This window comes from Schistocerca americana, chromosome 3 (genome assembly GCF_021461395.2).
Source record: "Schistocerca americana isolate TAMUIC-IGC-003095 chromosome 3, iqSchAmer2.1, whole genome shotgun sequence".
Classification (NCBI taxonomy): Eukaryota; Metazoa; Arthropoda; class Insecta; order Orthoptera; family Acrididae; genus Schistocerca; species Schistocerca americana.
Genome location: NC_060121.1, coordinates 292,901,604 through 293,189,961, shown reverse-complemented (window position 1 = coordinate 293,189,961; position 288,358 = coordinate 292,901,604). Strand labels below are relative to the sequence as shown.

Here is a 288,358-nt window from a genome sequence, read left to right as displayed (position 1 = left end):
GACTGCTGCCTTGGCCAGCACATTCTCCAGATCTCTCACCAACTGAAAACGTCTGGTCAATGGTGGCAGAGCAACTGGCTCGTCACAATACGCCAGTCACTACCCTTGATGAACTGTGGTATCGTGTTGAAGCTGCATGGGCAGCTGTACCTGTACACGCCATCCACGCTATGTTTGACTCAATGCCCAGGCATATCAAGGCCGTTATTACGGGCAGAGGTGGCTGTTCTGGGTGCTGATTTCTCAGGATCTATACACCCAAATTGCGTGAAAATGTAATCACATGTCAGTTCTAGTATAATATATTTGTCCAATGAATAGCCGTTTATCATCTGCATTTCTTCTTGGTGTAGCAATTTTAATGGCCGGTAGTGTATCTTAATATGAAAGATAATTGATCAATATGTGAAATGCCCGCAGTGGAATCTACTATTATAGAGAAATATTTGGCCTGTTTTATTTCACTTATGTTAATTCTTTTAATTCGTTCAGAAAGAAGCTCTATTATTTCATCACAGATTGTTGAAGAAAGATATCTTGTATGTCCCTGCCCTGGATTTCCATATCATTCTATGTGCTCTGCGAGAAAAGGATCAAACTCGGCTATAAGTTCACGAGACATCATAAATTGACCATTATGTAATGAATGGAATGTTCCAATGTGTCCACATAGGGAAAGTCCACGACTTGTTAGCTTCTTCACTACTGCAAACACCCTTTTCAACACTCTGTGCCAGCACATTTTTTTCTGTCTCAGCATATGACTCGTAATGGTTATCTATTGTTCCAAGTGATAAATCAGAATTTTTGTGTTTGGGTGAATTCTCATGATCAGCTAAAATATTAGAAATATTTTTCCAATCTGAAGTAACAGTAGAAGCAATCGCTGCCATACCTCCGAACTATTTAGATGGTGCACAAGAAACAGCACCGGTGCTACTGGAGTATACTAGAAAATCACGCAAAGTTGATTCACCATTTAAAAGTTTACGATAAAATACATTTTTATTCAAGTATATGGTTTCATCGTCTATTGATCTTCTTGAATTAGAAAACTCACCGTTACAATTTTGATTAATGCCACATTGTAAGAAAATGTCGATTGTTGATTCATTGGCACACGATTCTGCAGGATCATCACCAAGGCTCAAAATGGTTCAAATGGCTCTGAGCACTATGGGACTCAACTGCTGTGGTCATAAGTCCCCGAGAACTTAGAACTACTTAAACCTAACTAACCTAAGGACATCACACACATCCATGCCCCAGGCAGGATTCGAACCTGCGACCGTAGCGGTCGTGCGGTTCCAGACTGTAGCGCCTTTAACCGCTCGGCCGCTCCGGCCGGCCATCACTAAGGAGGTTATTTCTTTTTGTAATGTCTGACTCGACACTTCCTTTTTTGTGAAACTCGAAATCAGGAACAATTTGCTTTTCTTCATTTTTAACTTTTGTCTCGTCTGTATTTTCTTCTTTTACAACAGCTGCAGTGCCAGAGATATCAGCTGTACTACTTGAACTCGAAGTCGAACCAGCAACAGTTTTTGCGAAAAATTTATCTACTCTGCCAAGCGTTTTTAGATCATTGGCTTCTCGTTCTCGCCGTTTCTTCGATGATTTCCGAAATGCCACCCTACTTAATTTTGCACGTTTGCTTTTTTCACTGTTATTCATGTTACGGCACTTACAAAATTTTCAACCAACTGACTAACCAAAGAAAAAAATTGTAAAAGGAAAGAAAGAAAGACTGTGCCCACTTCCAATTGTACTACACCGACATGAGCACAAAGCTTTTTACTTTAAACTCGGCACACGAGCAGAAACATTTTTCCTTTAACCATGGAGCGATGGACTAACCAACTCGGATTACTCGATTAACTGTGCTAAGAAAGAACGATAATAGATAATAATTTAATTTCATTGTCGCCTGTTTCTCTGTTGTCACTGAACAGTAGAAGCACACCTGCCGGCTGAAATTCGTCTCGTAAAGAAAACGGGACAGTTCCTTTTTTGGCTTCTGTTCCCCACACGCTTCTGTTTCCCACGTCGCCGAAATTGTAACTGGGACGCAAATATGTTCTGAATATTTTGACACTATCTTTCTAATTTAAAAAAGCAAATAATTTTTGCAATTTCTTGCAGTGAGGTGTGGTGGACCGACTCTGATCCCACTTATGCATATAACATTTTAGTGGTTTCTCTGGGCAGAGAGGACAGACTACAAAGTTTAAGTAGTCTTGTTGGCAGTTGATGTGGTGTGCTGTCATTTGTGTGAACACTGTTGTTATGTCTACATGTAAATGCACCTTTTTTCCAACATAAAATAAAAATATCCTTTCCTCAGAGAAAAAACCTGAGTGAAGAAGTTTAATATAAAATTTTCAATGCCACGTACTATTTGATTGCACAGAGTGGGAACTTACATATCGTGCAGGCTGTAGCACAATAGATGAGACAAACGAAATTTGGTTTCTTCTTCTTTTTTCGCCAAAAAAGTAACTAAGTAAATAAATAAATAAATAAAATTTTTAAACTGTTGTGAAGTGTATTTCACACATTATTAGATATTCTGCATATGTTCTTTTCATATAAACATGTGTTTAAAAATGCAAAACATTCCCAGTATCAAAATGTTATGTTAAATGGGTGTCATTAAATCAAAGCTCAGATATTGAGGACCGCAGAGCTTTCACATTAATTATACTAATGGAAGGTTGACTTGATACTTTACCATAATTTGTACAAGAAATTTAAGTAGAATTGGGTTTTATATACTGAGGCCCACACATGTAACAGTAATTAAGAAACTGCTGATTATTTTATCACAGCTTTTCAGGGGTCCTGGTATTTTTAAGGGGACAATATGATGGGGTTAAGTAGAAGCTGACAACATTCTTGGTATAATAATGTTTCAAACATTGAATTGTAGATTGCCGTCCTCAGAGCTTACCTCAAAATATTTTGAACAGTCATGAAGACGATACCAGACAGAAACCCAATGTTAAATTTCCATTCAGTCACCAAGTAAATTATGTATATTTCCAAGCTTGTATTGTCGAATTTCGTTCTTAAGGCTTACTTAAACTAGCAAGTTGTTTAATAATATTAAAAATTGTTGTTGTTTGTAAGTGCAGTTATTTTAAAACGTAAAAGGTTAAAATGAATGCAGAGCAAAAAATGCCATCCCCCTTAAGGTGCAGCCCCTAGGCCCGTGCCTAGTTAGCTATTGAAACCACATAAATACTAACCACTCATGATTGCAAAACTGTTTCAAATGGAATTCGGAGAACGGCTTAACAGTAAATAGGTCTGCCACAAAAACGTATTTAAACAAACAACTTGCAGTGTCTGAAGGTTTCAGTGCATTTCTTTATGTCACTAAAAATGCCTGACAACATACAAATTGCACCTGCTAATCAGATTCTACCCACAATACTTTTTCACTTCAAGTTGCAGCCATGCTACAACCCATTTCATTGTAAAATATTAAATACGGTATCGACCTCTCTAAAAATCCACTTTGTAAATGTAGCAGAGGGCGGTAATTTAGTACGCTCATGTCATACAATTCTTACTGCGGCTTCACTGCTTGAATTAAACTGACGTAATTTACAATAAATATTAACAAAAGAAATAACGAAACGAAACAGTTTACATCGAATAACGAACAACAAACTGGTATCAGCGACGAAAACCATGACGAAACGAAAGATGGACATCTGCTTATGGCCGTGTATAGGGAGGAAATGAGCTTGTGGGTCACGTGATCAGCAACGGACAGATGACGTCAGCCATCAAAACTTTCCTCCAAAGAAACCTTGACGATACCCTGACGTGACGTAATGGGACGGGACGGTCAGTGTGCATGCCGCCATTTCAAATGTATAGCAGAATGTTTTGTCAGGACAGGTAGCAACGTGACGGCCAGTGTAAATTGGCCTTAAAGCATCCAAGTATTACGGTGTGTTTTAAATGATTGTGTGATGGGCAAAAGTAAACACAAGTATGGTGGGCACTCTGTTCTAAATCCAAAAGCCGAAGAACGTTTAGTACATTGATTGATCAAGTGTGGAGAGTGGAGCTTTCTTTGAAACGACGTGATGTGAGAAATGTCGTTGAGGGGTATTTGAATCATTCTGGGCGAGCTGAGAAACATCTTAAGAACAATAAACGGGCAATAGACAGGTTCTTAGGTTTTATAAAAAGAAACAAGGAGCTTACCGAAAGATTAGTGAAAAATATGAAGAGGAGTTGAGCTGGAATCAGCGGTGACGTTTTTCATGATTATTTCGATTATGTGAAGGTATACATTGCAGACATGCATCCTAGTAACATAATAAACTTTGATGAGACCCACTTTACAGATGACTTGGGGCAAAGTAAAGCACTGGTTAAAAGAGGAGTAAAGGGTGAAGAGAAATTCATGGATTCATCCAAGACTGCAGCTACAGCTGAAGGTATTGTTTTGTCACCATATGTGGTATATAAAGCAAAATATCTCTATCCAATATGGACTGAAAATGCCATTCCTGGCAGTGGGTACAACAGGAACACAAGTAGTTGGTTTGACTTTGAGATATATGAAGACTGGTTAGCTGCTCCCATTCACTTGTAAGCCGAGTGGTACAAAATTACTTATTGGAGCCAATCTCTCGAGTCATCTTCGTCTTCATGTTATTCACTTGTGTGAAGAGAACGAAACTGATTTCATTTTACTTCCACCAAGTATCATCCACTTGATGCAGCCTTCTTCTGTCCATTAAAATGAGCTTGGAGAAAGTTCTTAGAAGAATGGAAAGTGAAAAACAGGGGACTCTTGCCTAAATGTAAGTTTCCTAAGATGTTGAAGAAGATCTTCGAGGAAGTGGGTGTTCACCTAACACCCAGTTTTGTGGCAGAATTCGCGGTATGTGCTATTGTTCCTCTAAATCGATCGAGAAGCTGTTCTCAAGAAATATCCAAAATCTCTGAGGGAAAATGAAGAATTGGAATGACAGTGGAGTGATGCTTTGGTCTACTAAGGAAGGAAACCATTAGAAGTACCGAGAAACGCCAAAAGCAAAAACATCTCAATGCTGTAGCTGGCAAGGCAATAGTGGTTCGTGATCTCATAGAGTCGGATGACGACATGCAGGATCATTAAACGACATTCAATTGTAGTCTAATGTGGAGCTAATTGACGAGCACGATATTGGTATGTCTAGTGTCATAAATTATGGTGAAACGACAAAAGAAGATGAAAACTGTGGTTCTTACAAGAGTGGTGAATTTCCATTGGTATCATTTCCCACTGGCAGCAGGAACAGAAATTTCATGGGTCAAATAATTCACATGGCTGAGAGTGACGCTGACGTCGGCCATTTAAGGAAAAGGGGATCCAAGGAGGTTCATTTTGTATTTACAGATGTTCCTGATTTACATAAGACTTCCTTCACGCAAACTGTAACTAAAGATAAAGAATAATGGCATCAGTTGTGGACTACAATTTCCCAGACATTGACATTCCTTTATGACATAAGATAATTTTAAGTATAGTGGATATTTTACAGGAAAATACAATGTTCTAACCATCAAATATTCTATTTGTTAATTTATGTACATGTTAGGTCTCTGAGGAACACCCTCTAGTATTTTAAAAATGGATACAAATGTAGCCCACCATACCCTTGGAGCTATTTTAATTTAAAAGTTAATCGGTTTCAACACATTATCTGGGTGAAGCCATTATAGGCCTTTAAAAAAGCAATGTTCGACTTCAGCCCACTAGATGGGGTGAAGCTGATCAAGTTTTAAATTAAAGCAGCTCAAAAAGCACGATAGGCTATGTCTATATTCAGTATTAGATACAGTGTCGAACTGCTAAGGATTACACGTATTTTTTTAAACGAATTCTTCAGTAGATTCCCACCGCAATAAAAGAAAAACTGCACTTTTTCTTTTTGACGGCATATAACATATTGTGTACTTGTAGTGATTCGAGAATTTCTGTGTAAATTCTAGAACCACTCAGGCTTCTACAGTGTCGAACACACGATATTCTGTATATGAGTGTGGGATGGTAGAATCGTACCTACTGTGCGTCACATGTTTGTGTGTGCAGGTTTAAAGTCAGCCGCGGGAAGAAAGTAGACACGGCGGACGAACGGCACCGTCAAGTACCTGTCGGGTAATCCATAGATGTTTTAGTGAGTGTGTAAGGAAGAACCATGGAGTTTTGATGTAGTTCTGTCATTGACTATTGTTATTTAAACAAAGGCAGTCGAAAAAGAACTCTTGAAAACTCTTGACGTAACCTTGCTATAGGCAAGCCATATATTCTGATTTATGTTAAGAAAAGTTATGGTATCAAAGACAACATTCTTTTAACTGTAATTTAATTTGTTTCTGACGTTCGACCGTACGAGGGACTAGCCAGAAGTTATACATTTATGTTGCAAGTCAGAGTTTTATTGTGTATGAAAGACAAATACATCGGTAACTGACGAAAAGCAAAGTTTGTTTGTCTACTTATTTCATAAGTAGAAAGAGTCTAAAAATTCCTGTACCTAGCGTAATTCGACGGAGAAGAAGTCAAGAAGGTTTCCAGCAGCCGACTATCCTATAAAGAAGAGTGGCTGCAAATTCCAAGTAAGTCACCTCGTAAAGAAGTGGTAGGTGATTAAGAACACACAAAATTACCAAATAAAATACAATACGAGTGAGCGCGGTGGAAATAGGTTAACAGCCAGATTTATCAAATGATGATACTATTAAAACTTCCCTCCCGAGAAACCTCGACATGACATGATATGACCTGACGGCCCATTGACAATCTTTGTAGATGTTGCCATTTGAAACACATTGTGGAATGGTTTCACATGACATGATGTGATGTGACAGCCAGTGTGAATTGGCGTTTAGCCTCTGCAGAATGATTATGATCTAAATTCGCACTATGACTTGAGACTACTTTATAGAACACTGTATATGCCACTTATGATGAATTTTCCACGACATCTGCTCAAAGCTAAGTCCTTTCGTCCCACTGACTGATGTAACCGATGTTCAACTCTTAACACAGAGTGATCTTTGGCTCGAGTAAAGGTTTAAATGATTCGACATCTTTACTGCTGAAGATACGAGATGTGCGCAGACTTGGAAGTCGGATTTGGAATTTTGACAAAAACTGGTCAGATCTGTGACCACCAAAGAGGCAGAAAATTCTATCTCTACATGTGTCTAGGGACAGAAAATCTTTGTGTCTACAGGGTGAGCCAATAGGTTGCACTCAGCTGGCTTTGGGTTTGCAGCTCGTAGTGCATCCTGATGATAGACAGTGAAATTTTCGCCTTTAGGACAAGGAGCTGTCTGATTCATTTCGCGTGAAATTCAGAATCGCATGTAGATTACTGAAGTTTTCGATGTCATGTACGTTGTCACAGCCTTCACATCACACTGTGTCGAAGTGCCTTGGTCGCTTATGCAATTTCTAGGACCTACATTTTACGACAATGAAAGACTTTACAAAAAAATTCTCGAAAATTAGGTAACTGCTCCCCAAACTACCAGTAATTTTTCGTGAGAAAAGTATTACAGTTTTTATTATCTTAACTCACTACCACTAAGTATTTCTGACTATAGAGGACTAAACAGATGGAATGGTCTGAAACATGTGTTTATTGCCAAAACGTCATGGACACTGGTTTCCATTGTTAACCTGGAGTCCAATTAGATCTTTTACGTTGTGAAATTCAGTAGTTCTCTCGAGAAGTATGTATCCACCTACAGCAGTTTACGAGTAGCTTTGTATGTTTATGTAACATTCCTTTCAGCGGATTGAGTCTGTTAATAACATAAAGACTTGTAATTACGCTGATGAAAAAAAAAAAAACGCAAAACCAAAGAATAATTATTGTAGAGTATTGAAATATCGGTAATACATTTGTCTAGTAACATTCAAATGATTAACATTGCAAGTTCACAGGTTAATGTAAGTGTGAGATAAGCCACTGCAAATTTAAAATGCTGATACACTAATGACAAGTACAACCGCCAGAATGTTGAACACAAGCACACGAACGTACATGTGTAGTGTTGTATAGATGTCGGATGTCAGTTAGTGGGATGGTCTTTCAAGCTGGTTGCACTTGATTGTTCAATACAGGGACGGTTAATGCTTCTAGTGGATGACACTGATGTTGTCATCCAATGATATCCCCTATGTGCTCGATTGGAGACTGATGTGGTAATCGAGCAGGCCAAGGCAACATGTCAACACTCTGTGGCGCATATTAGCTTACAACAGCAGTATGTGGGCGAGCGTTGTCCTGCTGGAAAGCACCCCTTGGAATGCAGTTCATGAATGGCAGCAATACAGGTCAAATTACCAGAGTGACGTACAAATTTGCAGTCAGAGTATGTGAGAAAACCACGAGAGTGCTCCAGCTGTCATAAGGAATCGCGCCAAAGACCATACCTCCAGATGTAGGTCCAGTGTGTGTAGCATGCAGATATGTTGGTTACAGGTCCTCAACAGGCCTCATCCTAACCAATACACGGTCATCACTGGCACTGAGGCAGATCCTGCTTTCACCAGAAAACACAACAGATCTCCAACACGCCCTCCAATGAGCTCTTGCTTGACATAACTGAAGTCGCAAATGGTCGTGGAATGCACACTACAGGGCGTCTGTCTCGGAGCTGTTCTTGAAGTAACCGATTTGTAACAGTTTGCTGTGTCACTGTGGTTCCCACTGCTGTTGAGATTGCTGGCTGCAGTTGTAATACACTGTGCCTCAGCCAAATGCCGAACGCGACAGACAGTCTTACCTCTCGGTAGTGCCAGGTGGCCATCCGGAGTACGGTTTTCTTGCTATCGTGCATTTTCGTGATTACTGCTGCCAGCAATCGTGCACAGTGGCTACATTCTTTTCTGTAGGATCACGGAGGGAACATGCAGTTTCTCATAACCTCGTTCAAACTCAGTGAGGTGTTGATAATGGCGTCTTTGTCGTAAATAACATCAACTCACCAGATCGAATCTCAAAAATAGCTAACGCTCACAACTGTTACAGCGTCTGATTAAAGTAAACCTATTCCCATCATCACAGTGGCGCTACTAGCGCTATTCTTTTGCGAGTGGTGTAAAATCTAAATAAACATTATCTTTCAGATGTAGAAACATGTCTACCAACTTTCGTTTATGTCGCATAACTTCTTCTTGGTGTTGCGATTTTTTCGTTTAGTCAGTGTATATTTCACAAACCTGGAGTAGCAGAAGTATTCATTAACGTATTGCCCTGAGAGGAGAATCAGAAATACCTGAAACATTTTGTGATATAAGCTAGTTAACTTAATGAGTCGATCATTAGAGCAAGATCTATGCAATACCAGTGTTTCTATAGTTATTGCCGGTGTATGATATATTTTGAAAATTTAGCGAACTGTTTTATAGTGCATAGCCTGCTAATAATGACCTAGGAAATGCTAAAGCTGTTCCAGATGAATAAATTGCCAGTAAGGTAGAACCTGTTGCAGGAGTTCATGATTATTTATTATGAAGACTACTTTAGTAATACTGTCAAACAGCATGACAATGTTAGTTATAATCCATCTTGATTGCAAAAATGTTCATTCATATGATCGATTTCAGTTCCTCTAGAACCATCTTCAGATCTGCAGTTTCGGTTACAGGAGTAACCCATCCACACACAGCAACCTTCACACGGTGTGTGGACTGGTTACTCCTGTAACCGAATCTGCAGATCTGAAGATGATTCTAGAGGAACCGAAACTGGTCATGTGAGTAAACATTTTATGCAATCAAGACGGATTATAAGTAACATTGTATAACCAGTGACTGTGGTATCCCATCAGACATTAAGTCTGTTTTTGCAAACAGTTTGAGTTTAAAATAAAATCTGCGTGTGCTGACTGATTGCCAGTAGTGTTCTTGCTGATAAATAAAAAGCAATGGAAACTGCTAATGACAATGAGTTAATAAAGTAAAGCAAGCTGCTACAGTACTTTTTTATGGTAGAACCATGACAAAGTAGGTGACAATATGTTTCTTTAATGCAATTTGTAAACTTATAAATGACTTAGAAATGAGATTTTAAATGGCACATACAGCAAATGAGATGTTCTATTTTTCATTGTTCAAATAAAAATGGTGTGAGAATGGAAGAATATTATGGCAACATCGTTCTTTCTACTGTTTTCTGGGTTAGCAAGACTGAGACATTCAGCATAAAAAGTCAGGGAGAATGATCTTGAAATGTAATCTGTACTAAGGATTTGCTGGTTAAATACAAATCTATATTTCTTAGGTTCTCAGCTGATTTTTACTCACCTCAAGTAAAGAAACAAGAAAAAAGAAGTGAAGAAAAAAGTTACGACCATTTGTAAGTATTATTAATTTTTACGAAAGTTTTTATTGTCATGCCTGTATCCTGGGCAATCTGGAGACATAAACTTTTATTACTGCCATATGTTGCAGCACGCAAGGTGCAACTACAATTTTACGTTTTTCAAATGGGAGCTGTCTTAACATAAACAAATGCAGAAAACCAACCACACGAACAGGACAAAGAAGACTGCTATATGTTTTCGTTGTCCGCCACCAGAAAGCGCTACAAGCAACACACCCAAGTCCAGCCGAGGACGCCCGATCGGCATTAGATCTTTGATGGGCCCCAACCATATCTGTGCACAGACATGGTTGCATTAGCTGTTTGTTCAGCCTAGTGTCTCATTTGTATGTGCACACTGAATTTTAACATGGCTGATACATGTCATTGCTCTAGAGCATGGGTTCCCAAACTTCTGTTTGTCGCACCTCTCTACTGCCAAAACTGGAAACTTCGCGCCGCCCTTTACAATAATAATACTGTATTACTTGCAGATTAGCTCATTGTTTTTGGAGGATGTTAAAAGCGAAAATTGCAGAGACTTGGTGAAGAGATGGCGTCATGAAAATGCGTATTATTAGTTTCTCTCTTGGGACCACCAACATAAACGTTGTGTGCGCGCTTTGTACCATTCAGACACTGCGGTGTAAATACCATACCGAAGCAAAATGGTTTCGTGAAGACTCACTATCAGGGCCCCAATTTCCATGCACTATAATATCTTAAACATGTATGGATTCATGAACCGCTACAAGACCAAAATTGCACCATGAAGCAAAAAATAATGAAAATACGCAGTATCAAAATTCAGTTTCTATTTTATATTTGTATTTACCTCACTTTGTCACATGTTTTTATCCAAAAAGTTGGCCGATGAGCACCAGTTCCCTTCTGTAGGAAGGGCACACACACAGACTTGCAATGTCATCAGGAAACTTCAAAGCTCTTATTTCTTCGTCCTGAACTTTAATTTCCTTTCGGGATTTCTGCTTTGTTACCTTTAATATTTGCTTCCTGTACATACTGAAGAACAGTGGGGATAGACTACAGTGTCACTGATTCCACTTTCAACTAATACCTCGCGTTCATGTCCTTCGACTCTTAAGCCTGTAGTCTGGTATCTAAACAAGCCATAGATAAACATTTCCATTCTATATTTCGTCACAACTACATTTGGGGTATTTCAGAGTGTATATTCCAGCCATTGGTCAAAAGCTTTCCCTAACTCTACATATTCTATAAACAATGGTTTGTCTTTCATCAGTCTCTTGTGTAACGTAATTTGAAGGGTACGTAAACTAAGAGAAAAGCAACCACTAACCTGTAGTAGGTTATCGCGTTAAGCACAGAAACAGGTAACAGAAAACTGTGTTCACATTATGTTTCGAACACTAGCTTCTTTTCTAGCAGAAGTATTCACATTCACACATGCAACTACACAGACACCCAAATATACACTACCGTCGCCACGGCAAGACTAGTTTTTGATACTGAGTTATTGAAAGCAGTTGCCTGAGCTCATGGAAGTGGGAAGGGGGTAGGGAAGCACGCAAATAGATGATAGCAGAGAAGAGGAAGTTCTTTGAACAGGTGCCTCAGCAACCACAAACAACATGAAAATAGTACAGAGAGTAGAGCAAAAAGAGATGTAGGAAAAGGGGGGGGGGGGGGTGAGTTTAGGGATGGCTGTGGGTTGGCAGCAGCGATGTGGAGAGGACTTAACATTCTCCCTCTCATGAACATGGCGGCTAAGCAACACTCCCCCTGCATCACGCATGGCTTTGAGGGAAGCCGCTAACTAAAATTACGCGTACAACTACAATAACAATGTCCGTTCCTAAAACCTGTTTCCTCTGTTCATTTTGGGACAAGATCTCATAGTGCAATACCAGTAAGTGGGATGAGTATACTTCACAGTTATAAACAAATTTATATAGACGTTCACTCGTTCACTGCTTATGAGCGCCAGAGTATTTGTTACGGTACGAACATTTGAAGATAGTGTTTTATCTCAAGGGCATGAAGGTGGAGGAGAGCGAGAGAGTACCATCGTCGCTGCAGTGAGGGGTGACGTGAGTGAGGGGAATGTTTATATGCCTCTAGTTCAGAGCTAGCAACCCACGATTTCGCGCGCATCGTACCAAAAAGCTGCAATGGTATAAATTTGAAACAGAAGAAACATAGATTCCAGATTGCATATTACACATATAGAGGCCCATCTTCTAATGTGTTACTCACTTGTATCAAGGAAGCTGAAACTGTTGTAAAGGTGTTGTAGCACTAAGCAATTAGGAGAGAAAAACGATATTTCAAAAATGTATTGAGCAATTTAGGTCGTTTTCGATAATATTATATGAATAGAATTATTAGCACTAGTAAAGAATCGTTCATTTCGTTATTATTTAAATTATCAACATCAGATATTACACCATGACACAGCATGACCTCCCTCGCATCTTTAGTGCCACAATAGCAAGATTTTGATGATGGCACCAATGGGAAAAAAGAGGTTTATCGATACGAAATATTCCGACATGCCTCGGGAAGGACAGCTTAAGATGTGTGTACTATACTTCCTTCGGCCACTTTCTTTTATGGGTGACCAGGAAAGGCATTTGCTTTGTCGACTAACATATTGACATAGACATGGGAAAAAAATGGTTTATGCCTATTGTGTTGTATTTTACACACAATTCTATGAAAGAAAAATTTGCCAAAATTTTTCAGTTCTAAATTAATTATTAATTCAATCAAATCACCATACATTTTATATAATCTTCAGCTCGGTCATAATTCACATGAGGCAAGAGAATACATATTATGCCTATGCAAGTCATTGCAACATCTCCATTGAAGCCAGGGAGACTATTTGTATCTCTTATAATTTTCTAAATACAAGAAAAAATGGTTCAAATGGCTCTGAGCACTATGGGACTCAACATCTTAGGTCATAAGTCCCCTAGAACTTAGAACTACTTAAACCTAACTAACCTAAGGGCATCACACACACCCATGCCCGAGGCAGGATTCGAACCTACGACCGTAGCAGTCCCGTGGTTTCGGACTGCAGCGCCAGAACCGCACGGCCACCACGGCCGGCTCTAAATACAAGACATTAATTAAAAAATTTCTTCAACATATGCATTTACTCCCTAAAATGGTCAATACAAGCATTTGCATGGAAACTCGAGCTCTACTTATTACATAGATAGTTTCAAAAATGGCGCTTATTTGTATCAAGCTAAGGGTAATGAAAAAATCATAAACTTTACAATGTAAATTTTTTTATTGCAGACATATACGATTTGCAAACACATTTGGTAATAATAAAAAAATAATAAATCGATATAATTTCTGCAAGGACTTTCAATTCTGGATTGAATAGAAACAAGTGCTCAACGTAAATTACTGGTAATATTGGGCTCGATTTTGCATTTTGTTTTCATAGCTACAGCTACTGAAAACGCCCTTTGGCACAAATAAGTGCTTATAAATGGTAAGTACAAACGCAGTGCTTGCTTTGCTATGCTGGGGTAATCTTTCATATATTTTACCCAAAATAATGGCTTACCCATCTGCTCAAAGTCATATTTAGCCGCAGAATCGTTTTTAATTTCCAAAGCTTGTCCTAGCAGTGTTTCTGACAGCATATCTACACACTAGTGCCCAAAATTAAAACAACAAATCGCTATTTCCCCGTCCTGTACATAATTCATGATATAATCATGCAAACTCTCAATAGATGTCTGTACAATTGTGTTCTGTACTGAAGATGGCATTGCAGTCAATGGCAACCACGCCAACGATGACACCAGGGCACTTATCAAAACGGTTATGTTTGCCGGGTAGTCTCACAACCACAATCGCTGTGTACTCAATCACAGATGAAGCAGAAAGGTGGAGGGCCACGTGAAGAACGAAAGCAGGACATGGAGACCTGCTATATATGCACCTTCACAGAAGGGAACGTTTAGTGTGGAGTCGTCAACAATGGACCGAAGTTGGACGTCATTGCCTCAACATGAGATGACATCGTTCACAGCATGCCCCGCCTTTTTCAGGCCCGCATTGCTGACAGAGGTGGTCACATCCCACACATTAACCAGTTGTGCAAATGTGCGTGCAAATCCATTAAGTTGAAAAAATTGACATTTTTGTCTACTATTGTGCATATTGCAGTTGTTTATATTCTGTATTCTTTACACTGTTTCTTCTTTACTAATCACCTTTTTATACTGTTTTGAGACAAAATGAATGCAACCTTGCAAAATTTCCGTTTGTTCCTTTAATTTTGGACACAAGTGTATGCAATGTGAACAATATCTGTTGCCAGTCTGTAAATGTTATTATCACATGAGCTAGTCAGATGCTGCAGATGATTTGATAGTTTATTCGTAGTATCCGTCTTCTTCAAGACCTCCGTAAAGAGTGCTTCTTCCAGGATTCCAAACAATATGGGAAAGCAGGTTATAATTTTACATTCCCAAAGTAGCAGTTTATCAGTATACGCAGCGATAGCATCCCAGTGATAAATTATGTTCGAGTCTTCACCTTGCAATTTCAAATTCAGTGAGTTCAATGAATCGAAAATATCTGACACGTAAGTCAACACCACAGTCTAACACTGTGGCCAACACAACTCGAAAACTTGGCTTTCGGAGTTCCATACACAATTCAGTTTTGTTTAGAATTTCCAAAAATCGAATCACTTTAAGTTCAAATAATTTAACTAACACATTTTCTTTTGAGAGCCAGCGTACTTCCGTATGAAATAGTCTTTTATTTCTGTTCCCAAATCTTCACAAATGGCCGTAAAAAGACGGGTATTTAAAGCACTCTTTTTTTTTAATATGATTCCCAATTTTGATGCTTAATTTTAAGATGTTGATGACTTCATTTGGAAGTGTTTTAGTCATCAAGTCTTGACGGTGTATAACACAGTGAACTGAAGTAACATTGGGATTATTTTCTCTGACCATCTGCATGAATCGTGACCGAGATTCAAGCACTGATGAAGGCGCCGTCTCTGTATACGCCAATCAGCCTTTGGCACAACAATTCATATTTGCAAAAGAATCCAGATCTCACTGCCATTATATGAATTGCTTTTGAAGTACAGGTGCTTTATTACATTTAAACATACAAAAGCTGATGGGGAAGGTCTTTCATTCAGTCTTGCCAAGGTTGTGGATGCTGATAACCTGTGTACTGATACTTATCTGTAAAGAAAAAGGACCGAACTTTAAAAGAAAAATATATTGGTACTATGAACTCAACACATTCTAAAATATGAAAACTAGAAGTAATTAAAATTAATTATAATATCAAATGATAATCAAATAATATGAAGGTAAACAAACACAATTCTGTTCAAAGGCAATTACTTGCATTTAATTTCATGTTCTCAGCAACAAAATAATTTTTACTGAGAATTATGTTGTCCTGCATGAGTCACACGTTTATTATAAATTGTATGAGAGAGAAAAGTAACATCCATACTGCTAAGATAGAAGGAAGCGCAGTGGTACTGATATAAACATGTAGAAAACAATATGCACTGCATGAGTTGCAACCATGTTTCCTTTTTTCAAGCCTACCAAATTGCAATTCGTTGATTATTCCCCAAATTCATAAAATATTTCTTACAGAAGTTTAAAAATATATTGTCTAACTACAGATTCCCTTAGAATATCTCAAAGTATTGCAACTAAAGAATTCGCAGAATAAAGGTTAGCTATGCAACGCTACTACATGGATTAATTCATCCACAAAGGTAATTCACAAGTATCTATCTGAGAAATATAGGCACATAATACCTTACTGTATGCCATATATAAAACAAGTGAGATAATCTGTAGACATGTGGCAGACTCTGGGAGAACCACAGCAGATATGCTATTGAGCATATACCTGTTATTGACAGACTGACAACTGCAGAAGCTTTTTGAGCATATGCCTTTTCCATTTTATTTGCAATGGAAAAAAGAAGTTTTAAGTATAAGTGGTAATAGCTACAATCAGCTTTTACAGACCCTTTGAGAAACAGGTACTCGAATTGGAAAAAAATAAAAATTTGATTAGCTTTGGATGACTCAGAACATGTGAGATTAGTCGTGGAAAAACATCTGTAGGATAATCAGGAAAGAGAGACGAACTGATAATGAAGGAAATACTTCACCAATATTTTTACAAAGTGGTAATCATTAGACAAGTACAAAAATATGTCTACAGCAATGACTTCAGCAGTTCACAAACAGGCAAGCCTAGTTCCTCTACAGAAAAATCATGGAAATATACTTATGACAGTTCATATTGCAAAGGGAAGATAGGCACACTATGGAACAGAAAGCAAAATAAATAAAAGTAGCGCACAGGTAGTTACCAAAACATAAATGAACATGTAAACAAAAGAAGTTTTCACCAGAAACCCTAAGTACTGCCGCTCAATTCTCTGGTGAGTTGCAACCTGTTGTCATACAAATATTTATGTCATCTTGGGTTCTTAATCACTGAATTTGTTATGGATGTTCTTAGGTCCAACAAAAACCCTTGATGTCAACATAAATAAAAAATACACAGTAAAAAATAAAAATATTAGTGAAATTACAGTGACTACATGATTAATGTTTCAGTGCCTAAATCTGGTGATGTGCGCACAGAATACAGAAATGAAGAAATCGTTGAAGAAATTTCATATTTACAAAGTATCATAAAATTATATCAGGTCATGAAATAAGTGATTCTGCGAAAGAAAACTGTGCTAACTTGATAATAGATGAAAACATGCAAAATTAACTCATTGCCTGGAAATAGCAGGGATTACTTTGCAGTGTAAAAGTGAAGTTAAACAAATCAGCCAACAAAAAGATAAGATAGCACCAAATGTAGTTTAGGAATGTGTATGTTGCAAAAATAAATGTATAAATAATGAGTAAAAGTGTTCCTCTAGCACAAATGTTGCCATCTATTGAGAGATTGTGTGTGTGCGAGTGCCAAAGACACTGGTATATGCATGCATATTCAAATACAACAATAAAGATAAAGTTGCCACTCACCATATAGCAGATATACTGAGTCGCAGATAGGCACAACAAAAAGACTGTAAGGCCTTTGCCAAAAATAGATGACACACACACACACACACACACACACACACACACACACGGCTCATACCCCTGTAATAAACCTAAATGCATGACCTGTCCCAAACATCCTCCCACCACTGTCTACTCCAGTCTGGGCACAAACATCACCTATGCCATAAAAGGCAGGGCTACCTGTGAAACCAGTCATGTGATCTGCAAGCTAAGCTGCAACCACTGTGCTACATTCTATGTGGGCATGACGACCAATAAGCTGTCTGTCCGCTTGAAGGGCCACTGATAAACTGTGGCCAAGAAACAAGTGGACCACCCGGTTGCTGAAGATGCTGCCAAACATGACAATCTTCATTTCAATGACTGCATCACAGCCTGTGCCATATTGATTCTTCTCACCAACACTAGCTTTTCTGAATTGTGCATATGGGAACTTTCCCAGCAATATTCTACATTCCTGTAACCCTCCTAGCCTCAACCTTTGTTAGTCATTGTCCTCACCCATCCAGCCTCCCTGTTCCCACTCCAGCAATATACAGCCCTCATTCCACCATCGCACCCAGTCTTTTTATTTCTCTTCTTTTCCGCCCCGCCCCCCCCCCCCCCTCCCCAGTGCCCTCCCCACCTCTCCTCTGCCCTCATCTAACCTCCTGACTGCACATAACTACCCTATCTTCTCAGCACTTATTCCCTCTACACTCCCCAGAGCACTGCACTGTTTGCCACCCCTACCCTACTATCCCTCCCCATCCCCACACCAGCCTCCTCCTTACTCCCACCCAGTCACCACTCCCCTATTGCACTGGTGCTGCTGCTCGCAGTGTGGCTGCAGTTGCCAGAGACTGCCGTCCTGTATGTTTGTTTGTGTGTGTGTGTGTGTGTGTGGGGGGGGGGGGTCTATTTTTGATGAAGGCCTAATGGGCTGAAAGCTTTATTTGTAACAGTCTTTTTCTTGTGCCTATCTCTGACTCAGCATCTCTGCTATATGGTGAGTGGAAACTTTCCGTTTCTAATATTGTTACATTCCGTACTGGATTTTCCATCGTATTCAAATACAGATATATGTAAACAGGAAGGATATGGCACCACAGTCGGCAATGCCTTTGTAAGACAAGTGTCTGGCTCAGTTGTTAAATCAGTTACTGCTGCTACAATGGCAAGTTATCAAGATTTAAGTGAGTTTGAACATGGTGTGATAGTCAGTACACGAGTGATGGGACACACCATCTCCGAAGTAATGATGAAGAGGGGATTTTACTGTATGACCATTTCACGAGTGTACCGTGAATATCAGGCATCTGGTAAAACATGAAATCTCTGACATCGCTGCAGCTGGAAAAAGATCCTATATGAATGGGACCAACGATGACTGAAGGGAATCATTCAACATGACAGAAGTGCAATCCTTCCCCGAACTGCTACCGTTTTCAGTAGTGGGCCATCAACAAGTGTCAGCGAGTGAATCATTCAATGAAACATCATTGATATGGGCATTCGGAGCCAAAGGCCTACTCATGTACCCTTGATTAATTTGAAACAAAATTTGATAATCTAGGTTAAAAACTGAAGGAAACAGGTCATACAGATGGAAGTATTAGAGTGCTTTTAGAGGAGGTGTCAAAATATGTATATAATGAATACAAGCAATCAAACAGAAACTGGAACAATGAATCATATAGCAATAAGGCAAAAAATGTGGTAAGTTTTTCGGTTTCATATACTACAGAATTCAAGTCTGAGTGATAAAAATGTGTTAATTAACCAGTGGAAAAAATCTCAAAACAGTACTGGGCCAAAGTTGTAAATAAGGTAAATAGAATATCAGTGTTACCATGCAGCCATGAAAAGGGACTAGCCAGAATTATTAAACAAATAATCTTTTTAGTTGAAAAAGGAGTAAAATGACGTGTAAAAATGAATCTTAGATGCCCAGAAGGTAACTAAAAAGATGCCTGACCCAACTAAAACAGAAATATCTTAGTCTACAACATACCATGCAGCTTCAATGTACCACAATGGTACTGTGCAAACAAAGAAATCACAATGGCTGGTAAAAACTGCTCAGATATTTGCAGTCATTTCAGAAATGTTCAGATTATAGATATCAGCATTGTTGCTTACAGGTTTCATATAGTGCATGGCTTACATTTTAACAGACTGAAGAAGCAATCAATGGCCAGATGAACTGTCAATATTGTTTCAACAACAGTAACAACAGCTCCAAACGGAGCAGTATTGGTAGCAACAATATCGACATCACAGTCACCTACATCTATAAATGTGACTGCAAAAGAAAAGAAGGGAATGACGTCATCTAGATCAAAAAGGGGAATAATAAAACAGTAGCAATAGCACTAGACAGGTATAGAATACCACCAAAGATTCACACAGCCATAAAGATAAACAAGTATATTGCATCAGTCATTGATCATATACCAACCGACATAAAAAAAAAGTTGCAATTCAAATGTAAATAACATGGCTCCTTTTGGCTGCTCCTGCCAGATTCTAAACTGAACATAGCTGTACAGAATACAACTAAAAGGCTAACACAGAAGAGGATTTTCTCAAGGGATGGGGAGATTGTAATTTGCTACACATTTAAGCAATGAAACACAGAAATAAGTGCTCTTAGAAACCAGCATGAATAAGAAGTTCTCAAAGTGCATCTCAATATTAAAATTCAGATTTGAGAAAAGTTTCCAAAACTATTAATTTCCCTGGACAAAACAAATGAATAACTGGGTGATCTAAGGGATAAGAAAATCCTTTGAAACTCTAAAACATTCCAACAACACAAAAAGAAACAACCACCAGGACTCAGAATTCCTAAACTTCTATCTAACATATAAAGCAAGAAAAAATTTCAAAAAGTAGTCAAATATTTTGTGAAATTATTAGTCTAACAGTAAGTAATAAAACAGATTAGAGAAACATTTGACACACCTTTGAATGATGCTGAAAAATCATACAAAACAAAGAAAGTGCATAAAATGTCTCTAATCTAATTTATTACTTATTTTTAGACAAATCATTTTGCAAAACAGTTGACTCATTTTTTTTTTCAATTATCTCTTATTTTCAAGTTTTTTTCAGAAAGTATGAAATATATAAATATTTATCGCTAACCTACTGTTGTTGACAGTAAAAGTTTTCAAGAGAAAGCACCTAAATTTCAATTCATGCTGTAATTTGATACTTAATTTATGTTTCTCAACACGAAAGAAAGAATTCCACCAGTTCCACAGCAATGTAATTTTTTATGCACAAAATAGTTAGGCCTAGATGAGATGAACTTTTTGATAATTCATTTACATTCACCATCTGTTTATGAAATATTTCAGTTTTCCCTTTAATAAATAATTATTGCCTTTTAATTAATTACTCTTACTATTTTCAAGTAGGGTTATTACATTTAATATTACCTCTCATCTTATTTTTGTCTTTTTGTTGGGTTCTAGTTTCGTGTTCTTCTTTAGTGTATCTTCTTGCATTCCTTGGTTTTTCTACAGGCTGTGAAGAGCTGTAATTCATTCCAGGGGAACAAGAAGTGCTGTCTACATTAGGTATTTTTAATCCGAGGCTCGTTCTTTGATTGAAAGCAATGACAACTTTTTCTCATATGTTGGCCTGCTAAGCCAAATACAAAAATAAGTTAAGAGGAAAGACTGAAGATATTGTAGACATGATGCAGAGCAGAAAGATTCATATCCTTGGGTTGAGTGAGACCAAGTGGAAGGGAAAAAACTCTAAATTGCTGAGAGGTGGGTACAAATTATACTGGCAGGGTCACAACAAAGAGGCAAAAAATGGAGTGGGGTTTGTGTTTCACAAAGACATTGACCCAGTTACAGATGTGAACTTTGTAAGTGAAAGGATAATTACAGCCAGAGTGAACTTGGGAAATAATAGTTTTAGTATACTCCAAGTGTACGTACCTCAGCAAGGGTGCAGTGAGGAAGAAAACATGAAATTAAACATGAAATTCCTTGAAGAACTGGAAGATTGAGTAAGAGAAGATAACATTATGATAATTAGGGATCTGAATGCTCAGATTGGCACGGATAGAAATGGATATTAGGAGGTGATGGGCCTTTTTGAATATGAAAGATGAAATGTTGAGGATGAAGAAATTCTAAATCTGTGTATAAGGAATCATCTTTTAGCGAAGAATGCATTCTTCAAGAAACAAGATCGCGATAAGGTTACTAGACATGGCTGGGATGGCAAATCTAAGACAGTTATAGACTACATATTAATTGACTAATTAATTGGAGGAAAAGTAAGGGACACTAAAGTCATACTAAGTGAGCACTTGGATAGCAACCACAGGTTACAAGTAGCTGATCTAAATTATAAGATGAAAAGTTTGAATGTTGTACAAAGTATGCCAAAAATTAAGGAGTGGAAGTTGAAAGAAGAAGAAAATAAGAAAAGTTTTCAAAATCTAGTACCATAAAAATTGCCAAAAACTGCAAGGGGCAGTGTTGAGGAAGAGTGGAATCTATTTAAAAAATCAATAGGTAACAGTGCCATGCAGATATGCGGCACAACAAAGGGTAAAGTGAAAGACAAAGAAACCAGTTGGTGAAACGATAGAGTAAAACATGCAATTAAAAACCGTAATATGGCAAAGAAAAACATGGAGTTTGAAAAAAGAAATCAGAACCAGCGGCTGTTACCAAAAGATGAACACAAGGTGACAACACTGGAGAAGGAATATCGACAAAAGAAACTCCAAGCAAAGAGAATTGTGAAAGAAGAAAAGGAGAAGTGTTGGAAAATATTCACCCAGAAACTATAGAAAGATAGCAAAGGGAACCAAAAACTGCTATATAAGTTATTGAAAAGTAAAAGATCTGATAGAGAAGACACAAAAGCGATTGAAACAGAGAATGGAGATATTATCAGGGACATGGCAGGTATCAGAGAAAAGATGAAGAATTATTTTGAAATCTTACTGAATGGGGAAAGTGCACAAGAAAGTGACACTGAAGCCACTGAATTAGTGGAAGAACAGGATCCAATCTCTTGGTTAGAAACTGAAAAGTATCTGAAACAGATGAAAAATGAGAAGGCGGCTGGAGTAGATGAGCTAACAGCTGACATGATTAAAGCCACAGGAATCCATCGAATACAATGGTTACACTGGGTACTGGGGGTGATATGGAAAGAAAACAAAGTGGCAGATGAATGGAAGAAAGAAATTATAAAACCATTGTTCAAGAAAGGTAGTAGAAAGAAATGCTCCAACTACCGAGGAATCACACTGCCTTAAGATAATGAAAAAAGTCATAGAAAAAAGATTGCAGAAAATTCTAGAACACCAATTAGAGAAACAACGGCATGGGTTCAGAAGTAATAGGGGAAAAATAAATCTCATTTTCTCCTTCTGTCAGTTAATGGAAAAATATTGAGAAAAAGGAAAGGACTTGATAGCAGTATTTGTGGATTTGGAAAAAGCATATGACAGTGTGTACCAAGGGATAAAATATGGGAATGCTTGAGAAAACATAATGTTCCTGATTCATTAATTACAGAAGTCCAGATGCTGTATGATGGTTGTGAGAGCAGTGTACAAGTAGGAAGTGGAGGAATCAAAATGGTTAAAGACAAAGAGAGGTTGGTTCTGAGCACTACGGGACTTAACATCTGAGGTCATCAGTCCCCTAGGACTTAGAACTACTTAAACCTAACTAACATAAGGACATCACACACATCCATGCCCGAGGCAGGATTCGAACCTGCGACCGTAGCGGTCGCACGGTTCCAGAATGTAGCGCATAGAACTGCTCGGCCACCCCGGCCGGCCAAAGAGAGGTGTTTAGCAAGGCAGTTAGCTCTCTCCTTTACTCTTCATTACTTCACTTATGGACACAATCATGAAAGAAATCAAGGAAGAAGAACTCAATGCCTTTGTTTTTGTTAATGACATCACCATTTAGGGAGTGATGGAAAAGGAGGTTCAGAGGAGACTAGATTACTGGAACACAAAATTTGAAAAACTCAAATTAACTGTGAGTAGGAACAAGACAGTGGCAATGAAGACAAGCAGGACACCCACACCTTGTCACATCATACTGGAGGGGGAGAAGGTTGAATTGTTGAAAAGCTTCAATTATCAGGGTAGCATCATATCATGTGATGGAAGTTCCAAACTAGAAGTCTTAAACAGAATAACAAAAGGATCTAGTTTCTTCCACCAAGTATGAAATCTAATGTGGGACAAGGAAGTCCCTCAAAGAGCCATACAGACCATGTATCTCCTGCCAATCATGATGTGTAGTCTAGAGGCCTGTGTCATAAATAAGAGAGAAGAGCGTCAAATACAAGCATGTGAAATGAAATTCCTTAGGTCAGCACTACAAGAAACTAGGAGAGACAGAGTCAAGAATGATTATGTAAGGACAGATCTGCACGTGACATTGACTACAGAGGAGAGAATGAGTGCTTTGAGAATGAAGTGGTTCGGTGATGTGAAGCGAATGCACCCAACTCAAACTCCAGACCAGTATTTGGAGATGGAGGTACCAGGAAGAAGACCAATTGAGTGGCCTAGAAAGAGATAAACAGACCAGGTTAAGGAAGATCTCAAGAGGAGAGGAGTAACATGGAATGTAGTGGAGAGGGAAAAGCTATACCAGGACAGAAACCAATGGAGGCATATCATTCACAAAGTTCCTATCCGGCTTGCTGGAAGGAAATCTTAATGATGATGATGATGATTTTCAAGCAAGTATTATTTTGCAAAGGTAGACCTTATGCTGCTCAACTTGACACCCCATCTGTCCATTTCTGTCTCTTCATTTGGCTATGAAAATTTGGACAAACATCCATTGTGTAATTTCTAGGAAGTCTTGTTTTCACTTACACTCAAACATTGGTCCAAAAATAAACAAGAAAACATTAATAGTTGAAAAAACTCAAAATGAGTTAATTATACACAATGCTGAACACAAAATCAAAGCAGCCTGGAATGATACCAGACAGACCATGAACCACAGTAAACCAAAACCTGCAGACAAACAACTTAAGCGCAACACATGACCGAGATATTCTTGCAAAATTTTGTAAATGAATACTTCAGCAATGTAGTTACTAAGATATAACAGAACTCTGAAAAACAGCCCATAGGAACAGTGAACTACACGCCTATCTCGATGTTATTGCAACCCACCACAATTGAAGAACTTTGCAATGTTGTCCATAATCTAACAAAATAAAACCTCGGCAAGTTTGGGTGAGGTGCCTATGTGCTTGTTAATGGATTATATGGACAGTATAAAAGATCCACTAGTGCATATTATAAATTAACCTTTCATCATCATTTTCATCATAGGTCGATTCTCAGAGTAAAACATGCAAAAGTTGTGCCTCTTCCTAAGGAAGGTGATGCAGAAAACAGAAAATTATACTACACATATAAATATGTACATATATATGCCTTAAGAGTGAAATATCTTCTGTGTGAAGCAATCACTCATCTGAACCCTTGTGGGACTCAGCTGAATAGCTGCAAGCAAACAGGGAATAATGGATGGAGGACACTACATCTGTAGTATGCAGCATATGGGAATTTAGTCTGGTTGGGAGGTGTGCTTTGGCCAAGATGATAAAGGCAACCACTCTAGAGAAGCAGAGCATCTAGGTTTTAGTCCCAGTCCTGCACAAATTTTCACTTATTGCCATTACATTCCATGCAATGTTCATATGCAGCTGAGATTTGAAAATTTATCTTTCAGAAAATTATAGACCCATATTATTACTTCCATCCTTCTCAAAGTAGCAGAAACTAATAGAATGTATATCAATCACAAAATTTCTAGGAATGTCTAATGATGCACAGCTTAAGTGGGCCAAGCATATTACATAACATCATTGAGGGTAAAGAAAGAACACTGTCACTATCTCAATATCCAAATGATAATAAATTTAGTCAACTAATTAATATCATGTACACATTGTACTTAATAAAATCTGAAATAAAAATACTGGAAAATCAATTTCCAACAGCTCTGGGTAATGATTTTTGTATGTATCAGCTCACATCCAAGAACAATACACTTTTTATATTTTCATTTGATAATTAGTTGTGATATAGTGGTCAGAACATCTAATCAATTTTCAAGTTGCAAAAAAAGGGTGATACAAATCACAACAAAAACTAGCAGGGAGATCACTGCACTCGTGTGTTTAAAAGTCTGAGATGGCTTAACGTTCTATGTGAAAATAATTTACAAACATTAACCAGTATCCAACAAAAAATTCAATACAATATGGGACCAGATATAACTAACAGCTTCATCTCAGCAGGAAAAATATAGTTAACACACAAAATAGTCTTCTGCATACTAAAATAAATTTGTATAAGGTTTCCACACACAAAAAAATGAACACCTTGTCTTTAGCAAAACTGAAAAAACCTATTTATGAAATCAGAGTTAAATTATTGAAAATTACTTGAACTGACATGCAAATTATTTAGACAAATGCTTGAGTCACAAAATTAACTTTAATGGCCATGATCTACTGTAAAAACAATAGTGAAGTGAACTACATAAATATTTAACATTACTCAAGACCCATTGTAAAAAACAGTAGTAACATAAACTGTGTGATATTTATCATTATTTAAGAAATATTTTATGTATGTAATTATGAATTTTTAAACTATTTAAAAATATGCATATTTAAAAAAACACCTAGCTATGGAATAACAGTTATATCACTTTTGAGAATGACCATAAATAACATGTTACCTGTCTAGGTAAATGTTCATCTTGGAAAAATTACCTGTTGTGATAGAGATCCACCACACAAAAGAATAGTGGCATAAACTAACATGTTACATAATTATGTAAAAATTGTATGTATGTATTTTTATGTATTTAGCTGTGTGTACAAATTTTGCTAAAGTGTATTTAAGGCGCGCACACACACACACACACACACACACACACACACACACACACACACACACACTGATAACATGTACACAATTTATATTGTCCATGGATGAATATAAATATATAAAAAATAAAAGAATCTGACAGTCCATACATTTACTTTTTTACAACTGGGTCCACAGCCAGGATAAACATATAGAAAGAAGTAATTTTTTCTGCTTAGGCTTATTAGAAATACGATAGTTTCTACTCTGAAAACCACTGTGAAGTGCGTGGTAGAGGGTATGTCCTACTGTACCAGTTATTAGGATTTTTTCCAGTTCCATTGATGTGTAGTGTCTGGGAAGAATAACTGTTTAAATACCTCTGTCTGTGCTGTAATTAATCTAATCTTGTCTTCACAGTTACTATGGGAGCAATGTGTAGGGGGTTGTAATATATTCCTAGAGTCATCATTTAAAGACAGTTCTTGAAACTTTGTAACTAGGCTGTCTCGGGATGGTTTACATCCATCTTAAAGAGTCTTACAGTTCAGTTTCTTCAGCATCTCTGTGACACTCTCCCTTGGATAAAAAAAACTGTGACCATTTGTGCCACCTTTCTTTGTATACGTTCAATATCTCCTCTTAGGCTTAGGCAAATGCTTGCGTCACAAAATTAACTTCAATGACCATGAACCACTGTAAAAAACAATAGTGGTATGGGCCCGACATATTAGAGCAGTATTCTAGGATTGGGCATGTGAGTGATTTGTAAGCAGCCTCCTTTGCAGACTGATCACATTTCCCTTGCATTCTGTCAATTAACCAAGTGTACCATCTGATTTGCCCACCTTCTTTGCAAACGATTGAGCCTATGCGCTCATCCCAATTCATATCCCCAGGTGTTACACCCAGCTACTTGCATGAGTTACCGGACTCTAACTGTGATTCATTGATGTTGTAGGATTCATTTTGTGAAGCACCTTCTTCTTCTGTGGCTCTAAAACTCAAAATGAGCCCTTGCCTCTTCAGTTATCTACTTCCATTTATCCTGGTCCTGTGCTAGCATTTTCCAGTTCCTGTAGTCCATCTTCTGAAGGCCTTCTATGACTCTATCCTCCCATCTAGTTTTCGTTCAACCACATCCTCTCTGTTCACCTGGATTTCCTTATAAAACCTTTTTTGGTATTTCTGTAGCATTCATTCATGCAACATGTCCAGCCCACTTCAGCCTGGATGACTTCACAATTCTTCTAACAGTCTGAGCTTTGTATATGGCATACCACTGATTATTGTATCTCCTCTTTCATTTTCCCTTTCACAAATTGTGCTGATGATTCTCCTGAGTATCCTTCTCTCAAATGCATCCAGTGATTCAGCATTCTTTGCTGTCAGACCCAGGTTTCAGAGGCATATTTACGCACTGGCCTGACCAGTGGTTTATAGATGGTTAGTTTAGTGGTTCTAGTCAGGAGCCTAGAAGATAGAAGCTTTGTTAAGGTGAAATAAACTTAATTGACTGGAATTAGTCTCTGCTTTATTTCATATGAAGTATCATTTAGGCTGGTTACACTCAAACCCAAGTACTTGAAATGGTCAAATCTTTCAAAGGTACAACTACTCATCTCTATTTCAGCTTGCATGTTCTCCCTGTGCGCTTTCCCAGCAGCTAGGTATTTTGTTTTCTACTCATTGATATTTAGTCTTACATTCCTGCCGACATGTTCAAGTATGGTGAATCTCTCTTCCATTGCCATCAGAGTTCTTGCTACTTTGCCGATGTCGTCCATATAGGCCAGTATCTGTCCAGATTTATGAAACATCATTCCCTCATTCAAGATATTTGCTTCTCTTATCACCTTCTCCAAAGTACTGGACAACATTCCTCCAGTTTTTATGCTATCTTGCATTCCTTTCATCATAATTCTTATTATCCTTGTTGTTTTGTTTTTGGAATACTCAATTCACCTTGAGCTTGATATAGTTGCCCTCTATCTACATAATCGTACGCTGCCTTAAAATCAATAAACAGATGATGTGTTCTGATCCAAAGTTCCTTTGTTTTTTCCAGAATTTGTTTTATGGTAAATATCTAGTTGCTAGTTGAATTACTGGGTATAAATAAACATTGGTACGACCACATTTCCCTCTGCGTTATTGGAAGGAGTCAGTTGTATAGTATGTTAGAGAGGATTATGTATCCCAGATTAAGCAGTCTATAGTTACTGCATTCCACCTGGTCTAATTTCTTATATATACGACCTATAATTCCCTCTTCCCATGTTTGAGGCATTTCCTCTTCTTCCCATATTAGATTAGCCAGTTTCATGATTTTCATTTCCAATTCGGAGCCTCCTTGCTGGAAAAGTTTTGCTGGAATGCTGTCCGTTCTTGCCCCCTTACTGTTCTTTAATTTCTTTATTGCAGTTCTCCCCTCTTCTAAATTAAATGGTTTCACACTAATATCCGGATCCTCTTCCTCATATATTTCTGTTAGGTTCCTTGGTAAACTGGTCTTGGATTAAGGAGGATTAAGGAGTTTATCAAAGTACCAATGCCACCTCGCACTTATCTCCTCCTCTTCGCTTATAATTTCACCATTCTCAACTTTTATCAAACTTGTTCTACCCCTGAAAGTTTTCTGTGCCTTGTTCACTTCTCTACAAAATTTCCTTGTCTTGTTTGCACTTTTCACAATCTCCATTTCATCAATATTTGCCTTCATCCAATCTCTCTTTTTCCTTTGATGGGTCCTTTTCTCAAGTCTCCATTTCTATTTATATTCTTTTATTATCTTCCTGGTACAATGTGGTTGTAATGTCATTCTGCATGCTTCATTTTTTTTGTTTGTTACTGTTCCCAAGTATCTCGCATGCTGCTGGCTGCACTGTTTTTTTTATCTTTTTCCATTGATAATGTTACATTTGCCAGCATTTTCAAGGGACTTTATTATTCTCTCCTGGTATCATTCCCTTGCTTCCGCTGCTTCAAGAATTGTGACATTATATTTCTGTGTCCTGCACCATTTTCCTTTTACTACATTAGATATTCTTGCCCTCACCCATGCCAAAATTAGGAAGTGATCCATGTCTGTATTTGGACTTCTTAAACTCCTTACATCCAGTTAAAATGATTTGTGCCTTGCATCAATTAGTACATGGTTGATTTGATTTATTGCATTTCCATCTGGTGCTATCCATGTTCCTTTACATATTTCCTTGTGAGGGAACAGCATGGAGCCTTCCACCATGCTTCTAGATGTTGCCCCATTGTCATTTCTTACAGTGTATTTACTACAGATACCGATTGTTGGTCTATAGATCTGTTCTCTTTCCACCTGGGCATTTAGGTCTCCATAATTAATGCCCGTGCATCAATTGGAGAATCCAAGGATGAGGAGAAAGAAGCTTTCTATGAATCTCTGGAAAGAGCATATAATAAATGCCCAGGGCATGATATATATAAAAAATTCTTTGTGAAGCACGCAATTTTACATTTCTGAACATTTAAAGCAGGTTGCTAATCTTTGCACCTCTTTGAAATCTTATGAAAATCTGACTGAATATTTATGCAGCTTCTTTTAGATAGTAGTTCATTATAGATCCATTTAATTTCAATTCATTTCCAAAGTTGGCTGGTTCTGACCACTTAGTCACTTTAACATTGCATAAAAACAGATTGTAACATTGCAACTAAATTTTTGCCTAGAAAATTTTACTAATTACATTCATGTGTAAAATACAGTATGGAGTTCTTTGTCCTGAAAAACAGTTAATGCTTTAAAATACTGTTTTAGCAAATATAATCCAAGAAACTTAGAAGCAACAAGCTTTCATAAATAAATTCACCCACGTTTATAAGTTATCTGAATAGTTTAATTATAAATGATTGATTGATTTTATGCTAGAAAGAATACCTCACAATTTTACACATAACTATCAACATTATTCTTACATCCATTGATATTCTACATATAATAAGTTAATTAGCAGATAAAACAGTAATTAGAATTTTTAATGAAATGCAGTTGTGAAAAAAGAAAATTCTATTTGGAATCACTTTGAATATTGTTATGTACAAAAGAGTCTGAGCTATTGAATCTTATGCTGTGGTGTGCCCTCTGTAAAGTGCTGACAGCTGGCCGTCTGTCTGCAAGTCACACGGGAAGGGAACTTTGTATTTGTACATGTGTTATATTGTTAAATATTTTAAGGATATTAATTTAGCTTAAAGATACACTTTCTATGAGATGGTCATATGTGAATGATAGTTCAAAGCTCTTAGTTCTGAGCTTATTAAGTATTATAGAAGACACTGAATTTTGAAAACGTTTTTTTTCTGTGTCTGAAACACAGTTACTCAAAATTATATTCTTCATGCATGTGCAAGATGAAAAGTCTCCCAAAAATGGAGAACAGGAAGCAATGTCACTTAACATGTTTATTAACACAAAATTTGTAAGGACTTTGAACAAACACTGATCTGATGTATGAAATGAAAAAGAAAACAAAAATCTTCTGAAAATTCAACAAAAGGTTAACTTCTTCTTGAAGTGTCTTATGTCCAAAGAACAAAATTTGTCTGTTCATAGCAGGAAACTCTTACAATACTTGGTGGTGTGGGGGGAAGGCAAAATCACTACCCTGGTATGTAATATGTCCTGTCTTGGTTCTGAGTTAAAGACCGTGTCCAGCACAGGATATGAAAATTGGTCTGAGTTCAATAGTCACCAATAAAAACTCCTTGAAATCCAAAAGTGTTGTGTTGTGCAGGACCTGTCCCCAGAAGGCCAATGTCGAAAGTGGATGGCAATAGTGGTGAGTGGCAGACAGGGCGGTGACAACAGTGATGACTTTGGAGATGGACATCAGTCCTCACCAGGTGGATAAACTGCCAGCTGCAGCCAGAGTGTGGTCTTAAATCCTGGCAATGCAGGTGACTACAGCTTTGTTATTAGCTGTTTCCCTAGTTGGTGGATGCATAACATACTCCAACTTGTGCACACTGCTGGATTGTGCGTGTACCGATTGCTGGCTTGATGTCGCCAATAGTATCATCCTCTGACGGCCTGCTGGCTCATTTCCTGTTGTTGTCCAAAGATTGGCTGCTGATAATGTGGAGTCAGGGGAGTTTAAATGCTATGGATCATTTTACTACTTTAAAAAATCTCTCCCATGATAGGTTATTATTGTAACACACTAGAGTGCCAAATCTCAAAAGAGATTTGATGCTGTAATCTGCAAGTTTGACACAAATGTTAATTTGATAGATGATTTCACTGGTTATTGTTTTACCATCACCTTCCTTTAGTACAAAATTTGTACAATGATAGGAACATACCTCTGTTTGTTGTAATGCAAGATGCTGGTCTCTTGAAATTGGCTTTCTGCTTCTTCCATTCTTCAAAAGCCTTTTTACATTTTTCCTTGTGCAGAATCATTTCCTGTTGCTGCCTCTTTTCTTGTTCTGCTTTCTCGTGTTGTGATACTGTTGTATAAAACACTCTTAATTACTGTAACATTTTGTATGTCTGCTAATTTATATCAAATTCTAACTTACAACGAAAAGTTTGATAGCAAGTCAAAAATTACTTTGACTTACTTCTTTCAATTTATCTACACAGGAAGCAGGGTTTAAAAAGTATATTATTTCTTTCCCCTGTTGCACAGCCTGTAACTTTTTCAATGACATGATCCAATGAAGATTAAGGTATTAAGGTTTAAAGTCTCATCGACGATGAGGTCATTAGATAGTGAGCATAGAGAAAGAGATCAAACATGCCCTTTGAAAGGATCTACCCCACCATTCAGTTGATTTGTTGTGAAAAAAATAAAACATCTACAGCTGTCCTTATGATCTTATTTATTGTGTAGCTACTGGTTTTGGCACTCACATGTGTCATATTCTGGCCTTAGTTGATGCTGAAGAGGTTATCACAAACCATATATACTCTGTGTTAGTGGCCAACATAACTGGTTTACGCAGACTATTTGTAACCATGATGTCAGCACACCAATCACAACCATCAACTGCCAACTGACTCAGATAGTCTGCGTAAACCAGTTATGTTGGCTGCTGATGCAGCATACACAGGATGAAGTGAAATTCGAGTACTCGGGCTTCACAGCGTGACTCCTCACATGCCAGCGATAAAGAAAATGTATCTCACAAAATTTTGTACAGCAAGTACATCCGGCAGAAAAAGGACATTAAAGAGTGGCAATGTGGCAACAATGTAATGGCATGTACGGTAACTACCTTTGTCAGCACATATCATTCGTGCTGTACAGTTGATGCAGTGGATAGAGTTTTGGGTTAGCATACAGGAAGTCAATGGTTCGATCCTGGGTTGAGGCATATGTTTTTTATCTGGTAAATGTAGTCCAGGTGGTGTGGTATCTGGCATCTTAATTGTCAACAGTGATTGCAGCAGGTCCTCTAGAAAACATTTGCACTTACATACTACACTCATAGAAATGGAAGATTGGTCAGCTTTGAAAGAAGCCCTTTCCACATCATGGGTGTGAATTTATTCGTACCACTCCATCTGCTAGATGTGAAACCTGTTTTCTTTGTACCCTCCTCCAATGATCCCGTAGATTAGTACCAACTATTATTCTTGCTTGTTCAGGTCCATTATATTTTGTTAGGGTCTTGCATTGCCAATAGGACTAGCAACATGCCTTTGCAAATAATGTCCAACTATTTGTATGTGTTATCACCAGGGTCCCACTAATTACATCTTTCAACAATGAGTCTGTTAACCGCATTCTGTATAGTACGTATCTCAATGCTTTATTATTATTATTATTATTATTATTGTTAATCAAGCAATGGGATTGTGGAAACATCACGTCTCTTACCATTAGGTAAACAGTGTAATTCGCAACTGAACATTTCACACTCAGTGGTGTTGGGATGAACCATGCAGAACAATATCTGTCAGAGGGGTAATGTGCATTAGGTGGAACAGCATGCAGGACTGATGGCGTGTTTATGCTGAATGCACTGTCCACCAGGCAGGGACTGGTTACAAGTGGAGTAATGCACCCATGACAGAATCCGATGTACATGCATACACGTATTGAATTTTCTCATTGTAAGCCTCTAAACAAGTGTGGCAGACATATGGCATACACAAATAATGAATATGTGGATATGCTTCTGGTCCTCGGTGAATCTGGTAACCAGGCTGGTATTGCCACTGACGAATATGTTGCAAGATATCCTCGTCAACGCCATCCAGATAAAAATGTGTTTCATTGTCTGGAGCTGTGCCTTTGGGAGTCAGGTTCTCTCCTTCCCCCATCGCATGGCATAGGTCATCCATGGACTCGCCATACTCCAGCTAGTGAGGAAGCTATTCTGGAGGTCATACACCAAGAACCTCAGCAAAGTACACATAGCATAGCGAGGCAGCAGCGTGTCTCACAACACACAGTCGTTAACGTGCTGCACGAGCATGGGCTCACATCTATCATTATGCTTTCATGCAACACCTGCATCCTGCAGATCATCATCAGTGAATGCAATTCTGTGAATGGTTCCAACAACAACAGGAAGCCAACAATGAATTCGTGAACACTGTAATATGGTCAGATGAAGCAGCATTCACTCGTGAGGGTGTCTTCAATATGCATAACGCCCACCATTGGTGTGAGGTTAACCTGCATGTCACCCGCGACCGTGGATATCAAGTTTGCTTTTGTATTAGCATCTGGACTGAATATTGGACGACAGGTGTTTGGGCCCCTACATGTTGCCTGACCAGTTGACTGCATGAAGGTATCATGCATTCCTCTCAAACTGTCTGATGCACTGGAAGATGTTCCGCTACGTGTTTGGCAGATATGGTTCCAACAAGATGGAACACTTCCACACTCTGGAATTAATGAGTGACAGTATTTGGAGAGAACATAGAGAAATGGCTCGGATGTTGAGGTCCAGTTGTATGGCCACCACGTTCACCTGACCTAAATCCCCTGGATTTCTTCCTGTGGGGACACCTGAAGGAGCACATGTACTCTACTCCTCCGACGAATGTGAAAGAATTGGTAGCAGTTGTTATGGTGCTCTTGTTACTGTGGATGCAGCTTTGCTGTGAAGGGTCCAGAGCTGTATAATATAGCAGGTTGTGCAATGTTTGGATGTGCAGGGAGGTCACTTTGAGTATATGTTGCTCTGAGGACAATGTATTCTGTGTGAAGGTCATGAGGTCATTAATATGGTCATTACTATTGTCACTGGTTGCTAATGTGTGACAGCTGAGCGCTCAAATTACATCTAGTATAAATGAGAAGTAGATGTTGTGTTGTTGTACTGTGTATCACGTTTAGCTTCTCAAAATTGATATTGTTTTTGTAATTGTTCTGTCCTATGTTGGGTCATTTGTTTCAACTGTCTATTCCTTATCTGTCTAATCACATATTTGTTACGTTCAGCATTACAAAATTTTGTAAATTTAGGATACATGTGACTTAAGAAACAGTGTATATTACAGTATGAAATGTCAGAATGAAGTTAGCAAATAAAAAAAAAAAGTGCCCTAACCCAGGTTCGAACCCTTGACCTACATGCTAACGCAAAACTCTGTCCACTGCGCCAACTGTACAGGATGACTAGTATGTGCTAACAGAAGTAGTTACCATACATGTCATTACAGTGTTGCCAGATTGTAATTGTTTCATTTTCTTACAATAGTGAATGGCTGTGGTCCCCGAGACTTCCAGCCAAAAGGGTGGACATACAAAAACTTAGTTGATTTAGGAGGCAGCAGAAAATCTCAGTGGCCTTGGTCCAGAATATTGTGTATTCCTGTCAAGAATAAGGTGATTTTGTTGATTATGAATCCATTTCTGCCCCACTTCTCATGCTTTGTTGTCCACAGGAAATCACTGAATTTGATAGCCATCTATATAAAGATGACAGTTGGAAGGAGTGAGATCAAGGTAGGCAGATGCAGCACCACAAAGCTCTATAGTAATGTGTGACATATGATGCAGCTGGTGCTGTGTGGCTGTGCATTTTCATAGCATGACAACATTTTCTTCAGCAGTAGGCCCTAATGTTGGATGTTAATTTCTGGCTTCAGAGTGTTGGACAGCATAAGTGAACATTATTAAGCTTAAAGTGAAAATTTTGGGATTTACTCCTTTGCTTCACTCCAAAATACTGTATTAATACATACTATTTTTGCCTTCTTAAATGTTTAAAAGGTCTTTGAATATCATTGAATGTTTATGAAACCATGTTAATAACACTGCTTGTGCAATTGAGTTGTTTATTATGAAATTCCCAGGACATTCGAATAACTTCTTATGTAAATTTCTTTTATAAAAAAGTGATCTAGGCATATTTTATGAATGGTGGCATTTTAAACAACTTAAACATGGTTAATCAGTAATTTGTGTAGATATTGGCATTTTTAAATGATAGTTCACCTAGGAAACTTGCTGCTGTAAAGATCTTACTTTTCCACATTTTCTACATTGACATCTAACATACATACTCCACAAGCCAACATGTGGTGCATGGTGGAGGGTACCTTGTACCAGTACTAGTCATTACCTTTCCTGTTTCACTTGCAAATGGATTCAGGGAAAAACAACTGTATATGTGCCTCCATAGGAGCCCTAATTTCTCTTATTTTGTCTTTGTGGACATTACACAAAATGTATGTCCACAGCAGTAGAATCAATCTGCAATCAGCTGTAAACGTCTACACTCTACATTTTCTCAACAGTGTTTCACAAAATTAATGCCTACACTCTACATTTTCTCACAGTGTTTCACAAAATTAATGTCATCTTCCCTCCAGGGACTTCCACTTGAAGCATCTCTGTAACACTCATTTTCCGATTGAGCCTACCAGTAAAAAAAAATCAACTGATATGACTCTGAATTGCTTCAAAGTGGCTCTTAATCTGACTTGATGGGGATCCCAAACAATGACCTCCTTTAAATATTAGCAACACTTACCTAAAATTTTCCCAATAAATCAAAGTCTGCCATTCACCTTCCCTACTACCGACCTTACCTGTTCAAACCATTTAATATTTCTTTACAACATTACACCTAAATACTTAATCATTGTGACTGAGTCAAGCGACACACCCCATGTACTATACTTGAACATCACAGGAGTGTTTTTCTTTACGCATCTGCATTAACTTATATTTAGAGCAAGATGCCATTCATCAAACCAATCTGTCCAAGTCATGCTGCAGCCTTGTCCAGTTACTCAATGATGAAAATTTCCTGTACACTACACTGCCATTAGCAAACAGTCATAAATTGCTACTCACCCCATCCATCAGATCATTTATGTACACAGAGAACAAAAGCTGTACTATCACTCTTAACTGGGGCACTCTGGATGATATCCTTGTCTGTGAAGAACACTCACTGTCCAAGACAGCATACTAGGTTTTTTTACTTAAGAAGAGTTTGGGGCACTAACTCACCTGGGAACCTATTCAACATGCTTGGACTTCCGTTAATGTTCAGCAATAAGGCACTGTGTCAAAAGCAAGACAACTGAGGGTAATGGAACAGATGAAAAAACTTTATTCAAATGACTGGAAGTAACAATGTACAGTTTATGAAACTGAACAATCACACAAACTCAGTTACAGGTAAAGCAAGCATTACATTTCAGTTGGTTGGTAGATACCTAGGAATTACAGTTTCTCCACAGAGAGACTCTTTACAAAACACTTGTACTGCTCATTCTGGAATACTGTCAGTTTGTATGAGATCCACATTAGATAGGAGAAACAGGGGACAGAGTAAATACCACCTGGTTGCCCAAGACTTCGCACATAGAGCCTCCTTCAGTTTGTGAGAATTGATATCTGCTTCTGGTGCCTTTGAGTCATTTTTACATGTTTTGAATGGCATAATATGAGTTTTTATAAGACTAAAGGTTAAGATGTTACCTGTGAACCATTTGTAAGCTTCTAGCTGTGTCAGTTAGAGGTGTGTTTATCAAAATAATTGTTCATCTACAAGCATGACAAATTTTGAAGCATCCTCTAATGTCACAGACACATTGTTTATGTAGCCTAGAAACAGGAGTGGGTCAAATGCCAAATCTTGTGGGTAGCTGAAGTAGTCATTCATGAAGGAGTGACTCCAAAGGAATGTTTCAATAAGTTGAACAAATGGGCCATGGAAGGGCTTCTAAGGAACAGTCATTAACCATTCTTTTCAGCTCAGTCCTCTTCCCATCTCAGTCTTCTTCCTCCTTGAAGTTCTATCATTCTTTGTTCCTGTTGTGGTCTCATTCAGTCAGACTCATTCATTTCAGAGTGGTCACTTGTACCTCATTCCAGCTTCAGCATGCTTCATTCAGTTGTAATTCCTTCCATTTATTGTATTCACCAATTCGTGTTCAGTTTCAAACCATTCTCAGGACCTTGACTTCAAGCTTATCGTGTATGCTATTCTGTGCTGATGACCATTGAATTATAACTTTATTATAATTATTTTTTAAAATCAGCACAAGAAGTACAGATTCACTGAAATTGGTTTTTTGATGTGCTACTGCATGTTTTTCCTAAAAGTGAAGTATTCATAAATTCTACGTTAGCTTTCACCAATGAGATGAATAGCCATAACACTTTTATTCAAAGACAGTAATTACAAAGGAATCACTGTGATTCATGAAGGTGAGATGTGATTCTTAACAGAATGTGTGATAACCATACATGGCAATGCATGCCCTGCCATGTGCACCAATGTTGGCCACAGGGTAGGTAAGCAGTTATTGTGGTAGGGCGTTACATTCCTCCACTAGTGCTGTTGGCAACTATTGCATGGTCATTGGTGCAACTGGATGTGCTGCAGTATGCCTGCCCAATGCATCTGACACATGCTCAATGGGGCTTAAGTCAGGTGAACAGGCAGGCTAGGCCAGTCCATTTGCTGAATGTCCTCTATCTCCAAGACAGTGCTTTTCGATGTGGTCACACGTTGTCATCCATAAAAATGAAGTTAGGGCTGAATTTGCCCCTGTAAAAATGCACATGAGGAAGAAGTACAGTGTCACAACAATGTTGACTGATGAGTGTGCAGTGTTCAAAGATTTAGAGGTCAGTAAACACATGCAACACTATGCCTCCCCACACCATAACAACCAAAATGATCATGTTCAGCAATGCAGGACACATCCTCATATGGCAGGAGATGAGGACATGTAGTGCACCCAGTAACATTGTCAAACATGATCGTTTTGGTGGTCCAGGTGATACCGAGTGGGGAGGCATAATGTTGCTTGGACGTACTAACCTCCAAACCTTTGAACCTAGTACACTCATCAATCAACTGACACTGTACTCCTTCTTCATATGCTTCTTTTCAAGAGTGCATTCAGCCCTAACTTTACTTTTAGGGATGACATTGTGTGACTGAATGGAACAGCACTCTCTTGGAATGAGAGGATATTCAGCAAATGGACTGCCCATTTCTGAATTAAATTGCATCAACCACCTGTGGAATGCATTGGATAGACATAATGCAGCACATCCACATGTCCCAACAACAATCCGGCAGCTGCCAACTGCACTTGTGGAGGAATGGAATAGCCTACTACAAGAACTCATTACCAATCTTGTGACCAGCCTGGGTACACATTGCAGAGCACCCATTGCCATCTGTGGCGATCATAAACTCTATTCAGAACTATAATAACTATGTCTCACCATTTTTAATGTCCAGAGGACCATCGTGAATTTCTGTTATCTCTGTGTGTTACCTTCTGTGTTATACTGTAGGAGTAATTTCTATGTCTTGTCCAAGTTTCATCAAGTAATGTTACTTTGCAGTGTCTGACAAATCAGGTGGATTATTTCCGTCTATGTGTCCCTACACCAAAAATTATTATTAATATTATTATTTTGTGAAGTTTGTGACATCTTTAGTACCGTCATTTATACAGCACAAGCACAGTATCTAAAAATCTCAAATACTGACCCTGGGCTTGTACAACTTAACTTTATTATGAGTTACCTCCTGTATCCACTAGTATAATTAGTTTGGCTGAATCCTGTGCTGATTAAAATATATCAGTGATTTAAAATTTCATTATTGTTCGTACATGATTACTCAATTCTTGATGAGGTAGATAAAAAGGCTGTAGAAATAAGTAAAGTATTCAGACAATCGGCAACAAAAATACGCTAGCAGCACCTACACTCATTTAATTTTGCAGAAGCTAACATTCTTAGATAAAACAATGTTACTGAAGTAGAACTGCATATTTAGGCATATTAACTGGCTAGTTCAAAAGAAATTATTACTGTATCTAAAAGTTCGTGTTCAAATGAACCTCAATTATTATTTAGAAATGTAAATCTTTAATTGTTATTTGTAAAAATATGGCAAACAACAATAGACAACTTCAGTTTTAATCATTTTAAACTTATAAAAGAGGCACGTTGGAAGCCATGTTCAGTCAATCTGCAGTCAGTTTTGAATGGAGCAATATCTATGACCATCATTATGATGGAATATATCACAGCCAGTTTAGTACAGATTAAAAGTTGTAAAATGTACCACATTTCATCTGGATTTTGCAGCTGGGAGTTTAGTCAATAAAAGTTAGTGACTGTTTAATGATTAGTTGGATTGTGAATGTGTAATTATTTCCATGGACTGTACTAATGGTTATCACTAATTGTGACAATGGAGCTAGGTCATGAACCATGTTGTTTTAGAGACTGATATCTACTCTACAGATTTTATTCATTTTGGTATGGTTAGTGTAGTATCGTAGTCTATTGATGCTGCCAGAGCTGGTTATAAGCAGTGGCCACCTGGGTACCAGTTTTCTAAATCAAGATTACTTCTAGTCAAGAGTACTTCTGTGCCACTATATGGTGTGTAACATCATAGATTAAGGGTCGACCTGTGACAGCAATCGCACAACTTGCGTACGGGCCACTAGACGCTGCCGCAAGCACTAAGAGTGCATAGCAATCGCAGGCGTGCATGTTGTGTACGGGCCGCGAGGTGCCGCCACAAGTGTAACCGTATATAAGTGCCGACGGAGTTCGGCCAGCTCTAATTTTGTTGGCATCTCATTTTTGCCTATTTTCTTATTTGCTTAGCTCTTTTTCATTTATGGCTCATGTTATTGTGCTCTCTTTCAGCCATTCTGATTGTTTTGATTTACTCCCAATTGAGACGTGCTCATTTTGGCATTTCACTTTTGCATATTTCTCATTTTGCTAATAATATGCTCCTTAGCTTTTTACAGTTGATTTGATTAACATAGTCTCATGTACTGCTTGTTCATTTCAGACTGTTCATATTTTGATGTTCTTTAAATACTGTAATAATTATCGGAAGCATTTCTTCCCTTAAACTTGTGTAAAGCATTCTCGATGTAGGATTTGTTCTGTGACTCAGGTGTAAGGTTTTGAATATAAATTATATAAGAAATTGAATATAAATTATATAAGAAACTGTGCTTTAATAGGAATTTATGTTTTCAGTTTGTACTACATCAGATGACAATTTTGTGATATGAGGCAGAAATTTGAGGAGTGAACCCATGGAAATAGTCTTAAGTGATCCCCTTTAAAAATCAAAATTTGTGTGACACTGAAAAACGTGACACACACACACACACACACACACACACACACACACACACGTTCACAATTTATTCATCAAAATAGGAGTTATATGTATATCTTTATTTTTCTGGTAAAACTGGCATTCTGCTAATCTATGTCTTTTCTTTTTCGTGTAAATGAATGTATGAGCAATTGTAATTATAAATGGATTCTTCAAAATCGACGGTTCAGCTGGTTAAACGAGTTATTTGGTGAGCAAAATGCTTTATTTTGTCCTAGTGTCTTATCTACCTGTAGAACACCCAAGTGTAGTGAATAGTTTCCAACCGATACTTAGTGAACAATTTTCCGTTCCTATGGTACATAGCGTAGCGGGTAGTGCTGTAGATAAGTGGAACCACGGCTAAGTGTAATCAAAACAGGCCACGGCGTAAGCATGAGGGACATGTGTCCCTGAATATTTATCTGTATTTCATGTGACGACTAGCCTAGGATTTGAAATTGATGTGTGTAGTCATGGGTTTACAGGAAATAGGTGAAGTACAATTGGAGACTAGTGAGACTGAGGAATTAGATGTTGCTGAAAATCTTCCCAGTATACAAAAGCAATTATGAATCATGACGAGTACCATATCCGCTATATTTTTTCAACTAGGTGAGATGAATAAAAAACAGGAAGCCCTGTCGATAAGAGTAGATGACATACATAAAAGTCAGGAAGCCGTGCCGATACGAGTAGATGACATTCATAAAAATCAGGAAGCCGTGTCGATACGAGTAGATGACATTCATAAAAATCAGGAAGCCGTGTCGGTACGAGTAGATGACATTCATAAAAATCAGGAAGCCATGTTGATACAAGTAGATGACATATATAAAAGTCAGGAATCAGTGTCGGCACAAGTAGGCAAAATGTCTCATAAGATAGGGCAAATTTCTCAAAATTAAACACAAATGGCTCAAGAAATAATAAATCTGAGGCAAACACGAGGACGCGGTCAGAGACTTAAATTTGGATGTAAAACAGTTAAAAGGAAATCAAGGCGCTCTCGAGGTCATAGTAAATCAATTGTCTACGACACTCGATGAATTGTCATTAAAGCATACAGAAATATCTGTAGAAATAGATTCTGGGGTAAAGGAAGCCGTAAATTCCATTTCAAAAGAACAAGAAAGACAATCGATAGATCCAACTCCTCAGATTTCTGAAGTAAAAATGCAAATTACTCAGGAATTATCTCAATGGCGAAGGGGAGTAAATGAGCAATTAAACAAATTTAGTAATGAGTTTACCGATATTAAAGAGGTAGTCAAGAGTGATGTTTCCAAGATGACACGTGGAGAGAACGTAGTAGATGCTAGTACACAAAAATGGGGGCAAGCCACCGAAGTAAATTCTGAGGTAACTCGGGATCAGGAATAATATTCATTACCGGGGCTTACGACACCTTATGTAAATGTCATTATACAGGAAAACATTATCAAACACAGGAGGGGTCAGTCATTCTCACCTGACATGAGTGGGGTGCATCCAGTAGTATTTATTCGTTCTTTTCGTGGTGTGTTACCCACAAAATGGACGGAATTACAAAAGATGCATTACGTAAGTGGATTCATGTTAAATGATGCGGCCTTGTGGGCCACTGAAGTCATTGAAAATGTTCCACATATGACGAGTTTGAAAAAAGGTTTCTTGCGAAATATTGGTCTTTAGGGGTACAGCAACGAGTTCATGAGGCTGTATTGAACCCCGAACAGTTTAGTTATAGCAAAGAAATGCTCCGAAAGTATTTCGAGAAGTATCTGAATAAAACGAAATACTGGGATGAGCCAATTTTGCATAAAGATTTGTTGTGCATTCTTAAGAGTAAGATGCTTATTGATATACCGAAAAATTAATTCACGCCCCAGATGCAAACATTGATGAGTTTATGCCCATCCTAGATGCAATTGATTTGATGCAGGAGGATGTGCGGGCAAGATCTCTAAATCACAGTCAGGTGTGAAGGAATGGAAATATTCAGTGCCGCGAGCTGGCTGGCAGAGGACCCAGCTCGGTGTACCAAAGCCAAGACAATAACAGTTTAGTTATAGCAAAGGAACGCTCCGAAAGTGTATTGAGAAGTATCTGAATAAAACGAAATACTGAGATGAGCCAATTTCGCATAAAGATTTGTTGTGCATTCTTAAGAATAAGATGCCTATTGATATACACGAAAAATTAATTCATGCCCCAGATGCAAACATTGATGAGTTTATGCCCATCCTAGATGCAATTGATTTGATGCAGGAGGATGTGCGGGCAAGATCTCTAAATCACAGTCAGGTGTGTAGGAATGGAAATATTCAGCGTCATGAGCCGACTGGCAGAGAACCCAGCTCGGCGTACCAAAGCCAAGACAATAACAACGCGTAATGCTACGGTAGAACAGGCCTGTGGGAATGAGGTACTGTGTATAGGAAGCAGGAACGTAGGTTCACTCCAGGATACTACAATAATAATGAAACAACACAAAACAGAAATCAAGGGAGACAGAATACCCAGACACAAAACCTAATAAATTAAAACTGGCGACAGCATCCACCACCAATAGTAATCGATGAAGTAAATGATACCGAAATGCGGCCGATTTCTCAGCCAGCGGAAAACAAATTACCGCCGCATTAAGTCCTGAAGTGCAGGCGGGTGGACGAGATAGGGACGATTCTGATTTAAGATTAAAAATGTTAAGGTACAATGATGCAATGATGGCACTGACATGAGAAATGTCAGTATAATGAGGACACTAAATACAGCACCAATCATCCGGCAGTTATAAAACCTGCCGTTAAAATATTAATTGAAGGTACTTCAGTGAACGCAATATTTGATACTGAGTCTGATATTAATGTGATTTCTATGGACTTATTTAGACAGATCACTAAAGCAAAACAGGTGCCAATATTGCCGGTTAGCAATTGTAAGGTTTTGGGAGCGACTGGAGGGAGAAGTAGAAGCGTGAAAATACAAGCCCAATTAGAGATAGAATTTGGAAATGTAGCGATTGAATGCACGTTCCTCATAATTGCTGCGCTGATAGTGGACTGTATTTTAGGGTTTTATTTTTTGCAAGAAAAGGACACAAAGATCGACTTTTCTAATGGGGTATGTGAGTTGAAGGTCAAACAGAAAATCGTCTCTCCAAAATTACTGAGGATTACCGACACACATGGAGGTTTTGCCTGGATCTACAAATGAAGTTCATTTCAAAAAATAAAACTACAGGCTCAGGGAATCAGGTTCAAGAAATAAAATCTGACAGACATGAACAAATGTTAAAAATAGTCTCTGAATCTGCTCAACTGTCCTCAGAGCAGCGTTCTGAATTGTTTAAGGTTCTCGTGAAATACGAACGAGTATTCGAAGAAAAACCTGGCATGATTAGGGGATATGAATATAGGATGAATGTCATGCCACATAAAACCTTCTGTCATAGTTCGTACCAAGTACCATGGACAAAAACAAATGCAGTTAGTAATGAAATTCAAAAGATGCTTGCATGGAACATCATAGAACCATCTGACAGTCCCTATTCAAGCCCCTTACTTGCTGTAGACAAACCACTAAAACATAGAAAAAAAAATCGTATGTTGCTACTAATAAATTTGCTTTTTCACTGTTTTATTCAAAATTTTCAGCTAAACACGTTAACTGTCTAAAGATGTTTCCTACACTCATAAGAAAAAAAAAATTTTTTTAAGTACAACACCTAAAAATTGATCATATTATGTGATATGTGAAAGTACAGAAAGTTATAACAAAATAATGTAATATTGAGGTAGCACATTTTCTATGTAAAATTTAAGTGTGTCAAGTAGAATTTTGTAAAGATTCTTCCGGTAAAATGTTGATAAAATAAATATTTCTAATGCAAAGGAATGCGGATAATGCAGTGTAAGGAACAACACAAAATATTTTTGTCTTTAAAATAAGTACTAAATAAATATAAGACCAACTGTAAAATTGTTCCTAATATAACAGGACAATTAGTTAACAAATAGTGGAAACATAGCATGAGACAAATTCTTACGAGAGTTATGGTTCTCTATATGCAGATCAATACAAGAAAAGACTCAGAAGAGTCAAGTCCTTTCAACTTGTAATTCACGAAAGATAAGTTACTTGCACTCATTCAGGGATAGCCACTGAGGCACTGCTTCTTACAATGGTTCGTAGACGTTGTTATCGTCGTCGCCGACGATTGCTTGTCTACAAGACACTTGTAAATGTGGACGGTACTCTTGGTGCTTCCGCATCTTCCTCGAAGGGAAAAAAGAACGAAGTTCGCGGAGTAGGTAAAACTGCTCAATTTGTTCTTTTAAACGGACCTACATTGTTTTGTGGTGCGAGGTTTAATTTTTCTCTAATGAAAACTCAATAGATGGCTCCACAGTAGAGCGCGTGACCTTGAGCGTGCGAGAGAGAGCGCTGTGTAGTGTGTGAGAGAGAGGAGCCGCGAGCTCTAGTATTACTAGGCTCGCGGCGGGCAAAAATCAAGTTGCCGATTGCGCAACTGCAGGTGATAAGGCGCTTATCATTGGGCGCCCAGACGTCCACATCCGCTGCGTGCGCCAGGACTGATGCTATATAAGGAGCACACTGTCCTGCCAGCGCATTCACTCTTGTGTGAGTGAATAGCCACTGAGGCACTGCTTCTTACAATGGTTCGTAGACGTTGTTATCGTCGTCGCCGACGATTGCTTGTCTACAAGACACTTGTAAATGTGGACGGTACTCTTGGTGCTTCCGCATCTTCCTCGAAGGGAAAAAAGAACGAAGTTCGCGGAGTAGGTAAAACTGCTCAATTTGTTCTTTTAAACGGACCTACATTGTTTTGTGGTGCGAGGTTTAATTTTTCTCTAATGAAAACTTCATCTTCTTCGAGTTTGGGTAATGGATGGATAACTGTTGCTTTCGTTGCCTGTAACAGTGCAGGGAGGGCTGGTTTGGAATCCTTTGAAACCCGTGAAATTTTGGCCTACCGTACTATACCTATACCTATACTTTCAGAGCATTTTATATATATATATATATATATATATATATATATATATATATATATAAAAAATGCTCTGAAAGTATTTCGAGAAGTATCTGAATAAAACGAAATACTGGGATGAGCCAATAAGAGTAAGATGCTTATTGATATACTGAAAAATTAATTTTTTTTAATATATATATATATATATATATATATATATACCCCATAGGACAGGTAAATGATGTACCCTATCAACAATGAGTGATACACTATTGCTTGACCTGATGCTGTATATATATATATATACACACACACACACACACACACACACACCTTAGTCATAGGACAGGTAAATGATGTACCCTATCAACAATGAGTGATACACTATTGCTTGACCTGATGCTGTATATATATATATATACACACACACACACACACACCTTAGTCATAGGACAGGTAAATGATGTACCCTATCAACAATGAGTGATACACTATTGCTTGACCTGATGACCTTAACAAAAAGGGCAAGATTCAAAGTTTCTAGGTGCTATTGGACTACTTCTTTAACCACACTCAAACTATGTCAATAGCCAGTAAATTGGAAAGGATAAGGATATGCAAATGTTACCTTATATATTTGAAATGTATGTCTGTTGGACATCATTACTCTAAGGACTCGGATAATTTGGGGTCTTTCGAGCTAACCTGACATATATTCTTTTTGAAAAATAGCTTGTCGATGCAAAAGGTTGGATATGTATATGTGTGTGTGCTATATATTTCTATACAAATTTTTAAAGCAGTACCTTCAAAGTTAACGAAGTACACTACAGAAAAATTTCATCTACATAAACGATTTCCAGACATTTCCATGTACAGTAGATGTCACAATGTATATACAATGAATTTTCAGTGTAAATGCCTGTTAATCATTACAGCCTTTGTAGTTAAATAAAACCTGTAAAATAAGTAAATGTTTACACCAAAGCATAACTGAAATGTACGCACCTTCTATTCAATAGATGTAGAAGAATATATAATAAAATGTTTTGTATTACTGTCCTCATACTTTTGAAATATGAGTAAAATGTTTTGTATTTATATCATTATATGTGATAATCAATGATTATTTTGTGAACCATTGAATGTAAAGGTGGTAGAGAAAGGGTAGTAACTTGAAAATTTAAGGTAAAATTTTGTGATCAGAGTAAACTGACAAAATGTGTCAGGCATTTAATAAATTAATCGCCTTCCAGCAACAGTCTGGATGATTGACTGATCTGGCCTTGTAACAGCTGTGCTGGTACTGTGAACGGCTGAAAGCAAGGGGAAACTACGGCCGTAATTTTTCCTGAGGGCATGCAGCTTGACTGTATGGTTAAATGATGATGGCATCCTCTTGGGTAAAATATTCCGGAGGTAAAATAGTCCCCCATTCGGATCTCCAGGCGGGGACTACTCAGGAGGACGTCGTTACCAGCAGAAAGAAAACTGGCATTCTACGGATCGGAGCATGGAATGTCAGATCCCTTAATCGGGCAGGTAGGTTAGAAATTTTAAAAAGGGAAATGGATAGGTTAAAGTTAAATATAGTGGGAATTAGTGAAGTTCGATGGCAGGAGGAACAAGACTTTTGGTCAGGCGAATGCAGGGTTATAAATACAATATTAAATAGGGGTAATGCAGGAGTAGGTCTAATAATGAATAAAAAAATAGGAGTGCGGGTAAGCTACTACAAACAGCATAGTGAACGCATTATTGTGGCCAAGTTAGACACAAAGCCCACACCTACCACATTACTACAAGTTTATATGCCAACTAGCTCTGCAGATGACGAAGAAATTGAAGAAATGTATGATGAAATAAAAGAAATTATTCAGATAGTGAAGAGAGATGAAAATTTAATAGTCATGGGTGACTGGAATTCGGTAGTACGAAAAGAAAGAGAAGGAAACGTAGTAGGTGAATATGGATTGGGGGGAGGAAATGAAAGAGGAAGCCGCCTGGTAGAATTTTGCACAGAGCATAACTTCATCATAGCTAACACTTGGTTCAAGAATCATAAAAGAAGGTTGTATACATGGAATAAGCCTGGAGATACTGACAGGTTTCAGATAGATTATGTAATGGTAAGACAGAGATTTAGGAACTAGGTTTTAAATTGTAAGACATTTCCAGGGGCAGATGTGGACTCTGACCACAATCTATTGGTTATGAACTGTAGATTAAAACTGAAGAAACTGCAAAAAGGTGGGAATTTAAGGAGATGGGACCTGGATAAACTGAAAGAACCAGAGGTTGTACAGAGTTTCAAGGAGAGCATAAGGGAACAATTGACAGGAATGGGGGAAAGAAATACAGTAGAAGAAGAATGGGTAGCTCTGAGGGATGAAGTAGTGAAGGCAGCAGAGGATAAAGTAGGTAAAAAGATGAGGGCTGCCAGAAGTCCTTGGGTAACAGAAGAAATATTGAATTTAATTGATGAAAGGAGAAAATATAAAAATGCAGTAAATGAAGCAGGCAAAAAGGAATACAAATGTCTCAAAAATGATATCGACAGGAAGTGCAAAATGGCTAAGCAGGGATGGCTAGAGGACAAATGTAAGGATGTAGAGGCTTATCTCACCAGGGGTGAGATAGATACTGCCTACAGGAAAATTAAAGAGACCTTTGGAAAAAAGAGAACTACTTGTATGAATATCAAGAGCTCAGATGGAAACCCAGTTCTAAGCAAAGAAGGGAAAGCAGAAAGGTGGAAGGAGTATATAGAAGGTATATAGAAGGGCGATGTACTTGAGAACAATATTATGGAAATGGAAGAGGATGTAGATGAAGATGAAATGGGAGATATGATACTGCTTGAAGAGTTTGACAGAGCACTGAAAGACCTGAATCAAAACAAGGCCCCAGGAGTAGACAACATTCCATTATAACTACTAACAGCCTTGGAAGAGCCAGTCCTGACAAAACTCTACCATCTGGTGAGCAAGATGTATGAGACAGGCGAAATACCCTCAGACTTCAAGAAGAATATAATAATTCCAATCCCAAAGAAAGCAGGTGTTGACAGATGCAAAAGTTACCGAACTATCGGTCTAATAAGTCACAGCTGCAAAATACTAACACGAATTCTTTACAGACAAATGGAAAAACTAGTAGAAGCCGACCTCGGGGAATATCAGTTTGGATTCCGTAGAAATACTGGAACACGTGAGGCAATACTGACCCTACGACTTATCTTAGAGGCTAGTTAAGGAAAGGCAAACCTATGTTTCTAGCATTTGTAGACTTAGAGAAAGCTTTTGACAATGTTGACTGGAATCCTCTCTTTCAAATTCTGAAGGTGGCAGGGGTAAAATACAGGGGGCGAAAGGCTATTTACAATTTGTATAGAAACCAGATGGCAGTTATAAGGGTCAAGGGACATGAAAGGGAAGCAGTGGTTGGGAAGGGAGTGAGACAGGGATGTAGCCTCTCCCCAATGTTATTCAATCTGTATATTGAGCAAGCAGTGAAGGAAACAAAAAGAAAATTTCGGAGTAGTGAAACGTCCCCTTAGAAAAATTATACATGACTGTGCTTAAACTGACACACAATATTTTTTAGCGCAACACAATCTGACTTTCAATAATCCCTACAAAAGAATGGCCCTGACTAACATTAACCTATACCTTTTACAAATCACTTACCTTACAAAAATCTTCATTACTCGAATCACTGCAATAAAGCGAGTGCCACTACTGCCAGCTAAGGCAGTAACTACTGATAGGCATAGTTAGCAAATGAAAGATTTTAATAGAGAACAAACAATGTATTTACCTTAATAGTCCCTGCCGCCGTTGGATAAGCAGCTGCAGCAGCAAGTCGTATACTCCTAGCTCACTCATTTGTTACATAGTTTAATTCTTAATTTCTTTGCGTGTTTTTGGTACTTGCATTGTTTAATTCATAAATTTCGGGCGTATTATAGTATTTGAGAGTTGTAGCATTGCATTTTAGTACCTGAATAGTGTAAATTCGCGTAGTCGTTTGTCTTCTGTTTTTGTTTTGAACGGCCAGTGTCGGTTGGTCACAGTCAGTGTGCTCCCTGCCGCCGTTGGATAAGCAGCTGCAGCAGCAAGTCGTATACTCCTAGCTCACTCATTTGTTACCTAGTTCAATTCTTAATTTCTTTGCGTGTTTTTGGTACTTGCATTGTTTAATTCATAAATTTCGGGCGTATTATAGTATTTGAGAGTTGTAGCATCGCGTTTTAGTACATGAATAGTGTAAATTTGCGTAGTCTCCTTCCGCTGCTGAGCAGTGTCAGCAGTGCGCAAGTAGCAGCATTACTGCATTTACTAGGCAATCTTGTATTTTAATAATCGTTTAAATTTTGTCGATTTGTTTGCGCTCTCTGTAGATTAGTTCAGATGTTCTTTGCAAAACAGTTTTTAGCATGGATAGGGACTGCAACTGCTGTGTTCGGATGCAGGCTGAGTTGGGATCCCTTCGCTCCCAGCTTCAGGCAGTGTTGGCTTCGGTCACACAGCTTGAGGCTGTTGCCACTGGGCATCACTGTGGGGGTCCGGATGGGGGTTTGTCGGGGACAGCCAGCTCGTCCCACGCATCCCCCGATCGGACTACAACTGTGGTTGCCCAGGATACTGCCCGCATTGAGGTTGATCCCTCACCTGTGGTAGAGTGGGAGGTCGTCTCAAGGTGTGGCAGGGGGCGAAAGACATTCTGGAGGGCTGAACGGAAGGCCTCTCCAGTTTGTCTGACGAACCGGTTTCAGGCTCTGTCTCAGGCTGATACTGATCTTCGGCCTGACATGGCTGCTTGTCCTGTTCCAGAGGTTGCCCCTCAGTCTGCAAGATCCGGGCGGTCGCAGAGGGTGGGCTTACTGGTAGTTGGGAGCTCCAACGTCAGGCGCGTAATGGGGCCCCTTAGGGAAATGGCAGCAAGAGAGGGGAAGAAAACCAATGGGCACTCCGTGTGCATACCGGGGGGAGTCATTCCAGATGTGGAAAGGGTCCTTCTGGATGCCATGAAGGGTACAGGGTGCATCCATCTGCAGGTGGTTGCTCATGTCGGCACCAATGATGTGTGTCGCTATGGATCGGAGGAAATCCTCTCTGGCTTCCGGCGGCTATCTGATTTGGTGAAGACTGCCAGTCTCGCTAGCGGGATGAAAGCAGAGCTCACCATCTGCAGCATCGTCAACAGGACTGACTGCGGACCTTTGGTACAGAGCCGAGTGGAGGGTCTGAATCAGAGGCTGAGACGGTTCTGCGACCATGTGGGCTGCAGATTCCTCGACTTGCGCCATAGGGTGGTGGGGTTTCGGGTTCCGCTGGATAGGTCAGGAGTCCACTACATGCAACAAGCGGCTACACGGGTAGCAGGGGTTGTGTGGTGTGGGCTGGGCAGTTTTTTAGGTTAGATGGCCTTGGGCAAGTACAGAAAGGGCAACAGCCTCAACGGGTGTGGGGCAAAGTCAGGACATGCGGGGACCAAGCAGCAATCGGTATTGTAATTGTCAACTGTCGAAGCTGCGTTGGTAAAGTACCAGAACTTCAAGCGCTGATAGAAAGCACCGCAGCTGAAATCGTTATAGGTACAGAAGGCTGGCTTAAGCCAGAGATAAATTCTGCCGAAATTTTTACAAAGGTACAGACGGTGTTTAGAAAGGATAGATTGCATGCAACCAGTGGTGGAGTGTTCGTCGCTGTTAGTAGTAGTTTATCCTGTAGTGAAGTAGAAGTGGATAGTTCCTGTGAATTATTATGGGTGGAGGTTACACTCAACAACCGAGCTAGGTTAATAATTGGCTCCTTTTACCGACCTCCCGACTCAGCAGCATTAGTGGCAGAACAACTGAGAGAAAATTTGGAATACATTTCACATAAATTTTCTCAGCATGTTATAGTCTTAGGTGGAGATTTCAATTTACCAGATATAGACTGGGACACTCAGATGTTTAGGACGGGTGGTAGGGACAGAGCATCGAGTGACATTATACTGAGTGCACTATCCGAAAATTACCTCGAGCAATTAAACAGAGAACTGACTTGTGGAGATAACATCTTGGACCTACTGATAACAAACAGACCCGAACTTTTTGACTCTTTAAGTGCAGAACAGGGAATCAGTGATCATAAGGCCGTTGCAGCATCCCTGAATATGGAAGTTAATAGGAATATAAAAAAAGGGAGGAAGGTTTATCTGTTTAGCAAGAGTAATAGAAGGCAGATTTCAGACTGCCTAACAGATCAAAACGAAAATTTCTGTTCCGACACTGACAATGTTGAGTGTTTATGGAAAAAGTTCAAGGCAATCGTAAAGTGCGTTTTAGACAGGTTCGTGCTGAGTAAAACTGTGAGGTACGGGAAAAACCCACCGTGGTACAACAACAAAGTTAGGAAACTACTGCAAAAGCAAAGAGAGCTTCACTCCAAGTTTAAACGCAGCCAAAACCTCTCAGACAAACAGAAGCTAAACGATGTCAAAGTTAGCTAAGGAGGGCTATGCGTGAAGCGTTCAGTGAATTCTAAAGTAAAATTCTATGTACCGACTTGACAGAAAATCCTAGGAAGTTCTGGTCTTACGTTAAATCAGTAAGTGGCTCGAAACAGCATATCCAGACACTCCGGGATGATGATGGCATTGAAACAGAGGATGACACGCGTAAAGCTGAAATACTAAACACCTTTTTCCAAAGCTGTTTCACAGAGGAAGACCGCACTGCAGTTCCTTCTCTAAATCCTTGCACAAACGAAAAAATGGCTGACATCGAAATAAGTGTCCAAGGAATAGAAAAGCAACTGGAATCACTCAATAGAGGAAAGTCCACTGGACCTGACGGGATACCAATTAGATTCTACACAGAGTACGCGAAAGAACTTGCCCCCCTTCTAACAGCCGTGTACCGCAAGTCTCTAGAGAAACGGAGGGTTCCAAATGATTGGAAAAGAGCACAGGTAGTCCCAGTCTTCAAGAAGGGTTGTCGAGCAGATGCGCAAAACTATAGACCTATATCTCTGACGTCGATCTGTTGTAGAATTTTAGAACATGTTTTTTGCTCGAGTATCATGTCGTTTTTGGAAACCCAAAATCTACTATGTAGGAATCAACATGGATTCCGGAAACAGCGATCGTGTGAGACCCAACTCGCTTTATTTGTTCATGAGACCCAGAAAATATTAGATACAGGCTCCCAGGTAGATGCTATTTTTCTTGACTTCCGGAAGGCATTCGATACAGTTCCGCACTGTCGCCTGATAAACAAAGTAAGAGCCTACGGAATATCAGACCAGCTGTGTGGCTGGATTGAAGAGTTTTTAGCAAACAGAACACAGCATGTTGTTATCAATGGAGAGACGTCTACAGACGTTAAAGTAACCTCTGGCGTGCCACAGGGGAGTGTTATGGGACCATTGCTTTTCACAATATATGTAAATGACCTAGTAGATAGTGTTGGAAGTTCCATGCGGCTTTTCACGGATGATGCTGTAGTATACAGAGAAGTTGCAGCATTAGAAAGTTGTAGCGAAATGCAGGAAGATCTGCAGCGGATAGGCACTTGGTGCAGGGAGTGGCAACTGTCCCTTAACATAGACAAATGTAATGTATTGCGAATACATAGAAAGAAGGATCTTTTATTGTATGATTATATGATAGCGGAACAAACACTGGTAGCAGTTACTTCTGTAAAATATCTGGGAGTATGCGTGCGGAACGATTTGAAGTGGAATGATCATATAAAATTAATTGTTGGTAAGGCGGGTACCAGGTTGAGATTCATTGGGAGAGTGCTTAGAAAATGTAGTCCATCAACAAAGGAGGTGGCTTATAGTCCATCAACAAAGGAGGTAGCTTACAAAACACTCGTTCGACCTATACTTGAGTATTGCTCATCAGTGTGGGATCCGTACCAGATCGGTTTGACGGAGGAGATAGAGAAGATCCAAAGAAGAGCGGCGCGTTTTGTCACAGGGTTATTTGGTAACCGTGATAGCGTTACGGAGATGCTTAATAAACTCAAGTGGCAGACTCTGCAAGAGAGGCGCTCTGCATCGCGGTGTAGCTTGCTCGCCAGGTTTCGAGAGGGTGCGTTTCTGGATGCGGTATCGAATATATTGCTTCCCCCTACTTATACCTCCTGAGGAGATCACGAATGTAAAATTAGAGAGATTAGGGTGCGCACAGAGGCTTTCAGACAGTCGTTCTTCCTGCGAACCATACGCGACTGGAACAGGAAAGGGAGGTAATGACAGTGGCACGTAAAGTGCCCTCCGCCACACACCGTTGGGTGGCTTGCGGAGTATAAATGTAGATGTAGATGTGAAATATATATAGCAGTTCATGACATCCATTCTTACAAATGTACTGTTTCTGATGAACACACCTCCAGATTATCCATTCTCAAAAATCCGCCATCTCACTTCCCCACATCCACCACTGCTGGCGGCTCACCTCCAACTGCGCAACGCTACGCGCTGTTCACATCCAGCTGGCACTGCCCAACACTACAATGGCAGACAACAATGCAAACCAGCCACAGACTGCACACAGCACAGCCAGTGATTTTCATACAGAGCGCTACTTGGCGTTACCAATATAAAAACCTAAACAGCCTACTTACAGTAGGTATTAAAATCCATGGAGAAGAAATAAAAACTTTGAGGTTTGCCAATGACATTGTAATTCTGTCAGAGACAGCAAAGGACTTGGAAGAGCAGTTGAACGGAATGAATAGTGTCTTGAAAGGAGGATATAAGATGAACATCAACAAAAGCAAAACGAGGATAATGGAATGTAGTCGAATTAAGTTGAGTGATGCTGAGGGAATTAGATTAGGAAATGAGACACATAAAGCAGTAAAGGAGTTTTGCTATTTGGGGAGCAAAATATCTGACGATGGTCGAAATAGAGAAGATATAAAATGTAGACCGGCAATGGCAAGGAAAGCGTTTCTGAAGAAGAGAAATTTGTTATCAAGTATAGATTTAAGTGTCAGGAAGTCGTTTCTGAAAGTATTTGTATGGAGTGTAGCCATGTATGGAAGTGAAACATGGACGATAAATAGTTTGGACAAGAAGAGAATAGAAGCTTTTCAAATGTGGTGCTACAGAAGAATGCTGAAGATTAGATGGGTAGATCACATAACTAATGAGGAGGTATTGAATAGAATTGGGGAGAAGAGGAGTTTGTGGCACAACTTGACTAGAAGAAGGGATCGGTTGGTAGGACATGTTCTGAGGCATTAAGGGATCGCCAATTTAGTGTTGGAGGGCAGCTTGGCGGGTAAAAATCATAGAGGAAGACCAAGAGATGAATACACTAAACAGATTCAGAAGGATGTAGGTTGCAGTAGTTACTGGGAGATGAAGAAGCTTGCACAGGATAGAGTAGCATGGAGAGCTACATCAAACCAGTCTCAGGACTGAAGACAACGACAACAACAACAACAACAACGACAACACATCACAGGTGCCAAACATTACAATGAGTTGTTGGTAGTTAGCTCCACCAGCAAGCATTCAGTGTACATAGACACTCACATGTGTGGCTAGCTTATAGCTATTGCATTTGGCTGTCCAGATTCCTACAGTGACAGATCCCTTTGGCCACCTACACCCATTTGTCATTTGCAATGAGGGCATAACATTTGGCTCCTCGGAACATAGTGGCTGCCAGCTCGCATCATAAAAGTTATCTGCTTTGAAGGACTGTGTAAACAGTGGCTTATAATGTGACTGTGTTAAGGATTTACTTGCTGCATGTGAATAACTGTGATTAAGTATGTTATGGTTAGGTTACTGAACTCAGGCCATATTGTAGGACATCAGCTGAGTATAGCATGTGAGTATGTAGTTATTGATTTATCAGTGTATGGTTAAAGTAGATGGGACTTGAATTGGACAGAAACAGAAGTTCATTCAGCATTCAAATGCAGTTAAGGTGTGTGAACTGCAATTTTTGGTGTGGACTTCATTAATGGTAGTGGACAGTTCCCAGCACCAACTTTTCAGGCAGTTACAATGGAGGCACTGCTATGAAAGTTAACTGTGCAGAAGAATGGGTAAGCTACATTTGGTGTCCCACAGTTTGGGGACACATTGCAAAGGCACTGTAATCAAGTGAGATTATGAACTTACGAGACATGTGGCAAAGTGAATGATCTGATAATTAAGCGTGCGAAACAGTGGACAGTGATGGTGATTACAAGACTTAATAATCAAAGTGGTTAGAATGGACAGTAACGGTGAAGGATAGAATAGTGCATGACTGGTTTTTGGAACAGTGAAATTTTAACTGAAATTATGCATAGAAGTGGCATTGTAAGGGATAAGTTTGTGTAAAGGAAGTACTGTATTGCATGATGGGTCAATGAAGCCATCTTGGACAACAACGTATCAGTGACTGGGCTTAGCCGATATCACATCATATATCACCTCAGCAGATTAGTGTGGAGCGGATGTAAACAACAAAGTGATCAGAAGCAACATAGAGATTATGACTTGTTGTAGTTACCAGATGACGCAACAGCAGCCAACACTGCACTAGAAAATTATCAATGTGAATTGAGATTGTGTTTGAGCATTGTTACTTATTCATAAAAATGTTGTGACACTTAGATTAAAGAGAGTATGTTAAGTGGTGATGGACAGGAAATAACAATTGTGAATGAACATGAGGAAAATAGTGTTGTTAGGGAGATAATGGGGAAATAGATGAATATAAAGTAGAAATAAAAAGTTAACCTGAAGATGACAGTGGATTTACATCAGGGCTAGACTTAACTTTATACAACAAATTGCATGACAGCCAAATTATGGACTAAATGTCTAGAGCACTTGGTGTAAATAAAGAAGCAAACAGTTCCAAATTGGTGTAACACGTTAACATTAGACTAGAATCATATGATGGAAAATAGGGAAAGTAAGAGAAGTCAAGAAATAAGGAAATTAAGTTACTGATCTGCAGGTTGTGAAGGAAATGCATGAAAACATGTGTAGTAAGAATGTGATTAGCAGTTTAAATTTAAAAATGTACAAAACTACTATAGAAATTGGTGTGGTTAATACTAATCTTACAAAACTACAGAAGAAAATGGAGTCTGTAAAAGACCATTTTGAAAATAAATTAACAGGCTTAGGGGCAAAACTGAGTAACATTATCAGTGTTTGTACAGCTGCAAAACATAGAATTTGGAAACTATGTGAAGGTGAGTGAAATCTGTTGCTAAGTAAGGTAATGATAATTTACAAGTATAAAAGAAATTTAGTTCTCACAACAGGGAGGAACTTGGAAGTCAAATTGGTCAAATTAAAACAAATTTAGGTGATAGGATAGAGACAGTAGAAAAGGAAGTAGAAAGTATATGTGTGGCTGCTATTGGAAAGGAAATGCAAAATGCCAGTGAATATACAGATTCTAAGTTTGCTCACATGTAAAAGAAATTCAACAAAGTGCATCGTGTTAAACATGGTGCTTGTACAGTATCTAATGGAGCTTCATTTGCTAGTTGTAATAAATTTAATAATTTTGAACTATATGGTAAGTGTATCCTCTTGATTTTATTAGACAATTCAATTATTTGTCAGACAATAAGGAAAAGATGTCTTTTGTAAGAGGTTTTTGAAATGTGATGCTTATGGTTGGATAGCTGAAGTTGCAGAACCATGTAAATGATGGGATGAATTTAAGAAATTATTCTAAAATGATTATTGGTTTATAGATGAATAGCACAGTAAGCTGCTAAAAAACTGCTCTGACCAATTAAGCAAAGTATTAGCCCATATATTTAATGCCTCTATGTACCAGGGTGTTTTCCCAGAGGGCATGAAACTTGCTATAGTGAAGCCTCTCCACAAAAAGGGAGACACAACGCAAGTCTCAAACTATCGTCCAATCTCCCTCCTGTCCACTTTCACTGAAGTCCTTGAGAAACTACTGCACTCCAGAATTGTAAGGCACCTAGAAAACTTTGGCATCATAAGTGATAGACAGTTCGGTTTCCGGAAAAGTATGTCCACAACTGAGGCCATATTTTCTTTCACAAATGATATACTGGAATCCCTAAATAATAGGATGAAGGCAATTGGAATATTTTGTGATCTGTCCAAAGCCTTCGACTGTGTGGACCACAAAATACTCCTCAACAAAGCACGCCACTATGGGATCACTGGGAAGCTGGCTAAAATCCTACCTCCAAAACAGGAAGCAGAAGGTAATTCTCAATGGGAGCAATAAAGAGGGAGAGGTAGTAGAGTCAGACTGGAGCACTGTACTCCATGGAGTACCACAGGGATCCGTCCTTGGTCTGTTGCTGTTTCTGATATACATAAATGACCTACCTTTTTCATGCAATATATGCAAGTTCACCATGTTTGCTGACGACACCAGCATTTTGATTAGTAACAAACAGCTCACTGATATAGAGGTTGATGCCAACAAATTACTTACAGTACTATTAACCCGGTTCCAAGTGAACTCGCTCACAGTAAACCTGAGGAAAACAAATTATATCCATTTCAGTCTTGACCACAAACTCCCCCAGGAGAGTACTGTTTTAAATAACAATAATCAGATAGAAAGGGTACACTGCACCAAATTCTTAGGCCTCCACATAGACAGTAGGCTCAACTGGGACCACCATGTCCTCGAGACTGTAAAAAGGCTGTCCTCAGTAATTTTTGCCGTTAGGACAATCTCACAATTTGGAGACATAAATGTCACGAAATCCACATACTTTGCATACTTCCACTCCATTATGTGTTATGGCATCATCTTCTGGGGCAATTTACCCTCATCTAAAAAAAATCTTCCTCATGCAGAAAAAAGTAGTCCGTATAATGTGCAGAGTACCCCCGAGAACCTCCTGCCGTACGCTCTTTAAAAAACTTGGAATACTTTCCACAACCTGCCAGTATATTTTTTCCCTAATGAGATTCATGGTTGAAAATCCTGTCCACTATGAAACCAATGAAAGCTTCCATTATCACAATACAAGAAAGAAGGCTGACCTCCACTTTGAACTAAAAAGTTTAACTCGGGTACAGAAAGGAGTGCATTACTCCAGTGTCAAAATATTTAACTTATTACCGAGCTATATAAAAAGTCTACGTAGTAACAGTGCATCATTCAAAAACAATCTAAAGACATATTTGATCGAGAAAACATTTTACTCACTTGATAAATACTTCAACAGAGAAAAGTAGTCTTTGTATGTATGTATATTTACTGTTGTTTGTTTATGTTCCTTTTGTTCCTATTTGTAACCATATACTTACTGTGACAAATAGGCTTTTGCAATGTGATAAACTTTGCATAATGTATTATTCCTATGACTTTATTTTAGTTCATTATTATTTTTGCAAGTCTTATGTAATTTATGTCTAGTTATGCTCTGGTAAACTTATTGATACCATGGTCTGTGAATATATATTACTCAAGTCGTTCTACACCCTAGCGTCATACGCATAACAGGATCAATGGAATTTGTAGATAAATAAATAAAATAAAAATAAATTTTAAGTGAATTTTAGGGAGGTGATAGATATGATCCTAGGAAGGATGCTATCAAAGGTTTTTTTTCAGTTTTGGATTAACAAACTAAAATATTTGCACAAATAACTGGGTAGTAAATCAATAATTATGGGATCAGAAAATCAGCTTTTGCATGCCCACAGAAGTAATATGACTGACTTCTTGAATTATGTGGAAAACATGGAAAGAGTCAGGCCCATAGAACAAGATAGTGGGAGAAACTTCAAGGTCAGGAATGATTCAAAAAGAGATTAACATGTAAAATGGATGAACAGAGCAGAATATTGGAGAAATAATGGTGATCTATGGAATAACTGGGTGGCAAATGGTCCAAATGGAAATAGAAAAATGATAGGAGGAATTCCAGAGACTAAAGTGTGGCAAATAATTGTAATTTTGTATCCAATCATTTAAAACGTGATTTGTTCCAGTTGGTGCTTACCCCTGGGCAAGAAACAGGAAAGAGCCACTTGCAAATAATTGTATTTTAATTTCAGAGAAAGTCAGTGTAAATATAAATAATAAAATAGGTGCAGAACCCAAATCGTATCACTTGCTGATTAAATGTGTTTTGAGTAGTTACAACTCAAAAGCATGAAAAAAATTGATGAGGTAGAAAATGTTCCAACTATTCAGTGTACAGAATTTTATAAGAAGGGTATCAGGATGTCACAAATAATCTAAACAACGGAAAAAGGAAATGACTTGGATATGTGGTTAACTAGTGCGTACAGAGAACAATTGATTAACCAAGATTTTGAAGGAAATGACAGAAACAGTGATTTAAGAACAGTTCAAATGATAATAGTGAAGAAGTGATATTCAAAGCAAAGCATATTGAGTTTGTTGGTATTGTAAAGGTGGAGTTGTCACAGAGAATGTAGATGTAAATATTAACACAAGTAAGAATGTTGAAATAGACTGTGTGCAGACAGAGGATGAAACTGTTGGAAAAATAAATCACATTGGGCAGGAAGCTGATGTTAAAAAAGAAGGTGAATCATTGGTGATTAGTAGTAGTGAAAATTAGGATTCATTACTTAAGACTGGTGATCTTAGGGAGGAATTAAGACTGAATCAGAATATGTCTTTTTGGTAAATGAAGATGTGATTAGTACTTGTAATGTAAATGATGGTATTGATGAAGGAGAGGTGAAGAGTGATAAAGATACAGGTGTGGAAGATGTTTAAAGGATGCCTTCTCAGAGGAAGAGGCATCCCTTAAACCTGCTTTCCAGCCTCCATCATCAAATCCCTCATTACATATAATTCTGTATCCTAGAATTGTATTTTGTACTTTCAAGTATTTCTTTTGTAAGTACATGGGCATTTCAAAAAGTAAGTTACATGTTATTATGGCAGGTCAAGTACTTTTAATGTATGCTGCACTATTCGTCAAAGTGACACAGTTGGCATCATTTCACTATGGCTGGACACAAAAAAAGCATTTGGTCCACATACCACCAGAGTTTTATGGCGAACCTATGTGAGATTTACAGGTTTTGACCACAAGAACCATACTGTCACAAACACCTCAACTTTGAAGTATGTTTCTAGTTGCTGCACCTTTCACTAGCACACTGTGATACACCTGTTACCCATACACCAGCAGAACTGTGTCTGCAGGAAACCCAGAACCACTCTTGTTGCACAATGATGTTAGCATAGGATGACATGTATAACTTACTTACTGAAGTCCCTAAGTAATAGGGACCATGGCTCTTGATGGTATGTACTGGCAGAGAAACAAATGAAATAAAATCAATCAAATGAGATGAAGGAGGGCTCCATTGGTAATAAAGAAGATGAAACTTCTAAGGACCAAAGGAGAATAGTCTAGAAATGCCCACTCAAAACTCAAGAATAACACAATAAGATCAAAAATAGAGCTGTTGTTTTGAAATCCACTTGTAAAGCGAGCACTAGACAGTAGTACTGATACATGGAAGTAGACATCTCTTTTAGTACATCATAAATCCTAGTAGGTGCAAAAAGAAAAGCAGGGAAGGGTGGGGGATGGGGAGGACATAATTTCTTCGCAGACTACACATCCTCTGGTCACTAGGCTGTATGGCAGAATTTTTTGCTGTTGAAGGGATGGCAGCTGTTGAAATGCAGGTGCCTTTGGTGATTGGTGGGTTCGGTGTGGATGGAGCTTTCAGACAATTGGAGAACAATGTCCAGGAATGGGCTGCATTGGTACAGGACAACTAGGTGAAGTGGATGGGAGAGAAGGTGTTGATGTTGTGAAGGAATGACGATAGTGTGTCTTGGCCCTGAGTCAAGATCATGAAGAAAGTAGCAATGAATCTGAACCAGACTAGGGATTGGGAGTTTTGAGAGTGTAGGAAGTTTCCTCTGGATGGCCTGTAAACAGGTTGGCATAGGAGGCTGCCATGCATATGCCCATGTCTATATCAGAAATTTGTTTTTATACCTTCCCTTTAAAGGAAAAGTAGTTGTGAGACAGGATATAGTTAGTAAGGTCTACAACGAATGAGGTGGTGGGTGTGGAGTCTGAAGGACATTGGGAGAGATAGTGTTCAATAGTAGCAAGGTCACTGGCATGAGGGATGTTGGTGTATAGGGAGGTGGCATCAACTAGTGACAAGTAGGAATCCAGGAGGTAAAGGGTTAAAGGGGTGAGGGTGGTGGAGAGTCATTGCAGGAAGTGATTAGTATCTTTGATGCGGGAGGCTAACATTTGGACAGTTGGTTAGAGGTCCTGGTCAACAAGAGTGGTAATTCTTTCAGTGGGAGCACAATAGTTGTCTACAATGGAGCATCCTGGATTGTTAAGGTGCGATTTCTATGGAGCATCTGACGCATGCGGCCACACTGTGCATCTGCCACACTGTACTGCTACAGATGGTGTTAAATGGGACTGTGTCCCATGTTGTGTCAGCTGCATGCAGCTGGCACTACAGCCACGTGCGGCTTTGGCCCAGCCGGTCTGAGAGCAGTATAGACGCAGCCACAAAAGAGAACACAATAGCATGTCCAAGGGGAAAGTACTGTTCACAGTGGTGGAAGATGAGAAACTGGTAGAAATGGTTTCTAAATTTCCTTGTATCTATGATGTATCGTTACCAGTATACAAGGACCAAATTGTGAAGGATAATGCTTGGAGAGAGATAGTGTAATTCGTGGAAAGAACAAGTAAGAAAGGTACTGTATACTTAGTGTTTATTCATAATGTTTATTACTTAGTTGTCAGGCAAATAAGGCATATTGTAATAAACAAGAATAAGTAGCATCATCCCACATAATATTCAGTTATTATTATAATAACAAAGTGTACACAAAGTGAATACCAAAACCTGATGTATGTTAAAAAAGTTCAATTTATTATAATGTGCATACAAATTTTTAAAGATTATTTAGTGATGGTAGGGAGTTCAAAGCCTACTGAGTTCTGTTAACATGATCACTTTGCCAAGGCATTATCCCTGCACCTGCATGGCTGTTGAAGTATTCGGTAAAAGAATCTTGCACAGAAAATCCATCAGCATGTGCATAACTGCCACTCCTTGCTAATGGTCCAAGATTTTCAGTAGGCAGTGGTTCACTTCTGATTAATTCAAAATGAGGCTCATTATTTTTCTCTAAGAATGCATCTCCAAGTAAATCGTATAAACAGCAAGCAACAATAATCAAATTATCAGCCGTTTCTGGCTTCAGACTGATCGGTGAATAAAATAAGCAAAATACTTGACTTAACAGAGCGAAGGCATTTTCATAAACTCTGCGAGCTCATGAAAGACGGTAGTAAAAAATACCCTTTTTTTTTGTCAGTACTAGCAACTCGATGAGAGAAAGGTTTCATCATGTTTGGATGTAATCGAAATGCCTCGTCACCTACAAAAACATGTGGCACTAGTATGTCCGAATCTGGCAGCTTAGTAGACGGAGGAAACATCTTACCACTTGAAAACATTTCCCCGATATTACTTTTATAAAAAATTCCACTGTCAACTTCTTTGTCCATATGACCCAACATCAATGAAAATGAATTTGTAGTTCGCGTTAACCACAGCAAGAAGGACGGTAGAGAAAAACTGTTTGTTGTTGTAATACAATGAGCCTGACAATGCAGGGGGAAAAAATCGCACGTTTTCTGTCAATGGCACCAACACAGTTAAGAAATTGCCATTTTTCTTCAAATTCCTTAAATTTTGATTTCAAGTGGTCAAATGACATCAGTGGCAAAAGGATTGGCAGCACAACTTGTATGATTTTACCGGCGTAAGAAGGAGATATTCTGAATGCAAATGCCAGCGATCTGAATGTTTCCCCTGTTGCCAAAAACATAAAAACAAAATAAAAATAAGATAGGAGTAACTTTAAAAATTATTATTATTTTTACATCTAACGAATATTAACGTACATAATTATTTGACTGTATTGTGTTTTATAGTTGAAGACTGCAAAAAAAAAAAAAAAAAAGATGGAGGAATATAATAGACGCACATCAAAAAAGGCAGAGAAAAGGAAAAAGTACTGGAAGTTCTGCTTCCAGTAAAGGAAATAAATGGCCACTGGCTTATATGTTAAAATTTTTAAACAAAATGGATCACAAGCGAATGTAAGTTGCCATACAATTTGCCTGTTTATGTTATTTTTTATTCTGTTTCATTTTATTATTGACACTGAATTACCTGTATTTTTGTAATATATTTCATAGAAGTACATCCAATGTTTAAGCGGATGAAATGCAAGGCCCACAATAAGATGGTGAACTGAGTAACAGATAGGTGTGCCAGACATCACCAACTTTGTCAGAAAAAGAAAGTTTCTTCAAAGACGTGGAAGACATCGTGTCGTTCAGACCACCCAGGAAATGGTCACAGCAAAATGACAAAATCATGGAGTTGATGAATTCTTGGCAGGCCAAGAGTGAAACCTTAATGAAAAGACAAGCTGAAGAAAAGCGTGATGATGACATTGATTTATTTTTTAAAAGTATCGCCCACAGTGTAAAAAAATTGAATCATAATTTTATCAATGAAGCCAAATTGAGATTCTTGCAGATGCTTATTGATTTGGAGAATCACTGTTCATGTGAATACTACTCTTCCATGCACCTTGCATCTTTCATCTCCGAGTACTTTCTCATACTCAACAACTCCAACGACATCAAGTGTGGATAACACTGCCATCACACCATCTGATAACACAGAGACTGAAACACCAGCTTATAAACCCATTTAATGTTGCGGTAAGTATTAATTTCTTATTTTTGTATTGTGCTATTTTCATTTTTTACATTGTGTGCATTATTAATAAAGCAATAACACATTAACAAATTTTATTGTACATACTTCAATGTTAAAGCTAGTTTTTCATCTGGTCTTATAGGGTATGGATATCTGGGAGATTAATCCTTCCTGATATCTTATTTGATGAAACTGAGAACATAGTTAAACTACACTATGTTCAACCTGAAATACTCTCTAAATTTCTGGTCATTTTTTAACAACTGCCGATTGATGAGTTGTTCAAAAGAGCCTTCCTCAGTTCTTGTGAGGTAAATCGGATGTTTCTCAGCATTTCCCTCACATAGCTAACGCTGAATTTCTTCATCTTCAATGTCTTCTAACATTAGGTAAAACAACAAATTGTGCTCATTCGTCCTTTCAGCACAGACACAGCAGACCAACTAAACACTGTGCGGCTGCTGCTCTACAAGAACCGCCAGCTATGCATCAGCTGCTCTATGTCAGATGCACAACAGCTGCCACATGCATCAAATGCGGCATAGGAATGCCACCTTTAGGTTTGTGGATTTTGGGGACCATGTAGAATGTTGATGTGCAGAGTGTTGTTGGGGTGAGGAGGGGGATAGTCTCAGGGGAGAGGGTCTGGGAAGGGTCCATGGATTTTAGAAGGGATTAGAGATGATGATGTACTGCTAGGATGAGATCACTATGGTAAAGCTTGTAGGTGAAGGAGTCAAGACAGTTGGCAGACACCACCTCTCAGGTAGTCACTGCAATTCATCATCACAGTGGAGGAGCCTTTGGCTATGAGGAAGATGATGAGATAGGATTGTTTTCAGGTTATGTACGACTCATTTCTTCTCCTGGGGGGTTAGTGTTCTTAGGAAGGGGCATGGGGAATGGTGATGAAGCAATTTGGAGGTAAGCAAGGGGTAGCTAGGTGGTAGGGTGGAGGGAGGGAGGACCACAGTTGGATGGTGGTATGAGCTGGGAGAGGGAAGGTGCAATGTTGGTATTGGGTAGCTTTGGTTGGAGGGATTGATGGCAAAGAAATGTTCCCACTGTAGAACTGGAAGAAGGGGAGTATATCTTTGACAAGTCCAACTTAGCCAAACTTTGTTGAGGGGCTGCAGGTGAGGACTTTTGATAGTACTGAACATTCTTTGGGACTGAAGTTTTTGGTAGATAGGTTAACTCACATTCTGTTATCCAGTTTCCCTTATAACCACTTAATGCTTTCACTTGTACATTTCCTGATTCATTTCCTATTTCTGTAAAACCATCCTTCCCTCAGTGGACCTCTGCTCCAACTAATTGCACTGTTTCAGAAAAGTATCCCTTTCACTGGCTAAAATCCAGTCCCACCTTTTGTACATTTAATTCTGCTTAAACCATGGAACGTCCCTCCCAATGGGCTAACTATAAAAATCCCCTTCTCTGGATGCCACCCCTCCATTCACAATGACATTATTCTTTTCAGATTCTGTCAGTCCCTGTCCCCCACAAACCTGATACTGCAGTAATGCCTCTCAACAGCACTAGCATTCCAGATCCACCTTTACTTCCACTGTAAGATATTGTTTCTGTGCAGTCCTTACTAACACCACATCTCTGAAACAGAAACCTTGCACTTCTCCATCAACACCCATACTAATCATAGTGAACCCCCTCATCTACCCCTCATAGCAGTGAACCCAACTCAGTCGACCATTTCAGTTTACTACATGCTCCAAAATTCCTTCCCAACACTCCACAGAGTCTAGAACCCAAGCAAAACCAACACACTGTTGGTAACTATTCCACCAAAAATGTCAGTCCCCAAATGTTTCACACCTATCCAAAGAGCTCACGTTCAGTCCCACACCCAAGTTTAACCATGTTAGACAGTCAAAGGCCTACTCTCCTCCGAATCCCTACAGTGGAAACACCTCTTTGCCACCAGTCCCTCCAACCAAAGCCAGTCTCATCCTAGCATTGAACCTTGCCTCTTCCAGCTCATATCCCATCCAACCATGACCGAACCCCCCTATCACCTAACTTCCACCTGGCCACCTTCTAGGAACTCCTTACATCCAACTTGGTCTCACCAACGTGCAAGACCTGCACAATCCCCCCACCCAGTACTTCCTATTCTAACCCTACCACAGGCTTTTGCTACGCGTCAGAATCTGGGCCACCTGTGAAAGCAGTCATGTCATATATAAACTCTGCTGCAAACACTGTACAGCTTTCTATGTTGGTATGGATATCAACTAGCAATCCACCAGGATGAGTGGCCACCACCAAACTGCTGCCAAGAACAAAGTTGACCACCTGGTGGCACTACGCGCAGCTGAGCATGACATACTCAAACTCAATGGCTGTTTCACAACCTGGAACATATGGATGCTTTCCTCTACCACCATCTTCTTTGAATTATGCAGATGGGAATTATCCTTGCAACACAACCTTCACCACCATAATCATTCTGTCCACAGTCTTCAATAAACCACTGTCCCCACACCCTACACCCAATAGTTTCTGATTCCTCTGCCAAGCCACTCCCTCCAAATTCACATACCCATGTTGTCACCTTCAGTGTGCACCATTCCCTGCTGGCTCTGCCAACCATGCATTTCTAACTCATGTACCTGCCACCCCTCCCTTCCACATTCCTAGCTGGCAAACGGGCTTCTTCATTCCAAGCTGCTAGCAACCAACCCCCAGTTCCTCTCCTCATGCCCATCCCCCCCCCCCCCCCCAAATCCCACCTGACACAATTCACACCACAACTTACCCCAACTGCCAAAATGCAGCGCTGGCACTGTTAATCCTGCTGATACCATGTAAGGTCCTATATTAGAATGTTTTCTGTGTGTATTTTATTCCAGCTCAAAAAATGATTAGTCTAAAAACTAGCACTTTTTCTTTCTTTTTGTGTGTGCCTCTTGACAACTCAATGCTTTTACTTTTTGGTGAGTGATCTTCAGTAATTCAAAAGTATTTGCATTCTACCAGAACTTTCTACAATGTTTAGTAAAATTTAATTTTTATAATGCATAGTGAATAATTATTATCAGAAATTATGCAGAATGTGTCACTTAAGTTGACCGTAATGTTAGTGAAGCTAGAAAAAAGTGCAAATATGAGTTTAATGACAAATAAATGTAAGTGAACTTGCAATGAGAGCAACTGAACATCAACCAATAAGATTGCTGAACTGGGAAAGAATTGTGAACTGGAGATTATGAAAAAGAGGTCCCTGAACATAAATAATGGGTGAGAATATTGAGCGTAGTGCAATTATTGTGGAGAAAGGAACCCACACAGCTGAGTCACTAATGTACACTTATGCAGTGACTTTCAACCTGGTGGTAGCCTGTTTTAATCTCGATGAAAGAAGAAATTTTGATCTCAAGGATTTGACCAGCAAGGGGAGGAGAGGTGGTGGCATCTGTTCCTGCTCACCCTACTATGTATCAAAGTATTGGATTAAATTCCAAATTGTTCTGCAATGTGATGGCGTGAGGGTGTGTAACACAGTTGATGATAATCCTTTTGTTGGAGAGGATGTTAAGCTTGACAATCCCATGGCACCACATTTCATCTTCTCCCCTCTGTCATCATAGTCATCATCAACTACAACAACAATACAAATCAGACTATACACACTCAACAGACACTTATAAGAGATAGCTACACTTATGACACCAAGACATGAAAAGTCCCACAATAGGTACCAAGCAGAAAAAGGCTTGCACAAGACCATGGGCTGCACAAGTATATCATTGACAAAGAAACTCCATGAACAATATACAGAAGTGTCCAGAACTGTTCTGCTTTACATGATTTCAGATAAGGTGGGTTATCAGTTACTGTGTGTGGATGATGGATGCCAAAAATGCTAACTGAAGATAACAAACAAAACTAACAGAGAAGTTTCAATGGATCCACTGTTCAGTCCAGATCACATGGCTAATGACTTTCTTTGTAGAAGGAATTGCCTGAATTTCTTATCCAGCATCTGGTCTTCCTCATTACCCACCTTTAGTATTGATGTTAATGCTGATAAATATAATTTTTATATCTCTGTCCACATCAACCAAAGTTATAAGAATCAACAAGCTGCATGGAATTGTGGCAGAACTGCCAGAAAATATTAATATCTTTGCTTTTTTGTACTTCGTTTTACTTGCTTTGGTTGTTGACTAGTTGGTGTGAAACATTTGTGATGACTGTTACCGTGATTGTTGAAAACTATTTCTTTGTGTTTTGATTTATATTGTGCCAATAAAAATATTACATAGTGAAAGTAAATGGTGTTTTCTGTGTTATAAGTATAACACTCGCCATACTGGTGACCTCCGACGCGCAACATATGTCCGATTCGACAATGTGGCCATTTACTTCGACATCTTCACATCGCTCACCTTCCGCTCCTTTCGGACTACAACATGATACTAATGGTGCCTCTACACTGCCTTTCCATGGTTTCCTACGCACAACGCCACCAACAACTGGGATAAAATTGGAAGATAAGCACAATGCCGTGGAGTTTTCTCCGTCATCAACAATGCCGTTGTGGACTTTATAACGTCGTCAGTGATGTCACCTGTTACGAAATCTTTTTATATGTTCATCTAGAACAAACCAATCATGAGTGCTGTGCCTAAATTTGTGACTCACCGTGCATCGTATGTACAACCTCCTGTGACATGTAGTGTGCAACAGTGCCCCAACGCTATGAACCTCACAGACTTTTCGAGCCCACAGATCACTTGGAGCTCCCCATATATTGCTGATAAATTGGTTTTGGACACATTCTCTCCCCACCCACTACAAGACTCACTACAAAAACAGACGGGTACAAATTTCAGTGACAACAATTACTGGTTGGACAGTTGTCCTCCCCCGGTTGTTTCCGCCGCGCCTACCGCGCGAGCCGTGTTCAAACCAGCTGCCGCGAACGCCGCAAGTGACAGCTTCATAAACACTCCGCCACTCCCGTCTGCTGTGCTATCAAATCTGTTACATCCACAACACAAGAGTGAGAAAATTCCTAAATTACCAAGGTTCACAATGGACAATCCGCATACGTGGTTTATTTTGGCAGAGACTATATTCACCGCCATAAACACTCATTCAGACAGTGCTAAATTTATTGTGCTTATTAATGCCCTAGAGGACCACGCTGAGTGGGTACAGGACTTAGTGCTGTCGGCGGCCCCCAAAAATCGTTACGCACTGGCAAAACAACAGATCTGCGAATGTCTAGCTAAGACTACGCAAGAGTCTGTTTTATATATCCTGCAAGATGTACATCTCAAAGACTAGACTATTTCACAATTGTGGTGACGTGTCAGAGCAGTCTTTGATAGCAAAACTATGCCAGATGAAGCTTTACTTTCTTTCTGGGTTGCAAAGTTGCTGCAAGCTATCCAACTGCAGCTCCTATCACACGATCAGGGACCTCTACAAGCGAAATTATTGCTGGCCGATGCCGCATATAAGATAATCAACAGAAGAAAGTTAGCTACGTCTGCCCCCCTTGATATTACGCCTCCCCCGCGTGGCAGAGGCCGATCTTTCCAAAACAACAGACAGAGTACACTGGCTGAGCTCCGGATTCCACATCGTCCTTCACCATCCCATACCACAGCTTCAAGTGACGTCCTTCACCCGGTAACAACACAGGATCAGTAAGTTTATCCTCTCTGCTGTATCACTCCGTTTACGGTAATACAGCCAGGAATTGCTGCTCACCCTGTGCAATGCTCCCAACACGCATGGCGGGCCGCTATAAACGCACCGGTCCGCACTGTGACATCAAGTCGCCTAACAGATCACAGGCTAGTACTTCCGAATTATTCTCTCGGACGTTTGTATATCCAGGATATAGCTTCTCAGAAATGGTTTTTAGTGGACACTGGTGCCAATGTGAGCATCATTCCACGTTCAATGGTCACTTCTACAACCACGCATTCGCCTCACCGAATCAGAGCAGCCAACAATTCCTCATTAAAGGTTTATGGTGTAACGCAACTTTGCATTTACTTCGATGATACACATAATTATGAATGGACATTTTCGGTAGTAGAAATCGACGACCCAGTATTAGGATTGGACTTCTTAACTGCTCATAACTTTTCTTTGGGCTTAATTACACCTGCCCTCTGCTCAGTGGATTTTAAACAAAAGTTTTCCGCGAGATTTTCCCCATCAACGCCAACAGAATGCAGCTCGAATACGTCCTGTCAACAAGACAAAGAGAGAGTTTCTATTCTATCTGAGGAAGTCAAAGCTGCCATAGTGAACTTAGTTATGCAACGCCTTGAAATCGACCAACTGTCCGAAGACAATGCAAAGCTACTTCAACATTGTAGTGTCCTGACTGATGAATTTCACGGGTTTAGAGAGGAGATCAAGATTAAAAGTAATAACACGCACGAAACTACACGGGACCTGCATACTGCACCGCTGTTTATACGCAGCCACAGCAGTGCCTGCCATGACCCGGACAGCAAAGACAGCAACCCGCCCAGCAACCCCCCACCCTGCGCTTCACCATCTGCCCTTCATCAAAGCACAGAGGGGACAGCTGTTACAGGCGACACCGCGCATGCGCGCACAACAATTCCTTCGTGCAGTAACACCATGGTCAATGGAACCCCGCCGGCTGTTGCACAGTGCAGTTCCGTGGACAACACTGCAGCTTTCACTGAACTACCATTCAATGATAACGTATTTCAGGTTAGTTCCCTTTCATACTTACCATGCACCCACGGTAACATCGCTCCTTCCTGCGTCCCTCTACGTATTTCGGCCACACCTATTCACAAAATCAAGGCCATTACTATGGGAGTCTGTCACAGGCTTAACACAACTGAGGGACCACCTGTCCGTTCTCGCACCCGACGCCTCAATGCAAAAAAACTTACCGCTGCCAAAGAATGTATTAATGAACTTTTACACTTGGGTATAGTCTGCCCCTCGGACAGTGCGTGGTCTTCCCCAATACATGTCGTTTCCAAAAAGGACAATTCCTTTCGACTCTATGGAGACTATAGGTGTTTCAACGCCAGAACAATACTTGATAACTACCCTGTCCCACACCTCCATGATTTTTCACAATCCATGTTCGGTGCCAATTTTTTCTCTGTGTTAGACTGCAAAAAGGCATACCATCAGATTCCGACGCACTCAGAAGATATCCCCAAAACCGCTATCATCACCCCATTTGGACTATATGTATATTTGTTTATGCCTTATGGATTGAAGAATGCCGCCCAGACCTGGCAAAGATTCATTGACACCATTCTATGTGGCCTTAATTTTTGCTATGCCTACCTAGACGACATTATTATTTTCTCCACAACTGCCGAGGAACACAAACAACACCTCCAACAGGTTTTTGGTAGATTGGCACGGCATGGAGTTGAGATTAATCATGACAAATCCCAAATGGAGAAGCCAGAGGTTATTTTCCTGGGACATTTGGTCAATAATGAGGGCATTTGCCCCACCTCAGCTACAGTACAACAAATACTTGACCTTCCCCTCCCTCAAACCTATAAAGAATTACGTAGATACCTCCAAATGGTAAATTTTTTTAGACTCCACGTTCCACATGCGGCATCTCTTCAAGCCCCTCTCACTGAGGCCTTAAAAGGAAAGAATACCACAGGTGACAGACGCATAGAATGGGATCAGACCATGCAGCGAGCCTTCGACTCTCTTATGTACGCCTTGGTGAACGCTATTATCCTGTCTCACCCTCACCCTGACGCCTCCCTGACAGTAACCACAGACGCTAGCGATAATGCCATTGGCGCAGTTTTGCAACAGACCCTACCAACAGGTACTACACCCCTGCGTTTCTTTTCAAAAAAGCTCACCAAAATGCAAGGAAAGTGGTCCGCATTTGATCGTGAACTTTACGCCATTTATGAGGCCGTAAAGTACTTTCGTACAGATATTGAAGCCCGACTTGTGACAGTTTACACAGATCACAAGCCCCTTGTTGAGGCTCTCCGCAAACCAGCATTAGATGTACTACCCAGAAGGTTTTGCCATATGGATTTGATATTACAATATGTTTCAGACTTTCAATATATCAGGGTTAATGACAATGTTGCAGCAGACTACCTGTCATGCCTGTCCTCCCTGAAGACAGCCATTGATCCTCACGGCTTACACAAGCTCCAGCTATCTGACTCTGATACTTCCTTACAAATTGCTCTACTTCCATTCCCTAATGATGATTGCTCTTTGCATTGTGACATTAAAACAGGTCATCCTCGTCCTATAGTACCTAAAGCTCTTAGGAAAGACGTTTTCGACACAATCCACAGTCTCGCTCACCCGAGCATTTGCGCGACTACGCGCCTCATTATAGAGATTCACGTTTGGCCTAATGTAAAAAGAGATTGTAATCGGTGGGCGAGAGCATGCATACCTTGACAGAGAGCCAAAATACACAAGCATACTAAGCCCCCATTAGGCAAATTTACTGTGCCCTCAGGTAGATTCCGTCATGTCCATTTGGACATCATCGGTCCGTTACCGATATCTAACAACTTACGTTACTTACTGGCCATCATAGATCGTACCACACGTTGGGCCGAGGCTATCCCCATCGAGGACATTATGGCCGACACTGTAGCTAACGCTTTTGTCCACCATTGGCTTTCTTGTTTTGGTTGCCCTACTTCACTTACCACAGGCCAGGGGAGACACTTTGAATCTAATCTGTTTAATCGCCTCTGTCAACTGTGTGGTATCAACAAATTCAGAACTACAGCCTATCACCCGCAATCTAGCGGCCTAATAGAACGATGGCACTGTACCCTGAAGGTCGCTCTCATGTGTCATTCTTCCTCTTGGACTGAGGCACTCCCCTGGGTCCTTTTAGGATTGAGGACGGTTTTCAAAGAAGACCTTAAAGCGTCAGTTGCTGAGATGGTACACACAGAAAACCTCACACTTCCGCCGGATTTTCTTGATGATCCTCCTGTACTGCCCGAGGGTCAACTTCCCGAGTTGGTACGACAGGTTCGACAGCATATCACCAAGTTACGTTTTCCGCAACCTTGATCGCATGCTACCCCTCCGGTTTTCATTCACCCACACCTCAGTTCTTGTAACTATGTGATGCTTAGAGAAGACGCCGTGCGTCCACCCCTTGCTCCACCCTACACTGGCCCATACCGGGTTCTGTCACGCTCTGAAAATACTTATAGGATCCTCTTTAAGAACAAACCATCTGTCGTCTCCATTGAGCACTTGAAACCAGCATGGATCCATAACGACACCGACATACACGATAATGGATTTGTTTTGCAGGAAACTTCAGAGGCCTGTCCTCTCCCTTCTCCACAAGCTAATCAAACACTCTCTGCAAGTCAAGGCCCCCCTCTTCTATACTTCACACCTGCGAGTGCCAGCAGTAATGAACTAGTGTTTCAAGTGAACTTGAGTCACTATGATGTGCACTCTATAAAAATACAACTTGTGGACACTTTTCTTTTTTTATTTGAAATTCAAAACAATTCTGTGCCATCTGACCAGAAAGACATTAAGCTATTACAGTGCTTCAATGTGGCTCCTGGTACTTCACAAAATGACATTTCAGCCTATGTAGACTCCAATAATGTTTTATTTATAAGAGAAAGCCCCCCCCCCCCACCCCCTTCTCCTTCATCTTCCCCGAATCCTCCTACCCCTATTGCTATCACCCGTGCTGGCCGCACAGTACGGCCACCTCTCAGACTTCAAGATTACGTCATGCCTTAAATGTTTACCTTCCCTGTATCACTTACACCTCATCACTCCTCCTATGTGCTCCGTGCTCCTGGTGGGGGGGGGGGGGGGGGTCGCTCTTTGGAAGAACTGCCAGCTGCCAGAAAATATTAATATCTTTGCTTTTTTGTACTTCGTTTTACTTACTTTGGTTGTTGACTAGTTGGTGTGAGACATTCGTCATGACTGTTACCGTGATTGTTGAAAACTATTTCTTTGTGTTTTGATTTATCTTGTGCAAATAAAAATATTACATAATGAAAGTAAATGGTGTTTTCTGTGTTATAAGTATAACACTCGCCATAGAATCTTAAAGTAATCAGCATGGGACAGTATCCAGCTTATCAATACGTTCTGAGGTTAACCAGCTAAAACTCAAACATACTGATTCAACAGAAGTAGTATTATTAAGAAAAAACAGGTCACATTACACATACACATACATGTGAAGAATCTTTTACCATTTTTAAACTTATTTTTCCATACATGCCTAAATTGTCATAGCAACCAAAATATTATGTTTAAATCACTATTAATCTCAGAATAACTTACGGGTACTTCTCTTAGCGGCTGCTAACTTTTGTTCCATCCAAGTGTCTACTTTCTTTTGTTGTTCTAAGGGATCCTTTGAATGCCTCACGACTGATAAAGAGTTCTGCAACTCCTTTTTAATTTTTTCTTGTTTTTTAGCTGCTTCCTTTTTTTGTAACCATGCAATCCAAGTTTCTTTGCATCGTTTCTCTTTCTTTATTTGGTCCTCTTCCCTGCTCTTCTTCTCCTTTTCTCTTTGTTCTTTTGCTAACTGTCTCTTTTCAGTTTCAAGTTTGTGTTTTTTTCTGTACCATTCCCGCCATGCTTTGTTACCATCAGTGTCATGTTCATCCATATACAGGAAAGTAAAGAAAATATTATTCACTTTACTTTTTCTTTTAATTGTAAAAATTTTCTGCATTAAACAGAAATCATGAAGCTCTGCTCTTTAAGAAGAAATGTGAAGTTCTTCTCTTTAAGCAAAAACACACTGTTGACCAACTAAAAAAAAGGAAACAAAAGAAATCCATTATAGAAAGAATAAGTTAACAGTCAACAAACTTTAATTGGTACTGTGTTTTTGCACGTACTAAAATTACATATGATATTTATTTTATTCCACATTTTGAAAAAGTATTAATCCTACCCTTTACACATTTTGATATAACTGTTGTAAGAAAGGCAATTGAGTATCATAAAATGCACAAAGCTGTTACAAACAGGGAAAGTAATCTAGCAAAACCAAGAGAGATATGTCACTTCATAGCAGGCAGTACTTGGTGTAAGTAATATAGTTAAGCTAACTTGAAAAAAAATATCAATTTAATGTTGTAGTCATATATTATTCAGGAGTGGATAGATTCTTCTTCTACATAGTGTAAATTACAGTTAACACAAAATACTCAGACTTGCTGTTTGTGACTTCCTTTTTGCTCAACATAACTGCTGCTGTTTTTATTCTGTGTTCAGGCAGATAAACTGGTGTAATTCAGAAGTGGTAAACCTGAAGTGGTTGTTGTATAGAGGTCGGATAATAAAATATATCACAAAATTTCATAGTTTACATGAAAACTACTAAAAATTTTACCTATTCCATTTCAATATAATTATATGGGTGAATTGTGTTAGATGTAATGCCATATTGAAACTTCATAACAGATTAAAACTGTGTGCTGGACTGAGACTCAAACTCAAGATCTTTGCCTTTTGTAGGCAAGTACTCTACTGACAGCTGCCCCAGCATTACTCATGACCCATCCTTACAGCTTTACTTCTGCTAGTATCTCATCTCCTACCTTCCAGAGCTCACAGAAGTTCTCCTGTGAAACTTGTAGGACCAGTACTCATGGGAAAAAGGATATTACAGAGAGATAGCTTAAGCATACCCTGGGAGTTGTTTCTAGAACGAAATTTTTACTCTGCAGTGGAGTGTGTGCCCATATGAAACTTGCTGGCAGATTAAAACTTTGTGCTGGACTGGTACTCAGACTCGGAACCTTTGCCTTTCAGTGGCAAGTACTTAACTGACTGAGTCATACATGTAGTTTCATATCAACACACATTCAGCCACAGAGTAAAAATTTCATTCTGAGAACATCCTATGGCTAAGCCACTTCCCTGCAAAATCTTTTCTTCCTGGAGTGCTAGTCCTGTAAGTTTCATGGGAGAACTTCTATGTGATTTGGAAGGTACGATATGTGGTAATGTCAGAAGAAAAGATTCACAGATGGGCCATGAGCCATGTTTGGGTAGCTCAGTCAGTAGAGCACTTCCACATGAAAGGAAAGGTCTTGAGTTTGAGTCTCAGTCCACCACATACTTTTAATCTCCCAGAAAGTTTCAGATCAGTGCACACATTGCTAAAGAGTGAAAAATTAATTCTGTAACACCCTGTTATTTCATTAACATTTCAAGACAGAGAAACAAGGTGTTTGGCAAATGCTGTAATTTTGTTGTGTGGTTAATACTATTAACTACTGAAGCAAACATTGTTTTTCGAATGGGACTGTAATTTTTTAATGGTATTTGACACCTCTTCTAAAGGCAAGTACACTGATATGAAACTTGTTAATTCTGACAATGACATTTTTTTGTACAAGTATCTTAGAAATATGCTACATTGAGAGACCCAAAGGGTGGTATCTTCCATGGCAGCATAACCACTGCTTAGCAGTCCTTTCATACCAGGCTCTGTAGTTGTATCAAAACCTTTTGACTGCTTAATTAGCAGAAAATATGTTGTGTACTGCTGGGCCTACTATCATATGACAGCTCATGTCAGCTTCAGCATTTCTTGCATGCAGTCATGTACACCACTGAGGAAAAATTTTGTATAATACTTGGATAAGATGAATGTTAAAGGCATACTGTCAGAACAGTATGATTGTATGGGGATACCTACCCTAATTATCAGTATTCAATGCACTGGGCAACTGCATGTATTTCAGAACACTAGTGTGAACTGCAAGTTTGAATACCAGAGGAAAAGTAAGATTAGTTGGTTGGTTTAAAAAGGGGGGAAAGGGACCAAACTGCAAGGTCATCAGTCAAAAAGTAAGAGTACTGTAACTGATAGAGCACACAATAAAGCTGTTATGGCTAAAGCACTTATGAACCCACAAGGTGGCATGGGATGTATGTAGGATCTGTCAGAAGAGTGACATTCACATCATGCATTGACATATGTTTCGATCTGGAATGTTGTACAGAATTTTTTCAGTATCCTCTGTCATACTTGAAAGATGATGCTATCTTTTTCAAACATGTGCTCTTTACCAGTGAAGTAATGTTTACCAATAACAGTAATAAAAACTTAATAATAGCAAATTGTGTATCAGAAAATCCTGCTGGCTTCATCAGGCACAGCAGCAACAGCTGTGGAGCCACAATTATGCCAGACAATTGGTGCCAACAAATTGCTGCAGCATGCACCACTGTGTCATCTATTGATGTCCTCTTGTCTATTCATCTGTTACTCAAACAGCAGCTGCAAATTATGGGAAACGGTTTGAACAGCTATTGAAGTAAAGCATTAAATTATGGTCTGTTGAGATAAGTATTTATTTCTTCGGTGATGGATAGTCACCAAATCATTGTAATATGTTTAGTTCATTAACCCGTGTATTCCATTTAATTACAATTTCAGACAGTATTTGTAGCCACACTTATCTGACACAACCAATACGCCATGAAATTATCTCAATCCTTTATGAAACTTTTAGCCACTTTGGACATGACAGATGAGATAATATACATTTTATCCATGGACCAGATGCTTTTTTGTGGAGAACAGACAGACAAAATGTCACTTTCATTCATTCCAAGCATGCTGCAGAAAGCCACAATGCAAGTTTAAATAGTGAACTACATGAGGAAAATGCATGTTTTTCTACAAACACTATTCTCTTAAACATGAAGGCATCCACCTATTTAGAGTAGCTTTCCTACTCACCCTCTCACTGACTAACAGTTAGTATATTGGTATGCATAAAAAAAATTGTAGTTGACCCCTATCTCTGCCTAGAAAAATTAGACTTTTATCTTGGTAGCATTGGCTAATCTTCTTGTAACATATAATAACGGGGCCTGGGATGGTAATTTGACTTAGCATTGTTTATACCACAATAATGGATTCTGGCTGTGTTACCTCTCAATTTTGGCACATTTCTCAAAAACTTTTATGAAAAGTTTAAACCCCAACATCAACAAGAATTATAACAATGTACTCACCTTTTCAAGAGTTTCTAATCCTGTCACAAAAGTGCAACATTCCATTAAACATATTTTGGGTAATATCACAGTATTAACCATGTAACAAAATTGGGCCCAATTCTGAGTACTATTATATGCTTGAAACCTTAATTCAGTATCTTGAACAGTCACAAAATAAAATAGGCATATCTTGTGTGACACTCCATATAATGCATTAATTTTGAAAGTTTTCAACAATCAAACACCACAGAAATTATCCCAAAACAATGGGACAGACAAGAAGAACACATTTCTACATCTACTTTTACATCTACATCCATACTCTACATATCACTTTGAAGTACATGGCAGAATGTACACCCCATTGTACCAGTTATTATGGTTTCTTCCCATTACATTCCTGTATGGAGCATAGGAAGAATGACTGACTGAATGCCTGTGTGCATGCAATAATTATTCTAATCTTATCCTCTAGATACCTATGTGAGAAATACATAGGGGATTGTAATATATTCCTCCAGTCATCAGTTAAAGCCAAATCTTGAAACTTTGGTAGTATACTTTCTCAGGATAGTTTACATCTCTCTTCATGAGTCTTCCAGTTCAGTTCCTTCAGTATCTCTGTGCCACTCTCCCATGGGTCAAACAAACATGTGACCACTCATACCGCCCTTCTCTGAATACGTTCAGTATTCCCTGTTAGTCTTGTTTGGTACGGGTCCTACAAACCTGAGCAACATTCTAGAATCAGTCACATGAGTGATTTGTAAGCAATCTCCTTTGTAGATTGATTGCACTTCCCCAGTATTCTACCAATAAACCAAAATCACCACCTACTTTACACACAACTGAGCCTTTGTGATCATTCTATTTCATTTCCCTACAATGTGTGTAACCCTCGAGTATTTGTATGAGTTGGCAGGTTCCAGCTGTGAATCACTGATGTTATAGTCATAGAATACTATCTTTTTTCATTTTCTGAAGTGCACCATTTTATATTTATGAACATTTAAAGTAAGTTGCCAATCTTTGCACCACTTTGTAATCTTATCAAGATCTGACTGAATATTTATGCAGCTCCTTTCAGACATTACTTCATTATAGATAACTTCATAATCTGCAAAAATTCTGGTGCTGCTATTCTCAACAAAGTCATTAATATACAACACGAACAGCATGGGTCCCAACACACTTCCCTGGGGGACACCTGAAGTTACTTCTATACCTGACAAAGACCCTCCATCCAAGGTAACATGCTGTGTCCTCTTACAAAAAAGCCCTTAATCCAATCATAAATTTCACTTGATATCCCACTATGATCAAAGTTTTGACAATAAGTGTACATATGGTAACGAGTCAAATACTTTTCAGAAATCAAAAAATAATGGATCTACCTGACTGCCTTGATCCAAAGTTTGTTGTGAGAAAAGTATGAGTTGGACTTCATGTGATAGATGTTTTCGGAATCCATTCTGGTTGGCATTGAGGAGGTCATTCTGTTAAAGATACCCCGTTATGTTTGAGCTCAGAATATGTTCTAAGATTCTACAAAAAATTGATATCAAAGATATTGGACGGTAGTTTTGTGAATCATTTGTGCTACCCTTCTTGTAGACGGTTGTGACCTATGCATTTTTTCCATGTACTGGGGATGGTTTTATGTTTGAGGGATTTTCAATACATTATAGCTAAAAGAGGGGGTATCTCAGCCACAAATTCAGCATGGAATCTGACAGGGATTCCATCGAGCCCTGAAACTTTGTTCAGTTTTATTGATTTCAGTTGTTTCTCAACACCACTGACACTAATACTTATTTCACACATATTTTCAGTGGTACAAGGATTACACTGGGGCAGTTTTCCTGGGTTTTCATTCATAAAGAAATGTTTGAAAATAGAGTTAAGCATTTCAGCTTTTGCTTTGATACCCTCAGTTTCAGTTCCCATCTCATTCATTAGGGACTGGACACTAACTTTGGTACTGGTACCACTAACAGCCTTTACATACAATCAGAATTTCTTTAGGTTTTGTGAAATATCATTTGACAACATTCTGCTACAGTAGTCATTGAAGACATCACACATTGCTCTCTTGACAGTCAAATGAGTTCTGTTCAGCATCTCTGTCTGTAACCTTACACTTTGTTTTACACCTATTTTGCAGTAATCTCTGTTTCTTTACAGTGATTGCATACCATGGAGGTTGTCTCCTATTATGAACTGTTCTACTGGATACATACCTATCCAGTGCATGGTCAACTACTCCTTTAACCTCTACATGTTCCTGTCCTGTGCTTAAAATTTCAAGTTTCTCATTGAGGTGTGACACAACAGATTTTTTTATCTAGTTTACTGAACATGTGTATCTTTCTGCCTGTTTCAGTTGTCTTAAAGTGTTTCAGGTTGGCTTCTGTTGTGTGATGGTTTGTTATACTTCACCTCATCCACTAAACACTTAAAGAAGTCGGCACTTGAACACTCCTTTTGTATACAATGAATGTTTCTTACTGAATATTTGGTAACTGTTAAGTATTATTAATGAGGGTCCAGCTAGTCCATGCCCTGAATCTGTGTGCCTTCTTCCTCCAACTTGGCTCAGACTTCACCTCCTTACAGGCTGCAGATACTGCTCCTGAAAATTAACTTCTGTCTCATTCATTCCAATTCATAAATAAGAAGTGAGATTCAATTCACCTTCATATATTATCTTTAAAATTATAAATTTTTGCATGACAAATGAGGACAGCTACTGACTTGTATGCTGCCGCTCTGTAATACGTAGGTAGCAGATCTGATATTCAACTTGTTAATTAACAATTACAATACATTTATTATCTTTGACACTTCATGCTCTTAGATTTCATGCCGCTCCCTCTTCCGAACTGCCTGCTCCATAGAAACCCTATCTCCACCTAAGCAGGTAAGGTCATCTGACTGCTACCCACTTTCGTACTGTCACTGGTTTGTTAGCTCTGGTATCAGCACCTACAATTTAAAACTCCTCCCAACAGTCTCGTGCTCACCACTATTGACTACTCTCAGCCACGAACATCTTTTCTCTGACATACGTATTTAAAGACATGATACCTCTCTTTCAAGGAATGGGATGTATCATTATATATCCCTCCACTGAGAGAAAAGATGTCGTGACTATACATTTAACTTTAATTTATATACAAATTTTACATAAACAGATTTGATTGCTTCTTTGGTTTCTCCATTAATACACATTTCATTATACCTTATCACAAAACTCTCTTTTTTTTGTTTTTTGTTTTTTAGAGAAGGTAAATATTATCTAAATTCTAGGATTAACTGTCAGAGCACTCTGAGATTACATTGTGTCCTCAGAAACTGGTAAATTACTTAACTTTAATAATTTTTATTTAATCAGTCTGGAGGACATGCTCTCTCATCCAGATTCTCTACCCTTATGCGAATAATAATACTCATAACATTTCTCAACACTGCCCTCCCAGGGATTAAGTGCTCTTTCCTGTAACTTCGTATGCTTGCTATCGCGATCTACCTCTTCCCATAAAGCAGTTGGAGTCCTCCCTTCATTGGGTCCATCTGAACCTGATATAAGTTCCTTTCTCTGGAGTAACTTACCCATGAACTCCCACAAAGTGCATCACATAGCTTCCTTACTATTACTTTAAGTACCTTAGTACTTCTCTTTTTCTATCCCTAAAACTGTTTTGATTTACAAGAAGGGTTGTACAATCATAGCCCCTTCCTTCTTGTCATTATGATTATTAAACATTTGTGTGTCCACATTTTTTGCGTCATGCCATTGGTTTTTTGACTTTCCTTCCAGATATTTGGTCACTTGGCAATAATTTTTACTTCTCTTTTCTTTTGAAACTTTTGGTTAAACCTGATATTTTCATGATTCGTATCTTCCTGATTTGGACTATTCTTTGTATTATTCGTGGAATCTAGATTTTCCACAAATGATGACAACTCATTTACAACAGCTGAACTTTGGTACAAAATTTCTTTACGTACATAATAAGGTAGCCATCTCACAAGTACTTTAGATAAATGAACTTCATCCTGTGGGTTGTCTAAATATTTAGATCATATGAAATACCACTCAGTATACTTTTTAAAACTTTCCCACGAACTACTGTAGTGCTTTGAAATGAGCAATTCTAAAGCTAATTTTTCTTGCATCATTTGTCACCGGTATTTACATCTGAATTCTTCTTGAAAATTCTTCCGAGAAGTAAATTCTTCTGAGTGAGCATTCCATCACTCAGTAGCATACTCTACTAGATAACTTAATGCTAAATATTTTTTCCAAGACTCCTCCCATTTTTGAGGTAAAGATCTTGAAAAAACCTGGAAGAAGTATGTTGGGTATACATCTCTGCCAGGTTTAAGATTTGGGAACTGTTTGTATAGGTTCCTGCAGTTGAGTAATTGTAGTTCTTCTAATAAAAGAATTTTATCTAAAAATTTCCCTCTACACTGACATTCTGTGATTTCTTGTCTTATTTTAGCCAACTCATCCCACAGTCATTTAAATTCATTATTTGGATGAGTTATTTCATCCTTGGAATGCTGTACACTACTTAAAGTTTGTGCACTCTCTTGAGATTTTTGATCTACTAAGGCCTGTACTTTCTCCTCCAAACCCATAAAGATATCATATGAAGAAACAGAATCTCCATTCTCACTCCTTTCCTCTAAAAGTTCAGTAGGATTTTGTGCATCTGAGACATGATGCTTTACAAGTTTACATTCCTTTACTGCAAATTCTTACAAACTATCTACATCAGTATGAATTTCGCTAATATGTCCTTGAATTTCATTATGTACAAGGTCGCATTGTTGAAGCATTTCAATTTTGTTTTTAAAAACATTCAACTTATGATCTAGTGTATCTGCCAAACACTCCTCCAAATGCTCAAGTTTCTCATCAAATTGGTCAAATCTGTCATTATTACTATTAAGTATCTCCTCTTTGGATGACTGTATTTTAGAATTAATCTTTTTAAATTGATTTTGTATCTGCTTAGTAAATTCATTGAATTTTTCCAATTTCTTTTCTCCTGGTGTGATCATCTTTCTTGTGATGACAGGCATAAACTAATATTTTACTTCTCATCTCAACATGTTTATCATCTATATTGATATTTTCGATTTTAAAATCAATTGCATTCTACACAAACAACTCTTTAAATTGGTCGCAAGCACAGCTCACTATTAACTTTAGACTGCGTGGTGTTGATGGACTGCTGGCTTCTCATGGCTGTGTGCTGTCAACATGCTGCACATGTGGTTTGCAATCTGCAGATGATTGCGTGCTGCTGACAAACTGCGTGTAGGCTGCAATGTGGCGACTACACATGCATTGCAATCTTTTGACAGCTGCTTGTAGACTGTGTACTGTTGTTAGGTGAATACTGGTTCATTTCTCCCCAACAGATTTTTTCATTTTTCACTCAATTTTACTATTTGTTTCTGATTCAGTTTGTCATCTGTACTGTATAGGATGCCTTTTGTTTTATTCCTGTTGCCCTTGGCAATGCATTTTCTCCTTGGCACTTTCTTACAAAATTCTGAGATTTGGCTTTTTCTTTACACATTACCTGTATTTTAGCTGCTAAGGTCGACACGTGAACTGTTTCACACTGGCATGTACTGTGAGGTGGTTTGTTGTACTTCACCTCACGCACCAAACACTTAAATAATCTCCCTCCTGAACAGTCCTTTTATATGCAATGTATGTTGCTTTCTGAATATTCAGCCACTGTTACATATTATTAATCAGGGTCCAGCTAGTCTGTGCCGTGTATCCATGTGCCTTCTTCCACCATCTTGACTCAGACTTGGCCTCCTTACAGGCTCTGCAGGTAAAGATGCTGGAAATTAATTTCTCATTCTCATTCACCCTCCACATAAATAAGAGGTGAGATTCAATTCACCTTCTTACATTATCTTTAAAATTCCACACAATGCATGATAGATGAGGACAGCTACCAACATGTATACTGCCTCTCTGTACTACGTACATAACATATCTGATGTTCAACTTGATAATTAACAATGACAATACATTTCTTTGGCATTTCACGCTTTTAGATTTCATGGAGCTCTCTGTTCTGCACCATCTGCTCTGTGGAACTCTGTGGGCTTTTAAAAAAAAAAAAAAAAAAAAAAAAAAAAAAAAAAAAAAAAAAAAAAAAAAAAAAAAATTAAAGGTGGCCCTTAACTACGTATCCTCAGACTCAGAGATGAAATACTAAAAGTTTTGGATGGTTTCATTGTCTAGGGGTTGGGTATGTAGTTGCCACATTACGAGCCAAATACTGCTGAGTCTACAGTATACAATATGAATATACACATGAATCGAATGGTCAAAAGTTCCTATCACTCGGCAATTGGGAACTTTGAATGTAACATAGAGATTTATAAATGAAAGATTGCAATTAAATAAAATCTGCAGGTACTATTTCTAATGACTTTAAATGATGAGTATGACACCAGAAGTACCTTTAAGAATGCCGTTTATTACTGCAAAACAGTTACTGGAGTTGATGGTACAGCAATTAAATAAAATGCAAGTTGAATAACTAGGAAACAATAGATTCCTACTTCACGTAATTAGTTATGAGCAACAACATAGCTCGCAAGATATTCACTTCTAAATGCATACTAGGTCTTCACTGCAGAAGCCACGGAAATCTCACAAGTGCACAAGTCGGCACTACGAAATATTTCTATCTCCCGCGACCACGTGCAAACTGTTCTTCACTCTCCAAGTATTTCCTGCGACCGTCCATCGCGCCCTCCTGTCCAGCACACCCCCGTGCCCTCTGCGACCCGATGCTCCTTCCCCACTTCCATACAGTCTCTCCATTGACTTCGGTAGTCACCTACCATAGTAACAAATGCTACGATTGACTAGAGCACTCCCGTCATGTCCCCAAGCCAACGCACACTCACAAACATATTGAAACACATATGAAACACTGGATTTACCTTTAAATAACTTGAAATTAAATAAATATTCCTACTGCTGGACCATAAACGTGTTCTAACACATACTATTAAATACATAAACAGATTAAATAAACAAAATTGAAGGAATAGAAACACAGTACATATTTGACCAATTTCTTCATGAATAGTATATATCAGATATAAACAAAGACATAGACAAATAAATATATTTATAAGTGTATCTGCTACCATTTTTTTGTGTAACTGTAGAGTACTTATGGCCTGACGTGATCAATAGTAATAGGCCACTTTGATCTCCAATAAAATAACTCATGTACCATTCAAGTTACTTGCCTGTAATTCATATCAATTTAGGTTTACACTAATAGCTTTCTAAAGACATGTCAATCGCCAAAACGGATGAACCGTTTGGATTTTGGAAATTCGTTGCTGGCTGTTACTTACAGTCAGATACTAAACTTTAAACTAATAAAGATGTCTGCCATTATGGTTTCACAAAGTCCACCATCTTTGGCACTCACGGCAGACAAATATCCTTTGTCGACACAAAGCACCTTCCTCGACACAGCGTCAACATGAAATTCGTAGACACGTGGGCGGCCTGGACCACGCACTGGGGCTACTCCACTTGCTCCGGCTACTGTTCGGCACCACGCGATTGCTAATGAGGCCCGGCTTGCCAAGCGGCCTGTGCGGCCACACCAACCCCGAACTTAGAATATTTTCAGGGTGCCACAACTCACCCATTACCTCACAACTCCTATCTATATCTCAGCAGGCAGGGTTGTCTGATTACTACCCACATCTGTACGGTCACTGGATCGTTCGCTTTGGTATCAGCAGTTACGGTTTAAACACCTCCCAACAGTGGGTTGCTCACCACTTATTGACTACTCTCTGTCACAAACATCTTTTCTCTGACGTATGTATTTAAGGACGTGATACCTCTAATTCATTGAATGGGATGAATCACTACAGTCCTTTGTGCTTTGGTAATAATTCTTGCCACAATCTCGTCATGGTCACTAATATCAGTTTCAATGTGGAAATCCTCAAAGAGGTGAGATCTATTTGTTACCATTACACCCAAAATATTTTCTTCATGAGGGAGGTAGTTTTCAGAGAACACATTTAGTAATGTTTCACAGGATGCCTTATCATGCCTACCACTAACAAAACTGTAATTTTCCCAGTTAATTGTTAGATGATTAAAGTCTTCACCAGTGATTACAGTATGATTCCGGAACTTAACATACAAGTGAACTGAGGCTTTCTCTAAGGTTTTTGATTACATCAGGAGATGAGTCTGGTGGGTGATAGAAGTTTCCATTTATCATTTCCTATAGAGTCTGCATCTCACATGCAGCTTCAATTTCTTCTTGGTGGATTTGACTTTCTTGTCTACCACGACATCACCTCCATTTCCCATTTGCCTATCCTTCTGATACACATTTAAATTTTCCACCAGAATCTCACTGCTATCAATTTCAGGTTCAAACAAGCTTTCTGTACCTAGTATTACATGATCTTCCATGCTTTCCAGGAGCGCTTCATTTATTTAAAAAGTAGAGTATATGCGTTTTATATTGTGCTGCAACATATCAAAATTATAAATTTTGGAATGGCAGTTTGTAATTTAAACATGTTATTTGAAGCAGAAATAAGAGTTTGTTTAACAGAGATAAAAATATTATGTGATAGTGTCCTTAAATCAATTTGCGTGACAAGGGCAGTAATGCTAGGAACATAACTTACTTTTGATTGACAAGATCAACAACTCACAGGCCCTCATTAAGTTGTATTCTATGGGGAAGCATAACAAAAACTTCGTTAAACAGCCTAATTTTAATAACATGTCTAGACCTAAGAGTGATTTTTGTTGGTATTCCATGAAGGAAATAAATTGTTACAGCATCCTTACATTGTGCTTCTTGATAATAAAATACAAGTCAAGCAAAAGGACACAGCTGGTAATATTTCAAACATCGATTCTTTGAAATTTTAAAGATTTTAACAAAGCAAGGTGGGATCATTGTACCTGAAATGATTTACATAAAGAAATACTGATAATTGAACATCTGTCAAATACATGTGGAGCTAAATTTGTAGTGAGCCAATAGATGTTTTTTTGCAAACTGATACAGCTCATTTAAAAGTCCCCATTCTGCATTTCTTCATAAACATCATACTTCTTCTGAAAGTTTCCAAATTCAAAAATTAGTCATAATTCACATTCTTGTGATCCAGAACAATGGGATCTTAAATAATCCTTATTTCCAACAGTGAGTGCAATAGCTTTGTAGATAAAATTTTAGTGACTCCAAAAATGCTGACTTCTATTAAAAGAGTTTGTAGTTTGTTAATTATTAGATTTGTAAACTTCACTTTTAACAACTTTTGGCAAGCTCTGGGAATCCCCAAGGAATTAAAAATTAATTTGCATGAAACAGTGCCTATAATTTTGCCTTTTTTCTAGTAATACAGGTCATAGTTAAACCAATTTGCTCTTTTGCTTGTTTTCAGAGTTTGCTATCTTTCATCATGTTTATTAATGTGTAATATCAGATTCTGATTTTTATTCTTATGCTTGTCTACAAGCATACAGAACAATCCTTGTTTAACCATCAAAAGTCAACATCTCTGTGTTGTTGGTGGCGAGTCCACATTATATAGTCAACTTAATAACATCTCTCACTGTCTATCAGTCAAGATTTAGAATTATTCTGTGAATCAGTCCACACCTAAAAGTTAAATTGTCAACATCTCTGTGTCACTATCAGCCTCCAAGAAGTACTGTTATTATCTGTAGTCAATAATACAATATGAGAAATGAGGTGTAACTAAAATTAACATCAAGCTATTTGACAGACAGAGCCTGACTGTTGAGAGTATTGTAAACATGTTGCCAGTCTGTCAAAACATTCATAGTGCAGGTGCTGACCCATTATACATAAACTGTTAAAACTATTGACTGCAAGTTGATCATCACTATTTTACTGATGGCAATAAATGTGAAAGGACTGCAAATAGTACAGTGTTGTGTTTGTTGTTTAATAAACTGGTTTCTAAAACAAATTGTAACAAAAAACTGAAGGAACAGCAGAACTACTACCAAGGAAAAGCCCAGGTCAGTAACCTTACAAGCAGGGATAAAAGACAAGAAATGAACAGTTATTTACAACTTGTGGGGTTGGGGGTTGTTTGGGGGAAGAGACCAAACAGCGAGGTCATCGGTCTCATCGTATTAGGGAAGGATGGGGAAGGAAGTCGGCCGTGCCCTTTCAAAGGAACCATCCCGGCATTTGCCTGGAGTGATTTAGGGAAATCACGGAAAACCTACATCAGGATGGCCGGACGCGGGATTGAACCGTCGTCCTCCCGAATGCGAGTCCAGTGTGCTAACCACTGCGCCACCTCGCTTGGTTTTACAACTTGTACTGAAACTACATTGCAGTTATAAAAATTGAAGGACTTGAAGGGGAAGCAGTAGTTGAGAAGGGAATGAAACAGGGTAACAGCCTATCACTGATGTTATTCAATCTGTCTCTTGAACAAGCAGTAAAAGAAATCAAGAAGAAATTTGGAAAGGGAGAAGAAATAAAATTTTGAAGTTCGCCAATGACTGTAATTCTGTCAGAGACAGCAAAGGACTGTGAAGCACAGCTGAAAGAATGGATAATGTTCTGAATATCAACAAAAGTAAAACAAGGGTAACGGAATGTAGTGGAATTAAATTGAGTGATGATGATGGAATTACATTAGGAAATGAGAAAGTAAAAGTAATACACGAGTTTTGCTATTTTGGCTGAAGTGAAGAGGACATCTAATGCTGACTGGCTTCAGCAAGAAAAGCATTTTTGAAAAAGAGAAATTTGTTAACATCTAATACAAATTTATGTGTTAGGAAGAGTTTTCCAAAGGTATTTGTTTGGAGTGTAGGCTTGTATAGAAGTGAAATGTGGACGATAAGCAGTTCAGACAAGCAGAGAATTGAAGTTTTTCAAATGTAGTGCTACAGAAGAATGCTGAAGATTAGGTGGGTAGATAAAAAAAAAAAAAAAATTGTGACACACCATCACTACACAACGGTATGCCCTTAGGCATCAAGGATTAGCCAGTTTGGTAACTGGGGGGAAGTTTGGAGGGTAAAAGTTGTAGAGGGAGACCTAAGCATGAATAAAGAAGCAGGTTAAAATGGATGTACCCTGCAGTAGTTATTCAGAGATGAAGAAGCTTGCACAAGATCGACTAGTGTGGAGACCTGCCTTGAACTAATCTTCAGACCACAGGAACAAGAAATAGCTACTAGAGAAAGACTTAACTTTAGAAGATAGAAGTGAATGAGCTATTCCTAGCTTTTTTAAGAAAAAGGGATAGATTTGGGAAGGAGTGGTGGTAGGGCACTCAGACCCCCAGGCTGAGAGGGATCAACCAACACACACACACACACACACACACACACACACATACCTCTAAGGCAGCTACATTGTGCCAGATGAATACACAGTGACAGGAGTGCAGTTCTACTGGTACACTGTGGTTAGTGCTTGTATCAGGTACAGTGTGTAAGGGGATAAAGATGATGTGGAGTGGGAAGAAGGGTTGGGGGAGTGTGGTGTATGGCTCGAAGGGAGACAGCAAGTTCATAAGGTAGGAATACAACACATCAGCTCTGGTTAGTTCAGGCAGTCCGTGACGACGATGACGAGTGGATTGGGAGACGGCAGAACAGAGGAAAGGGAGACTGTGGAGAAGAGGGTGTGTGCTGAAAGGATCTAAATGACACAGTTGTGAAGCAGCCATTGAAATCAAGCACATTGTGCTCAGCAGCACGTTTTTTCACCACTGTATTGATAACTCTGCTCTTGGCCTCCCCAGTCCTTCTAAACTGGTATTCTGTTGTCCACCCAACCTACTCAATATTCTTGTCCATCACTACACCACACACAACCCCTTGCTACATTGCCACATCCCTGTGGAAGACCCAGGTGCAAGATCTGATTCACAGGCTTATCCTATCCAATCACAGGGAGAGATACCTGTGACAGTAGCCAAGCCGTATATCAACTCAGTTGCAATTTCTGCACAGCAGTTTACATGGGCATGGCAACCAGTCTACAGTCAACCCAAATAATAGGTCACTAACAAACTTTGACAAAGAAGAGAGTTGACTACCCTGTGACAATAACGTTGTTGAGCACAACATTCTCGATTTGAGTGGCTGCTTCACACAACCCATGCCATCTGAATAATTCCCTCCTGCACTAGCTTTTCTGAACTACATAGATGGGAGTTATCCTTGCAACATATCCTTCACAGCATGACTAATCATAAAGGTAGGGACCTTGGGGTAGTGGTAACGGTCTGGGAATCTCATACAGTTTGCCAAGGTTATTGCAAAAGTTAGGAGAATGACTGTGTATAGTGTGTGAAGGCAGCAATGGACAGATTATCTCATTTCAGGGCTTAACTTAAAGAAATAATAGCCTTGACATAGTAATGTATTGAGGCATTTGAGACCTGGTAAGTCCTGGGTGACAAGGGGGTGCTTCTCAGTTGTTTGGAAGTGGCAGCTATATTTGTCAGAAGGAGACAGCACAGGAGATTTGTCTGTGGACAAGATCTGTGGGGTAATGACAGGTTGATGAAAGCCTGGGAGAGCTTGTTGTTCAGGTGTTACGGGACTCAAGTGTGTGTGTTAGGGGTTCACTGTCAGAACAGATACACTTATCACATATTCCTACGCTGCAGGAAAAGGAATGTTTGATGTGGAAGGGGTGGCAGCTGTTGAAATTGAGGTACAGTTGCTCATTGGTTGGTTTGATATGAACTAAGATTTGAATATGTGCTTCAATAAGGAAGAGGTCAATGTTAAGAAAGGTAGCTTTGTATTTGACAAAGGACCATGTGAAACTGAGTTAAGAGGAGAAGTTAAGCTGATGCAGAAAGTGGAGGAGTTCTTTACCATGAGTTCAGATCATAAAGGTGTAACCAACAGATCTATACAAAGCCAAAGGGCCTAGTTTTTGGGTGTTGAGAGATATCTTTACCACAGTATGGGTGATCGTGATTCCCTAGATTCATTTTTAGGTATTGCCCTTGCAGGTGATGTAGGTACAGTTATGGATGAATTTGTCTTGGTGACAATAAATGAGTTTTAGGAAGACTTTCAAGTGGGTTTTGGGAGAACTAGTGTTCAAAACCCACATCCTTTCGTCTTTCCCTCTTTCCTGATGAAGCAACTGTGGGTTGCGAAAGCTGAGGGAAAGACGACAGGGTGTGGGTTTTAAGGGAGAGGGTAAGGAGTCATTCCAATCCCAGGAGCAGAAAGACTTACCTTAGGGGGAAAAAAGGACAGGTATACAATCGCGCGCACACACACACACACACGTATCCATCCGCACATACACATACATGTGTGTGTGTGTGTGTGTGTGTGTGTGTGTGTGTGTGCGCGCGCGAGTGTATACCTGTCCTTTTTTCCCCCTAAGGTAAGTCTTTCTCCTCCCGGGATTGGAATGACTCCTTACCCTCTCCCTTAAAACCTACATCCTTTCGTCTTTCCCTCTCCTTCCCTCTTTCCTGATGAAGCAACCGTTTGTTGCGAAAGCTTGAATTTTGTGTGTATGTTTGTGTGTCTATCGACCTGCCAGCACTTTCGTTTGTTGTCACATTATATATATATAAAAACAAAGATGATGTGACTTACCATATGAAAGCGCTGGCAGGTCGATAGAAACACAAACAGACACATACATACACACAAAATTCAAGCTTTCGCAACAAACTGTTGCCTCATCAGGAAAGAGGGAAGGAGAGGGAAAGACGAAAGGAAGTGGGTTTTAAGGGAGAGGGTAAGGAGTCATTCCAATCCCGGGAGCGGAAAGACTTACCTTAGGGGGAAAAAAGGAAGGGTATACACTCGCGCACACACACACATATCCATCCACACATATACAGACAAAATATGTCTGCTTTTGTCTGTTTGTGTTTCTATCACCCTGCCAGCACTTTCGTATGGTAAGTCACATCATCTTTGTTTTTAAATATATTTTTCCCACGTGATATATATGAGTCATTTATGTCTGTGTGACATGTTGATTAATCTGGTATCCTATGGTCTAGGGAGAGAAAATAAATACTATGTGAAAAACTATCACTAAGTTGGCAGAAATAATGTAAAAAGACTTCATAAATTGATAGCAAAAAATAACGTTGCAGTGAATGCTTCACAGCACATTAGCAGGTGATCTGGATCCTGTCTCCAAATGCCTGCACCTCAGAACTTTCATCAGCACTTCACTACCTTGTTGGCGTGAATGTGATTTCTCCTTGTTACCTCATGCTTCTCATAAAGAAACCAGCATCTGTGCTGAAGTTTAGTGTTATACAGTAAATTATTTGAAGCTTGGGAAAGAATGATTTTACAGCAACGCAGGTGGTTTCTGTCATTTTCTGGGCAAATTTCTAGCCTAGGCAATCAATCTCATTTAGATTTCAGTACTGCTGGTTATCCTCAGGGACATCACAGATCTTACTCAGTGACCATCATTAACATCTGACCAATACAAGCAACCAGAAAATGATGAATTAATTTTACCTGAGTTCTGTTGTTGTAGATATTTCACAAACTTTTCTGTTCTTTTCTTTGTGTAAGACAGTACACCCTTATATGATGTGCATGAAGAATAATTAAAATTCTTACAGCAAGTGTGAGGGGCCCCTTAACAAATATGACTAACAGGAGATATTGAATGGATGCAAATGGCAGCACAAATCATTACAGGTTTGTCTGACCCATGGGAGAGAGTCATGAAGAGGCTGAAATAACTTAACTGTGCGATGTTACAAGATAGATGCAATCTGTTCTGCAAAACCCTACTTAAAAAATTTCTAGAATCAACTTTAAGTAATGATTATAGGAATATATTACAATCCCCTGCATATCACTCTCATGGGGATTGTGAAGACAAGATTAAAGTAATTACAGCATGAATACAGCCATTTAAGCAATTATTCTTCCTGTTCTCCATATGTGAATAGAACACGTGAAAGCCACTAATAAATGGTGCAATGCGATGTACTCTCTGCCATATAATTCACAGCGGTTTACAGACTATAAAAGTAGATCTACGGTAGCTGTGTCAGCATTATTTAAATTCATACACAGAATCACTGCAGTCTTGTGTTGTTGTGTGATGCACACAAAATTACATTTTGCATCCCACATCAGTGTAATTGGCACATCAACATAGTTCACTTTCACTCTGATGCAGTGTTTTATAACTATCTGATACACAGGCAGTTCATCAATAACCATAAACTGATGCACACAGAGGATGAACAATTTTCGTAAAACTGTATGTAAGTAAAGAAGCAATTACAGGTTTATATGGTATCCTAACTAATAATTACAGTTTTACACTCAACGGATTTTTCAATAGTCTTCCAAAAGCTTCCCATTCTGTTCGCAACAGTATATTAAAAATTGTTTTTGCAGAGTATTTTAATGCAAAAGCATACTACTCCATGTAAGTGTGTGAGGAAGCAGATTTAAGTGACATGCAGTTCTAACTAATTGCTTTCATACTAAGTTTTAACAAATCAATGGTTAAAAGATTCCTGCATATATAATTTTCACATTGTATGTAACAATGAGTCACTGATGTAAATGTCATAACATTTTATGTACCACATCTCTCAGCGTTACAAATAAATATTTACATCAATAATATGTTAAATGTTCTCAGGTCAATAAACTCTACTCTGTTCTAACACCTTTAAAACAATATTTATTATGTCTCAAGCCAGTATAAAAACAAGTTATGAATATACAAGGGAAGTTCTGGCAGAATATAAACACTTCTGGAGTAAAGGCGATCAGTCACGAACTGCAGAAGCACTGAGTCACCTATAAGCACACGCAAAACAGAGAGAACTTGCTAGCTTTTGAAATAAATCTTTGTGAAATATGAGTACAAATACACACACAAAACATGTAATGTAATAATTAAAATATTCCTCAGTCTGAGCACAACAGCAAAATTTTAAAACTATAATAGTTTAACACACGAACAGCTTTTTATGCACTTCTCCTTTTTAAACTTATTATTTTCTGTCTATTACACTTTTTGGTTAGTTTACTGTAACATTTTTTAGTTTTCACTAGCTTAGCACTCGGTGTTTCTCTTGTTCTCTTGCATAGGCTTGTATGACATGCAATTTTTTTTTTTTAATTGATTTGATTGAATTTTTATGTTGTTCACAAACTGCAACACCTTCTAAGCTTTTCATGCTAATTAAAGCCATACAAGCATGGTGTTTTCCAAACATGCTTCTGACCAAAAAGCAATTATGGTAGCTGGAGTCCAAGGTTTTTGTTAATCATATCTTTAGCATTCTTTTGGAGATAATTCCATTGCAACTTTCATCCCTTAACAAATATTTATATCTAAACAAGAAGTGAAATACCAATTCTGAAAATTTAGCTTTAGTTTTTTTTTATGTAAAGAAATATTTTCTTAAAAATTTTCATTCCCAATTGCACTACCTTAGGGGTTGAGTTTCCAGAAAAACACTTTTTTAAATTTCTAACTGAGAAGTCAAATACCAGTGTCATAGGTGTAACCTTAAAATCCTTTTGTAATTACTTATTTTCAAAAAAACTTTCACCACTGTTTTACCTCCTTAGTGGTTAAATCTCCAAAATGCTGAAATATATATTTTTTATTTTCTGATTGAGAAACCAAATACCAGTTTTTGTAGTTCTATCTTCAAATTTCCCTTAGCAGCAACAGACTTTCAAAAAGCCTTCATCCCCTTTTTCACCCCCTTAGGAGGGGAATTTTGGACAATCCCTTCTTAAACGAAGCCAACAGTGTCATATCCAAATTTTGAGTTTCTATCCTCAGCAGTTTGGGCCGGGCAGAGTGAGTCAGTGAATCAATCTAACTCTATTTATCCCCTCAGTGATTGTATTTCCAAAACCAGTGACATACATACGTTTTATTTCTAACAGAAAAGTCAAATACAAATTTTCATTGATTTACCTTCAAAAATGAAATTTTTCCATAATAACTTTTATACACTGTTTAACCTCCCAAAGTTTTAAAAATGATCTCGTAATAAAATATTTTCGTAAAAAATCTCGTCCCTTATTTCACCCCCTTAGGGTTGGAATGTAGAAAAATCCCTCCCACACCTTCTACAAATTTCAAGTTTCTATGCTTAGTGCGCACTGATGAGTCAGTCAGGACACTGCCTTTTATACACAGAGATTAATTTTTAAAGCTACAGAGTGCTGGCACTAATTATCGTGCTCTGTGTAAGCCTTAAAAATTTTCATTCCCTATTGCATTATGGGTTGAGTTTCGAGTTTCTTTCATGTGTACCCGTTGGTGATTCAAAACTTCTGCTTTTCGGTGAGTGGTCCCTTTACTCCTTAAGTATTTAAAAAGTAACTTATTATACATGTGTCACTCAATCGCTGACAGTCCCCTTCTGACTTCAAGTAACCTTGTATTCTGTGACCCTGTGAAAGTCTTTGATTGTGTGAATTACGAAAGTCTGTTTGCCAAACTGAAGTGTTGTGGTACCTCTCTTGCATGGGTGTAGTCCTACTTGCATAACAGAGAGCAGAGGGTCACATTCACGGACTGTATTACAGACATGAAACTAACCTCACAATGAGGAAAAATAACATGTGAAGTGCCACAAGGGGGGATATTTAACTCATTTGTTTTTAATCCACTTCAGTAATATTCCAATTACTGGATTTTCCATTGTTTAATTTCTTTAAAAGGCAGTTCAAAAACTGTAATTTTGCTGATGACACAAGTATACTAATCAATATCCCACACTCAATCTCAAAAGCACAATTCAGATGGTAACTGAACACAGCTACAAGTGGTTCACAGATAACAATTTCCACGTCTAAATCTTGCAAGCACTCATACTACATAATTTCCAGCTAGCAACAGAAGTAGACATTAAAGATCATACACTACTTAAATGATATTCATAGTTTAAAATTCCTTGGGGGACCAGATGGATAGCAGCAGATAAACTCAACAAGAGGCTCAGTTCAGTGTCTTATGCCCCTAGAAGCATATCTCATTATGCTGACCTAAAGACAAGAATCTTAGTTTACTAGCATATTTTCTCTCTGTTGTCTTATGGAATTATCTTCTGAGATAGTGCACCTAAAGTGTTTGTTCAGCAGTAAGAATATTACAAAGTTGATACCTGTACATCTTCACGAGTAGTTTTTATCTATCCATTTACATTATCTTATAAATAACTGGTTACTTCCATTGTTATAGAAGCCTTTTAAAGGATCTTTGCCAAAAAACAAAAATTGGTAAAAGTGAACTTAAGGTGTACTATGAGGTTTCTGTTGCAAGCTGTTGTTGGCAACTGCTGGCACAATGAATGATGAGAAGAGAACACGACAAATTGTGAGTCAATTGTCAGTAGACAATCAGAATGATCGTTTAAATTCCTACAGTTTGTAAATAAAGTTAGCTGGTATTTCCTTCTGTTGGGTTACAATTTAACCACATAGACAGAATTTTTGGCATAATTAGCAATAAGACATAAAACAAGATTACTGCAATGACAAACATTATACCTCAGATTATGCTACATTCAGTCTATTACAGTGACCATATTTGTATCGTGGAATTCATTGGCTTCGCCAGCTCACAACCAACTTGGCACCTTCCAACCAAATCTACGTCTCGCGCTACATTATAGGTCAGTTAGCACATTTAGTTTTCTCCCTACTCTCCATATCAGACACAAATCAATTTGCATACTCTGCCAAAAGAAATCATTAGATCCAGCTACTCTCATTGGCTTCTGTATACTATCATCCGATTCGCTACAACCGACAGAAACAAACTGCCAACGGCGGCATGCAGCGGAAGAGTCTGGTACACTGTAAGTGCACTCCGGTTGAAAAATCAGTTTCTGCTAAAGTGTAATTTACACCATGACAACAAACGCAAGGCAAAAAAATGTATTTTATGTGGACTCTGTCTCTTTGTCTAGGGTTCAAAAGGGAGTTGTGTACTCCAACAACCTCCCATCCAACAAAGTAAGACATTGGGATTCCCTATGAATTCAAAAGAAAATTAAAAACATATTTCATTAGCTGCTCCTTCTACAATTTATACAGAAAACGGGCTAAGTTTATATTATTTCCTTCTTTCTTGTAATGTACACCTCGAGTCATTCTACAGCCCTTAAGGAAACATGATGGGCAGGTAGGTATATGAATGAATGAACATTAGTAGTAGTATTTCCAAATTCCACCACACGGAAACGCTGCTGAATCCAATGCCACATTATGTATTTGATAACACTTACTGGCACAGTCCTGGTTAACACCACTACAGCAAGGCCAAGCCATTCCATAAGAGACAAAGTATTGCTTTCAGGCAGACATATTCATGTAATTTCATATTTTTATTCAAGGTGTTAAATGGGTTACACTGTAAAGAAAGCTATAAGGTTATGGCTGTCAACTTATACTCACCTGGTGTTATGAAATGCACCACATTATAGCTATGCTAAAAGATGTTCAGAGCTCACAGTGATACAGGAGTTGGGGGAGTGGTGGACTACCACTGGAAAAAAAAAACCACATGAGAGAACATAATTTACCATTAAGAAGAGTTGCTATGTGGGAGCAACACTTTGCATAGCAATGGAACTTTAGGCATGAAATACCAAACATACTTTCAGTCTACAACAGAGACCATTCTAAGTGTAATTAGCTACATAGCTTTCAAATAATTGTGTCCGTTCAAACTAGAGCAGTTGTTACCACTGTAAATGGCTGAAATTGTCATAGTGGGTTTTATAGATAAGTAATTTTACAGGCCATGTCCTCTAAAATATGTCTGAAATGGAAGAATGGAAACACTTTCATGTAAGTTTGTCTTCCTCCTCCTGACACTGTGCCTCGTAGTCTCTAGTCGCTGAACACCTCACCAGACAGCACTCTTCTTTCCCCCACCCATACCCTGCCATCCCTCCCCCTTTCCCACCCCATTACAGATTGCTATTCACATGAAAGTCACTTTCCATTGGTAGCTGCTGGTGGTAGCAGTCATGTGTGTGTGTGTGTGTGTGTGAAAGGTATGCTTGCTTGTGTGTGTGTGTGTGTGTGTTTTTTTTTTTTTTTTTCCCTGAAGAAAGCTTTGGTTGAAAGCTATAATGTGTAACAGCCTTTCTGTTATGCCTGTCTGCGACTCAATGGGTCATTTTTATGGTGAACTGAAATATATAACTTCCTAAAATGTTTCTGCTAATGCAGATTGCCCACAAAGTTCTTCAAACTTTTTCTTTACTCCTGCAGGCCATCATTCAGCATTTCCTCCCCTTGTAGTATTCTCAGATTCACCTTATCCTTCACTTGGTTTCTCCATCTTCTTCTATCAGTTTTCTTCCATATTCTGTCCATTCTAGAGCCCTTCTTTGTAGTCTTTTTTCCCATTCTTTTAATGTACCAAAATCATTTCAGCCTGTTTCTCTGCATAGTTTCTTTCATAGGATTGATCTGAAGTGTGTTACATATTGTTCCATTTTTTATCCTGTCCCTTCTCGTCTTGCCCAGGATCCTTAGTAGAAAGCACATCTCTGTTACTTGTATTCTACACTCTTTCTTTGTCCAGGTCCAACATTCTGACCCATGGGTCAAAACAGGTGACAATACGATCTGTATAGTAATCAAAATAAAATCCTCCTGGTCATAACTGAACAGGGTAGGGAACTTAATACATAGTCAGTGGAGCACAAAATCAGTATTATAAGTCAATTATTTCAATCAGCCTCCATCGTTCAGAAATATCCATTATACATAAAAATCTCCTTTATCTCATGAGTAATAATAATGCATTCACATATATATGCATACATGTTTTCGCATTCCATCTTAGATTTTCCATAGACAAATTTAGTTTCTATGTATGGCTTAAGCTTGATTTTGCAAATTGGTAGTAATGTTTAAATTACATAATATCACTCACACAATTACCATCTCAAAGCCAACAATAATATATGCTGTGTTCAAAGCTAATTGCTTGCTATTATATGGTGATTACTTCATGTATTGCTTCACTCGGTAGTAATGTTATTTCATCACGGCATGTGGAGCAGGACATGCATTTTAGTAATGATCTTTCTGTATTACATTCAGTTGTCCAGACCTATACAAATGCATATAATGTCCAAATTAAAGATGGAGTGGAAATAACCAGACTATGGAATGACAACAGATAATGTAATATAAGATAGAGGAAAGTATTTTTCTCCCTCTGAACCACCAAGACTGGAATGCACTATAAAAATTATTCTATATAATGACACAAAATAAAAATAAATGTGGAGGCCTATTGGACTAAAATTATTCAGTGTAAAAAATTTCAATGCTCAATTACATGATTTTCCAGTTTTACCTAGTCCAATTTACAGTTATTGAATGCTCATGTAATGAACTCTAAACCAGAACTACATAATGCATATAAAAAAGTTAGGCCTAGTAATATGGAGTGTTGTTAATTTAGTTAAACAAAATTTACAAAAGTCCACTACATCCACATTTCACGATGTTTCAATATCTGGCAAAACAATAAAAAATAATGGACAGAAAAAGTTGCAAGATTCAATTGCAGTGATAATTGTGACCAACAGTGCTTTATTACAATCTATTCTATTTATATCATTTCATAAACTTTATGTATGGTTGTCACACACAAATAATATGAAAATAAATAAGTGCACACAAATTGAAATTTTATTCATCTCTTCTTCCATGTAAATTTTTTCCTAGCCTTTTCTTGGCCAGGTTTCTTCCTTTCACGACGCCTGTAGTCCCTTGTTAACAGTCCAGCTAAACGCATTTTTTCTAGCATTTCTTCGTCTACAAAACTGCGTAGCCCCCATGCTATGCCCCACCTTATTGCTCCTGCCTGTCCAGAAGGTCCTCCTCCAGTTACAACAGCTTCTACGTCCACTTTATTAAGCATTCCAGTGAAAATAAGGGGGAAAAGAAGCTGTTCGCGTTCTTGGGTCAGTCTGAAATAATTAATATCGCAACCATTCACCTGAAACTTCCCTTCACCTGGATATCTTACCGTGACTTCACCTCTTGCAGATTTGCGTAAGCACTGTTTAACAGTTACAAACTGCTTTCCATCTTCACCTAATTCGGGTTTCGGTATTTCATAATTCCTTGTCTGCATTATCAATGGTTTTCGATACTGGAGAATAAAGTCCTTTTTTAGAAATGAGTATGGATGTTTTAGTAGTCTATCCATTGCAAGTAATAAACTGTTATATTCTGTGTCGTGTAAACGTTCAACAAGCAATTTTTCTAGGCTCTCCTTCGGCAGCCACTCTGTTCCTGTAACGTCCAAAGCTTGATCACTTTCTGGTTTAAGATGTTTACGTATCATCCTGTCCTCGTGTTTATTCAAGTAATCCAGATTGCTTACAATATCATGGAGCAAACCAAAATAATTTGGCTTTCCAGTATAGAACAGAAAGTGATAGGGGCGCCCAGTTTCGTCAAACTCCGCTGCTTTTTTCTGAGGAAAAACTTCTTCTGGAGGTTTCATAATGGGTCTTGCTTTTGGGTCGAATAATCCTGATGGAAATAGATACTGAATAGCATTATCAATGTCCTCTTGTGTAAATGTATCCGGATCTTCGCCCATCATGTTTGCCAAATGCCGTTTACCTAACTTAAATTCGTGTTCTTGTTGTTTCATGAACTCATCATGTTTTCGAGCCCTTTCCAAGTATGCTTTCATAGCTTTGCTGATTTTTTCTTTCTTTTGTATATCTGGAGAACCAGTTGCACTTAATGTTTTCATGTCTGTACTATATAATGATGCGCTGCTCACGCTATAAATTTTAACACAACATACACATTCCTGCTTGACATAAATAGGCACGATTCCATGCCACAATCTACGTAAAGCCGTTGCTTGGCGCACTACAAACGGATTCATGTTTTCACTGACAAAAGTTTTGTATGTTTTTTTGTTAAATGGAAGCACTTGAAGATCTCACACCAATAAACCGCAGCATACTACACTGGGAACACATTATCTTTTTTCTGCACTTGCATTCAAATATTCACGATTACCGCCGTACTCACAGTAACATGCGTATAACAAACATCTTAACCCGTTTTTGCCTGAGAAGTTAAATCCAAAACAAGGGTACCAGTAGATAATACACTCACCTTCGTCTTTATCGAAGTAAAATATTTACGTCAAGAATGATCGAATTTCCAGAGATCTTTTGCGTGCGATCAGTGTAGCTGTAGCACCTGTCAAGTGAAGGCGTTCAGTTGACATGTGTATTCTGTTGTTGCGAACGTGTAGCAAATGTATAACTTTACCGACCCGTCACTATTACCAGATGTTTCCTGCAATGCAATATGCAGTGAAGGTTATGAAGTAACTAATTTAACATCATCAAATGCTCAAGAAAGGCGAAGAGGCTTTATGGTTTATAATGCTGTAAAACCACCGGTTGAAATAACTTTGCAATTTATATGCAAAATTAATTTGAGTCATATTTGTATCTGGCCGACAGTTGGCAATCAAAAGTCGTGTGGGTTTGAAATAGAGGTAAAAGACAGCTATGGAGAAGGAGTCGATGAATTTGTTACAACAGGAAAGCGCAGCTTCGGAGTAGAACCTGGCATCGTGTTTTTTAGAAGGGACTGTCGTGATAATGAATTATCAGTTCCTGCGCAGTTTGTTAAACATCCTTTGATAAACAAACAGAACGCACTTTCCAATTCAGACTGCTTGAAAATCAAGATCTATAAAACGTATAACTCAACTCTTGCAGCATTGGGACGCATTGAAGTGTGGGGAACGGTCAGCGGTTCGTGTAGTCAGTCGACAAAAGAAACAGTCAGGAAATTATATAGCAAACGGACAGACAGGAAACTTACTGAAATTTCAGGAAGTTGTGTGAATGTGTGCAAAATACAAGGTGAAAAACATCACGCAGTCCCTGCAGACGCAAGTGGATTAATCATACCAGACGATTTTAAGGACGCAATTACGTTAGATATAATGAGTGTTCCAATGATTTTACCAAGTGGAAAAGTTGTGGATCAAAGCACACTAGAAAAGCATGAAATGCATGAAGCCAGATGGGGCCGCCCACCAAGTGACCCTTTCACTGGTAAACTGTTTTCCAATAACAGTCATCCAGTTTTAGCTCCAGCATTAAAAGCAAGAATTGACAAATTTCTTATAGATAATGCACATTGCCAAGAACTATTTACAGTAGCTCGTACCAGTGGAAGACGGGAGACACACAGTTTAAGTCAAAGTGCATGTGCAGTTACTAACAAGGACAATGTTGCAGTTCCAGCAATCAACACTGATGCTGTTTATTTACCAACCAGTTCTAATGATGCCACCTTTAAGGTCTGTTCTGAAAAATCTGATAGCAGCAAACATGATAAAACTGATGGGCCTACCAACAACAGATCTATCACCATTTGCAGTGAAAATTTTTTAAAAACACAAAAAAATAATGAGGAGGGACAGAAGAAGGGGGAAGGAAAAGGAAGTGTGTCATTTGATGAGATTTTGGAATCAAAATTAAATGTAGCTGTGAAGTTAGCATTAGCGAATCGTCCATCATTTGTAAATTGTGATAAGCCTGCGAAACATACAAAAACTGCGTGCAGTGATTGTGATGGAAACCAGCTTCTATACATTTTGCCTTGTAAGCATTTGTTTTGCAGGCACTGTCTTTTTAAAAAAGCAGCACAAAAAACTATGATATGTTCTGTTTGCAAATTTCATTATACACATACTGATCCATGCAGATATCATGTAACATGAACTGTTTATTTTGTTATTAAATTTGTATTCATGAATTACAGCATTTGTTTTCTGCCAGTATGATGATAATTTAACCTTTGATATTTTACTTGAATCTCGAGGTAAGTGACGTTTAATGTGTAGTTGTGTAATAGATTATATCTAAAAACAAAGATGATCTGACTCACCAAACGAAAGTGCTGGCAGGTTGATAGACATACAAACAAACACAAACATACACACAATTTTGTTTGTGTGTGTTTGTGTTTCATTTGTTTGTGTTTGTTTGTGTGTCTATCGACCTGCCAGCACTTTCGTTTGGTAAGTCACATCATCTTTGTTTTTAGATATATTTTTCCCACGTGGAATGTTTCCCTCTATTATATTCATATGTGTAATAGATTATGCGGAATTAAATATCTACTACTTGGTTGAAAGTACACAAATTGCATAACTGTGTAAATGGTGTTAAGATTTGTCTTCCACATTTAACAGTATTATTTTTGTCCTGAAAATATACGGTATTGCTTAGCTATAAATTGTTTTTTGTGAACCCTTGTACGATTAAGGAACTTTTGGGATGGGAAACTACAATAAAACATTAGCAGAGAGGAGAAACTATATCAAATGTTTGTGAATGCTTCATGAAATACAATGTGTAATTGCTAACAGTCTATCTGTAATCCATGTGGCATTACGTCATACTCCGTGGGACTGGTTGTGGCCCATAACCAAGATGTAACCCAGGGCAGAAAGATGGTCAGTGTTGTTTGTAATATCATCTGTCATTTTTTACTGCAGATCTAGATTTCAGCTAACAGTGCCGCTATCATCAGTGCTCTAAAGGTAGTCATGTAGAGTCAATGTAATTATAACAACACACATTCCAATATAACTTAGGCATGTACAAGCATTAATTGACTTTCTGCCCATGCAGCATTGGTTGGCGTAGGCTATATGATTTAATCTGATCATGTTATATGGCTTCAAGCTAACTGATTATTCTCTATAAATAATTTCTATGATTTTGCATGAACTAGTTTTTCACATTGGTAATTGAGCAATAGCAAGGAGGATTTCAAAATGTTATTATGTAAGTAAGTCTGTACATATTAGCAAAATATATAACAACTTGTTACAAAAACTTGCATGGTAGCTACTCCTGCAAACAAATTTGTGAATTGTAATTGTATGCAGAACTTGAGAAGCTTTTGGTTTCTCCCAGACTGTAATCATTACAATATCTGATAATTTACTTCTAAATCCATCAGATAAATGCAAAAACCATAATCAGTTAAGCATCTGATTGTGATGGTTAAATGGTAGCAATAAAGCATCCCCATACAAACACTTGAAAAATTTTTGGCACTTCAACACTCCAAGGAATATTCCAAAGAACCACAACTTGATCCCACAGTACTGAGAATATGGGGCTGTCTCATAAACGAACTTAAAATTAACAAAGACTTAAAGCACTTTAGCAATACTTGTGTTATACACATAAGTAATTTTGGTTGAGAGTTGTTTACCAATTGCAGCATGCACCTAAACTGGTCAGGTAAAACAACATTAGGCACCATTTTAAATGCATGACTTATGGAAGAAAATGACAAAACTCCACATTCAGACTCTATTCTCCTCAGCTCTCCGTCTAAGTCCTAGTTGCCCTACCATCTCCCAAAATTTCCACTGTATGCCACAACAAGTGGCACTTTACCATCCTGCACCCCTACACTCCCCACCCTAGCCTCTTCCTTACTTCCACCACCCAGACTGTTTTTCCCATTGTGGTCTGTTGCTTCTTGCTGTGTGACCTTGGCAGCCAGAGACACTGGTCCTGTGTGTGAGAGTTGCTTTCGCGTGAATGTGTCTACGCATATGTGTTGCCTAATTCAGGAGGAGGCCTTTTGGCCAAAACTTACTTGTTTAGCAGTTTTTTGTTTTGCTTGTCTGTGACTCAGCATCTCCACTATATGGCGAGTAGCAGTCTACCTTTTTCATAATATTGTCATTATTCCATCTTAGACATTCCATTATATGCTGACAAATAAGAGTTTCAGCATGTAGCCATGTTTACAAACTAATTTGTAATGTGAATGTAAAATGACTCATTCCACATCATTATTATTTGTTGTGCAGAATTGTCTGTGGAACAAGAATCTAAGTAACTAGAAGAAGTTGACATTTTTAAAATCTTGGGAATAATAAATTCAATTGTGAGGTGCATACCATAGAACTGCTGAAGTACCTAAACAAAGCTCTGTGTGCAATGCAAATGTTGTCAGACATAGGTGATTTGAAAACGAAAAAGCTGGAATACTGTGCTTCTTGCTTTCATTCTATAAAGCCATATGTTGTTGTTGTTGTTTTTTTTTGGGGGGGGGGGGGGGTGTAACTCATCAATTGAAACGAGCAGTTTTTGGGCGCAAAAATGTGTAATAAGAGTTATTTATGGTGTGAACTCATGAACATCCTGCAGTGGCAATAAAAAGTTTAACTACTAATATAGTTCAGTTTAAGAGGGGCCTAAAGGACTTATTGGTGGTCATGTCATTCTACTCCATAGATGAATTTCTTAGTAGGACCAACTGATGTTTATATTTTACTTATAATATCAAATAATTCAAATATTAATACCATCTGATTTGTGTAAAAATTCAATGCAATAATGTTATAATTGTAAGTAAATGTTCTAAAATGAATTTTCCATCGGATGATGCATTGCTGATGCTAGCCTAAGAATTATCGTATGCATCCAAGCGTGTTGAACATTTACGTGTTTTGTGACATGTTATTTATTACCTTTTAAATGAAAACAATATAACATGGAGTTTCCTTTTAAATAAAAATATGTTTCAAGGTTTTTTGTACTTATTCCACATCCACGATGACCAATTCACAAGGGATCTGTGGAAGATACATAGGCGTATTTGTTTTTATGACATGTTTTATGATGTTTGGGGTCTCCTCAATATGGATTTATTGAAATGAAAGTACATCTAATCTTATCTGGAGGTGATTGGTAATTTATGTAAGGGGAGAGGGGTGGGAAATCATACAGTGCATTTAGATTAAAAGAGTCATAGTATGGAACAATATACTGAAATGTGGAGTAGAGATTATGTACTATGAATGACTTGGTTGTAGTGTTAGCACCTTACAGGGAATATGAATGTGTCTGAGGCAGTTACATTCACTTTTATCCCATCTACCCTCAAAATCCAAGAACTTAATTATTTCAGATTATTATAATGTAAATTTTCTAAATGAGAGCTCTAGTACAGTAGATTTAGAACACCTACTAGCATCTTTTAACTTTATGGTAGCAGTAGATTTTTCTGACTAGAGTTACTTATAACTTTCAAAATCTGATTGGGTATATGTTTAATTTTATAGATAAGTCAAGAGTAAACAATATCAGTATACCTCGGTTGTTAATGACCTTTCTGACCATGATGATCAATTGCTTATGCACACCGACATTTTTGGAAATCTTTTACGGCAATAAATAAATGATGAGACACTTAGAAATTTCAACTACAGACTGCAACAGAGAGACTGGAGTCCAATTTTCTATGAAACAGCTGCAAATAAAAAGTATAGTACATTCTTAAATGGATTCATGTTCTTTCTTTAGTCTGCTGGTTGAAGCTACCTTTCCCAAATTAGTAATAATAATAATAATAATAATAATTAGAAACAATGATATGGGCAATGACAAGAAGACATGGCTCACTGCAGGATAAAAAATATCCTGCTGAGTAAAGAATATGGTATCCCAGAAAGTGTAATGACCCAAAGAAATGGCATCACTACAAACTGTACTATAGCTCAATAAAAAAAGTAATAAATAAGCCTAAGAGTATGTGCTTGAAAACTGAAATTTAGAACTCAGAAAACAAAGCAAAAAGCATTTGGAATGTGATAAAGAGGAAAACTGGAGGAAAACAAGGAACATGACATGCATAGAAATTGAACACAGTCATAGTACTGTAAAGCAATAAAGCAACCTGAAATGGTTGCAGAAATCTTGAACAAAGATTTTTTTGATTGTAGCAGTGAAGGCAAACTGTAAATGATCCATGGATGAAGCAGTGGCTCATATACAGAAAGCTAGTAACAACAGAACTGCACAGGTATCCTTACCTCTTGCTACAGTGATTGAGATTGAAATTTAATTAAGTCATTAAAAATTAAAATGTCTGTTAATATTTCGTGTAAAATATTGTTATAAATATATAAACCCTGTCTTATGCACATATTCAGTACATCTCTGCAAGAAAGAATTTCCCTGATACACCGAAACTGACTGTAGTGACACCTCACTCTTAAAAAAGTGATAAAAGTAATGTCAGAAACTATCCCCCAATCTCACTTTTAACTATATTTTTCAAAATCCTTGAAAAAATCGTGCTCAGGTTGAGTGTCAATCATCTCAACTTCTACAATATTCTCAACAAAAGACAGTTTGGGTTTCATGCTGGTCTATGTATTGAACAAGCAATACTCTCTTTTTAATAATTAAGTTTTTGGAATCATTAACAAAAAAATGTCTCCAGTAAGTATTTTTTGTGATCTCTTGAAAGCATATGACTGCATAAACCATCAAATTATTTTGAAAACGGCAGATTGTTATGGTTTGGGGTTACTGTCAGTTTGTGACTTCAGTCATAACTAAAAGATTGAAAGCAGACTGTAATGCTGAACAGCTCATTAGGAGAGCCTGCCTCATCTAAGTGGGGCAGCTTAAGTTGCAGTGTGCCACAAGGCTCCGTTTTAGATCCACTGGTGTTTTGTATTTCCCCTCTGTGTTTTGATACAAAGAGTAAATTTAAATTTTCACATATTATACTACAGTTCTTATTGATGAACTGTCAGATAACAATCTTGAACAAACTGTGAACAAAGTTTTAACTGAAATCTTAAATTGCTTTTAATCAAACGGTCTCTCACTCAATGCAGGTAAAACCAATTATATGGAGGTTCCATTCAACAGAAACAGGTCTTGAAGAAAATAACAAGTATAGAGATCAAACAATACAAGAAGTTGAGGATACAAAATTACTGGGTGCTTATATAGATAGCAAATGTAACTGGTCAACCTATATTCTTCATCTTTGTAGAAGACGTAACTGAGCAATAATTGCACTATGGGTTATTGGTTCAGCTGTTAAAGTAGATACCATCAAGGCTTCCTATTTTGGCAACTTTGATTTGGATTTAGGTAGTTGTCATCAGTGTGTGTGTGATAAAGAATTATTTACTTATTTCCTTTGAACTGTATTGTGAATGTGTGATGTAACAGGCTGATGTAGCAGCAGAAACGAAAGTATTTTATTTGTGTGTTCTAATGACATTTTGTGACAGCCATGCTGTAGATAGGTAAGAAACAAAATATGAGTATCTCTGCCCAGCTCTCTCAAGCAGCTGGAGTCGGATATCCAAGTAGTGGAGAAATCACTGGTTTCTCTTTACAAAGACAATAGCAAATAACATATTTACAACACAAGAACACAAAACAGTTCTGAACATGTATAATTTGACACTTCCACATCCTTGTGATTCATTCACTATCTGGATCTATAGAAAAGGAAATAAATAAAAAAGTATCAAATTTATGTGAGAAGGGAGAAGTACAGTTACACAGAATAATAAATGCTGACTCAGTCAGCAAAGAATGTACTGAGTGAACAGTTAGAAGAAATTTGCCAAGGGTACACAGTAGATGAGATATTAAATTTTTTCCTAAATTTCTTATAACATTTTTGCATTCAGTTTCCCTTTCAAATGGTATGAGGAAGATTTACAGTGGGAGCTTAGGGAAACTGCCATCAACTTGGGGATCAAAGTCTATTGTGAGAAGATGGGACACACATTTAATGCATAGGACTAGCTCCAACTCAGTCTTACAAGTGCACTACAGTCAATGTGTCATAAAAAAGCAAAAACTATGCACAAAAAATTGACCAACTATTAAATTCAATGACAGTTTGTAACAGTATCATAACTGAAAATGTAGGGGGGAAGAAAACTGAATGATAATGAGGTACAACATCCCGACTTTGGTAATATCATGTTCCACCCGTATACTCTTAGTCCAATGCAAGATGTTCATGTGATACAATCATGCCATTTATCTAGTTATTGAGCTGGGGAACCTTCCACAGTGCACATTTTCGTCTGACATGGGCACCACCTGGAGGTAAAGAGAAGCAAATGCATGGTGTTGAGAAGGCAAAGCGGCAGATGGGCATCCATATCTGCTGGAGATGATTGCCTATGTTTTGGACAGATGGCTTGGCTCTGCTTTGCTATTGTCAGAGTAAAGGATGGTGTAAGACAGAAATCTAAAGAAGAAAACAAACAATTGAATGGTTGTTATGTTATTCACAAGAGATAACTCAATTAAAACTATCTGTGATGTTGAGTGGAGATTTGAGTATGCAGCCAATCTGTCAATCTATGTGTAGAATATTACAGAACCAATTTACTTGTAAAAGTGTTTTGTTAAATAAAGCAGTTATTACAAGAAACTTTCTGATTCCCTCGGTAGTTTAGACAGATGACATGAGTTCTCTTCCCAGCACTGCAACTACACAAGAGGATACAAGGTTCATCACATATTGCTGGAGCACAGTAGGGGTTGGTAAGGAAAAGAACACTATTCATATACAAGACGTAATTCATCGCAATAGAAAAAAAAATCCATTGGATTTATTTAGGTAGGTCATATTCCACCAACAAACAACAATATTTCCACCTCATCTATTAGAGAAATCTCAAAAAGTCACTCTTCTGAATATGACGGTATTTCAACGGAGTACTGAAATCTTATTCTGATTTTAAGCAAACCCTTTGAGTTACCTTTTTAATCAGTCAATGAATGAAGCATTTTCTTCAAAGAGTGAAATATCCATGAGTAACACTCATTTAGAGATGTGTTACCTGAATTACTTGCAAAACCCTCTTCAGGGGCATTGAGATCATTACACTTTTGTGTCAATACATCTTCTCCCTAATGGTTTTTGTCACTAATAATACTAGAGATCTATTTTTCAATTCACACATCTGATTATACAAAATTTAAATGACAGTACAGTGCCAACTACTATTTTCTGTGGCTTGTAAAATGCATTGGACTGTGGAGAACATAGTGTTATCTTAGAGCAGTTCAAATATTGTGATATAAGAGAGCTCGTTGGTAATCTAAAAGATTGCAGTGTGTGTGATATTGATAAACACAGGGAGATTACACTGTGAAACAGCATCTAAAGATTGATGAATGATTACTACAATTGTGCCGTGGGGATTGTTTTGGATCTGATGTTCTTATTGTATATGAATTATGCACCACCAAATATTACAGAGACAGAAATAGACTCTTTGCTGATAATGCAAGTATTTCAATCAAGTCCAATGGTGAAACTTCAATACTTGACAACATGAAGAAAATTCTCTTCAAAAATTAATAATTCACTCTCTGAAAATACACTATCCCTGAACTAAAATAAAACATGCAATTCTGTACTTCACAATGTCTTACCATACTGTTAAAAAATAAAGTATGAGGGTAAGCCAATAGATGAAACAGAAAGTTTTAGGTTATTTCATTTTTATATTGACAAGAAACTGATGCTACAACCATATTTTACAGATTTCACAACTTTTGTGTTACAAGTAATACCAGATTTTGGTCATGGGAAATGTCAAAAAGTCAACTTTATTAGAAATAAGTGAAAGACAAACACTCACCTGCAGCAGAGTGATGTGTGGAGCACAGAAACACATACCAGCAAACATTAGTCACACTAACTTTCAAGCTCTTGTTCTTTTTCTACAGGGTGTATGGTAAGTAGCTGTGCAATTACAGCGTATGTTGGAAGTGACATCCATGGGAGATATGCAAGTCTAAAGCTGCTTAATTTTATTGGAAAACACTTTCTGCAGATCTGATTGTGATATGCTGCTCATGTATACAGTTATTTCAGTTTTTAAGTCAGAAAGTGTTCATGGCCAATTGTAATACACTGCAGGTTTTGCCGCTCTCCAAAGAAAAAAGTCTGGTGCAGTATAGTGCGGTGAGCGTGTAGGCCAGAGGTTTTTTGAATGACACATTTGCCAAAAACTCTTCTGGAAGACACACAGCATTGTTAGCTGTGCATGCAGTGGTGTAATTTTCATGAAACCATGAGTAGTTGATTTTGTCTTCCTTTAGCTGACCAATGAATTAATTAATCATTAAATAATAATGTTCACTGTTCATGGTTTCTTCAAAAAATGAACATCCAATAATGTGCCGCCTGTATATTTCTACCCACACTATAGTTTTCTGAACATGCAGTGACATTTTAACCACAACAATGAAATAAAATTCTTAGGGATTGACATCACTGATACATTCACATGAAAACCACATTGACATGATTAGTTCCAGGCCAAGCAAAGTTTGTTTTATGCTCCACTCAGTGAGGAATGAGCTAAAAAGATAGTTCCCCAGTCTACTAAACTGTGTAACAATAGTGCTAAATGTATGAGAAACAGAATCTACAACCCTCTCCTGAAAGATGCAAAAAGCATTCAAGAATTAACAAAATTAAAAAAAAAAAGAAAAAGAAAAAAAAAAAAACCTTAAGAGCACTCTTAGCAAAGCATTGCTTCTACAGCATATAAGACTTTCGTAAATGTGATCTATCATAAATTAAATTATATATTTTTATGATGTTTCAAAACCAAACTGTTTAATTAGAAATAACCTATTGTCCCTTAACGAACATTTGCTGTTTGATTATGACCAGCATTATTATTTGAACTTTTCTTACTGTGGTATTATTATGAATATGTATGTAATATATGCTATGTTTATATATGTTCTCATATAATTTGTTTGACTTGTCCCATATCGTGTTGTACAGTTCTGTACATTGAATGATTGAATGGATCAATAAACATACAAACACAACACAAGGACTTTCCTTTAACCATAACCATGTGCTAAGATGACCGAAGAGGTGCAACCGGGTCTCAGCTGTGTAGATGATATGAAGATTATCAGTGTATTCCTCTCAAGAAAAGATGTAAACCATTTGCAGTAACAGAGTCTCTCATGATCTGCATCTTTCAGGTCTTGCATTGCTGTCACTTTATACTGAAACAGTTTCAGTGTTTGCTTAACTACTTTATGCACAGTTGCAAGCCTAATAACTTTTTTTGTGCCAACTTGTGCAGTGATTTTACTGGTCTCTGCTGCATAGTCAGAAGTATCTAACAATCTCTGTTCATTTAGCTTAGGTGGACTTACAATTTTTTCAGCACCAAACATTGAGCCTGTCTGTCAAATAGCAAAAACTGGGCCTGACTCTTAAATAGCAAACAATGAGCCTGTCTCTTGACATTTTTCAGTGAGTCGACAAATTGCAGTGTCATGATATACGGTTGTTTTAAGGAATTTTTCACTGAGTGCCTCCTGCACTAGTTATGTGTATGTAATGCCATGTCAGAACAAATGTTCAACAAGAAAAATACTTTCCTCAGTTGAAAGCATCAAAATTTCTTAAAAAATTGAACTTTTAAAAACTACAAATCACATTCAATAGGTTTCATCAGCTGAAGCAAACAGTTAAAACTCACACAACAGTAGAACTAATTAAAAAACAATTGTATATCTATGAAGAAACACTTCTTCAAGCTTGTGTTCTTCCAGCTTTGTTTTGAACTTTCCACTTAATTGACATCCATAGTTCATAGTCAGTTGCACAACTACTTCCAAAATGCACTGTAGTAAAAGTACAAATATTCACATACTGCCTCTCTCTCTCTTTTCCCTGTTTCTATCTTCGTCTCCACCTTCCTTTCCTTTACCCCCACTTCATTCTACCCTCCTTCCCTCTCTCTAGATCTCATATATACCTTACCCTCTTAACTCCATTCATTTTGCTATGTAGTCACTGAATCATCTGTTGAAAGGCCTGCCTCGCTCTATTCCACTACCCCTCCTTGTAGGGAAGGACCTGCATCAGCCCAGGCAATTTCTATCAATAAACAGTCTCACCGTAGCTGAGAGTGTGTTTGTTTGGGTGCCTGTGCATTGTTTATATGAATGTATGTACTTCAGCTATTAAAAAAAGCAAGAATTCGAAAGCTAGTGTGAATATTGTTTGCTTTTATGTTGTGTGTTTCTGTGCTCCACTCATCTGTCCACTGTAGAGTAGTTGTCTTATTTTACGTGGAAAGTTGACTTTCCTATTTTTATTCACTAGTGTCTGATGACATATAGTGTGGTAACACCTCATTGATGAAAAAAGGTATTTGTTGCAAAGAAGTGTGTTCGGGAACAATATGTGATATCCCTAGTACTAGTACTAGTACTAGTACACAGCTCGTTAAACAGTTGGCCATAATGACAACAGTCTTGCAATACATTTATTCCCTTATGAAGTTTGCTACCAACAGTGAATCACAGCCTTTTATATTTTAATAATCTTCATAATACATACAGACTGAGTGTTATTTTTTTACAGACATAATCAGCTTGCTCCTTCCATGAAAGTCAATCTTCTATGCATAAACCGAAGAATTTACAATCCGTACAGGCTTTTGGTAGAATTTCATCGATCGCAGTATTTTGTCTGTTTGGACCACTTGGTTTAAAATGAATAATGTTTACTTTTAGGTTGTCTCTTTCAAAGTGAGCTCTTGCCTTTTTAATAAAGTTATGTATCTTTTCATCTAGGATGGGCTCATTGTCTGCACAGCAGACACCAGATGTATCATCTGCATACATAGTGAATGATCAATTGCTTATTGTCAAGAGAACTTGGGAAATCATGTACATAGTATAGGAAAAGGACTGGATATAAAATGGACCCCTGAGGAACGCTAAAATGAATATTTCTTATAATTGACCTTCTTCTCTCCAGTATTACTCCATTAGAGTATATAATCTCCATGCACTGCTGTTTACCCTTTAAATGTGTTTCTAGCAATTGCATTATGTTTCTTGTGACACCACTCCGCAGTTTTTGATGACAGCATGTCATAATGTACTCTATCAAAAGCCCTTCAGAGGTCCAGGAATACTACAGCTGCTTGGGGTTTTTCATTTATTTTTTCACGTACATGATGGAAAAATTGTACTGTTGCTGAAATGGTACTCTAACCTCTTCTGAAACCATGCTGCCAATCACCTAATATGTTTGCATTGTTTTAATGTTCCAGGATTTTTTTAAATGTTGTTTTCTCTATCAGTTTGCTGAATGGGTCTGTAGTTCTGTACATGCTTCATTTCCCCCTTTTTGTGTATTGGTTTAACTACAACCAGTTTAAACATGTCAGGGAACTCACTGTCTTGGAGAGACAGTTTATTAGATGAACTAGTGCTTTCATTAGTCCATGTTTGGATTTCTTCAATAGATATGGAGAAATTTCATATAATCCTGCTGATTTTTTTTTGTTTCTGAGGCTATCAATAAGCTGCAGAATGTCATATGTTCTTGCTGCTGGTAGTGTACTTTAGTTCTGTTTGTTGCCGGACTCAAATGTGTGCTGTATGTCCTATTTCATAGAGACAACATTTTTGACAGTATCTATGAAGGTTTTATTAACAATATTGCTGACTAGAAGGGGATCAGAGAGACCATCATTATTCACAGTTAATTATACACTATTAATTTTAGTTTCTTTCTGTTTCATTGTTTCTGATTTTATTCACATTTGACCAGCAAATCTTTGAAACATTATCTGAATCTCATACCTGTTGGCTGATTCCTTCCGCTTTTAATCTCATTATATTTTTAATGCTTGTAGACTTCTTTATGTGACTGTGAGTTAGTCAGTCTGTGTAAGCTATATATGTTTTCCATTTTTTCTTTCAGATCTTTTGTTTTAAAATCTAATGTCACAGGTTTTGAATTTTAATGGTTGATTTTTCTGGTTACTCACTTTTTTTAATGGCATGGCTCTATTTAAGTGCTCAGTCAGAATTTCTGTGAACATGTTCCATTTATTGTTGACCCCAATGGTAGTAATAACTGATTCCCATGATTCCTGGTTTAAACTATGTCTTGGTGTAGCAACGTTGTTTGCAGTAGTATTCACCTGTGCTTGTACATTTTTCTTGGTGAATATTGGTGGGGGGAGGGGGGGATAAAATGTAATGTATATATATTGGAAACTGATTAAAAATTGCTGCTCAAATAATGAAAAGGTAAATTTCAAAAGAATGATTAAAAAAATTGTAAGGTACACACATCCTGAGTGAACTTTAACTGGCACTATTATCAACAGACCTTCAATATTCAATACATTTAAGATCAAAATTCACCATTTAAATTTATGTACTTCTCATTATCGCCATTGTGCATAGAGATGCTTATGGCAATCGCCACTCCGCTGCTCAAACAAATTTCTCTTGTTTGCTTCAATCCTCTTGATGCAGGATTCTTGGCGCATCACAGAATGATGAACAGATGTTTTTTTTTAATAAAATTCATCTCCCAAATAACATTTATAATACCTCTTTAATGTCTGATTAGAATACACATTTTTGAACAATATTAATGTGGTGAAACTCTTCATACATTTGCCCACTACCACTTATAGAGACAAACAGATGTTTTTTAACAATACTAACTCAGCGTAACTCACAACATGTCTGCCCGCTGTCAGTTATAGAGGCGAACAAATGAGCACAGAAAATTCATGTTGCATGAAGTATTGTCAGCTTTAGTTCATCATGCGCACACCCACGTATCTCACACACACAGTTATCACTTTGCAGGCAGGTTTCATATGTTTTTGCACTTTCATACCGTTGCATTACACAAAATTTCTGTATTGTCCTTTCCACATACTATACACATAACAAAAAATACAACTACAAGAATAAACTTATCCTATTCATTTGCTGACATTCCATTTTTGCTACTTATATACATTGCAGTCTGATTGTCATTTTGTTTTAGTACGTTGTGTTAAATTATAATTTCGTTACATTGTTCAATTCCAGTTATATGAGTACAATTTTTACTCCCATTTGGTTTTATATTCTTTACATAACATTCATAGAATAATAGATTCTTTTTTTCCTTCAAGGCATAAATTGACATAAATTTCATTTAAATTTACAGTGACCTCTTGTTGGAGCATATTTATCAAGTTCAAATAATTAAAGAAGCAAACAGTAGACGCTACAACATATTCTATGCGCTGCTTAAATAACTACTCATGGGCTCGCCTTGCTAACATTCTCCAGGAAGAATCTACACACTACATGGTTGAGTAAATTACACAGAAAGGGATTTATGTGCTCAGTTATGTCTCATTGCTGGTCTTAACTGTGTTCCCAATAACAAAACAGTTTGTTGTTTATAAACACAATGCAAACCTGATGATACCAATACTATCGAATACTTATTCAGTGTTTAAAGTGCACATCAATATTTACTTGTTATGTTCATCGTATAAACAATAACCATTTCGTATGCTGAGGTATACAGAGTTGTATCATCAATACTATATGTTATGTACAATGAGCATAAAATAGTGTTTAAGTAACAAACGTGCAGAAAAAGTTCAGTGTAAATCAGGTGTTTGATGCTTTCATGAGCAGTTGATGCTCCCAGTAGTTAGGTTTCGACCCCTTGATTATTTGTTGTGCTCCACTTTAGTTCTGCATTGTAATATGCGATGTACTGCAACTGTATTCTTCTACACATATTTTCACTCTATCACATTCATTCATATCATAAATTTACTTGTGGTGCTGCTCTTTCTTATGTTTATGTGGTACCTAACACTCAACAAGCAGTTATCTTTCTTCACTTTAGGATGTGTCGATGCATTGTTTCCTGGAAGAAAAAACTTAATACTAACTTAAAACTAAATCTTCATAGATAAGTGTACAGTGGCTCGATGGTCACTAATACCTCTTTCATATATTCAACCATGAATTCATTTACTTCAGTGCGCAGTCATGTTATCACAAACTCATATAATGTCATGTGTGCATCTTTACATACCTTGTAAATCTAAAAGATAAAGTGTGTTATAAGTGTGGTGCGACCTCTTATTTAGTTTGCCACTCATATTGTACTCGCTTGTTTACCTGCAGCAAGGGTTTTCTGGTCTCTTAATTACAATTAGTGTGTGTACTTTTAATACTTAAATTTGTAAATATATAGATATAATGTACATAGTAATGTAACTTCAGTAAATATTTCGTAGTTTAGGATCCCTTTCTGCGTGTATACTAATCTCTTAGCTTATCCTTGTTTGTATGTATTTTGTAGATAGTCGTACTTGTAATCTAGATTCACCTTGAATTTTCTATGTCCCAGTTTATGCAATAGGCTTTAAAAATGTTAGTGCAGGCTGTAGCTCATAGGGTTGGTTTGTTTTGGGTGCTCCAACACTTTCAGTTGTGTCTGGCACACACACACCTGCAGTTTGTTGACTAGCTTTCCCCTCAATGTGCATGCACTGTGTCGCTCTGTTATCATCAACATCATGGCGAGTTGTGTAGTGCATTGTGCGCTACTGTGAGTTTCACAGGTTCGTTTATTCATTTACAACTGGGCTACATGCAAGGTGAAGCATTGTGTTTAAAGTATCATCGTATCTAGACACATAAAAGTAACATTCTTCCTTATTTCATCCACTTACCTTATCATTAAAACATTTCACATATAAGAAAAAGATAAAAAACATAAACAAAATTTTCCTTATCAACTAACAACATAAATTCTGGAATGTGATTTTCCAGCATCCTAAATCTAATATTATTATTCATATATACAACTTAGAGGGTATATCTACCTTGATCGTATCTGATAAAACAAGTGTTGATCAAGCTCATGCCCCCACTCCCCCCCCAAGGTCACAGAATGGGAGCCTACCATGATCGGTTCAAGTTTTCCGGTGTCGCAGTGGCATCGATCTCTAGGTTAGGCATAACTTCCACTATGTAGACCATTGGAGTTTGGTTACGTCAATTAGTGTCCTGAGAGGCTCTGAACTGAAATTCTCTTTGCCTCTGCATGTTATTTGACATATGTGTGTTACTTTGCTGGCCGAATTCTGCTGTCTGTGGGTTATTCGGTTGCCTGTTATTGTTGTGCATTTGCAAGCAATTGGCTGATTATTGCTCGTAGCTTTTGTCTGCACATATTGTACAGGCTGGCAATACGCTACTCACCCATTGCAATTGGTTTTGCTAAATTTTTGCCCATTTATTTTATATCCACCTTTGTATTTATGGCTTTCTCCACTGCTGTTGTGATTACCGTTACCATTTCCATAGGTCTGTGTGGGGTAAGGTTGCCATCTGTGTTGTACTAAGAATTGATTGTTTGCTTGTTGGTCTGTAAATCTCTGCATCACCAATGGAGTATTAACAGGCTTCAGTTGTACTGGTCTCTCTTTGTATAGTAAATCTATTGAGTCCAGTACAGATAGAAAGTATTCAGTGTCATGTTCCAGGATGGTAATGAGTTTTTCCCTAATGTGGGCAGGAAAATGGCTCTTTAAAATTTTGAGCATGTCTACTTGAGATACTGGGTTCGTCCAGCATCTGGTTTTATTCAAATATTTTTCAAAATACCCCCTTAAGCTTCCATACTTGCTATTGAATGGAGCTGGGTTGAATACTTAATGTCTGAGATTCTCTTGTATGGCCTCAGACCAATACTTATCCAGAAATGCTCTCTCAAACTGTTCATAATAGTGGCAACATTCTGCCATGTCCATAGCCCACAGCAGAATGTCACCCTGTGTGTATCCAACAACAAATCTAATCTTCTGGGCTTCAGTCCAGGTGCAAGGTAAAACATTTTGAAATGCTGTGATAAAGACCTCAGGGTGTGTTCTTTTCCCTTCAGAAGTAAGTATTGGGAATTGTCAATGCCTAAGTAATCTGTCATCTGCAAGTAACGCTGTGCTGTCAGTGACAGGTATGTTTATGTTCGCTTGTGGGGTAGGGCATGGCAACTGCGCTTGCTCAACAGGTGCAGCTGCCGGCAAGTGTTGTTGCATTGTGCAACCTTTGCTATTTTCTTTAGAAGACCTAACCCCATGTTGTGGGTAACCAGTGAAGATATCTACCTTCTCTAAAAGCATAACTTTGTTTTCTGTCATATGTTGTTTTGGAATGTCAGTAGTTTTAGTAACACTACCTCATAATATTTCCTGTGCTTCCTTTAAACCCATGTCTATTTTAGCTAGAAGTTGACTTTCTTTCTATTTTAGAGCTTCTTCTACAGTATCTACATAAATTTTGCATTCTGACACTACCTTTTCAGCAAGGGTGCTGTCCTTATCGAGCATCCCATCTTCAGCTTTTTCAGTTATTTCCTTTACATCTGCACATTACTGATCTCTCTGTTTTTTGGCAAATTCTGACTCTAAACTTAACTGATCTGCTCTTAGACTTAACTTGTGTATTTCTGTAGGTAGGTTTTTGCATATGTCTTGCAGCTCGATGACTGTGTTCATCACATTTTTTACCGACGCATCCACTTGGGATTGAGTCTCCTGAATTTGAGAATATGCTTCACTAAGGTTTTGTAACTCACCTGCAAGTTGTTCCTGTTTATAGTCTATGGATGTTGCCTTTTCCATTAGCATATTTATTTTGTGGGATATGTCAGTAATTATTTCTTGTTTTAGTTGCTTACCAAGCTCTCTGGACTTACCAGATAATTTGTCAGATAATTCAGTGCGTATAGTTTTTCTCACCTCACTGAACTGTTGACTAAACTATTCTTGAAATCGTTAAGTGCCTGATTTTGCTGTGCAAACTGTTGGTTATTAGTTGCATGAGCTGTGTCAAAGTGTGTGTCTCATTAGTATTTGCATTGCTTTTATGAACTGTTTCCTGAGCTTGCATTCCCAGTGTTGTGAGCAAATAATCAAAGGAATTTTCACTGTCGCGCTCTTTAGTTTCACTATTTGAAAAAATGTTTCCCAGTGAGACCTGAGAAATTGTCTCATCGAGCATCATAAAAGTGACATCATGATTATATTTAAAAACAAAGATGATGTGACTTACCATACGAAAGTGCTGGCAGGTCGATAGAAACACAAACTTTGAGCATGTCTACTTGAGATACCGGGTTCGTCCAGCATCTGGTTTTATTCAAATATTTTTCAAAATAGCCCCTTAAGCTTCCATACTTGCTATTGAATGGAGCTGGGTTGAATACTTAATGTCTGAGATTCTCTTGTATGGCCTCAGACCAATACTTATCCAGAACTTCCAATACTTATCTTACCCAATATCCAACACTTATCTGTTTGTGTTTCTATCGACCTGCCAGCGCTTTCGTATGGTAAGTCACATCATCTTTGTTTTTAAATATATTTTTCCCGCGTGGAATGTTTCCCTCTATTATATTGACGTCATGATTAGTTATATTACCAGTGTCATCATTTTTTAGTAATAGGATGCCAACCTGGTTGTTTTGGTAGATATTAGACAGTTCACGAGTTGGCATGTTACTTTCAACTGTTGCCAAGCTTGGATTTTTGACATCTTGGCATATTGCATTTTGTACTGAGTTTTCAACAATGGCCATTTCCTTTGACTCCATTGTGAATAGTGTTTAACAAAATTATGAAAAAAAAAATATTTTCAAAAATGAAATTTTGTTTGTATTGGTACTTTTCAATTAAAGCAGTTTAATATGCATATTCATTAATGAACCTGATTATTCTGTGATACAGTCTTACAGAATTTGAATGAATTATTTTGCACTTTCATGTTGGCTTTACACAAATTTTCTTCTTTCCTATAGAAACGCACTTTCCGTGAAGGATATGAATTGGAAGGAAAAGAAATTATCTACCATGAGAGAGATAGTGCCAAGCACAGCCATATAAGCATACAGTGTAGCAGCTTCCTACATTAACTGTGAAATCCACATTCCCAGCACGTCTTGTTTGTAGGCAGAATTTAATTTTAATTTGCTCCTTCAAGTTGTTAATAGTCCCAATCTCGTGGACATGTAACAAATGCAACAAAGGCATCATTAGTTTTTTGTTACGAAAAAAATGGATCATTTATCTCAAAAAATTTTTATCTCAACAATTGAAAGGTCTGTTCATATTCCACTCAGCGCCGTCCTTTAAATGGTCACCATTGAATATTGGCAGGGGGAAATAAAATGTAATATATATATTGGAAACTGATTAAAAACTGCTGTTTAAATAATGAAAAGGTAAATTTTGAAAGAATGATTGAAAGAAATTGGGAGGTACACATATCCTGACAAGGGAACCTTCCCATCGCACCCCCCTCAGATTTAGTTATAAGTTGGCACAGTGGATAGACCTTGAAAAACTGTACACAGATAAATCGAGAAAACAGGAAGTAGTTGTGTGGAACTATGAAAAAATAAGCAAAATATACAAACTGAGTAGTCCATGCGGAAGATAGGCAACATAAAGGACAGCGTGAGCTCAGGAGTGCCGTGGTCCCGTGGTTAGCGTGAGCAGCTGCGGATCGAGAGGTCCTTGGTTCAAGTCTTCCTTCGAGCAAAAAGTTTAATTTTTTATTTTCAGACAATTATCAAAGTTCAGGCACTCATACATAATCAACTTCGCTCTCCAAAATTCCAGGACATGTTCCGATCTGCTTGGACATATGCAGGATTTGACGGTCTACACACGGAAAAATTTGAAAACGTTAAAAACATACGTTTTGACGGAGCACAGGGAAAAGTGTGCAACTGCGTGACTTTAGTATTCATTTGTTGCATTTTATGTGACAAACTCTTATGTTTTCATCACTTTTTTGGGAGTAATTATCACATCCACAAGAAAACCTAAATCGGGCAACATAGAAGAATCTTTTTACCCATTCGCCAAGTGTACAAGTTAGGTGGGTCGACAACATATTCCTGTCATGTGACGCACATGCCGTCACCAGTGTCGTATAGAATATATCAGACGTGTTTTCCTGTGGAGGAATCGGTTGACCTATGACCTTGCGATCAAATGTTTTCGGTTCCCATTGGAGACGCACGTCCTTTCGTCTACTAATCGCACGGTTTTGCGGTGCGGTCGCAAAACACAGACACTAAACTTATTACAGTGAACAGAGACGTCAATGAACGAACAGACAGATCATAACTTAGCGAAAATAAAGAAAAATTTTTCGCTCGAGGGGAGACTTGAACCAAGGACCTTTCGTTTCGCAGCCGCTTACGCTAATCACGGGACCACGGCGCTCCTGAGCTGAAATTATCCTTGATGTTGCCTATCTTGGCGTAGACTACTCAGTTTGTATATTTTGCTTATTTTTTTATAGTTCTACACAACTTCTTCCTGTTTTCTCGATTGATCTGTGTTCAGTTTTTCAAGGCCTATTCACTGTGCCAACTTACAACTAAATATGAAGGGGGTGCGATGGGGAGGTTCCCTTGTGAGTAAACTGGCACTAATATCAACAGACCATCAATATTCAATACATTTAAGATCAAAATTCACCATTTAAATTTACATACTTCTCATTATTGCCATTGCGCATAGAGCTGGTTACGATAATCACCCCTCCACTGCTCACACAGATTCCTCTTGTTTGCTTCAATCTTCTTGATGCAGGATTCTCGGAGCATCGCGGAATGATGAACAGATGTTTTTTTTTAATAAACTTCATCACCCAAATAACATTTATACTACTTCTTTAATGTCCGATTACAGTACTCATATCTCAACAATATTAATGTGGCATAACTCATTGTACGTCTGCCCGCTACCACTTATAGAGACAAACATTTTTTTTTTTAACAATACTGACTCGGCGGAACTCACAACACATCTGCCCGCTATCATTATAGAGACGAACAGATGAATGTAAAGAAATTAAAAAATTGAAGTGCACGTATGTACAGGGTGGTCCATTGATCATGACCGGGCCAAATATCTCATGAAATAAGTGTCAAATGAAAAAACTACAAAGAACGAAACTTGTCTAGCTTTAAGGGGGAAACCAGATGGGTGCTATGGTTGGCCCGCTAGATGGCACTGCCATAGGTCAAAAGGATATCAACTGCATTTTTTAAAATAGGAACCCTCATTTTTATTACATATTCATGCAGTGCATAAAGAAATATGAATGTTTTAGTTGGACGACTTTTTCCACTTTGTAATAGATGGCGGTGTAATAGTCACAAATGTATAAGTATGTGATATCACGTAACATTCCGTCAATGTGGACGGTATTTGCTTCATGATGCATTACCCGTGTTAAAATGGACCATTTACTAATTGCAGAAAGGGTCAATATTGTGTTGATGTATGGCTATTGTGATCAAAATGCCCAACGGGCGTGTGCTATGTATGCTGCTCAGTATCCTGGATGACATCATCCAAGTGTTTGGACCATTCACCAGACAGATACATTATTTAAGGAAACAGGAAGTGTTCAGCCACATGTGAAACATCAACCACGATGTGCAACAAATAATGCCCCAGTATGTGTTTTAGCTGCTGTTGCGGTTAATCCGCACATCAGTAGCAGACATAGTCCGTGAGAATCGTGAATCTCAAAAACGTTGGTGTTGAGAATGCTACATCAACATCGATTGCACCCATACCATATTTACATGCCCCAGGAATTGCATGGTGATGACTTTGAACGTCGTGTACAGTTCTGTCAATGGGCACAAGAGAAATTACGGGATGATGACAGGTTTTTTGTATGCATTCTATTTAGCAACGAAGTGTCATTCATCAACAGCAGTAACATAAACTGGCATAATATGCACTATTGGGCAACGGAAAATCCACGATGGCTGCGACAAGTGGAATATCAGCGACCTTGGCGAGTTAATATATGGTGCGGCATTATGGGAGGAAGAATAATTGGCCCCACTTTATCAATGGCAATCTAAATGGTGCAATGTATGCTGATTTCCTATGTAATGTTCTACCAATGTTACTGCAAGATGTTTTACAACTTGACATAATGGCAATGTACTTCCAACATGATGGATGTCCGGCACATAGCTGGCATGCGATTTAAGCAGTATTGAATAGCATATTTCATGGCAGGTGGATTGGTCGTCGAAGCACCATACCACGGTCCGCAAGACCACCTGATCTAACGTTCCCGGCTTTCTTTCTGTGGGGAAAGCTGAAGGATATTTGCTATCGTAATCCACCGACAACGCCTGACAACATGCCTCAGTGCATTGTCAATGCATGTGCGAACGTTATGGAAGGCGAACTACTTGCTCTTGAGAGGAGTGTCGTTACACGTATTGCCAAATGCATTGAGGTTGACGGACATCATTTTGGGCATTTATTGCATTAATGTGGTATTTACAGGCAATCATGCTGTAACAGCATTCATTCTCAGAAACATGGTACATGTATCACATTGGAACAACCAAAATAAAATGTTCATTATTTTAATTCAAAAAACCTATCTGTTACCAGCTGTTCATCTAAAATTGTGAGCCATATGTTTGTGTCTATTACAGCGCCATCTATCACAAAGCGAAAAAAGTGGTCCAACTAAAACATTCATATTTCTTTATGTACTACATGAATATGTAATAAAAATGGTGGTTCCTATTTTAAAAAACACAGTTGATATCCGTTTGACCTATGGCAGAGTCATCTAGCAGGCCAACCATAGTGCCATCTGGTTCCCCCCTTCAAGCTAGACAAGTTTTGTTCTTTGTAGTTTTTTTGTTTGATGCTTATTTCGTGAGATATTTGGCCCAGTCACGATCAATGGACCACCCTGTATATAAGCTCTTCAATTTTTCAGTTTCTTTATATGGAGGAAAGAAAAGAAATAATAATATGATACATTACATTATTTTCAATTTGGTATTACAGTTTAGCGGTACTGTTTGTCCTAAATGATCTGAGAAGGGACCATTTATGATGTCTGTTGAGATGATGTGATTATAATTTGTGATAACATGGTCAACTGAACTACTATGTGTGTATGTGTGTTAGCTATTCTGGTGGGTACTAGTCCAAGAATATCTTTAGCCCCATAAGACAGAATACAATCTGTAAAATGTTTGTTTTCCTGACCATCAGGTAAAGTGTTGATGTTCAGATCTCCCTGTATGACAGGATTTACACTTCCACAACCTGGCATTAATTTTCTTAAAACTCCATCAAATGATTTCAGAAAAGCATCAAAATTCCCAAAGGGGGGGGGGGGGGGGGGTGTCTATATACACCTATGACATAGAAAGGAACAGCACAAAATGTGATTTTAAGAATTGGCATTTTGAAATCTGTCAACACGGAAGTTGTTCCCCCATATCACTTTTTCTGAACTTACATTTTCTTGAGTAGATGGCAACACTGCCACCTTTATCATGTGTTCTACAGTAGCATGTAGCAACGTTGTAGCCTTCTAATTTGCAATATTGAATGTATTCCACTGTTTTCTGATGTTCTGGAACTATTACCACATGTGAAGATAGTCCCTTGATAAATAATTCAAAAGCATCTGTTTTGTTTTCTAAATCCTGTACATTATAATGCAAAAGTGATAAATTATTCTTGTGTGGACTGAAATCTGTTTGAGGCACATATGGAACACACACACTTCCATCTGATGTTGCACTGGTGGAAAGTTTTATTGTACTAAAAAAACATCACTCTTGTCCTGTCGATGTATTGTTTCACTGACCTGGCATTTTGCGGTTGATTCTCCCAATTATTCATTATTTTTGTTCATGAGAGGGATGCCCTCTGTAGCACGACACTGCACATTCAATTTGCTGTTTACAACTTCTGAGATCCGTGTCTCTTGACATGTAAGCCATGGAATGTGTGGAATCTTCTTCCTATGCAGCTTATGTCAACGCACCTCTTGATTTACACATGACCAGATTGGCAAGTCATGGTAATGTGGAACAGGAAGATGATCGTGTTTGAGCTTCTGAGCTCATGTAGCCTTCTTTTGAGTGAGGTCACTAGGTCTTTCATTTCGTTTCTTGCATACAAAAAACACACACAAAATCTTTGACCACTGTTGTCTACAATGTAACAGATAGTCAAGTTGACTTCAAACACAAACTGAAATTGTATGTCCTTCATAACTCCTTCTATGTCTTGTACAAATTCCTGTGTACATAATAATATCCTGTGTGTGTTTCTTAAGAGAGACAGAGAGAGAGAGAGAGAGAGATTGGAAATAGCTAAGTATAAATTACTTTATAGAGGAAAAAAGGTTGCTTAAGACAATGATGTAAATGGCCAGCATGTTGGCATATTTTTCATTGAGAAAGTGTATTATAATTGTGAAACTAACTTGTTTCACTTCATAGTGACAGGTCACCATTATGGTCCATAGAACATGCAAATAATTAAAATAAACTAAACTCCATCCATGCAAGAGGGATGCTATTAGTGCTATATTTTTCTTTTTAACTCTACATTTGTGAGATGTTGTATTGCTTTCTCTGTGGAGAATTCTGTAAGAAAACCAAACAAGTTCTGCTCATCTAAATGAATTAGTATTCTACAATATGGCCTATTTCTCAAACAAGTCTGAAGAGCTTGGAGATGTGAAATATATGCCCTCATCATTGATTGATTACAAAGATAGCATAAGCCTAATCTCATCAATTCACCACAAGATTTTAATATCTTTGTAGAAACAGTATCATACCCCAGAGAATGACTAGTAACATGATGAGCTTCGTAATCTTCTTAGAGCTGCATTTTTCAAACTAATGTCAGTAGGTGGTGTCTTTATAAAAGAATCTAGTGCATCTGTATTTGGTTGTTTATTAGTGGCTGAAATATCTGCTGCCATTGTGAGGAAATGATGATTGAATTCAATGGTGATTGTTTTGAAAATGTCACCATTTCTCTCAGAGCTAGTTTCCATTGGATTGCTATTTTTGTTTGTTTTTTTGTTTAATAACATACCAAAATGCTTATGTCTTATTCTTGGAGCATTTCATTTTGTTGAGTATAATGCATATGCTTAACTTTTTTAATAATAGCCTGGAAGATTTTACAATAAAAGTGGTAACTGAGTTTCAACTGTTGACCACAGCTTGGTCTGTGACTTAGGTAGACTTCTCTCTTCCTAGTACCAAATACTTAACCCCAGAATTTATCCAGCCATTGTCCTTGCTTCTGTTCTACTTTACCCTTGTTTGATTCAGGCAAAAACAAGACGAAGTCCCGAAGGAAGATGTTTAAGAAAGAGTTAAGTATTTAATCTAACTGGCTGCTTTATAAATTTATCTCTAGCAATCTTCTCAGAATTTCTCTTTAAATCTGACATTGGATCATTATTTACAATACAATACTTTTCTTCTATGATCTGTACCTAACTGGTCACCATGTTGCATTTTAAACTTTGGACTATCTAGGTGAGATAAACCATTTATCTATTGATTTTATATCAAAATCACTGCAGATTGTTGTGTTTGAAAACATTCAGTAATTCCTTCATTGCCAAATAAATTGTCAATGGCTGTTGCACTATGTTGTTCAGTACTCACTGGGAATTTTTTCATGATAATGGTGAATAATTAATGCAAAGCAGGACAACAACAACTTTAGCTGCCATCGATCAGTGCTAGTGATGTTTCATAACCTGTAAGGTGCTTCCTGCTGGTGTCCTATAAAGTTACTGGAAGCCTGTGTGTTTCCTGCTCTGCTGTTGTAGCACAGCGTACTAAGAGACATTCTACACAAAATTCGTTAACCATAAGATCATGGAACTTAACTCCATTTTTGCATGTGAAACTATTCTCCCTTTCTTTTTACTGAGTCTGCTGTAGCATAATATTAGCTTTTATCCACCAGTATGAATCTGTTCAATACCAGTGATTTCCATGTCTGATGAAATTCTGTCTGCTGTTTCCTTTTCCTGTGTGTTTGTGGGAATTCCATCCTTTTTTTAATTAATGAGGCTTCTCTTGTTCTGGTGGAAGACACTAAATGCATTTTCTTTAATACCTATGGCTTAGTTCAAATTGCAATATTTTGTTTCACCAATAGCTATTTCAACTGTACTTATGAGGTGTGGATTTAAAATAATGGGACTATTGCTGTAAAACTTTTTATTTTAAAAAATGTACATATTTAGCTATTGTCACCTTCAATATACTCCCCTCTTTTATACCTAAGATGCACCATGCAAATTTTCCATTGATGGAAACAGCGTTGAAAGTCTTCCTTTGTGAGCACCTTCTTCTTTCACTGCTTCAATGGGAAACAGCATTGAAAGTCTTGCTTTGTGAGCTCCTTCTTTCACTGCTTCAATGGACTGAAACTTTGTTCATTTTAATGCAAACTGAACATTGGGGAATACATAAAAGTCACATGGTGCTAGGTCTGGTGAATAGGATGGGTGATCTAAGACTGGGATGCTATACTTTGCTAGAAACCTCTTAAGAGACAATGTGGTATGAGCTGGTATTTAGTCTTGATGTAGCACCCATGACTTGTTCTTCCACAATTTGGGTCTTTTTTTTAATTATTTTCTCACAGAGTTGAGCAAGAATCTCAAGATAGTAATGTTGGTTAATAGTTTGACCTTCAGGAACCCACTGACGATACACAGTTCCATGAATATAAATAAAGAAAGGAATCATCATCACTTTGAATCATGATTTGCTCATTCTAGCTTTGTTTGCTCTTGGTGAAGTTTGACCTTTTCAGTAGATGGACTGGCACTCAGTTTCTGGATTATAAGTGAAAAACCAAGATTTGTCGTGTGTAATCACCCTATCCAAGAAATTAGGACAATTTTCAATAGTATTCAAAGTATCAGTACAAACATTTTCACAAGCTTCTTTTTGTTTGATCATGACAATTTTCAGCACCAGTTTTGCACACACTATTCTCACATTAAACTGGTTATGTAAAAGTAGCCATACACATTATTTGTCGATTTCTACAATTTCAGAAGTATATGAAATACTCAAATGAAAGTCAGATCAAATTAGATTACCTACTTTTTTAATATTTTCATCTGTTTTCAATGTTGAAGAGTGTTACATATGTGAGTCATCTTCAATGTCTCCTCAGCCATCTTAGAAATGTCTGAATCATCCAAAAACTTGTGTACATGATAAACAGTTTTTCCACATACTTATTTTAGTAGCAGTTCTTCCAACTTTCATGTGAAACTTCATGACAATTCGTTGTTCTATTATCACACTTATCATTTTTCCAGCAAAACAAAATAACAATTCTTCAACAAACAGAGGACACAGTCACACTGGTTTGTCTGCAGGCACCAGAAGTGCCACATTTGACTGAGAGGGCTTCACGCTTCAAAGCTATTCGTCTTATGTATTTGATGCTTGTGTACTTACTCCTTGACAGCATCAGTTCATTAGTTTATAGCCACACTTCATATATTTATTCTGCAGCTCTGTCTTTCCTTTGAATTCATACTAAAAAGACCTAGGGAGCACACTAGGAATCACTTGAACATGATCGATACCATGTTGACCAGATTGCATGCTTCCTGAAGAAAGGCACCGTCTCTCCTTACTTCCCCAGACATTTCATTCCACATGATGTTGTGCCTAGCTTTGAAATTGTTCTGTCATCCTGTGAATTCCTTAAATACCGTATTCCCCAGCTCTTTAGTGACTTTTGGAACCTCATGCTACAACATGGGTCCAGACTAAGGTAAGTTTTTTGACCATACACTTATGAACCATTCTCACACTATCTCATTAGTTTCTTCATGTTCCATCTTCATCACCTTTCTTTTCAATTGCCTGTTCCCTTTTTGCCATTCATCCCATAGTTTTCCTACACATGAAATGCAACATTATTTCATGTACCGAGAGTTTGTCTCTTTCACTTGTCTTGATTAGCTTAATCTTTTCGTCAAGTGTTAGCAATGCATACCTTTTGTTCGACATCATGTTGTCACTTAAAGTGTTACAAGTTAACTTAAACTAGCAGAGCATATTGCAGACAGTGAATTTCACTGGAATGTTTGGCCTTGCCAGGTAAAACTATTCTTTAACAGAGCAACACTCATCTCTTTAACATAACAGCATTGTCAGGACTGTACAGTCTCTGTGTCAAAAGTAGTGTTGTTGTATAGATGTGAATAACTGAAGTATGCTGTAAAAAGATGGTAGTACTGTACAAACTTTTTTTCCTACATTTTAAATGAATTATTAATGAAGTATTAAAATTTTCCTTCCATTTTCACATTATACGTGTTCCACCTCATACAAAAAATTAGCATATAAAAGTGTACTGAATGGGCTGGTACTGAAATATTTGTACGATTTGGCCAGAGCTCTGAGTTTTACACTTTCTTTTTTTATCAAGTTTTACTGTGTATTCAAACTGAGAATATGTTCAAGGTTTCTGTCACAAACTGAAGTTAGTGATATTGCTCTGTAATTTTCCGGGTCCGTTCTTATACCATTCTTATTTGCAGAAATAACCGCACTTTTTTCCAAGGCCTTTGCACTGGGCGAGAGATTCACAATAAATGCAAGCTAGGTAAAGGGCCACTGCTGTAGAGTACTCTTTGTCAAATTGAATTGGGATTCTATTCAGACCAGCTGACTGATTTTCTTTCAAACCTTTCAAGCGTTTCTCTACACCAGGGATGCTTATTACTGTGTCATCCATACTGGAGTCTCTCCAATAGTAAAATGGTGGTATGTCTGTATGATTCACCTGCACGAATGATTTCTTGAATGCAAAATTTAAAACTTCAATTTCAACTGCTACATCATACTGGTCAATGAGAGACTGAGTGGAAGCCTTAGACCTGCTTAGTGATTCTACACAGAACCAGAATTTTCTCAGGTTCTCTTCCAGATCTTTTGCTAAGGTATGGCAATGGTATTTGTTGACTGCTTCATGCATACATCTTTTCAAAAGACCTATGAATCTCTGCTAACCTTTGCATGTCACTATTTGAGTGTTCTCTTTTGCATTGAGAGTGCAACAGTCTGTGCTTCCTCAGCATTTTCCAAATATCATTGTTAAACTGTGGTGGGTCTTTTTCATCCTTAATCCACTACAAGATACATAATTCTCCAGACCACAATTTACAATCCTCTTCAACTTTGCCCACAATTCCTTTCTGCCCATCTTTCTGGATCTAATTGATGGCAATTCACTGTCTCAATGCTAACAATTGGCCATCTGCTCTTTCTAGGAGAAATACTCTCCTAGCCTTCTTGACTGATTTATTAATTTTCATAATCATAGTTGCTATGATGATATCATGATTGCTAATCCCTGTTTCTATACTGACACTGTCAATAAGGTCCATTCTATTTGTAGCTACAAGGTCTAAGATATTTCCATTACATGTGGGCTGCCAAACTAGATGCCATGACAGTTTTCAGAAAACGTGTTGAAAAGTACTTCACATGACAGTTTGTCCATACCTGCCACAACGAATCCATAGAATCCCAGTCTATACTTGGTAGTTTAAAGGTGCCTTCAACTAATATTGCATGACTTAGGTATTCACATGTTACTGACCACAGACTTTCTTTGAATGACTCTAGAACTGTCACAGTGGAACCAGGTGGCTAGTAAAAACATCCAGCATTTAACTTGATTTCACCAACACATATTATACGTGACCAGATAACTTCACTGTCACATTCAACTTTGTATTCAATAGAGACAATATTTTTGTCAACTGCAATGAACACTTCCACTTTTGACTTAAGTGTAGACAATATTTTTGTCAAGTACAATGAAACTTTCCCTCCTATGGCCTCTAATCTGTCTTTTTGATATATGTTCTGTGACTCAATAAATATCTCAGAGCTTTCCACTTTTGTTTTCACCCAGCTCTCAGTCCCAAGAATAATTTGAGTGCAAGAACTTTCGTGAAGGGCAATAAATTCAGGAAGTTTGTTACAAATATTCAACAATTTACTGATAAAATTTTTACAGTCAAAGTGTGTTTACACTTAATGCAGTTGGATTTGCATTGCTGCATATCGACTGATGTGTGTTCATCGGAGTACCTACTCTAACAAACTCTCATGTGCACTCCACAAGTATTTTGCTACTCAAGTACCTGAATTCTGTGTGTAGTGCACCCCTACCTATCAAGGGGAGTCCTACAAACCACATCTGATAACACAGGTCTAAAAATTTGCAGCCAGGACCATCACAGAGTCAATGAAGCCTTTTGTTGAGATGCTCCACTCAGCTCAAAACCAAAGGACCCTGATCAACTCTGGGAACAATGCTACAAATTGTGAGCTCTGCTTGCACCCCATGTTTGAGTCCAATAGCCTTCACCTGTATTAACAGCCTTTGCCTGTATTAACTGAGGATGGCCTCAGAACCCATCCAACAGACATCATTGGTGCCAATGTGAGCCACAACTTGCAGATAACAGCACTTTGCACGCTCGATTCCACAGACAGGGAATACTCCACATCTCAGATGAGTCCCCCCCCCCCCCCCCCCCCCCCCCCCTCTGCCAGCAGACATAGTGAGTCCTCATTGCCTTTCTTCCCAGTCCTGAACGCTATCTGTCTAAGGGGCTCCACAAAGTGCGTAACGCTTGAGCTCCCAATAGACAGTAAAGCCCCCCCCCCCCCCCCCCCCCATTTTGTGCCTGCTTGGGTCCTGCTGAACGAACGGCCACATATCCTCCCACAGGGTGAATGGGCAAGGCCAGAAGGCTGATCTTCACATAGGTGCTATGCCTCCATTAACGTCAGTGAGTTACCACCTGCCATTCACCCTGCTGTGAGGGCAGATCCACTTCGTTGGGTACACTATGAGATGCTTCGACAGTAGAGCCTCTGGGTGAGATAAGAAGGTGTCCCATCCGATGTGCCAGATTCTCTGCTACTGTTACATCCTGAGGCAGCAATCTGAAGGTGACTGACCACAGCCAAAAGTGCGTTCAGCTGTTTGCAAACTGTGGCCAGCTGCTCCTGTGTCCACACACAGCATGCACACATCCTACCAGTCCTAGGAAGTCTAACTGAAGAAGTAGATCGTAAAAGCAGACAGAATCCTAGATATGCAACTTGCCACCCTCCTGATGTGTCACCAATGGTTTCTGATGTGTTAATAAGCTATGTAGGTGGCTGTTCAGAAGAAGTGGAAACTGCACTACAGACTGAATGAATTTAAACTTAACAAAAACAGAGATTAAACCTCTTAAACAGAAAACCATGCACAAAATTTAAGAAATGTACTATGAGAAAAACACAAGAACAGATAAGTACTTAACTTGCTGCTCTATAGATATGTATCAGCCAAGAGCTGGGACCTCACTGACTGGCTTACTAAACAAACAAATGCTTGTCTTCAAAACAAGACAAATGAGCAACTACTGTGCTACAGACTGAATGAATTTACACTTACAAAAATGCAAGATTAAACTTTTTACACAGAAAAACTTGTGCAGAAGGTATAATGTAATAAAAAAAATCTATGCAGTAACTAGTGGCTGTCAACTGGTGACCAGTATCTGCTGCATCAAAGACAAATATATATATATATATATAAAATGGAAGGAAACATTCCACGTGGGAAAAATTATATATAAAAACAAAGATGAGGTGACTTACCGAACAAAAGCGCTGGCAGGTCGATAGACACACAAACAAACACAAACATACACACAAAATTCAAGCTTTCGCAACAAACTGTTGCCTCATCAGGAAAGAGGGAAGGAGAGGGGAAGACGAAAGGAAGTGGGTTTTAAAGGAGAGGGTAAGGAGTCATTCCAATCCCGGGAGCGGAAAGACTTACCTTAGGGGGAAAAAAGGACAGGTATACACTCGCACACACGCACATATCCATCCACACATACAGACACAAGCAGACATATTTAAAGACAAAGAGTTTGGGCAGAGATGTCAGTCGAGGCAGAAGTGTAGAGGCAAAGAAGTTGTTGAAAGACAGGTGAGGTATGAGTGGCGGCAACTTGAAATTAGCGGAGATTGAGGCCTGGCGGATGACGTGAAGAGAGGATATACTGAAGGGCAAGTTCCCATCTCCGGAGTTCGGATAGGTTGGTGTTGGTGGGAAGTATCCAGATAACCCGGACGGTGTAACACTGTGCCAAGATGTGCTGGCCGTGCACCAAGGCATGTTTAGCCACAGGGTGATCCTCATTACCAACAAACACTGTCTGCCTGTGTCCATTCATGAATGGACAGTGTTTGTTGGTAATGAGGATCACCCTGTGGCTAAACATGCCTTGGTGCACGGCCAGCACATCTTGGCACAGTGTTACACCGTCCGGGTTATCTGGATACTTCCCACCAACACCAACCTATCCGAACTCCGGAGATGGGAACTTGCCCTTCAGTATATCCTCTCTTCACGTCATCCGCCAGGCCTCAATCTCCGCTAATTTCAAGTTGCCGCCACTCATACCTCACCTGTCTTTCAACAACTTCTTTGCCTCTACACTTCTGCCTCGACTGACATCTCTGCCCAAACTCTTTGTCTTTAAATATGTCTGCTTGTGTCTGTATGTGTGGATGGATATGTGCGTGTGTGCGAGTGTATACCTGTCCTTTTTTCCCCCTAAGGTAAGTCTTTCCGCTCCCGGGATTGGAATGACTCCTTACCCTCTCCTTTAAAACCCACTTCCTTTCGTCTTCCCCTCTCCTTCCCTCTTTCCTGATGAGGCAACAGTTTGTTGCGAAAGCTTGAATTTTGTGTGTATGTTTGTGTTTGTTTGTGTGTCTATCGACCTGCCAGCGCTTTTGTTCGGTAAGTCACCTCATCTTTGTTTTTTTTTTTTATATATATATATATATTAACAGACTATTTTTATGCAGAAAATGCTATAGTATACAATAATATAGGATAAGACAGATTGCTGTTTAACATAAAGATAACACACATTCTGTCTCAAGCTGGTGGATGTGTGTGCATGAGGTGTGCTTGCTTGTATAAATTAATGGTGTGCATTTCTCTTTTTCCAGTGAAGACTGTGGCTGAAAGCTTATGTGTAAGTGTCTTTTAATTGTGCCTGTCTGCAACTTAGCGTGTTATCTTTATAGTGATGATGATGAGATTAGTATTTAACGTCCCGTCGACAACGAGGTCATTAGAGACGGAGTGCAAGCTCGGGTAAGGGAAGGATGGGGAAGGAAATCGGCCGTGCCCTTTCAAAGGAACCATCCTGGCATTTGCCTGAAGCGGTTTAGGGAAATCACGGAAAACCTAAATCAGGATGGCCGGAGACGGGATTGAACCGTCGTCCTCCCGAATGCGAGTCCAGTGTGCTAACCACTGCGCCACCTCGCTCGGTATCTTTATAGTAAGTTGCAATATGTCTTTGCCTACATTGTTTATATTCATATCTTGAGTTTCCATTGTTTGATACTATAGTATATTGCAGTTAAAATACCAGAAGAAAGAAAATATAATTTTGAAATTTAGTATTTAATGTTTACATATCAAGTTTTCTTATCATACACCCTATTACAAGCAGATGTTAATATATCTGTTTATTATTGCTCATGAAATGCAGAAATGCAAGTTAAATACATTAAAATGTATCTGCTACCTATAGTGCATATATCTTTTTGTTTTAAATTAAACAGCAGTGTCTGTGAAACAGAATATCTTGTACTTAGCCTCAAATTTCAATTATTTCCAGCTTGTTCAGCATTCTACATTTTTCATTTGCTTTGTGACTTCTATGGATCATGTGAGTAACTGCTTCTGATTTAACTTCTGACTACTTTGTTCCACTTTTTGTTTTTGGTTTTCTCTGGTGATGGAAATCTAAAAGCTACTTTCAGAATGTATCTTTGTTCAGAAATTCATGTTTTTCAGTTGTCATCTCTTTAGGATAACTTCTGATTTCCTGGAGCCACTTTCACCAGGGAGATTTTACTGTAGTTAATATGTTCAAAAAACCTCTTACATATCCTATTTTCATTCATCCAAACCACATGGCTGTAAAACAACATTCTTTGTTTTCTCATAATTACATTTATTTGTTCAGTTTTCTTGTACAGATCTCGTTACTACTGATCCTGTGTTCATCATTGTGTTTTACTTGCTCTGATACTTTTCAGGTTTTCTATTTCTCCAATCTTAGTCAAATCCAAGCATACAGCTGCACATAAGCATTCTGGTTTTATTACTTTAACATAGAGCTGTAACTTTTCTCAATTGGTAGGTGTAATATGAGTGACTGACAATATTTTTCTATTAGTTTTATTTTAACTAATCTTACAGAAAATTGAAACAATGTACAGTTTCAACTTTCTTAGCCACCACAGTCTGACAAGTGACTGACACAACATCAAAATTCCATTATTGTCTTAACTTATTACAAACAGTATTACATTTATGTTGTGTACCTTGTATTAAAGCATCACTATTAGTTCTCACAAGTGTAATTAAAATTCATACCGAGAACAATGTTGTCTGTAGAGACATTAATAAACTTCAGCATAAACACTGAACTATTATCAATCAGTTTACTGCCTTAGTGTGAAATGTTTATCAAGATCCTCACATTACTTTATTTTAACTCATATTTGCTCCATCAATGCTGCCAATGTTAAAACACCCAAAGAGAGGCTATTGTAGTAATGCATCACAGTTGACTAACACAATTTGTGCATTCAAACTTGTGAAACTTCTATACTTGAAATGCTAATGTTTTATTGTTTTCTTATACATTTACAGAGAAATGCCTTCATCATGCTATAATGCAACCTCTATTGCATTCTAGAGTCCTAATTTCACGATGGAGAAGCATTTGTCTGCTTAAGAACATCAGCCTAAAAGTGGTTGTGTTTTGTTTTTATTACATTACCAATGCACATGAAAAATCTGAATACCTTATGCACAGAGTTGTTTCATTATCAGCTGCATATTACAAATACAATAACTATTTCTAGGAAAACCATGTTTACTCCAGATATGTGAAGATGAACTATAAAACTGTATATAGTGCATTCTGCAGCTGTTTCTGACTGAATAACTAAATGAACCATATTCAGTCTTCACATAGATCATATTGTTGTTTTAGTCTTCCATACATTTCCTCATTGCCTTAGACAAACTGTTTATAAAACATAGGCAACAAAATTTTTCTGAGTTTTTTGCTGTTTACAAAATAAAATTGAAAGAAGATAGTAAAACGTTACATTGCAAAGGAAAGGAAGCAATTCAAATGTCTCACAGATATAATTTTAAAAGGAAAAGTCTTCTTTTTTCTTTGTTGTTGTGCAGTAAACTGAATTAGTTCCTTTGTCAGTATCAATAATAAATTGTTTGTTGTTTCATCCTGCATGACATTTACAGCACTACCATGTCATTTAATACTTTTTGTGTGAGTGTGCTCGTACACGCATATGAGATCAATATGTTTGTGGGTAGCCGTCACAACGTGGATCGGCAGCTGCCCACCATACATCAGCACCTGTGTACACATCTGTACTTGTGCCAGCAAACCAAGCACCACAGGTTATTACATGACCACGCCCAAATGTTCCTCGATCAAAGCCTGTTACTGGCCAAGTTATTTTGTGCCCTTTCTGGACCAATTGCTGAGAGACCTCGCTTTGTATTCCAGATTCCAGTGACACTGTCCAGGGCTGGCTGCACAGAGGAAAACAAAAATAAGTTATTTTGTGTAGTGGTTACTTACTCTACTGGAAATTTAGCAATGGTTAATATTCACGTTTTTCATACCAGTATATATTCCTGCTAATGATTCCTTTTCACAATATTTTAAAATTCACTGTAAAATATCATTTTAATGTAACACACTCATTTGTTGTGTTCCATGGATCCCAAAATGAAGGGAAACTTCCAGGAATTTGGAAAAAGTCTTGGTATACATTAACAGAGAGGAATAGCTGTCAGAAACTGATTCTGTACCTCATCTCAACAGTCATCCGTCACTAAATTACTAAATACTACTTGCACCTACACAATATAAACTAAATATAATACAGCTGGTAGAAATGACAGAACTTTGACAGGGCTGCTGATGTCTTCTCTATACCAAATAACTACTGTTTGTTTGCTGCTGCTAGATCAGTATGTACATAACTACACTCATAATAATCAAAGAATAATGGTTACCTGTATGCGGTAAGAGATCAAACCTGTTCAAATCATCAGTATTACTTATCCTGCTGTTAATGGGAGACTTCAGTCCTGTAATTATGATAATCATATAATTTTATCAAAAGGAGAATTGAACTAATTAAACTACAAAATTTCAAGGAGATAGTATGGCTGGCCAATACATATATTCAGTAGGGAAAATTTCAGTGTTACCAATAGACACAATAAAAATAGAAAAAATCAGTTCTTAGCTTTCAGGAATGTTAGTTTTTTTGAGAGGGAGAAAAGAATGATCATGTACAGAAGGCTGGGAGGGGAGGCAGGTCTCTTGAGTTCAAGCTACATGATACACACCTGATGTGAGAATGAGGAGAGAGACTTTATAAATTCTGGTGGTATGTTAAAAACTGAAATACAGACCCCACTCTGAAGTCTACAGACCCCTAAAAAGACAAATGTCTTAAAAAGTGAAAATTACTGATTGCTTAGCCTAGTTCTTCATGCATTGAAAATAATAACTGATACCATCATCAATGGAATGCAACAAAAAGTTGAAACTCCACTCTCAGAAGATAAATTTGGCTTCAAAAAATTGAGGAATCAGAGAAGGATCATTAGCTTTAAACTTAGTTATACTGATATAAATGGAAAGGAATTTAACAAGATACTTAGATTCTTTAATGTACAGAAAACACTTGATATTGTAAAATAGGAAAAATGGTTGAGGTACTGAAAAAATAGGAATTCACTGTAGAAACTGATTACCGATATGGAACCTTTACAAAAATGCCACAACTGTTATTGGTGGGCATTCAACACAAGAGGAAGCATAGACTCACAAACAGGTCTGGCAAGGTTGTACACTGTCATGAATCATTTTTAATCTACTCCTAGAGCAAGCACTTAAAAAATTCAGAGAACAGTTTGAAATTGGAAGTAGGTAATACTACAGAATGGGGCAGTATTGTTATAGCAGGACAATAGTGTTTATTTGGCCTGTAGTTTAAAAGTTGAGCTCATCCATGAAACTGCAGCAATAATGCAGCTGGTGTGCAATGTATTAACAAAGGTAACATTATTGTTTGCTTGGCTGAATGCCAAGAATTTGTTTATTTTTCACCTACAATCAGTCAGTAAATGTTATGAGAAACAGTCTATTACATGTAAAAAAAGTTAATAGTGAAAACTTGAGTTGAAGAGCTTCACAGGTTGTACAAATAGAGCAAGTTAATATCGTTGATTAGTTAGTTGGGTATTAAATGAACATTTACAAAGATCTGTATGTAATACTATTGTAAAGTTATAGTGCTTTATATGGAAAGTTGTTTTATTATAGGGTAATAACAACGATGGAGAGAACATACATCAAGAACCCTGGATCTGTCAGAAGGTGCAAATACAACTCCATTTACCTGGAAAATGTGTTACCGGCTGTGCATCAGGGGAAAATGAGCATCAGGAGAGCATCAGAAGAGTTTGCTGTACTGTACACAAACTTTAACGATAAGTTACAGAATAAGTATAGACACAAGGTAGGTGCACCAATAGCTTTAAACAGGGAAGAGGAGAAAACAGTTGTTGAGGATTTACTGATATGTGCAAAGTGACGCTTTCCACTGAGAAACACAGACATATGTAACATTGTACAGTGTTACCTTAACCAAAACGACCTTGCTGTGCTGGTACTGCGAACGGCTGAAAGCAAGGGGAAACTACAGCCGTAATTTTTCCCGAGGACATGCAGCTTTACTGTATGATTAAATGATGATGGCGTCCTCTTGGGTAAAATATTCTGGAGGTAAAATAGTCCCCCATTCGGATCTCCGGGTGGGGACTACTCAAGAGCACATCGCTATCAGGAGAAAGAGAACTGGCGTTCTACGGATCGGAGCGTGGAATGTCAGATCCCTTAATCGGGCAGGTAGGTTAGAAAATTTAAAAAGGGAAATGGATAGGTTAAAGTTAGATATAGTGGGAATTAGTGAAGTTCGGTCGCAGAAGGAACAAGACTTTTGGTCAGGTGATTACAGGGTTATAAATACAAAATCAAATACGGGTAATGCAGGAGTAGGTTTAATAATGAATAAAAAAATAGGAGTGCGGGTTAGCTACTACAAACAGCATAGTGAACGCATTATTGTGGCCAAGATAGACACAAAGCTCATGCCTACCACAGTAGTACAAGTTTATATGCCAACTAGCTCTGCAGATGATGAAGAAATAGATGAAATGTATGACGAGATAAAAGAAATTATTCAGGTAGTGAAGGGAGACGAAAATTTAATAGTCATGGGTGACTGGAATTCGTCAGTAGGAAAAGGGAGAGAAGGAAACATAGTAGGTGAATATGGATTGGGGCTAAGAAATGAAAGAGGAAGCCGCCTGGTAGAATTTTGCGCAGAGCATAACTTAATCATAGCTAATACTTGGTTCAAGAATCATAAAAGAAGGTTGTATACCTGGAAGAATCCTGGAGATACTAAAAGGTATCTGATAGATTATATAATGGTAAGACAGAGATTTAGGAACCAGGTTTTAAATTGTAAGACATTTCCAGGGGCATATGTGGATTCTGACCACAATCTATTGGTTATGAACTGCAGATTGAAACTGAAGAAACTGCAAAAAGGTGGGAATTTAAGGAGATGGGACCTGGATAAACTGAAAGAACCAGAGGTTGTAGAGAGTTTCAGGGAGAGCATAAGGAAACAATTGACAGGAATGGGGGAAAGAAATACAGTAGAAGAAGAATGGGTAGCTCTGAGGGATGAAGTAGTGAAGGCAGCAGAGGATCAAGTAGGTAAAAAGACGAGGACTAATAGAAATCCTTGGGTAACAGAAGAAATATTGAATTTAATTGATGAAAGGAGAAAATATAAAAATGCAGTAAATGAAGCAGGCAAAAAGGAATACAAACGTCTCAAAAATGAGATCGACAGGAAGTGCAAAATGGCTAAGCAGGGATGGCTAGAGGACAAATGTAAGGATGTAGAGGCTTGTCTCACTAGGGGTAAGATAGATATTGCCTACAGGAAAATTAAAGAGACCTTTGGAGAGAAGAGAACCACTTGTATGAATATCAAGAGCTCAGATGGCAAGCCAGTTCTAAGCAAAGAAGGGAAGGCAGAAAGGTGGAAGGAGTATATAGAGGGTTTATACAAGGGCGATGTACTTGAAGACAATATTATGGAAATGGAAGAGGACATAGATGAAGATGAAATGGGAGATAAGATACTGCGTGAAGAGTTTGACAGAGCACTGAAAGACCTGAGTCGAAACAAGGCCCCGGGAGTAGACAACATTCCATTAGAACTACTGATGGCCTTGGGAGAGCCAGTCATGACAAAACTCTACCATCTGGTGAGCAAGATGTATGAAACAGGCGAAATACCCACAGACTTCAAGAAGAATATAATAATTCCTATCCCAAAGAAAGCAGGTGTTGACATGTGAAAATTACCGAACTATCAGTTTAATAAGTCACAGCTGCAAAATACTAATGCGAATTCTTTACAGACGAATGGAAAAACTGGTAGAAGTGGACCTCGGGGAAGATCAGTTTGGATTCCGTAGAAATGTTGGAACATGTGAGGCAATACTAACCTTACGACTTATCTTAGAAGAAAGATTAAGAAAAGGCAAACCTACGTTTCTAGCATTTGTAGACTTAGAGAAAGCTTTTGACAACGTTAACTGGAATACTCTCTTTCAAATCCTGAAGTTGACAGGGGTAAAATACAGGGAGCAAAAGGCTATTTACAATTTGTACAGAAACCAGATGGCAGTTATAAGAGTCGAGGGGCATGAAAGGGAAGCAGTGGTTGGGAAAGGAGTGAGACAGGGTTGTAGTCTCTCCCCGATGTTATTCAATCTGTATATTGAGCAAGCAGTAAAGGAAACAAAAGAAAAATTCGGAGTAGGTATTAAAATTCATGGAGAAGAAGTAAAAACTTTGAGGTTCACCGATGAGATTGTAATTCTGTCAGAGACAGCAAAGGACTTGGAAGAGCGGTTGAACGGAATGGACAGTGTCTTGAAAGGAGGATATAAGATGAACATCAACAAAGCAAAACGAGGATAATGGAATGTAGTCAAATTAAATCGGGTGATGCTGAGGGGATTAGATTAGGAAATGAGACACTTAAAGTAGTAAAGGAGTTTTGCTATTTAGGGAGTAAAATAACTGATGATGGTCGAAGTAGAGAGGATATAAAATGTAGACTGGCAATGGCAAGGAAATCGTTTCTGAAGAAGAGAAATTTGTTAACATCGAGTATAGATTGAAGTGTCAGGAAGTCGTTTCTGAAAGTATTTGTATGGAGTGTAGCCATGTATGGAAGTGAAACATGGACGATAACCAGTTTGTACAAGAAGAGAATAGAAGCTTTCGAAATGTGGTGCTACAGAAGAATGCTGAAGATAAGGTGGGTAGATCACGTAACTAATGATGAGGTATTGAATAGGATTGGGGAGAAGAGAAGTTTGTGGCACAACTTGACTAAAAGAAGGGATCGGTTGGTAGGACATGTTTTGAGGCATCAAGGGCTCACCAATTTGGTATTGGAGGGCAGCGTGGAGGGTAAAAATCGTAGAGGGAGACCACGAGATGAATACACTAAGCAGATTCAGAAGGATGTAGGTTGCAGTAGGTACTGGGAGATGAAGAAGCTTGCACAGGATAGAGTAGCATGGAGAGCTGCATCAAACCAGTCTCAGGAGTGAAGACCACAACAACAACAACAACAATAACCTTAACCATGCAGGGGAAATGGAAAAGAGGTTTAAAGACAATTGGCTGGGATTAGAGTGGGTTCATGCATTTCTGAAAAGAAACTCTGAACTGAGATTGAAAATCAAAGAGAACATAAAAAGAGTTAGAGCAGCTATTTCAAGGGAGATCATAATAGAACATTACAATAATCTTAGGGAAACATTGAATGAAGTTCCTGACACTAGTATAATTAACTACGATGAAACAAATTTTTCTGAAAACCCAGGAGAGGTGAAGGTGCTTGACAAAAGAGGTGTGAAACATCCTAGGAGAATTTTAGACACAGTACATCTAAAACTAGTGTCAGTGCACAATGGCAGCAGCTGCAGATGCAACATTGTTACCCCCATTTACTGTTTACAAAAGTAAGCACCTGTATGATACTTAAGCTGGGGGAGGTGTCAATGGGGCTCTTTACAACAGGAATATGAGTGGTTGGTTTGATCTTAATATGTTTGAACCATGGTTCACAAAAATTTTGTTACCCTATGCCAACAGATTGCAGAGACCAATATTATGATTGGTGATAGCTTATCCAGCCATCTCACAATAAGTGTCCTCAAGATTTATGAGGAATATGACATTACATTAGATTTGTCCTCCTGCCTCTAAATGTAACCAACCTTTGCCAGTCTCTTGATGTGGCAGTTAAAAAAATTGGTATTGTGCCTCTCTGTCCTGAAGAAATGTAGTGTCAGATTCCACGAAATGAGAATGATGTTAATAGTCATAAACCCTCCTGGACTGCATCCTTTGAAGAACATCTCCAGAAAGCCCAAGTTGGTGACCCAAATAAAGAGACACTGGAGCCTCAACCTTTTTTGTATTCCCAGATGTTGCAGATACAATGGACATAGGAGAAGAAAAATTACAGAGATGTAGCCGATGTCTTGCAAACAAGGAATGTTTATTTTCTCTGATATTGATGTTAGTACTGTGGAATAGGACTGCTTGTAATGAAACAAGTATTTAAATCTGAGTGTCGAATTGTGTGTTGAAAATTTTGATTTTTCTTGTTCATGTATTTATATATGCAGGCCTATTTTTTACTTTATAACTACAGTAGTGTTTATAATTTTTAAAAATTGTAAAATTTTGATCATTGTAACTACGGAAAAGAGTAACATTTATAATCAAGCAAAATAAATCCCTGATTGGAATTACCCCACCCCATGGTGTACCACCATCAGTGATTTCTTTCCTATACTCATAGTATATTCACTTGTTTCAATTTTCTGTCATCAAATGAATGAGAAAGACTCACGCATTTTAAATATAAAATTACATAGAATTACATAAATATGGTTTTAATGGCATGGGAAATATCAGTAAAAAATGACTAAAAATGATCTGTATTACCCCATTTTATGGTCTGTTGCAAGACAGAAGATACACAGAGATATGCTAATGATGCTGCTATTTTAACAGAAACTGAAGAAGGCCTTGAAACTATATTAAATAAATTGGATAAAATTATAGGAAAAAAATGGAACAGGAATATAAATTAGTCTAAAACAATGGTGCTGACTTGTGAAAAAAGAAGGTTTCTTGTGAAAAAAGAAGGCAAGCCAGTGCCTGAGAGCATGCATGTGACAACTTGCAGTAACAGAAAGGCTCATTTACTTATTGAAGAAGCAAGATCATGATATGGAAGAAACAAAGAAGAAATAAAAACTGGAACTGATCAAGAAAAGAGAGCCTTCTGAAAAAATAACAGTTGCCAATCAGGATAACGTTTCTGAAGGTGTGTACTTGGAATGTGGCTCTGGAGACTTAAAAAAGAAAAGATTGAATTCTTCTGAGATGTTTTTATGGGAACAGCCCAAAAATCAAATGGACTGATAAGATAACAAGTGAAATCCTCAAGAGATTGGGAGAGGGGTGGGTGAAATGCTACTGCACAAAAAAATGCAGATTATTTGTCATATCTTGTGATACAAGGAGCTAAAAATAATAATAGAGACGTATTTTAATGGAAAAAGGAAAAGAGGAAGACCACGACTGAAGTACATAATGCAGTGTATAAAGGATGTCAATGGTAACTCTTACACGGCAATAAAGAAGAAGGCAGAAAGTCATGGAGACGGAGATCTGCTGTCAAATGATCCTTAATTTAAGCACTAAAGGAGGGAAGCCACTCCCACTTTCCTTTTTTCTGGTTCTGCAGTAGTCTGATATTAGCCTAAATTCTCTGTATTCACCTGGAGGTATCACTTCAGTCTCTGTGATTGTCAAATCCTTTGTTGATGTTCCATTTGCTTTTTTATATTCTTGTGTGAATATATAAGTTCGTGTCTTATTTCTAAGGCTTCTTCTGAATTAAATTAGTGTTCTTCCAGATCATTGCCTTGTCAAGTTGCAGCATTTTTCTTGATTAGTAGCTGGTCATACTGAATATTACTTACATTTAGCCGTGCAGGTAACTTCTTACCAGAGGCATATAGACTAAGGTCATGCTGTGTATGATGTGACCAAGTGTCACAATGATGTACGAATGGTCAGCACACCTGAGCATTTACAAATTTTACAGAATACTTAGTTAAAATTTGTAAAATCACTCAAAGAGTGAGATAATCTTCACTTTTGTGCAATAAGTATTCTTAGTAATATGTCTAAAGTAATCTTGGAATGTATAATTAGCTTGTGGTCAAAACTGTTACCTGCATATCTGGTCAAAACCAGTTATAGTATTGTGTAATTCTGATGTGATTGTATCACAACAAGTATAAAAAATAAAAACATAATCACTTAATCTTTAAGACAGTATGTCATTATCTGCAAAGAGAACCACTGATTCATTAACATTTAATAAGGGCTTGATGAAAAGATGGTGGTGGCACTTTAGGCCAGAGACTTCTTGGTACTTTGCCCCACACTCCCACCAAATGCTCATTTGTTTTTATTTTTAAGACACTATTTGCAACTTTTCTTGTCATCGTCTCTGTCCTCCTCAATTTCCTTATTGCCAAATGTTTGAAGCTCCACGTTACCATCACAAGCGATGTTGCTTCAATTCCTAACTCTACCACCACTGTCATCACATATTCATCACCATCAGTGCTTTCATTACATAGTGTTAAAAATACACATTGACTTTTAATGTTACTACTACTGATCAGGTAGTTCAAATTTGCATTTTCACATTTAGAAAAAATATTTTCCAAGTCTTTTACTTGAATGGCATATTCCAGTCTTTTGTTCAATAGTTAATTTCCTATTTAGTGCACTGCATAGCTTTTTCACACTACTCATTTTTTCAGGTAGAGTGATTTTTTTCAAAGAAAAAGAATGTTAACTAAAATGCACAGGGATGACAACTGGTAACAAAAGCAGTATTAACTCGTACGTGAACCGATGATAGATACAACTTTACAGTCATTGTGACAGCAATGTTAAAAGATGCCCTCCAACAGAACTCACCAATGACCTAAACACTAAGCTAGTGACAGTTGTGCTGGCCACTGGGTTGCCTTCCATGTTTCCACTTTTTCCCTATGTCTATTGAAAATACGAGAGCTGATGGAGGTCTAGTGATGCCCCCCTTTCCTAGATCCAGGCCTATGTGTCTAATGCATAAATCCAGCACTACCTCTAATTCAGAAATGTACCAGGGAATGTTTCACAAATACACTCTCATGAAACACTTCAAATAAAGAGGGATGCTACAAGTGCAAACAATGATAAAACAATCTCATTAATAATCATATTTTCCAAAAATTTGAAAAACTGTCACGTAATCAGGTTGTGAAACATGTTGACCAGTTTGGCATTGTTAATAAAAGGTAGTTTGACTCTCAAAAGACTGTATAAATTGAACAAGGTATCTTTACATTTGTACATGATATCATAGACGACAACAACAACAACAGCTTGATAGTAGGTATCTTTTGTAATTTGTCAAAAGTCTTTGATTGTGTCAGTCACAGATTACTATTAGAGAAGATCTTTCACTATGGCAATTGGCATCCAATACATAACCTACTTATATTCTGCCTCATCAGCAGAAGACAAAAAGAAGTGCTGGAAAGTGTGGACTTCAAACTAGGAGCAGCTGTATAAGCTCTTTTGTAATTTGTTGAAAGTCTTTGACTGTGTCGGTCACAGATTGCTATTAGAGAAGATCTTTCACTTTGGCATCAGACATCCAATACACAACCTACTTTCATTCTGCCTCATCAACAGAAGACAAAAAGAAGTGCTGGAAAGTGTGGGCTTCAAATGGGGAGCAGCTGTATAAGATGGAGTCCCTCAGGGTTCTGTTCCAAGTCCAATATTATTCCTGATTTATGTTAACAATTTGCAGTATGTAACCAGGAATGTAAATTCAGCATGTTTGCTGATAACACTTAAATTGTGGCAGAAAATTTTCCAGCCATAGGCAGTGATTATATCCTAGCCAAAGCCCTCACCTGGTTCACTGTTAATGCTCTTTTGACCAACACCAGTAAGATCAATTTTATTCAATTGCACACAAGCCATACAGACCTAGAGGTTGTATTGGTGAAACCAACAGTTACGGAGATTGGAGACATCCAAATTCCTAGGTATCCACCTTTACTGCAATTATAATTGAGAGCAACTTGTACTGTAGGCTTTCAAGGGGGCTAGTCATGCAACAAAATTATCTACATTACTTGTGTCACTATGAAGTGTTGTATGGAGTCATTTTCTGTAGGCACTCTACTTATTCACTAAAGGTGTTCATTGTAGATACGCTAGCTTTGTCAATGCAACTGCCAAATCATATCAAAATTTCAAGTTTAGATGTTTTTTTCAATACTGTGTAGGGGTTATGGCAATTTCTTCAACACCACAAATGACCAGCATCATTCTTCATGTAGGCTGCATCACAACATCCTACATGAAAATAATGGTGAGTTACTTGCACCAATTTACATTAGTGATGATTCTCTAGCAGCATCTCACTTATGTTCATTTTGACAGAAAATATTGCTGTATCACTGTATATAGCCAGGCTGTTAACTGTTCCACCTAACATCATCACCTGAGACTTTGATCAAATACTTTTTCAGTTGCCCCACATCCTCCAACACTTGTACTCTGATGCTATTATACGACCCATTAGTTGTTTGTGAATTATACAAAGGGATTACACAAAGAAATGTCTGTATTACCTTATGTTTACAAGAAATGTTTCTGAGACATTTAAAATAATTTGTCAGTAAAACCACTAGAATACATAGTATTTATAATGTCCTTTGTTACATTAATTGACGAAAATATCCTACATGATTTTAACGATCTTCTTTCTTTTAGTATCTTGGATTTATTTTTTTAATAGAATCTTTCATTATTTTCCATAAGAGTCATTGTTATTTAAAGTCACTATTCTTTGTCATTTATTTATATTTTGTCTCTACTCATTCCATTCTTAGTACAGTGGTATTTTGAAGAACTTACTCAGAGACGTACTTTTGACAGAATTACTTAGATGTTCAGTTATCAACCAATTTCTCCATACAACTTCCAAATGTGAATCCTCAGAATTATAGTTTATATTCTTACTTTCTTGTCCTGAGGTCTTGCTGGTATAATTAGATGCCTCAGTTGTTATGTGTCCTGTATGCTCCTTTAGTTTCCAACTCGCCTTGTTCTTAATCTGAACTACTGAAAGTTTTCTCTGGATATATGTGTTGTCCACAAAACCACCTTATTGTCAAAATCATCAGCTAAGAAAATCACACATTTGTAACCTCACCAGTTCATTTTCTGAGACTATATATTACTCTTATTAGACAGAAAGAGTATCTATGAAGTAAGCAATTACCTCAGAGTCAGTTTTATACGAAATAGAGATAAAAATGAATGAAAAAGATAATAAATATGAACTACATAAAGTTTTGTATTCAAAAATTGGTTGAGTAGAATTAGTCAGTTTCTAAGAATATCAAGCAGCTGTGATAACAAACCTTGTACTGACATCCACAAAAAATCTTGGGTAATCCAAGGCTTGCTGTGGATCCATTCCAAATTCCACCATGTTGAGTAGCACCTGGAAGAGAGTAATTGTGTCTTTAAGATCTGGTGTAAAACATCAATGTACAACAGTTAGGAATAGTTGGGTGAGCATGTTCTAAATAATGTGGATATGACATGAATCCTATCATTTTCCAAACCTACAAATTTTCACTCTTTTACTAACTAGCAACTGTTAAAAAACAGATCTGCACTAACACCACAACAAATATTTCTTTAGTAGCAGTCTCATTTCTTTTGGGTTAGGGCCACACATATTGTGGATTTCCATACAACCGCCAGGAGATGGACTTCTTCTAACATTGGAACAAATAATTCATATTCTTTTGACTAATTTTGACTATATCTCTTTGTTCACTGAAAATAGCAAAACCCCCTCTTTATCCTTACCAGTCCTCCAAGAGCAGGATTCTGTCACCCATCTATCCTACACAATAGCTTTGTCTGCCTACCTGTCACAGGCACTCGCCTGTGACTGTGAAGGCAGTCATATTTTATTGATACCAACTTTACTGCAACAAATACATAATGTGGTTGACTTCAGTAGCAGCTTCATGACCCAAGTCATGTGGATTCTTTACTAACTTGTCCTGCCTAGTGCCTGAGCTTCTGAACTGCAAAAGTAGGAACACTCTTCACAAGAGAATTATCATTCCCATTAACTCCATGGGCTGAATCTTTGCAGTTCCCTATCCATTACTTGTCTCTAACCATCACCTGTTCTTCTGCAGGGTGTTCCTGGAGGTAGTATGGACCAAAACAAGAAAAGATTGTCTAATCTAATCTTTAAAGAGCATACCTTAAGAGCTATGAGCAGTTGTTCACCTTCACTACTGTGACACACATATCTTCTACTGAACAACTGCTCATAGCTCTTAAAGTATGCACTTTAAATCCCATGGTTACTAGACAATATTTTCTTGTTTTGGTCATACTGTCTTGTCCCAAAATATGGAAAGGAAAGAGCTTGCAGTAGAAGAGATTTGTTTCACAGTAGCAAAGATGATAAACTGCTCATAGCTATTATTTTTTGCATTTCAGAGCTGATGTTTACTAAAATTTTTTGCTTCGAATGGTCATTTGTGTCATATCCCTGAATACTGAGCATTCCTCCTGGGACACCATGTATATTTAAAACCTCTCATGTATAATTAAATCTACAGCAGCCTCATACTAACATAAATACTTTAGCTCCAGTAAAATACATTTTTGAACTGACAAAGTCCTGAGTATTTTGGTATAAGAGACCCACTGTCTCTGGCGACTTGTAACACAGTAATAGTGTAATTATGATTTATTTGTTACCACAATAACCTTGTTTCTGTGAAAATAACTTGGCAGCAATCAAAATGACTGCAATATGCAATTATTTATAATGGAAGGATCTGGTTTCTTGTAGGCACCTATGCACAAGTGCTAAAGTACTGTTATGAGGCTTGCTGTCTCTGCAGGTACAGTTCAGCATAGCATTTTTGTGCAGCTCTTCCATTGTATTGAGCAAACCAACAATGAGACTTACTCTTCAGCACTAAATCTAGCCCTGCTGCTGTGTATCAGTGTCAGTGTTCAATCAACATTACCAGAAAAACAAAACCCAAGACAAAACAGAGCAGTGCTGAATGCAAGCTTGAAGACATAGACCAATGTGGACAGAACTGTTGTCAACGGAAAGGACTGTAAGCAAATGGAACAATGTTGTCTCCAAACAAGATGGAAAGCACATACTGGCAACATTTATACTATTGTGTACTATTTTCAGTGTAATACAGATACAAAGTTCACTGGTGCAAGACACCATGAGAAATATAATACCTCTGTTATCAGCCACTGGAGACTGTAGGTCCCCCATGCTAAAATACTCAGAAGGTATCCATGAACAATCTCTGAAAGATTGTCAGCAGCATTCTGGTTCACCCTGAGAATACTGCTGTATGGTATCTTAAGATTTTTGAAGCAGGAAACAAGACATGATTTCTTGTATACTTAGCTTGAAAATATTGATGTTGCCAATGACTTTTGACTGAGATGATTATTCATCATGTTTCACAGTGAAAGTCCTGGACTTTGATTTTGTTGATTGTATCCATGTGTCACAAAAATACTGAATGGAATGAAATGGAAAAGTCTTGAAGGTAGACATAAACTGTCCCTAGAGAGTATATCAACAAAGCTTCAGGAACTATCATTAAATGATGACCCTGAGAACATTTTACAACTTCCTATGTGCTGACTTCCGGCATAAGAAGTCAGCCTCATTCTGCCAACGGCCTTGTCAAAGAGGGCGGAGGAGCGGATAGAGGTTCAGGGGACTCTTTTGTCCTAGGGGTGGGAAATTGCCCCTAAAGGCGGAAGAATCAGCAATGATCAGCGACAGAAGGCAATGGAAACCACTACATTAAAGACACGTAACGTGTATCCACAGGACATGTGGCCTGTAATTGAAGAAGTGTCATGATGATCTCTCCATTGGCAAAAGATTCCGGAATAGTCCCCCATTCGGATCTCCGGGAGGGGACTGCCAAGGAGGAGGTTACCATGAGAAAAAGATTGAATAATCAACGAAAGGATAATGTTCTACAAGTCGGGGCATGGAATGTCAGAAGCTTGAACGTGGTAGGGAAACTAGAAAATCTGAAAAGGGAAATGCAAAGGCTCAATCTAGATATAGTACGGGTCAGTGAAGTGAAGTGGAAGGAAGACAAGGATTTCTGGTCAGATGAGTATCGGGTAATATCAACAGCAGCAGAAAATGGTATAACAGGTGTAGGATTCGTTATGAATAGGAAGGTAGGGCAGAGGGTGTGTTACTGTGAACAGTTCAGTGACCGGGTTGTTCTAATCAGAATCGATAGCAGACCAACACCGACAACGATAGTTCAGGTGTACATGCCGACGTCGCAGGCTGAAGATGAACAGATAGAGAAAGTGTATGAGGATATTCAAAGGGTAATGCAGTGTGTAAAGGGGGACGAAAATCTAATAGTCATGGGCGACTGGAATGCAGTTGTAGGGGAAGGAGTAGAAGAAAAGGTTAATGAGAATATGGGCTTGGGACAAGGAATGAAAGAGGAGAAAGACTATTTGAGTTCTGTAAAAAGTTTCAGCTAGTAATAGCGAATACCCTGTTCAAGAATCGCAAGAGGAGGAGGTATACTTGGAAAAGGCCGGGAGATACGGGAAGATTTCAATTAGATTACATCATGGTCAGACAGAGATTCTGAAATCAGGTACTGGATTGTAAGGTGTACCCAGGAGCAGATATAGACTCAGATCACAATATAGTAGTGATGAAGAGTAGACTGAAGTTGAAGACATTAGTCAGGAAGAATCAGTACGCAAAGAAGTGGGATACGGAAGTACTAAGGAATGACGAGATACGTTTGAAGTTCTCTAACACTATAGATACAGCAATAAGGAATAGTGCAGTAGGCAGTGCAGTTGAAGAGGAATGGACATCTCTAAAAAGGGCCATCACAGAATTTGGGAAGGAAAACATAGGTACAAAGAAGGTAGCTGCGAAGAAACCATGGGTAACAGAAGAAATACTTCAGTTGATTGATGAAAGGAGGAAGTACAAATATGTTCCAGTAAATTAAGGAATACAGAAATACAAGTCGCTGAGAAATGAAATAAATAGGAAGTGCAGGGAAGCTAAGATGAAATGGCTGCAGGAAAAATGTGAAGACATCGAAAAAGATATGATTGTCGGAAGGACAGACTCAGCATACAGGAAAGTCAAAACAACCTTTAGTGACATTAAGAGCAACGGTGGTAACATTGAGAGTGCAATGGGAATTCCACTGTTAAATGCTGAGGAGAGAGCAGATAGGTGGAAAGAATACATTGAAAGCCTCTATGAGGGTGAAGATTTGTCTGATGTGATAGAAGAAGAAACAGGAGTCGATTTAGAAGAGATAGGGGATCCAGTATTAGAATCGGAATTTAAAAGAGCTTTGGAGGACTTACGGTCAAATAAGGCAGAAGGGATGGATAACATTCCATCAGAATTTCTAAAATCATTGGGGGAAGTGGCAACAAAACGACTATTCACGTTGCTGTGCAGAATGTTTCAGTCTGGCGACATACCATCTGACTTTCGGTAAAGCATCATCCACACAATTCCGAAGACGTCAAGAGCTGACAAGTGTGAGAATTATCGCACAATCAGCTTAACAGATCTTGCATCGAAACTGCTTACAAGAATATTATACAGAAGAATGGAAAAGAAAATTGAGAATGCGCTAGGTGACGATCAGTTTGGCTTTAGGAAAAGTAAAGGGATGAGAGAGGCAATTCTGACGTTATGGCTAATAATGGAAGCAAGGCTAAAGAAAAATCAAGACACTTTCATAGGATTTGTCGACCTGGAAAAAGCGTTCGACAATATAAAATGGTGCAAGCTGTTCGAGATTCTGAAAAAAGTAGGGGTAAGCTATAGGGAGAGACGGGTCATATGCAATATGTACAACAACCAAGAGGGAATAATAAGAGTGGACGATCAAGAACGAAGTGTTCGTATTAAGAAGGGTGTAAGACAAGGCTGTAGCCTTTCGCCCCTACTCTTCAATCTGTACATCGAGGAAGTAATGATGGAAATAAAAGAAAGGTTCAGGAGTGGAATTAAAATACAAGGTGAAAGGATATCAATGATACGATTCTCTGATGACATTGCTATCCTGAGTGAAAGTGAAAAAGAATTAAATGATCTGCTGAACGGAATGAACAGTCTAATGAGTACACAGTATGGTTTGAGAGTAAATCGGAGAAAGATGAAGGTAATGAGAAGTAGTAGAAATGAGAACAGCGAGAAACTTAACATCAGGATTGGTGGTCACGAAGTCAATGAAGTTAAGGAATTCTGCTACCTAGGCAGTAAAATAACCAATGATGGACGGAGCAAGGAGGACATCAAAAGCAGACTCGCTATGGCAAAAAAGGCATTTCTGGCCAAGAGAAGTCTACTAATATCAAATACCGGCCTTAATTTGAGGAAGAAATTTCTGAGGATGTACGTCTTGAGTACAGCATTGTATGGTAGTGAAACATGGACTGTGGGAAAACCGGAACAGAAGAAAATCGAAGCATTTGAGATGTGGTGCTATAGACAAATGTTGAAAATTAGGTGGACTGATAAGGTAAGGAATGAGGAGGTTCTATGCAGAATCGGAGAGGAAAGGAATATGTGGAAAACACTGATAAGGAGAAGGGACAGGATGATAGGACATCTGCTAAGACATGAGGGAATGACTTCCATGGTACTAGAGGGAGCTGTAGAGGGCAAAAACTGTAGAGGAAGACAGAGATTGGAATACGTCAAGCAAATAATTGAGGACGTAGGTTGCAAGTGCTACTCTGAGATGAAGAGGTTAGCACAGGAAAGGAATTCATGGCAGGCCGCATCAAACCAGTCAGTAGACTGATGACAAAAAAAAAAAAAAAAAAGGTGTCACTCACACAGAGATCTTGAGGATAAGATTGGAATAATTACAGCACACACAGAGGCATTCAAACAAGCATTCTTCCCAGCCTCCATACATGAACAGAACAAGAAGAAACCTGAATAACTGTTGCAATTTGACATATCTTCTGCCATGTTCCTCATGGTGGTATGCAGAGTATAGATGTAGATGTAGAAAGAGGTTTTATATCATTCATAAAAGGGCAGTGCCTTGTATCCCCACTCACCTGCCGTTCCCTGCGTACTCAACATCAAACCACAAAGAAGCACACCTCTCATGAATCAGTACTACCCAGAACTGGAGCAAATGAATCAAATTCTCCACCAAGGTTTTGACTCCCTCTCACCATGGCCTGAAATGAGAGGTATCTTCCCTGCCCCTCCCACAGTGGCATTCTGCCATCCACACAACCTATGCAATATCCTTGTCCATCCCGCTCCCAGCCCCTTGCCCCATGATTTATATCCCTCCAATAGACCAATAGACCTAGATGCAAGACATGTCTCATACATCCTCTCTACCATGTCCACCAGTACTGTCACAGGCATCTCATATCCCATCAAATGCAGGACCACCTGTGAAAGCAGCCAGGTGATATACAAACTTAGTTGCAATCAATTTGCCATTTTCTATGTGGGGATGACAACTAACAAGCTCTTTGTCTGTACGAATGGTCACCACCAAACTGACCAAGAGCCAGCCTAACTACCCAATAGCTGAGCATACTGCCCAGTACAGTTTGCTTGATTTCTATGACTGCCTGACAGCCTGTGATATCTGGATTCTTCCCGCAAACACCAGCTTTCCTGAATTGTGCAGGTGGGAACTCTCCCTGCAACATACCATTTGTTCATGTAACCACCCTGGCCACAACCTTCACAACAGTGGAATTTTGATTTTATGTTCCCTGATTTTATGTTTTTCATGATTCCATGCCATAAATTCATAACCCCTATGAAAAACAAATGATGTAAATGCTAAAAATTCCCTGATTTTAAATTTCTTCTTAGTGAGGTTTACATCGATTCTATGTTCTTATGCAGTGTCTCCCTTGACATCATCCCATATTCTTCCTATTGACATTTGATGAGATAGATTGAAGTTATAAGTGGCACTAAAGCTGGACAGTTTGCACCATGGGTTATGACAGAGTTAAAGAAATATTTTAGGCCATTTCGGAAGCAGGAGACATGAAAGAACAAATACTGACATAATCCACAAGTGGCACTGCCAACATAACTTGCAACATTTAGCTTTACTGTGAAGTTATGGTACAACCACTGATAGGTTGCAGCAACAATGGAAAAACATGACAGTTAACACAAAGTGTTCCAGACGAAGCCAACATATGATGAAGTAGCCCAGCCGACCACCTTTTGTTGTGCCACTTATAATTCACGCTCGTCTTTTTGCATGTATTTCTGATGTACTGTATTGAGCATCAATATTAATTGCCAACCTTTTAAATTCAAACACTGAGTCTTGAAGAAAATGCTCAGTCAGAATCAAGGAAATGTTCACCACTTCTGGCCAGTTAGCTTTTATTGGCTGGTGATTTGTTACAGAACCCAACAGCCAGTGCAGCCACCACACCACACTAACTCACTTTGTTTAGCTTACTACATAATAAGTTTACAGACCTTAGCCTTCAAAACATTTGAAATTCCTAAAATATTGGATTATGAGGTATAAACAGGCACAGGAGCAATGAATCAGTCAGCGTGAGAATTTAATTCTTCTCCTCCTAGGTAGCAATTTTACCAACACTCATAATGTCAAATGAGAGTAAATCACGAATCCATAAACAAACAAGAAAGACATTTCAAAATTTTGTGTCATAAAATGGACCTATTAGGGAAAAAGTAGGTTTTGTCACTAGTAATACTGTATAGTATGTAATTGGAAAGACTATCACTTTTGCTTATGATGTAAGAGGTAATTGAGCCATTTCCAACAAATTATACTGTGCTACAAATTATACCTTAAGACACACAGTTTTGAGGATTCTTTCATTTTATGTTCGCCTCAAAACTAGCAAAAATTTAAGCCTACATGGTAAAATAAACTGAAAACTGAAATACGGTGAAAACTGCTGGATTACAACATCTAAGATGTTTGTAACATGTTGGATTATGTCTTCACCTGCAGCCAATGGGTGTATAGTATTATGACATCATGCTAATGCAGTGGCATCTAGCATATAGAATGATAAACAGCAAGCCTACTTTGTGGCTTGATCCAAAGTACAGCTGACATGATGAACTACAGTGAATGAAGTGACTGCTGCTTCCACATAGGTTTAATTTTTATAGTTACTCCTCGTACACCCTTCATTACCATGTACTAATTTCACTTAAAGTAGTTCTGCTTGGAGCCTGTTGATAAAATCCGTAGTGTATCATGCCTCTACCAACTGCAGCTAGCACAGACTACTTCATTTTCATTAACAGGATATGTTAAGTGAACAGTTGAGTGATCGCCTGTCATTGTTTGTTGGAGCCCTCAATGGTGTTTAATGCACTGTGATGGTAGACAGATTGTTATAAATGTAATGGATTGTTGGGACACAGTAACACTGAAATCATAGCAACCTTAACTTTATTTCATATTCATCGGTATAAATTAGTACCAGATGTGATGGAAAACTTGTGTGTGTATATATATGTGCTTTCATGAAACCTGCTGTTTTTACACTGCAGCAAGGGATGAGTTCAAAGTGTAAATGGCACATGTTTGCAATACTGCAGAATTCTCTACTTTAACTACTCTGTGCAATGAACAAAGAAAAGCTTACAAGCAATACACTAGAGGTCACTGTGCTCACTTCACTAGAGTATGCTGCACTCCCATTGGGTGCAGAAGGAAAAACACACACACACACACACACACACACACATACACACACACACACACACACACGCGCGCTCATGTTAGGTTCGGATGCCTTTCACCATACTTCATAGTTTTGGGTTTGATTCACAATGTTAATCAATTTTTGCTTTTTACTGGGTGAGCACAAAGGAATGATCTCTGAAAAAATGTATGTTTTAACATATAATTTGTGCCTGCAGCATGTTGGAAAACAGCTCGATTACCCTCCACCCAGATACCAATTTCAATTTTATGATGAGCTTTTACTAGCTGTTACACATGTGTGATTTTTTAAGAACTGATGAAATTCATTACCACTAATTATTATATAAACATTGTATTGTACATTTAATTTCCTTCACTTATATAGATTTTATACATCGTATTGGAGAGGATTATGATTTTAATCATTTATGCCAATTACATATATTTTTGCTCATATTTTGTGGGTTTGAACATTTACCTCAATTCTACATTATTCTCAGTTTTGCCTTTTAAAGTCTGGACCACAGGAAAACATAAAGTAGGGGGTTCACTGTAACCCATTTGTCCACCTGCCTATCTCCTTCCCTGCTCTCACTCCAGCCCTACACATGTCTTCTATCCCACCAGCACAGCAGCATAGTTCTTTCCTGTTCTCTGCTTTTTTTTTTCTCCCCATTGCCATTCGCCCCTCCATCACTACCATGCCCAACACAACCTCATAATGCTGTACCTAGCAGCCCACTACCCTGTCCCCTTCACATCCCTATGTGCTTCTACAGGCAGCACTAGAATCCTCTCCCACACCTTCCTTGTTATCCCTCCTCCTCCCCAACCCACACCTCTTCTGTACAACCACTACCCACTCCAGCAAAGATTGCTGCTCACTCAGATGCAATTTCAGTCTGATGTTAACACCCAGTGGCAACAGTGGTCATTTGTATGCAAGTTGTATTTAAGTGAAAACTTTGTTTTGTCTTCATGTGGTTAAGGATTTAATCCAATAGATGAATAACATCTGGTAGCTAATTTTGACACTAGTTAGTTCATTTGAAGAGTATTGGACATCTCTATAAATGGCAATTTTTAAAGTGGGACAGACAAATAATAATAGAGATACAAGGAAGGTAACTGTGAAGAAACCTTGTGTAACAGAAGAAACACTTCAATTGATTGATGAATAAAGGACGTGCAAAGATATTCAAGCAAAGACAGGAATACCACTCTATAAGTCCCACAGGGATGAAATAAATAGGAAGCGCAGTAAAGCCAAGGCAAAATGGCTGCAGCAAAATGGTGAGGAAGTTGAAAAAGACATAGTTATCAGAAGGACTGATACAGAAAACAAAAGTCAAAACCAAAAACAAAAAAAAAAAAAAAAAAAATTGAAGGTGCCAACATTAAGAGCATATGAGGATTCCTAATGTTAAATGCAGAGGGGTGGGGGTGGGGGGGGGGGTGGGGAGTGGGGGGGGGGGGGGGTAGATGGAAAGAATACATTGAAGGTCTCTGTTAGTGGTTTTGCAGAGCTTTGGAAGATTTGCAATCAAATTATGTGTGTGGCATAGATAACATTCTTTCGGAATTTATAAAATTGTTGGGGAGGATTGGAAACCGAACAACTACTCCTGTTGTTTTATGTGATGTATTAGACCAGAGACATGCTATCACACATTTTGTATCTGCACAGGCATGACAATATCATGAACCACCGCTGTAAGCCCAAAATATTATTATTCTGGCCAGCAGTAGCTCGTCTATAAGCCCAGGGAGATGAAATCATGGAGAGAAAATGAAAGCAGAAATCTGAGTGACTCTACAGAGGAGCAGAGTGTCTGAACAGTGCATAGAGATGAGCACAGAGCAAACACAATGTGACCAATATGTGTGACAGAATAAACTAAACACACAGAAAACAGAGCTTGATGTGAGGCAAAGGCCAGGTCTGAGTTTGCTGATGCCCATATAAGAACTGCTGGGCCAGGCCTGTTAAACTACGATATAAACATTTGGCTCTGTAGTTTTCTCCATACAATAATTTCCCTCCCCCCTCCTGTGACAGCATTTTGCACTATTTCACTGAGATATCCAAGCCAGGTCACCTGCATCGATCTTGATATCTGCTGGTGGGGTTCCCTAAATCCCTCCTCTCCTAAAAAGCCCATGTAGTGCTGAAAATTGTGAAGTTGATGCCACAGTGTCTAGCACAAAACCAGTGAGGGCATGAGATTTCCCAGAAGTGGATTGACCACCAAAGGAGATAAAGACACCCAATGGTTTGTGTTATGACAATGTCATTAATGTCATAACATATTAGTTCGCCAGCTAGAATTATTTGGTCCATATATATAAAAAACACAGATGATGTGACTTACCGAACGAAAGTGCTGGCAGGTTGATAGACACACAAACAAACACAAACATACATGCGAAATTCAAGCTTTCGCAACAAACTGTTGCCTCATCAGGAAAGAGGGAAGGAGAGGGAAAGACGAAAGGATGTGGGTTTTAAGTGAGAGGGTAAGGAGTCATTCCAATCCCGGGAGCAGAAAGACTTACCTTAGGGGGAAAAAAGGACAGGTATACACTCGCACACACACACATATCCATCTGCACATACATAGACACAAGCAAAAAAATGGAGGTACTGTTGCTTGCTGGTGTCTCCATTATGACAGCTGCCACCCATTCCACATCAAACGGTCCCTTCCCTACAGCCTAGGTCTTCGTGGCAAACGAATCTGATCCAGTCCGGAATCCCTGAACCATTACACCAACAACCTGAAAAAAGCTTTCACATCCCGCAACTACCCTCCCAACCTGGTACAGAAGCAAATAACCAGAGCCACTTCCTCATCCCCTCAAACCCAGAAACTCCCACAGAAGAACCACAAAAGTGCCCCACTTGTGACAGGATACTTTCCAGGACTGGATCAGACTCTGAATGCGGCTCTCCAGCAGGGATACGACTTCCTCAAATCCTGCCCTGAAATGAGATCCATCCTTCATGAAATCTTCCCTACTCCACCAAGAGTGTCTTTCCGCTGTCCACCTAACCTTCGTAACCTCTTAGTTCATCCCTATGAAATCCCCAAACCACCTTCCTTACCCTCTGGCTCCTACCCTTGTAACCGCCCCCGGTGTAAAACCTGTCCAATGCACCCTCCCACCACCACCTACTCCAGTCCTGTAACCCGGAAGGTGTACACGATCAAAGGCAGAGCCATGTGTGAAAGCACCCTCGTGATTTACCAACTGACCTGCCTACACTGTGAAGCTTTCTATGTGGGAATGACCAGCAACAAACTGTCCATTCGCATGAATGGACACAGGCAGACAGTGTATGTTGGTAATGAGGATCACCCTGTGGCTAAACATGCCTTGGTGCACGGCCAGCACATCTTGGCACAGTGTTACACTGTCTGGGTTATCTGGATACTTCCCACTAACACCAACCTGTCAGAACTCCGGAGATGGGAACTTGCCCTTCAGTATATCCTCTCTTCTCGTTATCCGCCAGGCCTCAACCTCCGCTAATTTCAAGTTGCCGCTGCTCATACCTCACCTGTCTTTCAACAACATCTTTGCCTCTTTACTTCCGCCTCGACTGACATCTCTGCCCAAACTCTTTGCCTTTACAAATGTCTGCTTGTGTCTGTGTATGTGCGGATGGATATGTGTGTGTGTGCAAGTGTATACCTGTCCTTTTTTCCCCCTAAGGTAAGTCTTTCCGCTCCCGGGACTGGAATGACTCCTTACCCTCTCCCTTAAAACCCACATCCTTTCATCTTTCCCTCTCCTTCCCTTTTTCCTGATGAAGCAACCATTGGTTGCGAAAGCTAGAATTTTGTGTGTATGTATGTGTTTGTTTGTGTTTCTATCAACCTGCCAGCGCTTTCGTATGGTAAGTCACATCATCTTTGTTTTTAATATAATAGAGGGAAACATTCCACGTGGGAAAAATATATCTAAAAACAAAGATGATGTGACTTACCGAACGGAAGTGCTGGCAAGTCGATAGACACACAAACAAACACAAACATACACACAAAATTCAAGCTTTCGCAACAAACTGTTGCCTCATCAGGAAAGAGGGAAGGAGAGGGAAAGACGAAAGGATGTGGGTTTTAAGGGAGAGGGTAAGGAGTCATTCCAATCCCGGAAGCGGAAAGACTTACCGTAGGGGGAAAAAGGATGGGTATACACTTGCACACACACACACATATCCATCCACACATATCATATATATATATATACTCCTGGAAATGGAAAAAAGAACACATTGACACCGGTGTGTCAGACCCACCATACTTGCTCCGGACACTGCGAGAGGGCTGTACAAGCAATGATCACACGCACGGCACAGCGGACACACCAGGAACCGCGGTGTTGGCCGTCGAATGGCGCTAGCTGCGCAGCATATGTGCACCGCCGCCGTCAGTGTCAGCCAGTTTGCCGTGGCATACGGAGCTCCATCGCAGTCTTTAACACTGGTAGCATGCCGCGACAGCGTGGACGTGAACCGTATGTGCAGTTGACGGACTTTGAGCGAGGCCGTATAGTGGGCATGTGGGAGGCCGGGTGGACGTACCGCCAAATTGCTCAACACGTGGGGCTTGAGGTCTCCACAGTACATCGATGTTGTCGCCAGTGGTCGGCGGAAGGTGCACGTGCCCGTCGACCTGGGACCGGACCGCAGCGATGCACGGATGCACGCCAAGACCGTAGGATCCTACGCAGTGCCGTAGGGGACCGCACCGCCACTTCCCAGCAAATTAGGGACACTGTTGCTCCTGGGGTATCGGCGAGGACCATTCGCAACCGTCTCCATGAAGCTGGGCTACGGTCCCGCACACCATTAGGCCGTCTTCCGCTAACGCCCCAACATCGTGCAGCCCGCCTCCAGTGGTGTCGCGACAGGCGTGAATGGAGGGACGTATGGAGACGTGTCGTCTTCAGCGATGAGAGTCGCTTCTGCCTTGGTGCCAATGATGGTCGTATGCGTGTTTGGCGCCGTGCAGGTGAGCGCCACAATCAGGACTGCATACGACCGAGGCACACAGGGCCAACTCCCGGCATCATGGTGTGGGGAGCGATCTCCTACACTGGCCGTACACCACTGGTGATCGTCGAGGGGACACTGAATAGTGCACGGTACATCCAAACCGTCATCGAACCCATCGTTCTACCATTCCTAGACCGGCAAGGGAATTTGCTGTTCCAACAGGACAATGCACGTCCGTATGTATCCCGTGCCACCCAACGTGCTCTAGATGGTGTAAGTCAACTACCCTGGCCAGCAAGATCTCCAGATCTGTCCCCCATTGAGCATGTTTTGGACTGGATGAAGCGTCGTCTCACGCGGTCTGCACGTCCAGCATGAACGCTGGTCCAACTGAGGCGCCAGGTGGAAATGGCATGGCAAGCCGTTCCACAGGACTACATCCAGCATCTCTACGATCGTCTCCATGGGAGAATAGCAGCCTGCATTGCTGCGAAAGGTGGATATACACTGTACTAGTGCCGACATTGTGCATGCTCTGTTGCCTGTGTCTATGTGCCTGTGGTTCTGTCAGTGTGATCATGTGATGTATCTGACCCCAGGAATGTGTCAATAAAGTTTCCCCGTCCTGGGACAATGAATTCACGGTGTTCTTATTTCGATTTCCAGGAGTGTATAATAGAGGGAAACATTCCACGTGGGAAAAATTATATATAAAAACAAAGATGAGGTGACTTACCGAACGAAAGCGCTGGCAGGTCGATAGACACACAAACAAACACAAACATACACACAAAATTCAAGCTTTCGCAACAAACTGTTGCCTCATCAGGAAAGAGAGAAGGAGAGGGAAAGACGAAAGGATGTGGGTTTTAAGGGAGAAGGTAAGGAGTCATTCCAATCCCGGGAGCGGAAAGACTTACCTTAGGGGGAAAAAAGGACGGGTATACACTCGCACACACACTCATATCCATCCACACATATACAGACACATATATATATATATATATATATATATATATATATATATATATATATATATATATATAAAAAAAACAAAGATGATGTGACTTACCAAATGAAAGTGCTGGCAGGTCGACAGACACACAAACAAACACAAACATACACACAAAATTCAAGCTTTCGCAACAAACTGTTGCCTCATCAGGAAAGAGGGAAGGAGAGGGAAAGACGAAAGGAAGTGGGTGGGTTTTAAGGGAGAGGGTAAGGAGTCATTCCAATCCCGGGAGCGGAAAGACTTACCTTAGGGGGAAAAAAGGACGGGTATACACTCGCACACACACACATATCCATCCACACATATACAGACACAAGCAGATATATATATATATATATATATATATATATATATATATATATATATAGAGAGAGAGAGAGAGAGAGAGAGAGAGAGCAATAACAGTATTATTATTATTATTATTATTATTATTATTAGTAGTAGTAGTAGTAGTAGTAGTAGTAGTAGTCTATGCAAGCAGAAACATTATACATACATGAAGTTCATATGAAGTTCATTAGAAAACACATAGCTAAAAAATGCAAGTATGTATAGTACCATACACAATGCCGCATTCAAAAGTGTATAGATCTATCTGATGAACTACAAAATGTATTAAAAAATCTGCTTACCACCTGCTTAAATCATGACAATTTATTGTATTTCTTTCTCTGTTCTGGGATTTTGTTGTAACCTGGATGTGTGTGTTCTTTTTTTGTGATACGACTTGTTTACCTTTTTATATGGATGTCATTGCACATTCTTGCATTGCAAGAATGAAGATTTGATGTAATTCTGAAACCATCAGTGTGCTCTTTTATATTAATTACAATTTTTATCATGTGTGGAGGCAAGCTACCAAACGCTTTTTTCCCAGTTCTGCCAGAAATTCATTTGTGGGTGTTTAATTGTTTCAGTACAGTGTGTATGTTTTGCTTTTTTAATAACAGACTACAGAATTTTCCAGTGCTGGTGGTAATGGATCTCAATTCTGGACTATAGCTTGTTCTCTGATTAGGCAGAGATCTCTCTTTCTAGCACAATATAATTTAATCCCAAGATTATCATTCCTTATTCTTCAATCTGTCTGACTTTATACTTGTTTATTTTAGAGGATATGAGACATAACATTCTAGAAAGAGGTGAATTTTCAGTCTACACTGTCTGCTTTAAAAATGTCTCCCCATTGTTTGCCGCATAATTCCTTTTCAAATGACATGATCAAGTCATTGTTTGTTATTCTAAGACACAATACATTTCTCCCATGATATGTACCTGTACCCAACTATTTAATCATTGACAGTGACCATTATGGTAATTTTCAGTCTACACTGTCTGCCTTAAAAAATGTCTCCCCATTGTTTACCCCATAATTCCTTTTTAAATGCCATTATCAAGTCATTGTTTGTTATTTTAAGACGCAATACGTTTCTTCCATGATATGTACCTGCACCTAACTATTTAATCTTTGACAGTGACCATTATGGTACCGTAACATAAACCATTGACTGCTGGTTTTATAGCTAAATCACTGCAGTATGGGGAAAAAAAAAAAAAAAAAAAAAAAAAAAACCATGTGATACTGGTTACATATTCTACTTCCAAACTATTACACACATTTATATTAATTACACTTTTTTGTGTATAGAGGCATGCTACCAAAGGCCTTCTGGTTTTTCTCTGCCAGTACTTCATTTACAATATTGTAGAATATTACACCAGTGTCATGTGTTTTTTTATTCATAACTCATAAAATATTTTACAAAGCAGCAGCGGTAAATTGCTGAAGTTTCTTAGGTCTAAAAGCAAATTGTTAATGGCTTTAACACTGTGTCCTTTAGCAGTAATAAGTAATTTCATTGCGCCAAATAATCCAAAGCTGGCCATAGACAACTGTAAATGCTGTCGTTCAGTGCTATCTGACAGAAAATAGACATTAAATTCTCCCTAAACAATGATTTGCTGATTAAGTCAGCATAATCTTATTAAAAGTGCCTCCAGATGCTTTTTGAAGCTTAAAATACATCCTTCTGGTGTCCTATAAACTGCCAGTACCACAACCTCACATGTTTCCTGGTGCACTACCATTATAGCATTCAGTCAACTGTTCAGCACAATATTCACTATCCTGAAGGGCCTGGGACTTAACTTCCCTTTTTGCTATATATAGCCTGTCCTCCTTTGTTATGATTGGTTCCACAGTGGCCCAGTCTGTCCTCCTTTGTTATGACTGGTTCCATAGTGGCCCAGTGTAATGTTGCATGCATGAACATGAACATGTTTCATTTCAGTTATTCCCTTGCTACATTCTGACAGACATAGAAAAATGCTGACAATCTATCTTTCATAATATGACCGTACATGAGATTAAGATTTAAGCTGTTTTCCATGAATGGCATGTAGACTTGTTCCAGTACTCTCCTCACTGTCTTTGGTATGAATGTATTGCAGATAACACAAATAGCAGGTACTACATTGGCGGCCATTCGTCCGTTTCCAATTTCAGAAGGGAACCAAAATGAAAAGGAGATGAGTATTAGGAGTACAAATGGGAAGGTGTCTTCATTACCTAGGTATTCAGACACAAGTGGACAGTGAGGTGGTGTTGAGGAAAAGATTTGTTTTGAAACTTGTTGAAGGGTGCCTGTTCCAATTTTTCAGCTTGCAAAAAAGAGCAGGTTATCAATTCACTGTGTGCACATTATGTTTAGTCATGCAGAACTACAAATAAATTGACCAGTTTTAATGATTCTGGAGCATTTGATAAAGACTGCATTTAGGATGGCCCCATGCCACTGTGGATAAGTAGCAGGCTAGTACTAACAAAAGACATCTTTGTAATCTTTGTAGTAAATGCAAGGGACATAGTGACTCTTGTAATTAATGCACAGGACACAGCAACAGGTCATAAACTATCTGATGTATTTTGACGAGTTTCACTAATGTGACCATCATCAGATATTCATTATCCTAGTGGTTAAGTGCCAGTACAGTAGCTACTGATCTGCTACCTGTTTGTAAAACATATAAATCCCATCAAATTTCCTTATACTCTGTCTATAAGATAATTGGATAGATAAAAAACCTACTCACCAAGTGGCAGCAAGATAAAATGCATATAAAAAAAACAAAGGAAATGTGCAAGCTTTTTGATCTATTAGCTCCTTCTGCTAGCAGAAGGGTTGAAGAGAAAGGAAGAGGGTCTAATGTAAACGACAAGTGATGTTCAGGAAATGGGGAGAGTTACAGAAAGTCACCCAGAACCCTGTATCAGAGGAGACAGCAGTCTGGTAAGTCTCCCATGACCAGGGATAAGTTGCCATTCACCCAGGGTCTAGGGTGACTTTTCTGTAGCTCACCCCATTTCTTAAACCTCACCAGTCCTTTACCTTCAACCCTCTTCCTTTCCCTTCAAACCTTCTGCCAGAGGAAGGAGCCACTGGCTCCGAAAATTTCCACATTTCCTTTATTTTTTTATATGTTTTTTCTCCTACTACTGCATGCTGAGTAGATTTGTTTGATTTATTTTCTTATATTGTGTCTACAGCACATACAGTAACATTATCTTGTGCATGGAATAAAGTTTGATTTTGCTTCTGTTCGCCCTAAAATTTTCATACTTGCACATTTCAGATAACCTTTGTTCATGGAGTTACTTTCTGCATTATGCGTGATTGCTTTTCTTTCCTTAGTTTTTTCAAGCCATACCTTTTTCATCTGTTGCTTTTGCTGTAAACAGTTTTTTTAGCTGCAGCTCTAATAGGCCTTCCCATTATCAACAAAAAATATATAAAGTAAAGCTAACAAAACAATAACAAAGCATGAAACAAACAATTGGGAAAAAAATTAAAGGGAACTTCCAAAAAAATGCCTGCAAATAAAAAATCAGCCAACAATAATCATGCTCTTAACCTACTTTTTAAATTTTATATCATTATGTACTACATAAAATGGATGAAACTAAACTTTTGGGAGTTGAAAAAAAGAAAAAGAATCTAATAATAAATTAACATTCTTTGTAGTTAAGTTTCAGAGTTAAGATTACTCATCCTGTAATTTGAAAAATATATTTGAGCATCCAGTAAAATGCAGAATATGTCATAAAATTCTTATAAACATCAATTGGTTCACAAACTATGTGATTTGTACTTAGAACACTGCAACTTCTATAGTGGTCGAGTAGACTTCTATGCTGCTAACACAGCCCAGTCCATTGGTTACCTTCTAGTGGATAATAATATAATCACACAAATACCATGCATGGAATATGGGTCATTTAGGGCGATCTTGGCAGATGAGGGATCTCAGCATTGTTAACAAATTGCACCACTGAGAAGGAATATGGTTTTTTGTAAGTACCTCTGGGGTTTCAAAAGATGATTGCACAAGAACTGCAAGACATACAGAAAACAGACATGTATCAGTGGATAGAGCATCTTTCCATGTTTCTAACTTGCATTACAGTTGCTCAACAAGGGCACTATTTATGCGGTAGCAAATGTTAACACAGGTGGAAGAGCACATGCATCATGTGGAAAGAAGAGGAATTATTCCACATGTGGAACATTGAGAATACACTGCTTCAAAAAGTAATCTGAGTTGAAAATCATCATTTAACAAGTACTGACTTTCTCATCAGTTGATAACAAATCTCCACTCAAGCTATAGATACTGCTACCCATCTCACCGACTGTTTGCGTGTCACAGCTCCTGGAATCACCATCACATCTCTGTACCGTTGCCACATTGGGTGTCAAGGCCGGATCAATTCCTGCACTTATTCCCATGTTGGGATGCCTCATTGAGCTCCAGACACCACCTCCACCACCAGTGGGTATGTCTGCCACAGATCCAGAAGTTGTGTTCGAGACCCGACAACAGAGTGTTTGCGTGCATTAAACTCTCCAAATCTCTGCTGCCATGAGCACCAGGATTGGATTGAGTGCTGCATCATGCTTCCATGCTGGGTTTGTGCCTGTGTTTTCTGAACACTGTGTCTCCTTGAACATTTTGTTAAGTTTTTTCCCACAGTTAATGAGACCTTGTTTTTTTGTATATGAACTCAGTGTTACAGACATTGCACCTACACCAATGCTTCATTTCTTATCCTTCATACCAGTAAACCAGAGTTTGTTCAGGCATCAGTGTTCTCTGAGCTGACATCTTCACTCTAGATCTGCAGCCGCTCATTGCCACAGATAGTTCCTGCACAGCGCCGCCAGGCACTGCCTTTCTAGTGGGCCATGTGGGAACACACCTCCACACAAGCCACCATCTGCTCATGACATCACACTCTGCCACCTTTGTGCTCACACTGACATTATGCACCGCTGACACCATGCTTGCACTGACATCATCCCAAGCACATGAAGCACAAACATGAGCTGGCTGCAGGTGTATCATTTTTGTGCTCGAACCTACTGAGCTCTGCTCCCCAAGGGGGGATTGTGGTGTCACCACCAGACACCACACTTGGTAGGTGGTAGCCTTTAAATCGGCCGCGGTCCGTTAGTATACGTCGGACCCGCGTGTCGCCACCGTCAGTGATTGCAGACCGAGCGCCGCCACACGGCAGGTCTAGTCTAGAGAGACTCCCTAGCACTCGCCCAGTTGTACAGCCGACTTTGCTAGCGATGGTTCACTGTCTACATACGCTCTCATTTGCCGAGACGACAGTTTAGCATAGCCTTCAGCTACATCATTTGCTACGACCTAGCAAGGCGCCATATTCAGTTACTGCAACTAATTACTTCAAGACTGCATTCTGAACAAACAATATTGTGAATCATGTACCATCAAGAGTGACGTTCATCATTAATGGATTAAAGTTAAGTATCAAACTAAATACGTCCGCTTTCTGAATTCTAATTCCTTGTCGTGTTCCAGACCTCACATCAGTATAGTTCTTCCCTCCTCACTCCAGCTTGCGTGAGCTAAAATGCATGCATTTCGGCCTCCACTAGTAACACGGTGTTGGCTCTTCTGCCAACACAACAGGGATCTGTGTGGCAGCCTTGGACAGCAGCACAGCAAATGCAGACGACACAGTTAACGAGCTGATATTCATCTGTGCATGCTCCTGTGCAAAAGTACTGTGCAAAATGTAGTTTAATCTCTGCCACGTAATGTGCAGTGCCATAAAATAAAATATAGATTAATTGTTTCTTATTGTTCACAGTTTTTTCTTGTTTGCTGGTTTTAATTATTCCCCAGAAATTGTTATCTGTTTTAATTACAATTCAGTATTAACCAAATTTTCTATGTTTTGAAATGTATTTGTCACTATAAATGATGCAATTTTAATTAGCAATAACATTTTGATTGCGATTTGACTGCTAATATGTAGAGTTTATCTTCACAGTACAAAATAATAGTTGAGTTAGCAGGATCAAAAAGAAATCTTCTCTCCCATCTTAATTTCTGTCATAATTCGCAAGGGAAGTTACCAACATATATTTCAATGTAAGTGTACAGATGCCCCTCAGAGTCCAAAGGGTGAAGAATAAAGAGATAAATAATGGGTGTATAGTGAGTCAAAAAGATACAACTGACAATGTATGGCAGTTAGAAAATATTTCTCCAGTCTATTCTTTGTTCTGGCAACTTTCCAGGAATAAGTTATAGTAAATTATATTACCTTCATTTTTTCACATATAACTTCTTCCATATTTTGTGAGATTTTGTGAAAGTGAATGTATACTGATGTGGAATCATTTTTATGGAGACATTCCGTGCATAGTATAGATGCTTTTAGAGTGCAAATATGAGCTCTAAGGATAATTTGTGACCTCAAAAAAATAGAGTCATGCAAATTTTATATTACTGAGCTTGGTGTTCTGAATGCCCCATGCTTATTCATTTATGAAACTACCTTGTTCAGTAGGGACTTCCTCTTGAAAGCAGGCACATTATTGCAGACCAAGAATGTACATAAATATTGTACCACAAGACAATGAGATATTCACCAAACATATAGTAGGGTAACATGCAATCAGAGGAGCACAATTAATGTTGGTATCGTATTACACAATAGGATACCAAAAGAAATAAAAAGTGCTGCTTATCCAGTGTTTAAAATGAAGCTAAAGCCATGTCTAATACTGTACTGTTTCCATGCTGTAAAAGAATATAGGTATATGTAAAAAAATGATTGTTACTTGAGCAATTACAGATAAAATTAGATTGTAAAAACAGGTACTGTACTTAATAATAATTTGCCTGCTTATTTTGCTGATACTGTATATTAGTGTATCCATATTTTGACATGTTCTTAACCAATTCCTGAAAAACGTAGGCCATAAGAATATGCACCTATTTATTTTCACTTCATTCTTGTTTACACTAAATATGACTGTATCCTCATTGTGATCTGTTGAGTATCACTTGCATAATTTGTGCTGTATGATAAAACTGGTCAGATAAAAAGTCAGTCAATCAGTTATTATGTAGTTCAGAATCTATGTTTACCCATAAAATATATAAATAAATTCATAAATTAGATCTTTCAGGACAAAGCTATGGTCCTGTGGAATTAAACCATCCAATGCATCAATGACTTATTTACTACATATTATATCACACCAACTCCTCAGTGATCACATTTGTTTATGACTATTGCATATGTTTGTTTATCTCACGCATTCAGTCCAAGATACACCGTGATTCACATATTGCACAGATTTATTCTTCAACAAGAGATCTACCTGGACTTGGGCCTGAGGTTGCATGAATCCACCCATTATGCCATATGTAGCCAAAAGCTCGCCAGTCTCAGCATTTGTTACCATGCTTGGTATAATTGTGTGTTGTGGGCGCTTCTTTGGAGCAAGAACATTGTTTTTTGTTGGATCTAAAGTAAATAGGGCCCCACGATTCTGGAACAGACACATTTAAATTATGTAGTTTTTGTTTGTGAGTTCACTTAGCAATTTTTGTTTATTCAGTTCGAAGGTTCAGATGCTAGGAAAAATGAGGAGAAAATAATCCTGTCATTACACTGTTTATTTGTTTTACTTGGAAAGTAAAGAAGAAAATTATCAATAAGAATATCAATACTACGAGAAGGAAACTTGCTACTCACCATATAGCGGAGATGCTGAGTCACAGATAGATGCAACAAAAAGATTCTCACAATTATAGCTTTCGGCCGCTAAGGCTTCATCAGCAATAGACACACATACGCATGCGTGTGCGTGCGCGCAGACACACACACACACACACACACACACACACACACACATACACACTCTCTCTCTCTCTGTCTCTCTCTCTCTCTCTCTCTCTCATACCAACGCAACTCACACACGACATGTGGAGTGTGTATGATTGTGTGGATAGATGTGTCTATTGTTGACAAAGACCTTATCAGCCGAAAACTATAATTGTGAGTGTTCTTATGTTGTGCCTATTTGTGACTCAGCACCTTTGCTATATTGTGAGTAGCAACTTTCCTTCTCCTAATATTGTTACATTCCATCCTGGATTTTCCATTAAGAATATAAAGTTGTTCACTTATCAGCTATAGGCCTACATGGTTGCTCTGTAAAAAATATAAACATATGTCAAAAATGTGCTTACTGTTGCCCATCTTATGTAGTACACATTTGGAATAACTCAACATTTGTTGTTTGCAGTAACGGGGATTTTTATAACTCTGTGCTTTGATATAATGATGGATAATTTATGGTTAACGTTGCATAAACAGTGCATTCAAAACTTGCATTGCAAACATTTTTTTTGTAACAAGTGCTTCATTTATTGTACAACAGTCACAAAAATAGAGAGTGCATTTTCATGTAATATGCCATTTGTTGTAATACAGTACTGTTAACACCAAATAATACTGCATTATTGTAATAATTGTTAAATTTCAGCCTGTAAGCAACAGAGAAGCTATTCCATTAAATACAAATAATTTACTTCTGAAAAGATTATGGAACATGCTTTATCTTGTCTAACAGATTTACAAATGTTTTGTATTTGAGGAATCCTGCAGCCTTCATATGGTCATAGTTGACACCTTGAACACAAAACATAAATAAGTAAGTCAGACACATATAATTAAGTACTGAAAAAGTCACACTTACAAGAAATACAAATAAAGTTGTGGATTTCTAATAAAAATCCAAAAATATGAAGTATCCCAGTAAACACAACATTGTAATGAAATAGGTACTACATTTTCAGTTCTCTACATACAGGGGGATGGACAAAAATATGGAAACACCAAAAACACAGCAAATTATGATGCCTAATACAGCATAGGAAACCCAATGGCATTCAAAACCACTTCCAGTCATCTTAGAATGGATAAATATAGGTCCTGCATGGTTTCCAAGGGAATCTTCTACCATTTGTCCTGCAAAATAGTGGCAAGTTTGTGTAACAATGATGAAGGAGGATAGCAATCATGTATCCTTCTCTCCAACATAGACCACTAAGTCTCAGTAATATTGAGATTGACTGATGTGGCCTGGGGAGATGCGACAATTCATTCTCGGCCTCACAAAACCAGCACTGAACAATGCAAGCTGGGTGAAGGTGTGCCTTATCATCTTGGAATACAGCATCACCATTGGAAAACAAATAATGTGCCTTGGGATGGACCTGATCAGCCAGAATACTCATGTAATCCTCGGCAGTAATGAAACCTTCCAGAGTAACCATGGCGTCCATGAAATACCATGATATGGCTACCCACCTGACTGGCAAGAGCCTGCCATGTTCCACGAGTGGGATGTAAACCTGTCCAGAAGTTGGAAACGGTATGCAGCAAGACTCGTCTGCCAAATGTCTTCTTCTACTGCTCCGTAGTCCAGGTTTTGTGACTTTGGAACCACATTTTTCTTTTATGGGCATTTGTAACACTAATGAGTGATTTGGGAATTCTAGCTTGTCTTGTAGTTACTTGCTTACCAAGTCCCCTTCAAATCGTTTCGGTACTGACAGTGTTCAAGAGTGTGACATTCAGTTTGAAAGTGACATCTCTTTATTTTTCAGCACAGTCCTCTTCATTGACTCTCCATCATGATCATTGAACAAACTCTTTTGTCTGTGTTGTGACTTGACTGATGATGTTTTGCTGCTTTTCCTGTAGGCAGTATAAATCTTTGATATGGTGTCTTGAAACACTGAACACTCCAGCCACCTTGGCTACAGAAGCAAACATAATACTAGCATCAACAATTTGCCTACATTCGAATGCACTGAGATCTAACATAATGCACCCACATCTACAATGAACACTGTCTTGACTGTAACTGATACTTGAAATGTACTGACTACACTGCACAGGTGTCGTTCATGGTCAAACACAACAGTGCAACCTGCAGGCTTGGCTAGCATCTGCATTTACACTGAAGCATGTGTTTCTCATGCTGTTCCCAAATTTTTGAGTACCCCTTGTATAATTATGCAAGGACACAAGCAAAAGACAGTACAATATAATGACATGGCTGAAAGGCTTTGGAATAAACATGTAACAACATAAATAATATTCATAATAAAGATGTGACTGTGAACAACTTCAGTACATGATATTTTTTCGTGTGTGTGTGTGTGTGTGTGTGTGTGTGTGTGTGTGTGTGTGTGTGTGTGTGAGAGAGAGAGAGAGAGAGAGAGAGAGAGAGAGAGAGAGAGGAGGGAAAGAGTTAGCTTTATGCATTAGTTAATTCTCCGTGAAGTATTTTGTCATAAATATCAATTTCTAATGTCAATATTATGAAAAGGATAGATTTCTCCTCACCGTATAGAAGGAATGTTGAGTAGCAGATAGGCACAACAAAATGATTGCGAAACATGTGAATTTTTGGCCAAAATGTCTTCTTCTAAAGTAGACACCATGCATACATTCATGCAAAAATCTGGGTGTTGGGTAGTAAGAAGGAGGCTTGGGTGGGGAGGGGGAGGGATTGCAGGATCAAAGTGGGGGATGGTAAAGTGCTGCTTGTGGGAGCATGCAGAGATGAGGTGGGGACAGGATAGGACAGCTAGCTGCAGGTGTGAGGATAGGAGCAGGAGGCGGGGGGGGAGGGGGCAGAAAAGGAGAGGCATAGAGGAGGAATAGAAGGCTGTGTACTGCTGGAGTGGGAGCAGGGGAGGGGATAGGTGTTTGATGGACAGGGAATAACAAAGGTTGAAGATCCAGGGGGGAGGAGGGGGGAGTTACATCAATGTAGGATATATTGCACGCACTTACACAATTCAGAAAAGAAGAAGAAAGAAAGAGAAGAAAAATTATGGGCAAGGAATAGCAGATACTGTGTGAAGTATGTAATTTATATGTAGCAGACAGGTAAAGAATACTAGGGCACTGTAAGAAAACAGAAAATAGAATATAAATGCAAAGTGGCAATGAATGTTCTGGGTCAAATATCAACTGAAAGGAATTAGATTATGAGGGTGTGATGAAAAGTAATTCCTCTGAATATTTTATGTGAAAACTCTTAAAAGCTTTTTACATAAAACAAATGCTATTAACATTCTACATCTTTATTCTTCATGTCTACATATTTACAGCCTTATGCTGCTAGAGGGGTCTAAACTGTAGTGTGTTACATGGTGGTGTGCAATGTAACTATATTGGTGTGTGAGAAACAGGATGCTGTAATCAAGTTTCAGATCTGAAGAGATCATTCATACAGATCACCCTCTCCTTCGGCCTGCCAATGTCAGACCACACATGAGTGCTAAAACATCTGCAACAATCCAATGCCTTGAGTTCCCTGTCATCAATCATCCTCTATACAGTTCCAATTTGGCGCCAAGCAATTTTCATTTGTTCTCAAAACTTAAAGAACACATTCATAGGCTTAACTTTGATGGTGATGAAGCAGTACAAGCAGAGTTGAGGTTGTGACTTTGTCAATTAAGTCAGACGTTTTACAGTGATGGTATCAAGAAACTGGTCATTCAATGGGAGAAATTTGTTCATAGCCAGTGTGACGATGATGAGAAATAAATATATAGACATGAAGCATGAAGATATAGAATGTTAATAAAATTTGTTTTAAAAATCTTTAAGCATTAAAAAAAACAGTTGGAGGCATTACCTTTCAGCATGCCATTGTAGAATTGCTTGGAAGGAATTAAGAAGTAGGGAATAAAATAGCTACAGAATTTATGTAAATATGGCACACACACATAATAAAAACAAATATGACACTAAGAAAGTATGCTACAGCCTACATTTACATGCACACAAAGCAATCGTCCACACTGTTAAAACTCCATACTTTGCCCAATTCCACAACATTCTACAGTATTGAATTGTGTTTCAGGGTTGCACAACTGCTAACTGTCATCTCTTTAACCCAGAAAAGAGTTACAAGACCAAAGTGCCATGCATCACAAGCAAATTCCTATTGGGCCTTTTTTCAAAAGTCTTTGCACTTCTCAATCTTCTTCATTTTTATTCTAGAAACATGTAAATATGTAGGAATGAATTTAAAAGAGACAAATAAAAACTTGAATATGTATGAAAGTTATACCAAACAAAAGACAATTTCTGTGCCCCGCCAGTAAGGACAGCTGCCCTTTAAACCTAAACTACAAATATTGCTGTACAAATGTTCAAGTTATTCCCTCATTTTTGATGTTTTATAAATCACTAAGAGCATTCTTATTAGATTACTGCTTCTAGCTGCTGTTCAGTCACATAATTTTTAGATCATGTGAAGTGCAGCAGACTTGAAGCAAGAATGTGCAAAAACTACTGCTGCTCCTAAAGCAAGATCAAATAGAATTAATTTATTGCACTATTGCAATACATTTTCATGTTATATGTAGTGTGTGTGTGTGTGTGTGTGTGTGTGTGTGTGTGTGTGTGTCCTATTTTCAAGTAATTATTACAGCTTCGGTAATTATAACCATCTTTGATCATCATTTATAGTCCTTGATGTGCAATATTGAGCTACCTGAATAGATGTTTTCATTTGATAGAAAATGATTAATTAATATCAAGTAATGATTAAGAAGTTCTTGCAGTTTGACGTAGCTTATATGCTTCATCGTATTCTACAGCTTCCAGCTCATGGCTGGGTCTGTTTTGGAACATAAGACTGCATCTTTGCCTGTCCTCCCACCACATTTCTCTTTCCACTCTCTTCCAGTCTTCTGTTTTCTTCACACATTCTTTCACACCAGCGATCCAACTCTTGGTCTCTAGGTTGATGTAGCTTATACTGTCATTATAAAGTTAATTTTTTTCATTTCAGTTGATGTTTACTCATAGAAAAATTTTACCTGTAGAGCAAATCCACATCCTTCAGGAACAATTCCAGTTCCAAAGCTCATGTAATTGCTATTAATAAAACTACATGCATTTCCTTCAGCATCTGTGACTGTCATGTAAACAGTATCTGACATCTGTTTTATATCTGGATCCCCATGGACAGGGTAATCACTTGCCCTTAAATGTAAAAAAGAACAATTAAACAAATTTTTATCACAATTATTATTATGTTAAAATAATATTCTTCCTATTTGCATACAATAGTACATCTAATTTCTTTGACTACTTAATTTTTTCTCATACACCTAACTCCAACTTCTTAAACCAGCAAAGCTGTAATTCATAGATTGTTACCACTGCTGAGAGCTATCTTCAGCCTCCACCCTTGTGATGACCAATACTTCTGTGCCATTTATTAGCCCTTTATTAATTACTTAATTCTTTTGCCATGTTCCAAAGATCTCATCATAAAAGAGACACTTCAGAGATGTTGAACAAGTTACCATTGTTAGAAATACCATTAATAACTGAATACCATTTAACTGCTATAATTATTTGTGCTTGCTTACGCTAAGCTTAACAGGAATGTCACTATCTTGAAGCATAACTGCTCCTCCATCAATTATATTAAATAGCTGCTATTTATGTACTATTAATGACTTGATACCTACCAATACAGCTTACCAATATTTATCTCATAACTTCTATTGAGATGACAAAGGAATAAAACACTTTACAATAGAAATTGGTGCTTGCCAAACAATTAATAAGACTCTTCAGGTATTTAAATCTAGATGATCAGATACATTTTAGGAGTGGATAACAAGGCATTTGCTTTTGTATTTATAGGGATTCTATACAGCATGGTTCATGTTAAACAGGAACTTTTTGAAGACCTTCTCACTAGATTATAGGACCTCCCTAGGATTCTGGATAAGGAGGCAAAACCTATTAGTATTTTTTTCTTTTTTCAATTGTGGTTGTGTGAATAAAAAAAGTACAATTTTATTTTTACTTTTAATAAGAAATACTATGAAGAAGTGAATGTACACTGCCTGACAAAAAAAGTATAGCACCCAGAAGATATGAATGGATGCCAATGTAACTTTGTACAAGTACACACCATAATTGGATTTGTAAATGATTAGTGTTGCCATTCTCTGTGACAGACAGAAAAACCACCAGAGCACATTAGTGTTGGTCATAGTCAGCATTGTTACCAGGCCTAATAGGGTGTATAAAGTGCATGAATAATATCAGATGCTGAGTGATCACTGTGAAGAATGCAGAGATGCCATGTACTCATGTGATACAGCTCACTCAGCACCTGAAAGATTTTGAGAGATACCTCATCGTGGGTATCCAATTAGCTGGCTGGTTGACTCATGCAATATCCAGATCTGTGTGGTATTTGAATGTGACAGTGGTCCAGTGCTGAACTGCATGGGAATGTGAGGGCAGGCACACTCATTGTCAAGGTTCTGGTTGATGTCATCTGATCACCATAAGGGCACAAGGTGAGCCTTTTGGGTCAGTGCCAGCTGTCTGAGAACAAGTAATGGATTCCCTGCAATATTCTGTGTCATACTGCACCTTTGGTTGGAGATTACCTACAGCAGAACTACAAAACTACTGTCTCAAGCATAGGTCCCTGTTAATACTGAAACAGAAATGGGATGATTCCATGACCACAAAACATGGACTGCTGTTGAATGGTGTTTCATTGTGTTTCCCAAACAATTGATACGTAATATCATCTGTGGAAAGTATATAATTTTGTATATTTCCTAAGTGGGCATTTTCCAGTTCTATGTAGCTTTAAGTGAATTTTCAACCAGAAATGATATGTAAATTTCAGGTAACCTCATGATGTGGACAGGAAATTTTCATTTTTGTGCTTTAAGTGTTAGTTACATGATATATTCCATGGACACTCACCATAGTCCTTATAAATATAAGTTGTTTCATTGATGTTGCATAGTATCCTCAGCCATGGGTTGAAACAAATTGATAGTGAACTTAGCTGTGTGTTTAAATAAACTACATGATATTCCCAATTGAAGTTGTGCCATGTTAGCACACCAGACTTTCATCTGAACCACTATACATATAATCTAGTATCCTGGAACTGAATAGTGCTTATGTAGCTCACAGAACTTTAACAAAAGCCTTGACGTTTTAGTAGTGTCTATACTACACACAGTATTTCATGAACTATTGACCGTGTGAAATGGTATTGTGAGCCATGGTAGTGCCAAAAAGGCACAGAAGACTTGCTTCTGAGATATGGTATATTTCAAAAGTAACAGAAACGACTGTTTACAAAATAGTATCAACTTTTCAGAAATTGAGTAGCTTTAAGAAGTTAAGCGTATAAGAGAACAAATCATTTATCTGATAGTTTTCTGCATCCAAGTTAAAATTTACTGATTGTTGAGTGTTGATTTTAGTCTCGTTACACCTAATACATTATATTTACTTTACAATTTTGTCTTATTATAAGTATTTTTTCTAGAATATTGCTAATTAGTATCTGTACAAAATTCAACAGCATAATTACGTCTGACAAAATCTAAATTTTTTTTTTCTGTGAGAAGTGACCTTTTCCAAATTTTTTTTCAAGATGAGTTAGTATTTGCTTTCGCCTAAGAGAATACCAAGTATTCTTCTCACTTATCTTCACATCAGTTAAGAAGTAATTTTGACTTTTCTCTGGGTTTTATTTATTTATTTTTTTTTTTTTAATTCTGAGAGCCTTGCTTATCTTGTAATTTGCTCATGAAATGTTTCATATACGTGACTAGAGAATTTTGGATCCTGAAGCTGATACACTACAAAATGTTGTGGGAAATAGCCTGGGAGCTGTGTCCACTCCTAAAAAATTATCAAGACCGTCAGCAGTATGAAGAACCATCAGATACCACACTCCAATTCAACGCACACCAGCCTTCAACTATTCAGACCACAGAAACTTACGAGGACATTTTTTTTTAAAGGAGCTTGTATTACTTCATGTTCTACTTTTCAAATTTGTAAACATCTTGCACGCCTGCGAGGCTTTCCCTCGCAGTGGAATGCAGGCAAGGGGGGGGGGGGGGGGGGGGGCAATGTGCAATAAGCTGTCTGGACCATGTATCTTCTTAAATTTATGATATTACCCTTTTTTTTATCTTATTTGAAATGTTTTAAACTCCAACTGTATAATATGTCGTGCTCACACACTTAACCTCTGTGATTTAAAAATCAAATTTAAAAAAATTACTGTACTAGAGAAAGATATGTTTTTTTGTTTATGTAAATATATGTTATCATAATTTGTTCTATTGTACAGTTGAGTAAATTTCATTTTTTTGTAAATTATTTTCGATTTACTATTCTATGTTTTGATCTTAAGCATGACTACATCTTTACTGATGTATTCTGGAACAATGTTAACTCGGTGCAGTTGGCTTGCATGTGTGTGTGGCGGGAAGGAAGGAAGGAGAAATGTAAGGTTTTCTGGAGTTGCATATAAATGGAATGTATTTCACTGAGTGAACATTGTATATTTGTGGCAGCAAGGCATCTAGGACGATTAAATATGAAAATTACATATGAATCAGTTTTGTCGTCTGCATTATTCTACAAACACGTCAACCTATAGGGCTTCCAGGCCTACAAGAGAACCTGGCTTCCAGACAGAAAAAATCCAAGCAATGGATTGAAGAAGAACCTGAAAAACCAGATGAGTAATTTCTCTTTAAAACTACCACTAGACCCGGCCAAAAATATTTAATTACTCCATGAACATTTATTACAATTAACAGTCATCCAAAGTGTGTAACAAAGGAGGTCATTAAAACTGATGCAATAAGTTTCTCTAAAAAGCATTGAAAAATAGCTGGTGCACTTGCCACAGCAAAAGGCAAATGCTGGTATTGATGAAGTCCATGTGGGGTATTGATAACTAGAAGACGTTTGGATTCTCATATGCCTCTGCCAAGTCAATCTTTGAAAAGTAATACCCCTCCTCCCCTCTCCCCACTCACCCCCACCCCTCTGATAATTTTGCTAATAGCTCATCAGAGCATGGCAAAGGATAGGTATCAATGATTCACCATGCATTGATAGATTTTTTAAAATCATCACAAAGACATAATTTTCCAGAAGGTTTTTCTGACTATGATCAATGGTTTGACCATTCACTGGAAGAAATAGGTTGAGTAACATCAAGGGATTGAAGACAATCTACTTCTGCTTTTACTTGATCCTGTAAAGTTACTGGGTAGGCCTGGAAAAAGGGAGGCAGGCAGATTGTTCCATCATAATATAAACCTGAAATTCTGTTACACAGCCTAGTCCTTGAGGACAGAGAGAGGAAAATTAGGCACAGAGAGGATCTAACTGTTGATCTGGAACTTTATCAGAAACCAAATGCACTTTATCACCCATGGAGAATCCAAACTGTTTGAAAGCATCCAAACCAAATGATTTTCAGTGTAAGCATTATCTACAAATAAGAGTGTTAATGAATGAACCACAGACTTGTAAATCACAGGTGCAGAAAACTATCCAAGAATGGGAATCTGTTGTTTGTTATAACACACCAGCCTCCATGATACTGGAGTCAGAGGAGGAAAACCCACATACACGGGGTTTGAGAATTCACCAATGTTGTTGCAGCACCCATGTGCACCATGTGCTGCTGCATTCTCAATGGTTTGTTAAACACACACACTTCAATTTATACCTTACTTTGAGACACCATCACCACTGACACTGTTCACATCCATGTTTGTTTCATTCTTACTCATTTTGGAAAGGAGTTACATACAGAAGCAATGTATCCTTTCTTATAGCACATATTACACTTTTCCTGGGAGTTGGGACATGTGGCCTATTCACTTTGAATGAAGCACTATGGGCACGGAGGCAGCGGAGTGTGACATCATTGCTGTTGTGATGCAGACTGTTGTTGTTGCAAATGATGATTACTTATAAGATGCTAAGAAATTTGGCATCTACATTCCCTTGGAAACTGACTGAAAGCTACAAGAAGTGAGAGGAACTGATTTCTGAAACTTTGGACCAGGCTTCTATCTGACTACCTGCAGCCCATAAAACGTCAAATGACTGAGCCGTGTTCAATAATTCTGTTAGAGCAGGAATTTCACTGTTGAATTTCCCTATTTGAAGCAAGATGTATGATTGCATCATGAACCATATGACCTACATGGTACTCCTTATGAACATTTGTCACAAAATTAGTTCTGCTGCCCATGCCCTGTATGACCGTTTTTGCCACTTTTGGCAGTGGTAAAACTCCACACAAGCATCAATAATGTGAGTGTGTTCGCAATGACAGGTACAAAGTAACTCATACATCTGATAAAAAGAAAGACTTGAAGCTTCTTGTAAGGGGGCAAACTGACAGAACAACTGATACATGTGAGGTTAAATCCACAACAAAAGAAGGACCTTGCACAAGTTTACATCTGTTACTGCAAATGCCTTGAAATGTTGCTGAAGGCATTTTTAATTTGTCTCAGGCTTTTGCTGCACCGTGTTACAAAGTGAATGGTAGTGAATATGTTGTTGACAGGGCTGTAGGTTGTGCCACTGAAGTCATTGTACTGGAAATAGTGACTGTCAGCACCTACTGTTGCGTGAGAAGAGATTTAAGCACTGCCTCCAAGGAAATTAAACTTAAAGGACCAATGACTGAAGTGGAACATGTGGCGTCGAATCCCATCCTCATGACCAAAAACGTATTCTAACCCAAGAACACTGTAATTTATTGCTTGAACCATACACAAACATGGAAGACAAGGTACAATTAGCAATACACAAGTGGCTGGCCAAGCCTTGTGCTCCAGCCTACAAAGCCTTTAGTTCCATCAGGAGGTGCAGCCAGCAGGCTGTGCACACAACTGCTATCATATTATCAGGCCAGATGACCCATAGTGGCCAAATTGAGCACAAATTTCACATGCAAATTATGAAGCAGCACACCCACAAAATTGGTGCTTACAGCACAGTCTTCTATCACGTTCATAACTTCACAGCTGCCAACTGCAGCTCTCAACTGTTAAAATTCTGCTTGTGCTACTTTGAGGACATCTTTGAGTTTTAACATCAGATGCTCTTTCTCCATAATCGTGAAGTGATAGACATAATAACTATAGCACCAAAAGGTGGCCACAGCTGATTGATTCACAACACGAATGAAAGTGTAAGCAGTCTTCACTCTGCCAAGTAGTTCCCATTACTGTTTGGCAGCTTTAAAACTTGTTCATTGTGATAATATTTTTTTAGTCTCATTCATTTTTTAGTTTAGTAGGGACTATAGGTTATGCTGGCTGGGATCATATGGCAATCTCTGCTCATATTCATAGGTCCATCTCAGAATCTTTTCTCCAGATTAATCTTCTTGCTCACACCAACAAAGTCCAAGCACATCCACGTTGTACATGCTTCCCAAAATCCATGAAACCAACAATCCTGGATACCCCATGTAGCTGGTTACTGTACTCTCCCTGAGAGAATTTTCAATCAATTGCCCTTAGCCTAGCCTCTCATATAAAAGATATGAAGCACTTCCTTCACTGAATCTTGACTCTCCCCATCCCATTGCCACCTTTTACAACTACTCATCACTCTTGATACCATTCACCATCATCCTCCAACCTCATGGTCTTGGTGCTATCAAACATCCCTCTCCCAATGCCCTTATGACTCCAAACTGACCAACACATTCTTTATTCATTTAACTATTTACATCCTCACACACAAATAATTCTGAAAATTTTGCTCCCATGAGAATCCACAGTATCTAAGTGTTCATTAAAAGCATACATTGTCTGGTGTAGGCATATTGTGCTCTATTAAAATAATACTATTAGCTAATTTTGACCATGAGCCATTATCTACATCTACATCTACATCCATACTCCGCAAGCCACCTGACGGTGTGTGGCGGAGGGTACCTTGAGTACCTCTGTCGGTTCTCCCTTCTATTCCAGTCTTGCATTGTTCGTGAAAAGAAGGATTGTCGGTATGCCTCTGTGTGGGCTCTAATCTCTCTGATTTTATCCTCATGGTCTCTTCGCGAGATATACGTAGGAGGGAGCAATATACTGCTTGACTCTTCGGTGAAGGTATGTTCTCGAAACTTTGACAAAAGCCCGTACCGAGCTACTGAGCGTCTCTCCCGCGGAGTCTTCCACTGGAGTTTATCTGTCATCTCCGTAACGCTTTCGCGATTACTAAATGATCCTGTAACGAAGCGCGCTGCTCTCCGTTGGATCTTCTCTATATCTTCTATCAAACCTATCTGGTACGGATCCCACACTGCTGAGCAGTATTCAAGCAGTGGGCGAACAAGCGTACTCCAACCTACTTCCTTTGTTTTCGGATTGCATTTCCTTAGGATTCTTCCAATGAATCTCAGTCTGGCATCTGCTTTACCGACGATCAACATTATATGATCATTCCATTTTAAATCACTCCTAATGCGTACTCCCAGATAATTTATGGTATTAACTGCTTCCAGTTGCTGACCTGCTATTTTGTAGCTAAATGATAAAGGATCTATCTTTCTGTGTATTCGCAGCACATTACACTTGTCTACATTGAGATTCAATTGCCATTCCCTGCACCATGCGTCAATTCGCTGCAGATCCTCCTGCATTTCAGTACAATTTTCCATTGTTACAACCTCTCGATACACCACAGCATCATCCGCAAAAAGCCTCAGTGAACTTCCGATGTCATCCACAAGGTCATTTATGTATATTGTGAATAGCAACGGTCCTATGACACTCCCCTGCGGCACACCTGAAATCACTCTTACTTCGGAAGACTTCTCTCCATTGAGAATGACATGCTGCATCCTGTTATCTAGGAACTCCTCAATCCAATCACACAATTGGTCTGATAGTCCATATGCTCTTACTTTGTTCATTGAACGACTGTGGGGAACCGTATCGAATGCCTTGCGGAAGTCAAGAAACACGGCATCTACCTGTGAACCTGTGTCTATGGCCCTCTGAGTCTCGTGGACGAATAGCGCAAGCTGGGTTTCACATGACCGTCTTTTTTGAAACCCATGCTGATTCCTACAGAGTAGATTTCTTGTCTCCAGAAAAGTCATTATACTCGAACATAATACGTGTTCCAAAATTCTACAACTGATCGACGTTAGAGATATTGGTCTATAGTTCTGCACATCTGCTCGACGTCCCTTCTTGTAAACGGGGATGACCTGTGCCCTTTTCCAATCCTTTGGAACGCTACGCTCTTCTAGAGACCTACGGTACACCGCTGCAAGAAGGGGGGCAAGTTCCTTCGCGTACTCTGTGTAAAATTGAACTGGTATCCCATCAAGTCCAGAGGCCTTTCCTCTTTTGAGCGATTTTAATTGTTTCTCTATCCCTCTGTTGTCTATTTCGATATCTACCATTTTGTAATCTGTGCGACAATCTAGAGAAGGAACTACAGTGCAATCTTCCTCTGTGAAACAACTTTGGAAAAAGACATTTAGTATTTCGGCCTTTCGTCTGTCATCCTCTGTTTCAGTACCATTTTGGTCACAGAGTGTCTGGACATTTTGTTTTGACCCACCTACCGCTTTGACATAAGACCAAAATTTCTTAGGATTTTCTGCCAAGTCAGTACATAGAACTTTACTTTCAAATTCATTGAACGCCTCTCGCATGGCCCTCCTCACACTACATTTTGCTTCGCGTAATTTTTGTTTGTCTGCAAGGCTTTGGCTATGTTTATGTTTGCTGTGAAGTTCCCTTTGCTTCCGCAGCAGTTTTCTAACTCGGTTGTTGTACCACGGTGGCTCTTTTCCATCTCTTACGATCTTGCTTGGCACATACTCATCTAACGCATTATGTACGATGGTTTTGAACTTTGTCCACTGATCCTCAACACTATCGGTACTTGAGACAAAACTTTTGTGTTGAGCCAACAGGTACTCTGAAATCTGCTTTTTGTCACTTTTTCTAAACAGAAAAATCTTCCTACCCTTTTTAATATTCCTATTTACGGCTGAAATCATCGATGCCGTAACCGCTTTATGATCGCTGATTCCCTGTTCTGCGTTAACTTTTTCAAATAGTTCGGGTCTGTTTGTCGCCAGAAGGTCTAATATGTTATCGCCACGAGTCGGTTCTCTGTTTAACTGCTCAAGGTAGTTTTCAGACAAAGCACTTAAAAAAATTGTCCCTGCCACCCGTTATGAACGTCTGAGTCTCCCAGTCTATATCCGGCAAATTAAAATCTCCACCCAGAACTATAACATAGCATTTGCTATGTAATGTACTACATATCATGCTTATCACATTCTTTTATGTCACATACATAAATCATACCCCATAATAACATATTTTGAGTGCTGCATCCTCACAACTCTTGTTATGATGGAGTACAACTTCTTGTTTTATGTATCTGATATAAAAGAATGTGATGAGTATGATATGTAATACATAACATAGCAAATGTGCTTGATAATGGCTCACAGTCAAAATTAGCTAATAGCACAATTTTAATAATGCACAATAGGGCTTACAATGGACAGTGTATTCCTTTATTAAACAACTAATTCTCCTTTGAGGGGAAGATATATTAACAAATCTGCAGCACACCCATGGGCACCTGTATGGCTTCCTCCTATGTCAATCTGTTAATCAACTATCTAAAAGAAACCTTCCAAGTCTCCCAAAACCACAAACCTGTTGCCTGCTTCAGGTTCATTGATAGTATCCTCATGACCTGGATCCAGGTTCAAGACATCCTATGCTCGTTCCTCCACAGGTTCAATCACCCAGCATCACCCCAGAACTAAAACAACTGCCCCATTTATTCAGATCCTTTACCATGGCTTCCACTATCCATCATCATGCCCAAAAATGAGGGACACCCTGCCTGAAATCCATCCACCTTTCCTAAAGAGATCTCATTCTACTCCAGGCCCTTAACAGGCTTATCCCATCCCATTAGATGCAAGTCTGTCTATGAAAGCAGTCGTGTTATCTATCAAATCTCCTGCAACTTTTCCACAGCATTTTACATGAGCATGACCACTAACCATTTATCCACCACAATGAAAGGACATGCTGAACTGTGGTGTAGAGCAGAGCTGATGTGCTGCTGAGCTCAATACGCTCAATTTCAATAGCTGTTTCACAACTTGTACCATCTGGATCCTTCCCTCATGCCTGGCTTTTCTGAACTACATAGATGGGAGGTATGCTTGCAACTTATCCTTCTTTCCTGTAATCTCCTGACTTCAAACTCCACTAATTCCCTGCACTCACAACCTCACCCCAACAGTCTTCCCTTCCTCTATTCTGTCACCACCTCACTCCACAAACCCACATCATCATCGTCATCATGTGCTGTATGAACTCACTGGTTCTGGTGCCTGTGTGTTGCCTACCTATTCCCTTGCACTGCTTGCTCTCCTTCAAGAGCTATTATCTCGTACAGGTCCAAGCTGTCACTCACCTTTCTGCGGCCTTCACTTCCACCTCCCATTTCTTTTCCTGCCTCACTTGACACAACCTCACACCCAAGGCTACCTGAAGTGAACTGCAGCCCCATCACTATGTTGGCACAATGTATGCATTTGTGTACTGAAGCTAGGAAAAGGATTCATTAGCAAGCAGAACTGTTCTTACTACAATGATACCTGTGGAAAATCATTAAAACATTGGCTGGTATGGAACCATTGAAAGTGTGCTGTACCCCCAGTGAGTGCACAGTTGATGCCTGTGGCATCTGAGTGCCAACTGCTGTAGATGTTTTGGGATGTATGTTAGCTGTGATGTAACACAGAATCCATATGGTTGTAGTACTACTGTCATTCCATTCCCATATGTTCTTGTTTACTCTAAACCCAACAGATTACATTTAAATCTACAGTAACCACCTTTGTAATCAGTTTTGTGCCAGCAGGTTGAGTGAACCCATATCAAATTTTGTAGTTTGCTGTAAATCTAGCATATACTGATCCGTTGTTCAGTGCATGATTACATTGGCATTTCAATGTCGACACTTTTGATGGGATTTCCCCACTTGAGGGTTTGCTGCAAATACCACTAATAATGTTTCAATGTACACGCTGTGATCACTGTCAATTTTGTAACTTCATGCTTTGCTGTTAGATTGTAGTGCTCTTACAGACTGCAGTAAATGGAGCAAAAATCATAAATAAATACTGCTAACTTTCTCGGTGCCTACCCAAAGTACAGAACAAACATAATGCTGAGAAATGGTAAGTGTTTTGAAAATGTTCATCAGGTAGTATGAGCGAAGAGCCATGATAATACAACACACGAGGGACAGCCAACAAGTCTTGAATGTAGCTGTGGTTAATATCTAGCACTAACATGATAGGCTATCCTAAAATCATCTTTGTAGTCTGTAAATGGCTAAGGACATGTTCTCTGACCGACTTGGGTTATTGTATTAACATCTATCTATAAAAATGGCGATACAAAATTTATTTCTATTAAGGACCCATTTCACTTCTTCCAGTCTTTCAAAAATTTGTAGGAAAGTAGCCTATGATGGAATGCTGACTCATTTTTCTGAGAATTGTTAACTGGCTCTCAGTTTGGCCTAAATAGAAGTTTCTCCACTTAGAAAGCACTACAAAACATCATAAATGAACTCCTTGCAGAGTGAAGCAAGTAAAATTATCCTCTTGTTACATTGTTACCTTGCCAAAGTCTTTGATTGTGTACATAAAAAAAATTCCACTTGGGGAAAGTAAATGTTATGGTATTAGTGGCATTCCTCTTTCATTGTTGGCATCCTACACCTCTAACAGAAAGAAGAAGGTTATGGTGATGTACTGTGTGATGGGAATACGACTATTCTTCCATGAAATTTTGGTCAGACGGCCAGATGCCAATAATTTGCTGCCTCATGGTAGCAAGTTACTGATATCCAGCAACTTGCCCAAAATTCCATGGAACAACCCATACATTGTCAAAATTTTAAATTCTGCAGGAATATAACTAATCTCAGAATGGGGATACACAACATGTGGGATCCTACAGGTTTGGTACTGAGTGCACTGAGGTACTTAATCTGCATAAATGGTTTTCCAGTGACTTTAAAAACAACTAAACAACTGTAATGTTTGCTGATGCATTCTGATCAATGGCATTCTGAAACTTCCTGGCAGATTAAAACTGTGTGCCAGACCAAGACTCAAACTCGGGTCCCAAGTTCAAGTCTCGGTCCAGCACACAGTTTTAAACTACCAGGAAGTTTCATATCAGCACACACTTCACTGCAGAGTGAAAATCTCATTTGGGAATGACATTCTGATCAATTGCATAAACTCATTCTTAACAGACACAGTCATGATGAGAGCTTAGCAGGCCTATTATTGGTTCACAGTAAACAGTGTAAGTGTTAATCTCACAAAGACTCATATTATGGAATTTTATACAAGCAAAACTAACCCTTTATCATTATGCATAAATGTTAACGGTCATTTCCTAAATATTATACTGTTTGTACACATGAATAAAATAAATGGAATAGCATGTAAATTTCATTGGGGTCTAGCTTGGTACCAAGTTAAAGTGATTTAATAGCTTCATCACAGAGGCTGGACATAGGATTGCACACTAAACCTTATTTTTCATGTATGGTAAAGTAGGGGATCAGTCATGCATCCACAACCAAGCTGAGGTTGGATGAAGGTTCTAAAAATGGAACAGACAGGCTCAGGCAGATCTCCATAAGGTATGACTAACCTTGTTCTTAACAGGCTTAAATTAATTGTTCTTGGTATTACTTAGCTATGTAATGACTGTAAAATTACAATCAAATTGTAGGCTTCATACACTTGATCATTTCAAACAATGCTCTACCAGGAATGCTAAATACAGACTAAGTGGTTTTACATGTGCTGATAAACAGGGTAAAACAGTGTATTTATTTAAAATGTTTATCATGTTGTATTTGTCGATTAACACCTTTCATTGTCTTAGCCATAATGTTCATCACATATTGTTTGTCTTCTGTGATACTGAAATGCTTCAGGGGAAAGTTTTAGCTTATTTTACTTTCATTTCTTCGATTCTAAACAGTAAAAAATTAGGTTCTCATCCAAACCACTTCTATCATTATTATATTATCAAGTTTGTGGTAGTAGAAATTATAGAAACAAAGTTATAGCTGAAATCTAAGTAGTCTACCAAGTGATTTTCGATGTACTTGTACATATAAAAACTTACGTATCCATGGAAATAAGCTTCCTTCTCTCTGCAGCATATGATTTCTGTAGAAGGCCTGAAGTTGGTACTGACACAATGTCAGGGTCAGCCACATAGTATAAGCTATCAGCAAAACTGAGCTTTAAGCTTTCTATAAGAAGGTGAAAGTAATCAGCTGAGCCTTGTCCCAGTGCTGAAACAAAAAAACAAAAAAAACAAAAAAACAAAAAAAACAAAAAAAAAAAATTAAAATTAAAGTTGCTTGTTATAAGTTATACATTTATTGTCAAATCATTTCAACAGGTTTAATGATCGCAAATTGTTAAAAGCTACTTGGAACTTTGAGTCTCAAACTTTTTATTTTGTGGAGATTATGATCACTAACAAACTTAGACAACAAATTCAAAAAATAGTGGAAATTTGCAACAAATGGAGACAATGAACACTGCCACTGAAAGGGAACATAACATTAAATGATATTTATAGAAGGTGCAGAACACAATATTACACTGCAGCAGTCGACTTTGTAAGAGTTGTGACCATGTGCTTCCAAACACTTCCTTCGAACAAAGTGAAAAAAGGTGCAATTGTTATACAAATTGTGTAAATAGTTACACTTTGATTAAGGGAAAATGATTTTCCGTAGCAGATATTGCTGCCAAAATATTTATAATGCACAACTCAAACAATGGAAAATCCAGGATGGAATGTAACAATATTATGAAAAGGAAAGTTGCTACTCTCCGTATAGTGGAGATGCTGAATCGCAGATAGGCACAACAAAAAGACTGTTGCAAATAAAGCTTAAGGCCATGGGGCCTTCATCAAAAATAGACAAAAAACACACACACACACACACACACACACACACACACACATACACACAGCTCACACACCCATGACTGCAGTCATGTGTATGTGAGTTGGGTTTGTGTGTGTTGTCCATTTTTGATGAAGTTTATTTGTGACAGTCTTTTTGTTGTGCCTATCTGTGACTCACGGTTCTGCTATATGCTGAGTAGCAACTTTGCTTTTCATAATATTGTTATAATGCACAACTGTGGCTTGCAACTAACAGTTTTCAATAAAATATGTAATGTATGACAGTGTAACCTCCAAAAAATTTTCGAAAATGTACCTTTCTTTATGTAGACAGGCACTGAAATTGAGGGGAACAATTGTCTAAATGAGGATACTAGTGCTAAAATTGTACAATGCACAAATGTAGATTACAGCTAATGCTGTAACACAAGACAAGTTTTTACAGGGCTCAATGTTTCAAAAAATATTCAATCTATCATGTCACACACTTGAGTTTTGAGCCCATCAACATGAAGAGCAGTTTCAATTTTATGTAAAATGTTAGGATCTACATTTTCAAAGACAAGGGAAATACTTAAAGTCAGCATATACATGTTATAAAAGTGTAAAATGTATGGATTTTGCACTTAGTTCATTTTGTGACACCTTCTACACTAGTGTGTCAAAGATGAATGCTGTAGCATCAGTTTATCCCACTTAAAACAACAAAAACTGAGAAAGCATCTGGATAACAATGCATTGGCATAGTTTTTACATGGTTGGTTGTCCATTATCCCAAAGTTCTTATTAATTCTGAGGAAATATTGTCTACTTTCCTTCGTCTTAAGTTTTTCAGTGCACTGTCAAATTCTATTCACAGTATCACATCTCCCTCCTTATTTTAATTTGCTTCCTCTGCCCTTTCCTCTTTGTACCAACTGAGTGTTAATTTACCTAGCATAGGGCATGCCTATCATATGTCATTGTTGATTATGTTCTTTAAAATATTTTTTACAAATGCAACATAATTATAGTTACATAACCTTGGTACAAATGAAATACTTCAATCATCAACAGGTTAATGCTGTCATATAATATCTTGTTATTCGTAGCATTTCAAATCTATAAAATCTATCTAATCTACCTAAATCTATAAATATTTAGAGAAAGTGACAGCTTTAAGAACTTTTCACTAATTTTGTAATCAAGTACTATTTGAGCCAACACAGCAAATGAATGGAATGGAAAGACTTCCTATTAACTGATACATGGGAAAGTATCCTCTGCCTTGCACTTCATGGTGCTTTGGAAAAAGCTACTATCTCGCCATTTATATAAATAGCTATTGTTCTCCTCCTGTTGGTAATTTAATATTTAGTTGATAACTTTGGTACTTCTCAAAGAAAGTAGTTACCTACACCTTATGCTACATTGTAGCGATACTTTACATTGTGCAGCTACTTTCCTTGTAGTTAACATAACTTTTCATTCCTTGAATTCAGATTTAAAAAAGAGTGGCTAATGAGGTACATTTATAATTTCCTTTTGATGTGGTTATGATTCTCATTTTATTGGTTGATATGAGCTGCTGAATACCTTTGCACCAGAATTCGTAACTTAACTCTGAACACTACAGAAGAGGGCTGAGTCAGCCTGAAAATTATTTCTGTCCTTTTACTATGATTACATATCTACATTTACATCTACATCTATCCTCTGCAAATCACTGTGAGGTGTATAGCAGAGGATATAACCCATTGTGCCAGTTATTAGGGTTTCTTCCTGTTTCGTTCATGTATGGAGCATGGGGAGAATGACTGTCTGAATGCCTTTGTGCATTCAGTAATCATTCCAATCTTATCGTCATGATCCCCACATGAGCAATTCATAGGAGGTAGAGTGGTGGGATGTCGAGGCAGTAGTGGTGATCACTGGTGGCCAGAGAAACTTGACTGCAATGTAAACATTCTTTATTCATTTTTTATGATGACTGAATTGTTATGATGCCATGGACATGGTCTGCCACTTCTTGTGTTTGGGGTGGGTGATGTCCATATCCCATACTGATGGCATTATTTGCTCACTCAGCCATGCATGGCCCACTTGCAATGCATGGCTATGAGCAAGGACTGCCAGTGACACAAACATCCACCACGATTCTAGCAAAGTCCCACTGCTACTGGAAGAGAAGCTTGATCTGGTGCAGATGGTTATTGGTGGTACCATCCTGGCCATGAACCACTGCCCTCCAGGGCAGGAGTTCAGATACTGCTCTAGAGTATGGAAATGGCTTGTCCACTGTACTGCTTCAAGTCCACAGTTGTGGAATCAACCCCATGAATTAGTCTGGAGGAAATGGCTGCACAGACTGAGGTCAGCTGTTCGTTGGCCCATAATGCAGTGGAGACTTGCATGGCCCTGTCATTGTGAAAGATGCTGCTGGACTGTGTATAACTGTACTAGAACCAGACGGTATTTATAGTGGTTAATGGCACATTTGTTGTGCTGATATGTTGCTTCCAGGCATATAGCCTTCACGGAATAATCGTGTGGAAACACCCCTCAAGCTGATTTGTAGTTTCTATGATGTTGCTGAGAGTGCATGGCTCAGCCCAGCTCACCTGGTGGTAGGTAAACAGGTTCATTTATGAAATCATATACCAGCATCTCTACACCTGCCTGCTTGCCCAACATACTGTTGCAATGGAGTTGCTTTTCTTACAGTAATGACCAAAATTAATGATGGCACTACAGAATACACCAGCATGATAATTTTTCTTGTTTAGGTTTGTGAAGACACTATTTGTAAGGTATTGTATCACATTCTGTGTGGCGATGCCTTTAGAAAAACCAAACTGAGAGGCAGTTAACCATTTTTGCTCATTTGAATGAGTCAGTATTGTATCATAGGCCACTTTCTCAAACACTTTTGAGAAAAATGGAAGGATTGAAATAATCTGTAATTAGAGGTGATTTGCTTATCTCCAGTTTTATAGAAAAGTTCATAATACAGCCTGCGTCATTGATTGATCACAAAGATAGATTAAGGGTAATCCAATCAAGTAAGCTAAAGATTTTAATATTCTGGTAGAAACACCATCATACCTAGTAGAATTTGTTGTATCCTGCCTATTCTTCAAATATGGGGCTCCTAGGAAATTTGCTTTCTCAGATTACTAGACAACAATTTAGTCAAATCATATTAATGAGTTTTTATTACAATAAAATAAATGACAATACTTAACTTTGCGAATTTACAAGGATGTGTCATAAGCAAAGGGTGACATGCAATATAATCAAAGTCTTTCAATATAATGATCCCAATACAAGTGAAGTAATATTGTGGATGCTTCTATCCAGGTCACTGGTCTTGATGCTTCTGTCAAACAGGGCCATGGCCAGTCAGCACAGCCATCATGCCTGGAGAGTGGTCTTTCAGTGTGCAACTGACTGATGTCTTCTTCACAGCCCTCTCTGCTCTAATGTTTTTGACTGGCATGCCGACACTTGACTTAACAACGGAACAGAATTTCTACTATTTTTCGAGCTGACAAATTTAGCAAGCCCCTTAGGGACTGTATTTTTTAAACAAATGTCTGTTAGTGGTGCAGGCAGTGTTGCCGTTGTTGTTGTGGTCTTCAGTCCAGAGACTGGTTTGATGCAGCTCTCCATGCTATTCTATCCTGTGCAAGCTTCTTCATCTCCCAGCACCTACTGCAAACTACATCCTTCTGAATCTGTTTAGTGTATTCATCTCTTGGTCTCCCTCTATGATTTTTACCCTCCACGCTGCCCTCCAATACCAAATTGGTGAGCCCTTGATGCCTCAGAATATGCCCTACCAACCAATCCCTTCTTATAGTCAAGTTGTGCTGCCACAAATTTCTCTTCTCTCTAATTATATTCAATACCTCCTCATCTACCCATCCAATCTTCAGCATTCTTCTGAAGCACCACATTTCGAAAGCTTCTATTCTCTTCTTGTCCAAACTATTTGTCATCCACATTTCACTTCCATACATGGCTACACTCCATACAAATACTTTCAGAAACGACTTCCTGACACTTAAATCTATACTCGATGTTAACAAATTTCTCATCTTCAGAAACGCTTTCCTTGCCATTGCCAATCTACATTTTATATCCTCTCTACTTCAACTATCATCAGTTATTTTGCTTCCCAAATAGCAAAACTCATTTACTACTTTAAGCGTCTCATTTCCTAATCTAATTCCCACAGCATCACCCAATTTAATTCGACTACGTTCCATTATTCTCGTTTTGATTTTGTTGATGTTCATCTTATATCCTCCTTTCAAGACCATGTCTATTCCGTTCAGCTGCTCTTCCAGGCACTTTGCTGTCTCTGACACAATTACAATGTCATCGACGAACCTCAAAGTTTTAATTTGTTCTCCATGGATTTTAATTCCTACTCCAAATTTTTCTTTTGTTTCCTTTACTGCTTGCTCAATATCCAGATTGAATAACATCAGGGAGAGGCTACAACCCTGTCTCATTCCCTTCCCAACCACTGCTTCCCTCTCATGTCCCTCGATTCTTATAACTGTCATCTGGTTTCTGTACAAATTGTAAATAGCCTTTCGCTCCCTGTATTTTACCCCTGCCACCTTCAGAATTTGAAAAAGAGTAATCCCGTCAACATTGTCGAAAGCTTTCTTTAAGACACAGGCAGTGTATGTAACAGTAAATATAATGCAACTGAATTTGATTGTTTATGGAGGGATTAATGTCTTCTGTCACTGAGAGGAAGTAATCATCAAACTGACAAAGGTCTTGTTGGCTAAAAGCTAACTTTCTGATAATCTTTTTGTTATGCTTTTCTGTGACTCAGTATGTCTGCTATTGGTGAGTAGCAACTATCCTTTTCATAACATTGTCACATTCCATCCTGTATTTTCCATTGTTTAATCTTCAAATTTGGTGGTCAATGACTTGAAAGTGTCATAATTCCTACTAGTGTTACTTTTTGGCAGTTCAGTAAAATTTTGGTTGCTATTTTTATTTATTACTAGTTTAAAAGCAAGTTGCCAGTCTTTGCACCACTTTGAAATCTTATCAAGATCTGATTTTAGGTGCTGACCACACAATTTGTGTTTTAATTTTAAATAGTTACACTAATAATTTAATGTGTTGTATGATAGCACTGTGACAAAACCCACATAAGGGCCACATCTTTTCTTTTTCACATATGGATTTATGATCTGAGATGTTTGTGCCCTTAACTACTGTGGCTGTGTGAAATCCTTATTAGGGATACCAACACATGTTGCTTCCTTCACATTGATGGGTGGAATGCATCATGCTATATTAATTACAAATATGTAACTATGGTGTAGCTTGATAATGGCTGACAGGGAAAAATAATATAATCTCCAAATAAAAAAATAAAGTTGTTATTTCAAAATAAAACTGGCAATGCAGGAAAATTACTCCCTCCAAGTGTGAAAACAGCACATGCTTTTTCCATGCTGGATGCTGTGGAGCTACCAACGTGGATAGAGATATGTCTAGCCTTTGGCACTGTAATAGCTGTACATATTGCTTCATGGTTATGGAAAAAGAGTGGCCGATTATAAAACTTAAAGTTCATCTTCTACTAGCAAAGGAAGAATTAGTATGGCTGAGGGCTGTGGTTGGCAGCAGCAATGTTAGTAATTAGTAAATTCCATCCTGGATTTTCCAGTGTTTGAAAGTTAGTAATGGGGTAGATAACTTGACTGTGATCAAACCAGCCAGACCAGGCATGAGTTCCAAAAGCTCTGCTATCTTCAGTCCGAATGCCTCCAACAGCTTCACTTCTCAGGAGTGTAGACAAAAGTGTGCAGAGAACCCAAAGAGTTCAGGAACACACTGATAAGACAAGGACAGTAGTTAGGTGGTTAACAAGCTCAAGGAAGTCCTTATCCTAGGGAGTACTAATGTGAGGGGGTTGTCTGAGCCAGTACAGAACTCCCTGAGTAGTGAATACCAGGCAACTACTATTGCTAAGCCAAGTGAAGGGCTCAACAATGTCACTAACAAGGGGAGGCCGCCAATTGTGAAATTCAGATTCGATTCATACTGTGCATAATAAAAGCTCATGGCCAGAGGTGTAATGTGGCAAAGCACCAAGATGCACTTCTCAGCCGTTGTCGAGAAAATCGACAGTTAAAAGAAACCGTTGCGGTGAAATACTCTCTACGATTGAAAATTTTCTACAGCGTCGTGGCGCAGTGGTAAGCGCTTGGGTTCGTGATCCGAAGGTCGCCGGATCGAATCTCGCGCCATCCAACTTTTTTTTATTATTAGTTTTTTATAATTCAAAAAAAAAAAAAAAAAAAAAAAAAAAAAAAAAAATATATATATATATATATATATATATATATATATATATATATATAAATTATTAATGAATTGCTTATGCATATTGGTGAAGGCGGATCGCTCTCCAATTGTACCGCCTCCATTTTTCCGTTTTTTTAACAGGGTGTACCAAAGCTCTCCCGTCCGCACTGATTTTCGACGATGTTATAAGTTGCGCTAGGGACCGCATCTACCTTCTTTCAAAGTTAGCAGGCAACTACGCTGTTATGCGGTGGCTCGTTTCGGCCCATTCAACATCTGTCCTTCAAGTGTAATGAGCGAGTAACGGAGTTTATATTTCATACCTGCCACAGCAAATTTGTGTTCGTGGAGTCTCTATTCTAATTCGAACATTTGACTTACGCTATACGTATTCGTTTTGGAATATCGTTTCTACGTCTTCCGTTAACTATACGTGGTTAACATTATGAAGACAATTAATAACATTTGTGAAATACAACTTTGTTTGCGGAATACATAATGATGTTCGAAGTTGCCAGTTTTTCCACGACAAACGACTTTCAACAACTTATTATATGCATAATTGTTGCAACTGATTGCCGGGAATTGTGTGTGTGTGTGTGTGTGTGTGTGTGTGTGTGTGTGTGTGTCTATATATATATATATATATATATATATATATATATATATATATACACACACACATTTGAATTACAAAAAACAAATACTAAAAAAAAATAAAAGGTCGCTTGGTGCGAGATTCGATCCGGCGACCTTCGGCTTACGAACCCGAGCATTTATCGCTGTGCCATGACGCTGTAGAAAATTATTAATGGTAGAGAGTATTTCACCGCAACAGTTTCTTTCAACTGTCGATTTTCTCGACAACGGCTGAGAAGTGCATCTTGGTGCTTTGCCACATTACACCTCTGGCCATGAGCTTTCATTATGCGCAGTATGAATCGAATCTGAATTTCACAATTGGCGGCCTCCCCTTGTAAGTAATTTAGGCTCTCTGGGGAAAGAACTTGGTGACAGGAAAAAAAAGTGTAGCTCATTCCCATTTTCAAGGAGGGTAATAGGGCAGATGCACATAATTATAGGGTTATATCATTGACATCAATTTGTTGTAGAATTATATTTTGTGCTTAGTATTATGATGTTTCTGGAGACTGAAAATCTCCTCTATAAAAATCAACATGAGTTCCACAAACAGAGCTCTTGTGAAACTCAGCTTGCTCTGTTCCTCCATGAGGTGCATAGTGTTGTAGACAACAGTGCTTAGGAAGGCATTTGACACTATCCTACACTGCCATTTAGTGAAAAAAAATTGAGCTTATAGAGTATTGGACCAGATTTGTGACTGGATACAAGACTTCCTTACAGGCAGAACTCAGCATGTCACTTGTAATGGAACGAAATTGACAGATGTAAAGGTACTTTCCAGAGTACCCCAAAGAAGTGTGATAGGACCATTTCTGTTTACAATGTGTATAAATGACCTAGTAGAAAGCATCAGAAAAATTAAAACTGTTCACAGATGATACTGTTGTCTAGAAGGATATAGCAATACCAGAAGACTCTATCAATTTGCAGAATGACCTGCAGAGGATTGATAAGTGGTGCAGACTCTGGCAGTTGACCCTGAACATAAAAAAGTGTAACATATAGCACATACATAGGAAAAGAAATCAACTGCTGTACGACCATACTACTGATGACAAATTGCTGGAAACAATATGTACCATAAAATATGTAGAGTGACCTTAAGTGGAATGAACATGTGAAACAAATAGCAGCAAAATCAAATGCTAGACTGGAATTAATAGGTAGAATCTTCAGGAAATGTAACTCACCCACAAAGGAAGTGGCTTACAAGGCACTTGTTCATCTGTTTCTTGAATATTGTTCATCAGTCTGGGATCTCTAGCAAGTAGAAGGCATAGAAGAGGTAAGGGAGATCCGATGAGGAGCAGCACATATTGTCACAAGATCATTTAGTCTGCATGAGAGTGTTACAGAGATGGTCAACAAACTCCAGTGGCAGATACTGCAAGAGATGCATTGTGCATAATGGAGAGGTTTACTATCAAACTTTCAAGAGAGTGCTTTCTGGGAAGAGTCAGACAATACATTACTCCTCCCACATACACCTTGCAAAAAGACAATGATGAGAAAAGTTGAGAAGTTAGAACTAATACAAAGGCTTACTGACACTCATTCTTCCCATTTCCCATGCACCATTTGTTAGTGTGATGGGAGAGGGGGGATTAGTTAGTGGTACCAGAAGTACCCTCCACTGTGCACCATTTTGTGGCTTACAGAGTATGGTGTAGATGCAGATGAACAACCCTGTGAAAGAATGGCTTTCATAAATTCCATCTCAGTTACCATACCTTTGAAAGTAGAATTTAAAAAACAAAAGGAAAAGATTTGAACATCCATGTCATGCCAGTCAGTATGTGCTATATTCCATTGTACCTGAATTTGTGACTTGTCTGGAAAAAAAGAAACAACTCTCAGGAACCTCCGTAATGTACTCTGAGATTTCTATGGGTGATGGTAGACCTATAACACAGAAACCATATCACAAACATTATTGCTTGGAATATGCTGTAGAGGAAACTATTTTAAATTTTCTAGAATCAGGAGAAATTCAACCTTCTTTCAGTCCTCAGTTTCATCTATAGTGATTGTCCACAACCTTTTGTTGTCAGCAGCAACACGTGAACAGTGCCTTTAGTATGTACTGCATTCTGGGTTTAGCGCTTTTCCTGCTACCATCCTAGTGCACCAAAAAGTCATACATTTTTCTCAACTTGTGTCTGCCTCGATAGCTGAGTGGTCAGTGAGACCAAATGCTGTGCAAAGGGACTCGGGTTCAGTTCCTGGCTGGGTTGGAGATTTTCTCCACTCAGGGACTGGGTGTTTTCTTGTCTTCATCATCATTTCATATCCATCAACACGCAAGTTGCCAAAGTGGCATCAGCTCAAAAGACTTGCAACAAGTGACCAGTGTACCCAACAGGAGGCCCTAGCCACACAACATTTCATTTCTCAACTTGTGTTTGCACAGTGTTTTTTGTGTGCAAATTTTAATGACTTTCATAGAAATGACCCCAAAGATAAAGCCACAAGAAGATGACCATAAGAGAAAGAAAATGACCTTAGAAATAAAATGTATAATATTTGAAAAATGTGAATGTAGTGTGAGTGTTACTGAGTTAACATGCACGTACAACCAGTCTGCATCAACTATTTGCACCATCCTCAAGAACAAGGACAAGATTAGGGAGATGGACGCTTCAAGGGGAGTGAGTAGAGTATCTAAATAACAGTTTCATATTCTGAATGATGTCAACAGGTTGCTCCTTATATGGTAGAATGAAAAGTAATTGGCAGGTGACACTATTAATGACAACATCATTTGCAAGAAGGTGAGAGAGAATGAGTTTCGTCAATCTTGTTAAGAAGAAGCCAGGATCATCAGCGGCCAAAGAAGATTTTAAGGGAAGCTGTGGGTGGTTCAAGAAGTTTAAGAGAAGAACTGGCATCCATAGCATTGTGAGGCATGATGAAGCAGCCAGCTCCAACAAAAAGGCAGTTGAGAACTTCATCAGCAACTTCAAGATGCTCATAGATTCTGAGTTATCTGCCACCACAGGTTTTTAATTGTGATAAGACATGTGTATTCTGGAAAAAGGTGTCAAAGCATACCTTTATAACAGCAGAGGAGAATGCATTGCCCAGTCACAAGCCAAAGAAAGACCTTCTCACACTATTATTTGGTGCCAATCCAAGCTGTGATTTGAAAATTAAACTGTTGCATGTCTGCCATACAGAAACCCCATGAGCCTTCAGGAAGTGTAAAGTCCAGAGGAGCAGGTTAAATGTGATGTGGAGGTCCAAAAACAAGGCTTGGGTGACACTTGATCTTTTTTTGTGATTGGATCAATGAAGTGTTTCTTCCTTCACAGAAAATATATTTGCTTGAGATTAATCTGCCTCTCCATGTCTTGCTTGTTATGGGCAACTCTCCTGCCCATTTTCCAGGTCTACAAGACCACTCCTTGAAGAATTTCAATTTGTTAAGATCCAATTTCTGCCTCCCAAACACTACTCTATTACTCCAGTCTATGGAGCAGCAGATTATTTCTAACTTTAAGAAGCTCTGCACTAAAGCATTCTCCAAGCATTGCTCTGAGCTGACAGAATCTACCAATCTCACTCTTTTAGAGTGTCAGAAATATCACTTCAACATTGTTGTCTGTGTTAAGATGACCAAAAAGGCATGGGGAGTGGTTACTAAGAGAACTCTCACTACTGCTTGGAAGAAGCTTTGGCCAGAGTGCATTGTCAAATGTGACTCTGAGGCATTTAAGTCAGTACCTGTGGAGCCCGTAGTCAATGAGATTGTGTCTTTGGCCAAGAGCATGGGACTAGAAGTGGATAACAATGATATTGAGGAGCTTGTGAAAGATCACAGCCAAGAAATGACCACTGAAGAGCTTATGGAGTTGCAGTGTGTTTCAGGGCAGGAAGCTGCGGAGAGGAGTTCTTCGGAGGAGGAAGAGGAGGAAGTGGTGGTGGTAACAGCAAAGCAGCAATCTTCTAGTGCAATAAGAGAAATGCTGAAAGCATGGGAATTGGTTGCATCTTACATTGAAAATCATCACCCCAATAACGCAGTGGCTATGTTCACTATAAATTTATTTGACAATAATGCTGTGTTGCATTTCCACCAAGTGTTCAAGTGACAGCAGCAACAAATGACTATAGATAGCTTCCTAATAAAAAAGAATTAGTTGTGTATCATGAATAATTAAGTACATAATACTGCATGTATAATTTTCTTTCAATAAATGGCATTAACGAGATCAAACTTGTAATGCTTTTTCTGCATGGAATCCATTATCATATTTTACATTAATTTATATGGGGTAAACTGTTTCACTTAATGAATGTTTTTCACTATGAGTAAGATTCTGGAGGTTCCATTGTACTTATTTCATTCATCTTTTCAGTGGTATGAGGATTAAATTGGGGCAGTTATCCTGGGTTTCCCTTTGTAAATGAACATTTGAAAACAGAGTTAAGCATTTCAGCTTTTACTTTACTACCCTCAATTTCAGTTCCTTTCCCATTAACTAGAGACTGGACACTAACTTTGGTGCCACTAACAGGCTTTACATATGACTAGAATTGCTTTGGTTTCAGTGAAAGGTAACTTGACAATATTCTGCTGCAGTAGTCACTGAAGGCATCATGCAATGCTCTCTTAACACCCAAATGTGTTTTACACAGCATCTGTCTGTCTATAGCTCTACACTTTGTTTTACATCTATTATGCAGTAATCTCAGTTTCTTTAGAAGTTTCCTTACAGTGACTGTATACCATGGAGATTCCCTCCCATTATGAACTATTCTACTGTGTACGTATCTTTCCAGTGCATGGTCAGACTTTACCCAGAGTTCCTGTGCATGCCCCTGGCCGGTGCATACAAATGATGAAGAAAAATCAGTTGGTTATGCATTGTGTCAACTGTATCAAACTGAACAAAACTGTAGTACCACAGAGAAGGAACTTCTGGTGCTTGTTTTTGGCACTCATTACTGTCAGTACTAGTTATATGTACAACAACCTATGGTTATTACTGTGTATGCTGCGTTATGACGGCTATTACATTTAAAAGATACCAGTAGCAGACTTGTTAGGCGGGCATTGAAACTGAAGAATACGAGTTCATAGTCAAAGACAGGCCGAGCAAATTAAATCAGAATGCAGGTGCCTTGAATAGGACAATTAAGATCCTACAGTAAATGATGTTCATATGGAGGAATTAAGAAAGGCACAAGACTCTGATGCCAGGGGTAAGAAATTGGCTACATCTCCCTATTTTATTACAAGAGATGATGTTTCAAAAACGAATCTTGGAGAACAGACAGTAGTTCTGAAGACTATTGCAAGCACATACTGCAACAATGTCATGATAGCATGCACATATATCATGATGCAAAAAACATAACAAAATGAGGATATAGAGGATTATGTTCAAAACTGTCTCTCTTGCATTAAGAGAGTGCAAGGACAAAGACCAAATATACCTCTTCAAACCCTACCTGTGGCAGCAGGATCTTTTTAAATCACAGCACTTGATATAGCTGGGTGATTCCCCATTACAGCCAAAAATAACAGATATTTTTGTCTACCACTGATCATTTCTTTTATTACTTTGTTATGATACTGATTGAACACATGACCACTGAGACAGTTGTGAAAGCAGTTACCATTCATTTATTACTACCATCTGGGAGTCTAGAGACTAGGATCATCTACTGTCAAATGCAATTTCATCAAAAAACACCAGGGCACATGAAACCACAGGTTTGAGTCTCTATGAGGGCATTTTTCATTGCAAAATGCATTTCTCTTTCAAAATTGGTAAGCTGCTACAAGATGAAACACCTGGTTAAAAAATGAAAGTTTCTTTGGAAGACAGTTAAGCAGAACATTGCAGCCATGATGAAAGAATGTTAGGATGTCACTATATTAAGTAGGAAATTATGTTATGTTACAACAAACCACCATAAAACTAGGCAGAACTGATAAATTTATGTGCCTGTGGGATAGACCATTCTGTATACTTTTGTTTTACAGCAGTTGTCAATGTCAAATTACAGCTCCCTCATCAGAAGATTTGGGTTCATTTTGACTGCTTCACCAAGAATAAAGGTAGCAATATGTAGTGGATCCAACAAAACTTCATTCAGCCAAAAACCTAATGCAGAGTGAAACTGTTACACAGCAGCTGATGAGTTCCTGTTACAATGTTCTTTCCCTCTGCACAATTTATGATCTTGGGATTAAGAACAGATTTCAGCTTAAATCTTGGGTGGGAGTATATGCCAGTATTTTCTGTTTCAGTCTATTGTTGAGCCATACTGGTGATTGTGTCATGTATTCTCAATACATCAGTCCCATGTTTAGCTAGAAATTTTGCTTAAGTGTTGCATACATGTATTGTTTCTTGTTCACTGACATCCCCATGATTCGATACCTTATGGGCTGTATCGTAAGCAAACATCTAGTGTTTTAGCTTGACCATACTATGCTCCCATTTTGCTCTCATAACATGGCCAGTTCTATATTCTTTTGTCTTTTGGCACAGTAAGGTGTGATTTTTACATATTCCATTCCCCTGAGTGAATTATGTGACACTGTTAGTTTGATAGTACCATTGCTCTGGAGAGAACTTCTCCTCCACTGGGCTGCTTATTATGAGCAATAGCCTGTACATTATGGACATCTGGCTTTTGTCAAACAACACCAGCCTAACAGCTGGTGCCTTTTCTTTGCCTCCCCCCTCCCCTCCCCCCCAATTCTCCCAAAACTGACTGATAAGCCATTTTCAGCCTCAGGTCATTCTTTTACGCCTTTATCTATATTTTATAATCTGCTTTTACTTTGAATATTTCTGTCATATGTTTGCTCTATTTTTCTACATTGTCACATAGTTTTAACCATTGTATGGCAAAGTTTGTGAAGTTTTGAGAACTTTTGCTATGAAATCATTGCTCTCAAGTTTGCTGCTTTGTTTTAGAAGGAATCTGCAGAAATAAGGTCTCAGTCTCCAATGGATCGAACCACCTACTGTTCATTTCCTCCAACAAGATGGCTTTGGGGCCACTAGAGCTATCTAGCTATCTATTCTTCCCTCCTCCTCCCCCCCCCCCCCCCGCCCTTACCCTCACCATGTAATTCTCATAAGAAATTATAACCATACAATTTCAGAATATCAATATGTTATTTACAAGCCCACACTGTATTTGAAGCCTATCTGCAGCCGTTTCCACTGAGAAACTGTCCTAGAGCATTTGCCTTCAAAAGATAAAGAGTCCAGGTTACAGTTACAGTCCAGCACACAGTTTTAATTTGCCAGGGAGTTTCAAAAATCTTCTTTAAGATTTCCAGGAATACCATCGATTATAGTTAGTTTTAACAATAGGACCGAAAAAATGAAGTTAGTTTGTAACAATAAACTGTCACTATAGTGCACAACTTTGTTTTACTATTCTATTACCTTGAATATCGTAACCTTCTAAAATATTCAGTGCCATTAATGTTGTGATACCAAGACCATTAGGTGGTATTTCCCAAACAGTGTAATCCTTGTAATCTACAGAAATGGGCTGCACTTCAGTACTTGTGTGATCTTTGAGATCATCCAGTGCTAAATAACCTCCAAGTCTTTGAACTTCAGCAACTATAGCTTGTCCTATACGACCTGTATAAAAGCTTGTCTTTCCTTCCTGTGCAAGAACCTGTGAACAAAATAGATAAATTATTTAAAAGCATCTATCGACAGGAATTGCCTATGACCTATCAAAGATTTTTAGTTTTTTATTTTAATTTATTTTCTCTCCTTTGGCATCAGTTTACTATTTTTAAATTGCTCCATAAGAAAATCTACACATACGGTTAGAATACATGGATAATCCAGAAAATGCATGGTCATGTGAACTTGAGTTTGAATGGAAATACTTTTACAAGCTGTAGAAAGGGATGGATGAAAGAAGTGAGTAAGGGAAGCTTCTAAATATAAATTAGAGTTTATGAGAAGAGTAATGAGAAAAATTTAACTGTTGCTTGCTTGGTTGGCTGGTTGATTTGGGGCAGGGGACCAAACAGCAAGGTCATTGGTCCCATCAGATTATGGAAGGAAGTTGGCCATGCCCTGGCAAAGGAACCATCCTGCCACTTGCCTGAAGTGATTTTGGAAATCACAGAAAACCTAAATCAGGATGGCCAGATGCAGGCTTGAACTATTTTCCTCCCAAATCCAAGTCCAACATGCTAACCACTGTGCCACCTCACTCGGTAATTTAAATGTACTCATTTTCTTGTTATGCTGGAAGGAAAATATTTGAATGACAACAATCAATGTGTTAAAATATAAAAGAAAATAGATAGGTAACAAATTTACTCACCAAGTGATCATAGGAGAAAACACACATCAAAGATATGAAATGCACAAGATTTTTGAGCCAGTGCTACATTCTTCTGGCAGAAGAGTTAAAGAGAAATGAAGACGGATGAAGGATAAGGGCTGGCAAACTTTAGAGAGTGAAGAAGTTATGGAAAAGTCACTCAGAAATCCAGACCAGGAAAGACTGTATGGGATGAGAAGAAAAGACTGATTGTTGGTGGCAGCACTAGATGAGATCTGAAAAACCTGAGAACTTAAAAATGGAAGATAGAGTAATGAGCAAGACACAGATTATTGAAAAACACTATGCAAGGGAGCAAAGAAAGGAGTAGTTACCAAAAAGAAATTCTGAGACCACAGATGGTATAAATTTAGGCCAGGTGACTGGCAAAAACCAAATGCATATTGTTATGCTCATTCCCAGCCATGGAGTTTTGAGAACCTGGTGTCAGGAAAGAGAATCCAAATGACATGTATAGTGAAAAAGGCATTGAGATCACAACTATCATGTTGTAGAACATACTGTGCAACAAGATATTGTGTATTACCACTATACACCCTCTGTCTATGCCCATTAACCCTAACTGATATCTTGGTGGCATTCATACCAATGTAGAAGGCTAAAGAGTGCTTACATAACAGCTGGTACATAACATGTGTCATTCCATAAGTGGCTCTTCTTTTGATAGTATATATTTTGTCAGCTACAGCACTGGTATAGGTGGTGGTAGGAGAGTGCATCTGGCAAGTGTTTCAGGGGGACAGTCACAGGGGTAGGAGCAATAGGATAGGAAAATGGATGCAGGGATCAACAAAACCAGGAATGGATGTGATGGCCCAGGAAATCCGGGATAGTTACATACAGTGAAGGCTGAGGTGAGAATGGTGATTTACTGCTATAAAGAGTCTAAAAAGAGTCTGCAGCTGAACAAATTTGTTTGCCTTGAATGCCAAGGCTGCATGAGCAGGAGGGGTGGGGCACTTGACATGAAAAGAATGACAGCAGTCAAAAATGTAAATATTGTTTTTTATTTGTAAGTTTAATATGGACAGAAGTGTGCAGATGACCCTGTATGGGAATTAGGTCAGTATCAATAGAAGTGGCATGAGATTCAAATAAGAACCATGTATAATTTAATTGAGAGTATTTATATAGAAATTTCAAAATTTTTTACAGATCAGTCTCACTACGAGCCTGCTGTGGCCACCCACTTCATACATAGTAGTGCCTACTGCATTGGCATCCCACTTCATGTCCAACCAACATGGGATGCATGTATCACAGGGCATATACTCACCAGGAAAACTCTCATTGTCTGTGTTGTCAAGAAAAATATTTACTGGCGGCCACAACACAACACAACACCAGATCTCCACCAATGGCCACCAGGACCACTATCCATTCACATATCCTGCAGAACAGTTTACCAGAGGTTGCAGCTAGCCCAAGAGCTACTTTGATGCACCAGGCATGTGATCACAAATAGTTCCGGCAGATACTTCCGCCAAATGGGCTTCCGCCAATAGGGTGGTGAACTGCCAACAAAGGGCAGTTTGACACACTACTTGGAAGTGTACAGAGCTCCACCTGGCAGCCATGGCCAGACACCTCTTCTAGCTGGCTGATCTCTTACAGATGGACTTGATATAGTTGATGAACATCTTGATATTGTAGAATTGTTTTATTGTGATCTCTCCCTGTGAAGAGTTGGGTCTTTTCTATTGTTATTTGTTATTTTATATTTGTGACAATCTGCAGTTGGGATTGAATCTGTTGTTCTTTTGGAGATTTTATTATTGTTTCATTTTAGTGAGTCCAATAAATTGTTTTTGGACTTGTGTTTTCCACATTTCTATTCTGCTAGTGCAGATACTTCAGATTCCATATGGCAAAATGTCATCAGTGTATTTAAAGTAAACCAACATCTAAAGGAAAGCTCACTCCAAGCCACTCATGAGAAGGTTGACATACAGAGGAGCCATCATGTTCCCAAGGCAGTAGCCCTGATATGATGTATGTCTGCCCTCAAAGGTAAAGTAGTTGTTCGTAAGTGTCAGGGTCATTAAGGTGAGCAGGAAGGTTGTCATAGGTTTGGAATCAGATGAGTACTGGCCGAGGTAATGCTCAGTAGCATCCTTGTACATGGGGAATACATGCTGCACGTGGGATGAGCACAGATTTGAGATGATTCAGGAAATCATCGTGTCTTTAATGTAGGAGTGCTTGTACTGTAGGTTACACATGTTAATATACCATGGCAGATATATGATCAGTGAGTGCTTTGAAGCCAGCAACTATGAGATGGCAAGGCTGGATATTAGGAAGAAGGTAAAAGGTGGATGTGTGTGATTTGGGATGGTGTAGGAAATTCTACAATTGATCTGTCAGTCTTTGTCAAGGATTTTAGGTTTCAAGGAGAGGTGACATGTCAGTTTGTACCACAGCAATGGGATCTCAGTGGGAGATGCTGTATGTAGAAGTTTCAGAAAGCTGGTGTAGGCCCTTTCTTACATACTCCTGTTGTCAAGTACCACAGTGGTGGATCACTTGTCTGCTAGGCGTCTGATGATAGAGTCATAATTTTTTGGGGAACGAAGCACCTGTAAATCTGCAGAGGACATGTCAGGGTGAGAAAGTGAGTGAAGCAATGCTAGATGTTAGGAATTCTTTGAAAGCTTGTAAGAGGTGATGAGGTACTGGTGTTGGATCAAGTTGGACTCTTGGTTGAAACTGTACAAGGCAGGGTTCAATGTCAATTTTGCAGTTGGAAATGCTTTGAGATTAAGTTTCACAGTGTTACTTGCAATTCTTTCACATTTTTATGAGTTTCAAACTGTCCTGGATGATTGTTACTGCCATTTCCTGCATATTTTACTTCTAAAATCCAGCAGATTAATTTTTATTTGATGACTTCTTGTCTGTGTTTGCCCTGTTTTTCAGCTTTTGTTGTTTTCATGAACTTTGCCAGTCACAAATTTTTTAAACTTTCTTATAATATTTTCCAGTTTTCTTGAGAGAAATTCTGCTCCCCTGTCAACCAGTCATTACCTTTCTTAATTTTTGTCTGTTCTCACAATTTTCATTTTATTTTCCTTCATTTTTCCAATCTTCTGCCTTCCTTGTCGTTTTTTCCTCTCATTTTCCCCCTCTCTGCTTCTTTTTCACCTCTCCTACTATCTCTGATACAGTAAACCCTCTTCATAGCCCATAATGAATCTAATCATATATTATATTTGGTCCTTTTGAAAACATGTTTTTGTACTACCTAAATTTAGGTCCCAAATTCTCTTTCTTGAAACATGCTTGTCCCTTTGAGGATCTCACAAAGGTCTAAGTTCGGAAGTCATCTAGGACATCTACAAACCACAACAACAGCTAGACTTCACCTCCAAAAACCATCCTACCTTCTCCTAAACTACTTTAACAGTGGTCTTTCCATCCTTGTCACACTCCAGCTCCCAAAACAGCCACTCCATCAACCACCACTCCTCTCCTGCAAACCAAGCTTGGCCAACTTTCTTAATATCCCCCAACCTTCACAACTACTTCGCAGAACATTGACACTCAGGACTGCAAGGACCAGCCAGAAGGTACAGAGAAGATACAGTATTCTCAACCTCACATTTAAGGCCTTCTCCCCTCCTGAATTATCTATATTATAAAAGGGCCTCACTTTCAAACCTAAACCTGCCTTCAATCATATTGATTTGGTTAAGAACCTATTTTCCTTGACATGTAATGTCAACTGGAAGTATCACTTTGCAGCCAATCACAAAACATTTTCAACAGCAAATCTAACACTGAATTCTGTCTTGAACAGTTGAAACAATATCCCAACTTGATCCACCACCACTACCTCTTACAAACTTTCCAAGAAGTCCTAGCATCCAGCATTGGTTCACCACTCTTTCTCAGTTGCCTACAACAGACCTTAACATGTCCTCTGCAGAATCACAGGCACTTCATTTGCTAAAATCTTATTACTCCATCACCATTCTCACAGCTGATAAGGGATCTACCACTGTGGTAACTGAGGGACTATGACAGCTTTCCAACACTTCTACATACAGCATTTTACACAAGATCCCACTCATGAGGGACATGTTGACCTATAGTCCCTCCTTTAAAACTCAGGCCCCTCACAAGGACTAACACATCAAGTCACAGAATATCTTACCCCTCCCAAACTGTGTATTCCTTCCTTTTAACATCTTTCTAAGATCCACAAACCCAATTACCCTGGCTGTCACACAGCTGCTGACTTAAAAACACCCACTGATCAATACCTGCAACCTATTACAAAATCACTCTCCCCCTATATTAAAGACACTAACCATTTCCTAAGTCATCTGAAATATGTGCCTGACCCCCTTCCAACACACACCTTGCTTGTCACAGTTGATGCTATCTCCCTCTATACTGACATCTCGATGTACAAGCTCTGTCTGCAGGTGAGCATTACCTGAACCAATGACTAACTGATTTCACCCTTATGACAACCTTCCTGTTCACATAATGAATTTTATACTTATGCACAATTAATTTATCTTTGTGGTCAGATGTACATCAGACCATAGGTCTGATCTTTTGAACAGGATGGCTCCTTCCTATGTCAACCTTTTCATGGGTAGCTTGGTGATAGCTTTCCCAGGATTCATAAGGCTTTAGCCCTTGATTTGGATTAGATATACTGATGATATTTTGCCATATGTACTCATGCTGATGCTGACCTGTTGAAATTTTTGGAATCTCCTAATTAAATTTCACATGCTCCTTATACACATCTCATGTCACTTTTTTGATGTTGATTGCATCTTCAACAAATGTCAGCCATCCTTTTCATGTCCTATGCGCCCCTTCATTCCCACCTCCATACAACCTTGACATTCAAGGCAAATGTATATGTAATTATCCCACCAGAATAATTCAAAAACATATTTCCACTCCTGGTCTTGCGGATCCCTCCAAAAAATCCTAGGAGTACAGCCCTTTTCACTTAATATTATCTGGATTTTGCAAGTATTAATCAGCTACTTCAACAAGACTATGACTTCCTAAAATCATGCCCTGAAATGAGGCCCATTCTAACTGACATTTTTCCCACCACCACACATAGAATAGCCTTTTATAGCTCCTTCAATCTGTGCAATGTCCTTGTCGGATCATATGCTCCTTCTGCAACTATGTCCCTACCCTATGGTTCCTACTCCTATGGCCATTCTCACTGTAAGACCTTTCTGAAGTGCCATCCTACCATCACCTATACCATCCCTGTATCTGGCAAAGCATGTACTAGTAAAGGGAGAGCCACCTGTTAAACAATACTTGTTGTGTACCAGCTGTTATGCAAATACTTTTCTACCTTCTATGGTGGTATGAATACCATGACATTATTAATTAGCACGAATGGGCATAGACAGATGGTATATAGTGGTAATACACAATATCCTGTTACAGAGCATACTCTATAACATGACGACCACGACTGTGTTGCCTGTTTCACCATACATGACATCTGGATTTTCTCTCCTGAAACCAGATTCATAGAACTTCGCTGGTGGGAATGAACATTACAATATGCATTGGTTCTTGGCACCTACTTTGCCTACAGTTATGTCAATTTCTGTGTTTTTTATGACCAGTCTTTTTCCCCCCATCCTCTCACCTGCCTATCATGTATAATGCACTTAGAGGTCTGCCCTTATTGATTCTTGCACAATTTTTTCCAGTAATCTGAACTGTGCTTATTGCCCTTTGTTCCACTTTTAAGTTTTCAGCTTTTCAAATCTCATACAGTGCAGGCAACCAATGATACTAGTGACTGGAAATTATTTTGAACTCTGACTCAGATTTTTGCATTTATCCATGAACTTTCCTCTATAATCGGAAGCCTTTGTGCAACTAACAACTCATCAGTAGATGCTTATGGTATGGAACATGCTGAGCTAGACTTGGGTCTGTGTCATACTTTCATCTGGAATTTTACTGTTGTATACATCGTTGAGGCTATAACCAGAGCCACCTTCCTGGTGTAGTACCATCTGTTACCTGATGTAGCAAATACAAAGCTCATCGACAGTGTCACCAGATTTTCTACTGCTAGATTCTTACACAGTGTAGTTATTCACAGCACCAAGCTAGGGCAGGCACCATAAAGCAGATATGACAAGTTGCTCAAACAGACAAGTTGCTCAAATAGTTACTGTCATAACCTGATCATGTAAATTGTCATGGGAGGTCTGTCAAAATAATGTGCATTTTATTAAAACTACCAATGACCTGTTAGTTTCATACTGTTCTGTACATTTAGATCCCGATCATCTAGTGGTCACAAAGGCAGAGTTTAACTCAATGCTTACAGAAGATGTTATTCACCCTTCTAGTAGTCCTTGGCCTTCACCCATCGATCTGGTGGCATATGGTGACCTTTTCGGTGGTTACTGTGTGCTGAATGTGAGGTCAAATCTGGACAGATATCCAGTTTCTCTATTGAGGAACTACAATAATGCTCTCAGTGGTGCAACTGTGTTAAGTGTATGGGGCTGTACAAAGACTTTTTTACAAATTCCTGTAGTGAATGAAGACATACCAAAGACTGTCATAATCACTCTGTTCAGCTTAATCAGAAGTTTTTATTTGACATTTGGTTTGCACAATGCAAACATGGCAAACATTCATTGCCTCCATGCTGTAAGGACTGTCATTCTGCTTTGCTTACTTGGACGATATCCTCATTTCTTTCAGCCATAGCAGAACAGCATTAGAAATGCCAGGTGAAGATTTTCAAATGCATAGAACAACATGGCATGGTTGTGAACACTGCTAAGTGTATTTTTGGTAAATCCCAGATAACTTTTTCGGACCATCTAATTCGTCTGCAGGGTCATTGCCACTACCAGAAAAGGGGGAAGCTATCATGAAGATCCCACATCCAGAAACCATCAAGGAGCTACACTATTTCTTGAGAATGCTGAATTTTTACTGGTATCATCTGCCTCCCTCAGTTGAGCTGCAAGAATCACTAACTGCAGCAATTACTGGACCAAGACTAGAAGGAATTCACCCATCCACTGCACAGATAAGATGATCTCTGCTTTTAATGCAGCAGAGAAAAGCCTAGAAATTGCTGCATTCCTGGCACACCCTGCACTGATCATGTCATTGTGTTAGTGATTGATGCCAGTCAGACAGCTGTTGCAGAAGCGTGTTAATGGTGCATGCCAACTGCTTGTCTTATTCTCACATAAGCTCTACAACTTTCAGTGTAAATGGAGTGCTTATGATCATGAGGTTCTACCCATACAAAAAGCAATCAAATAGTTCAAACCACAGTTGGAAGCAAGAGAATTTACAATATTCACTGATCACAATCTGCTTATCTATACATTCAGACAGAACAACAACAACAAGTGTTTTCCTTGGTAGTACAACCATCTGGAATTTATTGCCCAATTCAATACTGATATCCACAATGTTTCTTCTGTAAAAATGTGGTCACAGACTGTCTGTTGCAGGTCAATAGTGTGGCAAATTCTATTGATTTTTTTTCCTCTCAGAAAGGAACAGGAATGAGATAATGAACTTCAGAAGCTATTGCATGACGCATTCTTCCAGCCTTCAATTACAGCTTGCCAACATTCCTACATTCCTGCTTCTGATTACAAACTATATTGGGACATTTCCAGTGGAAGATCTTGTCCAGTTCTGCCACATGCTTTCTGCAGACATACTTTCAACAGCCTTCACAACAAATGTCACCTTGGCATTAGAGCATCGACTTGCCTGGTGTGAAAACATTTTGTCTGGCCTTGTTTACAGAAGAATTGTCATGAGTGGGCTCATGCATGTCTTCAGTCAATGCAGTAAAATAACCTCCTATGTGCTTGTGGCCATTGAAGAATTCCCAGGTTGACAAAGTGAGTCATGCATGTGCACACCGATGTTGTGGGTCCACTATCATCTTCTAATGGTCAATGTTACTTGTTACCAAGTGAGATGGCACAATGGTTAGCACACTGAAATCACATCTGGGAGGACAATGGTTCAAACCCACATCCAGTCATCCAGATTTAGATTTTCTATGATTTCTCTAAATCACTCCATGCAAATGCTGATTTCCTTCCAAGTCCTCGACACACTCCAAGCTTGTGTTCTGTCTCTAATGACCTCAATGTTGACGGACATTAAACCGAATCTTATTTCCTTCCCATCCATTATCTGTTGACTACCACTGATCATTTTACCCACTGATTGGAAGCTACACCAGTTAAAAACACATTGGCAAACACACAAACCTTTGCCATCATTTCAAATTGGGTTTTTTGCTTCAGTTGTCCACTGCACATTATTAGGAACCACGGCCAACAATTTGAGTGAGAGTTATTTAACCAAATCAGCAAATTCTGATGTACTCTCCATCACCTGACAACTAGTTACCTCCTGGCAAACAATGGCGTGGTTGAACATTGGCGCCATTCTTTAAAGGCTGCATTAATGTGTCATGCCACCAGCTGGACAAATGCATTACCTATGTTCTTACTTGGCCTTTACACTATTTACAATAATGGACTTAAGACATCATTGAGGAAGCTCATTTATGGCAAAACACTTTGAGTGCCTGGAAAATTCATAGATTCGAAGTCTGCACAGCTATTGAACCATGACCCATCAGATTTGATCTATTGTCTGAGAAAGCACATTAAAAGCATTTGCTGACATCAAGCCTCCACACATGGAATGGAACTTAGCTCCATGCATTATGACCTCCAAATACACATGTATTTTTTGTTGCATACAGGTGCTGTCAAATCTTCTCTACAGACTCCATGCACAGGCTCAAATCAGGTGAATAAAAGAGAACTAACACTGGATATTGCACTGAATTGTAAAACTACTACTGTCTAAATCAACAGGGTGAAACTAACATACTTATTTCCAGATATGCTGCCAATTCTTGAACCTCAACACCATCCTCAACCTAAAATGCAAGTATTATCATCCAAAACTGACAGAAGAATGATACTATCCAAAATAGAGACACATTACGACAAAAGAAAGCACTCGGGATGTCAAGTTCACTTTCCGGCAAGATATATGGATGGGATTCCACTTCTCTTTAGGTGGCAGACATAGCAAATAAGTCACCTGTTGTGTTTTGTTGCCATAAAGAGTTCATGAGCCGGCTACCAGAGGTGCCCTTTGTTTGGCATTGGTGGTTGTTTGTTTATCAGTGCTCCATGAGTTTAGACTGTGAGAACTACTTTGCAAATAGAGATATATCATGCCTAGTCTTAATTTATTGTAATTTGTGAGTCAGAAGGTCTTGCTTATCATCAAAATGCATCTTGAATAAATGTTTGTTGTTAAGACTAATTATAACATGAATAGTTTGTATGCTGTCATGGCTGATTTACCTAAACACAAACAAAAGTAGTTTGGACAGTTATTGCCATACACACTCTGATACACCAACAAGTTATCTCACTATTCAAATACACATTAATAAATACGTGGGAGTCATATACAGGGTGTTTCAAAAATGACCGGTATATTTGAAACGGCAATAAAACCTAAACGAGCAGTGATAGAAATACACCGTTTGTTGCAATATGCTTGGGACAACAGTACATTTTCAGGCGGACAAACTTTCGAAATTACAGTTGTTACAATTTTCAACAACAGATGGCACTGCAAGTGATGTGAAAGATATAGAAGACAACGCAGTCTGTGGGTGCGCCATTCTGTATGTCGTCTTTCTGCTGTAAGCATGTGCTGTTCACAACGTGCAAGTGTGCTGTAGACAACATGGTTTATTCCTTAGAACAGAGGATTTTTCTGGTGTTGGAATTCCACCGCCTAGAACACAGTGTTGTTGCAACAAGACGAAGTTTTCAACGGAGGTTTAATGTAACCAAAGGACCAAAAAGCGATACAATAAAGGATCTGTTTGAAAAATTTCAATGGACTGGGAACGTGATGGATGAACGTGCTGGAAAGGTAGGGCGACCGCGTACGGCAACCACAGAGGGCAACGTGCAGCTAGTGCAGCAGGTGATCCAACAGCGGCCTCGGGTTTCCGTTCGCCGTGTTGCAGCTGCGGTCCAAATGACGCCAACGTCCACGTATCGTCTCATGCGCCAGAGTTTACACCTCTATCCATACAAAATTCAAACGCGGCAACCCCTCAGCGCCGCTACCATTGCTGCACGAGAGACATTCGCTAACGATATAGTGCACAGGATTGATGACGGCGATATGCATGTGGGCAGCATTTGGTTTACTGACGAAGCTTATTTTTACCTGGACGGCTTCATCAATAAACAGAACTGGCGCATATGGGGAACTGAAAAGCCCCATGTTAGAGTCCCATCGTCCCTGCATCCTCAAAAAGTACTGGTCTGGGCTGCCATTTCTTCCAAAGGAATCATTGGCCCATTTTTCAGACCCGAAACGATTACTGCATCACGCTATCTGGACATTCTTTGTGACTTTGTGGCGGTACAAACTGCCTTAGACGACACTGCAAACACCTCGTGGTTTATGCAAGATGGTGCCCGGCCACATCGCACGGCCGACGTCTTTAATTTCCTGAATGAATATTTTGATGATCGTGTGATTGCTTTGGGCTATCCAAAACATACAGGAGGCGGCGTGGATTGGCCTCCCTATTCGCCAGACATGAACCCCTGTGACTTCTTTCTGTGGGGACACTTGAAAGACCAGGTGTACCGCCAGAATCCAGAAACAATTGAACAGCTGAAGCAGTACATCTCATCTGCATGTGAAGCCATTCCGCCAGACACGTTGTCAAAGGTTTCGGGTAATTTCATTCAGAGACTACGCCATATTATTGCTACGCATGGTGGATATGTGGAAAATATCATACTATAGAGTTTCCCAGACCGCAGCGCCATCTGTTGTTGAAAATTGTAACTACTGTAATTTCGAAAGTTTGTGTGCCTGAAAATGTACTGTTGTCCCAAGCATATTGCAACAAAGGGTGTATTTCTATCACTGCTCGTTTAGTTTTTATTGCCGTTTCAAATATACCGGTCATTTTTGAAACACCCTGTACTTCACTAGTGTTCAGGATTGGATTCTTCATATAGTATCAAGCTAGGCTATTACATTTCAATACCAGGAAGAGTGAAGTGTAACATCAAATAAAGACCCACTTATTGCTAAAAATATAACTATAATCTTAATAATTTTTCCATTACTGAAAAGGATACCATGACTTTCTGTAGATAACTTTGTCTTTGTTTGTTATTTATACTGAGTGATGGAAATGAAAACTGTGTTCTAAGAGAAAATCTGTGAATTTATAATCCAAATCTACCTTTCAAATTGTTTATCTTTTATCCAGTCCAAAAAAAATTCTTTGTTAAGAAAGGTAAATATGTTTACAGCTTCCTTCTGTTCAAAGTGTCAGTTTGATAAATTGCAGATACAAAGTACTCCTTTTTTATGGCCTTACCTCATGCCTCTGTGTGTTTGGGTTTGGTGATGTTAATGGTAGAGGGTGGCTGTATACCTCTCCTGTCATCACCCCCACCCCCACTTCCCCAATTCCCCACCCCCTGGGAAGCAATCTCTGTATTCCACTTGTCTACATCTAGTGTAGTGTCATTCCATGTGAAGGCATGAGAACATGTTTGAAATGTTTGAAAGTAATGTGAATGATGGAGGACCTTGGTACCAGCCTAGTAGTCATACAGATGGATGTGGAAAACTGCCTAAAAACCCATCTTTAATCTGCAACCAGTTTCAGTTTGGTGCCAGCAGGTTTCCCCACATCCCAGAATCAGTGTGCAAATGTGCACAGCTATCTGGGTGGGTCGCAATTGTAAAATATTCAGATGAATTGTTTACAGAACTTTGTGGAAAGTCGTTGTGTATATTATAAAGAGGATTGGGCCCAGCACACTTCCTTGGGGGACTCCTATATTGATGTATTCTGGGTTTGAAAGGTATGATTGAAGTTAGTTTGGGTGATCTCCATCTCTTGGACCCTGTTTTGCAGGTATGAATGAAACCACATGTTTGTTACTCCTCTTACTCCTAGTGCATTTAGTTTGTTTAGCAAAATTGTGTGGTCTACTGTGTCAAACACTTTGGTCAAATCAAGGAAGATCCCTGTTATGTGGTCTCCTTTGTCTAGTGCTTTGAGAGTAACATTTGAGAAATGAGCTGCAGCTGAATTTGTGCTTTTGCCAGCCCAGAAACCAAATTGCTCTTTGCTCAGAAGATTGAACTTCGTTAAGAACCCCATGAGCCAGTTTTTCATTATGGTCTCTATGACTTTTGAAAAGGATGACTGTAATGAGATTGATCTGTAATTTTCTGTGATTTCTGGGTTACCTTTCTTATATATAGGTAGGATTTTTGCATGCTTTAGTATGTCTGGGAAGCAACCTGTGGAGAAGGATTCATTGATTATGTGCACTAAAGAGTCTTTGATGTTGTCTATGCAGTCCTTCAGTAAGCACACAGGTACTTCATCTATGCTTGCTGAATTTTTACGTTTTAGGTTACTCACATCATTGCATACTTCTGCTGTGGTTGGTTGTAGCATCATTGTGTGTGGCATTTTGTTCACCATTTGTAAATGCTTAGTTTTGTTGAACTTCTGTTGTAGTTGAGGTGCTATGTTGCTGAAATACTGAGTGGCAAAGTGTGCTAGTTTTTTGCGGTCATTTATTTTGGTATCATTGTGTTGAAGCTGCATGTTTATTGGCTTTAATTTTTTCCTATTAGTTTCTTGTTTGGTGATTTCCCATGCTGCTTTGATTTTATTATTAGCTGTTTCTATAATTTTTTCATTTCGGTACCTTTTAGCCACTAACAATACTTTTCTATAGATCTTTCTGTATGCATGATAATTGTGAAATGCTGAATCATTATGGTAGTTTTTCATTAAGCTAAGGTGCTTGAGGGTTTCAGAGGATTCCCTTATCCCATTGGTTACCCAGCTGTTATTTTTGCATGATTTAATTATTCTTAGAACTTGAGGAAATATTTCTTCAAACCTCGAATTTAAATATTGACGAAAACTTTGAAAACTCCTCATTTACAGTTGTTTCTCTGTACACTTCCTCCTATGTTTCACTGAGGCAAATAAAGCTCTATTTGACTTAGAGAAAACTCTACTGTACTTGTGTATTTTAGTGTTATTATCTAATTGTATGCCAAATTTTAATAACTAACTGAATGGTCTAAGATGCCAAGGTCATCTATGACAATGTCACACCTATCTTTCTCTATGTCCATTAGCATATGGTCAGTACTTGATGCTGAATGTTTGGTTATCCTAGTGGCAGTGTTAATTAATGGTGGTATACCATAGGTGTACATAATGCTCAGAAAACTGTTGCATGACATATCTGGGTTCATCATGTGAATGTTTAGATCTCCACAAATGATGATTTTGCCTTTGGGGCTGGAGACCATTTGTAATGCTTGGGTTAACTTTGTAGTGAATGTGTCCATGTCACCACAGGGAGCATGATAAATACATAGTACAGTTAGTCTTTGGAATACATCTAGGATTTTTATCTCTAAAGCTGATATTTCTGTGTGTTTATCCTCACTTAACACCATAACATTGTTTCTAATCTTACACATAATCCCCTCCTTCATGTATATGCATGATCCACCACATTTCATAGTGCTTCTACAGTAATGACAGCCTAGACTGTAAGAATTTAGTGCTACATTTGTTAATTCTGAACCGTTACACAAATGTTCTCTTATACAAACAAGTGAGCTGTCAATAGACTGCAGTTCCACTTCTAATTTTTGCACTTTGTTTCTTATGCACTGCATATTTTGGTGGAAGACTGAAAAGCACTGAGCAATGTTCACCTTGTAAACTTTACGTTTCTCTTGCCTTGGTCTAAAAAATCTTTTTGGTGATGAAGTGTTACAGTTATCCTACCGATTGATGCACTGGTCACAGTTTCTTCCATTGGATCCTCACATTTTCTTGCTGTTTTTGCTGAAGATGATTCTGGTGTTGTCTCTTCTTGTTCAAGTGATTATCCTGGCTGCGCCGATGCTGTGGGTGCAACTGACTTTCTTGTTATGGAGCTGTTATGGTATTTTCATATTTCCTTGATCAAAGCTGGCAGTATAACAATTGTATTTCTTGCAGTGTGGTCGTCTTTCTGTATTACTTTTGTCAGCATTTTTCCGATGCATGACTTCCCAGTGCTGTTACAGTGTTGACCATGTTTCGTGAACAGATCTCTTGAGCTGGGAAGCTCAAAGAATGTTATGTTTTCATAATACTTGCCTATTTTATGAAATTGTCTGTTTATTTTTGTAACCTCCAAATTTATGATTGAGTTGTCCTGCAGGTCATGCCTGTGAGACATGTTTGTCACTCTGAGGTTCAGTAGTGTTGTTTCTAGACATTGTGTGGCAAATTTACCCTTTTTCGGTACAAATCGTTGCTTCCACCCATGATTATGACCGTGGCATTCTTAGATAACTCATTTAGTGAATTGCGATTTTCATTATCTTGGTCAAAGTGTGCTTGGCTTAGTCATTCCTGTGGCCATAAATGATGAACTGTATTCATTCATTTTCTCAGCGATTCTCTTGGTGTGACTGTCACCAAGTAAAAAGACTTGTTTTTTGTAGTTCCCTGTTTTATTGGTTGCACAAATTTTGTTGACTGTACACTTTATTGGACATTTTGTCACTGCTTTTGGTTCATCTGTATTTACTGTTTTATTACAGACTTAATCTAGAACCAAGTATTTACCGTATTTGATAGTGGCATCACTGGAACTGTACTTACTGTTTGTTTACATGCTTTAGTCAGCACATGCCACATTTCCTGCATAGAAAGACCATTTACAGCAACAGATTGTGCTAGGCGATGATTTTGCTCCAATCCTTGGTATTTTATTTCCAGTTCGTGATATTTCTTCTGGAGTTTTTGGTATTTCGTGATTATAGTCACTAAATCGTTTGTATGAACCCTTACTATTGTTGCTTTTGATTTTAGTGTATTCAGTATTTCATTTATCACGGGACTTGTTAAACACTGATGTCTTGTCTAGGTCATGATCCTCTTTTATATACTTCAGATTCACTTTTACGCGTTTATCATGGTACAATGACTTGCACTCGACACACAAGATACCTCGCTTAACCTTTTTTACACAAATTTTACACACATCATTATTACATTTTATAGTAACTGAGACATCATTACATGAGGAGGTTTCACCTGGCATCATCTTGACTACCCTTGGGCAAGTTTGAAGTTTCTTCTACTTCTGTTGATGACTCTCCATTGAAGAAAACATGCTGCATCCTTCCTTAGAATGAAAATCTCTGTTCAGTCTCAGATTTTGTTTGATACTCATATGATCATAATTTTATTAATAATTGTTTTTGGATACTAATTTAAAATATTTCTTGAAATTCAACAAGTATTGTGTCCATCTGATTGCCTTGATCCACGATTTTTAGAATGTCATAAGAGAGAAGTGTGAGTTGGGTTTTGCATGACTGATGTTTCCAGAAGCCATTCTTCTTGGATTTGAAGAGGTCATTCTTTTTTGAGATATCTCATTGTGTTAGGGCTCAGCATGTGTTCTAAGGTTCTACAGCAAAGGTCTGTCAAAAAATATGGGTAAATTCTCCCATCATCCTTGTAGCCCACTGTGGCTTGTGCTACCTTCCAACCACAGGGTACAGTTTTTTTGTTTAAAGAATCTACTCAGCTGCAAATTCTGTATATAAACTTCCACAAATGCCATCAGGCCCTGGTGCCTTATTTAGTTTTAGTGACTTCAACTGCTTCTTAATGCCACTGGAGCTACATTCGTCATTGTGGTGATGCGAGAATTAAACTCAGGCATTACTTCTGTATCTTCCTCTGTGAAGGTATTGAAACCAGAGTTCAGCATTTCTGCTTTATCTTTGCTACCCTCAATTTTGGTTCCCATGCCACCCATGAGTGTCTAGACATTAACATTGGTGCCATTGACAGCCTTTACATATGACCAGAACATGACCAAAATCTCTTGTCAGCATGGGAAATCATACATTGGGCAGATGTGTCACATTATTAAAGATAGGTTTCATAAACATAGACATCAGGACACACTGTGCCAGTCAGAAAAATCTGCTGTTTCTGACCGCTGTTTAGATAACTATGATTGATGGCATGAATTGTAGAGAGAACAAGATTCTATATTTCACCTCAAATTATAAAGACTTCATCATTTAAGAAGTTTGTGGAATATTCCATTGCTTGTTAGAGGAACAAAGACATATTAAAAACTTGAATATATAGTATTATTGTGGAACAGTAATACTAGTACTGTGTATTCAAATTTCTAATTTAATGAGTTGTCAAAATACATATATTATGTTGAGACCACACAAAACTACAATCATCTTGCCACAACTGTGTGTTCTTTTACTGCTCATTGAGGTCACACATTAAACTAGAAGACATGAAATCTAGTCCACTTTATTACACAAATGAGTAACATGTTTACTTAACTTTGACACCCTTATTTGCTGCAGGATTGCTTGATAAGTTATAGCTGTTATTGACTTTAATGCATCACTTCATGCACACATTAACAAACTGATCACTTGCTGTACATTCTTTCACATTTAAATGAACAAGTCCATCAGAAACCTTAACTATCACATTGGTCCTGTACTATAATGTTGACTCCTTCAGATGAAGTCACAAACTGAGGAGCTTCTGCATGCTAATGTTGATCCATGTTGCCATCTTCTATGTGACAACATGACCTCTGAATGACAGCACATATTACAGGACTTAATCAATGTAGGTACAGAATTTACACTCAGAATATATTGGGAAACAGAGAAAGGAATCTAGTGAGAACAACCAATGAGGCTCAAAGCCAGGACAACTAAGCTGGACATCGACAACTTGCCCAAGCACATATTCTGGGGTCTACAGCTTGTGGCTGTGGTGCCTGCACTGCACACTGATGGGTCTCCCGCATGGCATCTTGAAATTCAACAGCCCCTCCCTGTGATGATGGTAAAGTCTTCCACTCTTCCTGGCACCTATTCTTTCTAGCAATCTAGTTTATAAAATAGCTTTCCCCTGCAGCTCCCTGCAGTTGCTTCTGAAAATGATGTTAGTTACCTTGTTCAGTTTCCATGACAGCTTCTGGTCTTACACTTGACTATCCTTCAACCACTGATTACATTGAGAAATCTTCAAACAGCACATTTATAATCATAATTGTTGTTTTGGTTGTGGTCTTCAGTCCTGAGACTGGTTTGATGTAGCTCTCCATGCTACTCTATCCTGTGCAAGCTTCTTCATCTCCCAGTACCTACTGCAGCCTACATCCTTCTGAATCTGCTTAGTGAATTCATCTCTTGGTCTCCCTCTATGATTTTTACCCTCCACGCTGCCCTCCAGTACTAAATTGGTGATCCCTTGATGCCTCAGAACATGTCCTACCAACCAATCCCTTCTTCTAGTCAAGTTGTGCCACAAACTCCTCTTCTCCCCAATTCTATTCAATAGCTCCTCATTAGTTATGTGATCTACCCATCTAATCTTCAGCATTCTTCTGTAGCACCACATTTCGATAGCTTCTATTCTCTTCTTGTCTAAACTATTTATCATCCATGTTTCACTTCCATACATGGCTACACTCCATACAAATAATTTCAGAAACGACTTCCTGACACTTAAATCAATACTTGATGTTAACAAATTTCTCTTCTTCAGAAAAGCTTTCCTTGCCATTGCCACTCTACATTTTATTTCCTCTCTACTTTGACCATCATCAGTTATTTTGCTCCCCAAATAGCAAAACTTCTTTACTACTTTAAGTGTCTCATTTCCTAATCTCATTCCCTCAGCATCACCCATTTTAATTCAACTACATTCCATTATCCTCATTTTGGTTTTGTTGATGTTCATCTTATATCCTCCATTAAAGACACTGTCCATTCCATTCAACTGCTCTTCAAAGTCCTTCGCTGTCTCTGCCAGAATTACAATGTCATCGGCGAACCACAAAGTTTTTATTTCTTCTCCATGGATTTTAATATCTACTCCGAACTTTTCTTTTGTTTCCTTTACTGCTTGCTCAATATACAGATAGAATAGCATCGGGGAGAGGCTACAACCCTGTCTCACTCTCTTCCGAACCACTGCTTCCCTTTCATGTCTCTCGACTCTTATAACTGCTGTCTGGTTTCTGTACAAATTGTAAATAGCCTTTAATTCCCTGTATTTTATCCCTGCCACCTTCAGAATTTGAAAGAGAGTGTTCCAGTCAACATTGTCAAAGCTTTTTCTAAGTCTACAAATGCTAGAAATGTAGGTTTGCCTTTTCTTAATCTTTCTTCTAAGACAAGTCGTAGGATCAGTATTGCCTCGTGTGTTCCAACATTTCTCTGGAATCCAAACTGTTCTTCCCCGAGGTCGGCTTCTACCAGTTTTTCCATTCATCTGTAAAGAATTCGCGTTAGTATTTTGCAGCCGTGACTTATTAAACTGATAGTTCAGTAATTTTCACATCTGTCAACACCTGCTTTCTTTGGGATTGGAATTATTATATTCTTCTTGAAGTCTGAGGGAATTTAGCCTGTCTCATACATTTTGCTCGCCAGATGGTAGAGTTTTGTCAGGACTGGCTGTCCCAAGGCTGTCAGTAGTTCTAATGGAATGTTGTCCACTCCCAGGGCCTTGTTTTGACTTAGGTCTTTCAGTGCTCTGTCAAACTCTTCACGCAGTATCATATCTCCCATTTCATCTTCATCTACATCCTCTTCCATTTCCATATTATTGTCCTCAAGAACATTACCCTTGTATAGACCCTCTATATACTCCTTCCACCTTTGTGCTTTCCCTTCTTTGCTTAGAAATGGGTTTCCATCTGAGCTCTTTATGTTCATGCAAGTTGTTCTATTTTCTCCAAAGGTCTCTTTGATTTTCCTGTGAGCAGTATCTATCTTACCCCTAGTGAGATAAGCCTCTACATCCTTACATTTGTCCTCTGGCCATCCCTAGCCATTTTGCACTTCCTGTCAATCTCATTTTTGAGACATTTGTATTCCTTTTTGTCTGCTTCACTTACTGCATTTTTGTATTTTCTCCTTTCATCAATTAAATTCAGTACCTCTTCTGTTACCCAAGGATTTCTACTAGCCCTTGTCTTTTTACCTACTTGATCCTCTGCTGCCTTCACTATTTCATTCCTCAAAGCTACCCATTCTTCTTCTACTGTATTTCTTCCCTCCATTCCTGCCAATTGTTCCCTTAAAATTACATTTTATAAAATCAACATGTTTGAATACAGCATTACACACATTTTAAAATCTACTATACGGTCTACATGTACACATATGTATTCCATACACATTGAATAGAAAAGTCTTTCTACAAGAAACCGTTTCACCATTTGTTTACTTTTGTTTTTCAAACTGACTTTAGAAATTTGAATAAGCGAAATGCTGTACACTTTTATTACCATATCCACTTGATTCCTTTTTTTTCTATTTAAAAAAAAAATCTGTACCATATTGTACTGAGTTATTATTAATTTAGTTTTGTAAGCTGTAGTATGGTGGAGATGAATTTGTTCATGTTTTCTTTTTTCTCACCTTTTTTTCTCAGCAAAGAGTGGTTTTATATGTATATAAAATGTTTTATAATTTTTTGAGTAGTGTCTTGTAACTGTCTTTTCATCTTACATAAGGCTTATTCTGACTGCTGATTTTTTAAGTTTAAAGATTTTATTTTCATAACTTATTTATCCCAATAATCTATACCATAGTGCTTTGTGGCAGTACAAAAGTACAACTTATGTCATTTACATTTTTTAGTTACACAATGAAATTTACTGCATTTTTCCATCTTCAGTTTACTAAAAACAGTCATGCCTAGGATTTGTGTCTAGTTCAAAATGTTCTTTATTTGGGCTTGAACTACAGAAACTGTATTTTAATCTAATAAAAGCATAGATTGTTCATTGTAGGCTGTAATTTTCTTTATTAAAAATGTGCTATTAGCTAATTTTGGTCATGAGCCATTGTCAAATAAATGCACAATTTCAATAAAGCACAATACAGCCTAGAAAAGACAGTGTAATCTATTATTAAACCATTAAAGACTGTGGATCCCCATAGAAGCAAAATATTTTAATCTGTTATCTAACTGGTTCCAAATAATTTTGCACACACTGACCCATTTAGTGTGTCATGTGAAGATGAAGTTTATTGAACAAAACGTATACCAGTAGCCTAATAGTTAAATCACATAATTGTAAATTGTAAAGAAAATATACATATCATTCATTTGTTTAGAGATAATACAAATAATTAAACAATCTACACTACATATAAAATATATAAGATAATTTACTGTCCACATCACTGCCCCACTAGTACCAAAAATATTTGAGGTTGAAGTGTACATTGTTCCCAGAATGACTTGTAGCTGGAGGTTTACTTGAAGGCACAGCCCGTGGTGATGGATGAATGTGTGCACCATGTGTCCTCATGGAATAGCACATAGGTAGCATCTCAATATTAACAATTGTCCTTGAACAATTGTGATTTTCAGCTGGGATAAAGAATGGCTTAAGTTTGACAATGGATATCATGGTGAAAGAGCCATTGATGTCAATTTCGAATGTTCTGTTATGGCTTTCTAGTACTGAGTATGAGCCATCATACAGTGATTGGAGAAGTTTTTGAATAGTGTTGTGTCAAATGAATACCTGTTTGGTGAACTGTAACTTTTGTTTGGTAAGTTACATCATCTTTGTTTTTAGATATATTTTTCCCACGTGGAATGTTTCCCTCTATTATATATTGAGTATATAGACAGAAATACCCTTTACTGTATGATTACACAATTGCAGAATAATCATTTCAAACAGTTACCATACTTGCCAACATATGACACACACTGGCAAAAAAGATGCTGTTATAACTTCAAGTTGAACAAATATATTTCAAGGAAGATGCAATACATGAAAGTCACAGATCAAGTAAACAGAGTAAGATGTGTGTACACTTTAACAGTAAAATCATAACTGAGTCCGAGTCTAGTGGCCACTGGCTGGCTGGCCCCTTCGGTGGTGCTGCTGCTGCATGGCTGGCAGACAGCGCCACATGTAGATGCACGTAACTGTGTGGCGGCACTTTGAAAGATCGGCAAGTCACAATAGATGTACCCCACTTTTAAGACTTTTTTTTCTGAAGAATGGCTGAAGTAAACTAGTTGGCCCTATTGGAATTACAACTAACTGATTCTTCAGTTCATTCAGTCTATTTCCAATGTCTTCCATTCTGTGAGAATGAAACCGAGCCCATACTAACTGCACCGGCTTCTTCAGTAGGCCACCAGGTGTCCTAGATCACAATTTATGTATCCAAAACTTCATTCCTGCTCCTTCCATAAAGCCTTTATTGCGTACATGAACAAATACTCCTGTCAGCAATTGTTCCTTAGGAAGTGTCTTTCTTTTAAAATTTAAAAGTGGCAGCAATTTTGTCACCTCAGCACAGCTGGATAAAATGAATGTGTAATGAGTCTCTTTGTGCCCTGAAGTTTTAAGTATGATGGGTTTCATGCCCTTGGAATCCATAATTCTGTTAGGAGGTACATCAAAGGTAGTATCATCCATTCTCCAGTTTGTTAAAGTTCAAACTTTTGACTTTTCCTTGCATTAATGACAAACTGATGACATTCAACAATTTGTTCTTTGTGCTCAGCTGGGGTCTTCTGTGGTATTTTATCTTGGTCCACATATGAAGCTGATTCCTCTTCATAAATCTTGAACACCATGACATTGATGCAGTAAAGTCAGTGATCGCTTTGCTGGTGGATACTGCTTTTGGTAGCTGTACGATTATTTTCGTAGAAACTGAAATTGCTGTTTGTCTGTGCAGAATCCACATATTGATTTCTAATTCACATTTTTCCCATTTTAAAGTTCCAATTCTCAGATTATGTTAACTCTAAGGTACTTTCCTTAGAACATATTCCTCATTTCACAAAGTTCCCATAATTTTTTCAGTTGTAAGTGGCCCAAAATGCCTCTCTGCAGCCCCATTTCTCTGCTTTTTAAAATAAGACATCACTTGCAGCTTAAATATAATAGCATAGTAATTCCATTTTTCAGCCATAGTTTGCAAATAAAACCACAATACATGTATAACACAAGTGAATCTCCAGGCTGATCACTGAACAACTGAAGCTTGAACAAGCCGGCCGAAGTGGCCGTGCGGTTAAAGGCGCTGCAGTCTGGAACCGCAAGACCGCTACGGTCGCAGGTTCGAATCCTGCCTCGGGCATGGATGTTTGTGATGTCCTTAGGTTAGTTAGGTTTAACTAGTTCTAAGTTCTAGGGGACTAATGACCTCAGCAGTTGAGTCCCATAGTGCTCAGAGCCATTTTTGAAGCTTGAACAAACAATATAAAAACTGTTAATGATAGTGCATGTGCATCCACTGAACTCTATACAACTGGAATGCTCAAAATCTGCAAGGAAGCACCTAATGAATTGCTTCAAGCTAAAACATACCAATTTGGTACAAATGGAGCTTATAGGTCCTTACCTTAACTTAATACCAGTGTATAAGATGCATCCATTTTTTGGGCTTATTTTCAAAGGGAAAAAAGGGTATCTTATATGCCAGCAAATACAGTATTTCCATAAAATATCTATGAATATCTGTATACCAGTACTTGAATATTGCTTGTCAATTTGTAATCAGTACCAGATACCAACGACAGAGGAAATGGAGAATATCGAAAGAAGAGCAGCATATTTCATTACAGGTTCATTTAGTAAGTGCAAAAAGCCCTGGAGATGCTCAACCAATCCCAGTGGAAGACATTGCAAGAGAGGCATTGTACACCATAGTGAGATCAACTGTTAAAGTTTTGAGAGTGTACATTCCTAGAAGAGCCAACTAATACATTGCATGCTCTTAAGTATGTCCCATGAAAGGACCATGAAGATAAAATTAGAGAAATTCAAGTCCACAGGCTGGCTTACCGGCAATTGTTCTTCCCGTGATACATACAAGACTGGAACAGCAACAGAGGGATGTGACACTGGTACACAAATTACTCTACACCGTACACCAAATGTGGCTTGTGGATTACAGGTGTGGACATAGATGGAGATCTCTGCCACTGCAATGCTTATCACTGCAACAAAATAACAGTATGTTACAGCTCCCCTTCGTACTTTCATCTCACCAAATCAGCAATTTTAACATCTCCACATCGACATTATTGTACTTTTACCATTGTTTGAAAGATATTACCACTGCCTGGCAGCAACTGACCATTTCTCTATCCAGTGAAAGAGGCAACAGCAGTCACAACTTTCGTCCATGACTGGATTGCATGATTTGGCAGTCCCCTGTATATCACTATTGATCAAGGCAAACATTTCAAATCATACCTCTTCAAAGCATTTTCACCATTGCTTGTCATGGACTGGATTGGACCTGTCCCTGGCACCCTGCCACTAACGGTCTCATAGAATGGGTACATCGACAATTGAAGGCCTCACTAAGATGCCAACCCATAGTGCATTTGACTGATAGCTTCCTTATTGACTTACTAATTCTCCAAACACCTTTCAAAGAAGATCTCAACATAGTAGCAACTGAATTAGTGTATGGACAGACAAATTGACTGCCTGGAGGATTCTTCACTAACGTATCAAACAACGTTATCGAAACCTCAGACTTTGTACAACATCTACTCTCACAGACTTAGCAGATCCATCCACTGTTTCAGATGAACACTCTATCCCACAACCATTCATTTTCTATGAGAGTTACAGTTCACCAAACAGGTTTTCATTTGACACAACACTATTCAAAAACTTCTCCAATCACTGTATGATGGCTCATACTCAGTACTAGAAAGCCATAACAGAACATTCGAAATTGACATCAATGGCTCTTTCACCATGATATCCATTGTCAAACTTAAGCCATTCTTTATCCCAGCTGAAAATCACAATTGTTCAAGGACAATTGTTAATATTGAGATGCTACCTATGTGCTATTTCATGAGGACACATGGTGCACACATTCATCCACCACCACGGGCTGTGCCTTCAAGTAAACCTCCAGCTACAAGTCATTCTGGGAACAATGTACACTTCAACCTCAAATATTTTTGGTACTAGTGGGGCAGTGATGTGGACAGTAAATTATCTTATATATTTTATATGTAGTGTAGGTTGTTTAATTATTTGTATTATCTCTAAACAAATGAATGATATGTATATTTTCTTTACAATTTACAATTATGTGATTTAACTATTAGGCTACTGGTATACGTTTTGTTCAATAAACTTTATCTTCACATGACACACTAAATGGGTCAGTGTGTGCAAAATTATTTGGAACCAGTTAGATAACAGATTAAAATATTTTGCTTCTATGGGGATCCACAGTCTTTAATTGTTTAATAAAAGATTACACTGTCTGTTCTAGGCTGTATTGTGCTTTATTGAAATTGTGCATTTATTTGACAATGGCTCATGACCAAAATTAGCTAATAGCACATTTTTAATAAAGCAAATTACAGCCTACAATGAACAATGTATTCTTTTATTAGATTAAAATACAGTTTCTGTAGTTCAAGCCCAAATAAAGAACATTTTGAACTAGAGACAAATCCTAGGCATGACTGTTTTTAGTAAACTGAAGATGGAAAAATGCAGTAAATTTCATTGTGTAACTAAAAAATGTAAATGACATAAGTTGTACTTTTGTACTGCCACAAAGCACTATGGTATAGATTATTGGGATAAATAAGTTATGAAAATAAAATCTTTAAACTTAAAAAATCAGCAGTCAGAATAAGCCTTATGTAAGATGAAAAGACAGTTACAAGACACTACTCAAAAAATTATAAAACATTTTATATACATATAAAACCACTCTTTGCTGAGAAAAAAAGGTGAGAAAAAAGAAAACATGAACAAATTCATCTCCACCATACTACAGCTTACAAAACTAAATTAATAATAACTCAGTACAATATGGTACAGATTTTTTTTTAAATAGAAAAAAAAGGAATCAAGTGGATATGGTAATAAAAGTGTACAGCATTTCGCTTATTCAAATTTCTAAAGTCAGTTTGAAAAACAAAAGTAAACAAATGGTGAAACGGTTTCTTGTAGAAAGACTTTTCTATTCAATGTGTATGGAATACATATGTGTACATGTAGACCGTATAGTAGATTTTAAAATGTGTGTAATGCTGTATTCAAACATGTTTATTTTATAAAATGTAATTTTAAGGGAACAATTGGCAGGAATGGAGGGAAGAAATACAGTAGAAGAAGAATGGGTAGCTTTGAGGAATGAAATAGTGAAGGCAGCAGAGGATCAAGTAGGTAAAAAGACAAGGGCTAGTAGAAATCCTTGGGTAACAGAAGAGGTACTGAATTTAATTGATGAAAGGAGAAAATACAAAAATGCAGTAAGTGAAGCAGACAAAAAGGAATACAAATGTCTCAAAAATGAGATCGACAGGAAGTGCAAAATGGCTAGGGATGGCCAGAGGACAAATGTAAGGATGTAGAGGCTTATCTCACTAGGGGTAAGATAGATACTGCTCACAGGAAAATCAAAGAGACCTTTGGAGAAAATAGAACAACTTGCATGAACATAAAGAGCTCAGATGGAAACCCATTTCTAAGCAAAGAAGGGAAAGCACAAAGGTGGAAGGAGTATATAGAGGGTCTATACAAGGGTAATGTTCTTGAGGACAATAATATGGAAATGGAAGAGGATGTAGATGAAGATGAAATGGGAGATATGATACTGCGTGAAGAGTTTGACAGAGCACTGAAAGACCTAAGTCAAAACAAGGCCCTGGGAGTGGACAACATTCCATTAGAACTACTGACAGCCTTGGGACAGCCAGTCCTGACAAAACTCTACCATCTGGCGAGCAAAATGTATGAGACAGGCTAAATTCCCTCAGACTTCAAGAAGAATATAATAATTCCAATCCCAAAGAAAGCAGGTGTTGACAGATGTGAAAATTACTGAACTATCAGTTTAATAAGTCACGGCTGCAAAATACTAACGCGAATTCTTTACAGATGAATGGAAAAACTGGTAGAAGCCGACCTCGGGGAAGAACAGTTTGGATTCCGGAGAAATGTTGGAACACATGAGGCAATACTGATCCTACGACTTGTCTTAGAAGAAAGATTAAGAAAAGGCAAACCTACATTTCTAGCATTTGTAGACTTAGAAAAAGCTTTTGACAATGTTGACTGGAACACTCTCTTTCAAATTCTGAAGGTGGCAGGGGTAAAATACAGAGAACGAAAGGCTATTTACAATTCGTACAGAAACCAGACGGCAGTTATAAGAGTCAAGGGACATGAAAGGGAAGCAGTGGTTCGGAAGAGAGTGAGACAGGGTTGTAGCCTCTCCCCGATGCTATTCTATCTGTATATTGAGCAAGCAGTAAAGGAAACAAAAGAAAAGTTCGGAGTAGATATTAAAATCAATGGAGAAGAAATAAAAACTTTGTGGTTCGCCTATAACATTGTAATTCTGTCAGAGACAGCAAAGGACTTTGAAGAGCAGTTGAATGGAATGGACAGTGTCTTGAAAGGAGGATATAAGATGAACATCAACAAAACCAAAATGAGGATAATGGAATGTAGTTGAATTAAAATGGGTGATGCTGAGGGAATGAGATTAGGAAATGAGACACTTAAAGTAGTAATGGAGTTTTGCTATTTTGGGAGCAATATAACTGATGATGGTCAAAGTAGAGAGGAAATAAAATGTAGACTGGCAATGGCAAGGAAAGCTTTTCTGAAGAAGAGAAATTTGTTAACATCGAGTATTGATTTAAGTGTCAGGAAGTCGTTTCTGGAAGTATTTGTATGGAGTGTAGCCATGTATGGAAGTGAAACATGGATGATAAATAGTTTAGACAAGAAGAAAATAGAAGCTATCGAAATGTGGTGCTACAGAAGAATGCTGAAGATTAGATGGGTAGATCACATAACTAATGAGGAGCTATTGAATAGAATTGGGGAGAAGAGGAGTTTGTGGCACAACTTGACTAGAAGAAGGGATTGGTTGGTAGGACATGTTCTGAGGCATCAAGGGATCACCAATTTAGTACTGGAGGGCAGCGTGGAGGGTAAAAATCATAGAGGGAGACCAAGAGATGAATTCACTAAGCAGATTCAGAAGGATGTAGGCTGCAGTAGGTACTGGGAGATGAAGAAGCTTGCACAGGATAGAGTAGCATGGAGAGCTACATCAAACCAGTCTCAGGACTGAAGACCACAACCAAAACAACAATTATGATTATAAATGTGCTGTTTGAAGATTTCTCAATGCAATCAGTGGTTGAAGGATAGTCAAGTGTAAGACCAGAAGCTGTCATGGAAACTGAACAAGGTAACTAACATCATTTTCAGGAGCAACTGCAGGGAGCTGCAGGGGAAAGCTATTTTATAAACTAGATTGCTAGAAAGAATAGGTGCCAGGAAGAGTGGAAGACTTTACCATCATCACAGGGAGGGGCTGTTGAATTTCAAGATGCCATGCAGGAGACCCATCAGTGTGCAGTGCAGGCACCACAGCCACAAGCTGTAGACCCCAGAATATGTGCTTGGGCAAGTTGTCGATGTCCAGATTAGTTGTCCTGGCTTTGAGCCTCATTGGTTGTTCGCACTAGATTCCTTTCTCTGTTTCCCAATCTATTCTGAGTGTAAATTCTGTACCTACATTGATTAAGTCCTGTAATATGTGCTGTCATTCAGAGGTCATGTTGTCACATAGAAGATGGCAACATGGATCAACATTAGCATGCAGAAGCTCCTCAGTTTGTGACTTCATCTGAAGGAGTCAACATTATAGTACAGGACCAATGTGATAGCTAAGGTTTCTGATGGACTTGTTCATTTAAATGTGAAAGAATGTACAGCAAGTGATCAGTTTGTTAATGTGTGCATGAAGTGATGCATTAAAGTCAATAACAGCTATAACTTATCAAGCAATCCTGCAGCAAATAAGGGTGTCAAAGTTAAGTAAACATGTTACTCATTTGTGTAATAAAGTGGACTAGATTTCATGTCTTCTAGTTTAATGTGTGACCTCAATGAGCAGTAAAAGAACACACAGTTGTGGCAAGATGATTGTAGTTTTGTGTGGTCTCAACATAATATATGTATTTTGACAACTCATTAAATTAGAAATTTGAATACACAGTACTAGTATTACTGTTCCACAATAATACTATATATTCAAGTTTTTAATATGTCTTTGTTCCTCTAACAAGCAATGGAATATTCCACAAACTTCTTAAATGATGAAGTCTTTATAATTTGAGGTGAAATATAGAATCTTGTTCTCTCTACAATTCATGCCATCAATCATAGTTATCTAAACAGCGGTCAGAAACAGCAGATTTTTCTGACTGGCACAGTGTGTCCTGATGTCTATGTTTATGAAACCTATCTTTAATAATGTGACACATCTGCCCAATGTATGATTTCCCATGCTGACAAGAGATTTTGGTCATGTTCTGGTCATATGTAAAGGCTGTCAATGGCACCAATGTTAATGTCTAGACACTCATGGGTGGCATGGGAACCAAAATTGAGGGTAGCAAAGATAAAGCAGAAATGCTGAACTCTGGTTTCAATACCTTCACAGAGGAAGATACAGAAGTAATGCCTGAGTTTAATTCTCGCATCACCACAATGACGAATGTAGCTCCAGTGGCATTAAGAAGCAGTTGAAGTCACTAAAACTAAATAAGGCACCAGGGCCTGATGGCATTTGTGGAAGATTATATACAGAATTTTCAGCTGAGTAAATTCTTTAAACAAAAAAACTGTACCCTGTGGTTGGAAGGTAGCACAAGCCACAGTGGGCTACAAGAAGGATGGGAGAATTTACCCATATTTTTTGACAGACCTTTGCTGTAGAACCTTAGAACACATGCTGAGCCCTAACACAATGAGATATCTCAAAAAAGAATGACCTCTTCAAATCCAAGAAGAATGGCTTCTGGAAACATCAGTCATGCAAAACCCAACTCACACTTCTCTCTTATGGCATTCTGAAAATCGTGGATCAAGGCAATCAGATGGACACAATACTGAGACTGAACAGAGAGTTTCATTCTAAGGAAGGATGCAGCATGTTTTCTTCAACGGAGAGTCATCAACAAGAGTAGAAGAAACTTCAAACTTGCCCAAGGGTAGTCAAGATGACGCCAGGTGAAACCTCCTCATGTAATGATGTCTCAGTTACTATAAAATATAATAATGATGTGTGTAAAATTTGTGTAAAAAAGGTTAAGCGAGGTATCTTGTGTGTCGAGTGCAAGTCGTTGTACCATGATAAATGCATAAAAGTGAATCTGAAGTATATAAAAGAGGATCATGACCTAGACAAGACATCAGTGTTTAACAAGTCCCGTGATAAATGAAATACTGAATACACTAAAATCAAAAGAAACAATAGTAAGGGTTCATACAAATGATTTAGTGACTATAATCACGAAATACCAAAAACTCCAGAAGAAATATCAAGATATGGAAATAAAATACCAAGGATTGGAGCAAAATCATCACCTAGCACAAGACGTTGCTGTAAATGGTCTTTCTATGCAGAAAATGTGGCATGTGCTGACTAAAGCATGTAAACAAACAGTAAGTACAGCTCCAGTGATGCCACTATCAAATACGGTAAATACTTGGTTCTAGATTAAGACTGTAATAAAACAGTAAGCACAGTAAATTTTTACGAACTGCTTTCAGTTTCGTTACTGTCATTAGACGTTTGATTTTCTTTCTGTGTTAGTATTTTGTTATATTCTCATTTGTTGTTGATTAATACTGTCAATAATAGTAGTTACTTCCCTTGTAGAGCAAGTTTGTGATAATTGTAGTCAGTTTTTAACATCTTCTTATTGTAGTAGCGGAACCTAGATAAAGTTGTTTTCTTGTGTCAATAATTGAAAAATTTTTCCATGAGTGAGAAGTGTGGGCTTTGCCGTAGGTTCGTGAGTAGTGGATTGCGGTGTGAGACTTGTTCGAAGTATTTTCACTGGGGGGAATGCAGTGGGGAAGCCAGTGGGCATTCTGGTGAGATCCTCTCCTGGAACTGCAGGTTATGTAGCAAGAGTAAGTTGATAGAGGAGCAGGAGCGTAAGATCTGTGCCCTTCAGGTGCAGTTGAAAAACGCACAGGAGGAGCTAGATAGGATGAGGAGGGAGAAGGGGGTTGGGGAATGGGAGCTGGCTGTTGGCAAGAGATCTGCTAGGAGAAGGAGATTTTCAGATAGTTTTACTATTGGTGTTTGTAATAGATATGACCAACTGTCAGAGTCTAGTGGAGAGGAATCTCTAGTAGCTGTAGATGTAGGAAGTATGCAGCAGACCTCAGCAGTTAGGTGGCTCGGACAGTTGCAAAGTCTAAGAGAAAGAAGAAGGTTCTGCTGTTAGGTAGTTCTCATGGTAGAGGTGTAGGCCAGCAGTTGCAGGAAGTTTTGGGGAGTGAGTTCCAGGTCACCAGCATTGTGAAGCCTAATGCAGGATTGGCTCAGGTGACTTTTAACATAGGGGGGTTATGTAGGGATTTTACTAAAGAGGATCAGGTAGTGATTGTGGGTGGGGCTGGTAATAGTATTGATAGGGGTGGGGAGTATGACATAGATGGTGACCTGGAAAAGATAGCCACTCAGACTGGCAACACGAATGAGCATTTCGTGGAACTGTTTCAGCGTCACGATCGGCCTCATCTTAATACAGCCGTCAGGCGTAATAACATGAGACTTGGGGGTGCGCTGATGACAGAAGGCATGAGTCACATTTCAGTGGTGTCGGTGGAGTCTATCAGTAGGACGGATTTCACTAGACATGGCCTGCACCTCAACAGGTATGGGAAGGGGAGGTTGGCAAAACTTATAGGTGACAGCATAGGTGGGGGTGGTGGGATCACTCATGGGAAAATTCTGGTAGTTGTGGGTGTTAGAGCTGTACCTTTTTTAGATTGAAGTCAGCTGATAGGTATTCCTGCTTAAGGGAAGTCTCTCTAACAAAGAAACCACTTTCTACAAAGCTTGGGTATCCGATTAATGAGGGAATTAGTATATTTCATCAAAATATACAAGGTATTAGAGATAAAGTTAGTGAACTGCTTATAGATGTTGACTCTGAAATTATTGGTATATCTGAACACTTCTTAAATAAGGAGATAATTCAGAGGCTTCCTTTACCAGGATACAGGTTGGCTGGCAGCTTTTCTAGGAGCTCTTTTCGGTGTGGGGGAGTAGCCATGTATGTGAAAAACGGTATCCCATTTGAGTCAATTGATGTTTCAAAGTACTGCGCTGAAAAGGTGTTTGAATGTTGTGCAGGTGTGGTTAAATTTAGTGGAGCTAAACTTCTTACTGTTGTTATTTATAGATCCCCAGACTCCGATTTCACAACATTTTTGCTAAAGCTAGAGGAGGTTCTTGGTTCACTTTATAGGAAATACAAAAAGTTAGTTATATGTGGTGACTTCAATATTAATTGTATAAGTGATTGTGCAAGGAAAAGGATGCTGGTAGACCTCCTTAATTCATATAATCTTATGCAAACCGTATTCTTTCCAACGAGAGTGCAAGGGAACAGTAGAACAACCATAGACAATATTTTTGTTCATTCGTCATTATTAGAAGGGCATTCTGTTAGCAAAAAGGTGAATGGCCTTTCAGATCATGATGCACAAATTTTAAGTCTAAAAGATTTTTGTGCTGCAACACATGTTAAATATAGTTACCAACTTTTTAGGAAAGCTGATCCAGTTGCTGTACAGACTTTTGTAAACCTTATCAAGGAACAAGAGTGGCAAGATGTTTATAGTGCTGATACAGTAGACGATAAATATAATGCTTTCCTCAAGACTTTTCTCGTGCTCTTTGAAAGTTGCTTTCCGTTAGAACGTTCAAAACAGGGTACTAGCACAAACAGGCAGCTTGGGTGGCTGACTAAAGGGATAAGAATATCTTGTAGAACAAAGTGGCAATTATATCAAAACGTTAGAAACAGTCAAAATCTAAATGCAGCAGCCCATTACAAACAGTATTGTAAGGTGCTTAAAAAAGTTATTAGGAAGGTAAAAAGTATGTGGTATGCAGATAGAATAGCTAAGTCTCAGGATAAAATTAAAACCATATGGTCAGTCGTAAAGGAAGTGGCTGGTCTGCAGAGACAGGTCGAGAATATAGAATCAGTGCGTAGTGGGGATGTCCGTGTTACTGATAAGTCGCATATATGTACAGTACTTAATAATCACTTTCTGAATATAGCAGGTGAACTAAAGAGAAACCTAGTCCCAACAGGGAATCCTATAGCGCTCTTAGAAAAAAGTGTTCCGAGACTGTTACCTGAAATGCTCCTCCATGATACTGACAAGAGGGAGATTGAGTTAATAATTAAATCACTAAAGACCAAGAACTCTCATGGATATGATGGGGTATCTAGCAGAATACTGAAGTATTGTTCCACGTATGTTAGCTCAGTACTTAGCCATATCTGTAACTTTTCCTTTAGGAGTGGTCGGTTTCCTGACAGATTAAAGTACTCGGTAGTGAAGCCACTTTATAAAAAGGGAGACAGGGATAATGTTGACAATTATAGACCTATTTCTATGCCATCGGTGTTTGCTAAAGTTATCGAGAGGGTTGTATATACAAGGTTACTGCAGCATTTAAATTCACATAATTTGCTGTCAAATGTACAGTTTGGTTTTAGAAATGGCTTAACAACTGAAAATGCTATAGTCTCTTTTCTCTGTGAGGTTTTGGACGGATTAAATAAAAGGTTGCGAACGTTAGGTGTTTTCTTTGATTTAACAAAGGCTTTTGACTGTGTTGACCACAAAATATTACTGCAGAAGTTGGAACATTATGGAGTAAGGGGAGTAGCTTACAATTGGTTCGCCTCCTACTTTAAGAACAGAAAGCAGAAGGTAATCCTCCGCAATATTGAGAGTGGTAATGATGTTCAGTCCCAATGGGGCACTGTTAAATGGGGCGTTCCCCAAGGGTCGGTGCTGGGGCCACTGCTGTTCCTTATTTATGTAAATGATATGCCTTCTAGTATTACAGGTGATTCAAAAATATTTCTGTTTGCTGATGACACCACCTTGGTAGTGAAGGATCTTGTGTGTAATATTGAAACATTATCAAATAATGTAGTTCATGATATAAGTTCGTGGCTTGTGGAAAATAATTTGATGCTAAATCACAGTAAGACTCAGTTTTTACAGTTTCTAACCCACAATTCAACAAGAATTGACATTTTAATCAGACAGAATGGGCATGTTATAAGCGAGACGGAACAGTTCAAGTTCCTAGGCGTACGGATAGATAGTAAGCTGTTGTGGAAAGCCCATGTTCAGGATCTTGTTCAGAAACTAAATGCCGCTTTATTTACCATTAGAACAGTATCTGAAATAAGTGACATTTCAACACGAAAAGTAGTATACTTTGCATATTTTCATACGCTTATGTCATATGGTATTATTTTTTGGGGTAATTCTTCTGATTCAAAAAGGGTATTTTTGGCTCAAAAACGGGCTGTTCGAGCTATGTATGGTGTAAGTTCGAAAACCTCTTGTTGACCCCTATTCAATAGTCTGGGAATTTTGACATTGCCCTCACAGTATGTATTTTCTTTAATGTCGTTTGTTGTTAGCAATATTAGCTTATTCCCAAGAATTAGCAGCTTTCACTCAGTTAATACTAGGCAGAAATCAAATCTGCATGTGGAATGCACTTCCTTGACTCTTGTGCAGAAAGGAGTGCAGTATTCTGCTGCATCCATTTTCAATAAGCTACCACAAGAACTCAAAAATCTTAGCAGTAGCCCAAACACTTTTAAGTCTAAACTGAAGAGTTTCCTCATGGCTCACTCCTTCTATTCTGTCGAGGAGCTCCTGGAAGAGATAAAAAATTAAGCAAATTCCAGTGTTACATTCTTGATTTTCTTTATTTAAACTAACGACTTGTCGCCTGAATATGTTTCTTATATTTCATTTTATCTGTTTCTACAATTGTGTTATAATTTCATGTATTGACTCGTTCCATGACCATGGAGACTTCTCCTAAATGTGGTCCCACGGAACAATAAATAAATAAATAAATAAATAAATGAACCAAAAGCAGTGACAAAATGTCCAATAAAGTGTACAGTCAACAAAATTTGTGCAACCAATAAAACAGGGAACTACAAAAAACAAGTCTTTTTACTTGGTGACAGTCACACCAAGAGAATCGCTGAGAAAATGAATGAATACAGTTCATCATTTATGGCCACAGGAATGACTAAGCCAAGCACACTTTGACCAAGATAATGAAAATCGCAATTCATTAAATGAGTTATCTAAGAATGCCACGGTCATAATCATGGGTGGAAGCAACGATTTGTACCGAAAAAGGGTAAATTTGCCACACAATGTCTAGAAACAACACTACTGAACCTCAGAGTGACAAACATGTCTCACAGGCATGACCTGCAGGACAACTCAATCATAAATTTGGAGGTTACAAAAATAAACAGACAATTTCATAAAATAGGCAAGTATTATGAAAACATAACATTCTTTGAGCTTCCCAGCTCAAGAGATCTGTTCATGAAACATGGTCAACACTGTAACAGCACTGGGAAGTCATGCATCGACAAAATGCTAACAAAACTAATACAGAAAGATGACCGCACTGCAAGAAATACAGTTGTTATATTGCCAGCTTTGATCAAGGAAATATGAAAATACCATAACAGCTCCATAACAAGAAAGTCAGTTGCACCCACAGCATCGGCGCAGCCAGGATAATCACTTGAACAAGAAGAGGCAACACTAGAATCATCTTCAGCAAAAACAGCAAGAAAATGTGAGGATCCTATGGAAGAAACTGTGACCAGTGCATCAATCGGTAGGATAACTGTAACACTTCATCACCAAAAAGATTTTTTAGACCAAGGCAAGAGAAACGTAAAGTTTACAAGGTGAACATTGCTCAGTGCTTTTCAGTCTTCCACCAAAATATGCAGTGCATAAGAAACAAAGTGCAAAAATTAGAAGTGGAACTGCAGTCTATTGACAGCTCACTTGTTTGTATAAGAGAACATTTGTGTAACGGTTCAGAATTAACAAATGTAGCACTAAATTCTTACAGTCTAGGCTGTCATTACTGCAGAAGCACTATGAAATATGGTGGATCATGCATATACATGAAGGAGGGGATTATGTGTAAGATTAGAAACAATGTTATGGCGTTAAGTGAGGATAAACACACAGAAATATCAGCTTTAGAGATAAAAATCCTAGATGTATTCCAAAGACTAACTGTACTATGTATATATCATGCTCCCAGTGGTGACATGGACACATTCACTACAAAGTTAACCCAAGCATTACAAATGGTCTCCAGCCCCAAAGGCAAAATCATCATTTGTGGAGATCTAAACATTAACATGATGAACCCAGATATGTCATGCAACAGTTTTCTGAGCATTATGTACACCTATGGTATACCACCATTAATTAACACTGCCACTAGGATAACCAAACATTCAGCATCAAGTACTGACCATATGCTAATGGACATAGAGAAAGATAGGTGTGACATTGCCATAGATGACCTTGGTATCTTAGACCATTCAGTTAGTTATTAAAATTAAGCATACAATTAGATAATAACACTAAAATACACAAGTACAGTAGAGTTTTCTCTAAGTCAAATAGAGCTTTATTTGCCTCAGTGAAACATAGGAGGAAATGTACAGAGAAACAACTGTAAATGGGGAGTTTTCAAAGTTTACGTCAATATTTAAATTCGAGGTTTGAAGAAATATTTCCTCAAGTTCTAAGAATAATTAAATCATGCAAAAATAACAGCTGGGTAACCAATGGGATAAGGGAATCCTCTGCAACCCTCAAGCACCTTAGCTTAATGAAAAACTACCATAATGATTCAGCATTTCATAATTATCATACGTACAGAAAGATCTATAGAAAAGTATTGTTAGTGGCTAAAAGGTACCGAAATGAAAAAATTATAGAAACAGCTAATAATAAAATCAAAGCAGCATGGGAAATCACCAAACAAGAAACTAATAGGAAAAAATTAAAGCCAATAAACATGCAGCTTCAACACAATGATACCAAAATAAATTACCGCAAAAAACTAGCAAACTTTGCCACTCAGTATTTCAGCAACATAGCACCTCAACTACAACAGAAGTTCAACAAAACTAAGCATTTACAAATGGTGAACAAAATGCCACACACAATGATGCTACAACCAACCACAGCAGAAGTATGCAATGATGTGAGTAACCTAAAACGTAAAAATTCAGCAAGCATAGATGAAGTACCTGTGTGCTTACTGAAGGACTGCATAGACAACATCAAAGACTCTTTAGTGCACATAATCAATGAATCCTTCTCCACAGGTTGCTTCCCAGACATACTAAAGCATGCAAAAATCCTACCTATATATAAGAAAGGTAACCCAGAAGTCACAGAAAATTACAGATCAATCTCATTACAGTCATCCTTTTCAAAAGTCATAGAGACCATAATGAAAAACTGGCTCATGGGGTGCTTAACAAAGTTCAATCTTCTGAGTAAAGAGCAATTTGGTTTCTGGGCTGGCAACAGCACAAATTCAGCTGTAGCTCATTTCTCAAATGTTACTCTCAAAGCATTAGACAAAGGAGACCACATAACAGGGATCTTCCTTGATTTGAACAAAGTGTTTGACACAGTAGACCACACAATTTTGCTAAACAAACTAAATGCACTAGGAGTAAGAGGAGTAACAAACATGTGGTTTCATTCATACCCGCAAAACAGGGTCCAAGAGATGGAGATCACCCAAACTAACTTCAATCATACCTTTCAAACCCAGAATACATCAATATAGGAGTCCCCCAAGGAAGTGTGCTGGGCCCAATCCTCTTTATAATATACACAACGACTTTCCACAAAGATCTGTAAACAATTCATCTGAATATTTTACAATTGCGACCCACCCAGATAGCTGTGCACATTAGCACACTGATTCTGGGATGTGGGGAAACCTGCTGGCACCAAACTGAAACTGGTTGCAGATTAAAGATGGGTTTTTAGGCAGTTTTCCACATCCATCTATATGACTACTAGGCTGGTACCAAGGTCCTCCATCAGTTACATTACTTTCAAACATTTCAAACATGTTCTCATGCCTTCACATGGAATGACACTACACTAGATGTAGACAAGTGGAATACAGAGATTGCTTCCCAGGGGGTGGGGAATTGGGGAAGTGGGGGTGGGGGTGATGACAGGAGAGGTATACAGCCACCCTCTACCATTAACATCACCAAACCCAAACTCACAGAGGCATGAGGTAAGGCCATAAAAAAGGAGTACTTTGTATCTGCAATTTATCAAACTGACAGTTAAGTAATATTCACAATTGTCAGCACCTCCTTTTATTTGGATTTAGAATTATTACATTCCTCTTGAATTCTGAGTGTATTTCATCTGTCTCATGTACCCTGCATACCAAGTGGTATAATCTTTTTATGACTGACCCTCCCACATTATTCAAAATCAAACACTGGGTACAGATCTCCTACATATATCCCCATACATTGCATTTCTCAGTTACATTAATATTATTAAGGAACAGAAGGAAGCTGTAAACATATTTATCTTTCTTAACAAAGAATTTTTTTGGACTGGATAAAAGATAAACAATTTGAAAGGCAGATTTGGATTATAAATTCACAGATTTTCTCTTAGAACACAGGTTTCATTTCCAGCACTCAGTATAAATAACAAACAAAGACAAAGTTATCTACAGAAAGTCATGGTATCCTTTTCAGTAATGGAAAAATTATTAAGACTATAGCTATATTTTTAGCAATAGGTGGGTCTTTATTTGACGTTACACTTCACTCTTCCTGATATTGAAATGTAACGGCCTAGCTTGATACTATATGAAGAATCCAATCCCGAACACTAGTGAAGTATATGACTCTAACATATTTATTAATGTGTATTTGAATAGTGCGATAACTTGTTGGTGTATCAGAGTGTGTATGGCAATAACTGTCCAAACTACTTTTGTTTGTGTTTAGGTAAATCAGCCATGACAGCATACAAACTATTCATTTTATAATTAGTCTTAACAACAAACATTTATTCAAGATGCATTTTGATGATAAGCAAGACCTTCTGACTCACAAATTACAATAAATTAAGACTAGACATGATATATCTCTATTTGCAAAACAGTTCTCACAGTCTAAACTCATGGAGCACTGATAAACAAACAACCACCAATGCCAAACAAAGGGCATCTCTGGTAGCCAGCTCATGAACTCTTTATCGCAACAAAACACAACAGGTGACATATTTGCTATGTCTGCCACCTAAAGAGAAGTGGAATCCCATCCATATATCTTGCCGGAAAGTGAACTTGACATCCCGAGTGCTTTCTTTTGTCGTAATGTGTCTCTATTTTGGATAGTATCATTCTTCTGTCAGTTTTGGATGATAATACTTGCATTTTAGGTTGAGGATGGTGTTGAGGTTCAAGAATTGGCAGCATATCTGGAAATAAGTATGTTAGTTTCACCCTGTTGATTTAGACAGTAGTAGTTTTACAATTCAGTGCAATATCCAGTGTTCGTTCTCTTTTATTCACCTGATTTGAGCCTGTGTATGGAGTCTGTAGAGAAGATTTGACAGCACCTGTATGCAACAAAAAATACATGTGTATTTGGAGGTCATAATGCATGGAGCTATGATCCACTCCATGTGTGGAGGCTTGATGTCAGCAAATGCTTTTAATGTGTTATCTCAGGCAATAAATCAAATCTGATGGGTCATGGTCCAATAGCTGTGCAGACTTCGAATCAATGAATTTTCCAGGTATTCAGAGTGTTTTGCCATAAATGAGCTTCCTCAATGATGTCTTAAGTCCATTATTGTAAATAGTGTAAAGGCCAAGTAAGAACATAGGTAATGCATTTGTCCAGCTGGTGGCATGACACATTAATGCAGCCTTTAAAGAATGGCGCCAATGTTCAACCACGCCATTGTTTGCCAGGAGGTAACTAGTTGTCAGGTGATGGAGAGTACATCAGAATTTGCTGATTTGGTTAAATAACTCTCACTCAAATTGTTGGCCGTGGTTCCTAATAATGTGCAGTGGGCAACTGAAGCAAGAAACCCAATTTGAAATGAAGGCAAAGGTTTGTGCGTCTGCCAATGTGTTTTTAACTGGTGTAGCATCCAATCAGTGGGTAAAATGATCATTGGTAGTCAACAGATAATGGATGGGAAGGAAGTAAGATTCGGTAGTAAGATGATAGTGGACCCACAACATCGGTGTGCACATGCATGAGTCACTTTGTCAACCTGGGAATTCTTCAATGGCCACAAGCACATGGAAGGTTATTTTACTGCATTGACTGAAGCCATGCTTGAGCCCACTCATGGCAATTCTTCTGTAAACAAGGCCAGACAAAATGTTTTCACACCAGGCAAGTCGATGCTCTAATGCCAAGGTGACATTTGTTGTGAAGGCTGTTGAAAGTATGTCTGCAGAAAGCATGTGGCAGAACTGGACAAGATCTTCCACTGGAAATGTCCCAATATAGTTTGTAATCAGAAGCAGGAATGTAGGAATGTTGGCAAGCTGTAATTGAAGGCTGGATGATGCATCATGCAATAGCTTCTGAAGTTCATTATCTCATTCCTGTTCCTTTCTGAGAGGAAAAAAATTAATAGAATTTGCCACACTATTGACCTGCAACAGACAGTCTGTGACCACATTTTTACAGCAGAAACATTGTGGAAATCAGTATTGAATTGGGCAATAAATTCCAGATGGTTGTACTACCAAGGAAAACACTTGTTGTTGTTGTTCTGTCTGAATGTATAGATAAGCAGATTGTGATCAGTAAATATTGTAAATTCTCTTGCTTCCAACTGTGGTTTGAAGTATTTGATTGCTTTTTGTATGGGTAGAACCTCATGATCATAAGCACTCCATTTACACTGAAAGTTGTAGAGCTTATGTGAGAATAAGACAAGCAGTTGGCATGCACCATTAACATGCTTCTGCAACAGCTGTCTGACTGGCATCAATTACTAACACAATGACATGATCAGTGCAGGGTGTGCTAGGAATGCAGCATTCTCAAGAAATAGTGTAGCTCCTTGATGGTTTCTGGCTGTGGGATCTTCATGATAGCTTCCACCTTTTCTGGTAGTGGCAATGACCCTGCAGATGAAGTTAGATGGTCCGAAAAAGTTATCTGGGATTTACCAAAAATACACTTAGCAGTGATCACAACCATGCCATGTTGTTCTATGCATTTGAAAATCTTCACCAGGCATTTCTAATGCTGTTCTGCTGTGGCTGAAGGAAATGAGGATATCGTCCATGTATGCAAAGCAGAATGACAGTCCTTACAGCATGGAGGCAATGAATGTTTGCCATGTTTGCATTGTGCAAACCAAATGTCAAATAAAAACTTCTGAATAAGCTGAACAGAGTGATTATAACAGTCTTTGGTATGTTTTCATTCACTACAGGAATTTGTAAAAAAGTCTTTGTACAGCCCCATACACTTAACACAGTTGCACCACTGAGAGCACTATTGTAGTTCCTCAATAGAGAAACTGGATATCTGTCCAGATTTGACCTAACATTCAGCACACAGTAACCACCGAAAAGGTCACCATATGCCACCAGATGGATGGGTGAAGGCCAAGGACTGCTAGAAGGGTGAATAACATCTTCTGTAAGCATTGAGTTAAACTCTGCCTTTGAGACCACTAGATGATCAGGATCTAAATGTATAGAACAGTATGAAACTAACAGGTCATTGGTAGTTTTGATAAAATGCACATTATTTTGACAGACCTCCCTTGACAATTTATGTGGTCAGGTTATGACAGTAACTATTTGAGTAACTTGTCTGTTTGAGCAACTTGTCATATCTGCTTTCTGGTGCCTGCCCTAGCTTGATACTGTGAATAACTACACTGTGTAAGAATCTAGCAGTAGAAAATCTGGTGACACTGTCGATGAGCCTTGTATTTGCTACATCGGGTAACAGATGGTACTACACCAGGAAGGTGGCTCTGGTTATAGCCTCCACGATGTATACAACAGTAAAATTCCAAGTCTAGCTCAGTATGTTCCATACCATAAGCATCTACTGATGAGTTGTTAGTTGCACAAAGGCTTCAATTATAGAGGAAAGTTCATGGATAAATGCAAAAATCTGAGTCAGTGTTCAAAATAATTTCCAGTCACTAATATAGAGCATCTGATAGACTGTCCTGCAATAGGCTGCACCTATATCTGACTGCCACTATCATTTGGGTAGGTGCAAACTCAGATACATTAGTGATCCCCAAGTTTCCAGTGATACCAGCACATTTAGGTGACTGCTTCATGCCTCTTGGAACCAAAAAGTTCGTTCTGGAATGACTGTGTGATCTTTCTTTACAAAGGAAAACCCAGGAGAACTGTCCCAGTTTAATCTTCATACCACTGAAAAGATGAATGAAATAAGTATTAATGTCAGCGGTATTGAGAAACAGCTGAAACTGTTAAAACTGAATTAAGCTCCAGAGGCCACTGGAAAATTCTATACTGAATTTGTGGCTGAGTTAGCCCCTCTTCTAACTAAAATCTGACATAGGTCTCTCAAACAAAAAACCATGTCCAGTTCTTGGAAGAAAAGAAAGCATGTCACACCTGTCTACAAGAACAATAGTAGAAGTGATCCAAAAAACTACTGTCCAGTATCCTTGACAGTCATTTGGTATAGAATCTTAGAACATATTCTGAGCTCAAACTTAATGAGGTAACTTGAACAGAATGACCTCCTCAATCACAACTAGCATGGATTCCAAAAACATTGACCATGTGAAACCCTACTCATACTTTTCTGACATGACATACTGAAAACTTTGGATCAAGATAGTCAGATAAATGCAGTATTTCTTGATTTCTGAAATGCATTTGAATCAGTGGGACACCTACGTTTATTGTCAAAAGTATTATCATATGGGGTATCAAATGAAATTTTTGACTGTATTGAGGACTTTTTGGTGGGGAGGACACCCAATTTTATCTTGGCTGGAGAATCATTGTAAGATGTAGAAGTAACTTTGTGTGTGCCCCAGGGAAATGTGTTGGGATCCTTGCTCTTCTTGTTGTATATTAATGACCTCACAGACAATATGGGTAATAACTCAGAACTTTCTGCAAATGATGCACTTATCTATAATGAAGAACTATCTGAAATAAGCTGCATGAATATTCAATCAGATCTTAATAAGACTTCAAAGTGTTGCAAAAATTGTCAAATTACTTTAAATGTTGAGAAATGTAAATGTTTGCACTTCACAAAATAAAAAAAGGCTGTATCTGTGACTGTATCAAAGAGTCGCAAGCAATATTTGTGACTATAATATCTTACGAGTCACTTATGGAATCAACCAAATCATACACTTTGTAGGGATATGAAATGGAATGATCATATAGGTTCAGTCATGGGTACAGATGTAGATGTAGATGTAGGTCTTCTGCAGTATTGACCTCTATACTTACTGTAACTGTGTCAAGCCAGCAGTTCACTCATTTAACTAACGAGAGCATCCACTTTGTCTGACAGGTAATTGTGACGTGCCAGCATCACTGCTGATGACAAACCACTATTGTATGGCACTGCTACAGTTCTGATTGATGGCAGGATTATTTCATCCCAAATCCTGTCAGCCAGATTTTTAATGGTGTCCAAGAGAATAGAATGCTATCACAACTTTAACTTGAGCCAGAAGATGGCTACTCTGGAGCATGTGAAGTATGTGGCACACACAGTTCTGACCTCAGGCACTGTGACAGCTTCCCGTCCTAATGTCTTTTTGTGTTAGCACTGAGAAATGTGACCCTCTTCTGCCAAGGAGACTTGACAGATCAACTCTGTCTTCAGTTCAACGTACAACTCTTGTACAAGAGGTATTGTGTTTAAGTTTTGAACTTCAGCTACACAGCTGACTTATAGAGCAAACTTCATAGAATCTGTGGTTGTCCCAGTGTAATGAAAACTAGCTTCCATCTGTGCAAACCACAGCAACAGATTGTGAGGCTACAATGGTGGTAATTGCATGGAAATTTGTGACACTGTTGGGTTTTCAGCACCTGCAGGATCTTGCATTTTCGTAGACTGGAAATTCTCAGTAATGAGAGTGCCTGTCTGCTGATTACATCAGGGTCACTAGTGTCAAAACAGCAATGGAAATAACCATTCATCCTTCTTATCCATATGTTCAGGTAAATCAGCCATGATAGCATATAAATTATTTGAAAAGCATGAATGCTGGATACTCAGCAAATAATATACAACTCATAGCTTTCCTTGGCACTACTTTTATTTTTGAAACTGGTAAATTACAACAGTGCTATATTATTCTTCTTAGATGAAACTTCACCAGAAATGTGCGAAAAGTTTCAATGTTTCTTCAGATGATCTATGTGTGGCATAGAATGATAATCAGACTTACATGATTTAAGCAAAAGTTGGTTCCTTGCCCATACATCTGCGACTGATGTGACTTGTTCATTTGAAGTGCATTTAAGCAAGAGTTGTTTGTGCCTTCCTTGCTCATATATCTGTGACATGTGAATAATTCATTAGAAGTGTTATTTGTTTACTTTTACCAGATCATGACAACCTACACTAAATTTGGAAGCCCCTCATTATATAAAACATTTGAGGGGTCAAAGTATAAGATGACACATACAGAGATAGATAAATAGATAGAGAGAGAGAGAGAGAGAGAGAGAGAGAGTGGGGGAGGGAGGGAGGGGGTGGGGGAGAGGGAGGGGGAGGGAGAGAGGGAGGGAGTGAGGTAGGTAGAGAGGGAGGCTGCGAAGGTGGTATAGAGAATGAGAGAAGAGCAGAGAGAGGTGGTAGGGGGAAAAGGCAAGTGTACAATGAGACAGACTGTGCCTAATAAAACTCCATAGAAATTATTCCTTACCTCAAGGTCTGTATTTGAAACATCCATTCAAAAAATAGAGGAAGAAAATATATAAACAAAATATTAGAGAAGGAAAGTTGCTACTCACCATATAGCAGAAATACTGAGGCACAGATAGGTACAACAAAAAGATTCTCACAATTATAGCTTTCGGCCCTTAAGGTCTTTGTCAAGTTAGTCATGCGTGCAAGTTGCATTGGTGTGTTTGTGTGTGTGTGTGTGTGTGTGTGTGTGTGTGTGTGTGTGTGTGTGTGTGTGTGTGTGTGTGTGAGAGAGAGAGAGAGAGAGAGAGAGAGAGAGAGAGTGAGTATCAATTGTTGACAAAGACCTTTATGGCTAAAAGCTATAATTGTGAGAATCTTTTTGTTGTGCCTATCTGTGAATCAGCATCTCCACTATATGGTGAGTAGCAATTTTCATTCTGTAATATTGTTACATTCCTTCCCGGATTTTCCATTGTTTGATAAACAAAATATTCATGGATGGGCTGCAATGGTCAAACTATTGGGGAGGCAACTGACTCAAGAGCAACAGAGGAAACCAATGGGAAACTCTCATAAGGTCTAACAAGGCAACCTTCACACAATTTGAATTTAAATAATGACAAGCTGGGTTTACATGATGACACCATTAGTCTAAGCATATAATGTGGGCTGCTTTATGCCAAAAGTCATTCATAGGATTCATCATGACCAGGGCAGCTATGCTCATAGGTTGGGTTCTTCCTAAGGATTATGTGGAAATTCAGTTAACTAGAGCCATCCTCTGAGGCATACTTTTCTGCCTTTAGGCAATATCTTCTATCAAGACCTCAGTGAAGTGGAATCTCTGTGGTATGTTTTGGAGAACGTATCTCATTTCTGTTACCTACTTCATGAATGTGAGTAATTTTTGTTTGAAGAGTAAAAAGAAAAAAAAAAAAAGGTTTCCAAATCCACCAACTAAAACTAGTATTCATCAATTCCTGCTCATAGTGACTCTAGATCACACTTATGGCAATTATTCCTTTTTGGTGGTGTTGCTACATTTCTTTCCATCTAATTTATAAAAAGCATAACAATTGTGAAAAAATTTTTTTCTCTTTTAATATTACACTGGGAGAATTAAGATTAGTGCCATTCTTCAGACCCATAAAAATTTTATAATGAAAGCAGTTTATTTTCATACATTGCTTACCTTCAGTGACTCTGCCATAGTAGGTATTTTCATGAGTTCTGCTACTCTTGGGGCTTGTCCATTCAGTAGAAGCTCACTTCCATATTGCTGTGATTGTAGAAGTGATTCACTTTGCTTCCATAAGTCAGCAACAACAGGTGTTACAGGGAAACCATTTTCAGCTAGATTAATTGCTGGGGTCAGCAAGTCAGACAGTGTAAGCTGCAAATTCACATAACTATGATCAGAGTCTCAAGGTCATTTAGTGGTTAAGTCTGAAAATGAAACATTTAAAATTTTGGTGCAAAATTCTAATAAAATGGATATATAATGCAAATGGGAAGAACAATCACTGCTCGGTTACTCAGAAGAAAACAAAGATTGAAGCACTTTATGTCCACCAAGATAAATGCATACACAGCAACAGCAATATCACATTTTGTTTTAATTAAGACTATGCTGAAGATCTAGGTTTGATACCATCTCATATTTGGTAGATGGAAAGCACTCAAATGATGGAGAACAGGAATGTTTTAGTGCAGAGTCTAATGCCTAAAACATTTGATAAACAGTCAATGATGAGTACCCACCATGACAATTAGTGACAGTAATTGATACCTATAATTTATTTTTAGATGAATAAAGATGATATATTTAAAATGTTCATTTTATAATTATGGAGGCTGAATGCTCCATGTTCCAAACCTACTACTTATGTTTGCTGCAAATGTAATTATTCAGTTGACTGGTAAAATCTGTGATGATACACAGAAGTTCTTAGTTTTACGAGGGCAGTTCAATAAGTAATGCAACACATTTTTTTTCTCGGCGAATTTTGGTTGAAAAAACCAGAAATTTCTTGTGGAATATTTTCAAACATTCCCGCTTCATCTCGAATAGTTTCATTGACTTCCGACAGGTGACAGGGTGACAGCGCTGTACGGAGCTGTTAAAATGGCGTCTGTAACGGATGTGCGTTGCAAACAACGGGCAGTGATCGAGTTTCTTTTGGCGGAAAACCAGGGCATCTCAGATATTCATAGGCGCTTGCAGAATGTCTACGGTGATCTGGCAGTGGACAAAAGCACGGTGAGTCGTTGGGCAAAGCGTGTGTCATCATCGCCGCAAGGTCAAGCAAGACTGTCTGATCTCCCGCGTGCGGGCCGGCCGTGCACAGCTGTGACTCCTGCAATGGCGGAGCATGCGAACACACTCGTTCGAGATGATCGACGGATCACCATCAAACAACTCAGTGCTCAACTTGACATCTCTGTTGGTAGTGCTGTCACAATTGTTCACCAGTTGGGATATTCAAAGGTTTGTTCCCGCTGGGTCCCTCGTTGTCTAACCGAACACCATAAAGAGCAATGGAGAACCATCTGTGCGGAATTGTTTGCTCGTCATGTGGCTGAGGGTGACAATTTCTTGTCAAAGATTGTTACAGGCGATGAAACATGGGTTCATCACTTCGAACCTGAAACAAAATGGCAATCAATGGAGTGGCGCCACACCTACTCCCCTACCAAGAAAAAGTTTAAAGCCATACCCTCAGCCGGCAAAGCCATGGTTACAGTCTTCTGGGACGCTGAAGGGGTTATTCTGTTCGATGTCCTTCCCCATGGTCAAACGATCAACTCTGAAGTGTATTGTGCTACTCTTCAGAAATTGAAGAAGCGACTTCAGCGTGTTCGTAGGCACAAAAATCTGAACGAACTTCTCCTTCTTCATGACAACGCAAGACCTCCCACAAGTTTTCGCACCCGAGAGGAGCTCACAAAACTTCAGTGGACTGTTCTTCCTCATGCACCCTACAGCCCCGATCTCACACCGTTGGATTTCCATATGTTTGGCCCAATGAAGGACGCAATCCGTGGGAGGCACTAAGCGGATGATGAAGAAGTTATTGATGCAGTACGACGTTGGCTCCGACATCGACCAGTGGAATGGTACCGTGCAGGCATACAGGCCCTCATTTCAAGGTGGCGTAAGGCCGTAGCATTGAATGGAGATTACGTTGAAGAATAGTGTTGTGTAGCTAAAAGATTGGGGAATAACCTGGTGTATTTCAATGCTGAATAAAACAACCCCTGTTTCAGAAAAAAAATGTGTTGCATTACTTATTGAACTGCCCTCGTAGATTGGCATTACCTGTAATATTTTTGAAAGATGATAGGAAGGAGTCCACCATTTGTCAACCAATTCCTCAAATCCATAAATGATAAAATTTGACTGTGTAGATCACAAAATTCTTCTTATAAAGCCTGACAACTATGGCTCATATGGTAAAGTAAGGTTGTGGCTCAAATCGTATCTAGATGTCAGAAGGCAGTACTGAATAATTCTGCAATGGCACATGCCTATTCTGACTGAGGCATGATGAAATGTGGAGTACCACAGAGCTCAGTGCTTGGTCCCTTACTTTCCCTAATCTTTATCAATGATCCGCAATGACACACGTCACCATATTTGCAGACGACACCTGGTCTTCCACAGGTATATGATCCTTCCTGTGAAAGACCTGCCAAATCCACCCACCCAGCACTTCCTATTCCAGTCCTGTCACAGGTTTATTCTACCCCATCAGCAGGCAGGCCACTTGTGAAAGCAGATATGACATTTACCAGCTCTGCTGCAATCACTGCACAGCTGTTTTATTGGTATGACTACCAACCAGCTGTCTACCAGGATGAATGGCCACCGCCAAACTGTGGCCAAGAGATAGATAGACCACCCTGTGCACAACCTGCAGCTGAACATAACATGCTTGATTTCAATGGCTGCTTCACTACCTGAGGCATCTGGATCCTTCTCTCCACCACCAACTTTTTTGAACTGTGCACATGGGATTTATCTTTAAAAACATTCTCTGCTCCAATAATTATCGTGGCCTCAACCTATGGTAACATGCTGTCTTCACACCCTGCACCCAACAGTTTCCATCCCCTCTGTCCTGTCATCTCCTCCCCATTCTTGTCCACCCTCTTTGTTTGCTGCCCTCTGCTAACTCATCCATCCATCTTTCCCCGCTCCTCTCCTTCTTCGCTCCTTTTTACCCCACCTCCCTGCCCCACAACATCCTGACACTGCATTTGTTGGCATTCTAGTCCATGCACACTCCACCAGATGGTGTTCGTCTCTATCTCTCCCCACCCATACACTACAATCCCTACCTCTTCCTTGCCCCCTCCAGACTGCTTGTATCCCATGTGATAGTTGCATTCCAGCCCAAGATGCTGGAGTTGGTGGTCATATGTGCATGAGGTGTGTTTGGTTGCATGTATGAATGGTGTGTGTTTCTCTTTTGCTGATGAAGGCTGTGGCCACAAGCTTTATGTAAGTTTCTTAATTGTGCCTGTATGCAACTTGACATGTCTTCTTTATGGTACGCAGAAATCTATCTTTTCCTACTGTGACTGTGTACGCTTTTACAGTCAAAAAATTCACATTTGTTCCATCTAATGTGGAAACTAGAGCTGTTAGCAGAGTCCTCCATTCTCTCACTGGAGAGAATCTATGCTCTGATATCTACAAAATTTAGAAAATTTCCAGAGGAAACTATTTTACAACTGTAAAATAGTTAGCTCTCCATTATATGAGGTGAGTGTTAGGAATGAGAATTCTATATTAGGTATCCCTCACAGTATATGATGTGCTGTGGTACAGCTCTACTTGAATTTCATTTTCCTCTATGTTATTCCTTTCATTTTCATATGCTGTTAATATCTGTGCTGAGTGGATTACTCTAGAAGTGTCAGTGTCCATTCATTTTATTTCAGTGCAGATAAATGCGATAATGCAAAGGTTCCTTAAGAACCTTTCAACTATCTTCAACCAAAAGGCAGTTTATCATGTGCAAAGCATCACTCAACTGAAATGAAATGTTAAAAATGACATATCCAGTGAGGTGATATTCATCTTTATTTATGAATTACATTTTACATTGTAGGTTTAATTTCCGTTGAACATGTTTTGAGGCCACCCATTGAATCTACCTCCGTCTTGTTGCAATTATTTCTGGGATGCTTCTAGCAAACAACTCTTTAAATAATTACAAATAAAAAGAATAGACCCATATCAGTTTATTCTGTGTTACTATTGTTATTGACCATTCATGCCTATTTAATGAAACTAAGGAAAATATTACAAAAATTAAAAAAATGATCTAATTTTGCTTCAGAAATATGTTAAGCACACAGGGATAAAACTCTTTAATAATCAGTCAACAACCTGACAGAAAACAAGAATAATTTATCTTTGGTAATTCCTTCACAAGCTTCTGTGTATAAATAAACTACAAATAGCCATCATGTAATTTGCGTGAGTCTTCTTTATAAAAATGGCAGGGAGCACACACAGACTCACATCACATCATGAATGCAAGAGCACATTAATTTTAACATAATTGCAGATTGAGTTTTCGACCTCAAGTTGTTGACTGTCTTTGTCAAAACAATCAGTGACATTTTTTTCACTTGCAATATATTTCTCTCTCATGTTGCTGGCTGTCACCTCCTCTTGCACAAAGAAAATCTTTAGATCCATATGCTTGGTTCTTTCCAAGGCTCCACAATTTTCATCAAATTCTTTCCATTTTGATTATTGATGAAAATCATCATAGGCTGGACAGGAAACAATCATGACAAATCTCACTGAGAAAACTGTTCATCCACTTGCTTCTCTTACAGATTTATTCAACGCACAAAACTCTGCTTCAGTGGTACTTGGTGCAACAGTTAATTATTTTCTGCTGCCTCAGCCTATAGCTACACTCCCAAAAACTATCACGTATCTACTTAAGGATTTATGATGATTTGAATCATCTCTCCAGTCTGCATTGATATACATTGTGATTTTCTTACCAGTCTTCTGGTAAGCAAGCACATCATTTGTTGTAACTCATAAATAACACAGTGTGTGTTTGATGGCTTGCCAGTGCTCCTCACTGCAAATGTTGCTGAACTTGCTTAAATATGCTAAGTCTTGCCTTATACCCATCGTCCAATATAGAAGACTTCAAATTATGGTTCAGTATTTTGATGTATCTTGTTCACTGAGGTTGTCTCCATCTGTCACATTTGTAGCTCTACATTAATAAAGAGATGTGTTTTCACAGGTTTGCAGTTTTACACTTGGAATTCTTATGGTCTAAAATCAGTGTTCCATCTTCTCCTGTAATCTGAACTGACTGTGCATGTCATGCTACTTCAGGGTCACTTTCTTCAAATTCGTGATTAAGGTATTTTTCATTTTCTTTATTTCACTTACATTGCACACGTATGCAGTTACTATGAGTTCACACTGTAGCCCATAGTAAACACACAGATATATTACTGATTACAATATCTCTTTGCACAGGAGCATGTTGAGTGTTTCATTCCACCTTTCACCAAACTGATGCAAGCCGTAGATGCACTTTTCAAGTCTGCGGATCCAAACACCATTGTTCAACTCCTCCTAATCTGGTATTCCATTAAATTTTCTTTGTCAGTGGCACCTGTGAAAACCCATTTTGTTCATATCATTTTTGCATTGTTAGTACATGGTACAAATGTCCAGCTTCAGTTTTGCCTTAGATTTCTCATTTCTTCTGACACTGCTTCTCTTTTATTTTTATCATCAGTTCACAAAGCTTCTTAAATGCTTTCTATATCTTCTTCTCTTGTTGTATTCTCTTATTCAACTGCAGACTCCTTCTTCTTTTCATTTGCCTGGATAATCATTCTCAGTGCTCTCATTCTTCATTCCAGTCTCCTTTTCTACATTTATATGTTCAGAACCCACACGTTTACAAATCTTCAGTTTGTTTGATGCCAGATATTTCTCCTGATTCCACAATATCTAGATTCTATAATGCTTCTTCATCATATGTGGTGGTCGTGATCTTCAGATCAATAACTTTTTAACACCTTCATTCAAATTTGCAGGAAAGACATTTTCATCAAATACATGATCTCTGGCAATCATAATATTTCCTATTTCTGGATTCCACACTCCGTACACTTTCATGATTTCTGAATATCCAATCATTACATGTAACTGGCCTTTTGGTTCAAATTGGTTTTTAATTTTTGACCATGCATAGTATTCTTTGTTAGTCTGGCAGAATGTAAGCAGGCATTGTTGCAGAGTAGCATCACTTCATGTAGTCTTCCTGGTTATTGTTGTTGGAGTGCATCTGCAAGACATCACAGTTGTTGATAATAAATGTCAGCAGTAATGGTTACACCTTGAGGAAGCAATTCATAGTACACCACACTGTCACTGTTCCACCAAATGTGTAACATTATCTTTTACAGAGAGTTGCTGCTTCATTTAGGTGCAACCATTTCTTTCTATTCCTTATGCTAGGGTACTAACACTATTTCTCATCACTAGCATACAGACACCATTTCTCATAACCAGAACTGATACAGGATAGGAGTAATGGTGTTGTTCATGAGCCAATTGATGATGAGCAAGCAGAGATGCATGTATGACCACCCACTGATTTTTATGATTTCGGCTTAGAGAACACAGTACCCATACATCTGATTTTTTAAATTTCTTCATTGTATGCAACTGTCACATGATGATGGAATAATCACAGTTCATCACATTTATCAGTTCTTGAGTACACAGACAGGGGTAATTGTGGATTAATGTGTTCAAATGATCTTTATCAAACTCTGAAAGTCTTCCTGAATGTGTGGAGTCACCAATGTCAAAACGATCCTCCCTAAAATGAGAAAACCATTTTGTTGCTGTGCTCTGTCCAGTGGTATTATCCCCATGCAATGAAAATGTTTCTAGCTGCCTCTTCTGGTGTCACACCTCTACTAAACTCAAACAGAAGAATACGTCACAAATATTCCAATTTCTCCACTTGGGACTCCATTTTCTAGTACCTGCAGCTCCACTCAGTATCTCCAAATGACAATATGTAAACTCAAATAGTAACAGTTAAATACAAATAAAAAATGACAATCAATAAATAAACCCACAACAACCAGAATACCAACATGCAAAACAAACATGCTATGACCTTATGCACCAACGTAATATAATAATAATTGAGAAAAGTATAACTACTCTACATATAACAAATTCTCCTAGTAAAAAGGAACTATGAGTATGATTTGTGGAAATTGTTACTAACTAGATAATTAAGTTTCATTTGCTATGCAATGTTTATGACAAATGGATAGCATTTGTATGTTTCTTCAGATATTCCTGTTTCCTCTATTTTAGCATCACATTCTGGATTTAATCAGGCCCATTTTTATGGTCTGTATTGTACACTCTTGAATGTTTCTCTGTTATCATAATATGAACCAATAAATAAAAATTATCATGCCGATGATAGTCAGTCGAATTTTACTAGTAACTTGTAAATTCTAAATTTTTAACGCTTTTATATTTCTAGAGCCCAGTAAAAGCAGAAGAAAAAAATAATCTCTGTTTTACATAGATTCAAAGGTAATATAAATATAACAACAAAGTGAAGCAACTCTGAATGCATCCCTACTGCTATTAAAACCAGCATAATGCGAAGTATAGTGTTGTGCATCCTTTGGTAAAAGTTACAGTTCTACTATTTACACTTTTTTCTTTTGCTGTGACAGCCTTGTCAGATTATTATCCACATTAGTATGCACAAAGTTTCATGGTGTTGGAGAGATGCCATTGCTTCTAGGAACAAGTATACAATATGTGGTGTCACCGCCAGACACCACACTTGCTAGGTGGTAGCCTTTAAATCGGCCGCGGTCCGTTAGTATACGTCGGACCCGCGTGTCACCACTATCAGTGATTGCAGACCGAGCGCCGCTGCATGGAAGGTCTAGTCTAGAGAGACTCCCTAGCACTCACCCCATTTGTACAGCCGACTTTGCTAGTGGTGGTTCACTGTCTACATATGCTCTCATTTGCCAAGATGACAGTTTAGCATAGCCTTCAGCTACGTCATTTGCTACGACCTAGCAAGGCGCCATATTCTTCAAGAATGTAATCTGAACTGATAATATTGCGAATCATGTACTGTCAAGAGCGATGTTCATAATTAATGGATTAAAGTTAAGTACCAAACTAGTTACGTCCGCTTTCTGAATTTTAATTCCTTGTCATGTTCCAGACCTCACGTCAGTATAGTTCTTCCCTCCTCACACCAGCCTGTGTGAGCTAAAATGCATGCATTTCGGCCTCCTCTAGTAACAAGGTGTTGGCTCTTCAGCCAACACAACACAATACATGATGCCTCCAATGACTCATTAATTGAGAAATAATGGATTGTTAACACAGTAGTTACATCATTTATGTTCAAAAATTACTTAAATACACACATTTCTTAATAAAATTGTTGTCAACAAACCTGGCCAGATCCAAAGAGACTAACAGCATCACTCCATGCAGCTGCAGTCCCTGGAACTGTTATGTTGTGGACATGGCGATCAGGAAGAGGATTCTGGGCATTATACCCCTCTGCTGCTAGTATATCCAAAGTAAGACCAGCTGCACACCGGCCACTATGAAGAACAAAATTATTTCTTGATTCAGTTTTTATCAAATCAAAGCTCGACAATTGCCTTCTGATACATTATCTCTCTTAAAGGCAGCATCGTAGGCATATAGAACCTTCCAAAATGAAATTTTCACTCTAGCTGAGCGTGCGCTGATATGAAACTTCCTGGCAGGTTAAAACTGTATACAGGAGAGCTTCTGCAAAGTTTGGAAGGTAGGAGACAAGTTACTGGTGGAAGTAAAGCTGTGAGAATGGGGTGTGAGTCGTGCTTGCGTAGATCAGTTGGTAGAGCACTTGCCTGTGAAAGGCAAACATCCCGAGTTCAAGCTTTGGTCTGGCACACAGTTTTAATCTGCCAGGAAGTTTCTTATAGAACCTTGTCACATAATAATGTGTTCCACAACTCCCATTGAAAATTCTCTGCCAGTCATTACTTAATAATATAAATCAAACTGTTTGAAATGGGATGATTTTGTGCAGGCTGGAATGCTAATGAATTAATGAATGAGTGAATAAGAAATAACAGGAAGAATTTCAAGTCTGGTATTAGTTACTGACTGTAAAATCCTTACACATACACTTCATTCCTAAGCACGAATGGCTAGAGAACAAATGTAAGGATATAGAAGCATATATCACTAGGGGAAAGATAGACACTGCCTACAGGAAAATAAAGAGGCTTCTGGTGAAAGGAGAAGCAGCTATATAAGTATCAAGAACTCAGGTGGAAAACCAGTCCTAAGCAAAGAATGGAAAGCTGAAATGTGGAAGGAGTATGTAGAGAGTCTGTATAAGGAAACAAACTTGCAGGCAATATTATAGAAATGGAGGAGGGCGTAAACAAAGAGGAAATAGGAGACAGGATACTGCAAGAAGAACTGGACAGACTACTAAAAGACCTAAGTTGAAACAAGCCCCTGGGAGTAGATGACACTCTATCAGACCTGCTGATAGTCTTGGGAGAGCTAGCCATGACAAAACTCTTCCATCTAATGTGCAAGATATCTGAGACAGCCAAATTCCCTCAGACTTCAAGAAGACCAACAGGTGTGAATATTATCAACCTATCAGCTTCATAAGTCATGGTTGAAAAATATTAACACAAATTCCTTATAGAAGAATGGACTAACTGGAAGAAGCTGACCTAGGGGAAAATCAGTTTGGATTCCAGAGGCAATACTGACACTATGACTTATTTTAGAAGGTAGGTTAAGAAAAGTCAAACCTACGTTTATAACATCTGTAGACTTAGAGAAAGCTTTGGACTATGTTAACTGGAATATGCTCTCTGAAATTCCAAAGATAGGAGGGGTAAAATACAGGGAGTAAAAGGCTGTTTGCAGCTTGTACAAAAACCAGACGGAAGTTATGAGTCAAAGGGCACAAAAAGGAAGCAGTGATGGAGAAGGGGGTTTGACAGGGTTTCTAGCCTATCTTTGGTGTTATTTAATTTGTACACTTAGCAACCAGTAAAGAATACAAAAGAAAAATTTGGAGAAGGAAATCAAGTCCAGGAAGAAGAAATAAAACTTTAATATTTGCCGATGATGTTTTCTGTCAGACTCTGCATAGGACTTGGAACAGCAGTTGAATGGAATGACATGTCTTGAAATGAGAATATAAAATGAGCAACAACAAAAGCAAAAAAAGATTGATTGAATTTAGTCAAATTAAATCAGTTGATACTGAGGGAATTAGGTTAGAAAATGAGACACTTAAAATAGTAGATGAGTTTTGCTATTTGGGCAGTAAAATCACTGATGGTGGCTGAAGTAGAAAACATATAAAATGTAGTCTGGCAATGGTAAGAAAAGTGTTTCTAAATAAAAATATTTGTTAACATCGAATGTAGATTTAAGTGTTAGAAAGCCTCTTCTGAAAGTATTTGTATCGACTGTAGGCATGTATGGAAGTGAAACATGGGTGAAATGGTAGGTCACACAACCAATGAGGAGGTGCTGAATATAACAGAGGAGAAAAGAAATTTGTGGCACAACCTGGCTAGACAAAAAGATCAGTTGACAGGACACATTCTGATACATCAAGCGACCACCAGTTGGAGGGAAGTGGAGTAGGGCGGTGGGGAGCAAAAATTGTTAAGGGAGACCAAGAGATTAATATAGTAAGCAAATTCAGAAGGACGTACATTGCAGTAGCTATTCAGAGATGAAGTAGCTTGGACAGAATAGAGTAGCATGGAGAACTGCATCAAACCAGTCTTCCGACTGAAGATCACAACAACAATAAAACTTCTTTCCAGTAATTTTGTCACAAAGATACTATAGTAAGTGCACTTCATGTATTACTTATCATCCAATAAAATACATCAAATATGTCAAAAGATGCCAAAAGGGTTTTAATACATGATGATCTAAATATTGATTTTCTAGAAGAATCTACCCAGAAATCGCTGTGGGTTAATTTAATGTTGTCATTCAACTTGAATGTCAAATGCATGTTCCCAACATAAATGACTGTCTTGATTAACAACTAATCTTGACAGCACTTGAGTGAGTAATAATAGGTGTTGGATTCTGAGACCACAGCCCAGTTATTATTTCTGTGAGATCATCACAGCAGTGTAGTTCTAACAGAAAAGGCAGTTGTAAGGAGTAGGAGACACAGTGACAATAACCTAAATAATTTCATATATGACCTAAAAAAGAGAAACTGAAAAGTGCTCCTCTACTTGGCTTACATAACAGATTTACCTAGAAGACTGGATGACTCTTCAAAGACTATAATGTTTGCTGCTGACACAAGTAGAGCCTATATTGTTAGAGGACAAAATATATCTATAACAGAACAAACATTGGAATAATGTACCAGGCTTACAGCTGATTCAAAGCTAACAATGTAACACTTGATGTTAAAAAAATTTTTATTGTGCATTTTTGTGCAAATAAAAATGACATGCACATACCAGAAGTAGAGGTCAATGGGGATACACTGGGTGAGATATCATGTGAATTCCTAGGTATCCAGTTGGATAATGAACTGAGGTGGCACCAGTACATAGATAAGTTAATTAAAAACTCAGCTCTGCCTACTCTGCACTTACTTGTTAGAAATCTTTCTCACAGTCTTCACCTGTAGACATGATTGCGAACATACTTTCCCTCATCATTGTGCTACATCATAATCATCTGGGACAAAGCAGCTAGGGCATAAAAAAGTATTTATTCTACAGAAATGTGCAATGTAAACAGAGTAAATTTGATGACCAAGCATCTTGCAGACTTTTGTGGACCTAGGGAATCTTATACTTATGTGCCGTTCTTGTGCTCCATAATCACAAGTGTGATTAATAACCAGAGCGTACCTACAATAAACTGTGCAATTCATGACTACAATACTAGAAGTAAAAATATTTTCCATACAGACTTTGCATTTCTTTCTATGTTTCAAAATGAAATATCATACTTTGGTGAAAGACCTATAACTGATTTCCAGGAATTTAAATGGCCAGACATTAAAAAAGAAAGCAAAAGAATACCTCATCAGACATTCCTACAATTCAGCGAGGACTCTTGAATGTAAATTCCACATAACTCTGTTGCTTGCAGTAAATCAAAATTGACTTTACTAGTATATAGACAGCTATAGTGCTCTGTGTAAAGGTAGTGTAAGATAAAAACAGCAACAGAGTAGTATATCTGAAGGAAGAGTGGTTCTTTCCAAAGGAGATGTTTTTCTCATAATAGTCATATAAAGCATAAGTAATTCTCATGGAAATTATTTGATGGTGCCACCTGGTGGCATAGGCACATTACAAAAAATTATTTTCTCATACAAAATGCATAAAGTGAACTCATATTGGATGGAAGATGATTTTATTTTAAGCTTGTGTTATGTACACTGTACTTATTTATTGCTTTTATATGTCAAAATATCTAAATGTGATGAAGTATAAAAATAAACTGTGAAAGCTTTACTGACATACAGCACACTTTGCTGTAACAGGGAAAGGAAGGGAACCAGGTAGAAATGCTCCTGTCAGATCGCAAAATGACAAATATGCTCCTCTTTAAAACACACTGACAGAAAAGTGGGGATCCAGCTGCCTCAATAGTCATTCCGCCTTCCTCACCAAAATTCACATTAAAGGAGCCTGTCCACCACTCAACAACTCCTCTGTGTGGTGAGTAGTAGTAACCCATCATATTTCATATTGTTATTATTCCAGCCCAGATTTTATATGAGTGAGTAGATTAGCAGTACTCATAATTTGTTGTTAGTATACTCTACAGCAGTAGCCAACACTGGCTGCTTTGGCCTGTTAATCAATAACTTAACTCATTTCCACATTTCTGAAGCCCCTTGGTTATGATGGGACTTACAGAACATGATGTATAAATGAATTGCTGAATGTTTTTAATTCCTCAACGAGAAGTGAAAAGTTTAATAACTTCATCCGATATTGCCCAGACAAAAAAAAAAGCAATGATTCAGAAAGAGAAAGAATCTTAGATATCAAATGGCACTAAAATCAAACAACAGAAAATCCAGGATAGAATGAAACAATATTAGGAAGGAAAGTTGCTACTCACCATATAGTGGAGATGCTGAGTCATGACAGGCACAGGCACAGCTTTCAGCCATTAAGGCCTTTGCCAGCAATATACACACACACACACACACACACACACACACACACACACACACACACACACACATACAACTTGCATGCATGACTCATTTGAAAAAGACTTTAATGGCTGAAAGCTATAATTGTGTGAATCTTTTTGTTGAGCCTATCGTCACGACTCGGCATCTCCGCTACATGGTGAGTAGCAACTTTCCTTCCTAATAAAGGCCACTAAAACATATTTATTAAAGATGATCAGCAGCTTGTAGTCCAGTGGGTAGCATTGCTGCCTCTTGATCATGGGGCCCCAGATTTGATTCCCAGTTGGGTCAGGGATTTTTCTTTGCTTAGGACTAGGTTTGTGGCTTGTCCTCATCATTCATCTCATCATTCCCAAAGTGGTGTCTAATAGAAAGATTTGCATCTGGTGGCCATAAAACCCTGAATGAGATCCCAGCCAATAAAGACATACTATCATTTCATTTCATTACAGACAAGACAGAATTAGCAAAACAATTAGTAGAAACTCTGAAGAATTTAAGTAATACTACAGAAAAAATGAATACCTCAACAAGCAAGGTAAACAAAGCTGCTAAAAGCAGTTTTGTGATGATTCCTTACTAAAAATTCTTCCAGCAGATACAAGGTGGTCTGTTGAAGCATCATAAATAACCCTACTGGAAGGAAGGTTACCTCACTGGAAGAAATTATATTGAATATAGAATGGGACAAGACAGAAAACATGTAAAAAAATGTCAATGAATTTAACAACTATTTTTTATGAACCGTAGAAGTCATCGTGCATGTCTGGAGAGGGAAATGTGACTGAAATCTAAAAAATATTGAAGATGAGCTGGAGAAATGTCTGATGAAAGTGTAGAAGATTTCTAGAATGATAACAACATAATATAGTGTCTGTCTAAAGAAGTAATACTGTATGTATTATAACCATAGATTTTTAAAATGATATCCATGTAAAATAATAGCTGTCTGAAGCAGTAACATACTTTCCGTACTTTTCCATATTTCTTTCCATGTTCTGTGTGTAAATGCACAAGAATATTTTTGCTCTTATTGTTTACCCTATCAAGTTTCATTAGCATCCAAGAAATGAAGGAAGATTATGGTTCAATGTGTCTTTGATAGCAAGGTCATTAGAGATGGAGCAATAGCTCAAGTTGAGGAAGGAATCAGCCATCAACCATTCTAGTATTTGCCTTTTTTTTATTTAGTGAAAGCTCAGGAAATCTAATACCTTAGTGTCCACAGATTACAGTGGCCATGTGTATGTGAGTTGTGTGGGTATGAATGTTTGTGAGCCCTTTTAAGTCCGAAGGAGGATTTTGTCCTGTAGCATAGTCACACCTCCTCTGTGTGAGGAGTTGTAACCTATCCTGTTTCATATTGTTGTTATTCCATCCCAGATTTTACATTGTTTGATTATGACATAATGGAGTTATGCTTACTTACATACATACCCAATTCTAACAAAAAGTTAATTGGACACACAACCTTGGCATCACATATATAACTATAAATGCTTAAATTCTGGTATATCAACTCACTGTTATTCTGTCAGCATAGATTAATATAACTCAGAAATTCTCTTTAAAAATGTATTTTATGATAGCTAAATTACAGTGTTCAGACATTCTTTCATAAATCACCATCATTACTTCGTTATATTGACATATGCAAACCAACTGAAATATTCTCCTCTCAGAGCACAAAAAGGCAAATATGGTCCTCTTTAAAACATTCAATCAGAAAATTGAGGAACCAGCTGCCTCAATCCTCATTCCACCTTCCTCACCAAAACTTTTAGCTTGCGGACATATTCACACTCTTTTAACACAGAATATTCTAAATGCTTTTACTCAGTCTGTCTCTGAAGTGAGATCTTCACATTCAGCATCTTACTCTCACTACTGCTGTCTATATGTGTCTCTCTCCCACTGTCTCCTTTTTGTCAGATTGGCACTTTCTCTTGTTTTTTTCTTCCACTGTCACTGTCTTCATGCCTTTCTCTCACACATTCTTTACCATTGTCTCCTTCTCTGCCACTTTAACTGTTTCTCTGTCCCATTTCCATTGTCTATGTCACTGTCTTTTTCTTTGCCACTGCCACTGTTCCTATCTTCCTCACTTACAGTCTGCAGTCCCTTTCTTCAAGCATCATTATCTCCCCTCCGCACACCTGTGCACATTGCAGATGGGGAAAGAGGGCAATTTCTTTTGTCTTAAATTTTGTAAATCTTGGGGTGTTCAGATACCCCATTCCTATGTATGTGTTACACTCATCTCTCTTTCTCTGCCACTGCTGCTATCTCCACCATCTCTCTTTCTCTTTTTTTTTGCCACTGTCTCTCACTGACCATCACTATCTCTTCTCTTGTTGCATCCCACTGCTATTGTCTTCAACAATCTCTCCCTTTCACTGCTGCTTTTCCCACTCCAACAATTAGTGCCTCCTCTCTCTTTCTCTCCAACTGCCACTGTTTCCTTTCTCTTTCACCATCAATATTCCTCTGCTACTCTCTTTAGGACAAAAAAGTGTGAATATGTTGGGATGCCAAACTTTTTGGTGAGGAAGGCAGAATGAGGATTGAGGCAGCTAGTTCCCCAATTTTTTGTCAGAGTCTTTTAAAGAGGAACATATTCGCCTTTTTGTGATCCAACAGCAGCATTTTTTAGTTGGTTCCCTACTTTTTCCTCTTGCAGCAAGGTGTGCTGCTTATGTAAAATGAATTCTGTGCATCAGTAAAGTTTTAACAGATTATTTTTGTACTTCATTGCATTCACATATTTTGATACATAAAAAAACTTATAAATACCAGTATACATAATACAAGGTTAAAATAAAATCATCTCCCATCCAACATGAGTTCACTTTACACTTTTTGTATGACAAAATAATCTTTTGTAATGTGCTTATGCCACCAGGTGGCACCATCGAATAATTTCCATGTCATAACAGCTTGCATAAGTATGAAATGCCCATTATACAGAGACAAAGCATGATAAAGTTTTATTGGTCGAACAATGGCAACTAAAAACATGATATGGTGACTTCATAACTCTTGAAATGTGTTCACTACATCAGTTAAAACTACATTTATGCCTTTTATGGGATATTATGTGCATATTTTACATGCACAAGTACAGCAGCTTAAAATCTCTGGAACTTGGTAACAGATAATGATATTGAAAACAGTTTCAAGGTATTTGGAGAACATCATCTTAGGGATATATGGTAAAAATTGTGACGGTTTGTGAAGAGCAGAAACTATAGACGTGGCCATCTACACAATTGGTAATTTTGATACCCAAAAATCATGATTTTTGGCTGTATCTTGATAACAGACAAGGATTTTCAAAAATGGGAAAATAGTGTTTCTAGATAAATGTATAAGGAATGTAAAGATTAAATTTGAATCATTTCCTATGGATAGTTATTTAGAGAATTGCAGCCTGCAGTGCAAATATGGCTAAAAACAAGTTTTTGCCATTTTCTATATAAGTACAGCAACATCAAATCTCTGGATCTCAGTAACGGATGATGGTACCAAATAAAGTTTCAAAGCTTCCTGGGAACATCATATTAAGAATATATGGTGAAAATTTCAACGTTTGCCATGAATAGAAATGATAGAAATGGCAGTCCCCAAAGTTGGTACTTTTTGTATGCAAAAGTCATAGTTTTTTGGTGTTTTCTCAGAACTGCACATGAAACAATGATACTTTTATAAGCTGCCTAAGTCCCACCCTAGACCACACCTAATATAAAAGAACCAACCAATTTGTTCAATTTACCTGGACTGGAGGAAGTGTGCAATGTTTAAATTTGGATCCTGATTTGTAGGGTATTCCTGTTTTCCAATAGGTATAGAAATGATCACCATGCCAAGGGCTATCCAAAAACACTTGACTCCTTATCTCTGGGATCAATAGAACCTGAAATATGATCTTCTGAAAAGTTGCACTTTTGCATGTGGCTCTTTGGATTATGGTGATACTGTGTAGAGTTGTGAAAGGATTGATTCATCGATCTCAATGCCCTTTGTGATGAAATGCATTTTGAAATATCAGGTCTAGTAATTGAGAGTCTTGAGCTAACGGTAGTAGTAGTGTAGAGGTCACCTAGTGGTGACTCCCATATCTTTCTGGAGAAACTTGAGGAACTCTTAATGTACATATGTATACCAAAATGGAAAAAATACAATTTTGTCATTGGAGGGGGTATCAGTTCAAGTTTTGATGTCCTGCAGGACAGAAAAACTGTGACAGAGCTCAAAAATGTGTTTAGACAATTTAACCTGTACTATGTTAACTGCAAACCTACCAGAGGCTCATCCTGTCTGGACAATATATTTACAAATATCAAGAGAACTTGTATGTCCACTGATGTAATCAGTTTCCCTTACTCAGACCATGATACAGTATACCTTAGTGTTAATAATGTAACTTCAGACTGCACCAAACAAGAATCTAAAATTGTGATTACTAGACCAGTGAGCAGAGAGAGGATGGACAAGTTTAGACATGCCCTCATCTATTTCAATTGGGACACACGTCTTATTAGGCTTCAACTCTGTTTAGCTGACATTGTTTTCACCAAGATTTTTCTGTATTTTTAAATATATTTGAAAATAACATCCCTCTGAAAAATGTACAGTGAATATTAGTAGTAATTACAAGAAAAGGAAAATGAAAGAATGGTGTACTCCACAGTTAGGGCACCTGAAAAATACTGTTATGCTGTATTATAGTCTGTACAAAACCAATAAATCAAAACTGTATAAAGAACTGTATGCTAAATCTGAATACAAGTATAGGAAGGTGATAAACGAAGCAAAGAAACTGCAAAGCATTGAAAACTCTAACAATAAATGCAAAAAGGCCTGGAGTGTAATAAACTCCATTGCACACACTAAAAACAAAGAGGAAATTGCCATTACCCCAGAAGAATTTAATAAATATTGCATTCAGTCCATTGAAGAAATTAGTAGTTCAATAAACAAACCACTTGAAAATGCATTTAGTATTATGGACAGCTGCTTTGAAAATATTCCCCCAAGCACCTTCACTTTCACAGAAGTGAGCCCATATAATATCCTAAAAATAGTGAGAAATTTCAGACCGTCAGTTAGTGTTGATTACTATGATATGTCATGAAATTTGTTGAAAGATGTGATTGGTTGTGTGATTTATCCTTTAACTTTTTGTGTTACCAAATGCCTTGTTGAAAGTAAGTTCCCTGACGTACTAAAAATTTCTAGAGTTGTGCCCATATAAAAAAAGGGGAAAAGAGCTGTCCTGCTAGTTACAGATCTATGTCCATAACGCCAGTTTTTTCAAAAATTTTAGAAACAATTATGTATGAGCAAGTTAGTGTCTACTTGGGTAAACTAGATATAATTAGTGATAAACAGTTTGGATTTAGGAAAGGTAAATCCACAACAGATGCAATGGACTCCCTCGTAAAATTAGTCCTAAATGTGTCTGAGGCTAGGGACTGTGTCCAGGCTACATTTTGTGACCTGAACAGAGCCATGGATTGTGTAGAGCATGACACTGTGCTGAATAAGCTAGTTTACTATGGTTTTGATGACAATAGTATAAATATTTTCAGGTCTTTTCTAGAGAACCGTCAACAAGTTGTGTACATTGGTAGAGAGAAATCAAATTTGGTTAATGTTAGGTATGGAGTGCCTCAAGGGTCAGTGCTTGGACCTTTACTGTTTATACTAACGATTAGTGACCTGCCCTCATTCATAAATTCTCACACAAAATTGTATGCTGATTACACAACTTTTCTACATAAAATCTCTGATCTAGGTACACTGAAAACACTGACTGAAAATACCCTTGCTCAGCCCTCATTATGGTTCAAAGCTAATGGCTTCATACTAAATGAAAACAAAACCCAGACACTTTACTTTAGCCTCAAAGAGATTCCTAACTACCAAGAATTAAAAACTGTAAAATTTTTAGGTGTTACTATTGACAAAAAAATTGACATGGGAACCACACATTAAAAATGTATTGGCTAGGCTTTCAAGAGTTATTTATCTAATTAGAAATTTAAAAAGACATGTTCCTAATGACTATGTGAGATCAGCATATTTTGCCTTCTTCTAAAGCATAATCTCTTATGGAATCTTACTGTGGGGTAGTAGCTGTCATGTGAATGACATTTTACTTTTACAGAAGAAAGTAATAAGAATAATAACGGATTATGATAAAACAGAACTTTGTAAACCTCTGTTTATTAAATTGCAGTGTCTTAGACTATTAAACGTATTCATCTACAATGTTTTATTGTACATTAGAAACAATGTCTCTAATTTTGTGTTGAGAAGTGATATTCATAGCCATAATACTAGAAACAGAACATCTGTAGATGTGCCATATCATAGATTATCAAACTTGCAGAACTTCTACCTAGCTCTTGGACTAAGGATGTTTAATAGACTAAGTTCTGACTTTAAAGAACTGCCTATAAATATTTTAAAAACTAAATTGTACAAGCTACTAGTGAACAATCTTTTTTACACTGACAAATTTTTTGAAGATGAAAATACTGTATTCTAACATTTACCTATTTTATGTAGAAATATATGCTCTTGACTTTGTCTATTGCTGTAATCAGCTGAATGACAATAAATTTATTATTATTATTATATTATGTAAACCACTGTGAAGAGCTTATAATAGTTTACTTCCCATTATTCCAGGTATTAGGGTTTCTTCCTATTCCATGTATGTATGGAGCATGGCAGTAATGAGTGCTTAAATGCCTCTGAGCCTGCTGCAATTAGTCTAATCTTGTCTTTGCAGTCTGTATGGGAGTGAGACGTAGCAGGCCGCATTTTTATTCCCAGATCCCTCACTTAACATTGGTTCTAGAAGATTGTTGGCAGCTACCTTTAAGTGTCTGCTAATTTAGAATTTCATCAGTTTTGTGACATTCTTTCATGAGTCAAACAAACCTGTGACTCTGAATTCTGCCATTTTTTGTATACATTCAGTATCACCTGCTAGTTCTGCTTGGTTCATGTCCCATACATCTGAGTGGTATATTAGTATGAGTCACACTTATAACCAATCTTATTTGTAGAGTGACTGCATGTTCCTAGTATTCTACAAATGAATTCAATTCTCCCATCTGCTTTACCTGCAACTAAGTAATAATTTCATTTATTATTGTCATAGTAGAATACCATATTTTTACATTTTGTGAAGTGTAAAATTTTACTTTTCTGAACACTTAAAATACTTTTCCAATCTTTATGCTACTTTGAAATCTTATGAATATCTAATAGAATATGTGCATTTTTTGTGCACTATCTATTTATAGATAACTGTGCCATATGCAAAAAGTCAGACATTACTTTTAATACAGTCTGCCAGGTCCCTAATGTAAAACATGACCATGTCATTTGTGCTCCTGCAATATATGTTCATACTAGCAGGTCAAGGACATTACTATTGCAGAAATACTGCCAATCAGCCAGAAATTCCAGCTGTTCCTCAATGTCTCTGGCACTAATACCTATATCACTCATCTGTACAGTGAGGTGGAGGTTCAACAGGTGCAAAACTCTTGGAATTTCCTTTTCTAAGTAAATGTTTGCTATCCTCAGTTACAGTTCCTGTGTCATGAGTGCCTGAGCAACTACTTTGGTGCCACAAGCACAGATCTTTACATATAACTGTTGTGACTTGCCGATCTCTCAAAGTGCTGCCGCACAGTTACGCGCGTCCTCTACATGCGGTGCTGTGTACCAGCCATGCAGCAGCAGCGCCACCTAGGCAGCAAGCCAGCCAGTGACTGCTAGACTTGGACTCAGTTATAATTTGACTGTTAAAGTCTACACATGTCTTATTCTGTTTACTTGATCTGTGACTTTCATGTATTGCGTCTTTCTTGAAATATATTTGTTCAACTTGAAGTCATAACAATTGGCGATGAGGTAGTGATTTTTCTTTTCCATCATTGACCCACATGTTTCCATGGCTACTTTAGAGCAACTATTGCAAGGTCTCATAGAATAGCAAATGTTTCTCACAAATGCGATTCGTGATTTCATCGTGGCATCAAATGCAGGGCGTCTCTCGTCATTGTCTTACCTACTTTTCCTCCTTACGACAACACAGCAGAAGACTGTTCTGATTACGAAAAACGTCTTCGACAGCACTTCTTGGCATTTCATGTCGCGGACGAACAAACATGTAAGTCTCTGTTCCTTTCATGGATTTCACCTCAAATGTATCGGTTGTTGTCGCAATTGGCTCCTTTGAAACATCCTGTGTCTTTGTCCTTTGCTGAAATGTGCTCACTTCTGTCCATCTATTTTCAGAAGCAAATGCATGTGGTAGCCTCTTGTGTTGCCTTTTATCATTGTTTATCAATCCTATCGCACTTGGGCTGCTGAACTTCACGGCCTCAGTAGAAAGTGTCAATTTGTTACTTAAGTTCACAAAGAATCCTACACCGACTCCATGGTACGGGATGCTATTATCCGATCGGCGCCCGACAAAGAAGCTAGCAACGTGCACTTCAGTTGGAATATCTGACTCTAGATGAAGTCCTATCCATCGCTCAGTCTTTTGAAATTTCTCGCGCCGCTGGAGCGCAAATAGAGGCATGGGGCGACGTTGGGGAAATACAACCTCTGTGCGATGTTGATGAAGCGTGTGGTGTGTCCCCGCCGGTCGACGTGGCCATAGTATGCTCCCAAGCGCAGCCTCGGCCTAACCATAAACAAACCTCTAAGAAACTGCAGCAAAACCCATGGCAACTTCCTTCATGTGTGGTGTTTTACGAAACATTAATGAGAAGATTGTCCATAATGTTGGGCCGTGTGTCACAAATGCAAAAAAAAGGATCATGTGTCATCCGTTTGCAAATCCGACTGCATATGTGATGTTCATGAACATGACGCTGATTCTGATTCTGTGTTGTCTGTCAACTGTACTTCTTCCCTTTCAGGGAAGTTATTCCTCACTATCCAAATACTTGGTCGAGACGTTCGCATGCAGTTGGATACTGGTTCTGCTGCCACTATCATCAATTCTCAGATGTATCTTCAGTTGGGTTCTCCAATCCTGTCACCTGTCACTAGGCAACTATGGACTTACAATAAACAGAAGATTTCTCTCTTGGGACAATTTGATGCTGAGGTATCTTACAAATCTGTCATTCGCACTGTTTCCATATTTGTGTTCGACCACAGTAATGTGGAGAATCTTTTTGGTTTCGATGCCTTTCACGTTTTTGTGTTCTCCATAGATGACTCTGTCAATATCGTCGCTGATGCTGTTCCTTATGCTCAATTGGATTCCTTGTCAATGACATTTTCGTCCCTTTTTTCTCCTGGGTTAGGCCATGCAAACTATTTTGAAGCTCATATCACGCTCAAACCCACTGTTTGGCCTAAGTTTTTTCGGGCTTGGCCCATTCCAGTGGCCCTTCGTGATCAGGTCAAATGGGAGCTGGATTGTCTCAGTGCTTCAGGGGTCTTGCTTCCTGTCACTTCCAGTGTGTTTTTTAATGCAGCTGGCCACTTGATAATAGCTTAAAAAGCCGAAATTAGTTTTGGGAGGAAGAAGTAGTCTAAATAAATACAGCAGAAGTGGAAAAATACCACATTCACTTAAATAAACAGCTGTGGTGCTCAGTCTGTAGAATATGAATGATAGAGAAGCTACGGCACTAAGTTGATTACATTACTTTATTTGGACAGTGGGGGCCTTGTTGAAGGAACTATGGCGGCATTCGCCTTAACTGATGACGGTAACCACGATGAAAGTATTTTAGAATGACTGGAAGGGGTTGGTAGGAAAAGAATCGAGTGTTTGGCCCACAGCGCTTCCTCGCTAGGTAATAATGGAGGTCACTTTTTCGTCGCTGCGCCAGACCGAATTAATGACTGCGCTATCTTTGAAGACACAACGAATAACAAATCAGAAAAGAGAAAAGCAAAGCACTTTGAGTGGCTTTTAGTAGAGATACGCCAGTTTAGGAAATGAACAAAACGCGGCGGCATTTTCGTTTCGGGCAATCCCCAGGAAGGAGCGCTGCCGCAGCTAGCCCGTATCCCATTGGCGGCAGTTAAGGCATAACTGCGCTTAATTGCTTGAGTGCTTCTCTTCTCTCCTCTCCTCACGTAGCGCTCTGCGCCGCCTTCTGTTATTAGCCGCCACGTCGCTCCTCAGGCTGCTTCAACCAAATGCAACTGCGTGTGGCGTGCGGAGGAGTCCAAAGCGGCTTGCTGCCTAGGCTGCACTTCATCATTAGAATCCCACGTACCATGTGCAGATGGGATAGCAATTGGGGAAATATCTGCATCTAAAACCAGACTCTGCAAACCGCTGTGAAGTGTGTGGCAGAGAGTACTCCCCTTTGTGCCAGTTATTAGAGCTTCTTCCCGTCCCATTAGCGTTTGGTTTGTGGCAAGAATGATTGTTGAAGGGAAGATTCTGCTCGAGAGGTACGAAAAATGGGTGGGGTTTAGAATTTTTCTTCATACAAGGATTGTATTGTCATTGTCATTGTCGTTGCCAAGCCAAATGGTGATATTCGTCTCTGTGGTGATTTCAAAGCCACTGTAAATGCTCAATGCCTTATTGACATTTACCATATGCCTCGACCTGAAGAATTGTTCATTAAACTTGCTGGAGGCCAGTATTTTTCTCAACTTGACCTGTCAGAAGCTTATCATCAACTTCCTCTGCTTCCCGGCAGTTTCTGGTCCTTAACATGCCTTTCAGCCTGCCTCTATCAAAACCATTGATTGCCATTTGGGGTTGCCAGTGCCCCTGCTCTCTTTTGGGTGATTCTTGGAACAATTATTGCTCACTGTCCCTGGGTGTGTAAATTACCAGGACAACATTTTTGTCACTGGCTCCACCACTGACGAACATCTTCAAAATCTCCACTCACTTTTTCATGTCTTACAGACTGCCGGTCTTAAGTGTAATCTCCAGAAATCAAAATTTTTTCAGGCATCTATCACGTACTTCGGGTTTCAACTCTCTTGGGATGGTATTTGTCCGCTTCAGCAAACTGTCGCAGTGATCGATGCCCTTCCTTGCCCTACATCTGTTAAGGAACTGCAGGCCTTCTTGGGGAAAACAGCATACTATCACAAGTTTTTACCGTCTGCTGCTTTGGTGGCTCAGCCGTTGCATCGCCTGTTGCATAAAAATGTGCCTTTTCGCTGGTCCACATCATGCGATGCGGCTTTCCAGAAATTGAAGACTATGCTGAAACAGGCCCCGTGCCTGGCTACTTATCGACCTGGCCAACATCTTGTTCTTGCCATGGACGCCTCTCAATATGTGGTCGGTGCAGTCCTTGAACACCATTTTTCTGACAGTTCTGAACAACCCATTGCTTATGCCTCCAAAACGCTCACGGATGCCCAACAAAAGTATTCTCAACTTGAAAAAGAAGCTTTGGCCATTATTTATGCTCTTCATACGTTTGGTATTTTTCTCTATGGATCCAAATTTCATCTTGTTATGGATCACAAACCACTTGTTTTCTTGTTTCATCCGTCAACGTCACTTCCCAACAACACTGCACACCGCCTCCAGTGTTGGGCTCTTTACTCGTCTCGTTCAATTATGAGATTCATTTCCGGCTGACAGATCCACATGCGAATGCTGATGCACTGACTCGTCTTCCCATGGGTCCTGATCTGGCATTCGATAGGGACGAACTGTTGTGCTTCCACCTGGATGTTACCGAGCAGCGGGTTGTGGACAGGTTCCCCATCACTGGGGACCAGCTGGCGGCTGCTATGGGTTCTGACACTACCCTCTCCCGGGTTTTACGCTGTATTCAGAAGGGTTGGCCAGATCGTCCGTCCGCTAAGACTTCTGATCTGTTGCGGAACTTCTACACTTTGCATTATCGCCTCACGACTAGGGATGGTGTTATCTTCCTTTTCCACCGAAAATGCTCTGCCGCGTGTTGTGGTACCTGTGTCTTTGCGTGCTTTGGTCTTGTGCCTCCTTCACCAAGGGCACTGGGGTGTCTCTCGGACAAAATCTCTGGTGTGCTGTCATGTGTACTGGCCCAGCATCAACTCTGAAATCGCACAGATGGTCGCTACCTGCGGCCCTTGTGTGTCACAGGCCGCCGCCCCAAAGTCATCTATGTCACCGTGGCCTTCGCCTGAGAAGTCCTGGGAGCGTATTCATGCTGACTTCATGGGACCTTTTTTAGGTACTTATTGGCTTCTCGTTATTGACAGCTACTCTAACTTTCCTTTCATTGTCCGTTGCACGTTGCCTACCACCGCGACAACCACCAATGCTCTAGCCTGCATTTTCTCTTTAGAAGGCCTTCCCTCAACTCTTGCTGCTGGTAATGGTCCGCAATTTGCCTCTTCCGATTTTGCGGATTTTTGTGCCTATCACGGCGTCATGCATGTCATGACCCCTCCGTTCCATCCACAGTCAGACGGTGAGGCTGAACGACTGGTCCGCACATTTAAGGCTCAGATGAGGAAATTCCTGACTCCTTCTGCTGCTGATGATGCACTTCTCCAATTTCTGGCTTCTTACCATTTCACCCCAATGGGCAATCACAGCCAGGCTGAGCCAACAGCCCTGTGCGCTACTTCATCTTCTGTGGCCTTCCACGTCAGGGCCGCGGGTGCCTTCGCTTGGCTGGTTCACCGCCAACGACCTTGTATGGGTACGGGGATATGGCAGGCAGCCAAAATGGAGTCCTGGCCGCATCTTACGACACCGTGGCCAATGGCTGTAGGAAATTCAGATGGACACGGGTGTTGCAGTGCGTCATTCGGACCATCTTTGGCCTCGTGTGCCGGCAACGCCTGTTCCGGATGCCACTACATCACCTTCGGCTCTACCTGACGCTCGGAATACTGGAATCTCTCATTACTCACAACGCAGTCCTCTCACCAGCACAAGAGCTGACGCCACCAGGAGACGTGCCCATGCAAGAACCAGATGGCCATCATCTGTCGGAGCAACTCTACTCGCCTCCTTCTCCTACGGACATGGAAACATCACCCATGTCTCCTGTTATAACAACCAGACTTGCCGCAATGTGCTGATTGGTGCACGGGGTCCCAGCAGATTCAACCCCCACATCTCCTGTCATCTCAACCCATTATCATCGGGGACATTTCCATCTATATGGGAAGCCTCCTCCTCGAGACTTTACGGCCAGTCAAACAACACCTATGGATGTTAGCAATCTACAGGCCACCTCCATCAAGACCTGTGCAAAAACTTCAAAGGGGGGAAAAGTGTTGTGACTCGCCAATCTTTCAAAGTGCCGCCGCACAGTTACACGTGCCCTCTACATGTGGCGCTATCTACCAGCCATGCAGCAACTGCACCACCTAAGCGGCCAGCCAGCCAACGGCCGCTAGACTTGGACTCAGTTATGATTTGACTGTTAAAGTGTACACAGGTCTTACTCTGTTTACTTGATCTGTGACTTTCATGTATTGCGTCTTCCTTGAAATATATTTGTTCAACTTGAAGTCATAACAATAACCAGAAATTCTTTGGACATTGTGAGAGTTCTTTCAATAAGATTTTGCTAAAACTGTCATTAAGATTTCATGCACTTTCCTTTTGACAGTCCGACACATTTCATTTAGTAACTCTCTCTTCTTTACCCATAACCCCATGCACTTTTCTTACATTTATTGTGTAATACTACTACTACTACTGCTACTACTACTACAACTAATAGTCACTGTTTCCATAGAATCATCATATTGCCCAGTGCTTAGTCAAGTACTTCTTAAAAATTTAGGTACAGTTCCTCTAAATGCTGTAGCACAGAGGTAAATATTTGACTGTCTCATTAAGACATGACATGACTGCCTCTTTATCTTCCTTTATGAACATGGTATCTGAAATCAGTAAATACATAAATATGTAATATGAGGCAGTAGAAAAATTCAGCTAAGTAGTTTAGGATGAAGAGCAGTGGTCTTACTTTCAAAAACAGCTTAATTTTTACTGATGTCAGCAAAATAAATCAATTAACCTGGAATTAATTCCTGAGTTAAAAGGTATGTAGATTAACACCCATTGTAAATATTTGTTACAATGCTTTACAGATGTAGCTTGCATTGCCTGCTTCTGCTTATTAAAGTATATTGTGACAAATTCCCCATCATGAAGGCTGTTCTTCTTTATGGGATTTACACAACATGAAAAGTGAATGAATAAATAAATGAAAGAACGTTCATCTCAATGTGCAGTTTTATACAGTCTTTGTAACTATTTATCACTGTTGCTCTAGGTATTGCTACAGGTACCTTACATTGTAAAGTGTTTCACTAATATTATGAATGTTTGTACCTTCCATTTAGTCCATAGACTTTCTTCTCATTTGCATTGTAATAGAGACAGAAAGCATCTCCACCCAGGCCTGTACTACTTGGTTCCACAACAGCCATTGCTGCAGCCACAGCAACTGCAGCATCCACAGCATTACCACCACGCTGAAGAATATCTGCAGATAATTTACATTATGTTACAAAAGAAGCACAGCCCCCAGCAAAAATTGTTACCTTTCTAGTAATTTTGAAATTATTATGCAATATTTAATATTGACATAAATTTCACAAAATAAAGTCAAAATTATTTTATTAAACTTATATATTGTTATAGAAACAAAACAGTGAGGTAACAGAACAAGAAAATGTGATGAAAAGTATTGTAAAAGTAGAATGAAAGGTTTATGGTTCTGAATACTTCACATTTGTGATGTGTGAATGTGCAGACCTACACACCCTCTTATCAGATTTGTGGAAAGCACAGTGGTTTCAAGCTCAGTCTCAATAATGTAGATGAAATTAAATAGTTATTCTACCTATTTAGAGCATCTGTTCCTGAATTACATTAATAATTTTGTGTTAAGGCACCAGCAATTAATTAATAGATTGATTTGTGTTTAATTATGTAGCATGGAAATTATTGTTGTGTTTTATTTAGCTAGCAGTAAAAGCTCCATTGTACACAAAGAGTTGCATTTTAATTTGAGTTTTTCACTTCCAATGCTATGTAACATAAGGTAAATATATTCTCATAATTCACCAAAATATTTCTCTTCTGATACGACACAAAATATCATGTTTTACACTATGTCATTTTATTGTTTAGAAATTGTAGGCCTTGTGGTTCATGATTGGGGTGGTTTCTTTAAATACAAAAAGATTATTTCTCTTAAAAAATTTTATAATTTTAAAACTTTTGACATCAAGTTCATAAAAGATGTAATACTGTGTCCTTAACAAAGCTAGTGACTGTAACTAGTCGTATTACCTACAAATTTACTTGAAGTGATGTAGCGAACTGTCGGCAATCTAAATAATAAAAACCAGATGAAGACGTAGACATCGGTCATTCAAAAAGCAAATCCAGTGTATTAAAACTGTGTCATCTCATACAGTGTATAATGTGTTCTTACAGATTGTTGATTGGCACCAAGTAAATTGTACTGCTGTTTCTAAACCATTAATATAAAGCGGATTATCTCATTTCCAAGGTCTTTTACTGAAGGAAGAAATGCTTACCATATCTAAATAAAACCAACTGCGTGTATTATGACTTAAGTAGGTATCAAGCAACTAATACTGTAGATGTGCTACATAACTCTGTTTACATAGTTACATTGTAATTTGTGTTCTAGGTTTATCCAGGAACATATTTTCTATATTGGAAGCAAGAGAACAGACATACTACAATAATGACAAAATCTCATAACCAATCTGCTGACATCATAATTTTCTGATACCATACAAGTAAAAGGTCAAAGTAATAGAAATGTGCTGACTGCTCTGTCTAATCTTATATTACATTACATACTATACTGTTGTAAAATTTTAATTTTTATAGATAAGAATGGATTTGGTTTATCACTTGCTTAATTTCCTATGCCTAAGCATTTGAGGGTACACATCATTGCACCATATTTATAAATGATTAGAGTGGCTGCTAAATAAAAATAGGAAAATTATTAGATTGACTGCTAAATAAAAAAAGGAAAACAGATCACTTTTTTCTTTCCTTGTTTTTAGTACACTGCTTTTGATGAGTTTCAGTGTTTGTTTAAGATGGCTTCTATAATTCAGTGTGATGTTGGTAGCTGCAGCACCTTTTGATAGGCGCACAGCAGATGTTTAACATCATTGCACAATTACTGCCCTCTGCTCAAGAGATAATAGTAAATGACCACAGAGGATAAAATATGTGCAAATAACTTCCAGTATTATGAAAAGGATAGATTGCTACACAATATAGAGGAGATGTTGAGTTTCAGACAGGCAAAACAAAAAGACTGCTATACATTTAAGCTTTCAGCCAAAAGGCCTTCTTCTAAAGTAGAAAACACACACACATTCACGCAAGCACAACTCACATGCACATGACCATTTTCTCTGGCCACTGAGGCAGGACAGCCTCTATATGGTTAGTAGCAATCTATCCTTTCCTTAATATTCTCATTCTTTTATCATAGGTTTTGCATTGTTTGATTTTACCAATAGCTTCCGTTAGTTAAACTAAATATCTGATGGGGATGTATTGGTTATAGATTGTTATGTAGAGCTCACATATATTGCTGCTATGTCCCATTTATTTCAGGATGACTAGAATAAATACATGGTCACACAACTTGAATGATTATTTTAATCATGGTGGCAGTTAAATGACCAAATGTGTATCTAAAATTTTTCTTGAAAAGTGAAAGATGACACATTTGGACACTTAGCACATATGATGCTGGTTTTGGCCATGACAGAAATGGTCATTTGTGAGAATAAAGTTGATACAGGCAAGTGCTCCATTCCAGTTGTCTTTTGAGAAAGAACACATCTGATATAAATATTTTTTTCCCAAGTGCTGTGAGATTTCTATCTTGCCTACCTATCCTCTTTGTTCTCTGTCCTAAATATGTATGCAACCATAACATTTTACTCTTTATATCACATTCGACCGTTGCTTTTTATGACTGTACAAATGAAATCATGGTAATAGTGGTTGTATCAGAGTGAAGAATCATATAGCCGTCTCATTCTAAAGTGGTTACTACAAATTTTTACTAATGCAAATTGTATAGATACGTTTGTGGCTTCTACAAGAGCTGTGATATCACTATTGTAGAAATTATTTATTATTGTTATTTACTGACCTCAAATTATGAAACATCATATGTTTTCAAGAGTTTTCAACGTATTGTGTGAAGTTGGTGTTCATTTCATTTGAACGAGGAGTTCAACAAAGTATGCAGTAGTATCAAAATTTATTAACACTTTTCACTGTAGTCCTACAGCTAGAATGTCATAATATTCTCAACAGCACATGAAAATATGTATTGTGAACAATAAGTGCAGAAAGCATGTAGTCATTTGATCTCAAGTATGTAGCACTTCTTCATACTGAAGACAGCACTATGTGGGTTTAATTTTATCATTGATTGAATAGCAATTATCATTTGCTTGTATTAATATTATTTGCTGATGAAGCAACATTTACACTGAATACAACCCATAACACAAGAAAGAATCAACAATTGATGAACAATCCACGCAGAATAATTGAAACAAATTTGAAGTTTATCTGTTAATGTAAGGCATAGTAAGAACAGTATTATTTTCAAACACTGTGTTAGCCTAGAGCAACAAATGTAAGGAAACAGTTACATGCGTTACTGAAAAAAATAAGTTATACAATCTGAGGGCACTGTGTAGGCAACTGTAAAATCCATTGTATTTCCAAACTGATGGTACCTCTCATATTCCACCATATGTATGAGACAATACTTGAACTGCACCAACCTGTCTGTAATCAATGAATTAATCATTGCTCGCCACCAAAATCTTCAGACCTAATAACGTTCAGTTTTTGCTTCAGATTAAATGAAGTGGATGTAAAAAGGAATGGTGGTTATGCAAGATGAAATGTTAGGCTGTATTATGGACAATGCTAGTGTCATAAAATAATGTAGAGGTGCATTAAAGAAGCAATACAAATTTATGTGTTGGAATGGAGATGACATTATTGCTACTTGCCAATGATATTGTGATATGGGGAACCAACAGTAAGGTTGTAAAAGTATAAAAAGATACCTTACATGTTACAAATGCAGTGTTGAGTAATGCAAAACTATTGTGATAATCAGAGGAAACAGAGAAAACAAGGGACAAATTAATTTTAAAGGACAAGATGTTGAAATTGTTGACAACTTTAAGTATCTGGGAATGGAGAATGCAAATATGGAGGCAGAATTTAGCAAAAGGATACAACAGGGCAATGCATTTTACCAGTGTGTGAGGGGATTTGGTCTGGAGTAGGATTGTGTCAATGAAGTGCACTGACATATGCACTGGTGGCCTGGAAAATTACAAAAAGAGAGGGGTGTAGAATGAAAACCAGTGAAATAAAATTACTATGTTACTGAAAATGAGGAGAGAGAGAATGGGAATGAAGATGTTATGAACAAAGTTGGAGCAGGAAAACTGAGTTGGAGAATTGAGAAGAACAGTTTAAAATGGTTTGGATATGTAAACAGAACAGAAGATGGAAAAATACCAAAACAAATGATGAAGGCCAAGTTTGAGGGCAAGAGGGAGACCTAGAACGAGATAGACTGACTCAGTAAATACCAGTTTAAGAAGAAGGAATTTGGACTAGGACAAAATAGTTATAGAAGAAGAATAGTGGAAAGACGGGGAAAGTGGAGAGGAACCATAAATATCCAAACTCAGCCTGATGGTGGATAAAGAGAAAATGAAGATGAAAACAACTTCACAAGGACAGATGTTATAGACTGAAAACTGAGCAACTTACTGTTTAATTGCTATGTTAAGACCATAAATTATTGCAGGTATTATTTACCAGATGTTCATTTCAGTGTCATTTCTTTGCAGTTTATGAACTCAAACATACTGATGTAAAATACACCATACCATACCTATGCCAGCCTTAGTAGCAAGTGGATTGTTTGATGACACACATCCTGTTCTTGAAAAAACTGGAGATCTATGAGAAGAGAAATTCTGCATCTGATCCATCCTGCAAAGTACCAAAGTCAGAATTATCTTTAACCTGGACAACATACTCAGAAATGAGTTTGAGCTCCTAAATAGAGACAATTCATAATAGTGAATAGTGTTTTATTTTTCTCATAACATACAATTTCTAATGATATGATTAGTGTACAGGAGACAAATCAAAAAATGGTTAACACAACTTAGGTCTAATTGGTACAAAGAATTTTAACATTAATATAAGCTTTTATTTTTCTTTCCTCCCTTTTGTGAAGGACAGCTACATTTAAATACAAGACTATATGTAAATTTATCCTGCTCAAATGTTCAGTTCATCCTTCATTAACTCCTCAACAGTGTAGTAGCAGCATTTGACAAGTATATCATATAGCTTTGTTTTCACTGTCTCTAGGTTCATACTGAGAACATTCTTTCCTTTTAGCTTGTTATGAATTTTAATTGCCATATACTGAGGAGACTGTGCATATAGGTTTAAGCATAAAATTGTCTTTGTTTCTCATGTTATGCATGTGTTTGAAACAGTTTTTCTCAATTAACTCTAAATTGCTGATTCTCTTCGTAAGTTTATATATTTGTGAATCAAGGAACCAATCGGCTGTGTTCTGAGCACTGTCTAAAACTGAAATCCGCACTCTACAGCAGATAAATTAGTAATACCTTGCCATCAGAGCACTAAGAATTTAGTAGAAGTTTACGAGAAAACCACACCTTTGTATCACATTTGGAAGTGTCAGAAACATATCTTTTAAATGCCAAAGGATGTGTTCAGTTAAGCACTACCTTATTCATTTATTTCCTCAGTTGCTCCAGGGATCATTCGAGTGTGAAACGTTTGGTCAGGGAAAAAGTCATCAAACCTAGTATGTAGGTCACAGAATTATGGGATAAAATAATAATAATAAAAATCAACAACTCTGTCACAGTTTCCTCTATTGCACAAAATGTAGAGGCCCTATGCCTCAACGGGCTTTTTATCTTTAATATGAAGTTCTGGTTGTTCCATATGTTTTTCATTTGCGTTGGAAACCTTCTGAAAACGGAAGAAAAATGCAGCTTTTCGCTCTAAAATTAAACAAGAACATCAATACTGAAATTACGTACAGCACTGCCGCCTTGTTAAGGGATGCGTAATTCCCAAGTCTCATATGAAACCGGTCTTCCAAGTAAAAATCTTACGGAATGTCATATTTCGCAGTCAAGATTCTGTAATTCTTAGGAAACACTGTCTTGCCATAGAACAAAATAGATTGACTTCCTAATAAACCATCTCCGTCATTCAACTGCTTACTTTGAATGCTGTAACTATTTACAGAAGCAGCACTGTCAGCTATATTTAACGACAAATGATCCACGAGCCATGCCGTTCCGCTTTACTCCGGTGTTTAATAATGTTTTCGGTATGAAAGAAACAATTCTGGAAATAGGAGGGAAAGTTTGATGAATTTGCAAGAGGAATTTCAGTTGAAAATTTAAAGAATCCGTTTGTTTCCGAAACGCCGGCTCTTTTGCCGCCGCACCATTCTTGCCGCTCATATTATATCTTTTGCGGCAATGTCCTTGGTCTGATACCGTAGACAATGTCGCGGCCGAAGCCGCGAATCACTCAGTGGCAAGGACATCTTAATCTACACCCGATGCGTGAACTTTTTTGCTCATCTACACATCTGAACGGCGCAATAAAAGTTTTATTCCTACGTAACGTCACACTAGAAAGCAGGCTGCGTAATGTGAGTAGGCGTACTAGTACCTCTACAATATTTCCGGAACGAACGCACTACTCTGACAGAGTTTCGAGAGCAAGCGTCCACTGGCCAGCTTTTGGTTTTCTTTCTCTTTTTTCCTTTCATTTTGAAAGTACGCCAAGCCACGGTAAAACCGGTTTTTCGGTTTGAATCTGTTGCCAGTTTTGATCGTTCTTACCTGATACGTAAGGCGCAGGCTGCAACAGGTCCACTGCACGGCACCAGAAGTCGTTTTCGAAATGTGTTTCTAGACCCGTAACTTAGCTGGCGCGCAACCCAAACATCAGTTCTCTTTAAGCATTTGTCTTATCGCCGCTTATCGACGCGAGAAGCAACAGACAGGACGACACTGGACATTGGAATAGCCAACGCGCGCCCACACACATAACCGCGTGCGTACACTTGTTTGCTCTTGAAAAGACTCAAGATGATAATATCAACGTTACAACTTCGCTCTTGAAATTTCACTTTATCGTACACAATTTCCTTTGTCCCGGTTCAGAGCTTTCTATTCTTCTCCTAGCAGCAATCCTTTGATTAATCGTGACAGTACAGTATGTCCCACGCGTTGTTTCTACTATCATGATGCAACCTGCGGCTCCTTACAATAACCTCTTCACGAAACTTAGGACGATCCACCAGCCGTTTCTAACGCCACGCATTCCGTCCGAACGCTCTATAAATCCAACGCGGATTCCGAAAACATCAGTTATATGAAACCCAATCCTCACTCTTTCCGCACGTTATCCTTAGTGCCATGAATGCTCCTCGCTGGATACAAACTTTTGAAACACAAATCAAGTAGGCCGTGGCCTCCAGGTATCTTGGGGTGATAATGTATGGAAACATATGCTCAGTTGTGGAGAAAGCAAATGATAGGCTTCGATTGTTAGCAATATGCAGGGAAAATGTTGTACGTCTGTAAAAGGGATTTCAAAACACACGCTCGACCCACTCTGGAATATTATGCAGCTACGTACTACTCGAACAGTGGCAGTCTTTCCACACAGAAAATGTAGGCACTTTCTACGGGACCCGCAGTGTCAGAGGCCCCGCAACGCACTACCTTTTTCTTGAGAAAAATTAAGTCAGCAGTTTTAAACTGAAAGTAATAACACTGTTAAGTTTTATGTGTACGTGACTGTGCAGTTCTTTTAAAGCTGGGGAAATAATAGAACTCTGACACAAAATTATGTGCTGTTTTATAAGGTTTGAAGAATACGTTTGATATAATTGTATTTAATTACAATACTTTTACGTATAACAGTTGGTCCAAGAGTTGTATTTACTGGTACATGTTCTGCTCCACCGTGGTCTGCTGTTCATTATTACGAACTTGCGCCACGCAATACATCTACACCCATACTCTGCGAACCACTGTGAAGCGTATGGCAGAGGGTACGTCCCACTGTACCACTTATTACGGCATTTTCCCCGTTCAATTTGCGTATGGAGCGTGAGAAGAGAGACCGTTTGCAAGTCTCTGTGGGCGTTGTAAATAGTGTGATAACGTCTTCCTAATTCGTAGCCGGCCGTTGTGGCCGTGCGGTTAAAGGCGCTGCAGTCTGGAACCGCAAGACCGCTACGGTCGCAGGTTCGAATTCTGCCTCGGGCATGGATGTTTGTGATGTCCTTAGGTTAGTTAGGTTTAAGTAGTTCTATGTTCTAGGGGAGTGATGACCTCAGCAGTTGAGTCCCATAGTGCTCAGAGCCATTTGAACCATTTTGGACCTAATTCGTATGAGAGCGATAAGAAGGGGGGTTGCTGTATATTCTCGGATTCATCACTTCAACTTCTTGAAGCTTTTTAAATAGGCTTTCATGGAATAGCTTGAGACTGTCTTCATTTGTGTGTATGTTCAGTTTTTTCAACATCTTCGTGACACTCCCCTACGGGTCAAATAAGTGTGAGACCATTCGTGCTGACCTTCTCCACGGCTAGTTCTATTTGGTATGAGTCACACACACATATCATACGACAGGTCGCATGAGTACGCAGTCTCTTTGGCAGACTGAATTTCCCTAGTATTCTGCCGAAGTCTGCCACCTGCTTTACTTACGAATGGGTCTATGTCATAGTTCCATTTCATACACCTACAAATTTTTACACCCAGGTGTTTGTACAGTTTGATTGAGTCCAGCTGTGTCTTATTGATATTACAGTTATAGGACGTTAGGTTTTTTAAATTTTTTTTAAGTCCCCAGTTCCCCAATTTTACATTTCTCAACATTTAAAGCAAGTTGCCGATCTCTGCAACACTTTGAAATATTATAAATGTCATATTGAGCATTTGTGGAGGTTTATTCAGGCAGTACATCATTATAGATAACTGTATCATCTGCGAAATGTCTGGGATTACTATTAAATTTTGTTTGCAAGGGCGTAAATGCACAACAGGAGCAAGAAGGGTACCAACACACTTCCCTGGGACACGCCTGAAATTACTTCTACATCTACTGGTAATTCTCTCTGTTTCCTCCCTACTAAGCAATCCTTAATCTACTCACAAATATATTTAGTACCCCCTACAATCGCACTTTGATAATACACTACTGGCCATTAAAATTGCTAACCACGAAGATTCTACAGACGCGAAATTTAACCGACAGGAAGAAGATACTGTGATATGCAAATGAGTAGCTTTTCAGAGCATTCACACAAGGTTGGCGCCGGTGGCGACACCTGCAACGTGCCCGACATGAGGAAAGTTTCCAACCGATTTCTCATACACAAACAGCAGTTGACCGGCGTTGCCTGGTGAAACGTTGTTGTGATGCCTCGTGTAAGGAGGAGAAATGCGTACCATTACGTTTCCGACTTTGGTAAAGGTCGGATTGTAGCCTATAGCGATTGCGGTTTATCGTATCGCGACATCGCTGCTCGCGTTGGCTGAGCACTATGGGACTTAACT

The 288,358-nt window shown here is 38.4% G+C and overlaps 4 protein-coding genes across 7 annotated transcripts; 1 reads left to right on the top strand and 3 right to left on the bottom strand.

Moving 5' to 3' along the window:
* Nucleotides 1–15,494: 15,494 nt before the first annotated feature.
* LOC124606828 (stress response protein NST1-like) lies at nucleotides 15,495–102,128 on the bottom strand. Of its 4 annotated transcripts, XM_047138900.1 has the most exons (6): nucleotides 101,977–102,106; nucleotides 99,755–99,934; nucleotides 98,260–98,350; nucleotides 75,057–75,536; nucleotides 31,713–31,859; nucleotides 15,495–15,607 (listed from the first exon to the last, which is right to left on the bottom strand). In XM_047138900.1, exons 4-6 carry the CDS (start codon nucleotides 75,454–75,456, stop codon nucleotides 15,558–15,560), a joined length of 597 nt encoding a protein of 198 aa, XP_046994856.1. In that variant the 5' UTR covers nucleotides 75,457–75,536; nucleotides 98,260–98,350; nucleotides 99,755–99,934; nucleotides 101,977–102,106; the 3' UTR covers nucleotides 15,495–15,557. The 4 variants fall into 4 exon arrangements, with proteins under 4 accessions (XP_046994856.1, XP_046994855.1, XP_046994858.1 ...); XM_047138899.1 differs by lacking the exon at nucleotides 99,755–99,934 and having other exon boundaries at nucleotides 101,977–102,128; XM_047138902.1 differs by lacking the exons at nucleotides 98,260–98,350; nucleotides 99,755–99,934 and having other exon boundaries at nucleotides 101,977–102,123.
* On the bottom strand, nucleotides 100,403–101,951 carry LOC124606827 (28S ribosomal protein S9, mitochondrial). Its single transcript, XM_047138898.1, has one exon. The coding sequence runs from the start codon at nucleotides 101,738–101,740 to the stop codon at nucleotides 100,526–100,528; it is 1,215 nt and encodes a 404-aa protein (XP_046994854.1). The 5' UTR covers nucleotides 101,741–101,951; the 3' UTR covers nucleotides 100,403–100,525.
* On the top strand, nucleotides 102,041–103,641 carry LOC124606826 (RING finger protein 37-like). Its single transcript, XM_047138897.1, has one exon. It carries the CDS (start codon nucleotides 102,122–102,124, stop codon nucleotides 103,604–103,606), a length of 1,485 nt encoding a protein of 494 aa, XP_046994853.1. The 5' UTR covers nucleotides 102,041–102,121; the 3' UTR covers nucleotides 103,607–103,641.
* Nucleotides 103,642–137,524: 33,883 nt separating this feature from the next.
* Nucleotides 137,525–285,738, bottom strand: LOC124605388 (glutathione hydrolase-like YwrD proenzyme). Its single transcript, XM_047137028.1, has 11 exons — nucleotides 285,625–285,738; nucleotides 283,608–283,708; nucleotides 278,993–279,146; nucleotides 259,891–260,044; nucleotides 251,565–251,765; nucleotides 205,368–205,608; nucleotides 190,180–190,351; nucleotides 176,947–177,112; nucleotides 171,408–171,578; nucleotides 149,306–149,388; nucleotides 137,525–138,130 (listed from the first exon to the last, which is right to left on the bottom strand). The coding sequence occupies exons 2-11, from the start codon at nucleotides 283,705–283,707 to the stop codon at nucleotides 137,890–137,892; spliced, it is 1,683 nt and encodes a 560-aa protein (XP_046992984.1). The 5' UTR covers nucleotide 283,708; nucleotides 285,625–285,738; the 3' UTR covers nucleotides 137,525–137,889.
* Nucleotides 285,739–288,358: the final 2,620 nt, after the last annotated feature.

Excerpts from the sequence above, each read along its gene's own strand:
- LOC124606828 (XM_047138899.1), bottom strand. The coding sequence starts at position 75,456 with ATGCAGAAAATTTTTACAATTAAAAGAAAAAGTAAAGTGAATAATATT. Across the intron at positions 31,860-75,056 it reads AGCCGCTAAGAGAAGTACCC|TATCACAACACGAGAAAGCA; the intron begins GTAAGTTATTCT and ends TTTATACAACAG. Across the intron at positions 15,608-31,712 it reads TTGCATTACAACAAACAGAG|ATAAGTATCAGTACACAGGT; the intron begins GTATGTTCCTAT and ends TTTTCTTTACAG.
- LOC124606827 (XM_047138898.1), bottom strand. The coding sequence starts at position 101,740 with ATGAATCCGTTTGTAGTGCGCCAAGCAACGGCTTTACGTAGATTGTGG.
- LOC124606826 (XM_047138897.1), top strand. The coding sequence starts at position 102,122 with ATGTATAACTTTACCGACCCGTCACTATTACCAGATGTTTCCTGCAAT.
- LOC124605388 (XM_047137028.1), bottom strand. The coding sequence starts at position 283,707 with ATGGATCAGATGCAGAATTTCTCTTCTCATAGATCTCCAGTTTTTTCA. Across the intron at positions 260,045-278,992 it reads GTCTATGGACTAAATGGAAG|TGGCCGGTGTGCAGCTGGTC; the intron begins GTACAAACATTC and ends TGTTCTTCATAG. Across the intron at positions 149,389-171,407 it reads AACCTCAGGCCCAAGTCCAG|GTGCTACTCAACATGGTGGA; the intron begins GTAGATCTCTTG and ends ACTCTCTTCCAG.